Here is a 288,354-nt window from a genome sequence, read left to right as displayed (position 1 = left end):
TCAGGGCACATGCCTGGGTTGCAGACAAGTCCCCGGTAGGGGGCACTCGAGAGGCAACCACACATGGATGTTTCTCTCCTCTCTTCCTCCCTCCCTTCCCCTCTCTAAAAAATAAGTAAATAAAATCTTTTAAAAATAAAATAAAACCAGGACATTTTACATTAAAATCTGCAATTCTACTTACTTCTGAAGGATTGGAAGATGGTAACGTAAGACTCAAAAAATCTTGCAGGACAACAAATGCAAGGATTACTACCCTCCTTGGAAGCAACAGGTGGGATCCACCCAAAGACAGCCCCCTCTAGTAACCTGTGCACACCTATGCACTACACCCAACCAGTTTCTCTTTTTGGCCACCAGCTTGGCACAGCCCCAAAGCATGTCTACAGCCATTTTCACTTGAAACTAATGTGTAAAGCTTCACAGTGGAAACGATGCTGTGTGTTCGCCAAATCTTCCACTTACTTCCCCTCTTCCTGGGAAAACCATTCTACCTAACTCTTTTGTGCTTAAGCAGGGCCCCGTGACAAGTTCTACCAGTGGGCCCTGAGTAGAAGTGCCACAGGTCACCTCTGGGCTGGGACGACAAAAAGAGTCTTGGAGCCCATGTGTTACATGGGCAGGGCCACATGAAAACAGCAGCAGCTATGGGGAATCATATTTTGCCTGGGACAAAAACAGGCCACTGAGGTTTCAGGGTTCATTTGTTATACAGCATAGCCCAGTTTATCCTGACCAAGCACAGTGACCAAAACCACATTCTAGTCAGGCAGTTTACTTATTACTGCATAATGATAATGCTTACACCCTTTGCATGGTGGTCACGAGTGTAAACACTTAGCAGGTAAAACAAGCATTTGACAGTGTCTGGAGTGGCCACCATTCCTCACTCTGCAGAGCTTCCCTATGGTCCCCTAAGGGACGGAGGCTCATGTGTCACTGACTGACTCAGGCATTTCAGGAAGGGGTTCTTTCAGGGCACTGTTTTCCGACCAGAGTCACTTCTTGTTACCTGCACTTGTTCTAACAGAAGCATTGCTGTTGATTTTGCCAGCACCCATGCTCTCTTCTGAAACATAATGATATCTGAGTTACTAAGCAAGATGCAACATTACATGCAGTAACCTTCACTCAATGAATATTTCTAAGTGGTGACACTCATATGCTGATTATATGTTACAGATACATTTCCATATAGACATGAGATCTATACTCATGTATAAGAAAAGGAAACAACCAGAAGATATTTTTAAATAATTAAAAGGAAAGAAGAAAAAGAACTATATCTCCACATACATACAGAACTTCCCATAAAGACAATGCCGGAACTCCTATTCTCCGGGGAGCTGACCCCATTCAGTCACACACAAGCATTGAAAGACATGTGAAAACAAGACCCAGGTGCTCCAGCAGAGAGAAGGTCTAAAAATAACCACCAGAGCAGGTTGCACATATCAGATATTTCATGCACCAAGAAGAAACTTGCACATCTTCCTCTTCAAGCAAGAGACTTCACTCCTTCAAAATCTCACTGGGATTTTGGGCAAAGATTTTCACAGCTCAGATTTGAGAGGTCAGGACTCTAAACAGATAACAAGCAATTCCTATGGCAACAGACAGCTTTTCACCACATTTTGTGGTTGTTGTCTGTGGCGGGACAGGACTAGAGGAGGATGGCTTAGCAGTGAGACTGGGGAAACAGAATGACAATCAGGCAAAACTTTGCCTTTAGCTTAAAACAGGCCAGGAGCCATTGTTTTAGTTACACATTGCTGTAGAACAGCAAACCCTTGTTATCTCATTTTCCGTGGGTCAGGACCTTAGCAGGTTCCCCCTGTGTCAAGGTCCCTCATGAGGCTGCAGTCGCCAGGTGGGGCTGTATCTCAGCTGAAGGCTCCAAGAGGGGTGGAGTGGGAATTCACTTCCCAGCTCACTCAGAAATTTGTTGGCAGCCAACAGAACTCACACGTGACACCCATCTAGGGATGCCACATGAGGTGGCGGCTGGCTTCCTGAGAGGGTATGAGGACAGAAGCCACGGTCTTTTGGATCTGATCTGTGCCGATATCTCATCCCTTCTCCTGTATTCTGTTCATTAGGAAGCAGTTAGTAAGTCCAGCCCACACTCAGTGGAAGGGGATCGCACAAGGCTGTGGGTGCCAAGGAACAGGGATCGTGGGGACATCTCCACTAGTGAGGAGGAAAGAGCTGCTTTAAATATTTCTAGTGGGGCTTATGAGTTTCATGAGGTGACACAAAGGCCCGAGTATAGACAATGGAAACAGTGTGAAGATGACTGGGCCGATACGAGGTGTGGGGGCCAGGACATAGCAAGAAATGAGGTTAGCCAGGTGGGGGACAGTCATATTGGGGTTCTGAGGGCCACACTTTTGAATGTCTTCAGTTGGCATAAAAACTTATTTTTAGATTCATGGTGCATAATATCCCAGAGGAGACAAGCATTATTGACCATGAGCACAGGTAAGTAGTGTCCATAAACTGATGTAGCAAGCAATGATGCCAGAAGGGATTGGCGAAATCAGCTGTGTGGTGGAAAAAGAAGCAACAGCATCTGATAAGTGTGTGTGTGGGCATGTGTATTTGTCTGTGTGTGTAGAAGGAGAAGGGAGGGGGAGAGAGCTTTGATGCCTAGTCCATGCTGGGTGTTGAGGTGTTCAAAGAAACTCCAGGAAAACTTACCCCTGTCTCCCCTGCTCCCATATTCTGAAATGTTGAGAAATAAAAGAATAAAATGGAGGCTGAAATAACATCTTTCTCTTACTAGAGCCAGTTGGAAGACACAGCTTAGTGTGACGGGCCAAGGAGCCTGCAGGAGGATTCCAGAGTTAACTGGACTCAGGCACCCAGAAATCCCACCCTGCCAGCAGCCTTTCTCCCACGAGGAAAGAGGCAGGGCTGACAGAACATAGCCAGTTACTGTTCCCAAAATCGCCGATTAGAAAGACCCCAACTTGCCCAGGGATGAGGTGAACCAAATGTGGACAGAGGCCAGTAATGCAGCTGCCTTCGCTGTAGAAGTGATGACCCTCCCCCCAGCATTTCGTGCATTCCACCCTGATGGCTGTCATCCTTCATAGACACAGGGAGCAACGCTGCACAGCCAGTCGAGCGCAGGTAACTCCAGAACCCATGCTGACATTTATTTGAAAAACAAACTGAAAGTCTTCCTTAACATCAAGCTGCACAGTGGCCTTCCTGGGCCCCAGTGTAATGGCTGCGCTGTGAACAGGATGTGCACACAGAACAGCAGGGACTGAGTGGGAGCAAGGCAAGAATAAAAGATCACACCCTTTCATCCCTGGCCTGTCTGTCAGACTGCTTCCTCAGCCCCATCTCCCCGAATTCTCATACCACTAGGGGAATGGGTGATCCTCGACTCTTGAGAGCTAAAGCAATGGCACCAAAGTCACACAGTCAGAAACTGGGGTGTGTGTGTCTAAGCCCGCATGCATCCCTTTGGTACCTCCTTCTATCTCAGACCTCTTTGCAACATACCTGGCAAGACTCTGATGATGCTCTTGCACCTGGGAGATGCTCCAAAAAGAGAGACAAGGAGAGTGGCCAGGGCTTGCTCAGGAGATGCCTGTCCTGAGGACATGGGGCCCCAGCATAGCCAGTGGCCTGCACAGACCCCCATGCCAGGGCCCCCGCCGTGAAGCTCAGGGGAACACTGACAGGGTCACCTTCTACTTAATGTCACCCTCTCCCATTAAATCACCTGTCCCCAGGGAGTGCACCCTCACCTGGAGTTTGCCCACGCGTCCTGCACACTAGAAGTAACTCTGGTGTCATGGGCCCGCCTTCCCTGGCTTTAGGGGCGCTATCATCCCTGAGGGGATATCCTTAATACATGTGAGGGGAAACAAGGGAAAAGGAAATGAATCCCTTTGTCTGAAAAGCAATGCCATTAGAGAAATTGTAACTGCAATAACCAAATAAGGAGAGAGTGCTCACCACGTTGAAACAACCAGGACTGCTACTTGGAGGAATTCACCAGAAGGCTCAATAGGAGGCAAATACCATATGATTTCACTTACATGTGGAATCTAATGAACAGATGACCAAGATAGGACCAGAGGCATGGATACATGGAACAGACTGGCACACTTCAGAGGGGAGGAATGTGAGGGGGCTGGAAGAGATCAGCCAAAAACATATATGCATGTATGCATAGCCCATGGACACAGACGACAATGTGGGGAAGGCCTCGGTGGGGGGGGGGCAGGGGGTTGGCTGGAGGAGGGCAAATGGGGGACATCTGTAATAGTGTCAACAATCAGAAAAGAAAAATAATAATAAAGTGCATTGTAAAATCATAAAAAGAAACTATCGATAATCGGGGGTGGGGGAAGAGGAAAAGAGGCAGGTTTGAGGAGGGGTGTTAATGATGCAACGAGGGTTTTCCCTTTCTGACAATTGATTCTTCCAGAAAAGCTCCCTGAGACCATGCCATCAACTGGCGAGTTTTAGAAGCACCTGAATTTTCATCCCACAGAATGGCAGTGCTGCCACACAGCGCGGTCCATCCTAGTGCCTGTTTCTTCCGTTCTTTTGTAATATACAGAATATTTGTTATCGAACTGCTAAGAGTTGATAGTCTCCATGTCTGGAAAACTTGGGAACCACAGCCCATGCAGCTTCCAAAAACCCAAAATGATTTTAGTTAGCTTCATTCTTTGATGCCTCATCAAAATTCTCTGTGAGATCTGGAACCTGATCGTCCTCCTCATCAGTGTCTCTGCTTTTGCTTCTGTTATCGTGTTTGCCAAGAGAATTGTTCAGCTAACGTTCAAAGTCCTGTTAAGCTGTCAACACCAAGCTGACCTAATATTTCAGGAAGCTCTGTGTGATTGGCTTGGCTTCTGCATGACCAGTAGTTGCAAAGGTGTTAGCAGAAAGGGAAGCTTGGACTTTGGGATTTTTGCAGTAAATAGCTGTTCCATCATCTTTAATCATGTTAACCTCTTTGATACCAGCTGTATTGTTCACAGACTTTTTTAGAGAATCCTGAAGTCTTTTGTCATCAGCTGTAGCAGTTCCATGTACCACCTTCTTCTTTCTGCGAGCTCTGCCCTTGTCCTGTATCTGGACCTGAGCCTGAAGGTTGGCTAACTGTTCCCAATTCACACTGTTGGTAAATCTAAAGCAGGGAGGGCCCTCCAGCAGACTCACTCAATAAGAGCAAGAGGGCTGCCCCATTTCTTCAGTTCTTCACAATGTTTTCTCCGCACCTGCCAGGTGTATTTGCTGACCAAGTAATGTGTTTTCACTTGAAACTGTATTGTTTTATATATTTTTTATAAATATGCATATAATATATATTTTATATATTTTTTATAAATATATATATTTATTACTTCAACATCGTTCTCCTTTTTAACCATATAAAATGGAACAGGTGTTTCTCAGGGGTAAGCAGCTTAACTGTTTTCAGCTAATATTAAGAAATCTCAGCCCTGGCTGGCATAGCTCAGTGGACTAAGCACAGACTGTAAACCAAAGTGTCGCAGGTTCGATTCCCAGTCAGGGTACATGCCTGGGTTGCAGGCCATGACCCCTAACAACTGCATATTGATGTTTCTCTCTATCTCCCTCCCTTCCCTCTCTAAAAATAAATAAATAAAATCTTTTAAAAAAAAAGAAATCTCAAGGAAGGGGTCTAATATTTATCACTGACTTAGTGAAATTCTGTATGGATAGAATTTGCTTGAATTTAGACATTCTTAAAAATAGGGAGCTTCGTCTTCATATTCTGGATACTTACTTTTCTTAAATTTTTTGTTATGGGAATTACCAAACAAAAAGAATACGGAGACTTGTATGAGGGTCTCCCACATGTTCATCACCTGGTCTACACAAGTAATACCCCTGGGTAACCCCATTCTTTCTATATCCCACTCCTCCTGGACTCCTTCAAAACAGTCCCCGATGCCATCTCACCCATGAAACTTCCGTATCATTTCTAAGAGATAAGGGCGCCCCCATTTCAGAACGTAAGTATCATAGCAGGAGTACCAGTGTCATAAAGGAACAGTTCTCGCACACCATCTAATAGCCACTGGGTGGCCACCTTGCCTGAATTCTCTCACAAATGCCTTTTTACTCTTGGCTTCTTCTGATCAGGATGTAAACAAGGTCCAAGCGTGGCACTTGGGCGACGTGTCTTTCAGGCTGTGCTAATCTACAGTCACTCCAGCCTGTTCTCCTTTTCCCTTGCTGCATGGAGGAAATTGTGAAATGTCTCGCTGTGACGCCTTCATCCTAGCTAGCATTAGCTAATGCCTAAAGGTAAAATGCACATTCATGGCAAGGCTTTTGCTTGTGATAGGGGATAGACTTTCACACTCCAGTCTTGATGATTGCGTATTTTGGGCAGACCAATTAGATTGCTTGGGCTTGCATTTGTACCGTGGTTCTGACAAAGCTCAGGCCAGTGTGGCCGTTCTCTTGTGGTCACTTGGGCTTACATTGTTAGTCTTTAACTCTCAGTTTCTTTGCATCAACCTTTACAGATTACCAGAGTTCAGCTATTGGGTGTTAACATTTTATGCATCTTAAGCCATCCATTTTGTCACATCTGAACATCTGTGAAATTGGTTGCATATTCAAATTGACAGTGATAGTTTAACAGGTGTCATTCTTCTTTCCTATTTGGTTCATAAAACGATGTCACGTCTCCCAAAGAAGTTTTATATTTGGTTAAATGTACTAGTTTACTTAAACTAGGGAAAACAAAGGCCCACTCCCTGTGGAACTTCTACTCTTCCCTTCAAACAGTTGGCAGGACAACACTCTGAGGGAGGTCGACCAGTCAGGGTTTGAGTAGGGACCCACAAGCCCATTCCGAGTCTTCAGGACAGAAGTGCTGTCATACAGAACCAGAAGCTTACCCAGCCACTGGAAGACAGGGGGCTAAAGTGACAGAAGTTTCCAGAGATCCAGAAGTGCAAGGGTTTCACAGGGAATCTCTGGCACTGGCTTCAGCTTCCTTCATGACCGAAGTGGGTGCATCCCAAGGTGACACCCAGAGGCCTGGCAAAACCCACATCTGCCTTCTGCTGATGCCCAGAGGTGTGTCTTGAGCAGCCAGCAGTGGAAAATTACCTTCCTCCCTCCCCAACTTGTGGTAGAATTGAACCCACCCTACCGTAAGGCAGAGTGGGAAATGCTGCTTCCAGGCTGTGTGTCTCTAAGCACAGGGGGACAACTTGGAAGGGCTGGGGTGGTCCCAACTGTCACTACCACCCAGGGCGTCAGAACACTTTACATTAGTCAATCCATACCTTAAATGTCAAAGAGCCTAACATCTCTCGTCTTATATAAATCTAACTTGCGACGTGCTCAATGTGCTCTCCGTGGAGAGCACACATGGGCTTAATTAAGCTCTTAGTTCTTCGGCCGAAGAGCAGACCACAGAATGACTGAAAGAAATATCATGACACTCACCACTCAGTCACTGGGAGCTGATGCACATGTTGTATCACAGGCAGCCCAAGGCTCTCCTTTCTGTGAATGTGGAATCACCTCCATGAGTTCTAACAGCTTGAGGGAAGGAGTGGGGCCCCATATGTATTAAGGATATCCCTTCTGGGATGATAGTGCCCCTAAAGCCAGGGAAGGGAGACCCATACCACCGGAGTTGCCTCTAGTGTGTGGGACACCTGGGCAAGCTCCAGATGAGTCGCACTCAGTGGGGACAAGTGCTCTCAAAGCTCAGTTCCATGAAGCTGCTCAACATGATGGGGGAGGCCGGAATGGAGCAGAAATAACTGTCCGCTGTGCATTCTAAAGGTGGGCCCTGGTTTGCATGTTTTCTTCCCTAGAGCTCCCCTCCCCCATTCCCAGAATCAGCCTCAGAGGATTTAGAGATACAAGCAAGTCCCAGGATCACAAGTAGAAACAGTCCCCATAATGTAATCGCACTTCATCTCCTCAGCCAACTGTGAGTACAATCCCTTCTGCAGCTTGCAAAAGCAGCACTTTCCCTCCTAATTGCATTGATTGTTCCCAGTTGTGATGGTGAATTTTTAATTTCTAATACCACAGAAGGACATGGATTTTTCATGCTTATAGAGAGGCCAGCTTTAGAAAACTGGGAAATCCTTCTCTAAAACACATCCTATAAGATACTCCATCCATCCAAAATCACACATATGAAAGCAAATTCCTGATGTGCCCAGATTCTGCTTGCTACAGCATGTCCAGGGATGGACTGAAAGGCAAAACTAGAGGAAAGATTATTTTTAAAGCCTGGCAAGTTCATACAATCTCACCTATAAGAGGAATCTAATGAACAAAATAGAACCCAGGCATGGAAACATTGAACAGACTGAAAATGACCAGAAGGGAGGAGGGAATAAGGGTGGAAAGAAGGGGAAGGGACTAGACAAAGAACATGTATGAGTGACCCATGGACATGGACAACAGTGTGGGAATTGACTATGGGAGATGGGTGGAGGAAGGCAAAGGGGGAAAAACTTGGACAACTGGAATAGAATAACAATAAAAAATAGTTTTAAAAAAGACCATTAAAACTCACATTTCTGGTCAAGGTGGTGGCATAGGCAGACATGGCTCACCACTTCGCACAACCACATCAAAGTTACAATTAAAATATAGAAACACCATCACTCAGAGCCATCAGAAATAGGGTGAATGACGTCTGACAACTACAGAATTAAAGAAACAACATCTATCCAGACTGGTAGGAGGAGGGCAAATGTGAGACAGGCTTGTCCCTCATCCACTTGTGCTGGATGAAAATTCAGGAGGGATATCTCGGGAAGGAAGAGTTCTAGCCCCACACCAGTCCCCCCATCCCAGGGTTCCAGTGCCAGGAAGATAAGTCCCCATAACTTCTGGCAGCAAAAACCAGCAGGGACTGAGTCAGTGGAAGAAACTTCTGGGGTCCCCAAGCAGTTCCTCTTAAACAACACACACACACGGACTCACCTATCCAGGCACACTCGCTCTGAGCTCCAGCACCAGAGTAACAGCTTGAAAGGCACCAGTGGTGTACAGGGACAAACTGAAGTGTCTGGCATCAAGGTGTGCAGAGGCTGTTGTCCCTTTTGCAAACTTTCCCCCACAGAGGCAGCAGGCTGATACCATATCTGAGACTCCATCAACCCGGCTTAGATTCTTTGACCTGCCTTGGGGATCCCAAGACTCTGGCCCATGCAATTTACAGGCCCACTCAAGTTGCTTTTCTATACAAATGACTGGTCTTGGCTCCTGCTTCACTACTTCCTAAATCCTCTCAAGCAAGCAATAGCTGGCCTCAGTGAGTTCCAGGCTCGACATTAGCAGTAGCCAGCCTAAATTCATAGCTTGGCTTCACCTGGGAATCTCCAATCCCAGCACAAGTAGCAGTTATCTCAGATTGCTTTACAGCTCAGGCAGCATGTCCCCGGGCAAAACACAGGTGGGGGCTGACCTTGGCCTGCACTGCCTGGAAATCCCAGGGCCTGGGCACACAGTGGACAGCTACAGATCACATAGGAGCACCACCACCTGCCCCTGCACAGCTGATCCTCCAGGGAGGGTGCAGGTTGGTGACCTATGGCCACAGCCAATTCTTGCAGGTGACTGGTCTGGGTAAATCCTTCCTATTGATCTTCTAACAGCAACCAAGGCTCAACTACAAGGGAAGGGTGCACTCAGCCTCTATGAAGGAAGCACCTCAAGTACCCACCTTGGGTAATAGGGGAGTGTCACTGGACCTTACAGGACACCCACTACTACATTAGGCCATGCTACCAAAACACGGAGTCAAAGCAGCTCTACCTAATATATAGAAACAAACACAGGGAGGCTGCCAAAATGGGAAGAAAGAAACATGGCCCAAATGAACAGATCAAAACTCCAGAAAAAAAGAGCTAAACAAAAACGGAGATAAGTAATCTAATCTATCAGATGCAGAGCTCAAAACACTGGTTATAAGGACGCTCAAGAAACTTAGTGAAGACCTCAACAACATAAAAAAGATCCACTCAGAAGTGAAGGATACACTAATTGAAATAAAGAACCATTTACAGGCAAACAACAGTAGACTGGATGAAGCTGAGAATCAAATCCATGATTTGGAACATAAGGAAGCAAAAAACAACCAATCAGAACAAGGAGAAAAAAGAATAAAAAATAAATGAGGACAGTATAAACAGCCTCTGGGACTTCAAGAGGTGAAACATTCGCTCATAGGAGTGCCAGAAGGAGAAGAGAAAGAGCAAGAAATTGGAAATTTGAAAAAAATAATGAAAGAAAACTTCCCTAATTTGGTGAAGGAAACAGACATGCAAGTCCAGGAAACAGAGACTCCCAAGCAAGATGGATGCAAAGAGGCCCACTCCAAGACACATCATAATTATAATACCAAAGGTGAAAGATAATGAGGGAATCTTAAGAACAGCAAGAGAAAAGAAGATAGTTAGTTACCTATAGGGGAGTACCCATAAGACTGTCACTGGACGTTTCAAGAGAAAGTTTGCAGGCTAGAAGGGGCTGGCAAGAAATATTCAAAGTCAGGAAAAGCAGGGACCTACCGCCAAGATTGCTCTACCCAGCAGAGAGATCATTTAGAATTGAAAGGCAGGTAAAGAACTTCCCAGACAAGAAAAAGCTAAAGGAGTTCATCATCATCAAATCATTGTTGTATGAAATGTTAAAGGGGCTTCTTTAAGAAAAAGATCAAAACTATGCATAATAAAATGGTAAAAAATACAAATCAATCAATAATTGAATCTAAAAAACAAACTAAGCAAACAAGAACAGAGACAGAATCATGGATACAGAGAGCATTTTGATGGTTGCGTGATGGGAGGGGGTGTGGGGGCATTGGTGAAGAGGTGAGGGGATTAAGTATAAATAAGTAGTTACAGAATACCCATGGAGCCCTAGCTGGTGTGGCTCAGTGGTTGAGTGCCAGCCTGCAGATCAAGGAGTCATGGGTCCAATTCCCAGGCTAGGGCACATGCCTTCATTGCAGGCCAGGTTTCCAGTGGGTGGCACATGAGGGGCAACCACACATTGATGGTTCTCTCCCTTTCTCCCTCCCTTCCCCTCTATAAAAAATAAATAAATAAAATCTTTTTAAAAATAGCCACAGGGATGTAAAGTATAATACAGGAAATGGAGTAGCCAAAGAACTTATAGGCATGACCCCACAGGCATGAATGATGTGGAGGAATTGCCTGAGGGAGTGAGGGGGTGCTGGGTGGAGGGGGGATAAAGGGAGAAAAATCAGGACAACTGTAATAGCATAATCAATAAAAATGCAATTTAAAAAAAGATAGACTTTTTAATGGGAAAAAACTCATAACAAAAGTGGTAACATATATATATATATAAAAAAAAAAGCCTGGCAAGTTCACAGGAGGCTAATATAACATGGTATCCTCTACACTAATAATTTACAAACCCTCAGTGAAGAACAAGTAGTTCTGAATCACCCAACTTTCAGACAGCAAATGGCCACCCCATGCCAGTCACTTGGGCATCATCCCTGGAGTGTTATGGCCATGACTCCTCCAGTGAACTATGGGACAGGCTGCTGAGAAGCAACAGCGGGAAGTTGCTGGGTTCCCAGGCGCTGAGCAGCGGCTGAGGTCAGATACAGAAGGTCACAACCCTGAGGCTCTAAGACCTTCCCACTGCGTAAGGTAGGAGAGCTGAAGGCAGAGGGGCAGTATGGCTTCTGGCCCTGGCGGTAAAGGAGCAGCCAGAATTGCCAGCCAGACATATGAACTCAGATGGGATGATATCTGGGGGCACTGGCATTTTTTTTAAATTTTAATAGTTGTTCAAATACAGTTTTCTGTCCTTTACTCCAATCCCAGCCCACCCACCCATTCCTCCCCACCTCCCTCCCATTTCCACCTCCCCTAGTTTTTGTCCATGTGTCCTTTATATGTTCCTTTAAACCCTTCCCATTCTCCCTGAAATTCCCTCCCCTCTCCCCTCTGGTCACTATCAGTCTGTTCTCTATTTTCAGTGTCTTTGGCTATATTTTGCATGTTTGTTTTGTTGTTTAGGATCCTGTAAAGGTGAGATCATATGGTATTTGTCTTTCACTGCCTGGTTTATTTTGCTTAGCATGATGCTTTCCAGCTCCATCCATGCTGTCACAAAGGGTAGGAGGTCCTTCTTTCTTTCCGCTGCATAGAATTCCATTGTGTAAATGTACCATAGTTTTTTGATCCATTCATTTGTTGATGGGCACCTAGGCTGCTTCCAGCACTTGGCTATTGTAAATTGTGCTGCTATGAAATTGGGGTGCATAGGTTCTTTTGGACTGGTGTTTCAGAGTTCTTAGGATACAATCCCAGCAGTGGAATTGCTGGGTCAAAAGGCAGATCCATTTTTAGTTTTCTGAGGAAATTCCATACTGTTTTCCACAGTGGCTGCACCAGTCTACAGTCCCACCAACAATGCACTAGGGTCCCCTTTTCTCCACAACCTCTCCAACACTTGTTGCTTGTTGCTTTGTTTATGATGGCCATTCTGACTGGTGTGAAGTGGCATTTTCTAGCATGCTCACTTCATCAACAACATTGCAAGTAACAGAAGTTTTGAGCAGATAAAGCTCACTGATTTAACTTCTCACTGTTCCCCTGGGGTCTCGTTGAAGGTCCCCACAAGAGACCAGCCTTTGCTCCTAGGAATCTGTTCACCCACAGAATGAGGTAAAGTGTTAAAACTCAAGTATTTGGACATATAAAACCACGAACCTCTTAGAGCACTTCTTTTTCAATATAACCAACTCATACATAAATGTAATGAGGTAAAAGCAAATCACATCTGAGGCTTTGACACTAGTTTTTTGCAATTATTGAACTTTATTATATTTTAAAATCTGAGAACTGTAAAAACAGTATTTGTATAAACACCTGAGGACTGTTAACTGGACATAGCATCTTCACTCAAACAATTTGAGGGAAGACCAAGTTTAAATTAGAATTTTATCTTATAACACAAAAAGAAAAACATAGGTGAAACCACCCTTTAAATACTTGCATTCTTGTATAAAGCACATTTGGTTTTCTAAAAATAAAATGTACATTCTTGTCCCTGGTGTATATTTTATTGGCATTTTCAACAAGTGGCTAATACTTTTAGCACAGATTCTCATAGCTTATAAACAGTATTCCAAAGTTATACAAAGTAATAACAATAAAACATATAAGACCATCTCCCCTTGAAAGTTCTACTTTAAAGGTTAAGCCCAAAATAAGTCAGAATCGATGCATCGTCCAAAATTTAGCTGTATAAATGGCTCAGAACTAAGCAATTAACTAGAAACATTGCATAGGACAGAGAATTTCCCTGTATGGAGACCAATCTATGAATTGTTCCTTATCCCCTGAAAACTAAGTTGAGAGGTACTAGTGACAGCAAATGATGCACATATTTTTTTTCACTGAATAAAAACGTATTCTTATATAAATAGCTTATCATTACCTCTGTGGCAGTGTAAAGTGCCATATTAAATTCAAAAAGAACAGATTTACTTCTTTGTATACCTATAGGTATAGAATAATATATAAATATGGTATAATATCCATATGAAGAATAAACACAGACGACAAAATATATATCTTTGAAAAATGTGGGCACAGTTGTCTTCAAATAGAGATGTGAGAAATGAATGCCTGAAGTTTTAAAATGTTTGTTGAAAAAATTAACCAGATTCCATCCAAACTACTGTTGTAGTTAATATCTCCTGCATAAAACAACTATTCTGTCTAGCCTGTAACTGTTTGAAATTTATCAAAAACTGTAAGAATACTTTATGAAAGTTTGTTTTTTCTTTAAATATGAACAAATACAACATACAGAGAAATAACAAAAGAAAAATAAGTTATATGGCTATTCCCTTTCTGGAAACTGGTAGAACACAAACAGAACACTGATATTACAGACATAAAATAAATGAGAAAGAGATGATATCTCCAGTTGTATCTTTAAATTCTAAGGAAAATGTCTCATGGAGTTTATTAAAGAACTTGTCAAACCCTGACACTTTTCCCTTTGGGATTTAGCTGTTTTGGTTCTATATATAAACCTTAATCAAAATCAAAGGTGTTTCTGTGTTACCTACATGAAGTACACTTGTAAACTGCATGATAAAACAATAAACTGTAAATTAATAAAAAGACATAAAGAAGTGCCAATTTGAATATACTAATACCAACACATTAAATGGTATATAAAGAAGTAGATTGGATTGTAATGTAGCTCTGCAATTCTACATATAACAATCTTTTTAGGAACTGTCTAAAAACCTAAAACCACTAAGAGAATAAAAATACTTTTAGATTAATAAGTTATCAACAAAACTGAGAATTATGTCTAATCTAAACTTATACATTTTTATAATTGTATCTCCCTTCTTTAAGTTTTTCAATGTAGTAACACAACTTCAGAGCTGGCCCCAACTTCAGCCCCATATACTTCATTATAACATCACTGTGGAGTAGCAGCAGAGCCTTCCCATCAATTTCCTACAGAGAGAAAGAAGTTATAATTAATAATGCTTTCATATTTTATCCAAAGTTATTTATATATAAGAACATGTAAAAGACAGCAGCTGTACATTCCCTATATATATTCTCTGAATGCACATTTATTTCCTGAAAATTATTTAAAATATAATTTATATAGTGAAGTATCATTTGATGATTTTTAAATTCACTTCAAAGTTTAAGAAAAAAGAAATTTAACCCAGTATCTTTAAAAAATGGCCTAAGCATAAACTAATTTTAAATACTGTACGTTGAATAAAACACTACATTATCTATGACAAAGGGTGAAAAACTGTTAAGTGGTAGAAATGAATTTTAGATGGTCATTAACTTTCTTAGAAAGGCTGGGAATATGAGTACATCAGCATCAATGTAAACTGTAAATGTGCTAGACAGTGTTGTGTTTATGGTGAAAACTCATCAGTTGTCTGAAGCTAATTAATTAGATGCTAAAACCAATGATTAATTTTCTTGCAATACTGAAAAGGATACACCAGATATTTGGTCACAAATATGATTTATTAAAAAATATTATAAGCCCTGGCTGGCGTAGCTCAGTGGATTGAGCGCAGGCTGGGAACCAAAGTGTCCCAGGTTCAATTCCCAGCCAGGGTACATTCCTGGGATGCAGGCCATAACCCCCAGCAACTGCACATTGATGTTTCTCTCTCTCTCTGTCTCCCTCCCTTCCCTCCCTAAAAATAAATAAATAAAATCTTAAAAAAATATTATAAACATATTACTTAAAAGATATAAGGTATCCTCCTAAAATTCTTTATTTCCTTAATTAACCAATTTATGTCACAGAAGCATATTATTTGGTACTCATGAGTTCTTAGTTAAAATAAAGCTGCACTTAATCTTATACATTCGCTTAATTCATTGGCTTTTAACAAGGAGGACACCCTATTACAGTCTGTGATCACCCCCTCCTATTCATGGTCCTGGGCCAAGCAGGGAGTAGGTGGGGAGGAGGATCCTTATAGCTGTCATTACAAAGGAGAAGATACCTGAGAGTGAGTGACCAGGCTGAATCATCTTCTCTTGAGAACCAGACAACTTGTAGGATTTTAGGTACTTGGGTACCCATTTAAAGCACAGATCCAACCTCTACCACTTAAGGATCTAATTTTGAGCAAAGCAACCTTTTCTCACATAAAGAAAGATCAGTTGATAGGGTTCCCCCACCATCCACACTAATCGACATCCAACTGAACAGCATGCACAGAGGTCATTCAAAGGCAGGAAAACCGGATCAAAAGATACATTACATGCTGCCTGAAGAGGTCTGCGAGGGGGCCTGAAATCCTAGGATCTTTATGTCTCATAAACTGGATGACTTCATCCACACACCAAGTTGAAGGGTCCTTAGAGAAGTCTTGTTTCAGGACACTGGGGTCAGGTACAGCTATATAACCTGGAGCTTCAATGGAGGGGAAAAAAAGACATTTCATACTTGACCTGATCATTATTTTGAAAGAAAGAGATGTCAGGTAGGGAGTGTTGGTCTCATTCCTGGAACCATTTGTTAAGTAGCCCAGCAAGGACACAGGACTCCAAGTATAAAATCCAGTAAAAGCTTACATGAAGATGGCGTGAGGATGGGTACCCATGAGTGTCCCATCTGACTGCCCACCAACAACAAAAGCAGCTTCAGAAGTTACCAGAAAGTTTCAAACATTGTAAAACAGACTGAACAACCCAAGGTCTCTTTGGCCACAAACAAATACAGCAAAAGATCTGTTATTTCAGTTAATTAGGTCCATCTAAGCTAACCTATTACTCTCTAAGTACTCAAGTGAATTTCTCTCAATCTCTCTCCTCTTGGTCTGTGTAGATTAATTTTACTAGCTAAATACAATGGAAATTCCCCAAATTTAATAATTGCTTAAATTTATTCACTTTAATCAATGAATTTCAAAAACCTATTATCTTTGAGATCCAAATTATTTACTAAATCTCTTCCATGTATTCAATATGGACATTGTAAACATTATTTTATCTTTAAATTCTTGCCTCACAAAACTCAAATGTTTATCTGAATTTTGAAGAAAACAAGTTTATTTTCTGATCAGCTAGGTCAGAAATAACTTTAATATTATATTGAGTACCTCTTTCAAGTTTAAATAATTGCACAATAATAGGTATTTTGGTTGAAGTTATATATGTTGAAAAAATGCATAACTGAGACATAAAACAACTGAAGTGTTCATACCTCAGAAAGTTTTAGCTGTGATGTTCACTAAGTTGTGCTGTGTCTAGACAAGTATTCATTTGCTCAAGTAGAGCACTCAACTCTCTATAGTGTGTGATAACAGAAGTGAGTTTTATAATTTGCTAGGAAGATTTATATTGTGTTTCTAACCAAGAACTGTCAATGCAAATTTGATCTTTTTTGCATGAATTAGCCAAAAGTGTACCTTTTCTTTCCTATTGTTTGGGCTCTGTCCATTTAAGCAACATTCTGAGTATTTACCAAGGGAAGGGGCAAAGAAAAACAGAAGATATTAAAAAACTGACGATGGTCAATTTGTGTATATTATAATTTTATTTTTCTTTTTAATATCATAACTTTGATGTGAAATAAAAACTCTTTACTAAAATATATCTTCCTATTCCATTTGTCAGAGATAAAAATGTTGGTCATATCTACGAAGACATGCTACTGGGCTGAATCAACTGAAGTAAAAATTATGATGGTATAGACCATGCCATACCTAAGACATTCTAATAATTTACACAGAATGGTCTTCTTCAACTCAAGAAAGACTCAATTCAACATAAACTTACTGGCAAAGTGACTCATACCACTAAATTATGTTTTGTGGTATTTCTAGTTTCTGTCATCAGATTCTGGTCTAGTTAGATCTTTTTTTCCCCATTTATAATTTACTAGCTCTTCCAGTCTTTCAAAGTGATAAAGGAGTTTCAATGATCTTACATGGTGAATAGGTCAATAGGTGAACTTATAACGTATTGAACAAATGTCTAGATTGAATTAGATAAACTATTTGTACAGTTTTTCAGACTGTTGGTGATGTGAGACAGTTTTCCAACCAGGTGATCTAGTAGTTCACAGGGAGGATACAGTTATGTCTTTTTTTTCTTGTCTATTTCTGTTTTGTTTGTTCATTTATTTTGCTTTTTATATTCCACATGTAAGTGAAATCATACAGTATTTGTCTTTCTCTGACTTGTTTCACTTAGCATAATACCCTCTGGGTCCATCCATGTTATTGCAAATGGTAAGGCCACATTCTTTTTTATGGCTGAGTAATAACCCATTGCATCTGTAAATTTGAATAACATATAACTTGTTTTACAGATTACTACAGAGAAACTATAAAATATGATTTCTGTTATAAAACTGTAATATTATATTAAAAATAAAACAACTATAAAAGCATCTATTTTAATCTACTATGGAAAAATATTTAATTGATCTCATATCTTAAAAACAATAAGAGAAGGTTGTAAACATTACATTAGTGTTATTCAAGTAATTACATCAAACAAACTGTGTAAAAAATAGTCAAAGTCCAGTCATGCTTTTCTCCTGAATGGCTTTGTCTTATATATACTAGGAAATCACTAATTATTTCCAAAATAAAGTGAAGGTTATTTGTTTTTATCCCTAATAATGTTATTGAATTTCTTTCCTATAATAAAAATCAACAATTTGTTTCATTCAAATAATGGGGCAGGACAGGAGTTTGTGTGAACATCATCAGCAATCAAGAGTGGACTCAGCTTTAAGTAACAGTTCCAATACCTTAAAGAAAAGAATAGTAGTGACACCTCTAGACAGTTTCCAAGTGAAATGCTTACCTATTTCTCTGGAGAGGTGAGCAGCACAGAAGTTAAAAAGTACCGCCCTGGATGGGGCCAAGAGTGCCTGGGTTCAATCAAGCACAGGCCCAGCTACTTTCACTTCAGTCAAGTGACTTCTCAGATTTTTCACCTAAAAATGTTTACCAGCACCTCCATCTCAAAGAATTATTATAAAGGTGTAATGTACAAGGCTATGTAAAATATTATTTGCCCAGCACATAATGTCAGATAGCGATGAAGATAATGATGACTTTTATTACTATTAAGTAACTACTATTAAATAATGTTATTGTTATTCTTTCCACTCCCAGTCTTCTCAAGCCCCAATACAGGCTACTTTGGCATGGTAGTGTCAGGAACACATGTGGAAGTCAGATAGTCAACATTAGAGGTAACCTTTTAGAGCCTTTTATACTAAGAAGGCCTGTCTTCAAAAGTTCATGTTCTGTGAAAAAATACCTAAAAATTCAGAGTATACTAGTCCTTCTATCTTCAGACCCTCTACAAACCACATCACTCTAAAGCAGAGGCAATCTATACAGAGGCAATCAGCATTATAGTGGCTTGGCTCTGAGAGTGATAACCCTAATTTCCTCAATTTGGCACTTTCTCCAATGTGATACATTCCTAGGGATGTTAGTAGGCATGGAAACCTTAAGGGGAAAAACAAACACATTGATTGAAAATCACTTTTAAATATACCTTCTCTGTTCTGCATCTGGAATTCATGGGGACCACTCATGGTAGAGAATGGATCCACTACTGCTGAACTTGAGGAGCCTGGCACACTTTGATAAAAATTCTTAGAGACTGTGGTATCAGTGCTCATTGGAGCTCTGTTTTCAGGATTACAATACTTTTCTGGATCTAGTGGTGAGTCCTCATGCTCTATAGGAAGGTACTCCTCTGGGGATGTGCTATTTGCCTCAGAAGAAAAGAGTTCTTCTGAAAGAAAAAAGACAAAGGTGATTTATCTTGAACAGTCACATACAGTTCAAATACTATGAAAAGGTCAAAATTTTCCTAATTTTTAACAATTCACTTAAGCCATGCTATACTGAACCACAAACCTTTAACAAGAAGTATATGTCCATCCCCTTCTTGGTGTTTATAGTAATAGACACTGTCCTGATATCCAAATTTATTCTATGACATCACCTACAGTTCCCATGGCAACTATCCCATGACACTTTTTCTACCAAGGCTGTGAACACCTCACTAAAGCATTCATCTTTAGAGATGCCATTCCTTACAACTATTTGTTATATTATGATCACACAGTCGGTTTCTAACATTTGCACACTACTTGGGCACTTAAAACTTTCACTGGAAAAAGGTACTGGATTTTTCTATTCCTCTATCAGCTTTTAGCAATATAAAGCTAAATGAAAAAATTTGACTGCAATGGTTTGTTTTTTAATCTAAGGAGAAACAACAATTGTGCCCTTCTGAAGAAAGTGAATTGCTCAACAAAGCTACCAAAATAGTAGCCTGATTGCCAAAATGATTTAGGCAAATATACCCCCCTACCTCCAACTCTACCACCCAAGAGGATATGTAAGTGGTAGAGAATGACTTTTCTTCCCAATCCTGTGACATGTAAATACTATTTACCTTCAGAGGAAACCATCTCTGTTTTGGGGACCTTAAGAGCAAGAGGAGCCACATCAGATACAGGTTGCTCAGAAGGTCGTTTGGTGGTTTGTTTTTCAGCTACTTCTTCTTTCACTGTTTTCAAAACAAGTGTCTGTTATAATTAAGATACTCTAGTATTTTCATATCATCAGTATAAGACACTTTTGTTTTAAATCATTTTCCAATGGCTTCATCAACAATGTATCAATTATTCTATTGTTTATGAATAACATGTTCATTTCATCCTATTAAATATTTCAGTGATATCATATTCAAGAGTTTAAAGTATTATGTCCAGGCTTTATTTTATTCTAGGGCCATCACATATATCCAAAGATGTCAGGAGGCAGTGAGGAAACCAGTATAATATGTCTAAAATGGCCTGGGTAATTTGTTCCCATGAGCAATAAAAGTTAAGAACTCAGAGTAGTTAAGGATAAGGATACAATGAACACTGCCATTTTATAGGCAACAATCCTGGCCTAGGGCTATTATTGCAACAACTCTCCTGCTTATTTATCATTCAACCAAATGCATTTCTAGCTAAAGGACCACTCCTTTAAGGCATGATCCTGAAAGTTAAAAAATTCAAATTATCAATTACACTCTAAATATTAATCAATACCTAATTTAACCACCAACTAAAAAGAAAAATAAAGTATAATAGAAATCTAAAAAATCTGATACTAGACCTCAAAAGAGAAGAAAAAAAATGAAATGAGAAAGTACCAAAGTCAAACTTCATCTAGTTCAAAATGGCTGGGGGCCAAGGCATGCCTCTCAAAATCATATGATGAGCAACCTTTAACCATCAAGTTACTGATCAACTACTAACAACTCTAAGAGAGCTCTTACCACTTGATTTTATTTTTAATCATGGACTATAAAAACAACAGGCAAAGCATATTTTGGTGAATGCCAAATATTTCTACAGTTAGGATATTTAAATTCAAAGGAAAGAAGTAATTGACTTTTTCAAAACCATTTAATGACACAGAAAACATGAATACAAAAGTATAGTTTTCTATAGATATGTGTTTACCTCAGGATCTTAGCAAGATCAGAAAAAGTCTTTACTTATATTTTACTTGTAATATTCTAATGCTTTTTGTATGAAAATTTTTTGAAGCTGGTGTATGGTCTACTCTCTGGTGCTGATACAAACATAAAAATTGACTCCTGATTTCTGTTTCTGGGTATTATAGTAAACTGAGGTATGAAATTGTTCCAGCAGAGATAACTAAGAAAAAAACAGATAATTTTAAAAGTACTTGAAAAAGTCATCATAGAGAGGCACTTCCAGAAGACTGATTAATGACTTCTGAAAATCCACTCCTTCATAAAAATAATGAAAACACTGGCAAAATCAAAATTTTTTAAAACTCTAGACATTAACCAAAGGATTACAACAATCCAAAAAGCATTTACTCACCAAAAAAATGGCCGAACCTCAGGAAGAACAGCAAATTATATGACATTTTAGCTTCCTAATACCATCCCCCCTTCATCCCAGTTTTGCAGCTGCCTTGCAAACAAACACCTTTGCAACTATAATAGCTATGAAAACCAGTAGCCTAGCAATTGCTGGAGAGGGCACAATGGGTTTGGAGCTCTCCAAAAGCCCTAGTCCCAAAGAACTGTCACTATTTGAACTAATCTTGCAGATAACTAAAAATCTCTCATCTCAAGGCTCGTTTTATTTGACCTGAATCAGAGCCTGCTCTGTACGAACAGAATATCTCCAAGCCATTGGTAAAAAAAAAAAAATTGGCAATTGTTTAATATTACAGCTGCCTAAAGCAGCAGCACCAGTTGGGGCTGATAAGAAGCTAACCAAAAAGCTTGAAAGGAAAAACTGAAGAATGAGATGTCCATTAGGATGAGAAGCACCAAGATATTCCTGGGAATCCAGATGGCATTATGCACACTCAGCAAAGTATAGAGAAGGCCCAAATCTTTCATTTCTTGCTGACCTTCAGACTCTGCACAAAGATTTTTAAACTGCCTCCTGGGAGTTTGAAGGTAAGACCCAATACACACCAAACTTCTTGGCAAAGGCTGGGAGACATACCAGTTTTAGACATTTAAGGAAATAACCTGTCCAATCATTAGCTGACCACTAAGCTAACTGAGAAGACTTCAGTAGTCATACATGACAAAATTAGCTCAGGGAAAGCCATTAAATTAATCCAGGAAAGTCACTAAACAAACAAATAGTATCAGCAACAACAACAAACCCTAGGGATGGTGAAGAAATCTAATTATCAGAGCTACTGTATTATATCATTTCAAAATGCCGTTTTCAATTAAAACTTTAGGAGACATGCAAAGATAGGAAAATACGGCCCATACATAGGGGAAAAGACAGTCAATAGAAACTGCCTCTGAGAAAACCCAGACACTGGACTTACTGAAGACTTTAAATAAGCTATTTTGTATATGTTCAAAAAACTTTACAAAAATCATGTCTAAATAATTAAAGAAAAGGTGCTCAGTGAATTGAGTGCCAGCCTGCAAACCAAAGGGTCACTGGTTCAATTCCCAGTCAGAGCACATGCTGGCACTGCAGGCCAGGTCCCTGGTGGGGGTGTGAGAGAGGTAACTACATATTGATGTTTCTCTCCTTTTCTCCCTCCCTTCCCCTCTGTCTAAAAATAAATAAATATTTTCTAAAAAAGCCTTTTAAAACAGAATTAAAGAAAAGTATGAGAACACTGTCTCACCAAATAGAGACTATCAATAAAGAAATTTTAAAAAGAAGTGAGAGAAATTTGGGACTTAAAAAACTAAATAAATGAAATGAAAAAAATTTACTACAGGGGCTTAACAGCAGATTTTAACTAGTAGAAGAATCAGCAATTTTAAAGAAAGGTCAATTGAAATTATATAGTTTGAGGAACAGAAAGAAAAAAAGAATGAGGAAAAGTGAACAGATGTCAGAGACCTGTGGCATACCATCAATCATAACAAAATACACATAATGGGAGAGTCCCAGAAGGAGAAGAGAGAAAGGAGCAGAAAGAATATTTGAAAGTAATGGTTAAGAGCTTCCCAAATTTGATGGAAAACATTAATCTGTACATCTAAAATGCACAAAAATATCCAAATAGGATAAATTTAAATATATCCACACAGAAAAAACACAAACTATCAAAAGCAAAACACAGAATTTTGAAATCAACAAGAAAAATAATATCATCCTATACAAGGGAGTCTCAATAAGATAAGCAACTAACTACAAACTACAAAAGGAAGTAGGAGGACACATCCAAATCACTGAAACAAGAAGATGGTCAACCAAGAATTCTATATTCAGCAAAATTAACCTTTAAAAAATGAAGGACAAAGTAAGAAATTCTCCATAAACAAAAACTGAGACTCTTCCCATAGTGGTCTGAGGTGACCTCTAAAAATGGTTTGCTATTCACTTGACCCAGAAAACACCACAAAATCATGCAAATCAAGAGGTTCAAATCTTTGTGTTCACTTTAAGAACCCTTGTGAAACTGCTTAGGCCATCAAAGGCATACATATCCAAAAACCCACCAAAGATGTCACTTTACAAGAAGCAATGTATACCATCCCCATCATTACAATGGTAGAGCTGGCAGGTGAGTCCAGGCCTAACAGTGGGGCTGGACACAGGATTGGTGATGCAAAAAGAGTACTGAATTTTTGCTGCACATGCTTAAAAATGCCAAGAATAATGCTGACTTAAGAGGTTAGATGTAGATTCTCTGGTCACTGAGCATATCCATGTGTACAAAGCTCCCATGATGCCACACAGAACTTACAGAGCTCATGGACAGATTAACCCATACATAAACTCTCCCTGCCACATGGAGATGATCCTTACTGAAAGACAGCCAATTGTTCCTAAACCAGAAGAAGATGTTGCAAAGAAGAAAAATATATTCCAGAAGAAACTAAAGAAACAAAAACTTATGACCCAGGAGTAAACTCAGCATCAAATAAATGCTAATAGAAGCTTTTAAAAACAGAGAATTCCTCAATTGCAGAGTTACCCTACAAGAAATACTAAAGGGACTCCTTCAAGTTGAAATGAAAGGACACTAGACAGTACAGCAGTCTCCCCTTACCTGTTGGGAATATGTTCCAAGACCCCCAGTGGATGCCTGAAACTATGGATAGTATCAAACTCTATATATGATTTTTTTCCTGTATGTACATACCCATGATAAAATTTAATCTATGAATTAGGCACAGTAAAAAATTAACAATAACGTAATTAAAAAGAAGGGCTAATTAACCCTGGCTGGTGTGGCTCAGTGGACTGAGTGCTGGCCTGGAAACCAAAAGGTCACTGGTTCAATCCCCCGTCAGGGCACAAACCTGGGTTGTGGGCCAGGTTCCCAGTTGGAGGTGTGCGAGAGGAAACCAACTGATCATGTACCTCTTGCACATTGATGTTTCTTTCCCTCTCCTTCTCCCTCCCTTCCCATCTCTCTAAAAATAAATAAATGAATGGAATCTTAAAAAATTAGAACTATAACAACATACTATAATAAAACTTATATGGATGAGGTCTCTCTCTCTCTCTCTCTCTCTCTCTCTCTCTCTCTCTCTCTCTAAGTACCTTATTCTACTGTACTCACCCTTCTTCTTGTGATGATGTGAGATGGTACAATGTCTACATGATGGAGATTAAGTGAGCTGAATGATGTAGGCATTGTGACGTAGTGTTTGGTTACTATAAGGGTTAATTGAACACAAGCACTGTAATACCATGATGGTAGATCTAATAACCGAGGCAGTTACTAAATGCCTAATGAGCAGATAGTATATGCAGTGAGGTCACAGTGGACAAAGAGATAATTCGTGTCTGGGTGAGGCAGTGAGATTCTATCATGCTACTCAGAATGGTATGCGTGCAATTTAAAACTTAAGAATTGTCATTTCTGGAATTTTCCATTTAATAGTTTGGGACTGCAGTTGGTCATGGGTAACTGAAATGTGAATAAGGGCATTGTACTAATAATTTATAAAGTCACACATAAGTAAAGATACCTTCAACTACTATATAAAGTAAAACATCTGTTGTGCCAAAACAAAACCAAAAATTAGTTCAAAACAGATCAATGACCTAAAGAGAATAGCTATAAAATTCTTAGGACACAAAATAGAAGTAAATCTTTGTGAACTTGTATTAAAGCAATATTTTCTTAGATATGACACCAAAAGCACAAGAAACAAAAGTAAAAATAGAAAAATTAGACTTTATCAAAATTAAACACTTTTGTGCCTCAAAGGACAAACATCAAGAAAGTGAAAAGACAACCTACAGAATGGGAGAAAATACAGGGTGGGGCAAAAGTAGGTTTACAGTTGTGAGTACGTAAAGCACAGTTTGTTGTTTTATTATTATTATTATTATTATTATTATTATTATTATTATTATTATTATTATTATATAATTGTATTATTTTTCCATAGGAACAACTATAAATCTACTTTTGCACCTTCCTGTATATGTAAACCATGTATCTGATATGGAATTTGTATCCAGGATATATACAGAATTCTTTGTATATTATACTTATGTGTGACAAGTATAAATATATAATAAATACAAATATATATTTCTATATAATAAAAATTAAAGAACCCAATTTAAAATGGGCAAAGTATTTGAATAGATTATTTCTCCAAAGATATACAAATAGCCAATAAGCACACAAAAAGATGTTCAACATGCAAATCAAACCACAATGAAATATTTTTCAGGTTTTGATTCTCAAGTTTATCATAAATACAGTAAGAAATTACTTTCTCACTTTGAATGAACAAAAACAAATATATATTATGCATGTCTAATTATCATTGTAGATAAAATGTTAATTCTGAGGACACAAGGAAAAACTGAATTAAACAAGGTTCTTGAGTTAATTATAAAATGTAACAAAGAACAGAAGCACAGTATAAAATTTTACATTTTCTCTTACCTATTTTATTTTTGTCATCTTCTTCAGTACTATGAATATTACCTCTGTAAGCACTAAAAGGCTGACTACTCAAAAGGTTATCACACTGCAGGCTGTGGCACAAGTTTTCAAGAAAGCGAAGAGCAAATGATGCACTGTTCACTGAAGGGAGCTGAATGAAATGAGTTTCCCCATCAAAGAAGGCTATTGAAAGAAAGATGTCAAAGTTACATCATAGAAAGATAAGAACAACAATAATTATCAAACAAGCCACCAACTTAGGAAATGTAATATAACTCTAATTTATAGGGTTTTGTAATTTATAAAGGAATAATCTTAAATTTTAAAAGTTCTTCTCAAAACACAACTGCCTGTATTTGTAAAATCATTCTCATTTTAAAATATTCATAAAGCAAATAACAGAAACCCACTGATCTATAACAATACTTCCTACTATTTCAAACATTCCATGGGCACAAATGTTGTAGTATCTGATCACATAATCATGAAAGCTGTATAATTATCTCTTAATCACTTCTTGAGTCACATTTTTATTTAGAGCTTCTTATATGTCTGTTTTCTAAATAAAATTTATTATCAACCAAGGTACTCTGTATACAGTGAGCTTAATAAAGCATGTAAAAGAAAAATAATATGTACCTTTTATTTCAACTTACAGTATCACTCTGACATTGTGTATTTTAAAAGCAAAGTTAAACATTCCAGCCCTGCCTGGGTAGTTCACTTGGTTAGAACATTGTCCTGATACACCAAGTGTTGTGGGTTTGATCCCCAATCAGGGCACATACGCAAAGCAACCAATGAATGCATAAATAAGTGGAACAACAAATTGATGTTTTTTTTCTCTCTCTCTAATCAATAAATTAAAAAAGTTTTTTTTTAAAGTGAGGTTAAACATTACAAACTGGATTAAAAGTCAGTAAACATATAACATAAATATTCTATTAGATCAATATAATAAATATTCTGATATTATGAGCAGTTAATAGACTAGAAATATAAAATAACCTACACACTATAAAGTGTTTGTATTCTAATCAAATTAGGAAAAAAGCTGAATAAAAAAGTAGATGAGCATACCAGTTATCACTTCTCCGTCATGGTTATCTGTCTTAAGGAGTCCAAAAACCGTCTTACTTTCAATGGCACAATCCACACAGGCCTGCACAGTCCGCCGGAGCACCACATTCACAGGGCCTGGGCCAAAGTGGTCAGGCAACTGCTGGATTTTATTGTGATCCAGGTGAGGGCCGCAGTCTCCATGTTTATTTATATAGACACAGACTTGAGGGGGAAATGTGTTTATAGATATAACAAACAATGAAATTAGTTTAAAAAACAAATATTACATAATCAATTACTATATCTAACTAGCCACACTTCACTCAAGAGAACCTAAACACAGTTAATATCAATGATCGTATTCTACCTAAAAATATGTATCAAAATATATTTTTACATCTGTGCAAAGATATCAAACCTAGAAAAAAAGAATCCAAATGCTTATTCAGTTTTCGGAATTGTGCCCAAACTGACCATAATAAAAACTTAAAACAATTCATCACATATTCATACATTATATTAAGTGATATAAAGATAAATATTTTCATCTTTTAACTATACACATAGTATAGACATGTTTTTTAAAACTGGTCACATTAGAATAGAGAGCCCAGAAATAAACCCATGCCTAATATGGTCAATTAATCTATGGCAAAAGAGGTAAGAACATACAATGTGGTAAAGACAGTCTACTTAATAAATGACGTTAAGAAAACTGGACAGTACAAAAAATAAAAAATAGACCACTTTCTTACACCATATACAAGAATAAAATAAAAATGGATTAAAGACTGCAATGTAAGACATAAAACCATAAAACTCCTAGAAGAAAACATAAGCAGTAAACCCTCTGACATTGCTCTTAGTAATATTTTTTTCTGATATATCTCCTCAAACAAGGGAAACAAAAAATAAATAAACAAATGGGGCTACATCAAACTAAAGTTTTCGCACAGCACAAGAAAACCTACTGAATGGGAAAAGATATTTGCTAATGACACATTCAAAAACAGGTTAATATCCAAAATTTAAAGCACCTTACACAGTGATGTCAGAGGAATGGCAACATGAAAGATCCCCTTGGTCTGCCCTTGAAGTTTCAACAATTTAAATAGCTATAACTCAACAAAGGACTCCCTGCTCAATGCACAAACATGTCTGAGAGATTCACTCATTGAGACATCTAAAAGTAGGCAAGTGAGAGTGAACCAGGGAGGCGAGAAGAAGAGCTGAGAGGAGCCACAGACACAGCCCTGCAGCCAGGAGCTCACTGCAGGTCTCAACCCAGAGAAAGGAGGAATCAGACTGTGGCTGGCACTCACAGGAGGAGCAAAGAGATTTAATGAACATTCCTGCAGGAGTGGGCAGTGTGAGCTGCAGATGAGTCCACCAACCTGGACAGCAACAAAGCACAAAGGTGCAGCCACAACTGTCTGGCAATCAGCACTGCACAGAGAAACAAAGCTATGGAGCCTGGTCACATTCCCTTGCCTCCCCTCACCCTTTGTGTGGGGTTGCAGAGCACATTATCTGCAAACCTGAGAACTGGTACTACAGCAACTTTTTCCCTGTGCAAAGAGTACACTTTGTGACTAATCCCAAGGTCAGGTGAAGGCAGAGGGGGAACATTGCAGAGGTCTGATGGTCACCATTGCTGGGAAGGCAAATCAACAAAGGAGGCAGCCAAGTTCCCCGAGTTCACTCCACCTTCATACATTGGAGACTGCACTGTCAGCAACATCTGGCTGCAGAGGACAGCACTGGAATTTCACGGAATCCATCACCCACTGCATTCCCCTGAAGGGTTGTTTTCCTGATACCAGGGCAACCAGATCACAAGGAAGGAGACTACCTTCCCAGAGAACACAGGCCATTTTCCATCACCTGGCAGAAATGTAAAAAGCCAGAGGAGTGCAAGAGAGTTAAACAAACAAACAAACACAAAAAAACTTGTGATTCAGTGCCACCTACTGCAAAAAAAAAGGGGGGCTTTTTGTCAAAATACTTAGGGCAGCAATTTTCAAACTTTTTTATCTCATTCATGGCACACATAAACTAATTACAAAAATTCTTTGGCACACCAAAAATGTATTTTTTGCTACTCTAACAGAAAACTACATATAATTTTTGATTCATTCACAACATATGGCTACTGTTGTGTTGGCTGTTGTCATTTTTTTTATTTGAAAATCTAAGGGAAGTCAGTGCCCCTGACTAAATATACAGGTCTTGCATGTTTTAAAAATTCTTGTGGCACAGCAGTGTGCCTGCCATGGTACACCAGTTGAAAATCACTCTACTAGAGAAGTGAATCCATACATAGATGCCTAGACAGAAAAGGAATCCATCAAATACCATGAATAACCAAATTAAACAGGCAGCTCAAAGAGAATATAAAAAATCTCCAGAAATATGTGATTTAAATGAGAATTTAAGATTACAGTTCTGAAAAAACTCATCATGCTCATCATGATGCAAGAAAACACAGCTAGGCAGTTTAATAAATTCAGAAATAAAATCAATGAACAAGTACATTACCAAAGAGATTGAAACTTTATACAAAGGAATCCAAAATACTAACTCAAAAAGATATAGGCATCCCTATGTTCATTGCAGCATTATTTATAATAGCCAAGATATGGAAACAATCTAAATGTCCATCAACAGACAACTGGATAAAGAAGATGTGATAAATATATACAATGGAATACTATTCTTCCATTAAAAAAAGAATGAAACCTTACCATGGTACAAAATGGATGGACCTACAGGGTACTAATTCCAAGTGAAATAAGTCCAACAGAGAGAGACAAATCCTGTATGATCTCAGTTATATGTGGAATTGAAGGAAGAAACAAATGAACAAATAAAATTGAACAGACTCATAGATACACAGAACAAACTGATGGTTACCAGATGGAAGGAGAATTTGGAGGCTGGGTGGAAAAGGTGAAGGGTTTAAGAAATACAAAATAGTCACAGGTATATAAAGTACAGCATAGGCAATATAGTCAGTAATATTGTAATAACTAAGTATTGGTGCCAGGCAGGGACTAGGTTTACTGGGAGGATTACTTTGTAAATTATATAAATGTCTAACCACTATGCTGTACACTTGAAACTACTATAATACTGAATGTCAACTGTAATTGAAAAAAACTGGTCATGTTAGTATACTCCTTTTTGGACTGGATTTATTTTAAATCACCAATACTTCACCTTCATTAAATTTTCTAAAGTAACCAAGTAACTTAAGACATATGTCACAGTAAATTCTAATGACTTAGAGAAATTTTTTCATTAACTTTTAAGAAAAAAACAAACTGACAGTAACCAGAGGGGAGAGGGATAATAGGGGAAAATAGGGAAAGAGTCGTCAAGGAACATATATAAAAGACAGACACATGGACAAAGTCAAAGGGGGAAGGATTAAGGGTGGGAGGCTGGGATGGGTAGGGTGGGGAGGAGTGGTGGTAGGAAAATGAAGACAACTGTACTTGAACAACAATTAAAAAAAAAGAAAAGAAAAAATGTTCTTTATATACATACCAAGGGTCACTGAAGAAAATTTAAAAATAAATGCTTTTCCTTAATATAATAAAAGCATATGATTTAGAAGCAATTACAAATATCAATTTTCCATAAATTTTCTTCACTGGGAACCAAGAAATACAAATCAACAAAGAACCTAACAATATGAGAGTGCATTACCAAATATAAAATATAGTACTCCACTAAATCAACAAGCACATTATCTTAATCTATTCCCCATTGTTTTAAATTATAAAATTTTAATATATATATATACATAGTCTATATTGAATCCAATAAAAACCCATTAATCTCACTTTTGCTATGTTGAAATTTATCATGATGCAACTTTCTGGCAAAAGCCAGAGGAAGGATGGATTCTGTTATAGACATGAAGTAGCTATAAAAAACTTAACCTGTGATGCTAATGGCATGGACAGTTCTATTGAGCACAAGTTAAACAAAGATTTCTATTTTTTATCTCCTTTGTGTTATACTTGTTTAGGTACTCTCTCCTGCTAATGAACTGAAAATCAGAAATAATAAACTGACAAAAGGAGATATGTTACAATAATCATTTTTAAGGGCAGGGAAGGGGAGAGCAACGGGGAAAACTGGTACAACTGTAATAGAACAATAAAAAGTGACTTTATTTCAAAAAAGGAACAATCAAAATTTCAAAATATTTTGATATGAAAAATGCTTAACAAAATGTTTATTATCATCTTTTTGTCCTATTATTATTTTACTTCCGGGACTTCAAAGATACTAAATATGATACAGAATAAAATACAAGTAATTTTCTACTCTCTTAAACATACTAATTTACCTGTAGACATCACTATTTTATATGACCCAGGAGGGGGATCCTTATATACAACACCACGGCCTCTGGTCAGCATCCTTACAGGTGAAGATGTGGAACATGGAATAGGACTTTTTTCCTGTTTAAAAAAAAAGAAAAAAAAAAGAATTCTTATATAAGGTAATAAGAAAATGGACATAACTGGTCCACAAATGATAAGTTTCCAGAAGTCCTCAGGATTGGAAACCTGCACATGTGTGTGTGTCACAAAGTGCAGTACTTTCCACACTGTGCTCCTCAGAGAGACCCATGATCTGGTCAGGTGGGAGAGAGAAAGACCAAGAGGCTGAGATTCCCAGTAGTACTCCTGCTCCAACTGGTCACATCTGAGCCAAAATAGTTGACTCTGTAAAACTTGTTTTATTTTCTGAGGTTCCCCATAAGACAAGTTTTTTCACACTGCTAAACAAAGTCTGTTAATCTAATTTAGCAATACATCAAATGCGGGTGAGGGACCTCAACAAGACAGAGGACAGACTTATCTCTAGAAAGCAGTCACTCATCTGGGTTTTACTGTATCTAGCCTGCATTTCGCCATATTACATATGATAATTCTGACATTACAAGTTGCTTGTGCACAAAATTATGCCTATCATATGTAAGAAACAAATGTCTTCTGGGCTTTGTTAAACATTACTAGTGCTTTGTTTATTTTATATCAACTCTTCAGGTTTTTTAGGAGCCATTTCAAACATGGCTCTCCAATATCAGAGAAGGGGCTCTTGTGTGTAGAAAAAGTAATGAAAGGATATTTAAAGGGCAGGAACAAGGAGGTAAACATAGGACAACCACCTATGTTGTTGGATTTTTCTTTATTTGTTTAAATTAATGACTGCCATTTGATTTATAGCATTCTAGTAAACCATGTTAATTTTTAAGTATTAAATTACTAGTGTTGATATCTCTTGTTCTTTCACTGTTTTAAAAATCTGAAACATGAATCCTTTGACGTAAGACATACCAAAATAGTATGTTTGCATTAATATGATAAATTAAACAAATGTACATTTATTTGGAAAACATGTTTCTACACCTCTAGAATCCTTTAAGGAGAGAGGGGAAATAGTTGTAAGGAAAGAGTCTATTGCAAGAATAATTCTTACTCTGGTTCAAAGACTTTCTAAATAACTAAACTATGACATGGCAGTACTGGAACAAGGAGATAAGTAATAGCATTAAAATCTTCATCTTTTCATGATGATACAATGAAGCTAGAGAAGATAAAAGTGAATTGAAATGCTTCCTTTGAAACAAAAAATAGTTTATAATCCAAAAATTATCGTGTCTGTCCCTTGCCCCTCCCCACCACCATATAAACAGTATTTTCAAAAATATCTCTTCAAAATTGTCAAATTAACATTGGCATTATTTCAAAATAAAGGAGTCAAGAGAAACTTTTTGGAATTATTGTCTATCATCACCATTATACCAACTAATCACACAGACTTTCAGAAGCTTGAAAATATGCATTAAACATGTATCAATTGACACCCTTAATACATTTTAATTTTTAATGCATTTAAAATATTATTTCCCTTTACATTTCATTAACTTTTCTTAATTTTATGTAATTTTGTTTCCATTGCAAGGGACCTTTTTTTCCATCACCATTTACTGCCCCTATACCCTCTTCCAACTCCACCCACCTCCCTCCTCCCCACAATTACCACACTGCTGTCCATGAGTTTTTTTCCCTTCCCTTTTTGCTCAATCCTTCCACCCCTCCAGTATTCCCCAGAGCTGTCAGCCTGCTATCTATGAGTCTGTCTCTATTTTGCTTGTTAGTTCAGTTTGTTCATAAGATTCCACAAATTAGTGAAATCATATGGTACTTATCATTCTCTGACTGGCTTATTTTATTAGCATAATGTCTTCCAGGTCCATCCATGCTGTCGCCAAGGGTAAAATTTTCTTCTTTTTTAAGGCTGAGTAGTATTCCATTGTGTAAATGTCCCATAGCTGTTTTATCCATTCATTACTGATGGACACTTGGGCTGCTTCCAAATCTTGGCTATTGTATATAATTTACTTTTAATATGAAAAACTTCATCTGCTAATGATTTACATTGGAATAATTGGCTTATTTGATTTTTTCAATGTTGATGATTTTATCTTTATATTCCGTTTTATTGACTTTATTTTTATTTCATAAATTTTGAATGCTTTTTAAAATTAAAATATCAGTATTAATATAAATGTTTTAAATCAAAATAGTTCCATCATGTTGCTCCATACTGCAAACAGTTGAAACAAAACAGAAATGTTTTATCTGTTGGTGTCAAATGGCTAAACTCAGATTAAGGTAATACTGCTGAAATTTATTTCAATTCTAATAGACCTTGGAAGATTCTATGTATATTTAGAGTGTATCTCTTGTAGACAGGATATATACTGATCTTTTTAAAATCCATTTTGATAAGCTCTGTCTTTTTAAAAAACTATTGGGGTGATATTGTTTCACAGAACCATAAAGGTTTCAAGTGTACAACTCAATAAAACATCATCTGCACACTGCATCATGTGTCCATCACCCTAAGAAAAGTCTCTTTCCATCCACATTTTCCCTCTTTTCCCATCTTCACCTACCCTACCCCCCTTTCTCTGGCTATCTCTACACTGTTGTCTGTTTCTATGTGATATATATACATAAAATCACTTCACATTCTTAAACTATCTTTTAATTAGAGAGCTTAGCCCACTAACTTTTCAAGTAATTATTAATATGTTTGTGTCTAGGTCTACCATTTTCTATTTGTCTCCTCTGTGTTTTGCTCCTCTATTCCTCTTTCTTATCTTTTTTTTTGATAACTTACATATGCCTTAGAGTTTCATTTTAATTTTCCCAATGGCTTTTTAGCTATACTTCTTTGCATTTGTATTTTTACAATATACCCTGGGGATTACAATGTTCAATCGACATAAAGTTAATACTGTACTACTTGACATAAAATGTTGGAGCTGTATATTTATACAAATTCATGTCACCCAACCCAAGACTTTATACTGTGATTATTCTATGTGTTATATCTACATATGTTATAAACCTCATACAACTATAATCATTACTTTACTTTTTTAAGATTTTATTTCTTTTTACAGAGGGGACGAGAAGGAGAAAGAGAGGAAGAGAAATATCAATGTGCAGTTGCCTCTTATGCACCCCCAACTGGGGACCTGGCCCACAACCCAGGCATGTACCCTGACCAGGAATTGAACTGGTGACCCTTTGGTTCACAGGCTGGCGCTCAATCTACTGAGCCACACCAGCCAGGGCTAATTATTACTTTAAAGTTACATTATAATAAAGAAACTATGAAGAAAAATGCCAAAAAGAAGCCATTTGCATTTACCAAGAGAGAAACTTCCTTTAGCATTTCTTATAGTGCTTGTCTACCAGTGATGAATTCTCTAAGCACGATTTATCTGAAAATGTAATCTTTTAGTTTCCCTTCATTCTTGAAGGGTATTTTTGGCAGATATAAAATCTTGTATAACTCCCCCCTTCCTGTGCAGTACTTATCAGTGTTCCATGCAGTACTTTCCAGTGTTCCCCCCACCCCAGTTTAATTGCTCTATGTGAGGAGACTAAGAGGTCACACTCTACACAGTTTCACAAGACACACTGAAGGAAAAAAGTGACTAAGGATCAATAGTATTCTAGGGTCTTGGGGGACTTACTCCTAGGGGAGGTGGAATTCTAATTCCTAAGGGAGAGGGTTTCACTGCTGGAGGGAGTATGCCTACTGGCATCCCTCAAGCAGGGGGAAACCCAACTGGTGATCCCATGGGTGGTCTCATACCAGTTAGAGGAGCCATAATGCTTATAGGTGAAGTTGCTCGGCCCAAAGGGGTAGAGGGATTCCCCCAATTTGGCGGGTATTGAGTTGGAGCTCCAGCAATACTGGCAATGGCTGCAACTGCAATAGCTGCTACAGTGCCTCTTCCCTGTGGAGTCATTACCTGCTGGGATGGGCCCCCAACCCCTTAGACAGGGCCTGCTAATCTAGCAGGAGCCTGGGGAATTGGAACACCAGTTGGTACTCCTCTGCCAGTGGCCCTGCCAACCCCAGGGCCTCCTGCAGCTCCAGGAAGTGGTACTCAAACAATGCCAGTATCTTTGGAGTGAGGTACCTCCACACTCACGAAAATCAAATTCTCCCTATGCAGCAATGCCACACCCAAAACCATTTATTCACACTGTGCATGGCTGCTTCACATTCTTTGGCTTGATCTTCCTGAATTCATCACAATCAGAGAGGACCAAGTTCATATACTTGTCAAAAGCCTTAAAGGTGCCAGCGAAGATTCTGTCATCTTGCAGGATACATTTCATTCTATAGTTGATGTGCTTCAGCATCTTGCTGCTGTTTCCCCAAGTCAGGATTGCTGTTCTACCAAATCCAATGTCCAGAATAAAGCTGCACAATCCTTTAAGACCAAAGAGAAGGCTACAAGTAAAAATATGATGCAGGTTCTGCTACAAACAATGCAAGCTGGGGCAGAAGCTTCAAACAGTAGGCAGGGCCTGTTTTTGTTTTTGCTTAGAATCAACTACCTTGGATGTTCCAAGACTGTCTTAACTCACTCTTGATGACTCAGATAAGAATGCTTGCATCAGTTCCACCAGGTACTTGCTGCTGCTAAGATTGCCTCGGGTACAGCTGACACTCTTGGTTGCTCAGTGAGGCTGTCTTCCTATGTTTGACTTGGACTTCCACCTCTGGTACGTGCTTTTCCTGGTTCTTCTCAATGTAAGTGGTCCCTGTCCCGCTCCATTACGCCACTGGCCACTCCTCAGAACACAACATTAGGCATGTCCGGCGGCCACTCTGTTCTGCACTGGACTTGCAGCCACAGTGCCAACAAATCTCAATGTGGTTTTGAAGAGGTCAAACACTATTCAAAGTTTTAAGTTCACCCAAGAAAAGAAATAACAAGCTCGTTGGCTATACAGGCCTTAAATATACTTACAAATTCCTAAAGGGATTCATTACAGTCTTAGTAAATCCTAAACTATATGTTATAAATAATAACTACAGAGACCTATAATACAAATGAGTAGGAGTTACAACTAACCTCTTTGAGGACTTTGCTCCTTGGTGTGACATTTTTAGCAGGACTTTCCATCTTAGGGACTGGAGCATGTCCAGCTGGTTTAATCCGACCTGATCTCCTGGGCTGCGGTGCTGGTGATGCTACAGCAGTTTTCCTTGCAGATCTCATTGACTGCTGGATTGCTTTAGAAAGGGTTTAAATGACATAATTAAGGTATTACCTTCTTATGATTCAAAATAAGTTAAATAATCTTTTAAAAAATTCTGCAAGTTATTCATTGAAAACTACTTAAAATAAAGGTATCATTTAAATAAAGTTTTAGGTATTTAAGATTTCTTATTATCAGGAAATAATCTAATCCTTGAGAAAAAAGTAGGCTTTTATAAGAGGAGCCAGGAACTTTAAACTTAACACAGTGAAAATTTCTAGCTATTTACCTTTTGTCTGCTTCTCATACTTTTAGTCCTTCACACAGAAAACAGTTTCTCCTTCAGAAAATACTATCCAATTATATCATATACAGGAATCACCTTGCCCATCAATATAGAAAAACCAATGGCTCCTGCTTCATCTTTCAGAGGCCAGGGGAATATCCTACACTTGATTGTTAATGGCTAATGTATATTATGTTCTTATATGTATGTCTAATAAGAAAGCTTCATACACTACAATATAGACACTACATCAACATTGTCATGGAAGGACCACTACCATACCCAACAGATTTTTATCTTCTAGTTCTTGGTAGCCCAAACCAAGTAACTAGTTTTAATATTTCAAATGACAGTTACCTGCCACATTACTTTAGTCTATGTTCACAATTAAATACACATATTTTAGTATTAATACCCTAATAACTTCATTACAAAAATGAATCTTATACATAATAAGAAGTACTAGTGTCAAAATTTTTTCACAGGATGAGCTGTATAGTAAAACATTTATGCATCTATACAAAAATCGACTACTTTTATTTTGAGAATTTCATTTCACAACTTGAAGCCAATCTACCACTTTGCTCCTCCCATACTCAAAGACTATGTGTAGGACTGACAGATCTTTGATGAAGAATACCACATCTTCCCTGCAGCCTTTTTATCTACCTTCTCTCACTTACCACGCCAAGAGGAGGGAACAGTCTTCTCTCAGTTGACAGGGCAAATGGAGGACCACTTAATTGCCACCATCATTTCCCCCCTTATTTACTGTAATTCACCTACTCACACTAGTCTCTTCTTACCTCTTTACCACCTTCCACCTCATTCTCCATGCTCCCTTCCACTTTCTTCAATAACCCCAATAACTTAATTCACATTATTTCTTCTTACACAGTTACCCTATCATCATTTTCAGGAATTTAATCATCACACTTCTCATACTTCATCATCCTGACCTCATCATTGGAGATTTCAGCTCTTCCCTAAAATGGTTATGCTTAGTAATTTCTGGAACTCTTCTATCTCCAAGATAACCAGCCATGCCCATTTCTGTATCTCCAACTTTCTTACCTATAATTTTTGCTTCATACCAACTGACCAAGCTTTTCATTCTCTTTATGAGATCTAGCCACAAGCCCTCTCCATTTCAGTCCCATCTATTAGCTTTCCTCTGGCTTTACTTTACTCTGCATCAACCTGCACCCAACTTTCCACCTCCACCAATACTCCATGATCTCTGATCAAGTCCAGCATGTCAGTTCCCACCTATAAATCACACTAGCATTTGTATACTCTGGTCCTGAGCTATAGAATAAAGGTTAGCAATCTTTTTCTGAAAAAGGGCCAGATAGTAAATATTTTAGGCTGTAAAGGCCACATACAGTCTCTGTCACATATTCTGTTTAGTTTCTTTGTCTGCTTGTCTTTTTTAACCTTTCATCCATATTAAAACAATTCTTAGCTCACAGGCTACATGAGCTAGAAGTGGCCCTTGGGTTGCAGCTTGCCAACTCCCATTATAGAACATTAGGATATTATTGATTGCTGTAAAATCCATGCTAACTCCAATTGGGGTGTCATTGTGCCAACTCACTGATTTCCAAGAATGCTTGCTGCTTAAGTTCCCATCTCCCTCTCATCCTATTCCATTCAGCAAATGACTTAACTTTCTACTCTATGAGAAGACTAAAGGCTATATTACAAGTGACCATAACCATCACATTTCTCCAGCTTGAAAATATACTTCTTTTCATTCATTCTCATCTCTTCCTCTTGTTTCAAATGAAAAGTTTTCTTTCTACTCTTCCAAGTCCAATTCCCTTTTATTTATATCCTAATAATGATCTTCTTTGGTTCCTCTAGGACATTATGGTTTCAATTATCTCCTCTCTCTTCATGATATTTAATCACTTGAGTCGCAATTCCTTGCTCTCTCTTAGAACACTCACACACATCCCTTATTTTGAAGTTACCTCCTCTAGTTGCTGGTATAGTTTTAAGCCCTTGCATGAATCCTCCTTCTACTTACTACCAAAAATACCAAGATCACCTATAATTGATACTTCAACTTCCTTATTATTCTGTTTCTTTAGCCCCCTCCAACAACTGTTTTTTCTCCAAAATATATTTTTAAATAAATTCTTTACAAGATTCACATAAATCTTCATTCTTTGCACAATCTATTCATCTTCACAGTTCTGTTCCAAGCTGATGCAGCAGAATATAATCATAAAAGCATTTCTATTGCCCAAGCAGTTGACCATCAAAGACACATGGTATTTACTTCCATCTATAGTAGCAGGGGCACTCTCTGTCCTGGTCAGACACTGCCCACACCTCAATCCAGCTTTGTGCAGATCTCTGCCTATTATTCTTCCTTTTACCATCACTTAAAGGCTTCTCTAAGATACTGCTTTTTCACCTTCTCATTTTCCTACTGTGCTCAAAACAAGCATGAAAGTCCTTTTTAAGACCCCCTTCATTTAAAGAGGTTCATTTTGTTTTACAACTAATCACTACAAGAAAAAGGATGGCAAACACTGGGGAAGTTATAAAGTAAAACAGGGTCTCTAATTTTTAGTAGTAGCTGTGCCAGTTTTATGGAAATAAGACCTGTCTTTCTTTTAACCCTTTGGGACCTTGCACCAAGTTAGCTATTCTAACCCATCCAGTTCCCTGCTCATTTACCAAGCAGAGATGGTTTGGTTGGCATGGTGAGAGTTCAATAGAGTGAACATACCCAGTCCTGTTGCCTGAGCTCCTCCATTGTCCTTCCTGAGTCTTCTTGATAACCCATGTAGGTTTCCCTCTCAATATCAAGAACCACAGTTTTATGGCATTAACAATACCCTAAACATATAATAAAAGGGAACTCCCACACAGAAAGAAATAAATCATTTACTTGGAAAAGTAAAGATCTGCTTTTGGAGCCTGACAGAACACCCCCATTTGGGAAGTAGTGCTGTATCTTTTCCAGCAGCTTTAAAAAATGATGTCTGGACAACTACACCAAAACCAAATATTCTGAAATGATCTGAAGCTTTGATTCACTCCCTTCTTCCCCATTTCAAAACAAGTCTTGGAGAGCTAAAGTAAACAGACTAAAGAAGAGAGAAAAAAACTGTTCAGACACCTCATACATAACATTAATTTGCATAGTATATTCTATCTTAAGGTTATTCAAAAGTTGTAAAAATGTTACTGGAAAGAAATCAAAAACACAACTAAAAGGTTAAAGGAGAGCTCTCTAACTTAAATTACAAAAGTCCAGTTAAGTTGTTTATCTCTATACCTAAATGACAGTGTCTCTTTTCTTGGCACACATGCTAAAGTAACAAAATTGAATTTAGTAGAAGTTACATGGTTTCCCTACCCTGTTATATAATTATGTCTCGTAAGTATTCAGACTATAAATGAAATCATAAAAATGCAAAAACAAGTTATAAATCACAGTTAGAATTTAGGAGGGCTTTAAGTGTTCTTTTTCAAATGTATTTGTTTTCTACTTGCCAATCATAAATGCTTTGTACACTACTCCCTTCAGCTTTACAGGGGTGCTTGCTTCCTATGAAGACCTTTTTTTTTCTTTCTTACAATTCCTACTCATAGCTGTTCACTTCAAAAGAACCAAGATTTTGGTCGCCACAGTATTACTAAAGAACATAGCCATTTTCAAAACCTTTAATATTTTCATTAAAAAGTTCACATGAAAAGAAGCAACTTCAGTTGTTTGAGGTCAGTTTATATCATCTAACAATACTGAGCCTTTAAGGGCCATTCCATATTTTTTTTTCACCCTGGTTGGTATGGTTCTGTGGACTGAGCACTGGCCTGTGAACCAAAAGGTAACTGGTTCAATTCCCAGTCAGGGCACACATCTGGGTTGTGGACCAGGTCCCTGGTTGGGGGCTTTCGAGAGGCAACCAACTGATATGTCCCTCTCACACTGATGTTTCCTTCTCTTTCTCCCTCCCTTCCCTTTTCTCTGAAAATAAATTAAAAAATATTTTAAAAAGCCATTTCATTTTTAAACCATAGTATTTTTTCTTACTGAATGTCTTCTATAGAGTGACTTCCATTATGCTGTAAAAAGCAATCATAGCAGTCACTGCTATAACTTCCACAAAACTCATTAAATGTATTGACACAATTAGTAAAATGTTATCCACCTTTCTACATCATAAAAATACTTTCAATAAGTCTCATGTAATACCAGTGAAAATTATATTTCTCAAACTACAGAAAAATTGGTAACACTTTTCATTACAAACTGTAGATTTAAATGATCAAGTCTAACTTATAATAGGGCTGTTCCTTTTATGTTTTATACAATTTTTACGGTGTAAATAACCAAAGACTGACTTTTCCTTGTATCATAAAACAATTTTGACAAGTGACTTATCAAATAATAGCTACGACAATTTCAATAAGTAATATTTAGAAAACAGAATTTTTTGAGATAACAGTAATGACTGAATGTTTAGTATATAAAAGCTAACAAGGCAGACAATGAATTTCTTTAACACACTTCAGCTACAATATAAAAAAAGAAACTTTGGGGGTAATTCCTACCTTTGGAAATATTCCAGAGAAACAAACTGTCGTTGCATTTACCATTAAGGTGATTTAGGTTCCACTCGACAGCCTTCTCCTTTACTAGGAATAAAACTGCCTTTCTGAAGAAAGCACGTCAACAACAAAGCCCATGTTGCCTGAGCAAGCCTGAATTTCAAGCAAATGGGGATGAAGCTATTTGCATTTGTTGGTTTAAGGGGGTGGGGTGGGAGGAGGGGACTAAGGGGACTGCTAAAGTAATTCGCATATTGTCTGTGGGCCCTATAGCAGTGATCATCAGTCACCTGTTCAAACTTCCTTCACTCCTGCCTTCAAAGAAAAACCAAAGGTTACCCTGGGTCAGAGAATCTGGAAAGAAATGAGAAGACATGCAAAATCTAACTGCCAACCCATTGAGTATGTAGACAAAGTTAACTCCACTGGACCACATGTCCTAAAAACCAAGACATTTTAATAGTCTCAAAAGCACTTGTTAAAATACATCATAGAACAGAAAAAAGAAAGAAGCTGCAGGTTCTTCTTGCAATTATTGCAGTATTTAACTGAAAAACTTAAAACAGAGAAAAGGCATTTGTTTTGGTTTGTTTTTAAGATACTTCTTTCCATCATAATAGCTGTCTCATTTGCACAAGCAAAACATTTGTTCCAAGCTGTTTGTATGAAAAAGAAAGTATCAGCTGTTTAAATTTCATGGCTCTTGAGTGAATAATTTTGGTTGATAGCATTTCTATTTAACTTATACCAAGCAAGAAGAATACTAAATATGCTAAGCATATTAGTCCATATTTTATTGTAAGCTACATTAAGAGCAAAAATCTAAACAAATACTTGAGTATTTATTCTGAAGCTTTCAGGTGGGACTGACACACCTTGAACTTTTTACAGCCTTACTTATATGTACTTGTTACTTTTATTCCACTATAACAGAGAATGGAAAAGTGCTGCTTTGTTTTTACTGACATACAATCATATTTTAAAAAGGGAAAAGAGTTAGTAAAGATATGTCTTAAAAACTATAAAATCATAATTTTAAAATTTAGAGAGAGATGAAGTACAAGTTGCAAAAACTACATACTCCTCTGCACACATCTGAACAAAGAGCAAAAGCAGTCATAATTTCTGGTTTGGTTTTATTTTAAATGAGAATAAAATGGGGGTGGGGATTAGAACAACTTGTTTGCTCAACGGAAGCTTTGAAATATTTCTCAAAGACTAACTTTGAAACAGTTTAAAAAATGTTACATAGGAAGAGCTTTACAAAATAAGGCTATTATATAAACTGACTAGTTGATTTTTTTAAAGATCAAAAGTTTTTATTTTAAAACCCATTCTGTTAAAATTTTAATTAAAAAATTAACCATACACATACACACATGCATGCACACATAACATAAAATAAACCAGCATTCAAAGAAGCTAACAGTGCCCAAGATAACTACATTTAAAATCTATGATTTCTCTCATATGTGGAATCTAATGAACAAATTGAACTAACAAGCAAAATTGAGACAGACTCATAAAGAGCAGGCTGACAGCTTGGAGGTATCGAACAAAAAAAAAAAAGAAAGAACTCATGGACATGGGCAATAGTGTAGTAATCGTGGAGGGGATGTGGAAGCAGGTATGGGAGAATAAATGGTAGTGAAAAATACAATTAAAAATAATGTATAACAAATATTTTCAAAAATTTATTTAACTTTTTTACAATTTAACCCTAAAAAGAAAATCCCTATTCATACAACTTATGTCTGAACTATCAACAAAATGAATCTAACATGGCAGTTCTAAAAAATATGTATTATCAGAAATCTGTATTATCAGAAATATTTTACAAAGTTATGAAGGAAATGCCATGTTCATATTGAGTTCCACTTGTAAATTAAGGCTGTTTCTGCAACAAGTAGGGGGGTGGTGAGGGACCCAATAAAATGAATAATTTAATCAAGAAAAGAGTTAAGATGGTCACTGATGGCCTATGGTGCCACAAAGCAGGGATGCTTGGCTACACCTTCCTGATTGCAGGTTTTCCCCTCCTCCACAGTTCCCTTTGGACCAGAAGAATTCCTCTATACCATTGGGATTCTGCAACTTTATACTCAAAGCATCTGGAAGTTTGTTGTCCCCCTTCTTGGTCTATATTTATGGTCATAATTGTTTAAAGAATTAAGCTACCAGATGACAGACACTTCACACCAGGTCAGTCATTAATTTGCAAACAATGATACATAAATCTGAAGCTGAGTTAAATAAAACCAATAAACTCACAGTTTAATTTATATACTTAAATTTAAAAGTATTTAAGTACCTTTAAAGTCAAGCAAAATGGTTTAAAATGTAGCCATTTAGTTTTTATTTTAATATCCCACAGTATTAGAAAATTAATACAGGAACAAATTTTTAAAAAGAAAACTTGAAAAAAGGAAAAAAACAAATTTTTTAAAAGAATCCTCTGCTTCTGAATTTCTCCAAGTTCTTAAAAGATGAAAAACCTACCTTTACTGTGTTAAAAAATAAAATTATAGAAAGGAAACTTTTTAAATTAAAAAAGTACAATCATAGAAACAATATAGTAACCTATTTGTTTATAAACTTTCCCAATAAAGACAGAAAAGAAGAAAAGATTTTTTAAAAATCACGTATAGCCTTTAAAATAATGGCAGTCCCAGTTCTGATTTGAAGTTGCTGGATTCTAAGTCTTACTCCTTCACGTATTAAATCTTTGTACTTTAATGTATTAATATTTGTACTTTAATGAGATGACTGGCTGTAAATTCCTGTAACTGTATATGCTGGAGACAAAAGAAGGGTAATAATGAGAAGAAACCAACAGCTTACAGAACATTCCTAAATATTTTTTTTAGAGAAAACTAATATACAAGATACAAAGCAGGGGGACAAGTTGAAACAGAAAACAGCAAGATCAAATAAATTCTTCACAAAGAAAATCTACAATGGCCCTGTTCTAGTTTACTTGATCCAGGCTTCTTTAAGTTGCCAGGGACACAGCAGCACACATACTTCCTTCCTCTTTCTCACCAGACACCCTGTACAGGTCTCCAGAATAAATCTGATGAGCTGTGACAGCACCAACCAGAAGCAAAGGGCTTTGAAACACTGTAGGGTTATAACAAGAACCAAGAAAGGAGAACCTAAATAAACAGGGGCAGGGTGGGGCGCCACACAGCTTGCTGAATATTCTATCCAAAGTATATTTCTCAGTGGATTTTTCTACCAATGATAAGTCTGATAAAAACCCTGCTGTTTATGATTATGGAAGTGTTAACACAGGGAGAAAAATTTTGTTTCAAGAACTTTTAAAGTAAATTAGACTGTATTACTAAACAGAAAAACATTAAACTTAAATAGTGCTTTTTTAATGTAAAGTCAAATCAGGTAGCATTCCTGAATGCCTCACTACATTTCTTTAAGAAACTATGTAAGTGAATTGCCTTTAGTTATTAGTTATTTGAAAAAGTTTTAAGTGAGATATACTAAAACTAATGTTGAAAAACAAACACTTCCAGTGTGTTTAAGAAATATTCAAAATTAGGCCTGGCTGGCGTAGCTCAGTGGATTGAGCACGGGCTGCGAACCAAAGTGTCACAGGTTCGATTCCCAGTCAGGGCACATGCCCGGGTTGCAGGCCACAGCCCCCAACAACCGCACATTGATGTTTCTCTCTCTCTCTCTCTCTCTCTCTCTGTCTCCCTCCCTTCCCTCTCTAAAGATAAGTGAATGAAATCTTTCAAAAAAAAGAAGTATTCAAAATTAGTCCTGGCTGGTGTAGCTCAGTGGATTGAGCATGGGCCCCTGAACCAAAGGGTCACCGGTTCCATCCCCAGTCAGTACACATGCCTGGATTGTGGGCCAGGTCCCCAGCATGGGGCTCGCGAGAGGCAACCACACATCAATGTTTCTCTCCCTTTCACCTTCCCTTCCCTCTCTCTAAAAATTAAATAAAATCTTTTTTAAAAAGAAATATTCAAAATGAACAAAAATAGATTTTTTAAATTTTTGAAATTCAATTAATTTATTATTTATACCTTTTAAAATCAACTAATTCTATAAGTCCCTTAAATTATTTAATATTCAAGTCAATAAATTCAATATTTCTGTACTTTTTGAAAGACTATAAATAACATTAAAAAGCGATTGACAGAGAAAAGTTTTTTTTTACTTTTATGACAAAGGGTTGATTTGTTTTGATACTTTTTCTCAGTGTCTTACATTGACTTCTACCTTCTATGCATCCATCATTTTTGTGCTTCTCAAAGACTAGGCCTCAAACCATGTGCAATGGAAACACCTGTGCTCCACTCCATACCTACTGAATCAGAACCCATGGATGTGAGTTTCAGGGCATCAGCCTTGTAACAAGCTCTCCCAGGTGATTCAAGTGTAAGAATTATTGCTTTAAATGTTAACCCATGAAGTCCAGTAGTTGGTCCTCTTCCACCTCCACCTGTTACACATGCATAATTAAAACAACACGTAAACTTCCACTACTTACTGCTCTCAATAGGATGTATAAGCTGCCCTCTCCTCCCTCCCCACCAGCACCTATAATCCCACCTGACACAAAGAATATTTGAGTGAACACGATGATTCTCAAACTTGCTTTGTCAACCAAGACCTATCTCTTTTAGGCTCCATCCCTGCACGTGCAGCTATCCAATCGACATGCCCACATGAATGCCCTAAAGTTATCCTGAATCAGTTAGGATTAAGTTCAGCTAACAATAACAGAAAAACCTAAAAGAACAGTGGTTTATAGAACACAGAAGATCCTCTCCCTCAAATAATAGTCTAGAACAGACTAGTATGAAAATATTTCTCCACAAAGTTCTCAGAGACCCTAGCTCCTTTCTACTTTCCACTCCACTATGCTTAGAATATGGTCCTTGTTTCATGGTCCAAGATGGAGCTCGACCCAAAACAACCACATTCATAGCAGCAGGATAGAAGCAGGAGGAAGGAAAGAAGGGTAAATTCATCTCTCCCTGTAATATATCTCCTGGAAACAGAATATACTACCTATACCTTTATTCCATTGACCAGAAGTTAGTCTCATGACCATATCTAACTGCTAGAGAGGCTGAAAATGTAGTCTTCATGTTAGGCAGCCAAATTGTATTACTAAGAAAAAATGGGGGACCAGATACTGAAGAACAACAGCATTCTTGGTCACACATTCCAAAGTCACTGTGTCCCAAACTGAATGCATCAGTTTTCAGGATAAACTGTGTTAATTTTAACCTTTGTGATGTGTCCACTCCACCTTTATCTCCATTCTTTCTGACAACTCCTTCTCCTCTCATAATACTCACATCATGTGTCTTTTGTGAAGCTTTCCTTTACGCAACCACCTTTCCCTCCAGCCTAAACAGACTGGATATCTTTGGGCCACCTTCATATCTAGCATACATCTCCATTTTTACCTTATTAATTCTGTATCATGTTTTTTTAAAAAAATAATCTATCCCTCTATTCATCCCTTTTCCAATAGAAGGCAAACTTCTTGAGGGCAGAGATGCCTCATTTATCTTAGCATCATGTGCATATATATCTGAATCATACTAAATTTTACAAAAATCAATCATTAATGTCTGCTTCCTAAAATTATGGTAGTAAGGAACTGGTAAGAGGTACCTAATAAAAAGAACATCATAGTATGTAGTATTATGTTATGGGATATGTTAAAGTTTCAAATTATAGACAATTCTAAAGCAGTCACAAGAATACAGCAGTCTCTCCTTACATGTGGTTTCACTTTCCATGGCTTCAGTTACCTACAGTCAACTCCAGTCCAAAAATATTAAATAGGAAATTTCAGAAATAAACAATTCATATGTTTTAAATTGTGTGCTATCCTGAGTAGCATGATAAAATCTCATACTGTACCATTCTGAGACACCCAGGATGTGATCATCCCTTTATCTAGCATCTCCATGCTGTATATGTTACCCACCCATTAGTCACTTAGTAGTCATATCAGTTACCAGGTTACTGCCATGATATTTCAGTGCTTGTGTTCAAGTAACCCTTATTTTACTTAATAATAGCCTCAAAGTGCAACAGTAGTGATGGTGGCAATTTGGATATGCTGAAGAGAAGCCATAAAGTACATATATGTATGGAAAAAACATAGTATACATAGGGTTCGGCATTATCCAAGATTTTAGATATCCACTGGGGGTTTTGGAACACAACCCCTGAAGATGAGAAAAGACTACTGTAATATGGCTATACTTCTGTGCTCTTACCTAGCTACTGCCCTCCTCCACACATCTTACCTACTCATTTTCTACAACTATTTTTCTCTTTCTGGTATAAATATATTTAGTGAGGTAAATTTTAAGTATGTTTACATTTGATTACACTACTAAGTTACTATATATTGAACTCAGGCCAATGACTGGGTTATGTGAATGGATCCCTTTTAAATCTCAGCAGCTATTCCATTCTAGAAAACCAGGGTAGGCATATCTAAGCCCTTGGAAGGGTCACCGAGGAAGTTCAATGTTTTGATGACTTTTCTCTGAAAGAAAATATCTAAAAAAATCATAGTATGAAACTTATGAAAGACAGCATCACAACTAATAGACCTACATATGAGGGGGGACCCAAAATAGAACTTATTTATAAAATATTGTATATTTATTCCTACATGTTTAAACTTCAGTCACCTTCAAAGTACTCTCCATTTGATGCAACACACCTATCAAGATGTTTTTTTCACTGCTCAAAACAGTTTTTGAACTTGTTAATTTTGATGCCTTTTAGTGTCTCTGCCATTTTTTTTTGTTTCACCTCTTCCACATCAACAAAACGTTTCCCTTTGAGGACGTTTTTCATCCAAGGAAACAAAAAAACAGTTACTTGGGGGTGATATTGGGTGAATAGGGAGGGTGAGGTATGGGGATCACGCCATTTTTGGTCAAAAACTGCTGAACACTCAGTGTAGTGTGGGCAGGTGTGCTCGTAAATCACCCATCATGAAATGGGCAAATACACGGAAAGAGTCTTCAATAAATAATTCACTGATGCTGAACATAGCTTCTCACAACAATGCCAGCTAGTGCACTGATACAGATGGGTTCCTAGAATACTCACCTAGCAGGAGAAGCCTGTACTACGAGGGACCTGCCCTCCAGAAAATAATTCATTTTTCTTTTTGGTCCCCCCCTGTAATAATCTACAATGGCTTCCATAGAGTTGAAATTGTTCACTGATGTATAAATTTTAATTAGGACTATCAAGATATCAGTTTAATTTGCAAAATGACCAAAATCATGTAAAACAAGTATGTAAGAGTTGTTATGCCCAACCTTTTAAAATCTATTGTCTATATATAAACAATGGAATAACATGTGTATTTTTAAGTATAACATCAACTATAAAGGAAGCTGAGTACCCTAAAGTGCTTATAGCAGTAAGGCTTCAACAGTTCAAGTATAGCATCCAGCTTTGTCCATACTCTCCAGCATGGACTGTCCATTCAGACTATGGTGCTGGGTTGACCCTCAAGAATTCTAATCATAGCCTTCTTGTATCTCCAGTTCTCTGGCTTGGACAGTGCTCTTGTGGCTCCAGTGGGCATGAAGTGCTAACTTCAATGCCAATAGCAGTTAGATCTAGCTCAATAAAAGAACATGTAGTTATTTATTGTCTTACCATGAATTCCTGGTGGTTGCAGTACATGTCCTGTCAGATGACACCACCCAACTGGGAAAATATCTCGGCAATAGTATTTGCACCAATAATCAAAAGCTCCACTCCAGCCATCGAATGTGATATAAACTTCATCTCCTCTAACACCTCCAATAGTTGCAGGACATATCATATAAGGGTTCTTTTTGTCTATAGCTTCCAGCTTCATCCCCACTTCAAAATTATTTAGAGGTGGCTTTGGTGGTTCCTATCAAAACATTAAAAAAGTTTTTATTATTTAGATGTATTAAGCATTTGTTCAATTATATTCTTATAGCATTTAGCAACCAAAAACTGAGCTCCATGTATATCAATTACATACAAGAAAACAGTTGTTCTTACAGATCTCTCTGAAACTCTGCTCTGTAACAGCTCACTTACTCTGGAGCAGAGCCAAGAACCTAGAAAGAAACAAAAACCAGCTTGACAGTAATTAATTCATCCATCCATCTGTCCATCCATCCATGTATAATATATGTATCAAAAATATGTATAATACTATCAAAAAATATGTATAATATACTATGTACTAAGAATTTGGGATCCATTGGTGAACAAAAACATCAAAGATCCCTGCTCCAGTGAAGCTTACATTGTAGTGGTGGTGGTAATAAGGCTGGGGGTTGAGTGGGAGAAAACAGGAGAAGCACTCAACAGGAAATTTTAAAAGAGGGAGTCAAACCAACCAATAAATATGTAAATTATAGGGTATGTTGAAAGGTGGTGAGTCCAAAGGGATGGAACAGTAATAAATAATAGCCAAAAAGAAACTCAGAGTATAAAATGCAGACACAAGAACACAAAAGTCATATATACTCATATAGTCTGAGGCCATTTATGATATCCAATCCAGAATACTCTAAAAAGTCTTCCTTAGATTCAAAAGTTAAAGCATGCAAATGCTAACAGGATTCTTAGAAAGCCCAAGTGCTATGTTGAAAACAACATCTTTTCCTTCAATTTGCATTTTATTCTAGTAAATGGCACTATCAGCAACCCAATCATCCAAGCCAGAAGCCTGGAAGTAGTCCTAGACCAGAGGTTCTCAGCCCAACTGAACATCAGAACCACCTAAGGGCCATGCCGCCAGAGAAAGTATTAAACTGGTCTGGGGTGGGGCCTGGACATTAGCACCTTTTAATTCCCCAGGTGATTCTAATGTGTACTCAAGGCTGAGAACCCCAGAGACATCCTTTTCCCTTAATACTTACATTCAAAGACCACAACAACCAATTCTACCCCCTAAATCTCTACAATAATAACATTAAAAGCTAATCTTCGATTAGTATATGCCAAGCACTGTTTTTCATATATTAATTTAATTCTCACAACACCCTATGAAGTCAGTGAAATTATAATCCTTATCTTACAGATGATAAAACTTATGCACAATTGCCTAAGAATACACCATAATATCAGAGCTACATTTTTAAACCTAGGCAACCAACTCCACGGAACGTCCTACCCCATCTGGCTAGCCAACTCCAACTCATCCATTTCCAAATCCCAGCTCTCTTAGCCCCCTAAAACTTCCCTAACCAACTCCCACCCACTTCTAGGCCCACCTCAAACAGACACACTCTTGCCTTCGATTGTGAAACTACTGTTGGAATGTTTTCATTCCTCATGAGATGAACGGATTCTCAAAAGCAGGTACCTATATCTTATTCACATTATTTCCAGCACAGTACACAACAGCAAGCAGTTTAAACCAAAAACAACCTGAATGAACCAAGGAATCACCTGAAGAACAGTAAGCAAATTCTCAATTAATTCTTTCACCAAGTTGTAATTTACAAAATATGTCTGGTGGGTTGGTTTCTTTTTTTTAATGCCCCCTTTAAACACATCTCATTATCCCCTATTTTTCCACTATTATCCTTAATTATTAGCCCTCAAAGTCCTTTTAATTACATATTCTTAATTTGATTCTTTAAAAACACCCTGAAAGTAAGCAGAGAAAAAGGTAGCTTGACCAAATATCAAAGTATTTAATAACTAAATAGCTGGCAAGAAACAGAGTTGTACACTGACACTAAAGATCAATTGTCTGTTACCACATACGGGGGAAAAGGATAACCTTGGTAGTTGGTAAATTTGTGCTAGACATTCCCAGAATGCAGAAAACATTCAAGGCACACACAAGCATCCCAGGACTTTAAACTGTCATATGACAGAGTAAGACTTTCTGTAGCAAGGCAAACCAAATTCAAATGGCAACATACACTTTTCTGCTACTGATTCTCTAAAGATTTTCATACTGTTCATTATTTCCTCTAAATTTCATGAATTTACTTATTTATCAAATTTACTTACATCAGTATAACTATGCACACACATTTTAACAGAAACTCTGAAAGAAAACAAATCTTTCTTTTAAAAAAACAAAGAAACTGCTCTTTTTTAATAACATAGTATATGAAAGGGCTTTATCTTAAAATAAGCTACCTCCAGATTTAGATAATTGGCAAAATGATTCCCTCTGCTGTCCACAAAAGGCAATGATATTTATAGCATTATATCAAAGCATATATCAAAAGATATACCATTTATATCAAAGCAACTTTAGTTACTTTTAAAAGTTTTTAAAGAATACAGTTTGTCAACATCAGTTCTTGAGTGACTTCCTAAACATAAAGATATAATTTGCAAAAGCAATAGTAAAATAAACAAGGGATCATTGTTTTTTTCTTTTACTGTGAGAAAAAAAAATGATTCTGTTCTAGAAGGTGACAAGTAAAGCATGCTCTTTTAATGTCCCCTCCTCACTTACCTATAATGTTTCTACTTAAAGGATATTTCTTCCCAAATCCCACCAACTCAGAAGCCAATTATCTGCATTACTCCTCTGCCTGAAATATACTTACCCTTGCAACCGCATGGTTCATTCTCTTCCTTTCCTCAGATCTTCACTCAAATGGCATCTTTGCAGCAAGACCTTCCTGACTAACCTATCCAAAATGTTGCCCTATCTTCTCCTTAGCATATATAGCTATGAAACACAATATACACATACTTTATTTATTTAGCATAGTTTACTATGCACTTCCCCAGCTAGAAGGTAAGATCCATAAGAGGGTTTTTTACTGTTTTTGTTTACAACTATATTCCCAGAGTCTACATCTGACCACAAACTCCTGTCCCTAACTTCTACTTCCTTACTTTTTACTCAACTACTTCTTTGACATCATCAAGAATTCTAGTCCTTTAACCTTCATTATTCATGTATAAATATTTACTGAGTGGCTACTACATGCCACACACTGTGAAGGTATTTGATACATATTAACTAGCAAAAGAGACAAAAACCCCATCCTTGTGCTGTTCACACACTAGTGGAGAAAGATGAGAAACACGATAAAATAAGTAAAATATATTCTATGTTAGAAATAAATGCTATACACACACAAAAGAGAGTAGAGAAGAGTAAGGGAGATCCAAAGAACATTGTAGGAGAGGGGTTGTGCAATTTTAAATAAGGTAATCAGGACAACCCTCAGACAGAAGGTGATAGTGAGCAGAAACCTGAAACAGGTGATTATTAACCATGCAGTTATCTAGAGAAGAATGTTCTAGGTAGAAAGAACAGCCAGGGCCTAAAGCAGGAGATATATCTGAAATGTTCAAAAACAACAAGGAAGCAACTATGGCTAAAATGTAGTAGGCAAATATGAGAGCAGTAGGAAATGAGGTCAGAGAGAGAATGAAGGTTCATATCATGTAGATTTGTGGAGGCCACTATAAGTATTTTGGCTTTATCTTGGAGTAAAATGGGGATCCCCTGGACGGTTTTGAGCAAAGAACTGATATAATCTCACCTTTGTTTTAAAAGAAATACTCTGGTTGCTGTGTTGACTACAGAATGCAAGGTTATAAAGAGACCACTGAGGAGGCTCCTGCAGTAATCCAGGTGAGAGATAAAGGTAGCTTGTACCAGTCTGATAGCAATGGAGATGTCAAGAAGTGATTGGATTTTGAATACATCTTGAAGGCAGAGCCAAATAGGATTTCCTTATGGAATGGATATAGTGTGTGAAAGAAATAATCACCATGGTTTCTGGTCCGAGGAACTAGAAGGATAGCTGCCACCCCCAAGATGGAAAAGACTGGAAGAGGAGCATTTTGAAATGTCGACTACATTTCAAAATGTAGTCAACATCCAAGTGGGGATGTAGTGTAGGTAGGCTAGATATACAAGTCTGAGTTGGGAGCAAAAGGTCTGGGTTGGAAACACGAATTTGAAAATCATCTGCATATCAACTGTATTTAAAGCCAGAAATTAGATTTGATCACCAGGAACTTAATATTAAGATCAGAGTTTCTCAGCCTTGACACTATGGCCACTTGGAGCCAGAATATTCTGTTGTTGGGGCTGTTCTATGCATTGTAGGATGTTAGGCAGCATCCCTGGTCTCTATCCACTGGATGTTGGTCACACCACCCCTCCCCACGCCTATACACAGTTATAACAACCCAAACTATCCCCAGATATTGCCAAATGTCTCCTGAGGGCAAATCATTCCCCTTCCCTGTTGAGAACCACTGATACAAGAAGAGGACCAAACATTCTAACATTTTATCATACCTTTTGAAGTCCAGGTTAAGAGCATCATGTCACTGGTTTCTTCCCAACATCCAAAACAAACTTATCCCCTTATGCTTGTTCTATTATCTCCAAATCTTAGTTCAATATCATAATCCACCTTACCTACATATATTTAGTTGTTGACCACACCTGGAGAAAAGTCTCACATGCTTATTACATGTAGTGCTATACATATTTAGTCTTCATCTTTAGCTGAACCCTCCAAACTACTGTCATTTGTCCCTAAACCATTACCTCTCCTATCCCATATAGAAGCCATTTCAAATCTTTGCCATTCACCTTAAGACTAATAATATATCCTCATTATATGTTTATTATTTTATTTTTTAACTGACATTAACAACCAGAGAAGAAGCTCTCTGCCTCAGTAGTATTAGAACACAGTAGATATTCAGTCTATGTATGAATCCTCTCCTCCAGCCTTTGGCAGTTTCCCATTTCACAGAATAGTAAATTGAGGCCATCAGCAATGGCTCTATCAATATTCTGACCCACAATTACAATATAACTATATCTGAGGACACAGTTCAGTTGGTCTTTAGTTCTTGCTCATGTAACTGATGAGCTTCCTAGCTACCAAATAATAAAGAATCAGCTTTCCTCTTAACTGACCTCTATTAAGTACCTACTATGAGTACTTATACATTGTAAAGGTGAGTGGGTATTTCTCAAGGTTCTAACATTGACAGTCCTCTCTTCTCCTATACATTCTGAACTAGCTCATTCATGCTCAAGGCTTCCACCACTACCATTTAAACTAAAAACTCCCAAATGCATGTACTCAAACAAAATCTTGTTTCTAACTTCTAAACACTTTACTTCCAAGAGTCTGGTGGTAGTAATCCTTCCTCAAATTTCCCAGAAGCACCCCAACATATCCCAAACAAAACCCATCTTCTTCCTCTATATGTATTCATCTTTCTGTGCTTCCTAACCTTTTTTCATTCATTTAGCAAAATAAGTATGAACTAAGACCAATGATAGGCACAGAGAATACAAAAACATGTTAACTGTTCAAGAGGAACTTAGTGTAGGAAGCAAGAGACAGTGAAAATAATAATATAACCCAATATCTATAAAGATTGAGATATGTAAAAACAGTGCTACAGAAGAGTTGCTACAGAAGAGTAAGACTGAAGAGGGGGAATTAGGGAAAGTATTTTGGAGGATTTACTACCAGACTTCAATCTTAAAAGAAAAAATGGGAGTTAATCAGAGATAACAAGCTCTAAAAAGAAACATGACATCAACAGTTTTATTACAAGCAATTTAGAATATAAAATCCAAAGCAAGAAGTAGCAGCCATAAACCAGATCATATGATACCTCAAAGGCCATATTAACAAAGGTACTTCATCCTGAGTGCAACTGGGAACTTCAAAAGAGTTTTGAGCAGGGAATGATGTGGTAAAGCTTCTGTGTCAGGTATTTCTAGCAGTTGTATGGAAAGGTGAAGATCAGAGGCAGTTATATGACTAAACAGCCCAGCAAAGAGGAAAACTTGTACCAGGGGCAATGGTAGTTAAGGTTAGAAGGAAGAGGCACAACAAAGAAATAATTAGGAAGCTAAATGGGCGGGCCTTTATATTGGCTATCCAGAGGCCAGTGTCAAGAAGGAGTGAGGATAGCTCCTGGCCAAGTTTCAAGCTTGGCTGAAAAAAAGCACCCACAAATCAGTAAGAGTAAGAAGAGAAATTCAATAGAAAAACAGGATAAAGCAATAATCAGGCAATTCACAAAAGAATAAAAGACCATTAAACACATTTTAAAAGCTCAAGTTCAGTAGTAATCAGCTCAATGAAAATTACAGTGAAGGGATACCATCCCTGTCCCTGCCTTCCAAAAATAATTCACAAAACTTTAAAAGATTGATAATATTCAGTATTAGTGAATGTGTGGGAATACAAACATACCTATACACTAGTAGGGGAGCACAGCTTGGCATATGCTTTTGGAATGCAATTTAACAGTATGTATCAATACTTAAAGCATATATTCCCCTTGAAGCAGCAATTCTACTTCCAAGAACATAGTTGTTCACACTTACATAAAAAGCCCTATGTAAGAATGCTCACTGTAGATGATTTAAACAGGAATATGGAGAGAACCCAAGCATCCATCTTTAGGCAGTAGTTAAATCAATTATGGTTTTGTGGTATAACCATACCACAAAAGAGTACAATACAACCTGAAATACAAATAAATTGAAATGGAAAGATTTCCGATATACATAATTTAGGGGAAAAACTAAATCACAGAACATTATACACAATATATTACAATTTATGTTTAAAAAAATAAAGCCCACTTATGTTTGTGAATGCACAAAAAAAAGTCTGGAAAAACACAAATAAAACTTCAATTTGGAGAGAATAGTAGAATAGAGGAATAGAAAAGATAAAGGGATATTCATTCATCACTCTAGCTAAGTACATAGTTTGATAATGTGTATGACATGTGGCTTGTGACTACATGATAAAACAATGATAAGTAAAATAAATTCAATGGCTTTTCTAAAGCCATAGCCTAAGCTAATAGGTGTTTAATAAAAACTACTGCTAAACATTTCCTATTATTAGCTATTTTCACATATGCTTTACATATTACCCAAAGGGATTGCATTTGCCTGTTCCTTGCTGGTAGGACAGCCTACTTTTAGCATTCATGCTGCTCAAAACTGCACTCAAAGAATTTTTTTTTTGCAATGCAGGAGTCACATTAATTGGTGTGTCTGTCACATCCTTATGTCCTTAATCTTCTTCAAAAGTCTTTAAGAACTATAATATATGTGTATCATTCCTAATATAAATAGTTGTAATAAAATTTTAGTGACTGAACCCTGGCCAGTGTGGCTCAGTTGGTTGAAGTGTCATCTGGTAACCAAAAGGTTGAAGGTCTGATTCCTGGTCAGGTTGCATGCCTGGGTTGTGAGTTCAATCCTGGTTTGGGCACATACAATCCCTGGTTCAGGTGTGGAAGAAAGAGGGTACTTTGCACTGTTGGTGGGAATGAAGACTAGTGCAGCAACTGTGGAAAGCAGTGTGGAGATACCTCAAAAATTAAAAATGGATCTGCCCTTTGACCTAGCGATCCCATATCTGGGAATATACCCAAAGAAATCCAAAACACTAATCTGAAAAAACGTAAGTACCCCTATGTTCACTGCAGTGTATTTACAACCAACAAGATTTGGAAGTAGCCCAAGTGTCCATCAGTAGATGAATGGCTAAAACAAGTATGGGACTTTTACACAACAGAATACTACTTGGCTATGAAAAAAGAAACTTTTACCCTTTGTTGACAGCATGGATGGACCTAGAGAACATTATGCTAAGTGAAATATACGAGTCAGAGAAAAACAAGTACTGTATGATTTCACTCATATGTAGACTAATGAACAAACTGAACTAACAGGAAAAACAGAGATAGACTCATAGATAGAAAGTAGGATGACAGCTATGGGGAGCATGGATAGCGGGTGGAGGGATTACACAAAAAAGGAAAAAGGACTCATGGACATGGACAACAGAGTCGTGACTTCCAGGCAGATAAACGGTAATGGAAAAAGACAAGAAAGAAAAGGAAGGGAGGGAGGAAAAGAGGGAAAGAGGGTACTAATTCATTTTGACTAGTGGATGATTATAATTGATCTTTATGAGTTGCTTTTATGGGCTGAATTGTGTGCTCCCACCAACCACAAGCCAAGGAGAGAGGCCTCAAAGAAATCAAGCCTGATGACACCTTGATCTCAGACTTTTAGCCTCCAGAGCTTTGAGAAAATAAATTTCTGTTGTTTAAGCTAGTGTTATGGACTTACTATGTCTTCCCAAAATTCACAAATTGAAGTCTTAACCCCCAATGTGACTATTTAGGGATACAGCTTTTAAGAAGGTGATAAAAGTTTAAGTGAGGTCATAGGTTAGGGCCATAATCCAATAGGACTGTTGTTCTTATAGGAAAAGGAAGAGAAACCAGAGATTCCTCTCCCTCTGTGAGGCCATGTGAAAACACAGAGAAAAGGCAGCCATCTATAAACAGAGGAGAGAGTCTTCACTACAAACCAACCCTGATGGCACTTTAATGTTGCACTTCTGGCCTCCAGAAGTGTGAAAAAATTAATTTCTTTGCTTAAGCCACCCAGTCTGTGGTATTTTGTTATGTCAGCCTAGTGGACTAATATACTTTCCATCTCAGTAATTCAAAAAGCATTTTTGCTTTCTCATGTCAGAGAAGACACAGTATTTAAGTGCTCCCACTAAAAAAATAAAACCATAGCCCAACTGATGGGATATCTTTATAAATCCTTTCTTACCTCCTTGAAGAATCTTGCAGGTGCCATTTCAGCTCCATCCAGTGTTCTCAAGAGGAACATTGGCCAAGATGATGTATTCATCTGGTACCCTATTTAAAAAATTAAATCAGATATCATGAAAAAGTCTCCCTATGACAGTAAAGCAAGTTGGTATTAAAAATAGCTTTCATTTACTATTCTCCAGAGAATGACTTTCTTATTGAGGAACTCAGGAAATGGGCAAGAGGAGCAGTTGCACTCTCCAATCTATGCTACTGTACCCACTGTATTATTCAGCAACAATGCTACAGTAGAGGTAGAAACTCCCACTTTAGAGAAGCCACTAGCTAAAGTTGACCAACATACACATATGTGTTAGGAATGGGCCATAACACTCAGGTGATCCAAGTGAGAACCCAAGAAAGCTTCAATTTCCCACCAACAGCCATATAAGCAGGACAAAGGCTGCAAAAGACTTCCAGCCCCTCTTTTTCCCCTGCCTTATTCCCTTTCAGAAAAGGATAGTTTTCTGTCAAACTTAGCAGATGTACACTAAGGATGGTGCACTTCACTGTATGCAAATTTCACCTAAAAAACTGCAAATAAACACTGAACCCTAAATAATCTATATGCTACAGTATTCAGAAAAAATGTACTGATGTCAATTACTTACTCTGAAATGCATTTAAAAATAAGATGGATTTAAAAATTCATAGACAGGCAAATAGATAAGTGATATAGCAAGTATAATAAAATGACAATGGTAGAACCTAGGTAGTGGGTATGTAGGTGCTCATTGTAAAATTTGTTCACCTTATGTTTGCAATTTTTCATACAATATATTGGAGAAAAATACAGGTCTCACTTTAGCAATCTTTATACACACTAAACATTATCTTCTCTTAGAATTTGTATCAGATGCTATAAAAATAAACTCAACAGGTTCTTTTCTAGAAATCTTATAATAAATGCTGACTATCGCAACCTCTAGGAACAAGGTTCTGCTAACTTTACTGCTTTCTGGGGGTAATCTGTTTCATGCACTTGCCTGCCTTGATGCCAGAATTAGAAAGAACTTGGCATGTATCCCTGATGGATACATGCATTAAGATAGGGAGGAACATGAATTCCTAGGAACAGGTCCATCAACAGGATAAAGTATGCAAAAAAATCCAGACAGTTATCCTATAATAATACTGTACCAAACCCCCAATGTGATTAGGGAAATAATTGTTGATAGGAAAAAAGGGGGTTCAGAGGTTAGGATTTGTTACATACTCCTTATAATAAGTCAATATTATTAATGATATCTAATAAAGTTATCCACAGCATAGATTTTCCACACTGTGGTCAAAATATTGCATAAGAATCATTCTCTGATCCTTATTCTATTCTCTTGACCCCATCTTATCCTATTGTATCATGCATCATGCTTTTTCTGTTTAACATTTTTCTTAATTTTGTAATTTCGTGGTGGTGATACAGGTGTGTTCACTTATAAGCTGTATGCTTATGATTTGTATACTTTTCTGTTTGCATGTTAAAACTTTAAAAAAATCTTTTAAATATAACCTTTAAGATTTAAATAAATAAACCTATTTTAATAGGAAAACTAAATAAGTTGCATTGAATTAAAATGGAAACTAAACTATTCAAAAGTGTCTAATGATCAAATTGGCAAAAATTATGTATTTTTCTATGTACTATAAAAATATATACTAGTCAGCAAATATTGTTAGGTATTTCATATTTTTAGTTAATAAAAAGACTCAAAGTAATTTGAAAGAAGAATAATCACAAATATGGCTCTATGTTTGAAATGCTGGCAATCATAATAGCTGCATTTCCTTTGAACAAAATACAAAACCACATTATCATATTGTAAACTTACAAATAAAATCCAAACAGGAAAGCACTAAGCCTCAGCTTCACACTTAGCACCTCTTACAGAATTCTGTATGATTTCAGAAATGTTATCAAACTAAACAACCAAAAAATGTGAATGATATAAAGCAAAAGCAGTAAACACACCCACCCTAAACCATCTTCTTAGAATAACACATCTCTGATTAGTTTTTAAATACAACCAGAGACACTGAAATTAAGAATAAACTGACAGTTTCCAAAGAGGATGGGGGAGAGGGATAATGGGGATAATAGGGGAAGGGCCATCAAGTAACATGTATAAAGGACACACAGACAAAACCAAAGGGGTAGGTTTGAGGGTGGGAGGCAGGGATGGGTGGGTTGAAAAATGGAGACGACTATACTTGAACAACAATAAATACATACATACATACATACATACATACACACAGTTTAAGCCAAATTAGGAATAATTAACAACTGGAGCAAGAACAGTGTAAAAGATATTGCTAAGAATAGTTATTAATATATCAAACTTTGATTCTCAGAGTAGCTTTTCCTCATTAGAAAATATTTTTTATTGTTGTTTAAGTACTGTTGTCTCCATTTTCATCCCACCACACACCCCCGCCCCACCCATCCTGACCTCCCACCCTTGAACCTACACTCTTTGGCTTTGTCCATGTGTCCTTTATACATTTTCCTTGAGGCTCTCCCCGAATTTTCCCCTATTATCCCTCTACCCCCACTCTGATTACTGTCAATTTGTTCTTTACTTCAATGCCTCTGGTTATATTTTGCTTGCTTTTTTGTTTCATTGATTAGGTTCCACCCAGCAATACCACTGCTGGGATTACACCCTAAGAATCCTGAAACATCAATTCAAAAGAACCTATGCACCCCAATGTTCATAGCAGCACAATTTACAATAGCCAAGTGCTGGAAGCAACCTAGGTACCCACCAGTAAATGAGAGGATAAAAAAACTATGGTACATTTACACAATGGAATACTATGCAGCAGAAAGAAAGGAGATCCCACCCTTCATGACAATATGGATGGAACTGGAGAGCATCATGCTAAGTGAAATAAGCCAGGTGGTGAAAGACAAATACCATATGATCTCACCTATAAGTGGAACCTAATCAGGAATTTTTCACTAGTAGGAAACAAAAAAATCCATTTTCCCATTGTGCTTTATAATAGGGAATTTTCATTTTCAACACTGTAAAGAAACAAATAAAAACTAAAACCCACCACTCACTCAGAATGTAGAAGTGATAAAATAAATGAAATCACTGATTGCCTATAAAATATCATGGTACACATAAGTAGTAAAAAACAAAATTTTTGCCCAACATTAGAGTCACATACTATTTACCTTTTTAAAACTTGGTCAAAATAGAGAGCTCTGTAATTAAAAGCCTTTGCTGGTAAGTTCCATCCATCTCCTGCTTTTCAAAGACCTAAAGGTACTGACTCCTACCCATCACACCGTGGTTTCCTCCCACTATAGTGGAATTCCCAAGTTTGCATCTGAAGCCCGGATGTGAATCCCCTATGTTTACCCCAATGCTGAAAATGCTGAATGGCTCCGTGGACAATATTGAGAAAGGAAGTGACTTGTATCAAATGCTACAAATGACTTCCCCAGAAGGGTTTCTGAATCTGCACATTTAACCTAGTAGAGCAGTTTTTGACATCTGAAGTTTGAAGACAGCATGAGTCTTTCCCTGGAGTGGGAAGCCTTTAGCACACATATGCCAAATGGGTAGTGAGTGAAACCCTCTAACATATGGTACTGATGAGTTCCTCTCTCATAGATTCTCCACAGTAACCACCTAACCATCTATTTGCAAGAATGCCTAGGAGAACATATTTTTAAAGGCCATTAAAACTATTTCTACTGAATATTACATTAGTAAGAATATGTTCTTTTAAAAACTGTTTATCCTTACCCAGTGGAGGCTGAAGTAAGTCCCCTTGCTTTTCACATGTCCCAACAGGCTGTATGTCTGCAGAATCAACGAGTCTCCAAAAATCATTTTTGTCATCACTACCATCAAGGCGTAAACACAGTCTAGCACCACTAACTCCAATGATCGTGGCAATACATGTCGAAGTTACATTGCGAGGGTCACGGGCTTCCAATTTCATACCAATTTCGAAGTTATTAGTTGGTGGAATCTTGGACTACATATATACATATAGATGTGCACACACATACACACAAATACAATTTGTTAAAATACATCAACTATGAAAAAAAGAAATGATCAGTTATGTTACCAGAATACTTAAGGAGCATTTTAAGTAACAGTTACAATAAATGGTGAGCAAAGTTAAGAACTACTAAAGGTCAAGAAAAAGATCTCCAAACCCTGTCCTTGGCTTGACGTGCAGCATAAAAACACTGCCAACTGCTGGTCTCAATCATTTGCCCACTTCCAGGTAGCCCAAATACGGCCTCTAAAATGCACCCCAAGTGGCTTTCTAAAAATCTGATTAGGCCACTCCCCTTGAAATAAACCAACTGGTAGCTCACCACAGCTTAAGATAAGTCCAAGTGCTCAGTACAGTTTAAAAGCCCCCAAACCTTTAACCTCATTCCTATACCATCACCCCTACCCACTTTGTGCTCCAGCCACCCTATGCCATCTATCACACTCAGGTTCTTTTACACCCAAGTGCCTTTGTTTTGGATGTTCTCTCTACCTGGGACATTCTTCCCCTCATTCCAACCATCTCAGATAGCACCTCTCCTATGAGCCCTCCCAATACACTTCTCATAATTAACTATTTACATGCCTGTCTTTCCCTCCAGATGGGCCCTCGGTCATAAGGGCTTAGTATACCTGACATTAAGTAAATTTTTAATGAATGCAAAGAGACCATATGGATCTTAAATCACACTACCACAATCCCACCATCTCCTCATACCACCTGAATCTAACAATCACACAGATACCCTTCAATAAGTTAATATTTTACATTAATATATTCAACAACTGCAGATTTTTGGCATACCTGTCTGAAATACTCTGCAGGAGCACTTACAGATCCAGTCTCTTCCAGGTAGCTGTCCCAATGGAAACCATCTGGAAATAAATGTATAAAATAATTTATATATATAATATTTATATTACATATGAATTTATATTTATATATAATATTTATATAATTAATTTATATATATAAGTAAAATATCTATACTAACTTTCAGGAATAAAATGGGTTTTAGTTCCATATCTATATAAGTAAAATATCTATATTAATTTTCAGGAATAAAATGGGTTTTAGTTCCATATCCCTTAAAAAATATTTCCTAAGAGCAGATTCAAACTCCCTGATCTATATTTAATTACCAGCACAGAAATAAAAATTAAGACAACTTCCTGATAATAACAGCTGATATAAATTACAAGCCAGATCTTCTCAATGTAATGAGGACTACAGCACAGTGATTCTAAAAAATGTGGACTCTAGAAACAACTAAAGGACTTTTTATAGACTAACAGCAAATTCTACTTATCTGTCTCTAAATTTACTCAAGACATGTTTTCAACCATTTCAACCCATTAACATGATGGTGTTTCTTCATTTTTCATGGGGAACTAAAAGTGTTTTGGTGCATGGTCTAACAGAATTTTATGGAAAGAAAAAAATCTGAAGAACCAGAGTTTTTTCTTAGTTGAGTAGTTGATCTCCTCTCAGGTGTTAGAATATGATGGCAGAACAAAACAGTAAACCAGTCACTGGTACAGTCACTGATATGAATTATTTTAACAATCTACTTTTCTACACACTCTTGTGTCCTTTATCTTGCTAGTCTTTATGATATATTACAATGCCAGAGAAAAAGGTCAGAAAGGAGTATTCCACCTGGCTTGAACACTTCAATTCACTGTGCCAGTCAGATGCCAAAGACACTGAGAGAATGACTTAACAACTGTATTCAAGGTACTATTAATTCACACACAGTTTAATTCTCATCAACTATAAGGTTTTTCTACACTCTCATTTAATTTCATCACTATAAAATATTGGTTTAGACATTTCTCCATCCTGGGGGAATTTATGTTACTAACCTGTTATATATCCTTTAAAGGATATAACACTCTTAAACACACACATAAACAAAATGCTGATAAATGTTTAACAACCAGGTTTCCAGAAAATACAAACAGAAAGCCTGACTGGTAGTGTATGCAGATTTCTGTGATGTACATATTACCACTATAACTTAGTGCAAGGTGCCAAGGTGAAGTCACTAACCACAGCGGAAAGAAATGTGCACAATCAACTCTCCCAAGTTGGTGTGAACCAGCTTCAGTATACCAGATATGTGTGTACATTTGTATGTGTACATACACATATTGCATAAGGTATTAAGCATGTCCTACATAACACTGTACATCCTGCATTTGTAACTTAATAAGTCTAAGAGATTGTTCCAATAAAAAAAATACTGTGCTTAAGTCCACTTCCAGATAATGTGAAGTAAGTGCTACCACACTGCTGAAAGGTACAGCAGAATGTTGAGAATATGGGCCCTGGAGTCAAACCTGCTTTCTTCCACTCTGGTCCTGTCTCTTTCTAGCCATGTAACCCTGAACAAGTCATTTCACTTTCTCAGCCTCAGTCCCTTCTCCTATAAAATGAGGAATATAATAAATATGGTACAAGGTATTTTGAGAATTAAGTGAAGTAGCATACATGCAAATCTCTCAATAAATAGTATGTTATTATAAAACTAAATGTCATAGTTGTCCTAAATTTATGAATACTGGATAGTATTTTCAAAAGTGAAAACTGAGGAACATGACTCCAAAATTAAACTGACCAGGATATTTCACTGACCTTCTAAACACTAACTTGACAATCAGGAAACCCAAGATTCTAACTGAAGCTCTACTAACATATGGTCTTGGAGAGCATTAAAACACACACACACACACATCAGTTGAGGGTGGGGGTATCTGGCTAGGAGGTCACTAGGACCTAACATCCCAGGAACAGAGGAGAGTGCAATTTGAAAACAATGGCTGGGAAACGAAAACCATTTCACCATTAAATGTCAAAGAATTCTTCCATAAACTAGTTATATTTGTAAAAATTTTCAATAATTTTTAAAATACTTAATCCATCTCTCTAACATAATTTTTTAAATATCCTATCACAATCTGGGTCTGAATGGACATTAATTTGAGCTAGCAAATCCTTTACACTGTGCACTGTGAAAGATGATCATTTTCTGTTACATCACTAGCTAATGACCATATGTAGGATTTAATCATTGGAGCCTTAATTGTTTTTATCCATAAGGCAAAATTTCTAGTCTGCAAAACTGTTCAGCTTCACTGCCCATGTGCTGAGACTCTACCAATAACATAGGGGGACACACATAGCAACAGGCTTTAGTAATTTAGATTTGACACATCTGCAATACCACAGCTGGAATTCCTGACCAGAAGCCAAAATAATCAAAAAGTCTCAGCCAAGCCTGAGGTCTCAGTCTGCCTCTGCATCTTATCCTTACTGACAAACTGAGGCAGGGTGGGGAGATTCTCTCTCAGTACTTTACTAATAGATTTGCTCATGAGACAGGTGTACTTTTATAACCTTGTGATCCGATTTTTATTTACACATGTCCATGGTTCGAACTTCTTGGTTTGACTTGTACTCTATTCTAGTTCATTATTTGTCCAAACACCTTTTTGCAAACTGAACATAGTCTATATAAGGCCCTTGGTCTTCTTCAGAGTAAATCAGAATCACAGTATCTTCCACCAGTGTGAGGCTTGGGTTCAGATTCTAGTAAAAAAAGATGTGCAAAATATCTGGAGGTAGAAGCTTCTCAGCTGAATGATCACAGTACCCATTACTTCACAGCACTTATCACAACTATAGTTGGGCATTTATTTAATGTCTATCTTGCCTCCTAACCTCAAAGAGGGCAATGATTATGTTTGTCTCATTCATCACTGGATCCCCCCTGAAGGACACCAGTATGTGCCAGGCACTGTCCTAGGTACTAGAGATACAGCAGTTAAAAAACAGATTAAAATCCTGGCTCTCTTGGAGCTTATCTTCTAAAAGTCACTCAATGGTTTCTAAAATGAGATGTTAAAGTCAGGGCCCTAAGAAATATCTGCAGATGTGTGTCAATTTGATTAACTTCATGTTTTAAATCAAAAGTTTGAGAATTCTGAAAAGGTAGTAGTTTCAAGCTTCAAGAATATACATTTTTAAATTTACTTTTATGAAATTTTCAAAATAGGCAACTCTAGAGAGATCAAAAAGTAAGTAAGTGGCTGCCTAGAGCTGGGAAGGCATTAGGGAAAATGGGGAGTAATTGCTAACTGGATATAGGATTTCTTTTTAGGATAAAAATGTTCTAAAATTGATTGTGGTGGTGGTTGCACAACTCTGTAAATATACTGAGAACCACTGATTTGTATACTTTAAATGGGTGAATTGTGTGGTATGTGAATATATCTCAACAAAACTGTTATATTTTAAAATTTTTTGTAGGGATGAGGAAGAACAATCTAAGCTAATAGCCTCCATTTCTTTGGTGGGTTTTAGAGGTTAGAGGGAAGAGCTGAAGAACAAACAAGGCCAGTGGGAAAAATAAGGAAGCAACAAGGGCCCAGCATTGAGAGAGAATGATTCCATGGGGATCATCTCTACAGGCTATAGGCTATCTTCCTGTGGGAACAAAAAGTCATATATGAACTACTACAAGAGTTGGGCTGGCAGGGCAGGTACAACAGAAAGACAAAGGGCAAGAGGTTTGCCTGGAAATCTCTGGTAAACACGAAGTTTGCTACAGTATTTTTTTATTCAGTTTGTGTGTGTGTGTGACTTATCTTTTTCCTTAAGAGCAGGTACAAGTCAGATCCTACCTCCTGAGTCTATGATGCAGTGCTATACACATGCTGTTTACAATAAGGAATTAATTCAGTGTTAATCAAGTTAACATTTACTGAACATTTATGCTATATCTAGGAATTATATTAGGTGTTTAACATTCATTTTTTATTTAAATTCCAAAAATCTCATGAGGTAAGCAGTATTATCCTTGTGCTACAGAGAAGAAAAAAGAAACAATGAGTAATCTGCCCAAGCTCACAAGGCCGGTAAAGAATGTTAGGCCAGGATTCTAGAACAGGTCTGTCAGACCTCGCAATACCTAAGCTTTCATCCGCTTTTATCAACTGTCTTTTGACCATCAAAAAAGGACTTGCAGATTGATTCTAATGTTAGAAGGGTTTTTATTAATAATCAAATTATTTTAAATTGGTAATACATGATAGTTTAATTAGATATATTTAATTTGGCAAAATTTACATTGAAATAAATGGTTATCTTTTCATTTTATCCTATACCAATTTATCTCTAAGTAAAACCAAAGTAAAATTTTCAAAATAAAATACTATTTTTTGACCCTTCTTATTGCTTGGATTTTATATTTACAGGAGTTTGCTGTAAGAGACTATGTTAAAAGCAGTAAGAAGAGTTCATATTAACACTGAGTGAGGAAAAAAGTATTGTACTGAACTACTTTAAAACCTACCACTTTGCACAGATGTGTCTGATTGAGATGTTTCATCTTCAACCTCCTGCTTGATTTTTATTGAACCTAAAAAAAAAAAGAAAATAGTGAGCAATACCAGAAGGCCATAGCAATAGTCTGAAAGTGTAGAAAAACCTAGAAAAACTATAAATTAAAACTATTTTCTGATAGAAACCAGTTTTAATTTTGTAATTAATAGTCTCTTTTTTTTTGCACAGGACTTCACTTTCTAACATACCATGTACCTTATAATTTGCTCATTTATTTTGTTCATTGTATGTCTCACTTAAATGTAAGTTCCAAAGGGGCAGGGATTTATTTATTTAGTCTGTTTTGTTCACAGCTGTATTCTCAGTGCCTAGAACAGAACTTGGCATGCGTAACACCTTCAAGCATTTGTTAAATGAATGAATAAATAAATAAACCAAAAACAAGCTGAGATGCTCCTTACAATATTAAAATTAGCATGCCCTAGAAATAAAATGGATGCTTTTGAGAGTTTAAAACATAACAAGGAAGCTAGAATATGATATAATTCAATGGAATAGGCAAAGTTCTGTGCCAAGCTGAAGAGCTCAAACAGTGCCACACCTTGCGACTTCACCAAATCAAAGATATTACAGTATTTTGTCCACATACATTACAGTATGTATCTCTTAAAGATAATTTTTTAAAAGTTAATGTTATACTGAAAAAATTAAGTATAATTCTTTAATATCATCAAATAAGCACTCAATGTTCATGTCTCTCCAGTTGTCTTAATTATTTTAAGTGAATCTGTTTAAATCAGGACACGAATAAAGTCCATCCATACATAGCAATGGCTGATATGTCTCAAGTCTTTTTTTCCCCATTTTTTAGCTTTTCTTTAATGGATTAAAATAGAATTTTATAATTCTTTTTTAAATAATGTTTTAGTTTATGCTGTTACTGTTATCCCATTTTTCCCCCTTCACCCCCCTCCACCCAGCCCACCCCCACTTCCACAGTCCATCTCCACACCATAGTCCATGTCTATAGGTGCTTCATATATGTTTTTTCACTAATCCTTTTACCTTATGTCAAGCAGTTCCCACCACTGTCCTCCCCTCTTACCATTGTTTCTCAAGTCTTTTGATCTATAGGCTCCTTTTATTCTTTGTACCTGTTCCCCCAGCAATTTATTTTTTTCTGATGAACCAGTTCAGTTTTCCAACCTGGATTTTGCTGACTACCTACTTGTGGTGCTGAGTTCTTCTGGTCCTTATATTTTCTCTAAATTAGTATGGGTATCTTGATTAAGAGCTTAATCAGATTCAGATTTGGCTTCTGGTGGGGAGGACAGGAGAAGACGACTTCATAGGTGGTATGTGTACTTCTCACAGGAGGCTCCAAATTAATATCTAGGTCCTTCTCTTTTTTGGGTTATGACCAGCCATGAATGGCTATTGCCTAGACCCATTAGTTCATTAGTGTTTGTAAAATGGAGATATTCTAATTTTATCATCCTGTCTTTATTAGCCAGAAAACTTACATGGAAAGAAACCTGCCCTCTTCAACCACTCAGATACCCTGAGGTACAGATCATATACAGAAGTCACAATCAATGCTTTATTCTTTTCCTTTATTTTCTCATTTTTGAAATAATGAGTTGGATCCCTAGCATTCTCCACAAAAAACCAGCAAGCTTTTTTTTTAGTATCATTATAAACTCATGGATTTAACCATACTTAATATGTTTCCATCTAATGCTGTTTTACCTTTAATAGTTCTTCAGATTTGGATTCTGAATGTGGCATTGTCATAGACTGTTGTATGACCTATTCACTTAACCTCCCTGAGTGTCAGTTTTCTCATTTATAAACTACTAAGGGAAGACAAGATTACCGTTAATAGTTCTTCAGTTGTAAAATTTCAATTTTAAGCACCTAACAACTCCTATAACTTTTATTTTCAAAAAGGCTTTTTCAAAAGTTCAGTCAACCAGAAAATATTCATTCCAAATGAAAACGAAAAATATTAGCATTTTTTAGATAAGTAAATTTTACCTCCACTCATTGTTTGCTCTGTGGTATCCATTTCTGGTGTTCTTTCCTACAAGGAGAAAAAAACAATTAATGCCTCCTTTTAACACATTTCAAAAGGGTGATATTATTAGAAATTGGTTATAGGATTAGATCATTTTAGTATCCTTTCCTTGAACAAAAATGAGATATCTTAGTAGTTGCTAATGGATAGGGGAAGAGGAACAGGGGCGTGACTGCTAATGGGTATGGGTAAGGGTAAGGGGTTCCTTTTTTGAGGTGATAGAAATATTTTGTAATTAGATAGTGGTGATGGACACACAACCTTGTGAATACACTAAAAACTACTGAATTGTACACTTTAAAAGAGTGAATTTTATGGTTAAATGCATGTAAAAAAGCAGAGATAAGTTGGTAGAGTTGGGATTCAAACTGAGGCCTACCCCAAAAGCCTACTTACGCCCATTTTACAAAAAGATGAAAGAATCATGACTGTGATTCACAAGTGTTGGTGAAACTTGTAAGAACTGCATGAGTCAAGTCTAATAAGACAATTACTCATTAGAAAGCCTGTGTATTTTGAAGCAACTACATTCATTAATCCGAACTTTTCCTGCATGTCCTCAATGTGACAGTTCCCCTACAATAAAGGTAAATAATACACTGTCCTTGCTCTCCAACAGCTCCATCTAGTCAGAAATAGGCATATGAACAATACACAACGTGAGCGCTATAAAAGAGGTATGTAGCCATGGCTGGGTAGCTCAATTGGTTGGAGCATCATCCCTGTGCACCAGGGTTGTGGGTTTAGTCCCTGGTTGGGGCACATATAGTAGTCAACCAGTGAATGTATCATCAGTAAGTGAAAAATGGGTCAATGTTTCTCCTTCTCTTTCTCTCTCTCCCCCCCTAAAATCAATAAATACAATTTTTAAAATTTTAATAGGCATATACACTATAATACTTAATATGGCATACAGATATCAACCTCCAATTACTCTGTGTGCCTGTAGTTGGAACATGATTTGTATAATGGAGGAGAATTTGTTATTTAAAAGAAGCCTACGAAGAATACATCATTAAGTCACCCAAAATACCTTGGTTGTGGGTTCTATCCCCGGTATAGGCACGTGCAATCCCTGGTTTGGAAGTGTACAGGAGGCAACAAATTGATGCTTCTCTATTGCATCAACGTTTCTCCCTCTTCCTTCCTCTCTCTCTAAAAGCAATGAAAAAAATGTCCTCAGATAAGGATTAAGACTTTTTAATTACATTTAAAAAGATCATAAATCAAAATGTAAAGCTTAAAATTACAAAATTTCTAGAGAACAGAGAGACCGTGTGACTTTGAATTAGGCAATGATTTCTTAGATATTACACAAAATAGTACAATGTTTAAAAGGAATTGATAAATTGAACATCAAAACAAACAACTGCTCTTCCAATGACACTGTTAAGAAAATAAAAGAATAAAAACATGTATCTGATTTTTAAAAAATCTGCATGCAGAACATATAAAGAACTCTAACAACTCAATTTAAAAAAAAGACAGCCCAATAAAAACATAATTGGCAAAAGTTCTGAACAATTACTTTGCTAAAGATACACAAATGGCCAACAGGCACATGGAAATATATTCAACATCATTAGTATTCAGGGAAGCTCAAATTAAAAACAGAATGAGATACCACTGCATAAATGGCTAAAACTAAAGAGACTAACAATACCAAATACTGATAAGATGTGGAACTGGACCTCTCATACACTTCTGGTGGGAATATAGAACAAGTATTTCTTTTTTTTTTTTTTTAAAGATTGTATTTATTTATTTTTAGGGAGGGAAGGGAGGGAGGGGAGAGAGAGAGAGAGAGAGAGAGAGAGAGAGAGAGAGAGAGAGAGAGAGAAAAACATCAATGTGCGGTTGCTGGGGGTTATGGCCTGCAACCCAGGAATGTACCCTAGCTGGGAATCGAACCTGGGACACTTTGGTTCCCAGCCCGCGCTCAATCCACTGAGCTACGCCAGCCAGGGCTATAACAAGTATTTCTATAAAAACAGAACTTTCTTAAGAGTTAAACACAAACCAGTGAGTAGTTTAAAGCCACTATCAAGAGTGAGATTGCGTCCACTATGGCAATTTAAGGATTCTTTCAGGGTCACGATAAAATCAAAATCATTTGCCCTAAATATTCTTCTTTCACTATAAAGTAGACAGCCTTCACCGTTTTCCCTCTTGAGCTATGTAGCTTCCATATTTCACTATACCAATCATTGCAATGTTAAATGAAATAGTTTTCCCTTTAGGAGGGAAATATGATCTTGGCCCTATTTTATTTCCTTTATATACAGTGGGGCAACAATGGGTTTACAGTTGTTCATATGAAAAATAACACAATAATAAATAAATAGTAATACAAGAATAAATTCTGTGTCTCGCAACTGTAAACCTATTTCTTTTCAAACATTCTGAAATTCATACAGTTCACTGAAAATTTATTTTCTCCTCTGACTCTCCCCAATATGCTTGCTATCCAAGTTTTATATTTGGCATATGCAAATATACAAATTCTCATTCAACCTAGGGACTAAATCTAAGATCAAAGCGAATGCTTAAACTTACTTTTGAGCAAAGAGGGATTTCTGTGTTAGAAAGTATGACTACTTACACTGTCTTAAACTACAAACTGCCATGTACTATACAGACAAAACTGACCAGCAAAATATTACAACCTCCTCCCTACTACAAAATGCCTAAACCTTAAAGGTAAAAAATTAAACCCCTGATGGGAAAATGGATAATTCCACTCCAAAGAAACAAAGCAAATATACAAATTACTTCTCTACTGGGCTTTCAAACTATAAGAGCTAATCCATTTAAACCAGTCAACAAAATATTTTTTTTGTCTCACTTGAACACATGACTTTATTTACAGACATTTATTTACAGACACTGAGCATAGCCCCATGTGTCAAGTGTTTATGCCCATAAGATTCAAAAAGGCAAAGCCTTTGCCCTCTAGGAGCTCCCCTGCAGGGCTTCCCATGCTATTTCCACCCAATATTTCTACCCAACAGCAGATATCAAAGTAAGTCTTGCATAATACAAGTTATTCACCTGCTTACCTTTCCTCATAGATTGCAAAGTGATTGAGAATACAGGCCATACACTACTCTTCTTGCAGCTCTCATACAACTAGCACAAAGCCTTACACTTAAAAAGTACTCAAATGTTCACGGACAGTGACTAATAGTGGCTAAAATTCACTATAACTATATATATAGGTTTGTATAGGATTATATGAGTAAAAGATTTAAGCATGGAGAGAAACATAGGACATATACTAGCTTGTGATGGTAAAGATGATGGTATGTACCGACTGGGTGTTGTAGGGGGGCTGAGAGAGTGGGAGAGATGGTATTTTGTAAATATTTCCTGTGTGATATAACCCTATTTGTATAAAATTGTAAGTGTGCACAAAGTAATACAAAAATATTTTAGTGATTCTCCACTTTTGCATCATAGGTGGTGAGATTTTGGGTGAACCTTATTTTCTTCCTTATATTTCTATGTATTAATTGAATTCTTCACAATGCTATCTATTAAATAATCAGAGAAAGTTATTTTCATGGGGGGCGGGAGTGCTCTGATAGTTTTTTAAATAATCCCTAAATGTTGTTATATTATTAAGAAGCTCTATATATACAATGCTGGTCTGTCACACTTAACAAATTATACATATTCTTTTTTTTTTAGATTTTATTTACTTATTTTTAGAGGGGAAGGGAAGGAGAAAGAGAGAGAGAGAAACATCAATGTGTGGTTGCCTCTCACGTGGCCCCCAATGGGGACGTGGCCTGCAACCCAGGCATGTGCCCTGACTAGGAATCGGACCTGCGATGCTTTGGTTCGCAGCCCGCACTCAATCCACTGAGCTATACCAGCCAGGGCAAATTATACATATTCTTAAAGAAAAAAATTATATTGTGATGATTCCTGGTAGCCATATCAACTACATATTAATATTATTTCAAGTGCTTAAAGCCATTCAAGTTACTTCATCTCTGAGTCTTCATTTTTTTCATATGTAACTTAAAACTAATATCATGTATACCTCATAGTGTAGTCATGAAAATTAAAGATAGTAAAGGTAGAGCACCCAGCATAGTATCATGAATAAGTGGAAACTCAGAGACTGTAGTCTATCCCACCCCATTTGCCCTAGTTAAAATTCCCTGAGATGAGTGAGTTTCAGCATTAACACTTAACATTATGTTGTAATGATACCTGAACATTACTTAATTATTCTTTTAAAGTATGGACCAAAAAGGTGTTTAAAGAAACAAAAGTGCTTTAAGTATATGGTAATAGAAGTAAACTAGATTTTGGGTGGCGAGCACACAATTGAGTATACAGACATTGTACTATAATGTTGTACACCTGAAATTTATATGTTATTAACCAATGTTATCCAATAAAGTTCAATAAAAATTAAAATTAAAAAAGAAACAGAAATGCTAAGTTTAAGTCACTCTTAAATTAAGCAGCACTAAATAAACATATATACATACACATATATATCTATAATGGCCAGACATATAATTACCAAAGAAAGAAGCTGCCACCTAATAACCAGCATTATTGGAAAACTTATAGATTCTAGCTAAAGCCAAAAGAAACTTGATGTCACCCTATGCTGTATAACTCTGAGATATGATTATTCATGAATATATTATTTCCTTTAGGGTTGGTGAGTACTGAAAATAGATTTTGGCCCTTTGTGAACCAAAAAAGCCTTTGTGGACTCCTAGAAGCTAGAATAGGTTTTTTCTTTTTATACATTCATCACCCCCCATAAGCAAAAGGGAAAAAAATCACCTATAATCCCACCATCAAACAATAATAACCTGCTGTTAGACATATAGTATATATCCTTTCAATTTTTAAAAATCACATATGTAAATCCATATATTTAAACCACTCTTAAATGTATATTTTCCAAATTCTATTTGTCATAATCTTCAAATGAAAATCTTCTTATATGATAAATTCATAGAGCCAACATTTTATCTAAAATGGAAACCGGACAATAATAAATGTGCAAAGTTAAACCCCAGAGAAAACTTCAGAAAAAGCTTAACTTTGCTCTCAATACACTTTGAACTGCTTCAGCACTTTAACAAAGACTCAGACCCTACTCAAAGTAGTGATCAATGTTACATGGCAGAGAACATTTTCGTGAGAAAAAAAAAAAGCTTTGTTTTGTTTTTACCACCATAAGGAAAAGTTGCCTCACTAAATGCATATAAGGAGCAACTCTACTGCATTAAAGAAAAAAACCCCTGAAATATAAATAAGCCAAAAAAAAAGGTATTACGTTCACACTATTTTATAGTGTCTGACATTTAAATTTCCTTTACCAAAAGAGCAGTTACACTAAATCCAGCAGGCTTTGACCAAGCATAGACAGCCTGGGATCTCTTACAAAACAAAACCATTTGTTTTGCTGCTTGTATCTTGACACAGATTTAATCGCTAAGAGACCCAAAAAATGCTTTGGAAAGTCTTATATTGTTTTAAACCATTTTCTCAACATTATTAAACAATGTAAATAGTGATTAATAAATAAATTATTAAACCTGAAACTCCAGCTGCACTTATCTGATTCTGGAGAGAATTCTAGTTTGGTTGTTTTTTTGTTTTTTGTTTTTGTGTGTGTTTTTTTTTTAAGAAAGACAGTTTCTAAGGACTATTTAGCAAGTTAAGGAGTCTATAATTCTAAGATTATAGAATCTTTCCATTATTTGGTTGCTTGGGGTTTTTGTTTTGCCCTTCCTTTTTGTTTGTTTTATTTTGAAGATAAGGTATTATATATACCATAAGTCTCTAATTAGAGACTACTACCTGAAGAGTCAATAAGGGTGACAAGGACAGGAACTAAATAAATAAGTTTAACAAGCAAAAATTTTCCCAGGGCCCTTTACATTTCAGCTATTATAAAATAGAATTATAGCAACCTGAGAGAGTATAAAAGTAAACTAAACACAGATGTTGAGCTGAAAAATATAAATTTGTTCCTATATCAACAGCAAGGTTTCCTGCCACTTTTCTCAGACAGAAGTCCCATAGGTGGGAATAATGTCCAAACTTTAACATTCATTATTAAACTTGTTCACTGAACCTCCCATTTGACAGATACTAAAACCCACATATTTGAAAGAGTAAAGTGACTTTAAATTGAGATAACATCAAATTTTTATTGGTGTGGAAAAGACTCTCAAACTATATTAGATATTTACCATATTAATCTTTTCCTGATGTCCAGGATTTTGGTAATAAATATGGTAATACCCATAATACAAAGAATTGCTGTGATACCTCACTTTCTGCAATTTGGCCTCTACTTTCCCTCTTCTCCTATAACTGCTTCCAAGTCTTCAATTGCCTCCTGGACATCAAACCCCATTTCAGTCATTCTTCTTGACACTTCAGAAGCCCTCTGTGGTAGGTAACTCTTCATTCCTGACACCTCTCCTCTTTGAGCCTCAGACATGTGTTATTTCCTGGTTGTCCTACCTCTATTATCCCTGTGTCTACTTCCTCCTTCTGTCCTAGCCATTGATCTTGCTTAGTCGCTCAGTCTGTTGTCTAGATTCTAGAAACTCATTCTATTCCATGGCTGATATAACACCCCTATGTGGATGTTCCTGTATCAGTATCTCTAGTCCTCATCTCTCTCCAAAATTTCTAGTCTAGCCAATTGAACACCAGTTTGGATGCCTCACAATCACTTCAAACACTACATTTTGAAAAAATCAAACTCTTTTGCCCTCTAAAATGTGCTCCTCTTCCACTGCTTCCTATTTTAACAGGCACTATGAACTCCCAATCTTTCTGAGTTATAAGTCATCTTTGATTCCCCTCCTATCTTATCAAGTTCAAATCAGAAAGCGGGTAGCAAAAGAAAAATTAATCAAATCTAGTTTGTCAAACACCAAAAGACAGGATTCCAATATACTGTATATAATTTGAAAGGGAGAAATAAAAAAAAATACACCGTGCATCCTGGACAGAATAGATTCATGAAGACAGAAGAAAATAAAGATTACAGTCCCTGGGGTCTAATGATGGTGGTGTTGGCAGTGGTAATATCAACATTAAGAGCTGTCACTTACTGAGCTCTTGCTAAATGACTGATACCCTACTAGGGACTTTTATACCTTTTTCTTATCTAAAGCCTGTTATCGATTGATACTGTTATTAATGTTCGTTTGAAAGTTAAGGATACTGAGGCTCAAAGAGCTGCATAAGATCACCCAACTAGATTTGAACCGAGGTCCATGAATGTTTAACCATTATGCCAAAATTGCTTCTGTTGTGTGTATGTACATTCCTTATCTCCCCTGGTAAACTACAAGGTTTGGGGAATAATATCATATATGGTTCATCTTTGTATTCTCCAGTGTCTATCCAGTGTCCATCACATAATAGGGCCCCCCAAATGTTTGCTAAACAAGTAAATAAAATCTGCTGTGCTACAGGTTACTTATACATAAATTACAGAGCACCAGAACACTGCAGTTTTTAAAAATGTGGTGATATTTTTCTTTTGGCTGTTATTGTTGTCCTCTCTGTTCCTTTTCTCAATGTCTAATCTGCTGTCTTCATTTACACACAACTCTAGGTCAATAGACCAAGGAGAAAATTTTTTGAGATCTTAAAGACAGTTCCTGGCTCCCCACATCTTTTTATTTTCCATCATCTACCAGACCTTTACATTTCTACTCTGGATTTGATTTCTAGGATGTTTGAGGTCCCAAAAAGATAGGCCCCAGCATAAATGGGTTAGTATTACAGGTATTTTTTTTTTCAGGGAGAAAAGCAACTAGGAATACATGTTATACCAAAATTCAGTGTATAAGTTCTAATTATATAACAATTGGAACCAAAACATATGCTAAAACCAATATTCACACAAAAAAGGAAAACACAGTCCCTACACAAAAAATAATCTAACTGCAAAAATATTTCATTCTATCTCCTTGAATATATGCATTAACAATAAGAAGTTTCAAGGCTAAGAGAGGTTAATAAATGTTTGTTGGTAGTTTTAAAGAAAATGATGGACTAAGTGATGGAAATTATAGTACACACATATAACTCACCAGAGACTATTAATGAAATAGCACAAGTAGAATTTTTTTTTCATTTTTAGTCTACCTCATTATACAAACACTGCTTTCAAACTTGTAAAACAAACAAAATAGCTCTTTATTGCCCAGTCAATACACAAAAGGATGATAGAGAAGTCTGAGTTAACTGCATCAAACCTTTAAGTTTTTTGTTTTGACTGGAAAATAATTTATTTTGGCTTGAAACTTTGGTTTCAAGGTTACTTCACATTTATGCTTAAATGCAAAAACACACATTGATTTGATTCAAATACGTTATAGCTATATATTTTCCTTTTACAAAGAGAAGCTAGCTCTTTTAACTAAAACTTTGCTTCTGGTAATGGTGATTATCCTAGCACAGGATAGAAAAAGCATATATATCCACTGTACAGCCATATGTAACCTGTTGAATTGGATAGGATTCATTATGTTAATATTCCAAGTAAATTATCAAATTTCCCATTTTCTGATATATCTATAAAAGTAAACAGAAAAAAATCCTAAATTTTAATGTGTGATTACTTTTAAAAATAAATTTTAATCTCTGAACTGTCAATAATCAATATTAGGAATGAACATTTTTGGTAGTGAGGGTTTATCAAATCAAACCTTCTGGAGGAAATTAAGAGTTCTAGAGAGGCAACTTTAAGTATGCTTTAGTAAAACTGACTGCAACAAACTAGAAGTTAATCCTTTTCTGTGTAAAGACAAGCCCCCCAAAAAACTATTTTCAAGAACTTTTAATTTATCTAAAAACATAGCCTACAAGTTAAAATAATTCATACTTACAATTTTAAAATAATGTACGTGAAAGTTCTGCATTTAGTTAAGAAGTATGTATGTTATGTCAGAAAACAGATAAATGAAAGACAAGTCAAGGGTTGCAAAAATCCCAGTTTATACTTGCAAATTCCTAAAGTTCTAAAGCACAGCCACAGGTTAAATGTCTAAAGACCTGCTGCCCACCGACATTTGCAGAGGACTGGACTTAATAGCAGGGCATGTCAATTTACTACTACAGGCAGCTCTCCATGCCACATTTCAACCAAAGAACTGGGTCAGATTACAGCCTGTTCCTATTATCACAACAGTCTAGATTTATGGTTTCTAACACCAGCCCTACAAGAAATAATGGGAATGATGACAATGACAATTCCTGCTAGACAACAGGCTACAGAAAAGCATGCAATAAACCACAATCTGAAGTAACCAGAAAACTAAACATCCCTGACAATGCTTCAAATATGAGGCAGGTGTCAGTAAATTGCTTATTTAAATATTTCTACAAGCTCAAAAAATCTCAAAGTTTCTAGTCTAAACCAAGCAATATATAAATGTACTTATCATTATTGAGTACTATATTTTCTTTTAATAACCATCAAAGTCAATGTGTTTAACAGATTTATTAAAACTCTACCAAGTTAATAAAAAATAAATACTGATAATTACATTTCAAAAAACTTTAAAGTATATTCAAAAATATTCCACATAATACTTTAAATCTATCAAAAGAAAAAGAAGACACATTTCACAGCAAAAGGCACATGTTTACAACTGTATTCAAAGGCAGAGAACTGGAGAAGAAACACATCTGATTCATTCACTGCTTAATTTAAAACTAAATATATAATCAAAATCTTAAACCAGCTAAAAATGAGGAGAGCTGGGAAAAGTGACCAAATGTTTAAAAAAATAAGAACTTTGTCAATACACGTGCTTAAAAGCCTAAGCAAATGAAGCTGTTTATGTCTGGAATTCAGCACCAGTTAATCCTTATGAGAAACAGAAGTCCAGATAAATCAAATATATAGTCTAAAGACAAGAAGCAAAAAGAGTCTCACCAACTTTCCCTGAGAAAAGAAAGCATCCTTAAAGTATGCCCTAGAATTGCAATATATCTGTCCCATCTGAATTTTACAATGGCATGTTACCACAAAAGGTGGGCACTCTCTTTCCGCTCTTATAACAATTTGCTCCTATAAACTTAGGAAGGGGCAGAGCCACAGCCATAAACGTAGATCACAAGTAGTAGGTAATCAAATGCTCTCCATTTTCAAATGTTTCCCAGCTCTTTACTCATACAAAGCTTATTTTTTTAACTCTTTGGTTAAATAAGGAATTCATCTAGCCTAGGTCAGATGATTGTGAAATTAAGTTACCAGTACCATCATATAAACTGCTTATAGGAGCTTCAAATCTTTCACCTTTAACACAGTAAGCTATCCCTATTTCTTACATTAAAACCTTTCCATCACATGTCCAAAAAATGAAAGAGAAAGATTTAGGGATATATGTTTAGTAGAAATCACTTAGCATTAAAATCACTAGTGTTATTATTTATAAGGTGGCTAAGGTTTAGTTATATTAGACAACATAAACACAAAATAAGCAAAAATGCCTTACTCATGAAAACCAAAGAACATATGCACATTTCAAATCCTGGATAGTTTCTGAAATTTTCTCAGAATTTTCACCATCTTTCAGAACTACCATCTCTGCTATCTTTTTAAAAATGACATGTTATCACCACAATAAAGGCATTTGTATGCTTAGAGTAACTAAAGCCCAAACTAGTTAGAGCCTAGAAAACTTATCACTAAATTATACTAACCCATTTTAATCGAAGATAAACAGCAGTGGTTTCTTTCATCTATTTCCCCAAGGTAAAAAGATCATAAATATTAAGACCCCCAAGCCAAGGAAGGATAAACTTTTTCTTTCAAAATCACCAACATTTGCCATTTTTTAAATTTCCACTTTTTTTTTGGTTTCTGAAATCAACAATCACCTCAAATTATATTATGTAGTAATTTTCAGACATTAATAATGTTCCTAAAATTCTTAGGGGCACTTGATTTGGTCACTCCAAACTATAAAACAGCTGGCAATGCCAGACCAATATTCCCACCATAGCCTCACTACTCTAACATTGATGACTGTGAGAGATCTCACTTTGTTCATATCTTGTATTTCCAAAAATCAGAAATATGTCAATAAGGAGACAATGGGGTCTCTCCCCAGAAGAGGAGTTAATAGAGATGAACTCAGACTTCCATTTACAACTGAAATGAGAATAGAGGGGAAAGTTATACATAGGGTAACCTGGCCAAAAAAAAAGGACTAGAGGTGACTAATAACTCAAATAGCAAAAGATCCCTTGCATGCACCAGTGTTCCAGCTACTAAAGTTACAAGTGATTTGTATTAACCCAAACAGAGGAGCAGTAAAATACTCAAGTGAAAATGTCCTCTTTCTACTCTCTCCCATCCTCCAAGAGCTCAAACTAAAATTGTGGTTGGGATCTTCCTTAAATGGGACAAGGGACTACGTCATTTTCATTCAAAGACTTGGTATTTACTCAGCCTTTTCAAGGCACTTTACTATATCATCAATTATTTCTCAGTGAGGCAGTGCAGGATTACCCTGACCATTTCAATGATGCGGAAACAGACACCAACAGCAAAGGGAACAGGGGCAGGAAGAGGGGAGATAGGAAGCATCTGGGAGGAACAGGCAGGCAGCTAAAAAGGAACAAACCCTAAAGAAAATAAGAGTCACATCTGGCTTATAGCTGACCATCATAACCTTTATTTGTTATTTTTGAGCTCAGAGAGTTCTAAAACATTTTGCAAAAAGAAAGTGCTCTAAATGACCAGTCAGTAAATATCTAGTTACCTCCTAAACTACTTGGTCATAGAAGTAGATTTTTTTAGCATTAAAAATACCCAATCTCCAAAGCATATTCTGATTTCAAGTTATACCAGTCAATTTCCCCTCAAACATTATGTTTGATCCAGAAAATAATCTCTCATAAAAATGCATTTTTATAGAATCAGAACAAAAGAAGTATAAGTTAAAATCACACAAGTCAGAAAATTAAGTTACACCCAGAATTTCACTTAGAGAATTATGACCAAAATTCCTGAATTTGCCCTTGAAATAAGAGGACTGCTTGTTCTACATTCATACAGGTTTTCTTAGCTATAACCTTGAACTTTTCAGGAATAAACTACTGATGAACAGCCTTAAACACCCAGAAACCACCACACATAGCAGCCTCTAAATAAATGTACATTGAACTGAACTCCATACTGACAGCACAGTGTTGACTATCAACACTTAATAAAGATGTGTTGATTGAACTATAAACCAAAAGGACTGACCTACTGCCTCATGAGAAAAACTGGTATCACTTAAGATTGGCTCTAATTTTTTTTGTACATATTATGACATCCTTAGCTTTAAAGCATCCTCACACACAATGTAGTTTGGTTACATTAATCTTTTTTTCCAAACTATCAACTTCAAAACAAGTCAGATTCTCTTAGTAAACAGGTATACACCCTCAAAGAACACATATGGTTGTGTAACATATATAAAATTTATTCAAAAATTCCAAAACCATTTTAAATGGTATTAGACTAAGTTTTTTTTTAATTCTATCAGACTGTCTTGAAAACTATGGATAACACTACAGCTGAACAAACACAAGACATCAGGTTAGTGCTTTCTTGAAATCCCAATTGGACTCATTTCCAAAAGCTTATTTTCACACTTCTCCCATTAAGTATACAAAACTACAAACAGAATAAAAGAACATTCATCCTCGGAAATACATTATTTAATGAGTAATTCAGAAAAAGAATGGCAATAAAGGCAAAAATTATCATTATTGAAGAACATTCCCAAGCACTGCTCATGATGAAAATTAAATCTGCATCTATGAACTATTGTTATACAATTGCTTGTCATACGAAGCTATATTCCATGAGTATTATACATCTTATAATATTCTTTCCCCAAAGCAGAAATATAAATACCTCTGGGATCATTAAAAATGCAGCAGTATCTGCAGTGCTTTTTAGGAGAGAAAACTTTAATTTTGTAAATCATATGATCACAATGAAATACTCACTTCCCCTGCCTCAGTTTTCCCTAACCGATCCATTCACTTTCTGGAGGTGTCCCAAAATCACCCTACAGCTAAGTCGTCAATCCTAATCTAACTCTTCAAAGTAGAGGCCAATATGAAATTGTAATCACACTTTATAATAAATCACAAATGTTTTACAACGTTTTTTAAAAATCAATAGTCTTAAATGAGAACTTGTACCTAAATACCTGTGCTGTCAAAACATTTTGCGGGAGGAGAAGCCCAATTACTGTTGAGCCCTCAAAGCTAAGTAAAACCATGAAGCGCAAAACCTATTAAATTCACCTATACGCTCTCCCTCTGAGGATTCACACTAGGATGCGGCACAACTACTAACCAAGTGGGAAAAGCGAGAACGCCGTCTGGAAACGAAGGTAGCAAAGGTCCCTAGCCAGCCCCGCCACTCCTCCGCTCCTCCGCTCCCCCGCTCCTCCGCTCCCCTGTTCCTCTGCTCCTCCACTCCCCCGCTCCTCCGCTCCCCGCTCCTCCACTCCCCTGCTCCTCCGCTCCTCCACTACCCGCTCCTCCACTCCTCTGCTCCTCCACTCCTCTGCTCCTCCACTCCCCCGCTCCTCCACTCCCCCGCTCCTCCGCTCCTCCACTACCCGCTCCTCCACTCCCCCGCTCCTCCGCTCCCCTGTTCCTCTGCTCCTCCACTACCCGCTCCTCCACTCTTCTGCTCCTCCACTCTTTCGGAGAGCAGGAGCCGCGCTTTCCGCCCACCCCCCATCAGAGAGCGAGCCGTAGCCTCCCGCGGCGCACCAACCCCCCCGCCAAAGGCCACTGGCGCGCCCCCCTGCTTCTCCCCACCCCCAACAGCCACGAGCCCCAGGCGCGACTCTGAGGTGCACCTCGCACCAATGCCCAAGCCCGCGCTCCGCCACTGGCGCATCCTTCCGAGTTGACATTTCACTCCCAAACTCCAAAAGTTTACTTCACAGGTCCCCGGAGAGCAACCGAGCGAGTTTAAGCCCAGATCACACAAAGTCATCCCCAACCACGCAAAGTCAGCCCCACCGCCCACCTGCCCTGCCCCGGGGCCCCGACCCGACCCCACTCATCGCTGGAGGATGCTCCGGAGGGTGCTGTGCAACGGGACCCGGGGGGATTCTTAGACGCGACACGAGAAAGGCTGAGGGCACTACATGCGGCAGGGGATCCCTGGCCTCGAGGAATGAAGTCGCCAAAGGTGGGCGACAGAGGTGTAGGGCCCAGCTAAGGCCCGATCCCGCGGGGAGGCTAAGGGGGCGTTCCTCGCGCGGGACGCGCCGCGAAAGGCTCTGGGCTACCCACCCGCCCGCGGAAAACAACCAGATCCTAGACCACAAGGCTCTGCCTCTCTGGTCCTCAAGGGGCCCGGAGCCACCACATACCTAAGGTCTTGTCGGCAAAAGGAGCAAATTCGGTCACCCTGGTCAACGACTCGCGCGAACAGGCACCAGTCTTCACACCGCTGCCGCCATATTTGAGAAGCCGCGCGCGGAGCCGCGCATGCCCCGCAACCGCCACTAGCGCCCCGCCCCCTCTGGCCCGCGTGCTCTGCGGTTGCCGCGTGCACGCCCTTTGACCGCGGCTGCACGCGGGGCCCGAGTAGGGGGCTAAGCTGTGAGCCCGCGCGCGCAGACAGTGTGAGCCCGGGAAAGCTCTTGGCCGTTTTCCCATATCCTCCTCCCACAGTCTGCCCTCCCGCCAAAATAAAACCAGTCGTAGCCCCTGCACCCAAGACAGTGGTGGGGAGGGCCCTAACTGGGAATCCAGGGTGCGCGTCAAGTTCCATCCTGGGAATTCGCTCCCCTTGACCATCGCCTTCGACTCTCGGCCACCACCCACCCTAACCACACACTCAAAAAGCGGGCACTTTCCTAGGAACTCGAGCAAGGTCCATGAGAAAAAAGCATCTCGCTAGAGCAGCTTAAGCAAAACCACTCCTTCGCGAGTTCAGCATATTCCTTAAAACAGCCCCCACCCCCACCAAAGGGTTTTTGCCACGCATTCCCTTCCAGTTCCACAATCTGAATTTAGTTCATCTAAACCCAAGCTCGAATTAAAGGGAACTACATTAACCCTAGGGGAAAATATGTTCGCTGGCTGAAGGGTGCTCGGGAGTGTCCTCTAGAGTGCATTTTGGGGTCTCCTCCACTTGATCGGAGCTGTGGTGCAGGTGAAGGTCGTACCTAAGAGGATGGAGCAGGCGTAAAAATGTAAAAATAACCATAAAACAGCCCACGAATCTCTCCACGTAAAATGTGGCAAAGTATAGAAAACCAGAGAAAGTTATCCCACCCCTCGTTGCGAGGGTGGATATAAGCAGATTTAAAACCTTTTGTTTACAAAAATAATATAATGTGCTGTGTTAGCCAAAAGTAAACCATTGGCAGCCCTTCTCTAACTCTAAGGCTGGATGTAGGTTTTGCATCTGTGATCTCCTTAACGTAGAATATAAGGCATGTATTTTTTTAAGTCATGATTTGAACATTGGAGCCTAAACATTTTTTAAAACCCACAGAATATATCCATTTAATACAATGCATAATAAAATTACTTTTATACACAACTTTTGCAACACTAAGCAAGAGCCAAATTAGAGTCTATTTCATCATATCTATACATTGACAAATGGCATAAATCAAATTGCTGATTGTTCTTCAATTCTTTAAAAATGAATAAATAAATGTTAATGCGGAAATCAAGAAAACTTTAAGATGAAAATAGCAAAACTAGGCCACTGATATGCAAATATTAAAGAGACATTTAGTTATATCAATTGTGTAACATATCGATCGCATTGGAGGGTATGTTGAAATGGTGTAAGATGAAGGTTGAAAAATGTCTACAAAAGCCAAAAAGCTATCTTGAACAGAGAAAAATTAAGCAGGTTAAACAGGTTTAATTTAGGCCAACCCTTAGCACCAGCTACAGCAAAGCCGGGGGCAGGGGCACATATTTAAATTCTTAATTACTGGCCATTGTCTTACTATTCCTAATGCAATGGAAATACTTGAAATTGTACATCTCTACATTCTATATATGAAAGATTTAGGTTTCATTTATGCCTCTTTCATATGTATGTGCCCCTTATTAAGTTGTAGAAATATTACTTTGATTGCTAAACTGTCTCATGGATGCCTCATCTACTTCCCATATTTCTGTTTTTAACATGAAATTATTGAAGCCCTTACTCTAAAAATGTAATTTGCATTGTCTACATTAAAATATCTTCTTAATGACTATGTTCACCAAAGCATTTATGGAAGTGTGACTGTTATATTAAATGAGCTATTGATAATACCTACTATCTTTTGAGTACCTACAGTGTGCTGAGAATCATGCTAGTCTCTTTAGATTCATAATTTTCCATATTCATAATGTTCTTTCACAAAGTTCTTATGAGATAGATATCCTTATTCCCATTTTACAGATGAGGAATTTGAATATTGCATAGCAAATAAGTGGAAGAATCAGCTTCTGAACATATTCTCTAACCTTTCCTAATATGCCTTTCACTGTCTCATCAATCATATGCTTTCATCATAGACTATGTATATAAACATTCAATAATTGCTATTTTATTTACTTACACTCCGCTTTTCCTTTTCCCCCTTTGCCAAAGAAAACTTGAGACTGTTTCTTTTTTTAAAGATTTTATTTATTTTTAGAGGAAGGAGGGAGAAAGAGGGAGAGAAACATCAATGTGTGGTTGCTTCTCACATGCCCCCTACTGGGGACCTGCCCCACAACCCAGGCATGTGCCCCGACTGGGAATTGAACCGGCAACCCTTTGGTTTGCAGGCCGGCACTCCACTGAGCCACATCAGCCAGGGCAAGACTGCTTCTTAATGATGATGGCATAGGTTGGAATATCACCGTTTCTTTTACATTGTATGGAAGTGCCTTGCACACAGTAGAAATTTGGTAAATATTTGTTGAATGAGTGAATGGATGAATGGATAAATGAATACCTCCTATTATGATGTTCAATTGATTTTGCCTGGAAAACCTGTAAATAAGAAGACTATTTGAACTCAAAGAATAAGAGCTAATCCTGATAAAATCCAAGTTTTCATGACTATTTTTCAAGTCTCAGAATTGCTCTGTCAGTTTGCTCCTTACAGTTCTCCTGACTCAATCCAAAACCTGTGACAACCTTAAAGATCCCCCATCACCACCCAGCTCAACCAGAGGCCTCTTGCCAGCACTCATCCCATCTTAGGCTGTTCTGGCAGAGGTCAGGCTTCCATTAGGAAGGTAAGGTAAGTAGAGCCCTAAAAGCTATAGCAGCTCTGGAGAGCATGGGCTGGAATGGGCAGAGGCAATTAATTTTTACAAAATAATCACAAATTAATTTTTACATAAGTATTCATCTGTGTTGTCACACTGACATCAAAGTATAGATATTTCCAGCATCCCAGAAAATCTTATGACTTCTCCCACTCAAGAACACCATTATGCTGATTTCTGTCACTATAAATTCATTTTGTCTGTTCTTGGGTATCTTATCAATGTATTTATAGACTCTGTCCTCTTTTGTGTCTGGCTTCTTTCACTTGACATTATGTCCCCAAGTTTCATCCCTGTTGTTGAAGCATCATCTTCATTCTCAGAAAATATTACAGGCAATTTTGCTCTCTCCCTTTCTCACAAGCTGCTTTTTTAAATGAAAGCTATTGTAAGTTGTCTTCCAATTATTTTCTCCTTATAATGAATTATTGTTAATTATGGCAGTAGTTTGTCCTACAATTATATTAAACCTTAGTTATCTTGATAATGAGAGCTTTACTTTATTACCTCTGCAGGGTACTATGCAGGTAAACTATAGATCCTTCTTCCATTTTGGGTCCTCTGTCTAAGTACACATTTGTGAACCAACATGGTGGTTGGGAAGAGGCCCTTTGCATTCTATGTATTCCATAGATTTGGGCAGTTGGGTTTTGTTTGTTGCTTGCCTCTGCCTTGGCAAAATATATATATATATACAAAATTAAAATAAAATAAAATAAAATAAAAAAATAATAAAGAAAACAACTGAAAGAAATTGATTGGAAAGGTAGAAAGGCAAACTAACATAGGCAATAATGGAAATGGCAGGCAACAATATGTGACCAAAGGAAGTGTATAGTAACTGGGGGGGGTGGGGTGGGATTGAGAGAACTGGGAAAATGTTGGATGGAAGTGGTTACCTGCCTACCCTTGCAGGCCAATGTGACTGGGAACCTAAAAGACAGCACAGAGCATTTTTTTCCCTGTGAAGCACAGAATGTCTTTGCTCTTTGACTGGTTCAATTCCCTTGTGTACATTGATGTTTTGATGGTTTACCTCTTCCACTTCCCTGGGGCCTCACACCATTTGTTTCCCTTCCAGTCCCTGTCTTTTCTGGGCTGGCCTTATGTCTTCTCTTGTCCTAGAGACAACTTGATGAATGGCCCCTCTCACTTCTGGTGCTGATGATACTTTTACTCTGAATGTTTCACCACCCCTAGGTGAGTCCAGCTTTCACCAGTCTAGGTCTTTGGAAGTCTTGCAGGTCATAACACTTAGACTTAACTATATTTTTCTTGTGTGTGTGTGTTTACTTTTTTAAATCCTGAAAGAAGAATAGCATGAGGGACCCTATGCACCCACCACTTAGCCCTAACAATTATGGCCAATCCTACCTCATCCATACTCCTCTCCAGTCTCCCATGTGTCCTACTATTTTGAAACAAATTCTAGACATCATATTATTTATTTTGAAAATACTTCATTATGTATCTTTAAAAGATTATTCTTTTTATAATATAACTGTATTAGTGTTCTAGTGTGCTGCTACAAGAAATTACCACAAACTTAGTGGCTTAAAACAATAGAAATTTATTATCTTATGGTTCCAGAGATCAGAAGTCAAAAATTGGTAAGCAGGGCTATAGTATTATTTTTTTTAAATCCTCACCCAAGGATATGTTTATTGATTTTGTTAGAGAGACAGAAAGGGAGAGAGAGAGAAAGAGAAACATCGATGTGAGAGAGAAACATCGATCAGTTGCCTCCCTTGGATGCCCCAACCAGGGATTGAACCCACAACCTGAATGTGTGCCTTGATCTGGGATCAAACCTGCACACAACCTTTTGGTGTACAGGATGATGCTCCAATCAAATGAACCACCTGACCAGGGTGGCAGGACTGCATTCTTTTTGTAGGATCTAGAGGAGAATTAGTTTCCTTTCTTTTTCTAGTTTCTTGACACCACTTGCATTCTTTGGCTTGTGGTCAACTTCCTCCATTTTCAAAGTCAGCAGTATAGCATCTTCAAATATCTATCCACCTCTCTATCTCTATCTTTGTCTCTATCTCTATCTCTCTCTCCCTGACCTCTGCTTCCATGGTCACTTCCTCTGACTCTGAGTCTCCCATTTCCCTGAGGTGGCCTCCCCACCTTTCATTCATAGGAACCCTGGGATTACCTTGGGCACACCCAGATAATCCAAAATAATTTCCCTACACAAGATTCTTAACTTAATCACATTTGCAAAGTTTTGGTGGATTGTTGTTGTTTTGTTTTGTTTTGCCACATATTCACAGGTTCCAGAGATTAGGATATGGCATCTTTTGGGAAAGGCACTGTCCTATCTACTTACAGAAACATAACCATAATGCCACCTAAATAATTAGAACTATTCAAATTTCCAAATGTCCCATAAAACATATCTTTTTATTACATCTTTAGCAAAAATGGCTGAAAGTAAGGTCCACACATTGCAATTGGATGACATGCCTTCGAAAGTCTCTTAATCTATAGGTTCCTTCTTCATCTCTCTTTTTTCCCCTTGTAATTTGTTAATTGAAAAATCCTGGTTTCCCATGATCTTGATTTTGCTAATTGCATCCCCATTGTCTGCTGTTACCCACTCCCCTACTACTTCCTATAAATTGGTAATTTACAGCTTGGTTATATTTAAGTTCTTTTTTTTTTATGCAAGACTGTTTCCTGGGTAGTAGGTAGTGTATTCCTTCATCAGAAGGCACATAATGCCTGGTTGTCTCTTATTTTATGATGTCAGTGGCTATTGATGGGCAATGCCTAGATACATTAGTGTTACCAAACAGAAAAAGGGAGTTCATCTGCCTGCGGCCACAAAAGCTAAATTCACAAGGCAGGTGCTGATGCAAAAGGAAAGAGGTTCTATTCAGATGCTGCACAATCTGGGAGAATGGGGGACTCCCTGTCTCTTTCACAAAACCCAGACAAGACAAAGCCTAGCTATCTGCAGCAAGACCAAAACAAAAGGCAGTGCTCAGAGTTCCGGATCCATCTTAAAGTACCGCCCCTTGGAGCCCACAGGCAGCTGATAAGCAATCATTCAGGTAGTTTAGCTTGTTCCCAGCTGCTTTTCAGCTTCAAGCTCCCTCCTGGAAGCTGTGTGTAGAACCTGGCGGCCATGGCCCTGCAGCTGCTGGGACCACAAGATTCCATGCTCTTAGGCCAGAAAGCATGTGAATGCACTGGCAAATGCCCCACCAGATCAGAGAACCAGAGAGCAGGAGAGCAAGAGATGGGGAGAGAGAGAGAGGCTCCCTCCTGGAGGCCATGGGCCACACAGCTACTAAGGCTGTATGTCCCATGGAGAGGACAGGCCACTGAACCATTCAAGTGCAGGTCTCAAGTGGCAAGCAATGAGCAAGAGAAAGAGGGAGTTTCTTTGCTCCCCTGGAACTAGATTAGCTTTGGGTGTGGGAAAGACCAGGTGCTTTCCTGAAATGACCAATTTACTTTCCAAACTTATTGCACTTTGGATGGGAATACCTCCTAACCAATCCCTTCTTTCCCAGGCTAGACTCATAGGGCTTTTTGGTCCAGCATCTCCCCCTGCTGCCATCATGGCTAATGGGGAAGACTCTTGTGGTGCTTGGTCATTCCATGCCACCCATGCCCTAGTCTCCACATGCAGGGAGTTGCCCACATTCCCAGCCTACCAAAAGAGAGTGGCCAAACCAGAGGCGGAGGTAAATGGACCCTGGAAACCCCACACAGCCTTTCAGGCAGCACGTAGGGAAGCCTCAGTAATAGGGTCTGGGCTCCATGCTGGGGGCAGGTGTCTGCAAGGCAAACTCTCAGTTACCCAAGCAATACAACCTCACACGCACTAGCTGCACTGCCAAACTCAATGCCCTCGCCATTGTCCTAGGTGGTTGGCGAAGGCATTCTTTTGACTGGCTGCACACCCTCAGTATTTGAGCCTCCACCCTTCATTCCCTGAAAAGCATGGTTTAGCACACAAACAATTCCCAAATCCCAGTCCCATAGTCTAGCTCTATCTCCCCAGGAAGCCCCTCCTGTTCCCTGCCCTCAGGCCACTCCCAGTGATCCAGACACGCTGTCTATCAGTATCATTAGGTCAGCAGTTCTTAAAGTGTGGTCCCCAGAAAAGCAGCATCTTCATTACCCAGAAACTTGTCAGAATGCAGTCTCCGGTGTCATCCCAGACCCACTGAGTCAGAAACGCTGAGTTGGGACCCAGCAATATGAGTTATAACAAGTCCTCTAGGGGATGGTGATGCATGTTAAAGTTTGGAAATCACCACTATTAATTCATCCAGGTTGCCCAATGCTGATATTTTAAGAGAGACATTAATGTAAAAGGATTTGGGCAAAATAAAGTAAGAAAAATCTCCAAAATAAAGTAAGTCTATGCTCCAAAAAAAGCAGCTAGAGGAGCAAACAAGTTTTTAAGTGAGGGCTTGAAAAGATGTAAATATGGATAGAATCAACACTGCTTCAATGAAAAACACATTTAAAAAAACTGAACTCATAGATACAGAGAACAGATTGGGGGTTGCCAGAGGCAGAGGCGGGGGTGGACAAAAATGAGTGGAAGTGACCAAAAGGTACAAACTCCCAATTATAAAATAAATCAGTCCTGGAGATGTAATGTACAGCATGGTGACTAAAGTTAATAATATTGTGTTGCATATTTGAAAGTTGCTAAGAGAGTAGATCTTAGTGGTTATCATCATAAGAAAAAAATTGTAACTATGTGTGATGATGGATGTTAACTAGATTTATTGTAGTGATCATTTTGCAATTATACAGATATCATATTTTTATGTTGTACACCTGAAACTAATATAATGCTACATGTCAATTATACCTCAATAAAAATGTAAAAGAGAGAGATGAGTAACACTTGTCTAAACACACTAAAAATAAAACAAAACACATATTAGAGAAACTCAAAAACAAAGTTTTACCCTTTTAAAATATTTTAAATTCTTTGAAATAACAGGGTAAGTTAAGAATGTTTTAGAATCCATACAATCATTTATCAAGATTTAAGAAAGATTAAAAATGGAGAACAGTAATGTTGAGTTAATGAGCAAATGAATACAAACATAAAAGACGATGATCTGGCCACTTTGGCATGCAACAACTTGAGTTCAAAAAGCTATAACCACAATTCAAACATTCTGTATGGATTATAGAGCAGTGCTTTTATTTTCAACATACATGGGTTCTGAATAGGGGCTATCATAAGAGAAAGCATGGGGAGTCGGGGGACCTGGTGATATTTCACTCTGCTCCTTCCTGGGACTGGGGCTGGGACTGAGACTGGGACTGATTTAAAGTGTACCACACTTTTAAATGAATAGGCAACAACCCTACCAGCCAGCCATAAGCTCCTCTAGAGCTGGTCTAGACAACCTGTCTAAAGTCAGACTCTGGCCTTGGAATGTAGCTGCATGACACCTTCTGCAAATTCATTCCTTATTTGGGTAGGAAGTATTTACTGAGCTTACCACATGTCAGGTCCTGTGCTAGATGTACACAGTCTTCAGACAAATAAACAAGTGAGCTTAATGGTAAAGGATATCAAGGAAATTAACACATTGATTCTAGGCACCAAAAGGTATATTCACTTATCGAGCAAATGGACTCTTACATGTTTATGTAAGTGAATAAAAATAACCCTCCATGCAAAATCCTTTAAACTTTGAATATAGGACATAGTGAAATTAGACAAGCTAATATGCAATTCACTCAGAGTATATTTTCCTCCTTTTAAAAAATACTTTCTTTAGCCCCTGGCTTTTGGAAATTTCCACCAAGCTCTCCTTCACACATTCCCAGCAAGTTGTCATTCCAAACCTTGTCTTTAAGCATTTAGAGGAAAGGAGTCAGTCAACCACATGGTCTAAAGCCTGGAGTCCAGTAGGCCTTAAATAGCATAGTACTCGCAATGGCCTTTCTTCTCCCCTCTAATTCTGGGGACCTTAATGCAGGTGCTTGAGAAAAGAAGGTGGAAAACTGTGGTTTTGTGGAATGCTTTGTGTAAACCCACGGTGTGCAAATCTTTTTTGTTATATAGCATTGGCTAGGAAAGTCAAAACAATACACCAAGCCTAAGTCTGCAAACTTCCAAAGCGTGACACACGTTAAAGATTTAATGTCATGAACAATCAGGTCCTTGTCGTCTACCTATTTGCTAGCAGTTTCCACAAATAACAGGCAAGCTCTAAATATTCATAAAATGTTTTGGCAGCTCAGGATGGGCCAGCTTTTTGGCGGTCTCTCTAAGGAAATGACTGCAAAGTTTTTTGGTGTGAACAGCCTTAAGTATTTGAAATCCTTGGTAAGTAGAGTTGCCAACAGTCCCAAATATATTTTACTATTTTTGAATTAGACATCCGGGATTATTTTAGGGGGAGTTTTTTTCAACAACAAATAGTTTAATAAATGAGTTATCCTGATTCCCTTTCTTAAATGTTGATGACTTTGGGAAACTTCATACATGAGAAACAAACTTTAGTAGCCAAATTGCACAGGTTGAGATAAATAAAAATTTCCTAGAAAATATACTGTAAAGATAACATGACTCCACTGAGGCTTCCAGGAAAAATATAGACCTGTAATTTTTACTATGTGAAAAGGCTGATTTCTAAATCAAAGATTTGAGAAACCAGCATAACCTACTAATCTGAAATCATTCTAGAGTTCTTTCAGCAAATTATGCTGAAGGATGTGTGTTCTAAATCTTGCTTCGGATATGGTAGCCACTAGCTACCAAATTCAAATGTAAATTTAAATCAATTTAAATTAAATTAAATTAAAAATTCAGCCCTTCAGTCATACTAGCCTCATTTCAAGTGTGGCTAGTGACTGTCATATTAGATGGTACAGAATATTCCCATCTCAAAGAAACTCCTATTGAGCAGAATTGTTCTAAATCCTTACTACTCAAAGGGTGACCAGGAGCTTCAGCAGCATCTCAGATCTTGTTAAAAAGACAGAATCTCATGCCCTACACCAAACCCACTGAATCAGAATCTTCATTTTAACAAGATGGCCAGGCGATGTGTGTGCATATTAAAGTTTGAGAAGCACTGATCTAAATCAGTGTTTCCCAGATTGACTTGATCATAAGAGCCACCTAGAACACTCATTATTAATTCAGAAAGCAGGGCCTTGCTCTAAACCTAGTAAGTCTGACTCTTCAGAGCAGGTGCTTGGGAATCTGTATGTTTACCAAACACTCTAGGTGATTCTGATTTGGACACTGATATTTTTTTAAAAACTCCCCAGGATTCTGATGGACAGCCAAAGTTAAGAATCACTGCTATAAATGATTTTATCTCAAAGCTGCTTTTGGTCATAAAATTAGGTATTTGATTTTAAACAGAGGTAAAATTAAAAGGCATTAAAAGTAAATCTGACAGTTTATGCATCTTAGAAACACAGCTAAAGATCTCCTTACTGTATTTTTCATATGCTAAAACAAGAAGTATCAGTGTAAGTTTTTTACTAGTTTGCCAATTTCTGTTACATAATCAGACAGAATTCTCTATGATATTTTGGGAGTTTTGTTAGATTTCATCTCCTTTTTTATGTTTTGGCTTTCTGAATCAAATGATTAGTTCCTCGAGGATGAAAATGAGATTTTAAATTTTGGGGGACCCTATAACTCCTACCCTAAAATATATAGTTGTTGACTCAAACTAACTGATAATAAGACCCAGATAAAATAAAGTCACAGTATTTTAGCAGCAACAGCAGCAAATAAGAAACCCCAGACAAAAGACTACCCACGTATGAAGAAATAACAGTTCTATACAGATAAAGAATTGGTATCAAAGACAGAAGTGGAAAATTATTCTATTAATGAGGAAAAAGTGAAAATGAAGTGTTCCAAATCAGAAATAAAAAGATAGGTAGCTGACAATGAAATACCATCTCACACCTGTCAAAATGGCTATCATCAAGAAATCAACAAACAGCAAGTGCTGGTGAGGATGTGGAGAAAAGAAAACCCTTATGCACTGTTGGTGAGAATGCCAACTGGTACAGCAGCCACTATGGAAAGCTCTATGGAGATACCCCCCAAAATTAAAAATGGATCTGCTTTTTGACTCAAAGATTCCACTTCTGGAAATAGATCCAAAGGAACCCAAAACAGTAATTCAAAAGAACATAAGCACCCTATGTTCATTGCAGTGCTGTTTACAATCACCAAGATATGGAAGCAGCCCAAGTGTCATCAATAGATGAGTGGATAAAACAACTATGGGACATTTACACAATGGAATACTACTCAGCCATATAAAAGAAGAAAATTTTGCTCTTTGCAACAGTATGGATGGACCTGGAGAACATTATGCTAAATGAAATAAGCCAGTCAGAGAAAGACAAACACCATATGATTTCACTCATATGTGGAATCTAATGAACAAGCTAAACTAACAAGAAAAATGGAGATAGACTCATAAATGGAGAGCAAGATGACAACTAGTGGCAGGGGGCAAGGGTGGAAGGATTGAGCAAAAAGGAAAAAGGACTCATGAACATGAACAACAGTGTGGTAATTGCTGAGGAGAGGGGGATATTAGGAGACTAAATGATAATGGAAGGAAAATTACTATAAAAATTAAATTTAAAAAATAGGTGGTTGGTTCCCACATATTAATTATATTATTATGCTTCATAACTTAACTTTTATAGCTCTAGATGCCTAGAGTAGAAGATAGGAAAAGCTTAAAATTAATCAGTTTATTGTCCAACTTAAGAAGTTAAAAAAAGAGAATAAACTCAAGGAAAGAAATATAAAAACAAGTGAGAATGTCAATGAAATAAAAAAATACAAAAAAGGAATAGAAACTACCAAAGCTGACCGGTTCTTGGGAAAAAAAAAAACACTTAGAAATGATTCACATATTCAATCAATTTCCCCCAGATTAGCTTGTAGATTCAGTACAATTCCAATCAAATTTCCAGTCAGTTTTTTTTTATTCAAGGACTGTGATGAGGTGATTCTAAACTTTATACCAGGGTTTCTCACCCTTTACAGTGATGATATTTGGGACCAAATAATTTTTTGTCCTGAGGAACTAGCTGCCCTGTGTGCATTGTAGAATGTCTGGCAGCATCTCTAGCCTCTACCTACTATATGCCAGTAGTAAAATGCCCCCAGCCCCAAGTGTGACAATCAAAAATAACTATGGATATTGCCAATGTCTGGGGGGGGGTTGGGTATAAAATTGCTCTCAGATGAGTACAATAGCTATATAACTTTAAAGGGAAAGAATCCAAAATAGCCAGAATACTTCTGAAGTAGAACAGACTTGGTCTCCCAGATCTCAGGACTAATTATGAAACTATAATTATGAAGACAATTATATGATACCAGAATAGATCAGTGAGCCCAGGTATAGTCCTCCTCCCAAATTACAAACTGGGAGAAGGTATTTGCATTCCACATAATTGGGATATATAAAGAACTCATGCAAATAAACAAGAAAAGCACAAGCAACCAAACAGAAAAAAATTGGCAAAAGACATTGTTATGGACCGGATTTTCATGTTCCTCCCCAATTCATATATTGAAATCCTAATCCCCAATGCGATGACATTAGGACATGGAGCCTTTAGGAGGTGATTAAGTCATGAGTCTGGAGCCTTTATGAATGAGATTAGCACCCTTATAAAAGAGACCCCAGAGAGCTCACTTTCCACCACGTGAAGACACAGTGAGAAAATAGTCATGTATGAACCAGGAAGTGGACTCTCAACAGACACCAAATCTGCCAATGCCTCTATATTAGATTTGCCAGTGTCCAGAACCATAAGAAATAAATTTCTGTTGTTTATAAGCCACCCAATCTATAGTATTCTGTTACAGCAGTCTGAACAGACTAAGGCAGGCATGAAGAGAGCTTTCACAGAAGAAAACACACATATGACCAATGAATATGTGGAACAATGTTAAACATTAATGATCTGGAAAACTCAAATGAAGACTACAGTGAGATGCTATTTTGCACCTATTAATTGAGGGAAAAAAGTCTGACAATACCAAGCATTGAAAAGATATAGATCAAGAGAATCTTTTATATATTGCTTTTAGGACCTTATATTATATAATCATTTTAGAAAATAATTTGACCTTATAGTATGAAGTTGAATAGTTACAAGCCCTGTGATCCAATAATTCTACTCCTAAATTTATCACAAAGAAACTCTTATACATATATCCTAGGAGACATGTACACATATGGTCATACTAGAATTTTTCCACAATAGCAAAAATCTGAAAACAACCCAAATACCCATAAACTCAGAAGAGTGGATTGATCAACTGTAGTATATTCATACAGTTGAATATTATGTCCAATCAAAATGAGCTACAACAACACATAGAAACAAAAACAAATCTTAACAATATAATATTAAGTGAAAACAGTAAGTCCACAAATATTCCATACAAGTTGATATCCTTTTTAAAAGTTAAAAGCAACTAAAATTAAAAATGGACTTTTAGGTCCGAATATACATAATATCAAAAAAAGCAATAAGATTGACAAACCCCTGGCTAGGCTCACTAAGGAAAAAAGAGAAAAGACATATAAACAAAATCAGAAATGAAAGAGAAGTTACAACGGGCATCACAGATATACAAGGGATCATACTAGAATACTATGAAAGACTATCATGTCACCAAACTAAATAACCTAGAAGAAATGGATAATTTCCTAGAAATATATAACCTTCCTAGACTGAATCATGAAGGAGTTGAAAATCTAAATAGACTGATAAAATAATGAGGAAATTGAAACAACCATCAAAAATCTCCAAAAAGAATAAAAGTTCAAGACCGTGTGGCTTCACTAGTGAACTCTACCAAACAAACAGTCAAAGAAGACTTGATACCCATCCTTCTCGAACTCTTAAAAAAAAACTGAAGAAGAGGCAATACTTCCTCACACATTTTATGAGGCCAACATAACCCTGACACCAAAACCTGGCAAGAATAATACTAAAAAAGAAACTATAGACCAACATCTCTGACGAATACAGATGTAAGAATCCTAAACAAATTACTAGCAAATCGAATACAACAATACATTTAAACAATAATAAACAACGATCAAGTGGGGTTCATTCCAGGTGCACAAGGATGACTCAACATATGCAAATCAATCAGTGTAATACATCACATTAACAAAATAAATAATAAATATCACATGATCCTATCAATAGATGCAGAAAAAGCATTGGATAAAAATACAACATCCATTTATGCTTAAGACACTCATTAAAATGGGTATAGAAGGAAAGTACCTCAACATAATAAAGGCCGTATGTGATAATATCATACTCAATTGTGAAAAACTGAAAGCTTTTCCTCTAAGATTAGGAAATAAAACAAGGATATCCACTCTTATTCAACATAATACTGGAAGTCCTAGCCAGAGCAATCAAGGAAAAGAAAAAAATAAAAGGCATCCAAATTAGGAATGAAGAAATTAAAGTGTCACTTTTTGCAAATGACATGATTCTTTATATAGAAAACTCTAAAGACTCTACAGAAAAAACCTATTAGAAACAATAAACAAATACAGTAAAATTACAGGATACAAAATTAATGCACAAAAAGCCACTGCATTCCTATACATTTACAATGAAATTTCAGAAAAAAAGAAATGAAAAAAAAATCAATTCCTTTTGCAATTGCAACAAAAAGAATAAAATACCTAGGAACAAACTTAACAAAGGATGTGAGAGACCTATATACTGAAAACTACAAAGCATTATCATGAAAGAGATTGAAAAAAACACAATGAAATGAGTTCATGGACTGGAAGAATCAACATAATTAAAATATTCATATTACCCAAAGCAATATAGAGATTTAATGCAATCCTCATCAATATCTCAATATCAGTTTTTAAAGAAATAGAACAAAAAATTCATCAGGTTTGTGTGGAACCACAAAAGCCCCTGAATAGCCAAAGCAATCCTGAGAAAAAAAGAATGAAGTCAGAAGTATCATACTACCTGACTTCAAATTATACTATAAAGCTATGATGATCAAAACAGTATAGTATTATCCTGGCCAGGTAGCTCAGTTGGTTGGAGTATCATCCCGTGTACCAAAAGGTTGTGGGTTCAATTCCCAGACAGGACCCATACTGAGGTTGTGAGTTGAGTCCCTGTCAGGGCATATACAAGAGGCAACTGATTGAAATTTCTCTCTCATATCAATGTTTTTTTCTCTCTTTTTCTCCCTTCCTCTCTCTAAAATCAATTAAGAAAACCATACCTTGGAGTGAGGATTGAAAAAAAAAAAACCCAGCATGATATTGGGTCCAGTACAACAAAAGTTACCAATACAATAACAAAAGACACCTTAATGGCTCTTATCACAAGATATTTCAAGAGTTTTAGGAGCTCTGTGCCAGGAATGGGTTGAAGTTCAATTGTATATTTCTTATTATAAATCACAGTTATCACAGCAGAAGGAGGTGATGGAAGAAATCAGCCAGGTTGCAATTGATCATGCTAAACTGTAATCTTAGAGAAAGATACAGATGGAGATATAAAATTGAAAGTCATGGAATTGAGGGAGACTTATAAAGAAGGGGGAAAGATCAAATTCAGAATCAGGGTCCAGTCAGGAAATGGGAACAATACCAGTGATTTGAATAGGGAAAATTGAATATAAAGAATTGCAAAGGGTGGCTTACCACTGAAATGTAGAGAACTGAAGGTGTAGCAGAAATAACTACTGGAGAAAGAGGCTGCCACTTCACTTCCAGGACTGTGGGAAAAGTGAATAAAGAAGAAACTTAGAAAATTTGAGGAGGCTCCTTACCCCTACAGGACTAAGATTCAGACCTCTGAAGAGATGATGTGACTGCTGCAGAAACGCATCATCCATCCCTGGAGTGAAGAGGAAACTGGAGGCGGCACAGCAGAACTGTATGAGCAACCCATTGCATGGAGAAGGCCACAATCAAGCAGATTGCAGCCATGGGAAGAAACAAGAAACACGAAGCAGAAAAGTCCTCCGGCATCCCCATGGGCAGAGCCTAACCTCAACCCAGCTGCCAAAAGAGAAAATGTGCTTTGCAGAGACCCTGTGCAGTATTATAAGGTTGGGATAAAGAGGGTTTACAGCCAAGAGTCAATAAATTAATAACTGGGGCATTGGTATTCATTTAAACATGCAAAATGGGTAAAGGGGAAGATAGACAAGAAACAGGATATGCTTAGAATTGCAGTAGGAAACATTGGCCACCAACCAAAGCATGAGAAAACACTGTATTCAGGTAAATAGGAGATTATCAGAGACATCTGAGTTTTTCTTTTTAGTTCTTTTAGGCAAAGCTAATCCATTCTTCAAGCAGTCAGAATAGGAGTTACCCTTGGGATACTGACTAGGGACATGAGAGGGATTTCTGAAGTGTTAAAACATCCTATATGTTTTTTCCCCATGTGCAACGTTTCTTTTCTTTTGTTTATTGTCTTTCAAGTACACTTGTCTCCATTTTCCCCACCACCACTTTCCCCCTGCCCTATCCACCCCTACCTCCCACCCTCAATCCTACCCCACTTTGGCTTTGTCCATGGGTCCTTTATACTTGTTGAAGTATACTTGTTGAAGTATACATGGGTCCTTTATTCCTTGATGAAAATATCCTATATGTTGATCTGGGTTGTGGTAATACAGGTTAGACATAGGTAAAAATTAATCAAGCTGTGCACTTAAGATTTGTGTACTTGATGGTATGTCCGTTATAGCTCAATTTTTTAAAGTTTTTTAAACATTTGTTTCTAAATTTAGAAGATAATTTTTTACCTTCCCTGAGTAAATTTGGAACATAAAGAGAACTTCTAGTTTCTGCTGTTGTAGGCCATATTATTCGGAACAATTCTTATGAAAACAACTACAAATTCTAGATTAAAATATCGTGTTTAAAATTTTATAAAAGCATAGCCCTGGTCAGTGTGACTCAGTTGGTTTGGCATCATGCTGGAAATCAAAAGGTCTCTGGTCCAATTCTCAGTTGGACCACAAGACTGAATTGTGGGTTCTATGAGAGGCAACTGATTAATGCTTCCCTCTCACATCGATGTTCCTCTCTTTCTTCCTCCCTTCCCCTCTCTCTAAAATAAATAAAATCCTTTTAAAAATCTTCATAAAAGCATAAAAAATGGCAAGTTGACAAGATTGTAAAAACCAGGTAAAAATATAAGAGAAATCAAAAAGCCAGGGTGCTTTTTGCTACTTTTGTCCTAAAAGCATTCTGCAAATCACTATGCTAAGTTGCAAAACCAGGCTTTTGTTTTCATAGCCCAAGGTGAAAAGTACAATAGGAGACCCTATTAAACAGGGACAAGAGTGAAATAGAAGTAACTGCTTTTACCCCGAAGCGCCTGCCGCAATGTTTGCTTTGACTCAGAAAGAACAAATGGGAAAAGGAATACAAAACATTGATAAAGACATTTCATCCACAGTTTAGCCCATGCAGGGAATTGAAGCCCAAACTCACATCACTGGACTATCCACAAAGACCTCCAGTCATGAATATAGTAATGCCATTAGGTACTAGACTTCTAGTCCCCTTAAGCCCCAGGCAAAATAAAAACAAATCCTCATTGGAGGAATTCACCTTCATCATAGACCATCAGGGAATTCTCGTAAATAAAAGTTCAGGGGCACCAACCAGTGCCCAGTCAAACATAATCAAGCACAAAGGAAATAAGGCACCATTAGCAAAAACAGCAGATACAGACTTCAGATGTTGTAGTCATCTGGTACACGTTATATAAATACTTTTAAAAGCTATGTTCTTTCTTTAAATACATCACAGATAAATTTGAAATTACCTCCAAAAGAAGAAATTATTTTTTAAATGGCATAGCAGATAATAAAAACAGACTTTTGAAAGAGTAAATATAATAACGGGTTAAAAGCTCAAATTGGACAGTAATTGGACACAGTGAAAGAAAGACATTGGAGAGGACAAGGGTTGGCAAACTACGGCCTGTGAGCAAAGTCTGGCCCCCTCCTTGTTTTTTATAAATAAAGCTTTATTGTAACAGTTGTACCCATTCCTTTACTTATAGTCTATGGCTACTTTTGTGCTAAAATGGCAGAGCTGAGAAGTTGTGACAGACACTACATAGCCTATACAACCTAAAATATTTACTATTTGACCCTTTACAGAAAAGTTTGCCAATTCCTGGACTAGAGTAAACATCAGAAGAATTTATCTGGAATTTAACAGAGAGATAAAAAGATGGAAAATATGGAAGAAAGTTTGGGAAGTGGAGAGTAGCATAAGAAGTTTCAATGTACATATTAATTATAGCTCTGGAAGGAGAGCAGAGAAAATGGGGTAAAGGTACTACTTAAAGAGATAGTGGCTGAAATTCTTCCAGATCTGGTGAAAGATTACAACCCACAGATTCTAAGAGCTCAGTGACTCATAATCAGTAAAAATAAGAAGAAATTCAAAGCAGTCACATCATAACAGAACTCCAACAATCCAAAGACAATGAGGAAATTTGAAAAGCAGCCAAAGAAAGGAAGACAGATCATTTCAAAGGAGTAATGGCTAGGCTGACAGATGACTTTTCAACAAAGAAACAAACAGAAACCTGGGAGGCAGAGATTTTCAATGTGCTGAAATGACATAACTGCCAACCTAAAATTCTATATCCACTGAAAATATTCCTCAAGGTCGAAGATGAACAAAAACTGAGAGAATGAGTTTCTTGAAGACATACACTAAAGTAAATACTAAAATGACATTCAGACAGAAGAAAAGTGACTGCAGAAAGAACACCAGAAATGCAAAAAAGGATTGAAGGCTAACAAATGGTAAGTAGATGGGTAAATCTAAATGAATATTGACTGCACAAAATGACATAATAATGTCTTGTGGGATATATATATTCATCGCAGTCCATTTGGGCTGCCATAATAAAATACCATAAACTGGGTAGCTTCAACTACAGAAATTTATTTCTCACAATTTTAGAGGCTGGAATTCTGAGAGCAGGATGGTAGCATAGTTGGGTTCTGGTTAGGACTCTCTTCCTGGCCTGCAGATGACTACCGTCTTGCTGTATGTTCACATGGTGGAGAGAGGAATCCCTGGTGTCTTTTTCTCTTCTTAAAAGCATACTAATTACATATCATGGGGCCTCCAACCTTATGACCTCATCTAAGCCTAAGTATTTCCCAAAGGTCCCATCTCCTAACACCATCACATTGTGGGTTTGGGCTTCTATAGATGAATTTTGGGAGGTCACAAAACACTCAGCATATACAGGGTGGGGCAAAAAAGTAGGGTTACAGAGAGAGAAAGACAGACAGACAGAGACAGAAAGACAAAAAGAGAGAATAAAATATATAAAATAATGACATATAAACAGGATGGCCATATTATTTTATATATAATCTTGGACAGCGTGAGAGTAAAAGGGGGAGATATTAATAGTTACACAGAGACAACAGGCATAAACCAGGACCTTGCTGGGCAAACTGGAGTATATAATCACTCAGAATATAAATTAGGAGGTGGGTAAGTAGAGTAAAAGTGTCCTAAGGTTTATACACTTCCAAGAAAAAGGAAAAAGTAGAACATATTTTTGTTGGTGTTATAAATGGAACATTTACTTAAATTTTACTTTTTGGGCCATGACTGGAGTGGCTCAGTGGATTGAGTGCTGACCTGCGAACCAAAGGGTTGCTGATTCAATTCCCAGTCAGGGCACATGCCTGGGTTGCAGGCCAGATCGCCAGTGGGGGGACACATGGGAAGCAACCACACATAGGTGTTTCTCTCCCTCTCTTTCTCCCTCATTTCCCCTCTGTATAAAAGTAAATAAAAATAAAATCTTTTAAAAAGTTTACTTTCTGGTTTTTTAAAATATAAACATATTAAAGTCATTAACCTCATTAGCAATCAGAGAATGCAAATTAAAGCCACAGTGGGATACCACTACAAACTCAGCAAATTGGCAAAAATTCAATTTGCAGTCCTTTAAAAGAATGTCAATTATATACCAATTAAAAGGTGTCCAAAAATACTGATAATATCAAGTTTTGATAATAATGTGGAGCATAGGAACCCTTAAACACTGCTGGTGGGAGTATAAATTGGTACCAATGTTTTAGAAAACAGCTTGGCATTATCTAATAAAGTTGAAGGTAAACATAGCTGATGGCCTACCAGTTCTCCTATGTGTATGCCCTGGAAAAACTTGTGAACACACACTGTAAACAAGATAAGTGTTTAAAAATGTTCATGACAACATGATTTGTAATAGCCCTCAATACTAAAACCCCAAGTCTATCTTTAGTAAAATGGAAGTATATATTGTGGCATATTCGTTCAATGGAATGAATACTCTATAGCAATGATAATACACAGCTATACACTGTGACATGGATGAAATCTCAAAACAAAATGTTAGGCAAAGGAAGAGAGAGCAAGAGTGATGGAGAGAGAGAGAGAACCCAAATGGTTCCATTCAGACAACACTGAAAACCAGGATACATATCTAGGGGTAAAACAAAAACAACAAAATGTGAAAAGCAAGGACTTGATTATCAGGAGTTAAGAGCTATCTCTAGGTCTTGGAGAAAATGGTTTGAGCAACAAGTGGAAAAGTTATTTGAACAAATACTAAAGGAGAATTTCTCCAATATGGCAAAGGAAATAGACTTCCAGGAATTCCAGGAAGCTCAGAGTCCCAAAGAAGTTGGACCCAAGGAGGAACACACCAAGGCACATCATAATTACATTACCCAAGATTAAAATTAAGGAGAGAATCCTAGAAGCAGCAAGAGAAAAGGAGACAGTTACCTAGAAAGGAGTTTCCATCAGACTGTCAGCTGATTTCTCAAAAGTGACCTTGCAGCAAGAAGGGGCTGGAAAGAAGTATTCCAAGTTATAAAAGGCAAGGACCTCCATCCAACATTGCTCTATCCACAAAGCTTTCATTTAGAATGGAAGGGCAGATAAAGTGCTTCTCAGATAAGGTCAAGTTCAAGGAGTTCATCATCACCAAACCCTTATTTTAGATTTATCTAAGAAAAAGAAGATAAAAAGATATGAACAGTAAAATGACAGCAAACTCACAATAATTAACAACCACACCTAAAACAAAAACAAAAGCAAAAGCAAACTAAGCAAACAACTAGAACAGGAACAGAACCACAGAAATGGAGATCACATGGAGGGTTAGCAACAGGGGAGTGGAAGGAGGAGAGAGAAGGAAAAGGTACAGATAATAAGTAGCATAGATGGTAGGTAGAAAATAGACAGGGGGAGGGCAAGAATAGTATGGGAAATATAGAAACTAAAGAATTTATGACACATGGGCATGAACTAAAGCCGGGGAATGTGGGTGGGAGAGGGTGTGCAGAGTGGAGGGGAGTGAAGGGGGAGAATGGGACAACTGTAATAGCATAGTCAATAAAATATACTTTAAAAGAAGAAATAAAAGATCTCACATTCAGATCCCCTCATGCACATGAGCCCTGGCCTAGCTGCCTACCACGTATGGTGTTTACATATTGGGCATATGAGCTGCAGTCCTCTCTTTTGCTTGCTGCTGTTCTGATAGGTTTGTGCCTCTCACAACCACCTCCTTTGTCATTGTGTCACATGGTTGTGAAAGTTTTAAAAGAACTCAATTACTATGAAATCAGGGTTTTGGAGCTCTGGTAGTTTTGACATTATGTCATAGTGGGAAGCCAGGGAAGGAGAAGTAGAATCTGCTTCTATTTTCAGTATCCACACACAACAATGGAATCAATAAGCAGCAAGAGCTCTTGTCTCCGTGGCTGTGTCATTTGAGTGGCTGTATATCTCTGTGTCATCTCTGTGGCTATATACATCTGTGGCTGTATATCACTCAGGCATCTGTAACCTGTAGTTCTAACATACTTTGCCCTAGCACCCAGGATAGAGTAGTTTGAAAGGTGGCTTGGTGAGAACCAAGATATTAGAGCTACAGATCTCTCAACAATGGGGAAAACATTGTCTGGAAATAGTCCCCCAAGACAATATAAATGTTAAGGCACAAACACTAATTTTCTATTCTGTGGAACTACCTGCAACTACTCAGGAACACACAAGCACGATTCATATGAAGCAATCACTGCCAGGCCTATATTAGTAATATCAAGCCAAAGAGGGTAGGGGGAAGACCACAAAATAAGAGTTTTAATTAAATGAAAGGTATAATTAATATCAAATTGAAATGAAATCCACAAAGAGGTTGGCCGGCAGCGATTATATCCAGTGAGAATTCAAGCTGCTGTAGTCAATTTTAATTACATTCTTGAAATAGAAGGCTGCAAACAGGATTTGAATAGATGGCTTAGATAAACCTCTGCTCCAATAACAAATTTTCTAGCAATATTCTCAGTCTACCAAAATTAGAAGGTGATACCAAGCTGGTAAAGAAGCATTCTAAAGAGCATTGTCAGAAAGATACAGAACTAGTGTGTTAATACAATGTAAAGGGTTTTTTTTTGTTTGTTTGTTTTTGTTTTTGTTTTTTTAGGAGAGCAAGCATTGCAGAAATGTATGCCATCAGTAGTAAGGAAGCATTAAGTACTTTTTTTATCTCTTTTTCCCTCTTTTAGGTTGAATTTTCTGTCAAGTTCTTCCTATCTCTTTAGCTTGCAAAGTAAAAGTGAACATCTGCATTTCTCTAATATAGGATATTTCTGTATATTTCATAGGAAAGGGCAGGAAAAGTAAAGAAGTTGAACTAATTTCTAAACTATTCTCATTTCTTCTGTATTGCCTGCCATAGACTGGACAACTGCAAGGGGCTTTTTAGATAAAAATATTGTATTCCTTTCCCATGGTTGTAACAAATCAGCACAAACTTAGTGGCCTAAAACAATAAAAATGTATTACCTGATAGTTTCAGAGGACAGAAGTTTGAAATCAGTTTCACTAGGCCGAAATCAAGGTGTTAACAGGGCCACACTCGCATCGGAAGCTCTAGGGGAGAATCCATTCCTTGCCTCTTCCTCCTTCTGGTGGCTGCTGGTATTCCTTGGTTCATGGCAGCATCACTCCAGGGTATCTCATGAGGTGGCAGTCCAGATGTCAGCCAGGCCTACACTCACCTGAAAGCCTGATTGGAGATAGAGGATCTGTTTCCAATTTCACTCACATGGTTGTTGTGCTTTACTCCCTTGTTCGCTGTTAGCCAAATGCCTTAGTTCCTCACCATATGGTCCTCTCCTCAGGACTGCAGCTGACCCTCCCTTCAGGGAATGATCTAAGTCTAAAGCGGAAGCTACAGGGCCTTTCATAACCCGGTGTCAGAAATCACATACCATCACATCTACCTTTTTATATTGCTCACACAGACCACCATAGAGGAGAAAAAATTTTCTACCCCTCTAGGTTCTTTGGCTGGTCTAATAATCAAATTAACATAAAACATATCAACAGGAGAAAAACCAAATTTAATTACACATGTATGGGACTCCTCCATATATATGGAACTCAAGGATAAATTGGGCAATTGAAGCTTATATTGCCATCCTGACCTAAGGAAAGGAGGACAGGCCTGATGCTTCAAAAGTGAGGAGGGAAATTTACAAGACATTAAGTGCAGAAGTTTGGTATTTAGATGTCTCTCTTATCATACAGGTAGGTCATTCAAAACTTACTTCTGGTAATAGTTCTCTTTTTGAGCCAGGCCCCTTATCTAAAGTCTTTTAGGCCCTTTAGGGAGAGAAAAACATTTTTCTTGAATTTGCTGGGTGCTCACTGCCATCAGCTCAAAATGATCCACATGTCATGTGTTTTGCTCCCTGTTACCAACATTATGCAAGAGCATTAATACCAAGAGGCCAGAGATCGTTGGGAGCCATCTTGGAGGCAGGCTACTGCAGCACTTGACTATACTACCCTCTCCTCTTAGCCACTGATTTGTTCAAAGAATGGGCATGTGAATCAAATGAGGCTCGTAAGAGTGCATTTCTGAGAATCACATATATGGGTGCCAGAAATAAAAGCCACTCTCATTTTCTTTGGATCTCAAGCTGCTATGGTATAACCCTGAAGATTTTGCTGGTCATGTTCCCAACCACACAGAGGAAGCCCTTATAAAGTGGGAGAGAATGAAGCCAAAGAGAGGAAGAACCAGAGCTAAGAGTTGAAATAAAGAAAGCCTTGCTAACATCTTGTGGGCCTCTGGTTCCTTCCATGCTTGAAATTCACCCCTGGATTTCATAGTAACACAAGCCAATACATTTCTCCTTTTGTGCTTAACCCAGTTGACTTGGGTTTCTGACTCTTGCAACTGGTAGGGCCTGGACTCAGCTACAGCTTGAGGAGCCTCCTGGGAACAAACTCATCCTACAGGAGAATAGAGAATCAAACTTGCTGCAGTGACAGAGCCTTGGCTGTGTAAGAAGTAACCCCTAGAAAGGAATAGGTCACTGAAATTTTTCTCATGGCCTTGCTCCCTTAGAACCAGGCCTAAGCTCTATAAATAAAGGAGGGTTTTTTAAAAAGTGGGAAAATGGTTTCATTATAAACTCATTAGGAGTTTGGGGTAAAAGCAATCCCAAATTTGTGTCATTGTGACAATAGGTCACACCAAGAGGAGGCAGAGGTGTTTTTACAGCATGGGCACAAAACACAGTAAGGGCCTTGCCGACTGGAGAAGTTTGGCTCAAAACCACAGCTGATGCTGTGGTGAGCAGGGCTTTCGGGTTGGTGCTGTGATGTTGGGTGTGGCCTGTAAGTGTCCCTGCTAGAGCTGATTACTTTCCAGAACCCAAAGGGAGAGAGATGGCCCCTCTTTGACATCTTTCCTCACATGGCACCAACAAGACCCTCTGAGCTTTCTCTTTTCCAGCTCCGTCCTCCAGCAGCTCCCTGGTGCCCCACCTGGATTTTGTACTGTTCCATTCTCATCCCCAGGGAGCTCTTATTATATATTAGTCCCTACAAAGGTCCAAGTACAGAGCTTTGCCTCTGTAGATGCTCCAAAAATATTGGAGTGAAAGCCTGCCACTTTCAGACAGCAGATGGCACTGTGACACAACTATAAGGGGAAAACGAAATCAAACAGCAATCCCGTGCGGGATCCGTTTAAAATCTGCATCTCCAACGAGGGTTGTCGACAAAAGTCGCCTATCCAGGCGCGTTTGCTATTGTGGTCTATCCCCTCCCTGCTCAAATGTGGTCCTTAGATTAGTGGCGCAGGCCTAACCCGTGAGCTTGTTAGAAATGCAGAATCTCAGACCAGACTCCCCTCTCCCGCGCCCCCCACCACAGAATCCATTCCTTAGGCAATGTCTTCTTAGCTGGCCAAAAACGTTTGAAAAGTCTTCAGTTATGTAGCAGCGCAGATGTTCACCAATGTTGCTAAACAAAGCAACCGAAAATGCTCGTTTCCCCTTTAAGAAAAAAACTGCTTTTGAAAAATACTCGCTAAAAGAATTTGCAGTGCCTGCTGCTTTTAGGCAGCAGATGGCACTGTGGGACAACTCTAAAGCAGCAGTTTTTCCTGCAGCTAGGTGGAAGCCTGGGAGAGAAAGGATTGAACACACCAATCTTCAGCTAGATCTGTACCTATTTAAAATCTATTTCTCCAAGGTCAGAAGATTAGGAACTCGTCTGGTTGAGGAAAAACAAAATAAGCTTGTGGAGACTGGTGAAAAAGAAGACAAGGACTTTCCTCTGCAAGGGGGAAAATAAGTCACATTTACATGTTGAGTGTCAGAACAGTCCTCTGAAATTCTCTTAAGATTCATTGTTAGAACTCCAGCTCTTTGAATTAATGCTTAAAACACAAATGCTTCTAGGAGGTAGCACATTTCACCATCATTAATACTTTCTTGGCATTAATTTGTCACCTTGCTTTGTAATAAATGTCATACACTGGCAGAAAAGAAACTCCCCAGACACAGGCAAACTTGTCAGAGAGACAGGGAGAAGATTAAGTACATACTCAAGAGTATAAGCCTGGGTGGGACCCCAGAGTCAGGCCTCTGGGTACTGGGTCCCAGGGGGAGGAGACTCGAGAAAGGAAGGGACCTGGATTCCAAATGTGAACTCCCACTGACCTCCCCAGAGGCATTTGCCAGTGCAGCTAAGGGGTAAGAGGAGGTGGAGTATGTACATCCAGGGTTTGAGACAGAAGCATGCTCCTCAGCCTCTTCTGGGGACAAGCCTTATGTGGTCTCGCTCAATCATACCTGAATGCCCTAGGTCTTTGTCATCATGTGGCCATGGCCTCATCCACTGTCAAGCCTTATTAAGGGAAGACCCAAATGGGGCTACAGATGACTGAAAAATAGATTGAGGGACATCTGAATAACATAAACTAATTCATCATATATAATTTACAGAACTCAAACTGTATTGGTGTCATTCTTTTAGGACTACCTGGGGAGTCTACCTAGATACAGCTAGGAGTCTCCCCAGATACAGTTGCCAGATTTAGCAAAAACAAAAACAAAACAAGACTCCCAGTTACAATTATTTTCAGGTAAATAATGAATAATTTTAGTATATAAATATGCCCCATGCACTATTTAGGACAAACTTCTATTTAAAAATTATGTGGCATTTTTCTGAAATTCAAATTTAACTGGGCATCCTGTATTTGATCTAACCACCGGAGAAATTCTCACACACAAGTCAAGGACACGTGGACAGTGATGCTCACCACAGCCGTGTTGTGCAATAGAAAACAACAACAACCTAACTAGGGCTCTTGTGAGAGGAGAAACACAGTCACCCCAAAACCACATGCTGTTGGGGAAAGCAGGGGAGAGAGGGTTCTGTCATCTCACCTCTCTTCTGCTATGTCTCACATTGGCAAAGCCCATTGGAAAGCAAGAGGGCAAGAGAACATGGAGTCTGCAGTCTTTAGAGATCAGCCTCCAGGGCTGTGCTGTGGTCAACTGTGAGCATCTCCTCCCAAATCCATGCTCAGAGACATCACATCTGTAAGTTGAAATTGACCATGGTTGGAGTACTTAACTCCATGGAAATCAGCAGACACCACAAAGCAGGGTTTCCTGTAGTGCTTGTGCTAACCACTTACCAATAATGCATTATCATTTTCTGAGGCATAGAGCAGGATGGACAAGGGTTGAGACTGTGTAGAAGGGAAAATGGGGACTACCCAGCAAAACTGTTGTATCATATTCCATTGTATGAATAAACCTCCATTTATGTATCTATTTTCCTAATGATGCAGCCACTCTCCCATAACTTGGTTTCTCACTCTTCAATGGCTGCCCCCTGCCCTGGGCCCTTCAGTCTTAAAAGTGATGGCTGTGCATCAGTTTGGAGCCAATCAGGAGAGAGGAGTCACATAGTAAATTGAACAGAGAAAGTTAAATATAAAGAATGATTCACTATAACAGGGGGATTGGAGTAATGAGAAGTTGGCCAGTAAAAAGTAAAGAGAACTCTGGAGAATAGATGTGTGGTTCATATGAGAGCAACCACTGCCCCTATGACTGCCATAGACCCCCAAGAAAGAGTCCTTCCCCCCCTTCCCCACCCCAAGCCTCCTAAAGAAGGTAGAGCCATGGCTCACTAAACAGCAGAGAAGTCACTGTGGTGTTGCACTTGTTAAACTTACTAGAAATCTGTGCTCTGAAACTTGCTGGGAATTGTCCCTGTAGGGCACCAAGCAAAGCTGCCCACAGGGAGGTGACTCACTAGAGGCTGTGAACCCACTGGAGGCTGCTGACCACTGCAATGTAGAAGTTGTGGGTACCACAGGAACTGCACTTGGAGAAGCTGCATGTACTGCAGGAAGCCGTGAGCAGGGAGCAAAAGCCTTCCATTTGCAATGTCACCTCCCTACCCTCTACTGACATCATGCCAGCTGGCCAAGGCAAGATATTTAAAGGGTTCAGATCCATTGTCACAGAGCTGGCAATGAGGGATGCATTTGGAACTAAGATAATCTGCACAAAAGCTTTCTGATGCTGCTGGTCCCTGGGGCTTCACTATCCCCGCTGGTTCCCTTAAACTTGAGTTCCTTCAGTGGAATCTCTCCAGTTAAGTCTTATGGGTATGCCATTTCTTTCTCATAAGGACTGACTGATTCAACTGTTACAATGAATGACCAGTACAATGAATAAAGGTATCAATATGAATAAATCTCAGAAACATAATCTTGGATGAAAAAAGGGCCACATCAGAACAGATAGATACAGTATGATACTTGTGTAAAATTTTAAGGTACACAAACAATCACAGATATTATTACGGAAATAAACATGTATTGTTAAAAGTGCAAATGTTCATGGGTGTGAGGAGAATGAGCTCCCCTGGAGAGAAAGGGGAGGAGCAAATATATGTATAGGGATTGGGGGAGGAAGGTGAGCTTTAACAGTTCTGTGTAATGTTTTAATTTTCTTTCTTTTTTAAGATTCCTGAAGTGAATTTTTGTTAATTATTAGCATCTGTTAAATCTGGGTGTTGGTAGCGTGGTTGTCTGTTATAGTGGTGTTTTACTTTTCTATGTACTTGGAATATTTAAAAATGTAACAATGTTAACTATTATGCAAATAGTCATTAGATACAAGTTTTTATTTTATATGTAGTGCTTGCTTGGAACTGACCATGCAAAGATGTAGAGAAAACTGACAATTCAACATGCCAGTGCAAAAAGTCTAACAACGGCAGTAGAGTGTTGACGCTTGAATGAGTGGTTTTGGAAACAGACTGATTTAGAGACATTCAGAAAAGTAAGGGAGCACCAGGAAGATCCTGGGAAAACTTCAAGGAACAGTGGAAATGGAATGGGGTCTTGATGTTGGCTAGCATCTGCATAATAAGTGGGAAGAAGATTAGTACTCCAGGCAGTGAAAACAATGTTGTGAAGCACAGTGGTCACAGAGTGGGACATTCTGGATGGCCAGGAGAATGTTGGGTGGGTCAACGATTCTGGCCCAGGAGGGTGAGCTGGTTGGAAAAGGACTCTGTTAAGCCCTAAGCTTCTCCCTACCTGGATCATTCTGCTTGTGTCTCCACCTACCAGGCAAAGAGCAGACTGCAAAAGGCCTCCAAATTCCCTATAGGAGCCTGGATCTTTCTTTGTAGAGCGTGGGCAGCCATAGCTTTTCTTAGCTAAGCACTGACAGGATCCAAGCTGTGATTTAGGCAGATCAGTTTGGCAACTCCACACATTATGGACTGAAAGGGAGAGAAAGCCAGAGGCAGGAGAAACTTTTCAGAAGTCACAGTCATTGTTGGATGACATGTGGAGGCAATGACCTGAACTAGAACCATTAGGAGTGAAAATAAAGAAGAAATGAAAAGAAACGGGGAAATCTTTGACAGAACTCAGCAACCATTGCCTCTAGAAGACTAAAGAGAAATTGAACAGGGCTCCAAGGATTGGGAGAATAGTGATGTCCTTACAAACACTAAGTGGTCTAGGGAGGGCAGGCAGCTCTGGGAAGATTAGAAGTTAGCTTGTATAAATTTTGAGTCTGAAGTGACATCTAAATGACCAGTCTGTTAAGCAGGAAATTTGAGACTGGGGGCTTGGGAGACAAGCCGCAGCTGCTGGTTCAGATTTGAGTGCTGTCTTAGAAATAATGGGATTGCACTTGCTTTTTGAGATGAATGATTAACAGGGGAAAATGCACCAAATGTCTTTTCATGTGGAGTAAGGAGTAGGAAGATACACAGAACCAGGGAAAGAGAAAGAAATAGAACTGTGTCAAAGAGAAAAGCAGGTGGTAGGGTGTTGCCTCGAAACCCATGCTGAGCACCACAAGAGAGTCAGGTTTCCATGGGCTTTGGCAATTGCTCACCCACCTAGCATCCTTTGGCCAGGACAGAACCAAGTTCAGGAGAGTTTCTAATGGTCTCTAGCTTTCTCTCAGCTCTGGCCAGTTGTAGATGCCCAGGACCTGGAATCTAGGACAATCTTTAATTTTCTCAGGGAAGCTGTCACTTTAGCAGTTCTCTCATCTCTTGTCTATCTTGAAATAACACTAATAATTAAGTGTGTCTTTCTTTGCAATCCCACAGCATATTTCTTGCCCCATCCATTGGCCATCAAATAAATCTATCCAAAAGAGATTCTGGAGTCACATGCCTGGGTTTAAATTTGGACTCCACCAATTACTACCTGTGACCTTGAGCCAATTACTAAACCTGCCATGTTGGACTCAGTTTGTCCACCAGGGGCCTAACACAGTGACTAATGCAGTTCGTAGTTACTGAGTTTGATCAGATTTTGCAAAACCCCTGGCTCTACATGTCACTTCTACTTTATCTCCATATTTTCATTCTGTCCACACCATGATTTTTTGGCAGAAAAGCAGGGAATTTGACCATGTGTTCAAAAGACAGAGCAGTAAAGAACAGAGAGAAATAGGATGGTAACTGGAGGAAGCAGTGAAAGGCTTTTCCGGGATTGGGAAGATCTGCATGTAATTGAAGGAAGGAGGAAAGAACAGATGCAGGTTTGAGAGCTGGAAAGGGAAGGAATCTTGTAGGGATGATAACTGGGAAGAGGGCAGGAGGGATTTAAATCATAAGCACCAAGGAGAAGAGTTTGCTTTTCTTTTGTTAAAAGTATATATTTTTATTTCTTTGGAATAGAGATATTCTATCCTAGTGACTTTGACTAGACACGTCCCTCTACCTCCGCATAACCCACATTCTCCAAACAGGGACCTGGATCCCAGGTTCTAAATCTGTTTGCTCTTTTTTATGTCCAGTCTCCCAAGGCTCTACCCTTTACTGTCCACCATGGTTCAGCTAAACTCCCAGTGGAGATACCCAAGGGCATAACAGCTCAGGGATCACATCCTTGACCTATTATGATCCTCTCTGATGGCTGATAAAGGGAAGATTTAGAGACGTGGAAAGTTAGTATCTGGGCAAACATAGTTCTCACCTGAGGACAGGAGATAAGGGTAAAGAGAGAGCAAATAATTAGGTTTAGAGTATAGGGGAATTGTCACCAAAGATGTGGAGGCCCATCAGGCATCACAGAATCAATCACCTCAGGGATGAAGGGGGTGAAACTGGCTGAGTGAAGTCAAGTCAGGGATAAAAACAGACTTAGTGACGACAAGCAGGGAAAGTCAAGCCAGAGAACCCCATTCCCAAGAAAAGTTGCAGGACATCTGGGGAGGCATTAGCCCAATGTGGCACTACTTAGGTGTGAGAAGATTAGGTGTTTACTGTGTGGTTGGATCTACTGGACACAAGCCTTTTAGCATCCCAAACAGAGGTTGTAACTCTTGGAAGGCATGGCCTCTTTGGAAATCTGATAAAAAATATGAACTGTTTCTTAAGAAAGGCATAGGGGTGCACACAACCAATACACATTTTTCATGTAATAATTGGGAGGAGCCATAGACACCCACCCCCGGGCCAGGGTAAAACTTTTTGCACTGGAATTTTTTTTTAAATTTATTTATTTTTAGAGAGGGAAGGGAGGGAGATAGAGAGAGAGAGAGAAACATCAATGTGCGGTTGCTGGGGGTTCTGGCCTGCAACCCAGGAATGTACCCTGGCTGGGAATCGAACCTGGGACACTTTGGTTCCCAGCCCGCGCTCAATCCACTGAGCTATGCCAGCCAGGGCCGGAATTTTTTTTTTTAATGACAGGGAGTCATTGGAGAGTTTTTGTAAGTGGAAAAGTCTGGTTTATATACATATGTTCTTAATTAAAAGTTAAGTTTTTAGAAATTGAAGTATAATTAAATTACATTATATTAGTTTCAGGTATACAAAGTAATTATTTGATATTTGTACAGTATATACTATTATAAAATAGTCCCTTTTCATAACTGAAATTGAAGTACTTTATTTCCATAAATTGGATAATTTTTAAATTAGAAGTGTTAGCAGCAACCTAGTGCTCTCTGCCCCTTCATGTCAAAACTGAGAAAGTTTAGATGCAGAAACAATATGCTCAGAAATCCTCTTTAAAAACAGCATGGCCTTTCTACCATGGTGCTTTCTGCCATTTCCTCTCTTATTTTCAGTTCCCATGGAGGAGTAGAAGAGGAGCGGGTGAGATTAAAGTGCTCTGCGAACCTTCAGGTGTTCTGTACTTTTGCATAAGGTAAATGTTATGAGTTAAATTATATTCTCCCCCCCCCAATTCCTATGTTGAAGTCATAAGCCCCAGTACCTCAGAACATGACCTTATTTGTAAAGGGGGTTATTGCAGATATAATTAGTTAAAAAGATGTGATGCTGGAGTAGGGTGGGCCCCTAATCCAATATGACTGGCGTCCTTATAAAAAGGGGAAATTTGGACCTGGGAATGCACACACAGAGAGGCAGTCATGTGAAGATGAAGGCGGAGATGGGGGTGATGCATCTACAAGTCACAGAATGCCAGAGATTGCCAGAGGCCTGCAACAGATCCTCCCTCACAGCCCTCAGAAGGAACCAACCCTACTGATGTCTTGACCTCAGACCTCTGGCCTCCAGAACTGTGAGAAAACACATTTCTGTTGTTTAAGTGGTCCAGTCGGTGGTGCTTTCTTATAGCAGCCCTAGCAAATGAATACAGTGCGGGAGGTGTCTACCTCTCCTGTTTGGGCACAGGGCTATAAGAACACACATCGACTACTGAGTCTTATGGGAAATGGAGCAGGCATTTCTCTGATTAAAAAGAGGCAGGAGGGAAGAGACATGCAGTATGTTGAGGCCCAGTCACAGAGGCCAGCTGACCATGGTTCAAAGGAGTCAGGTTGGCTTGGTTAGGACTGAGCAGACTTCAGACCTGGAAAATGATGAGAAATTAAATTATATAGTGGAACAGGATGCCCAAACAGCTCGAAGGAAATGAGATGGGGTTTAGATGGATGTGGTCATGAAAAGAGGGGCCTTGTGGGAAGGGGGCTTGAATGCCACAAATAATCTCTTCAGCTCCCATCTTCATGAAAACTACCTTACATAAATATACAGTCTAAATAAAAACAGTGTGTGGATATAAACATATAGTGTTTAGGGGAGTAGGGGAGTTTGCCTAGACTAATTCGTTGTCCTAAGCCCTTTGCATTAGTCCAGTAGGGCTACCATAACAATATCCCACAGACTTGGTGGCTTAATCAACAAAAGTTTGTTTTCTCATGGTTCTGGAAAGTCCATGATCAAGGCATCAGCAAGGTCTCAGACCTCCTGAGGCCTCTCTCCTTGGCTTGCAGACAGCTGCCTTCCCTGTGTCCTCACACGGTCTCTCCTCTGCATGTGCACATCCCTGGTGCTTCTTCTTCTTACAAAGACACTAGTCATATTGAATTAGAACTTACCCTAAGGGCCTCATTTAATCTTAATTACCTCTTTAAAGGCCCTATCTCCAAATACTGTTACATTGGGGGCCAGAGCTCCAACATATGAATTTGGGGATAACACAAGTCCTTCCATGGTACCTCCTGGGAAACACTCTGAGGCTGTCTTTTTAATGAAGAGAAAGAGCTGGAGAATTGCAAGGCACATGAGTGGTTTAATATTACTTTGGAAAGGAGAGCAAGAGCTGCTAGCAGGAGGAAGTTGACTAGGAGGACCAGTCAAAAAGGGAGACATCATGTAAGTTAGCTGTGGCAAACAGATTTTTTAAAAAATTGTAAGTGGAGAATGAAGGATTGAGACATTCATGGCACTAACATGGTGGGAGAGATATTGCAAGTGAGAGGAAAGAGAAAACTGGGTTATAAGTGTTGTGGGAATTGCCGACTAGGCCTGCCTTGGCACTCTCTCAGGAACCTCAGTGAAGTCCAGTTACTGGTAGAGGCAAGGCTATGCTGTTTTGAATGTCAATCAGTATGTATACTGGATTAAGTGGGGTGCTGACTTTTTATGTGGCTTACAAAAGAAACCAAGTGCACAAATCAGGAAAGAGGGTGTGATCAGGGCTTAGCCCATGGCTTGCACATTTTTGACTCAGGTACCTGAGTAACAGACACCACTACAACTAGACACTTTCGACAGGACAAAACGCAAAGCAAAAAAAAAAAAAAAAAGAGTGAGTAACTGAAACATTAAATATAGACAGAGGATTTCCCAGATGGTGTCAATTTGGCACCATTGCTCCCTTAAATTGTTTAACTATGACTAATTCTTTTCCCTAATTTGACATTTTGAAAGAAACCTTTTGGAACCATTTTTTAATCTGAAATAAAGGCACAGAAACCTTAAGGATGCTGAGTAAATATAGGCCTGGTTGCAATCATTTCAGTTGGAGCCACATTATGTTAGTAAAACCTGATGCTTTTTGCGCTCTGACTAATCTAAGTGCAATTAGGAGGAAACCAAGACTTAAAGAGAGGAAGTTTTCTGTCCAGGGTCACTCTGACTGTGAGCTCTCTGAGGGAGTGCTTATGTAAGATGAGTGTGGTCTGCAGAGGTGGGCTTGCACCCACCTTTGCTTCCTTGTACATTCTCTGTGTCCATAGACATTTACCACAACTTAATGAATGGAGGAACTTAATACTTATTATCCAAAACTCATGTATTTAGAGAATTGTAAATGTTGTCACCTTTGATTAATGGTTAATATATATACATATGTGTGTGTGTATGTGTGTGTGTGTGTGTGTGTGTGTGTGTGTGACCAGGAGAAGAAGGAGGAGGAAATGGAAGAGGAAGAGGTGGAGGAAGAGAGAGGCTTCAACACAAAGAACTTTTCCTCCAAAAATTTATTTTGGAATTAATGGCATTTTATCTCAGAAACAGAGTTATAGAGGTTGATTGAGAGCCCAGATTAGGCTGGAAAACCACATTTAACCGAAGTCCCAGAAGCACAGTAGTATCATAGAGCCCAAATCCCGTTTTATGACAGAGTATTTCTATGGAAAATGTGTTGAAGATTCTGACTTGAAATGCTAATATGTCCCTTGAACCCTCCTCCTCTCCCCTCCCCACCTGAAGGTCACTTCTTTAACACCAAGTACAGATAGAAGCTTCCGTGCCCAGGAGCAGAGGTGTGCAATATGGTGAGTGGTCAGGGATGAGCTGATAGATGGATCTGGGAGCAGGCCTGGGCCCCTGGGGTCAGTGGAGAATTGTGACAGGGCATAGTATGGGGCCTGTAATGCTCCCCCAAACCCTTTTTGGTTCTTTAGCTGGACCCAGCGATGGCCACCTGCTTCCTATTATTATCAACCCATGCCTCTGATAACATTTTTTCCTGGTCCATTCTGGAGCAGCATTTGGCCTCCATGTTTCTTCTTTATATTCCTGTCCCTGAAGCAAACACTTCACCTTGTAGAAATTGACTGTACTTTAGAAGAATGGTCAGACCTTGCATTTTATCTTAAGAGCTATGAAAATTCCTTCTGGTAGCAAGTTGGATAAAGCCCGGGACTAGAGGGTAAGAAGATGGTTGAGAAAAGGGGACATCTCTGTGACTAGTACATGCCCCCTCAGGAAGATTGGAGTGGCACAGAATGATCACTAGCCCCAAAATATCCACAATTGATTGCTTTTTTAAAAAAAGGGAAGGTGCAGGTTAGAAAGCCTTTTGCATTTGGAGATTGCTTTGAGAGTCATAATACTTCAGACATTATCTTAGTCAGAGCTGCCTAGTGATAATGCAGCTTTTCGGGTTAATGGAAAAGCTAGCTATCTGTACTGATATCTTGCTAAATTATAAATGCCCTTACATTCTTCATTTCCTCCTATAATGTTCTACTCTACTGAATATGAGATGAAATTTTAGTTAAAAAATAATAATTGAGACTTGTCATAGGTTGGGTTCCCAAGAAAGCAGACTCTGAGACAGACACAGGATGTTTATTAGGAAGTACTCTTAAGGTCAACCCCTATGGAAGGGAGGGGTAGAAAGCAGGACTGGGCAGAGGGAGAATTCCATCTGTCATACCAGTTCAACCACAGCCTCAGGTACAATCTGGAGTTTTGTTCTGGGTTGGGCCAAGATGGCCAGACATTGATAACCTTGCATTCATAAGTCATTGGATACAGGCCACGTGGACCAGGTGGCTCTCTGTAGCTGAGGCATTTCCTTAAGTGGCTGATGGCTCAAGGCTGCCTGTAGACAACACTTCCAATGGCTGCAGCTACCAGGCCTTCACTGAAGGAACTCAAAATAGAAAGGAATGATAACTAGGAATTTATAGCGTACAATCAAAAAACACGCCTGCTTAAATTTCTGTTTCCATTTGCACCGATTCATTCAGTAGGAAGAGCAACAGACTGTAATCCATGGGCCAGCCGGTTTACACACCTGTGGCTGAAAACAGAAGCTGAGCTGACACCAAGACCTTGTTATTTCTACCATGACAACCTCCAGCAGACATGCGACAGAAATCAGGAAAAGAAAAGCCTGCCTCTCTTCAATACTTACCTTTAAGACGCAAAGTGAATTCAGTTATTTATTGATCCTGACTATAAAAGCAACCGTAAAAAATGCATAGTATATAAAAGGTATAAGAGCAGGGAAAAAATCACCCATAAGCCCACCTTCTAGAAGTAATTATAAAATCATTGTTAACATTTTTGCATATTTTCCTAACCTTCTCTGATATATATATTTTTCTTCCCACAGTGGAACCCTGTGAATGAATTAATGGGAGGCAGTAGTGTGCCTCCCATTAATGGGAGGCAGTAGTGTGACATAATTAAGAACATGAACTGTGAAGGCAGAAAGATCTGATTTGAATTGTCTCTGACACTTACTTGTGGTGAAACTCATTCATTCATTCATTCATTCATTCATTCAAAAAATAACTGTTACATAGCACTGGGAATATAAAGGTAAAAAAGAGAGATAAAGCCTTTCCTTCATGAGCTCACATGTTAATGGAAACTTAATCTTTCTTAAAGTCTTCACTTTCTCACCTGTAGCGATAATAATTCCTACCCCTCAGAGTTTCCATGAACATGATTATCTTGTTAAATGAGACAATGTGTATAAAATGTCTGCATGTAGTAATCGCTCAAAAAATAACAATTATTATCACATGTTTTGCTTTTTTTCACTGAATATTACATCATAGTTTCCCCATGTCATAAAAAATCCCCTTTGTTGAGGTCACCTTGGGTCTCCTGCAGCATTAGTGGGAATATAGGGGCTTGGCTTTCTGCAAGTAGCACAGCCTTTAGAACTCCAGCAACATCAGCAGAACACCTCTTGTGGGTTCAAGGAAACCCCATTTGCCTTTTTGCTTTCCAGCCAGAGGAGTGGTAGGGCTTCCTGAATCAGAAATCTATGGATAACCTGATCTTCCCTCTTTCACTTCAGCCCTTCCACCTCTTTTGTAAGCAGCTCCTTCCAGCGAGTTCTTTCTGTTTACATATCTAGAGTGAGTTCTGTTTTGGTGCTTGGACCTGATGAAGACAACCATCGTGTTCCATTTTGGTTCCCCATTTTAAAAGCAACTCTAAGAGCCCTGGCTGGTATGGCTTAGTTGGTTGGAGTGTTGTCCTTACACCAAAAGGTTGTGGGTTCGATTCCCAGTCAAGGCAAAGGCTTGGGTTGCAGGTTCCACACCCAGGTGGGGCATGTATATGAGGCAACTGATTGATATTTCTCTCCATAATGATCTTTCTCTCCCTCTCTCACCCTTCCTCTCTCTCTAAAAAAGCAATAAAAAAAATCCTCAGGTGAGGATAAAATAAAATAAAAGAACTATAAGAAATAGATAAAGGTCAATTGGATAGTTGTAAAAAGAATTCAAGACTTGAAAAACAGGGCAGATGAGGAAAAGTTGCAAAAGTGAGTAGGCAAAAGGCTGAAGGTCATCAATAAATAAGTGATTTGGGCATTTGAATAGTTGTTCTAAGAATCTGAACATTTATTTCTCATCTCCACTAAGAAAAGAACCAGAAGAAATTTTTTCAAAACCAATGAATCAGACTCTTTTAAAGGAAAAGCTTCCTTATCATAAAGATGGGGCCAACTATGTCCTAGCCTGTGGTTCTCATTTTATGCCCCAGGGGACATTTGGCAATGGCTGCCTTGTCTGGAAGTAGTTTTGGTTGTCACAACTTGGGAAAGGGTGCTACTGGTATATAGTGGGTAGAGGCCAGGGATGCTGCTAAACTTCCTACTGTGCACAGGACAACCCCCACAACATAGAATGATTCAGCCCAAAATGTCAATAGTGCTGAGATTGAGAAACCCTGGTATAAATAAGGTGGAATTTCTAGGCACTGCAAAAGACTGTTACCAGCTCTACAAAATGCTTCTCCTGCTTGTCTTGCTGACTTTTTAAAATAACAACTTTATTGAAACATACAGGAATTCATAAACCATAACATCGTTCACTCTTTAAAATCGTACAATTCAGTGGTTTTTAGTATATTCACAAAGTTGCACATTGATCATCACTATCTAATTCCAGAACACTTTCATTGCCCCCAGTAAAAATATCATATTTATTAGTAGTCACCCTCCACTCCCCTTCCCTAAAGTCCTATAGTGCCATCTGGTTTTTGAAAGCAGCAGGCACCCATTAATTACTGTACCACATATTTTATAACAACATTTCCTTTTCTTGAAGGACATAATGATTTTTTCCTTGTTTTGCTTGGTTTGTAACATACTGGTAACTGAAGACTCTGCAAAAGTTTTAGGTCAGCTAAGAAAACATTGCCCAAGGAGTGGATTCTGTCGCAGGGGTTTTGGCCTGAAATTCTGCATTTCTCAAAAACTCTCAGGTGATGCCAGTGCCACTGGTCTAAGGACCACATTTCAGTAGGGAGGGGGTAGACAAAAATAGCTAACATGCCTGGACAGGGGCCTTTTATAGTATAACCTGCTGTCAATTCTCCTAGACCCATTTAAAAAAAAAAAACAATTTTTTTGAAAGATTTTATTTATTTATTTTCAGAGAGGGAAGGGAGGGGGGAGAGAGAGAGAGAGAGAGAGAGAGAGAGAGAGAGAGACATCAATGTGCGGTTGCTGGGGGTTATGGCCTGCAACCCAGGAATGTACCCTGGCTGGGAATCGAACCTGGGACACTTTGGTTCCCAGTCCGCCCTCAATCCACTGAGCTACGCCAGCCAGGGCTAAAAAAAAAACAATTTTTGAGCCATAATACACAACCCATGTAATTTACCCATTTAAAGAGCATAATTCAATGGTTTTCAGTATATTAACAAAGTTGTGCAACTATCGCCACCATCAATTTTTAAACATTTAAAAAAATATTTTATTTATTTTATTTTTAGAGAAGGGAAAGGTGGGAGAAAGAGAGGGAGAGAAACAACAATGTGTGGTTGCCTCTCACACGCCCCCAACTGGGGACCTGGCCTGCAACCCAGGCATGAGCCCTGACTGGGAATCAAACTGGCGACCCTTTGGTTTCCAGACTGGTGCTCAATCCACTGAGCCATACCAGCTAGGGCCAATTTTTAAACATTTTTCATCACCCCAAAATAAATCCCATATCCATTAGCAATCACTGCTCATTCCCTTCTAGCTCCCCACCCCTCACCTCAGCCCTAAGTAAACATCAATCTACTTTCTGTCTCTATAGATTTGCCAAGTCTGGATATTTCATATAAATGGAATCACATAATATGTGACCTTTTGAGATTGGCTTCTCTCACTTAGCATCATGTCTTCAAGGATCATCCATGTTGTGGTGTGGGTCAGTACTTTATTCTTTTTTATTGCCAAATAATATTCCATTCTATGGATATACTATATTTTATTTATTCATTCATCAGCTGATGGACGCTTGGGTTCTTTCTACTTTTTTGACTATTATGAGCAATAATTGGTAGTCTCATTAAATCTTGGAATTTTATAGTGAGAGATGTTGCTTCTGTGTTAGTGGTTGATTGATTGGTTAGTTGATTATTAAAATGTAAACTGCCAGGAAATATTACACATAATACACTGACATCCTTGTATTGGCTGGTTTTAATGAATTTATCAGGTGTTTTTCTTAGAGTTACTTTTGAAAGGGAGAGGGTAAGAGAGGAGAGTGCTAAGGGTACCGAATCTAGGATGATATAGAGGATGTGAAAAGGGGCAGAAAGGGAAGCTGGGATCCTTAAAACTATAACTATATATATGGTCTGGAGCAGGTTTAAGTCAATTTTTGGAAGGTTCTATGGTGCAGGTGATGGCTGGATTCAGTGGAAAATCTTACAGACATGTTTAGAATAATAAGTATCGCTATTTTGGGATTATCATGGTGATGCAAGTTAATGATTTATGCCATGCGTATGTGTGCATGAGTGTGTTTATTCTTAGTCCTAGTTAAAGGTGGAAGGAATACAGAGCCTGGCTAGCAGTGATTTGGTCATGACTTTGTGTGAAATCCTGAATTTGAAATCATAAAACAACATATATATTTCTATCAAGATAGCATTTTCCCTGACTTTTTAATCAAATTTTTCATAATACTAGAAGTTTAAAGAATTGCACAGTGAACATGTGTATATACCCACTGCCCACATTCTACAATTAATGTTCTATTCTATTTTCTTCATCACATATCTATCCACCCATCCATCCCTCCCTCTAGTGATCTATCAATCCATGTTGTTTGTTTATACACTTCAAAGTAACTTGCAGTCATCTGTACACAAAGTAGCATGTTCTGAGTTCTGTTTAAAAACGTGGACACTTTTTTTCTTATTTCAGCCTATCTTATAAAAGTTATATTTGACACATATATGAAATCAGGTGAACTTGATCTTTTATCATTATATTAAAAGTGAAATAAATCTATGAGAATTTGGTGAAGAAGTTGCTGGAGAAATAAACTGTTCAGATTGTGCTCTGTGATGCATACTATTTAATGTGCTTCTGATCAAATCATTGTCTTCACTTGAGAATGTAATACAAACTTACACATTTTCAACTGAATAGTTGTGTCTCTTGACAGTAAAAAGGCTGACAAATGAATAAAATAAGCATTGTACCTTTTCATTTCCTTAAGTATGTTGGAAGCCATATTGGATTTTTATCTGTAAAGCTGGTCAAGAATTTCTTTTAGAGAAATGAAATCAAGAGTCAAGGCAATTGTACAGGTAGATCAGGTTCACGCCACAGCTCCTATAACTTTTTACTCCAACCTATCTCCTCCAAATGGTATAGTCTCAATTACCCAGTCACTTTGTGTTCATCTTCCTTCTTTTCTTCTGTTCTAAAAAATGTACATTCTGCAGGTATGTTGTCTGAATCCCTAATTTCCCTCTATTGTGTATCAACACACCACAAAATAATGTGGGAACTTATCAGCCAGTTTGTTGATTCATTCATTCTTTCAACAAATACTTATTGAGTGTCAGGTCATGTGCTAGGCACTGGGAAAACAAAAATGAATAAGATATAATCTTTATTTTCAATGCAAAGTGATTAATATGCTACATTGATCAATACAGATGACAAAACTGGATAATTGAGGCCTGTTAGGAGATTTTTCCCACTCTTCCAATGACTGTAACTATTGCTCTTCAACCAACCTCTGCTTTATTTTGTGCAGACACCAAATAGGAGCAAACACAGAAGACCAATGTTATGCTAATCACTCATTATTGTATTAAAACATTTTAAAAGAGCAAGAATCATGTTATGGATTTGAGCAGTAGCAAGATCAATGTTTCCTACTATGTATGTTTTTATATAACTAGTATAGAATTAGAAGGCACCTTATAAATAGTCTGTAAAATTGTATTGAATCAGGTCTGAATTAAGCCTATAAAATGAAAGTTTCAGGCATTTTGTTACCTCTTTAGTATTTAGACTCTGGAAACTCATTTGTTTCATTTACAAATTAAATGATGTATGTTTTTGTTTTTTCCATTTTTAATTGAAACCTTGAGGTAAGATAATATACATTATATGCCCTATCTCTGCCTATCTGCACATTTTGAAGGGAAGGGAGTCATTTGGGGTCATTTAAAAGTTTCAAAACACTTTGAGGAAAGGATATTAGTAAGATGCTTATTGAGTCACCTCACACTTGAGCTAAACAAGTAAGCAAAGGCCAAAAATGAAATGGACAACAGTGCTGCTTCACTCCTATATCTTCATGCGTATCATTACCATTGATTCTTATAAGAAGATAGTAACTGTACTTTGATGGCTTTGAAAGGCAGAAAAACATCTTCTTTGCAGAGCTCTTATGGGAATAAATGAGGCAGTGTAAGGAAAGTTTCTGGCATATAGCACTATTGCATAAGTGGTTCCTGTTGCTGGAAGGCATAGTTTAGCGGTTAAGGATTAGGCTTCTGTAGTCAGTTTCCTGGGTCTGCATCCTGGTTCCACCACCTACTGCCTTGGTAAGCTTGGGTAACTACAATCTTGTCTGTAAAATGGAAACAGAATTCATTTGCATTAATTAGGTATTGCTGCATAACAAATTACCCTCAAACTTAGTGGGGTACAACAATAAACTTTTGTTGTCTCATAGTTTCTGTGGGTCAGAAATTCAGGAGTGGGTTAGCTGGGTGGTCTTGGCTTAGGATCTCTCATGAGGTTGTATTCAGGATGTCAGACAGGACTGCAGTCACCTGATGGCTTGACTGGGGCTGAGAGATCTGCACCCAGGATGGTGACTCACATGGCTGTGGGCAGTTTCTTACTGGCTGTTGACAGGATGCTTCAGTTCCTCACCCCCTGATCTCTATGTAGGATGTCTTGAGAGCATCCTCACAGCATGTAACTGGCTTCCCACTATACTGTGTGATTGAAGTGAGAGAGTAAGGAGGAAGCTGCAACACCTTTTATGACCTAGTCTCAGGTCATGACCACCTATGACCATCACTTCTGCCATATATTATTTATTAGAAGCATGTCACGGAGTATAGCCCACACTCAAGGGGAGGAGAATTTAACTCTACATTTTGAAGGGAGGAGGGGGAAAAATTCGTTGGGATATCTTAAAACCACTACATAGCTGCATAGGGATATTATAAGGATTAAATGAGATAATCCATGCAAAATGTTCATCATAATGCCTGGCACACAGTAAACTCTCAACAAATGTTGATTTATACTATTTCTAAAGAAAGATCAATAGACTACTGTTTACCTAGGGAAATTGGTTTCATCTGGATTAAGACAGTAACACATGAAAAAATTAATTTATTGGTATTTAAAAATTATGTAGAATTACAAATGTTCAGTTGAAACAGGGATCTGCAGCAACAAGTATTTCTGACATATTCCCTGGCTTTAAGCCTCTTTCATAATTTATTGTGTAGGGTGTTGGGGAGGAAGAGGAACTGGATGTTACTACTGCCTTTATACCTAAGATCATCAGGTCAGGGTGTCCAGAACTATTAAACGATTTAGGCCAAATGGAAAAATGCAAGCATTACTCTCCATTATGTGCTCCAATTCTCACTGGTTTTTTTCCCTGCTGTTATCTATAAAATTAGCTGGCTCGCTTCTTCCAAAGCCAAAGACAGCACATCTCCATTATCTTATTAGATACTCCTTTTGAAATAAAAAGCCCTTCTACATCAGTAACAGCATCCATTAGCACCACCCCACTCCAGCTCCTTGGATACCACTGATCTCAGATTACGATCTGGGCATATGAGACTAAGGTAGACCAAGGGGTCAACAGCCACCCTAGTGGATTGAAAATGGTCACTTTGGATGCCCTGAGTCACAAGCCTGGCAGATAATGATGGTGGGAAGGGTGGTGGTAGGAGAGGATGGGATTTAAATCAAACACAACATTTGAGTTTTAAACTGGATTGATGTTTAATAGTTGAAAAAGACCTAAGAATTCTTAAAATTGTCCAAGATGTGAACGGACACAAAAGACAGATTTGCCATGAAAACATGGTTCAAAGTAGTGATTGAAGAAAAATAAACTGCTTTAGTTTATAACCCATGGAATTGAGCCTGCTCAATAAGAGCTAATCCTTGTAAAGCCCTTACCTTGGGCTAGGTACTCTGCTAAGTATTTCAAAAATAATCATTCACAAAGACCTATGAGGTGAGCACTATTATTATCACCATTTTACAAAGGGGAAGTTGAGCAATTTCTCCAAGGACATAACTAGAGCTGGCATTTGAATGTAGGTGATCTGGCTCCTGAGTCTATGGTTTTAGCCACCAAGCTATGCCTTGCAGACCATCCATTTTCATATGGCATTCTATTCTGGTGTGGTTTTCCCTTTTGAATCTTTTAAGGCTGATGTTTCTGTTCTTGCTACACTGTTTGTGGTTAAACTTAGTGCCTGGAGGACAGGGATAAAGGTTTTAAGAGTTTAAAATGAGGTATTGGACTTATATTTTTTAAATGACATTTTCCCAAATGGCATGAACTTTAAATGAAAACATGTGAGACCTGACAGTCTGATTTAAGCTCTAAGCAAGGCCAAGGAATAACTAATGCTCACCTTTTCATACAAACACTACAAATTTACACAATGATTTGATTCTTAAGCTTTTCTCTTAGATCTTGATTGCATTTTGAGGTCTAGGTCCAGATGGGCCCTTCATAAATGCTTTTTGACAATGATTGGAAGGCCAATTTTGTTTTCTAGACTTGTCACACATATATTCAAGATAAAAATATCTTACATCTTGCCCTGGCTGGTGTAGCTCAGTGGATTGAGCACGGGCTGTGAACCAAAGTGTCACAGGTTCAATTCCCAGTCAGGGTACATGCCTGGGTTGCAGGCCATGACCCCCAGCAACTGCACATCGATGTTTCTCTCTCTCTCTCTCTCTCTCCCTCCCTTCCCTCTCTAAAAATAAATAAATAAAATCTTTTTTAAAATCTTACATCTTGATGACCACCTGTTTATTTATTATTGAGACCCCTAATGAGTAGAACGCATGGGATCTGACATCTGTAGCATGATGCTTCTGAGGCATCTAATAGAAACTCTGACACAAACTGTTTTAAGCCCACGGAATAGGCAGAATTTGTTTAATTAAGCAACTCAGTGGTATCATCAAGAAACCAGCTTTTGTTTTTTTATTTCTATTTATCAACTGTGCCTTACTTAGTGTATAGGCCTTGACCTAAGACTGGTTTTCCTTCTAGACATAAAATGGCTGCCAGTGGGAACCAGGCTACTTGCTTCTTTGTTCATCTAACAGGATAGAGAGGGGAAATCTTTCTCTCTCAAACCATAGGATATCGAGTCCTTTCCTTTAGTCTAATTGGGCTACACATAGATTAACTAAGACTAATAGTGCTTACCTCACTGGGAGTGTGAACACAGTTTGGGTTCTATTAGAAGGAGGAAGGAGCAAACTATTTCTTCATCTGGAAATGGTGACCTAACAGAGAATCTTAGAGAAAATCCTGAGGCTCAGCAATAATGTATGTAGGGTTGCCAGATTTAGCATATAAAAATAGAGGATGCCCAGTGAAATTTGAATTTCAGATAAAGAACAAATAATTTTTTTGTATAAGGGTGTGCACCTTTTTCTACAAACACTAGAAATTTACTCATTGATTTGGGTCTTACATTTTTCTCCTTGATCCTGATGCATTATGGGGTCTGGACAAAGACAGGAATTTCAAAAAATTTTTTTACAATGATTAGAAAGCATATTTAGTCTTCTACCCTTCTCCCACATGTATCCACAATAAAAATACATGCTTATACTAAAAAATATATTCATTGTTTATCTGAAATTCAAATTTAATGGGCCTCCTGTATTTAATCTGGCAACTCTAAATGTATGTAATGTTCTTGGCACATAGCAGGCATTCATTCAGTGATATTAGTGTTCTTTCTACATAAGAAAAGAGCTCAGCTAAATGGCAACATGGCACTTCTTAATTCATACTAACCTTCTAGACAAGATATAATTTTGACCGAAATTGCAGTTAACTAACCTGGATGTGGCTCCAGGAAACTGTTCACCACTATTCATAACCAGATTAAACCAAATGTCGCTAGGTGGAAGGCTATATTTGTATATCTGGGATGGCACATTATAAAGGATCTAATATTACCACTTAAAACTAAACTGGACCTACATCAATGGATATTTAGTTATTGTTTTTTCCTTGTTCTGATTCTATACAGATAAATCATTCTTCGTGTAACATACAGGAACGAAAATGAAATGATTACCCCAGGAATTCTGGCTCCATGTGGGTGAAGCTTGAGGTCACAGCAACCTTACTTTGCATCTGCAGGAGGCAGGAGACTTTGCAAAGCTCTGCTGTTGCCTCTGACTCCATTTTCCCTCACTGTTAATTCACTATTCTTACCTGTAAAATTTCCTAATATGCTTCCTGAAAAGCTGAAGAGAAAGCAGGCACCTTTATTTCCTCATCAAATATTCACCATGGTATGAAAAAGAAAACCCTTTTGGCTTGGCACAGTGTGGCCAAACCTAGCATATTGTTACATACTGTTACCAGATTCATGACAGGAATAGATTGTAAATTTTATTCAAGATATCTATTTCCCATTACAGTACACTACTGCATATTTCTAATTTGGTGGCTGCTATGACCTCATACACTGCTTATTTTCTGTGCTTTTGTAAAAAAAAAAAAGCCAACAGAATAAAACCTATTTTTCCTCTTTGCTTTTTAAAGTGGAAAATATTATGGAGCTTTACATAGATTTCCCGCGATCTTTTAAAAATTATAATTATTCTTAATTTTCAAAAAGTGGCGTTGGAAATGTATCTCTTTCCATTTCATCACCTCTTATCCTCATTGGAAACCTGATCCATGGTAGGTATTAAGATCTTTACATTTTTACTGGTTGGGCGATGACTTCATTGCTTTCATGCCAGCTGGGAGGGGAATCTTGTGTGGTGGAGCATTGGACTGAAGCAGAGCTGTGGGTCGCTGCTGCTGCTCCAACAGCCGTTTGCATGCATCTAGCTGCTGTGTAAGGAATCCTCAGACTACCCGTTCTTTGCTCCGAAGGGATTGCAGGCTGATGGATGAGTGTACGTGTGAATGTGTGTATATGTGCGTGTGTGTATGAACCGGTAGCTGCAACAGTTGGACAGCAGCAGCAATGGACTTCGATATTGTTTTTTACCAACGACAGGGATAAACCGTCTTTCATCATTTATTTCCAAGCAGTGCCTCGGTTCCCGCTCCAAACGTGCTCTCCCCGCTCTTCCCGGACCCACCCCTCCCAACCCCCGCCCCACGTGTCTCTCCGGAGGGAGACCAGGATAGCAGCGATGCAGGCAGGATTCCCCTTTTTTTCCGCAGTGACAGGCGGATTCCCGGGCCTCCTCGGTCCCCCACCCCTGCAGCCGCCCCTTTCCCAGTCACGATCTCCCCCCCAACAGCGTCCCCCTCCCTTCGCACCGACCTCTCAAGGCTCGGGCCCCGCCCCTCGCAGCCACCCAACTCAGGTTGCTAGGGCCTGGAGAGGCAACCAAACTGGTGCGCGCAGAGGTGCGGCGCGCGCGCGCGTGCACGCGCGCGCAGACGAGTTTATACAAGGAACCAACAGTCTTTGGCTTGGAGGAATCGAGCACGAGCAGAGCGGGCGGGGCGCGCGAGCCCGAGTCTGAGCACGAGCGCTCTCTCCGCATTGGCTCCTACTAGAAGTAGGCGGGGTCTTAGGAGCTTTCCCATTTGCCCGAATGGATGGCTGGGGCGGGGCAGTTAGCAAATTAGGCTGCGCGTTCGCTTCTGTGAGAGGGCGGGGCCGGAGGTTTCGATTAGTTGTTGCTGCCGCTGGGCAAGGTAAAGCGGCGACGGCGGCCTCGGGAACTGTGGGGTACCCGGCTGGAGGTGGGGGACTCGCCAGGTGAGTAGTTGTACCGCCGCTTGCCCGCCTGGTCTTTTTATTCACACATCGGTCCCGCGACCACCCAGCTTCTCCCTAGAGATGGGACCCACCCGGTTCCCCCGGGCAGATGTGAGAAGGGGCGGCGACGCGGCGAGGGCGCCCCAGTCTGGAGTGGCCCCTTCTCAGCGGCCCCATTGTATCCCGGGAAGGGCTTCCCCGCCTAGGGGCTGCAGCTGTGTTTTGGGGTGTGAGGAGAGATCTAGAGGAGAGGCGGCGGGTCGAGGCCGCCCCCCAGGACTTCCCTCAGCAATGGGTTTTGGGGTGTCTCTGCCGCCCCCGCGGCGCTGGGTCCCTTAGGCTTGCGGCGAGGGAAGCCCCTTCCTGCGGGCGCTGAGGACAAGCCTGTGCACCGGAGCCCCGCGCCCGAGTTCCGAGGGAGCCCGGGACCTGCCGCGGGCAGTGAGCTGCGGCCCCGGCCCCGCTGACCTTGGCTGTCCGAAAGGGTGGGCGAGAGACCCACCGCCTGCCCTGGGTCTCCTCCAGCCTTCGCCGGACAAGTTTCAGGCGTTGCTATGAACTTCACGACTGGCATAGTGAGGGGAAACAAAATTGGCCCCTTACCGGACCTTCGTACCCTTCATACCCTCATAGAAATTAAACCCTGGGGTTTGAAACCATCTCCCAGAACGAACAGGTACTGCTTGCATTGACTCGTCTTGTGCCCACGTTGGGGAAAAAAATAACCTGAACATATTTCAGTGTAAAGGCAGATCTTCCTTGAGGGTTTTGTTTTTCGCTTCACTCGAGTGTTAGAGTACAGATGCCTGGATAAGAAAAACCTGACCTTAGTTATCTCGGCTTAGACGGATGCTGTGATATTTATGTAGATGCAGATCAGTGTTCTGTTTAACACAATCTATTTTAATTGGCTGAAATGTAAGCTGATTTTAGAAAGTCTCGCAGACACAGAATGATTTCTTTACGTGCATCTGAATTAGGTTTGTTTGGACGTAATGGTTATGTGTTTAATGTGAAAGATTACATAGATTAATTTGTATGAAAGCATTTGACTGAAACAGGAGACATAAATATGCATAGAATAGGATTCTCGTTTTAGGTAACATCTGCTGGAACATTTCCAGCTTGTTCCTTTCTTGCTGTAGGGTTACAAAAAAAGAAAAGATCTTCACTGAGGCTATTCTGAATTACATGCGAATGACATTTAGATGTAAACTTGTTTTTAATTTCTTTAAGGGTTTTAAAATGCTTTATTCATAAAATGTGAAGAAGCTATGTTTACTTGTCTCTATGTTTAGTGTTGAAGTGGTAGTATAATCTTATATTTAACAACCCAATTAGGGTTTATTAATAATACATTTTTAAAAGGTATGTGTCTTTTTGAGAACACGATAGTTAAGTACCTTAGCAATCTTTTTAATTTCTTTATTAAAAGTACTATTTTAGGTTTGAACATTTTTGGCGTTGACACTGGAACAGGAGTAAGGAAGCCTGCAGTGGTATTACCAGTTTGACACCATCAGTGGGTGTTTCTGTTGACAAATGCAGAGAAGAGAACATTTGGGAAGGAAATCTTTTTTTTGGGGGGGGGGGTTGTAGGGGTGGGGGGTGAAGGGGGAAGGAGCCAGAAGACAGAAGCTGTAGAACTAAAGCTGCCAGTACAGTGTATGCTGAGCATTTCACAAGTACAAGGAAACCTAATTAGGGTAAAAAAAAATTCAGTTGGATTGTATTAAATAATAGAACTCCAAAAGAGGCATGCTAAATACATTTAATCATTCCAAGAATGTTAAATAATCTATCGTTTCAGAGGAGTTTGGAGGGTCTTCAGTTGAAAAGACTGTCAAATCCCTTTGAATCATCTTGCCTTTTTAACATAGTGCAACGATTAATTTGATATACATAACAGTTTAATGTTTTAATTTTGCTTATTTAGCATGTTTCTTAAGCCTAATTGTTTTAAAAAATAAAACTTGATGTATTTTAAAAAATAAGTAGAAATAAGCATTCTTTCCCCAGAGAGGGTTCAGTTTTTTCTTTGCTCAGATTTATAATTTATTCATAATGTAGGGGCTTGTGGTAGGGATTTTTTTACTTCTTTATCTCAGGCTTCTGATTTTTATTTATGCATGTTCCCTGGGCTAAACCTGCCATTATTTTCATTGTAATTTTCTTGGAGTTATTTAAACCAGATCTGCAGTATACCCTGGGGTTTAAAAGAAAAGGCTCCCATTGAGGGAAATTGCAGGACCATCTCGCATAGATGAGTAATAGAAGGTTGACTGACTGTGAATCAGATGTATTTATTCTGTTCCAACTGTGCTGCATGGGGTTAAGGCAGTCTCATTTAATGAAAACCAAATTTTACATGGTATTTCTACTTTGAAGGTACAGTATTGTTACATTACAAGTTGAAATACAGAGGTGAAGAATTTACTTCAAGTATGCTTTTACCCGCCAGCCTTGCTTCACCAGTGTGTCCAAGAATCTATGAGAGACTCTTTCGACAATAGTGGCATTGTTGGAAATGACAGTGGCTTCTGTTGCAGGAGTTTAACCTTTCATTATGATTTATGTTTCAATTTACTTTGTGGTAGAAAATTCAGCTATATCTGAAAATAAGACTGTAGGAAATTTTAAGGAAGTGAGCAAAGAAAATAAGACTTCACTGTGTCTGTTGAAAGTTTACCCTTTTCCCTCTTCCATTTTGATAACTTTGGTGGTTATGTGTTTTATTTCTTCTAGATATTAGGAGATTTGCTAATATAATATACTTTATTTTGGGCAGTTTGTGCAGGATATGACTTTTTCGTCTAATAAATTGATGGCAAGTAATAACAAGACATTTAAGAACAAATGAATTCATATGCGTAGATCCAAAATGTGAGGGAAATCCTTTAGGTAACCCTTAACTTTGATATAAGAACAGCAACATTTCAAGTTAAGTTGCTTTCTAAGTAGAAAGGGCTGTTTACTCAGGATTTAATGATTTTAGGTTCTAAAATTTTATTTTATTTTACTTTATTTTATTTTTTGCCAGCATAAAATTTCTTGCTGGGGAGGGGAATCTCAAAGGTTCTTTGTCATTTGATGTTGATGTCCATTGGATTGCATATTTCAATTTGCGAAAATAATGCAATTAAAAGACTACATTTAAACTTTCTGTTTGGGAAGCTTTTCCAATTCACTTTTGATCTTAATGTTAGAATTGTTTTGTTGGCAATGTATCACTTAAGTGTTTGGATTCAAATTCTTGATAGTTTGTGGAGTGTTTCCTTTATATACAGCAATGCATGAATGACTGGATTACACAGTTCTGGTCTCATTTCACAATCAAGTTTGTACACTTCTTGATACTGAGATCTGTCAGTGGGTATGCACGTCAAGAGTGAGGACCTTCTACCTAAAGAGGCTTGTAGCATTTAGACAATTCAGATTTTAGTATCAACAGAAAATTATTTATTAAATTAAAAGGACCTAGCCCATTTAGGTCTCTGAAATTGTGAACATATTGAGCTAAGCTCTTTATGTACTTAGAAACATTTGTGTTTGAAATGGTTCTAATTAAGGTCAAGTTTTGGGTATGGTCTCTCTTTTGGGCATTCTTCTCTACAATAATTAAGTTATATCCTATTTATTGAGCTTTACTGAATACCAGATACTATGGCAAATAATTTGTTTGCATGAATATACGTGTGTATGTGTGTTCTCACAACGTCTGTTATTTCTTATTTCCTGTATACATTTGACCAAGTGGACTCAGAGAGAGAAAATAATTTGCCCAGATTACTCAGATAGTCATCATCAGAGGCAAAACTTCCATCCAAACCGGTCTGACTTGAAATTGTTTTCTTCAAAATCATGCTTTCTGCCTCTCTTTAGAACCTGATTCCATTTCCTGGGGTGGTACTAGAGATATCAACATGCCTCCTGGAGTTCACAGGCTACATTGGCAAGGCTACCTAACCTTTAGTCACATGGGAGGCTGGACTCAGATTCATCAGCACTGCTGGATAGGACAACTGGAAGTGTAGACTTTTCTAACAGGGTCATTAGTTCTGTTTCTTCATAAATGAAGGCTGTACCTAATTATTTATACCCAAAATGAGTGTCTGTTTCTAATTAACCACTTGGTATTTCATGTTTCTAAATGTTCCATTCTAACTTTTGACTGACTTTGATTAAATTTGCTTCACTAATAAAGGCTATGAAGAGATTTCTTGAATTCAATTTTGTGGTTTGATGCACTTTTTGAAGTAAAATGGCAGCCATTACAACTTGCAGGTGGTATCTCTTCTGTAAAAGTAATGACTTAAGTGAAATAAAGTTTGGAGGTGAAGTCTTCAGAGATTTGTTATTGTTGCTTCTTAATGCATAGAAGTTGGGCACTGACAAATTTTTTCTACTCGAAAGTAGAATTTTCTACTACTTCAAGCCTCTCATGATTTTGTGTTTGTGTTTAAACAAGACCCATCGGTAAGAGAGCTAAACAGTTGCTAAGCCCAAAGGAACAGTCAGAGGTCCATGTTAGGGAGGAAAAGGACTTAATATGCTATTCTGTAATGAGAATCAGTTTGGTCACTTATTAGGGTTAGAAAGGAGTGATGAATATCATAGGAGCTCAGGGCCAGAAATCATCTTGGTCAAAGCAGGACAGTTATTCTACGAAGATGGGACCTATACATAGTTCTTGTGGATTTCTTTACCAAATATGGGTTTTCAATATGCATTTTTAACAGCTTTATTAAGGTGTACTTTATATACCATAAAATTCACCTGTTTTAAGTGTGCCATTCAAAGATTTTTTTAGGGTAAATTTATGGAGTTGTATAACCATCACTGCAACCCAATATTAGAACATTTCCATCACCCCAAAAAGATTCCTTCCACCAACATGCATTTTTTAACCTTATTTACTTGCTTCCACCTAGACCCCTTTAACATCAGACACTGATAGGTGAAATGTTATAGCTAGCTCTTGGAAGATACCTGTTAAAATATCTCCTTATACATATTACAACTTCTTAGTACTTTTTTATTTTCAAAAGCTTTTGCCTAAACATAATACATAGTATCAATAAAATATTAAAGGACAGTACTATGAATGGTATAAATTACCCTGTCTTTGTGGTTTTGATTATATTTTATTTTGGTCTTTTAAAAAATTATTTTTAATATGTTTCTTGATTTTAGAGAGAGAGAAAAAAAAACATTGATGTGAGAGAAACATCATTTGGTTGCCTCCCATTCACACCTTGATGGGGGAAATTGAACCCGCAACCTAGTTATGTGCCCTGACCTAGTTATGTGCCCTGATTGGGTATTAGGGATGAAGCTCCAACCAACTGAGCCACACTGGCCAGGGCTGTTTTGGTCTTATTTTAAATCAGCAAATAAAATACAATGTTTTTAATGATACATTGGAAATGCAGGCGGGGGGGGGGATCAAGGTAAAAGTAATATAATTATTGGGCAAGAAAAAAATTCCTTTAAGACTTGAAACCATGGACAAAATATTTGGTTTTCTTGATTTTTTAAGCCAGTGATATTGTGCATTTCATTCTTTGAGCTCTAATCCCCCTTGAGAAATTCATGCCACAGAGCATGGGCTTCATTAAATTCAGGTATTCAGACACATTGCCTGCTTTTTGCATTGTTTCAGACTGGATTGTTGTGGGATTTGGAAACAGCTTGACCTGCAAGGTACTATAGCTGCTTTTTCCTACCTGTATCATTTTCTTTTTAGTTACCCTCAATGGTGGGTGGGGTGGGGGGAGAAAAGCTAACTTGGGCACAAGTTGTACAGGGTAGATTCATGCCCACCATTCTGCAGGTGCTTTCCTTTGCTAAGTGTACTGTGTGTGTAGATGGACACTGCTGATAAGATAGCTTAGGAATGTTAATTTTTTGGTTTGCATAATAGAGGAATGCAGTGGTTTGGTTGGAAGTAAAATGCTATGAAACTGTCTAACCTTTCATTGCTTTTAGATAGACATTTCTGGATGAAAAGCAGTCCTTACAAGTGCCATGCAGGTAAATCAGTAACTTATTTTGTGGTAGTTTGTGTCTGGATTTTTAATAACAAACAGATTGGACACAGTACCACTAATAGTTTACTGTAAATTCAATCATAACTGGTTTGGAAAAGGTTATTTTTTTTTTAACTGTTTAACAGCTATGGCTGTGTGATTCTGTTGTTACTTTGTGTCCTTTGTAAGAGAAAGTGCTAATATCAAATAGTACCATATGAAGTACTTTCTGACAATATAATTTTTTTGACTTAAAGGGCAATAGTGATTTTTTAAAGTAACTTGGTTTCTGGAAGTTAACAAAACATATTGATGAATACATTATGGTTTCTTTTTTTTAAGACTGTCTTAAATTATTTTAGGTAAGTTTCAATTTTAGATATGCCTAATGATTAGGTTCTGGCAGTGTAAAATTGTATTATAATAATCAGATTAAGCACACACTCATGTGAGGAAGATATGGCAGAGAAAAAAATGGTGATAAGTGATAGTTGAAGAACAATTTACTGAGTTGGATTTGCTCAATTACCCTAACATTGGCCAAGAGTAGAAACTAGCTTCCTGATGAATAGAATCCTTCAGAGATTACAAAAGCTGGATCAAGTGTGACATATCCTAGAATTTATCCACACACCCCACCTTGGTTTGTCAGCCTCTTGTGGGACATAGTAACTTAATTGCTAATAATTATGATTAATAATATTACCACTAAAATTTAAGATTAGCATTGCAAAAGAAAAGAAAAAGTTTTATTGTTAATAATTGAAAATAGTTGAGGGAGAGAAAAGCTACCGTATTTTGCTGTGTATAATGTGCTCCCACATTTTGTGTGCATTATACATGGGATTATTCTACCCATTATTATACCCATGGTATGTAATCATCATATCCATGTATAATGCACATCCTTATTTTTCCCTCAAAAATTTGGGCAAAAGTGCACACTATACATGGCAAAAACACAATACTTTTGTGCAAATGTGTTTCATACTTTATTAGTTTTTTTTTTTCTAAAATAACCTGTCCTAGATGTGAGGATCTGTCCTTCATTTAGCAAATACTGATTGAGTGTCTACTATGTATCAGACTGTGATAGAGGCTGGATAAAATGATACATAAAAAGAAAGTAGGCCCTGCCCTCAAATACTTCACAGTCTTTTTTTTAAGATTATTTATTTATTTATTTTTAGACAGGGGGAAGGGAGGGACAAAGAGAAGGAGAGAAACATCAATGTGTGGTTGCCTCTCATGCACCCCCTACTGGGGACCTGGCCTGCAACCCAGGCATGTGCCCCAGAGTGGGAACTGAACTGGCAACCCTTTGGTTCACAGGCTGGCACTCAGTCCACTGAGCCACACTAGCCAGGGTTACGTTACAGTCTCGAGGTGGAGGCAGAGAAGTACAGGGCACTGTGGGAGTGTATAACAGGGTAGGGATTGGCTATTTATCCTGTGGGGGGGTGGGGGTGGGGAGCAGGTAAGGAAGACAAACTGAGGAAGTAACATTTATAGTGAGACCTGTTTTCCTGGCATAAGGTGAAAATGCCCTCAGGCAAGGTAATAGAGATAGAGGCTTTTGAAAAACAGCCTTTTAAAGAACTGGAGAAATCCAAAATGACTGGAAAGCAAAGTAGGCAAAGCAGAAGTAGGCAGGGGCCAGGTCTTGAAAAAGCTTAATAAAGGCCAGCTGCTGGGTTTTTGAACTTGTCTTAAGTCTCCTGGGAAGCTATTGAAGGTTTTAAGCAGGGATGTGACATGAAATGAAATGCCACAAAAAACAAGGGTTTTATCTCAATGGGAACCCTGATACTTTACCAAAAAGGTCAAATCTCTGAAAGGTAAAATATTCTTCTCTAATCTCATTAAAATAAAGTTTTTGCAACTGCTTCTGGATTGATTGTCATCTGTGATACTCTTTTCATTGCTTTTATAGGAATTACCTTTAATTTTCTGAAGGCTACTCCTTTTCTTTTATCCCTCACCATTTTGTTAACCTTATATAGGAGTGCCATTTCTATTTATAACTGAGTTAGATATTTTTTTCCCTAACAGTTTTAGCTCTCTTCCATATTTAAACTTAAAATTCTGGTTAATCCCCCCCCCAAAATACCTTTAATCTGCTCAAGCTGTTTAATGTTGTAATAAAATGTTTCATTATATATCAACATTAAATTTGCTTTATTCTCCCCCACCCCCAAATACAATGTCTTAAGTCTAGTTTAATATTTTTCAGCATTTATGTTGTATTGTAGTTAATCATATCTCATTTTGAGCACCTATAATATTTTTGGAGAATTTTATTAATATTGTTTAAGATTACTAATCTTTAGCAAGACTACCATTTTCAAATCTGGTTCACACTCTGTGACCATATCATCTTTTATATTAAACTGGTCTCTGTTGAGCTTCTCATGTTCAAGTGAGCCTACACACACACACAGACACACACACACACACACTGTAAAGGTGTTATTTTATATATCCTAATTTTTTTTCTCCTGCAATAAATGTTCCTACTTGCTCAGTTCTTCTTTGGAAATCTTTAATCATGCTAAATTTTTGTTTGCCTTGTTGATTGAACAGCCATTCAGGTCTTCTTTGGTGAAAGTGTTAGTTTGTGCCTGTATGGAATGCTGTTGCCTACTTTCCCCCTCCACATATACAAAGAGTATCCACAGCATCACCTCTTTCTTCAGATATTTCCTTTGAAAACTGCATTTTGATGCAGCCTCTAACTTTGCTTACTTTGGCCTGGAGTTCTGAGGCTTTTCTGAACCATTCTATACCTGTTCTGTTTTCTTGTCGCTTTGATCTTTTTTTTCTCCTTTTCCTTTTTTCTTTTCCTGGTGCTGGTAACTTGAAGAGTTTGCAGTGGTTTGTGTCATTACTTTTTTCATTTCCTATCCAGCCCAGGACATTTATTTTAAAAGAGCTGCCTCATTTCAGATTTTAGAGTTTGAAACTGATGTTTTGTGTTAGTGCCTTTTCTAGTGTCCAGAACGACTGCCCTTGATTAGAGTTGTGCTTTCAAGTCTGTCCCTCTGTGCAGGATTGGTAAAGGAAGGCTATACTTGTCTGTCTTTGACTGACTTTATGATAGGGTGACAGTTTGGGTATCTTGGTGTTAAGTGTTCAAGTAACTGAAATGGTGTCAGCATCATGGTAAGTGATGGAGATATAAAGCCAAGCTGTGGTGTTGTGCCCTTAATGGAGCTTGTAATCCAGCAGAAGAGGCAGAAAACAATGACTAAAGTACAGGACGATATGCACATTTAGATGGAAGTACAGGGTGCTGGTACTCTAGGTAAGAAGAGGAACACTTATCTCAGACTTAAGGGGACTGCAAAAACAATGATTCCTGAGTGTTTGTGAAGAGTCCTAAAAGAAGCCCAGAATGTCAGGTAGAGGGAAGGAATTTTCTTTCAGATGGTGTATTCAAGGACATGGATCTAAGTAGGAGTGTATAAAGCTGGGAGAATAGCAAAAAATAACGTGGATTTGTGTATTGCATGCATTACTTTGACACTTTCACCCCATCTACATCCCAGGGTCTTGATTTTCTTTATGGCCATCTTTTGGCTTTTTTTCTGTCCATTTTTGCTTTTACCTGAGAGAATAGGAAGGAAATACTAAGACCAGGAATTTAAATAGGGGATGGGCCTCTGGAAAAATGGATAAGCAGATGGTAATGGTTTTCTACTGCAAGCTCTGTGGAGGCATGGAGTGTTGTTGATTGTTGCTTCAGCCTCTAGTGCATTTCCTGGCAATTAGGAAATGCTCAATAAATATTTCTTTTATGAAAGGTGTCTCCTTTTTTGCTACCTCCCCATCTCCTTATGTGAGTGCCTTCTTCCTTGTTAAGTGGGTTCTCTTCTTTGGGAGGTACCTACCTAGTGAATCTTCCTCTCTGCTAGCCTCATAGACATGCTTGTCCCATAAGTAGTCACTGGGCATAACTGTCATATAACTGGATCCACATTACTCTGCCTGTGCTAAGCATACAAAGGTGCTAATGGCTTCCTGTGGGGCTCCTGAAACTTCTACCAGCCTTTACAGTATGGCAGATGAGAGGGAGGCCAAAGTTGACACCTGTAAAATTGACATTTCTTTGAGTTTTTTCATGATTTTTTTTTGCATGAATTCATTGAAGTGCTGATCTCCGTTCCAGTATAAACCCTTGTGTGTGCATGTATATGTGTGTTTCTGTATTATCTGCATTGTACATTACTTGTGGTTAAGCAAAAACAACATTCTGTGAAGAAGTTTGTTTATTTATCAGGTGGCTTTACACACCCCAAATTACTGCTTATGTCCTCACATTGGGAAGCTCCTTTTAAGGGTATTGCCACATTGAGGTAATATATTTGTCTTACAAAAAGGTACTCTCGGGATGCAGTGTCTTCACCAGAGAATTCACTATACAATAATAGCTGGTTAGTAAGATGGAGGGTTTTTTGTTTGTTTGTTTTTTAGCATGGGTAGTAGACTCTTAAATACCTTCTCTACATCTTGGTAATTTCTCATATTATGGCTTCCTTTCCCAGAAAACTCACATCTGCAGTCTCTTTTACAGCTAGGATAAAGTCTTGTGATCTAGGTTTGACCAGTCATTTACACAGAGTGAGACTTGTATATAGAGGTGAGCATTATGAGGTGGATATCCTGTGTGAATTGATGACCTAGTGATCACATTGACAGGGTGTTTGGTTTTTAAGGCATGGCAGTGGCAGAGCTTATAGAATTCAGTCTCGAGTGGTATTGGTGCTGGGTGGTGGCAGTACTGTCTTTTTTTCCTATTCTCTGATCATCTTTGATTTGTGGTTAGATGTATTAATTTTGGATATTTTCAGCCATTACCTCTTCAAATATTTTTGTTCCTCTCCCTCTTATTTCTGTGATTCCAGTTACCAGTATATTAGAACCTTTGATCTTGTCCCACAGCATTTGAATGTTCTCTTCTGTTTTATTTTTTTAATTGTATTTATTTATTTTTAGAGACGGGGAAGGGAGGGCAGGGGAGAAATATCAGTGTGTGGTTGCCTCTCGAGTGCTCCCTGCTGGGGACCTGGCCCCAATCCAGGCATGTGCCCTGACTGGGAATTGAACCAGTGACACTTCGGTTCACAGGCCTGTGCTTGATCCATTGAGCTACACTGGCCAGGACTGTTTTATTTTTTTATTTTTTTCATTCTGTTTTCTCTCAGTGTTTTAGTTGGGGTCGTTTCTATTGACCTATCTTCTTGGCTGAGTTGACTCAATACTGAAGAGCCCACTGCAGGCACTCTCATTTCTCTTAACTGTATTTTTCATTCCTAGTACTTTCGTTTCATTCTTTCTTATAGTTTCCATCTTTCTGCTGAATTAGCCATCTCATTTTGCATGTTGTTCTCTTTTTGGGTTAGAGCCCTAAACGAGTTACTCATAGTATTTAAAATTTCATTCTAGGTAGTTCCAACATCTGATTCTGTGTCTAGTTCTGGTACATTCTTTGTCTTTTGAGTGTTGTTTTTTCTTTGCTTTTTCTTACACCTTGTGATTTTTTTGTGTCAAGCCTGACCTATTTTGTAGAACATTAGAGACTAATGTACATAATTTTTATGTCTGTAAGTGTGCATATCTTTCCTTCTACTAGACCTTTACTTCAGGGATTTGAATTAATCTTCTTAATAGTTGGGCTAGATTTGAATTTTTTTGTTTCTCTGCTTATCTTGAGTATATCTCAGGCTTCAATTCTCACAGAGATACTTTGTGATTAGGGTGGGAGTTGATTTATTCCAAGTTTCAGGTCTTCCTTTTGAATTGTGCCTTAAAGAGGGTCTTCTTTTTCTGACCCTTGACTGGTAGTATCTGCTTTTTCCTTGTCACTGGAAGTTGGTTGGCTTGGAGGTGGAGAGTGGTGGTGGGGTGTGGTCTTTTGTTCTGATTAAACCTCAGGTTTAGGCTTGCATCAGTGTCCCAAGGTTTCACCCCTCCCCTGGCTATTTTGGTGGGCTCGGGGTGTAACCTTGTCAGGGTGTAACCTTGTCCCTTTCCCAAGTGTAGGGTGCCTTCGTATTTTCCCAGTGGCAATGAGTTTTCACCAATGCTTTAAGGAAAGAGACTCTTGGCCTTTCTTTTACTGATAAAGGCTTTTCTTTAGTGGAGATAGGGAGAGAGCAGGATCTCAGGGCATTTTCCTTTCTGTGAATGCCTGGCGGGGTTGGTGGAGGAAGATACTGCAAAAGGTTGGGCTCCCCCCAATTTCTGCCACCCCCAACCCCTGCACTGGTTTCACACTGTCCACTCAGGAAATCACATCAGATTTTTTATCAATTTTCCAATTATTCTAGCTGAACTCTTATCATTGTCCAATTGCAGTTTACCCCAGGTGAGCGCATGGTTGTTTCCTCTGTAAGGTCCTGCCTGTCAAGATTTTGAGCCAGTTGGTTCTATGATGCATTTAGTTTAAAGAAAGTCATGAATTTGAAATGAATCCACCTTTTTTGTTTATCTTTTACCATTTTTTAATTTGTAACCCATTTGTGTGTGTCTTTATATTTTAAGTACCAGCTCTTTTTCATTGGAAGAGGGGCAACTATGTTTCTTCCAGCTTTTTTATTTTAGGGTAAAAGACAGAAGTTTGGTTGCTCTTAAAATTTTAACAGGCACATTTAACTTAGTCTAAGCTTAATTATTATTCCCATCCTCCTGAATAGGGCAGAAGTTTTAGAATGGTTTGTCTTTTAACCCTAATTGCCTCGACCATGTTAGTTATTTATGTTTTAGTTTTGTCTTGTTTAAGCCATGTTAAGCCTATAAAAATAGTGAATGTTTACTCATCGACATGTTTTTCACATTTCTTTGCTCACTACTCTTCATTTACCCCATTTCTAAACTTTTGGGTTCAGTTTTCTTTATAACACATGTTCTTAAGTAGTTCTTTTACTAAATGCCTGTTAGTAAACTTGGTCTTTGTGTTTTTGAGTGTCTTTATTTTACTTTTTCTCTTGATAATGTTGAGCTGAGTACAGAATTTTATTGTGACAGTTATCTCTATTCTTGTGTTTTGACAAGCCTTGTTAATGAGAAGTCTTTAGTCAGTTCAGATGTAATTTCTTTGTACGTAGGTAATTGTCTTTTGTCTTGAGCTACATTTGAGATGTTTTCCTTGTTTTTGATCTTTTGCCGTATCTCTAGATGTGGATTTGTTTTTATTTACACTGCTTTTATTTGGTGTACTCCCATCAGTCTGAAGATTTATAATATCTTCATTTGTGGGGAAAAACTTATTATCTTTTAAAATAATCTCCATTTTCCATTTCTGGAACCATTATTTAGATATATGTTGGAGTTGTTTATTGTATCCTCCATATTGCTTAACTTTTCTTTAATATTTCCTGTTTTTACTTCTGGGTGATTTCATGACCCATACCCATGAGCCATATTACAATTCACTAATTTCTCTTTAGCTATATCTAGTCTATTGTGTAATCTATTTATTGAGATTTCTCACAGAAAGCATTTGATTATATTTTTATTTTTATCTTTCTCCTTTTTATTGAATTTATTGGGGTGACACTGTTTATACAGGTTTCAGGTGCACAAATCTATAACACATCATCTGTATTATGTGCACTACCCCAAGTAAAGTCTCTATCAGCATTTATACCCATTATATCCTCATCTACCTCCCCCACTGCCACACAATCACCATACTTATGTCCTTGACTATGAGTTTTTTCTCTTTTTTCTACTTTTATGCTCAATCCATCCACCCAGCCCTCCCCCTCCACAGCTGTCAGCACTATTTTACTTGTTTGTTCATTTTGTTCATTATTTCCATATATGAGTGAAATCATATAGTACTTGACTACATTTTTAGTGTCAAAATTTTGGTGTTTTTTCAAAACCTCTTTAATTTCCTAAGGTCATTTTGTGGGAACATATTTTTAAAAAAATATTTATTTTTCGAGGGGAAGGGAGGGAGAAAGAGAGGGAGAGAAACATCAATGTGTGGTTGCCTCTCTTGCACGCCCTACTGGGGACCTGACCCAGAACCCCGGCATGTGCCCTGACTGGGAATTGAACCAGTGACCTCTTGCTTTGCAGGCCAGCACTCAATCTACTGAGCCACACCAGCCAGGGCAAACATTTAAAAATAGAGTTATGTTTGGATTATTTTCCTAGCTGTAGTTTTTGAAGAATGAAATCTCCCATTTGTCTTCTCTCTCTTCCCTCTGTCCCTCCATGTTTTGTTTTTATTTTGTAGCTTGCAACATCTGACGATTTGGGAATTGTCTGCTTGCGCCTGGCTGGTAGAATGTTCCTTTGGATGGCTTTTTCATTTGTCTCTGATGGGACTCTTTGAGTTCATTGCTTCTGTAATGTTCTCAGATAGGTTTCTGACATCTGGAGAGTGTTGTGAATTTGGACTCTGTATCTGTGGTAGAGCAAAGACTGCTTTGGTCACTCCTGCGTACAGCTCTGGGCCCATTTCTTTTTTCTTATTTACCCAAGGACAGCTCTTTGTATCTCTTGGCTTCATACTGGTGGTTTAGTTCGAGCTCCTTTGCCATGCATGGAATTGAGACAATTGCTTTGGTTTTCTGGTCCCATAATTATTTGAGTTTGCAGCCCTTGGTTTAGAGGGCAGGAGTGAGCAGGTCTTTGTCCTGTGAAGAATCTCATTTAATAAGCTTCTTGTCTTTGCAGCCACTCCTTTCTGCTCTTGTTGTCCTGACTGTTGACCAGGAAGTAGTTGCAACCACAGGCATCTTCTAACTTGAACAGATTACTTACCAAAATTTCATTTAGACATTAATTGTGTAGAACAGAGTTCCTATTATGTAATAGGAACTATGTTATTTAAGAAATGGGTAAGTTTCCCAGGTAACCCTCAGGAGTCTATTCTTTCCAGTATGTAGTTGAAATTCATATAGACCCTTTGGGACTGTAATCGGTATGAAGAAGGTGATTTCTATGGGGAGGTGCATTTTAACATTCTCAGTGAGAACAGGGAATATGGTGGTTTCCATCTTCAATTAATCTTCTGTGGTGTGACCTGCCAGCCAGTCCCTGTTATTGTTAACAACCCTGACTGCTATTCTCAAACCTGCCACTGAATTATCACCACCCATACTTAGCACATAGCCTTGCCTCCTCTCCACTGAGGATGCTGAAGGCCTTCTGGCTGATTTTCTGCAGGTTCTGGTTCCATGTGCAAATTGATCAGTTCCTGTTTCCCAGAGCTGTTTTTTCTTCCTGTCTCAGAGGATGAAATACTTCTGCTGCTGTTTGAGACCAGTCACTTGCCCGGTACCCTCAGCTTCAGTGCCACTGCTTTGGCATATTTTTTCTGTCAGTTTCCCATTCTTCCTCCCCATTATGTATCCCAGTGGTTCTCAATTGGGGATCATTTCTCTCCCCAGGGGACATTTAGCAATACTTGGAGACTTTTACTCACAACTGGGTTGGTGATGGTGGTGATGATAATGGTGATGGTGTAGGTGCTACTGCATCTGGTGGATAGGGACCAGGGGTGCTGCTAACCATCCTACAATGCACAGTGCAACCACACAGCAAAGAATTACCTGGTGCAAAATGTCGGTAGTGCCAAGGTTCAGTAACCTTGCTGCAAGCCTTAGAGTCTTGCTGTGATTCCTTTGTTTTTCTCTGCCCATTTTTTATTCCTAAGGTTTTCATCCCAGAAAAGCTTCCCTGAACTCCTTGTCCACTCCTTCCCTAGCTACTTAACCTTCACCTGTCCATCTCATCTAAACGTCTGCAGGAGTGCTCTGTATATAGTCTGTCCATTTCTCTTCAAACTTTAGCTCTTGCTCTCTGGCTTGCCACCCTCACTACTTAAATTGTTTTTGCTGAGATTGCCTGTGACCTCTGGTGTGCTGCATCAGAGGCTTCAGTCAGTCCTAATTTTACTTGACTTTTCTGTTGCACCTGACATTTTTAATGACTCTCTACTTGAAGCAGCGTGTTCCCTTGGCATCCTGGTTGTGCATGTCCTTCTCTTACATTTCTTTTTTTTTTTTTTTTTGCATCCTTCGTGGGCTTGTCTTGATCCACTTACTCCTTACCCACTGCTGTTAACCTGGGTTTGACTTCTTGGCCAACTGTTATCTTAGATCCTTGTCTCAATTGTGCCCAGAGTTTCAGTTCTACTTATATGCAGATGTTTTTCTAAATTCTTTCCCTCCATTTTTCTATAAGCTTCTGATTCATTTTTAATAACCAGCTGGCAATCTACACCTGAATAATTTTACAGGAGCCTTATACGCAGCATATGTAGTGTGAAGTACTGCATTGTTTCCTCTATCTTGCTCCTCCTCCTTAATTTAAAAAAAAGTCTCAATGTCTGTACCAACTACCCTGGCTCTTAGATTAGATAGTTGGATATTATCTGAGTCATATATATCAGTTGCTAGTATGATATAAAATCTGATTTTGAATTTATCAATGATTTGCTTGAAAGCCTGTAGTGGTACTGTCAAGCCAACAGGAGAAGGAGAAAGTCTGAATTCCCTTAGATGGCTCATCAGGCTCTCTGGTATGTTTTCTGTCTACCTACCTCACCAACCTCACATCCTTTCTCCATCTGCCTCAAACACTATGCTCTGGCATATAGAGTTCACCATAAAATTTTGTTTCAAATTTGATTATGCTGTCTCCTTGCCCTGAATGCAGTGTTTTTCTGTAGAGTGTGTGGGTCATTAGCTCTCTTGTGGGACTCCGTATTTCTCATGGAAGCTACAGTTAGTAGTCACCTTTCTCCACTTCTCTGGAGAAATGTTATTGGGTAGTATTCCTTGTTCAAACTATCGTTTTAGAGAGTTGGGACTGGATAAATGCCAGCATTAGTCCTGCTATAAAAGGGTAGGCAGTGGGCATGGGTTAAGGTGTTTTATAGCTTTTCAACTATGTGGTTTATTATTAGCCTTTTCTTTTCTTAGTTTCTATTACCTATAAGTTTATTAACTTTCAAGGGTCCTTCTAGAAAAATATGTCTTTAGAGGGAGAGCTCTTTATTTTCCTACATGAAATTGTGGATTCTTCAGCTCTATTGGATTTTCCCATCCATTCAGTCTTAACCTGCTTCATAACTCCTTGGAATTCCTCAATGATCTATCTGCTGGAGCACCTACATTGCCAGGGCTTCTCTGGACTTATTTTTATATTTGTTTTGCTTATTTAATGGGTTTTAATGGTGGGAAGAAAGGTAAGCACATGTGTTTGGTCAGCCATTTTAAAGCAGAACTTCAGTGCCCTACAATTCTCAATTGTAGACATCTTGGCAAAGAATGTCTTTTAATGTGAATCCTTCTGAAAAATTTTCATAATTTTCTTAGGATATTGTCTTATATGCACTTTGGGAATCACTGGGAGTGGTGATACATGACATGGATGGGAGGGAGTGTGCCACATGTATGGAGGGTGTAGAGGAAACATGCAGATTCCACTAAGGGAAAGGCCACCAGTTAAAACACATTTATTATTTTGGCCAGTCTGGTCAGCATTATTGGTTTCTTTTGTTATATTTCTAAAAATTAGTTTAAGATTGAACATAACAAAATTTATTTATTGGCCATTCGTATTTTTCTTTGTGCACTTTCTTTTCATGTCTATACAGGTTTTTAAAAAAATACTTTTGTAGGGTTTGCATGATTCTTTTCTTTTAACATGAAATAAGCAAACTATGCCAAATGTCAGATCCATTGTTCATTTTGTAAGTTTAGATTTGTTATCTGATTCTTGGAAAATGAAAATCCAATCCTGGTTTTGTGATTGTTTAATATGTACCTCTCAAGGTGGCTGTGAAAATTAAATCAAATAACAGAAATGAAGTGCCCAACCCAGTACTTGGTACATAATAGGCAGCAGTAAATATTAGTTTGTTTTGTACATTCTTTCTCCTTTACCACATTTTTAAAATAATGACAGCACCCATACTCGATCACATGTACTTACTGAACCCTTGTTAAATGAAGAGCAGTATGCCAAATGCCCTGAGGGATACAGAGATGTTTAAGGCTGCTTCTTTGTCTGGAGATAAACATTAGCTTATTCGGTGTGTATGTGTGTATGTATTTAACCTTTCTAGGCTTTTTTTCCTTAACATGCTGTTCTGAAAACCTTTCAATCTTCATAACTGTGTTATTTTATTTGAGCACAGAACACTTTAAAGGTTGTTGTGCTACATCTAATCCATTACACTTCTGTGAGAATAGTCATTAGCTCCACTTTCTAGATAGGGACCCTGAAGGGTGATCCACCCAACTCCTGGCTGGGGTAAAAATAGAATATATTGGGATGCTAACCATTGTACTTCCAGCCTCAGTAGGTGCTGAATAAATATTTGTTGAAATAATGAGTCATCTGTTAAGCCCATTCCTAAATTACATCTTTACTTCTTACTGTTTTTCTCTCTTCCTTTATACTTTATGCTGCTAACGTGGTTAAAATAGCTTTCAAGTTCAGTGGTTGGTAGAAAAGACACTGGAAGTTGGAAGACATGCTACACTGCTTTAGTCATAATGAAAAAGGAAGGTTTTTGTGCTGATGCTGATTGTATTTGCCAATTAAATTTTTTGCCCTGGTGCTGCTTTTTTTTGCAAGGCTACCTTTATGGTTCCTGTAACAGCTGCAAGGGGCTTCCCAAGTTTGGGGCCAGGGTAAATGGCCCAATTTGTTGCACTCTGAGGATGATTCTGCTGTTAATAGTCAGGTTTTTTTTCCATTTAATCTCCAGTAAAGTAGGAAAAAAATTAGCAATTTTAATTAGGTTGTGGAAATTTGAAGGGAAAACTTTTTAGTGGATGAACTAACAAATATACAGACTTCAGTGGAATAAGTGATTAACATCTTAGTTTACTCTGTGTTTAGCTTTTAGTAGTTTGTTGGTGTGGATAGTGAAATAAGAGTTCTTAGTAAAAATGATAAGACCCCATATAGCACTGGTGGTGGGACGTCCATGGGTTTATTGCACTGCACACATGGAATAATTCATTTTGTCTTAAACTTGTTAAATTCATTTCTTTAAAAAAGATTTCTAAACAGATAGATCTCTTCATCAACTTTCAGTTTTCCCAGTTCAGTTTTCTACTTGGGGAGCATTCAGTGAGGCTTACAAATAACTATTGTCTTGTAAAATAATGTCATAGTTAAAAATAGGTCTTTGGAGGTTAGAAAAACTCTTGGTTTGATACTGGCTTTGATACTTCCTATCTGTGTGACCAGAGTGAAGGTATTTAATGACTCTGGGACTGTTTTCTTATTTTTTAAAAAGTGTTAGGATGAAATGTGATAATGTAAAAATACTTAGCATCATGCCCCATGTATGGAAGTGCTCCAAAACCACTATCTTAAACCATGTGGCTTATTTGTTAAGGATATAGCCTAGTAGTGAAGTATGGGGTTTTTGGAGACTGACTGGCCAGGTTTGAATTCCAGTTCTGCCGCTTCACTGGCTATGTAACTAATTTCTCTCTTTTTCTCCTTGTTGCTCAAATGAGGTTTTTGGTAGTAAAGGACCATAAAGTGTTTTGTGAAGATTAAGTAAATTAATATAAATAAATTATATTTATTTATATAGACCAGTGCTTAGCACACAGTGCTATCTATTTATTTTAGCTGTTATTATTTTATTACATTTGAAAATCTGGTACTTCACCAGATTTTTAATTTGAAATATTTTGTTCTACTGGAATTTTTTGCAACTCTTTTACGATTATATGTTCCATGAGGGCAGGGTCTGGTCTGTTTTGTTTACTCCTGTGTTGGTAACATCTGGTATAGTGACTGGTATAGAGTACTTATTCAGTAAATATTTGTGGAATGAATGAAGGAATGAATGACGAATGTTCCAATTACCTTGAATTGCATTTGCTAGTATTGTAATTCAAGTAGTTTTTTCATTGTTATGTCACCAAAAAAAATTGTAACAAAACTTGCAACAAATTCCCAATGTTTACAGCTGAAGTTCAAGTTTCTTAGTTTTGCATTCAAAAACCTATTGAATCTAACCATACCTAGGTTTTTTCTCTTTTAGAATGTTCAGTTTTGACCAGCTATCCTTTTTCTATTTCAAGCGTATGATTCTCCGTGTTGTTAATTAATTCACTGGGTGGTTGTGATTTCCAGAGAAATGGTAAAAATGAAAGCACTTTGCAAGTTATATATCATTATTACAATTATCTATAATAATCCTCAAGTGTTTTTAACCAAATTTTGCTGGAATATACCCTCTTCTTTTTTGCTCACACAACTTAACTGTAACCCCACCATTTTTCCAGACCTAGTTCAAATCCTCTTTCCTGTGTAAAAGATAACCTCCCCAGTCTAAGATGAGCACTATTTTCTTTGAACACTTATAGCCACTGTGATTTATATGCTTCACTTGGTAATCATGGATCTGAATCCTTGCATCTTGCCTGTTGTCTTGTATTAACTACAATCTTGAAATGTCTAACTCTTAATAAAATCAGTAAACACTTATTGAACAACGATGTTGTCCTAATCTCTGGGCACAAAGGTTTTATGTATTAATTCTAGTTTTCACAATTGAATTGTAAGTGATTGTTGGAAGACAAACTGAAGTATATTGCATTTTTTGAGAGTTTGAGGAAAAAATCAATTTGAATTGGGCACACCAAAATGGAAGTGGTTAGGAGCGCTTCACTGATAAGAGCCAGGGGAAAGATTTATGTAGAGAAGGAGGTGTGGTAGCAAAGAAAGGAAATTATTTGATTGGCTACAGCTGAAGGCCTAGTTTTGGTTTGCTTTTGTGCATTAGAGCCACTGCACTTCAGTGGCCTTCTTATTTAATGAATACTACTTTATGAATAAAGACTATGCTTTATACTCCTTGGTTTCATGAATGATTATACATAATAAAATGTGGCAGTGGGTAATTAGTTGATGTATCATTGATGTTAAAATTCAATTGCAAATACCATTTCCATGTTAGAACCAGCCTAGCATTTGTCTGTGATGCCTGGATTTTTGTTAATAATTGGTTCATATTTATGTTTTCTTTCTTCTTCAGTTTGTTTTCAAATATGTTGACTTATATCCTATTTATTTCCCCTCCACCAAGACACAAATGCTGTCTTTCCTTAAATTGCTTACCTTGGATTTTCACAGATTCTTTTGTTGGACAACTACTATTTCTCCCATATTATTCTATCTTTGTAAGATCTGTCCCTGTAGGGATTTATTGAGGTCATTTTGTTTTAGTCTTTGTGCATCAAATCAAAAGAAGAAAATGTTAATAGAATTTTTGTTATTCATAATGAATTTGTTTTTTAAAAATGGTTTAAGGTTGAAACCAGTAGCAACAGTCTAGCACCAGTTGAGGGGTTTGTGAAGAGGCAGTAAGCATTTCTTGGGGCTTTCTGAAGCAGGTGGCCTTTGTGTACAGACTTGAAGGAGGAAGTGTTAGGATATATCTGGTGTGAACCCCATTATTTGATAGGTTGAAGTCAATAACTGGAAAGTTAATTTTAAAAATTGGTAAAGCCCTAAGCAATTCATAAGAATGCACAAATAACAAATATTTTGTCATAAAGCATGTTTCTTTGCCAGTCTTTTGATGTAGGACCAAGGCTTTTTTTTTTTTTTTCCCGTGAGTATGGATCAGCTGGCTAAAGTTCAGTGCCTTCTTTCTTGTATGAACCATACTCATAATCCATCCTGTCTGTCCTGTAAGTCCAGTTTTAATTTCTTTTTAAAAAATATGTATTCATTTTTAGAGAGAGAGGATGAGAGGGTGAAAGAGAGAGAGAAAGAGAGAGAAACATTGATGTGAAAGAGAAATGTCAATCAGTTGCCTCTTGTATGTGCCCTGCCTGGGGACTGAACCTGCAACCCAGGCATGTGCCCTGACCGGGAATTGAACTGGCAACCTCTCTCTGCACGATGATGCCCAACCCACTGAGTTGCACCAATCAGGGCCAGTTTTGATTTCTTGAAAGTGGAGCAATAATATAGACAACTTATAAAACCATCTAGTGCAGAATTGGAGGTTTTTACAATATTCTATCTTTTAATGTTATCTAACCTATATCTAATTGATAGCCACAGTTTTAAAGTGACTCATCACTTTCATCAAATCTTGCCAAAGCATCCTACATAATTTTTACCAAAATGGCAACTTTCTTTTAATTGGTTTACATACTATTTAGTTGAAAACCATGTGATGTGTATTACAAGAGGAGTTGACAGTTTTGGGGAAGAGATGCCAACTAAGTTTTGGATGCTAAGTGTGCAGATCAATTGAAAGAAGTAGAGGAGTGAAGTTGAGCTAAAGCTCAAATTACCTATGAGCTAAAAACATTTGTGCTGTTGGCATCAGCTGGTCTGTTTTACAAGGTCATGGGGAGTTGGCCTGTTAAGAGACATGCTGGAGGGTCAATGTGGCTTGAGTGCACAGTGCAAATGGACTTTTGTAAATTCATTTTATGCTTTTCAAAAAGTCCATTTTCCATGAATAATACACCTTTTCACAATATAGCAGAGATAAATGAGTTATTAAGTGCCTGGAGAAAATTTCTCTGTTCAAATAAGATCTTTGTGAAGCCATTTTCCCAAGTAGAGTTTCCCCCTTCTCCCAGACATAGGTGGTTTCTACCTCTTCTGGGCATGTAAAATACCTTACATAGACCTTTTTTGTACTTCTCACATGTAGTTAATTCACAAGTTCGCCTCTTCCAGGAGCTCTTCCTCTGAGGAGCTTTTGTACAATATCTGATCCATAGTTAGTACCCAAGAAATTGAATTAAAGAGTTCTGGCCATTTAAATTGATGATGCAACCCAGTCTTGCTGAGATTCAGTCTTCGTTAATGTGCCATAAGAAAATAAGTCATCATTATCTGTAAATTGAGTCCAGAAAATATTTCAGTATACTTATACTCAAGTATATCAATTATATCTTGGCATATTCCATATGTCCAAGATACTGTATTATATCTATAAAGTACTGACTTTAGTAATACATGATTCTTGTCTGTGGATGTGTAATCTTAATAGTACGATGGGAACCTATGGGGAGATGAGATTAATTAGAGACTGGAAGAATCTGTGTGGTTTTGGCAATACATGGGACCTGAACTGTATTGTGAGTGGTAACAACAGTTAAGACTGTTTGGCACATATTTACTGCTTTATTGCACTTTTTTTAAAAAAAAAACAAACATGTTATTTCTTTATTTCAAGAGAGGGGAAGGGAGGGAGATAGAAAGGAAGAGAAACATCAATGTGTGTTTGCCTCTCATGTGAACCCCACTGGGGACCTGGACCACAACCCAGCCATGTGCCCTGACTGGGAATCAAACCGGCAACCCTTTGGTTCACAGCCCATGCTCAATCCACTGAGCTACACCAGCCAGGGCTTATTGCACTTTTTAAAAATTGAATTTATTGGGGTGACATTGGTTTACAAAACCATATAGGTTTCAAGTGTACAACTCAACTAAACCTCATCTGCACACTGCATCGTGCACCCATCACCCCAAGCAAAGTCTTTCTGTCCCCTTCTCACCCCCCTTTGACTATCTTCACCTACCCCAACTTCCCTTTCCCTTCGGCTATTGCCACACTGTTGTTTGTGTCTCTGTGTTACATGAATATTTTTTTTTTGCCTAATTCCTTCACCTTCTTTCATCCAGTGCCCCAATGTCCCTCCTCTCTGACAGCTGTCAGTCTGTTCCATGTATGCATACCTCTTTCTATTTTGTCAGTTTAGTTTGTTCATTAGATTCCACAAAAAAGTGAGATCATAGGGTACTTGTCTTTCTCTGACTGACTTATTTCACTAAGCATAATAAACTCCAGGTTCATCCATATTGTTGCAAAGGGTAAGAGTTCCTTCTTTTTTCACAGCTGCATAGTGTTCCATTGTATAACTATACCATGGCTTTTTTATCCACTCATCTACTGATGGTCACTTGGGCTGCTTCCAAATCTTGGCTATTGTAATAATGCTGCAATAAAGATGGGGTGCATATATTCTTTCAAATTAGTGTTCTGGGTTTCTTCAAATATATTCCCAGAAGTGGGATCACTGTGTCATAAGCAGTTCCATTTTTAAATTTTGAGGAAACTCCATACAGTTTTCCACAGTGGCTGCGCCAGTCTGTATTCCCACCAACAGCACATGAGGGTTCCCTTTTCTCCTCATCCTCACATGCACTTGTTGTTTTTTGATTTATTGATGATAGCCATTCTGACAGGAGTGAGATAATATCTCATTGTGGTTTTAATTTGCATCTCTCTGATGATTAGTGATGTTGAGCATTTTCTCTTCATATGTCTATCGGCCATCTGTATGGCCTCTTTGCAGAAGTGTCTCTTCAGGTCCTTTGCCCACTTTTTAAATTGGGTTATTTGTCTTCTTGGTGTTGAGTTGTATAAGTTCTTTATATGAGGTCTGTCCAGGAGGTATCCAGCCACATAATATGAAAAATAGAGACATTTATTGAAGAAGACACAAGACACAAGAAATATTGTACATAAGACAGTGACACCTCAGTCTCTTTCAAAGTAGGAACCTTGGGACCTCACACAGTTCTCCTAATTGCTATCAGCTGCCCTGTTGTATTTTCCTGAATCTCATTGACAGTCTAAAATCTCTTCCCTTTCAAAGGTGATTTTTGTTTTGGGAAAAGCCAGAAGTCACAGGGCACCAAATCCGGGCTTTAGGGGGGCTGAGTCACCTGGGTGATTTGACGTTTTGCCAAAAAACTCTGCGTGAGACGTGATGCATGAGTGGGCATGTTGTTGTGATGAAGCTGCCAGTCACTAGTTGCCCATAGCTGCAGCCTTCTGAATCATCCAAATAGTTTCTGTGGAGGAATGTTCAAGCTTAACATAATATCTGATACAAATTCATTGCTCGCTCAGTCATTTTGAATGCATGGCCACACAGTACACATGCTCACTCATTGGCATCCTTTACCACCCCCACTGACTAGTACAGTGAAATCTTCATTGTTCATGCATGTGCATTCCAGTTCACTCTCCTTGACTGCCAGGTTATGTAGATGTTGTGCAAACAGTTCTTATTACATTAACAATGGCTGGACTTTTTCTGGACAGACCTCATATATTTTTAAAGTAACCCCTTATCAGATGTATCATTGGCAAATATATGTTCCCATTCAGTGGGTTTCCTTTTTGTTTTGTTGATGTTTTCTTTTGCTGTGCCTAAGCTTTTTAGTTTTATGTAATCCCATTTGTTTATTTTTGCCTAGGTCTCCTTGGAACGCTGTTCCTTTACTTTCTGTCACGTACTCCCAGTCTTCTTACTTACATTTCTAGCCCTTTTCCCCTGCATTATTTTTGTTTTCTTTAACAATCTGCCTTTGGCTATCTTTTTCCTCTTTCTGGCCTTCGTGTAACACTTCATGTTTTAACCCTAACTTTGAGTTTACATACCTCTACTGGACTGTAACTTCTTGGAGAGTAAGTTGTACCTCTAGTTCTTAAATTATCTAGTATTTAATTTTGTAAGTAGTAGGTGTCACATACCATTCTCTTAAATTTAGCTTTTCCCCCCCAAACTTAGTTTCCCTTCCAGGCTTTCCTTTTTCTGTTCATGGCGTTGCAGTTCTCCCTTTAACTCTACATTCTGGCCAGCAAGTTCTGCTGCTTCTGTCTTCCGAGTGTTATTTGTATCCACAATATTCTTTTCACTTTCATCATTGCTTGCCAATTAAAACAACAAATATTGCCTGCATGTTATATTCTAAGTACTGTTTAAGTGCTGGGAATACAAATATTGCAGATCCAGCCCCTTGCTCTTAGAATACCAGTTAGGGAAAGAAACTCTTGTCCCGCACTTTGTTGAGCATATGCTTTATTGACTGCCTTCTCTGTGCTGAGTGCTATTGTAGGCACAGATGTATAATATTGTAGAGTCCTTTACCACAGGCTGCTTACCTCTAATGGGAGAGCTCTAGAAAACATAGCTACTAGATCTCCTTCATTCTATAGTACATTTTCTTCTCAGGAGGAAAATGTGCTTTAGTTTTTTGAAATCCAGATGAGTCTTGCCCTGGCCAGATAGCTCAGTTGGTTAGAGCATTGTTCCAATACACCAAGATTGCAGGTTTGATCCCCAGTCGTGGCACGTACAAGAATCAACCAATGCAAAAATAAGTTGAACAGCAAATTGATGTTTTTGTCATCTTCTCTCTAAAATCAACCAACCAATCAATAAATTAAAATCCAGAAGAGTCTTAACCCTGGCACGTAGGTTTAATGTAGTTTTTATTCCCTTTTCAAGAGTGTTAAATTGCTGGTACTTACAACTAATAGAACCTTATTATTGGGGAACTATAGCATATATCAATTGTAAGTGTTATGATAGAAGTGTATATAGAATTGCACTGTCAACTATGGTAGCTTCTAGTCCCACATTGCTACTTAATCAAGCTATACATTGATTACATTTAAGGTTAAATTAAGTAAAATTAAATAAAATTAAAAGATTCAGTTCCTCAGTTGCATTAGCCACAATTCAAGTACCCAATAATTTGACTAGTGGCACTGTATTAGACATTGCAAATACAGGACATTTCCATCATTACAGAATGTTCTGTTGGATAGCATTGGTGTAGAATGTGGTTCACCGTTACACCCGGAGAGTTGGAAGAGATTTAGTCATTTGCTTTCTGGCATTACTGTTAGCCATTGTTCTTTCTTCTAAGTAGTAGGTACCCAGAAAAAACTGGGATGTTAAAGAGTTAGGATAAAAGGGACAAAGGCTCTGCATTTTCAAACTGGAAAGGTAGATTAGCTGGTTTTATTTACCATATTATCCTCGTGTCCTTTTTTAAAAGAGTGTTTCTTTTTAAAGCAGAGTCATACTGTTTCTCCCAGCTTAACTGAGGTTATTATAATTGACAAATAAAACTGTATGTTTAAAGTGTACAATATGATGATTACCACAATCAATTTAATTAACACATCCATCACCTCACATAGTTACCTGTTTTTTTTGTGAGATCACTTAAGATTTAATCTCTTAGCAAATTTCAAATATACAATATAGTAGTATTATGAACTATAGTCACCACATTGTGAATTGGACCCTCAGGACTTATAACTGAAAGTTTATATACCCTTTGACCAGTATCTCCCCATTTCTCCCATTCCTCAACCACTGGCAAGTAGCATTCTGCTATTTCTGAGTTTCACTTTTTAAATTGTGAATTCAACATGTAAGTGATACCATACAGTACTTGTCTTTCTCTGGTCTATTTCACTCAATATAATGCTCTTCCAGGTTTATTCATGTTGTCAAAAATGGCAGAATTTCTTTCTTAAAAATAGCTGAATAGCATTTCATTTTATACACCGCTCCCATTTTCTTCATTCATTCATCCATCAACTGGACACTTAGGTTGTTTCTATATTTTGGCTATTGTGAATAATGCTGCAGTGAACTGTGGCAGTGCAGATATCTCTTTGAGATACTAATTCTGCTTCCTTCAGATATAAACCCAGAAGTGTGATTGCTGGATCACATTGTAGTTCTGTTTTTAATTTTTTGAGAAACTAAAGAGGGCTTTAAAAACAGATTTTATCACACTGAAAATTTAAGAACTTTTTAAAAAAAGATTTTATTTATTTTTTAGAGAGGGAAGGGAGGGGGGGAGAGAGAGAGAGAAAGAGAGAGAGAGAGAGAGAGAAACATCAATGTGCGGTTGCTGGGGGTCATGGCCTGCAACCCAGGAATGTACCCTGGCTGGGAATCGAACCTGGGACACTTTGGTTCCCAGCCCGCGCTCAATCCACTGAGCTACACCAGCCAGGGCAAAATTTAAGAACTTTTATCCAGGTTCTTATCACTGATCAAATGGGATTCAGCAGGTAGCCCATTAAAGGCAATGGTTTGGTGGGGTGCACCACAATGAAATTTTCCATGTTTCCAAATTTGATGTTCATAGTACAACATGTAATTTCTCAGGGAAGATAAAATTGGACATGAAATATTTACATGAACTATTCACTCCTATTGACTTCTCTTTTAGTGAGTGTGGTTTCCAATGATTGGATCAAAAGTTTCCTGAATCTTTTTCTTGTTTCCATTTTATTGTATGGTAAAACACAATTTACCCATTCTCTTATTAATGGATATTTAAATTGTTTGTGTCTTCGGCACATACAAATAAAATGACTTGGCTTTTGGTGGGCAGATGCTTTCATTTCTCTTGGGTTAACTAATTTTAGTAGTATAGTGGAAAAAGGCCGTGGAGCTTCTTCCATGCCCTCTCCAGGCAGGCTCTCTCCATCAATCTCCACATGTTCACCACCCTGGAACTCTCTGAACCCTGTCCTTTTTTTTTTTTTTTATGGAGGTTTCATTAGTCTGGCATAATTTGTGACTCAATCACAGATCCCTTTCTCCTCCCTGGAGGTGGGGTGAGGGACCTGAAAGTTCCAACTCTCTAATCTTTTGGTTGTCTCCACTGGCAACCCACTCTCTATCCTTAGGTTACCTATGGCTTTTCTAAAGTCACCGTGTTAACATAATGAGAGACACCTTTGTCACTCTCATCACTTCAGAAATTCCAAGGGCTTTAGGAGCTCTGTCCCAGAAGATGGAACAAAGACCAAATATATATATCCAAATATATAAGACCAAATAGATAACAATATCACACTAATAAATTAAAGATACTCAACCTTTGTTTCACTTATTGTTTTTATAAATGAAGAAGTGTACATACTCAGCCATTGCCTTTTAAAACTATTGTATAGTGAGGCAGGATAAACACTTAATAAGGTATACAAGATATTAGTGAACCACTTACACTGAATTGTCACAAAACCAACACTTAATGTAACTTGACTCAGGTGAAGACATAAAACAGTGTAAACTCCCAAAAGTTAGTGTTGTATCAAGCGGCTAGGAGTGATGGGTGTGGTCTACCCTAGGTTCTGATAATAACCATACATTTTCTATAGAGATTTTAAAATTAATGAAATTATTGACTAAAAGTCTGCTTTTTATTATCACCATGGGTCGATCAGTTAAAAAATGTGTCTTTCTGCATGTGTAATATCTACTTTGTGGCTTACCTGGTCACTCTCTTTTTGATGAGTAGAAGTTAATATAGTCCAGTTTATCTGTCGTTTCTTTTGGTGCTTGTTATATCCATAAATAGATATTCTACATGATCTTTTAGGAGCTTTATTGTTTTGACTTTTACATTGAGATATACAATGCACCTGAAATTAATGTTTGTGTATGGTATGAGTTAGAGATCAAGTAAAATTTTGTTCCCTTATGATATATGGCTCATATATATTCATAAAGCTTATGCATATTCAAATGACTTGGTACCACTTATTGCAGATATTAAACTTTCTTGTCTGCAGTGCTAACTTTTCTGTGCAAGCATTCATTTCATATCTGATCTATTTTTGTGCTTCTGTTTGTTCCTTTTATCAGGTTGTCTAATATTTGTCTTAATGACTGCTTTATGATTAAGTTCTGATATCTGGAGAGAAAGTCTTGTCTTCTTCAAGTGTTTCTAGTTTTCCTTGGTTCTTTGCATTTCTGTATACACATTTGAATCAGCTGATACATTTCCATGAAATACTTCTTAGGATTGATTGGGATGGTATTGGGTCTCTAGATCAATTTGGATAGAATTAACATCTTTACAATGTTAAATCTCAGGAACATCACATACCCCTTAACTAATTAGATCTCCTTTAATTTTTGAAAATACTGTTTATTATAGCTTTCTGTATAGAAGTTTTCCACTTTTTTGTTTATAGGAATTTGATATTTTTGATGGTATTGTAAATGATACTAAAATTTATTTTCTAACTTTATTGCTGGTGTATAGAAATACAGTTGACTTTTTTATTTTTTAATTTGTTATTTTTAGAGAGGGAAGGGAGAGAGAAAGAGAGAAAAACATCAATGTGCGGTTGCTGGGGGTCATGGCCTGCAACCCAGGCATGTACCCTGACTGGGAATCGAACCTGCGACACTTTGGTTCACAGCCCGCACATCTACTGAGCTACGCCAGCCAGGGCTTTACAGTTGACTTTTAGATATTAACTTTTATATCCCTCAGCTTTGATAAACTCATCTTTTCTGATAGTTTATTTTTGGGTTTTCTGTAGGTACAGTCTATGAATAGTGATAGTTTTTTCCCTTCACTTTCAGTTGTCATATTTTTGTCCAGCTTTCTACTTGTTTGCAGTGGAAGATTACCCAATCAGCTTTATTAGAAGCAGAAATTCTTCCTAAGTGGAAAATTAAAACTGCATCTCATTCTCATTTCTAAATTATCTTTGAATTTAAACCCAGATCTCTGTGTGTCTCAACAGCCATGAGGCCCAGTGAAAGATAATAGTATCTTTCAGATATCATAAATGTTCCTAAAGGCTGTAAAAACAAATCTTAAGAAATCTTTCTTTTAAATATGTAAAATTTAATCTTGATGGTGAGAACTCAGTGTGTTTCCTGAGGACTTATATATGAAAGCTTATCAGTAGTTTAAAGAATTCTTCAAAGTGGTGGAGTCACTAGCCACAAGGCACCTCTGATGTATTAATTTTTCTGAAACATCATTCTTAGGTTCCTCCTACTAGAAGTAGCCCAGGGAGCAGTCCACTTTGCAGAGAGCATTGGCTTCTTGGGTAATGCCCTGTGATGCTGGTAGAGAGGAGCTGCAGGGAGAAATCTGGAAACTGCATAGGAAACGAAGTGGCATATGACTGTCAGTGTCGGCAGGTGTCCCGTAATGTTTCACAGAGGGACATTCCAACTTGTCTAGTAACTTGGTAGGTTGCATCTGAGGCATCAGAGTCTTGATGCATCTTGTCCTCTGGCAATGTCATGCATGCACTTGTGAGCTGGAGGAGTCTGTGGGCTTCTGTCATCAAGGGAGTCAACAGCTGTTGAGCAGTCTCAGGAAAATGATTGCAGCTTAAAACAGACAACCTCTGCTAGGCCACCTGCCCTTGAATATGGCAGGCTAACTAGGATGGATATCTTAATATCATGGTCATGAAAGAAATGTAATTTATAAAAGTGGTATGAAAATGTATGTTTGGCTGTAAAAGTTGTTAAATTCCAAATAGACCCTTGAGGAATCTTTAGAAAAGGTGACTTTAAAAAAATTGTTGAATCAGACCTGCTAGTGTCTGGTTCAGGACTTGAGTGCTTAGTATATATTTATTTTGGGGGAGGTTATGTTTATAATGACTACTTCATAAGTTTTTTCTTTTTATAATTTTCCTCCAATTTTATTGAGGGATAATTGACATACATCACTGTTGCAAGTTTAAGGCATACAGCATGATGATTTGATTTTCATATATTGTGAAATGGTTACCACAGTAGGTCAGAGCATTTTTATGATTTTAAAATTAGAATTCATGAGCCCACTCAGAGATTTTTAAAAATTGCTAATTTTTAGTCATTTGTCTTTTAGAAAGTCCCCAAATGACAAATTGATTAAAACAACACTTTAAAAACTAAAAATTTAACACATTATTCTTATTAAAACATTTAGAATAAATACTGTAATTTGCATTATTTAGTATGTATATTTATGTCCTATATGTAGGGAAATAATTAAAGATAAAAGTAATGGAGAAGTCTTTTTAAGGAATCATTTGGTAGGAAGCAGTGAACATTTCTCACATAAAGTAGTAAGTGAATGAGGTGAACCTGGTTATCTCAGAAAAAAATTCAGCTTAGTAGTAACAGAAATGGCTTTTAGTAATTAAACCCATTTTGTCAGTACTGCTGGATTACAACTTGCTGAATTTTCACTATATTGGTCAGGATTCAGTCTGAGAAATAGAACCACTGTGAATGTTATGGGATGAGGGATTTATTATAGTAATCAGACTGCACACAATTGTAGGAGGAGCTGGGTATGTGAAAATCAGAAAGGGGAGGGATCAGAAAAATAGTCACTAATAGATCCTCCTGAAGCACTGGTATAGGTGGGTAAGTCAGAGCTTATTGGGAAGATCTTGAGAAGTCCAGTGTGTAATGTCATCAAAGTGGAAATGCAAAGAGGATGATCGTGGAGAGAGAGGTCTGTGGGAGGCTGTTACCTCTGTATAGCTACTGCCTCTGTGAATCCACAGCCCATAGCCAACCATCTATTGATGGATCTTGGACCACGGTTGGTCAGGTGAGAAAGAAGAGCTGGACACAGAGGGGACCAGAAGAGAATGAGGACAAGCTGAAACCTGACAGGCACCTCTGCATTTGTCCCCACCTTGTCTAACCATGAAGACCTTCCAAGAGTTTGGCCATCTGTGTCTAACTTGGTATACCACATAGGGAACGTAATTCTGGGAGACACAGTTCACAATAGGAAGCTGAACCAAATTCACAATAGAAAGATCCAATACATTGATTTTCCCATTTGGGCTATTTCTTTTGACCTCATCTCATCGGTAGATGGCGGGGGTGTTTAATATTTTGAATCTCAAGATTTCCATTTTTTATATATATTTACTGAAGCCAGTGTTCATATGCTATCATCACTTGAGAATTTTAAATTCTGTACTTTGGATAACTTTTTCTTACTAACACCATGGCCTTTTCCTAATGTATTTTATTTACTATATAATATCTCTATATCTTATGTATTGATTTTTCTCAGTATTAAAGTTTTAAATGAATAATTAACCCATAAATGAATTTCAGGTCAGGAAGTATTATGCAAATTTTGGAGAGGAAAACAGATACAACATTTAAATATGAATAACTCTTACATAGTCTTTGGTGGATTTGGGGTTAAAAATAACCAAGCATGCCACAGGACTTTGTGCCAACTTTCTGAAATGTTAATACTCCACTCTACTGGCGTGTTAATGGTACTAAAGGTAAATAAAAGGAGATGACTTTTTGCAAAAGATTTTAGTTTGAGGACTTCTCGGTTCTTTGAAATACAGAACCTCAAAATTTTGTCAGCTGGATTGACACATTTAGCCAGCAAAATCAGGTAGTTTGCTATTCTCAGATTACAACTACATCCTTTGTGCTCCACATCTGCCTTCTGTCTTCTGTAGTGCATGTGTAATATACACATGCCTGCTAGTTCTTGACTTTTTAATGGGTGATCTGACAGAGTTGGGGAATAAGGGCATGATGAGGGATAGAAAGTGCTGAAAATCATTTTCATTTATCTCCTTCCTATTGTCCATATGGGGGGTTCATTTGTCTCTTTCCCATTTATTTTTTTTTCTTGGGTTGGAGAATCTCTTCTAATTTCTTTTAAGAACATTCACTGATAGTGACTGAAATACTCTGGAGAGTGAGATGTAGTCTTTGCGTATTTAATATATTACAAGTTGGCTTCCAATATCTGTTCACTTATAGTAATTGATTTTTTTTTAATGTAGGTGCTTGCTACCCAGGTAAAGGCTACATTTCCCAGTCTCTTTTGCAGCCAGGTTTGGGTACAGGATTAAATTTGGCCAAAAGAATAGAAATGAAAATGATGGTACATCTTCTGTGTTGTACCCTAAAAGGAAAGGAGTTTTACTCCCTGTACCCACTTTTTTCCTCTTCTCTGTGGCAGGGATGCAAGCAAAATGGTGAGAGCTGAAGCAGATACACCTACCCAGACTTTGTACATGAGAGAGAAATAAACTTCTTTATTTAAGCCAATATTATTTTGGGTCTCTCTGTTAGAGTAACCAAACTGATTCCCTAATAATACATATATTAACATATTAATGTGATACACTTCATATTATAATTAGGCAGTATCTTAAGGAATAGAAACTTACTTAACCAACCATAAGTAAAATGAGGTTTTATTGTAAGAATCTGGTATATCTCCTGGACTTGATTGCAGGAAAAGGTGGTTGCTTTTCTTGCCTCTTGTCTCAGAATTGCTTCTCTCCAAGTCATTTTCAAATTTTTCACTCATCCATTGCAGGTAGTATGTTAGTTATGGCTGCTTCAAAATAGCAGCTTAAACTTCTGAGTTTACTGGACCTTCTAATCAGCTCTCCGTAGATTATTACTGTCTTGGTCCCTTAGTTCTTGCTTCAAGAAAGTCTCCTGAATCTCCGGAGTGATAAGTCTGTCTTTTGTATGCTAATGAGATGACTCCCAGCAGAGGCCCTTGGGATAACTTCAAGTTAGGGCCTGGTTACCAGAAGGATGAAGCCATGATTAGAAGGTTAGATCTCTCTGTCCCCTCCTCCCACCTCCACCTCTGGGAGAGTGGGTGCTGGAATTTGAATTCAATTACAAATGATTTAATCAATCCTGCCTACATAATGAAACCTCCATATAAACCCCCAAGTATCAGGGTTGGGGAGCCTGAGTTAGTGAACACATTGAGGTACTGGGAGGTACTAGTAAGGTGATGTGTACCCTAAGAGGGCATGGAGGCTCTCTACACCCCCACCCCCACCTCACCCTATGTATTTCTTCCATTTGGCTGCTCCTGAGTTGTGTCTTTTATAAAAGTCAATATGATGAGTAAATAGTTTTCCTGAGTTTTGTGAGTCATTATAGGGAATTAATCAAACCTGAGGTTGTGGGAACTCCTACTTTAAAAAAAATCCTCACCCCAGGACATGCTTATTGATTTTAAAGAGAAGAGAAGGGAAGGGAGGGAGAGAGAGAAGGTGGCATAAGTTGTGCTCTCTTAGACCCTGGGGCTGTCTTGGGAAGGCTGTGGGGCTGCATCAGAAGACCTCTTTTTTTAATAATATATTTTATTAATTATGCTATTACAGTTGTCCCATTTTCCTCCCTTTATTTCCCCCTACCCTGCACAGCCCCTCCCATCCACACCTACCTGCCCCCGCTTTAGCTCATGTCCATGGGTCATACATATAAGTTCTTCGGCTTCTACATTTCCTATACTATTCTTAACCTCCCCCTGTCTATTTTCTACTTACCATCTGTGCTACTTATTCTCTGTACCTTTTCCCCCTCTCTCCCCCTCCCACTCCCCTGCTGATAACTCTCCATGTGGTCTCCATTTCTGTTGTTCTGTTTCTATTCTAGTTGTTTGCTTAGTTTGTTTTTGTTTTTGTTTTAGGTGTGGTTGTTAATAACTGTGAGTTTGTTGTCATTTTACTGTTCATATTTTTTATCTTTTTTTTCCTTAGGTAAACCCCTTTAACATTTCATATCATAAGGGCTTAGTGATGATGAACTCTTTTAACTTGAACTTATCTGGGAAGCACTTTATCTGCCCTTCCATTCTAAATGAAAGCTTTGCTGGATAGAGTCATCTTGGATGTAGGTCCTTGCCTTTCATGACTTGGAATACTTCTTTCCAGCCCCTTCTTGCCTGTAAGGTCTCTTTTGAGAAATCAGCTGACAGCCTTATGGAAACTCCTTTGTAGGTAACTGTCTCCTTCTCTCTTGCTGCTTTTAAGATTCTCTCCTTATCTTTAATCTTGGCTAATGTAATTATGATGTTCCTTGGTGTGTTCCTTCTTGGGTCCAACTTCTTTGGAACTCTCTGAGCTTCCTGGACTCTCTGGAAGTCTCTTTCCTTTGCCAGATTGGGAAAGTTCTCCTTCATTATTTGTTCAAATAAGTTTTCGATTTCTTGCTCTTCCTCTTCTCCTTCTGGTACCCCTATGATTTGGATGTTGGAACATGTAAAGATGTCCTAGAGGTTCCTAAGCCTCTCAGTTTTTTGAATTCTGGTTTCTTCATCGTTTTCTGGTTGGATGTTCCTTTCTTCCTTCTGGTCCACACCATTGATCTGAGTTCCAGTTTCCTTCCCATCACTGTTGGATCCCTGTGCATTTTCCTTCATTTTGCTTAGTGTAACCTTCATTTTTTTCATCTAATTTGTGACCAAATTCAACCAATCTGTGAGCATCCTGATTACCAGTGTTTTGAACTGTGTATCTGATAGGTTGGCTATCTCTTCGTCACTTAGTTGTATTTGTTCTGGAGCTTTGATCTGTTCTTCCATTTGGGCCTTTTTGTCTTGGCACACCTGAACCACGAAAGGTTAAGTGCCTAAGGCAGGTTCTGCTGAAAGGACTGATGGGCCCAACTGACTCGGAATGTGCAGGTAAAAATGCTGGAGTAACTCGTCCCAGTGTAAAAAGTCTACCCGCATCCACACAACTCCGGTTCCTTAGAAGAAAGTATGTTCCCAGTGGACGGGAAGGATCACAGCTCTTTTCTTTCCAAGTTTTCCCAGAAGTCCTCTATTTTATTGATGTTCAAGTACAGTTGTCTCCATTTTCCCCTCCACCACTCCCCCCAACCCCAGCCATCCCCACTTCCCACCCTCGATCCTTATCCCCCTTTGGTGTTGTCCATGTGTCCTTCATACATGTCCTTTGACAACCCTTCCCCCTTTCCTCCCATTATCCCCTCCCATTTTCCCTCTGGTTATTGTCAGTTTGTTCTTAATAGAAGTAACCTTGTCATATCTTGTCATCCCCTCTGCCCCCCAATCAGATAAATAGGGAAAGAACATATCCTTTCTTTTGACATAGTATATTTTTATTAATTAGTCATGTATTTAAATTTCTTTTGAACCTAATTGAACACATTCATCACTTAATGGCCTTGATGAAATTGCTTATAATTTTGACTGCATTTCTTTGGTCCAAGTAATGTTACTTACCTTTCTAAACTTAGGACAACAGCTGAGGAAGTGTAATATCGTTAGTTTGGTTTTCCTCAGTTCCTTCTATATTTTAAATAGGACACAAATATCTCTGTAAATAAAAATAACTTCCTCCCAACCCATTTGGAAATTATCCCAGACTTCTTCTTCATGCCTTGCAAAGTTGCTGCTGTCTAGTCATTATTACTATTTGTTTTTTTTGTTTTTTTTTTTTTTCATTTAACATAAGTGATCCTCCCAGGAATATGTTTGGCCAGCAGTATTCCTCTTATTCTGGTTTTACAGTTTTTCTGAAATAGGCTGAAAGAAATCACTCCATTCCTTCTCTTGATCTAAGATGATTTTACTCAATGGTTCTTAAAACTTACCTTGGTAAGTGATTTGGGACCATAATGGAAAGAGACAGGGTAGAGTATATATATTTATACTAGTCTGAATTGACCTTTATTAATTGAGGATTTCGACACTTATTTTAGTTTGAGTGTTTCTGGGTATTTAGAAATGAAATTGTGGGACTTGAAAGCTACAAGGAACCTCAGAGATCATCTAGCAGAGGAGCCTTATTTTTAACTGAGGAAATGAGAGTTGTCAAGGTCAGCCATAAATCTGATACTTTGGCTTGGTGAAAGAAACTAAAGCTTAAGAATCTCTCTGGTGTAAATCTAGAGACACAATAAGAAGCTTAATTTGTGACAGCATTCACACTGTTTAGCTTGGAAGCAGCCTTTGTGAATTTTGCAGATTATCAACTGTTTGAAATCTCTTGATGTCTTCAGGACAAATAAACTCTACCATATACCTTTATACATTTCAAATAGTGAATTTTCAAACTTACAAAAAAAAGCAATAAACCTCTTTTTAAAAACAGAATTTTATGTAGATCCACAGTGTACAGAACATAAATGGTATCAAACTAGACAGTAATTTTAATGTTTTGTTGGAAAATAAATTAGTGAGAAAACTTAAATTTGTGAAAATGCTGTATTAGTGTATATACATATTTCACTTCCAACTCTAGCTTAAAACAGCTGAGTGGATGTACTGTAATTCATTTAATCAGGCCCCCTCATGCTTTCATCAACAGAGCATTAATATATGCTCTCATCATATATTAATTTTGGTTTTTGCTAATCCAAAAAATTGCTCAGTGTCGTTTTAAACTTCAGTTTTTATTACATGTAAAGTTGAGTAACTTTTTATATGTTTAGGAGCCATTTGTGTTCCCTTTTCTCTGAACTATTCATTCATATCACTTTGTCCATTTTAAAAATTGGGTTTCTGCCTCTCTTATTGAGCATTTGGAGCCTTTTATGTGTTAGGATATTAACTCTTTGTAACATAAGTTGCAGATTCTTCAGTTTCTTTCTCTTTTTCCTTTGGTTTTTGCTTTTTGTTATTTTTATGGATATCTGAACTCAAACTTAACATGGCTAAAATGGAATCCTGGATTTCCTCCCTTCCCTTAAACCTGTTCCTATCATAGTCTTCCTCACATCAAGAAGCAGCAACCTCCATCTACTCATAGCCCAAGCCCCATACCAAGAAGTTTTCCTTGATTTCTCTTTCCCTCACTTCCCATCTGTAATCCATCCCCAGTTGTGTTGGCTTTCCTTCCAAATGTATCCCGAATCTATCAATTTCTTTTCATTTCCACCAATTTAGTCCATCCTGCCCTTATCTTTCCATTGGTTGGCTACAATGGCTTCCTAGTTGTGATACCCTCAAACTGACATCTCTCCTTCCAGGAACCAAGCCATTCTTTGTTCTGTAGCTTATATGATCCTTTCAAAATGCATCTGATTTTCACAGCATCCTCTGAACCCACCCTCCCATTTTTGTTCAGAACCCTCTGTTGGCTCCTTATGTCTTAGGATAAAGATAAAACTACTTAAAATCTCCACCTACAGTTTCTCCACCTTCACCTTGTACTAGGTTATTAACCACTCCACCTTCACTACCTTTGATTGTTTTGCGTCTACAGTGTTCCTTCCTGACTTGGGACTTTCACAGAAATCATTCTCTCCTGGAGCATTCCTCCTCCCTCATTAAGTTTATGTCTTTTTGTCCTAAAGATTTTAGCTCACTCCATTCATTGCTTTCTTTGGAAGAGCAAATACTCCCTAATTAAGTAAAAAACTTCTTGTTACAAGCCCTGGTAGCACCTTAGAGCTTTTTTAAATAACATATATAGTTACACTTTTATGCTTGTTGTGTGATTCATTGATAAACTCCATGAGATAAGGCGACTTGTCCATTTCTTTCACTGATGTATCCCCAACGTCTCTCACACTGGTTGCATGGCATATGGTTAGTGCTCATGACATATTTATTGAATGATTGCTTAATTATAAATTATTAGGTTTACAGAATGTATAGTTGTTACCCTTTCCAAAAACTGTGACTACAGTTGCTCTTGGCTAGTCTTTTTTTAAAATAATCTTACTTTTGAATTAAAGTTGACATACAATATTATATTAGTTCTAAGTATACAACCCAGTGATTAAATATTTATATAACTTGTGAAGAGATAACCCAATGAATCTAGTACCCACGTGACACCATACATAGTTATTATAACATTATTGACTATGTTCCCTATGTCATACTATATATCCCCATGACTGTTTTGTAGTTGCCAATTTGTATTTTTTTTTATGCATTCTCTCTTTTTGCCCATCTCCCCAACTCCCCTCCCATCTGGCAACCATCAAAATGGTCTCTGTATCTATGAGTTTGTTTCTGTTTCTGTTTTTGTTTTAGATTCCACATATAAATGAAATCATTGTATTTGTCTTTCTCTGCCTGACATACTTCACAATACCATCTAGGCTATCTTGTCTCCATTTGGTTTAATTCTTTTTCTAGAGTTTTGTTCTGTTCTTTCATATTGGACATATTTCTTTTTCTCCTCATTTTGGCTGCCTGCCTGTGTTTGTATGTGTGTATTAGGTAGAGATGCTATGCCTCCAAGTCTTGGTAGGGTAGCCTTATGTAGTAGGTGTCCTTTAGGGCCCAATGGTACAGTCTCCCTGGTCACCTGAACTGGGTGCTCCAGATGTGTCCCTTGTGTGAGTTGTGTATGCTCTTCTGTTGTAGTTGAGCCTTGATTACTGTTGGGAGGAATCAACAACCCTCAGGCTGGTTGCTTGTGAGGCCTGGCCACAACTACACTGGAAGAGCCATTGTGCAGGGGTTGTCCCTACATGGCAAGACTCACGTTAGTGGAGCTCTAGTGTTTTCTGAGTCTGCCCTTTGAGTGTGTCATTTGTGCAGGCAGTTGGGTGGTGCTCTGGTATGATCTGAAGATGGCCACTAGATGCATTGGTTCTGGTGCCTCTTGGGAAGTACAGGCTGAACTCAGCCACTGCCTATGCCCTTCTTGGAACCATCTTATATGAGCTACCAAGTGATCTGCAGATTGTCTTTGACTTCAGTTGTTTCTATCCTTTTTCATCTGAAGATTATTTTATTTGAAGTAGAAGATAATAACTTAAACCATATATTTTGACCCACGTCAACCCAACAATTTGAGGCGGTCCCCAACTTCTTTTTAATTTAGAATTTGGAGAACAGGACAAATTATTCCATAGAAACCACAAAAAAGTTGATACTTACGTTTTCATGCAGGTGCTTTCAAAACCTTTTAAACCAACAATGTATCTTAAATGGTATAGTATTAGTATGAATCTTGAATTTTTCTGATCCTTATTTAGCACTGAAGGGAAGCAGAGTTTGTTACCCTAAAATATGTCTCTTTGGATATTGGGGGTATTGATTTTAAGCTTGTTATTAAGGAACAAAAGACACATGAAAAACCTTTGACCTCTCCCCTGTCTAAAAGGAATTTAAATAGAGGACCTGTTCCAGGAAGGGAGATAGCATCGGATAACTAGTTTAATATAAACTAGTGTGTGATAGACAGGTCTACTTGTTCAAAGTCTTCTCTGTCTCATTGTTAAAAATAGCCCAGCAAATACTCGTATTTATTTACCAAATATTTGCTTTTCCATGTCCACGTGAGTGGCCTTCTTTTTCCTTTGAGGTCCCAAACTACACTATCCCCACTTCCTTTCTCCTTAGCCCCAGAATAACATATAAGCCTCAAATACCCAAATTATTTGGGGGTCTCATTATTACACTTCCAAATGTGCATTTGTATTAAAAAGTTGAACATTTTTTCCTGTTAATCTGTCTTTGTTAATTTGATTATTAACCCAGCTAGCATAACTGAGAAGGTGGGAGGAAAATTATTTTTCTAGCCTCCACAAGTCTTTTTCCCAATCTAAACCATGAGGCCCTCATTCTGAGGAAGGGCTGTAAATTGAAAAGGGTTGGCAGTGCTGGGCAAAATATCAAGTAGCTGGGTAGGAGATACATTGAGTTGGTGTTGGATTTCCTTCCTTGTGGAAGGATTCTAAAAGTAAAGGGTGGGAAAGCTATCTATATGTTTGGTAGTTTGAAATTTTTATGTTATTAAACTGTGTATATGACTCATGATAGTTAAATATCAATTTGATTTAATGATGGGGACTGAATGATAGAGAATGGATTTATAAATCAAATTATTCTCCACTATTGAGGGAATAAAGCATAATGAAGATCCTATTAATTATGGGTCAGGGGTCCCATCTAGGAAGAAAACAAGTGGGAGTACATTATCTCCTATCTTAGATTTAACATGGAGCATTATTTCTCTACAAGAGTGTAATCTGGACTTTTTTCCCTCGATGTTGTGCTTTCCATAGAAATGGTTTCCTTCCATACATGGATCACAAGTTTTAACATGTTTTCAAACCATTCGAACTCTCTTATTATAACAGAAATGTGTCATATATCAAATTCATTCCTGTGCACTTTTTAGTGACAAAATGGTTCTCTTATTTGTATGTATAAATACAACATCAGAAACAAAAACAAAACTCGACTGATTTTGTACTGTCTTTGGGAAGAAGAAGAGATCCATTGAGGCAAAGATTATCATTTCAGCCAAAAAGGAAATATTCAGGGCCCAGGCAACTCTTAAATTTAGTATTCCTAATAATGAAATAAATTATAAACTTTACATTTCTGTCAGTTCTTATACATAGGTACCTGCCTACTTGCCAATGCAGAGACAAGATTACTTAATTCTAAGTGTGTTTCTTAGTGCAAGACAAAGCCACTTTAAAGTGCATTCTGTTATGTTTATGAAGTTAATGATTAGTAATCAAAACCTCAAATGATTTTTGAGAAATTCTTAGATCTTTGCAATGGAAAGGACCTTCGAGCACATCTAGTTTAGTATAGGACTCTTTTCTACCAAGGCCAAACTTCTTCCAGTGGTCTCTCCCTGCCTCCTCTTGGTCCCCTTGTCTGCTATGCTTCAGATTACAGATCTTCTGTGTCCTTGAACATATCAAGTTCTGTAAGGCTCTTTGTACTGCCTCCAATGCTCTTTTCACATCCTTATTCCCATTGCTTGCTTTTTTACATTCAACAGATTTTACTCAGATCTTACCTTCTCAGACAGGCCTTTACAAGACCTTCATATCTAAAGGACCACTCCTCAATTGCCATAACACTCTATAAATAGACTTCTTTCCTTTATAATTCATGTCACTGTGGTAGGGGTGGAAAAAATTTCACTTCTAGGTTCTTTGGCTGGTCTAAATAATTAAATTGATGTAAGGGAGATTAACAGAAGAAAAACAAATGTAATTTCATAGGTACAGGGCTTCATAAGAATATACTAAGATCCAAAGAACAGCCAGGTAACTGAAGCTTATCTAACAGTCTGAGCTAAGGAAATGGGTAGGGGTCTGGTGATAGATACAAAGGGGAGGAAGGTCTTCGACAAGAAGGCCAGAGGATATTTTTGAAAAACAAAAGTTGCTTTGTTATGCAGATGAAAGGTGTCTGGTAATAGCTGTCTTCCTGGCAGAGGCCCCACTTCCGAAGTAAATTTAAGCAGTTGAGTAGGGAGGTTAAGAGCTTTTCCTGAATTTGTTGGCTTTTGATTGCCTTTAGCTTAAAATAATCCTTAATGCCGAAAGGCATATTTTGGGGTAACAAATCTGCTCACTTTCTGGAATGATCATGTTTGCCTTTCTCCCTTTGTCACAGGTGTGCACAGGTAACCAGGTTCTTAGTGATCAAGGACAAAGAATTGAACCGAACACACAAAGTTTATAGCATAAAGAAAGAAGGAAGGTTTATTAAGCGATAGTATACTCCACAGGACATGGGAGTGGGCCAACTCTGAGCAGAGAAGGAACACGTGGGCTGGGGGGATTCTATTCTTATAGGGCAGAAGCCCCCTTGCTAGTCTTTGGCGGGCTTTTCCTGCACAGGTACAAAGAGTTGGATTTCAAAGCTACTGTGCATGTGTAGTTTCCCATGATTTTCTTGATTGGCTACTGGAGAAGGGAGTCCCACAATGTTATTTAATTATAATGATATTATAATGAATCAGGGGTAGCGCGCAGGCGCATTCCATGATTCAGAGTTATCCCAGAAGACAGGAACAACCCATCTTAGGGGGTCTTTGTCATGTATAGGTGTTTTCTACCTCAGCCCTGCAGGGCCTCTGGAGTTTCCTTCCTGACTGTCGCCTGCCTCACCTTCAGTAGGTTCCATGGGAGCAGTGGCCAAGTCTGTGTTGTTCACAGCTATATCCCCAAACATCTATAAGTGGGCTGGTCCACTGTAGGTGTCTGACAGATTTTATAACATGAAAGAGTAACCATTAATGGTTCATTTTTATCCAATTACTACTGAGTTGAAATCTATTTCCTTTCACTTCTACCACTGATCTTAGTTCTTCCCTCTGAAATAATTCAAATCATCTGCTCTAGTCCCTCTTTTGCAAAGAGTCTTCAGACATTTGAATGTTAGTTATCTCTCATTGAGGGCAAACTCATTCAGTTTCCTCACCAGCTCCTTATCTGTCATGGATAGGCATGGTCAGCATCCAATTATCCATCACAGGGAGTTTGGTTTTGTTGTTGATACCCAACACTAGACAGAGTACATTTTGTGGAGTCTGACCCTCAAAGATAGTTTAGTTAAACTTTTTTGGTCAATGTTTATCTTTGATAAAAATCATCTTTTATCTCCATAAAATGAGCAAGGAAATATTTATATATGATGTCATTGTCAGAATTACTGTTGAGTTCTTGTTTTATTGTGCAATGTAACAACATAGAGATACATAAAATATAAATGCACATTCTAATGTCTGTCACTCAAGTCAAGAAATAGAACATTGTCATGGTCCCAGGAAGCCTTATTATTATTATTTTTTTTAATCCTCACTGGAGGATATGTTTATTGATTTGAGAGAGAGAGAGAGAGAAACATTGATGTGAGAGAGAAACATCAATCAGTTGCCTCTTGTATATGTCACAACCAGGGACTGAACCCACAACCTAGGCATGTGCCCTGAGATCAAACCTGCAACCTATTGGTATATGGAATGACACTCTAACCAACCAACTGAGCCACCTGGCCAGAGCAGCCTTGTTATTGATGTAGGCATTCCAGGAGTCTGGGGACCTGAGAGTCCACAACTCACTGTGGGTTCTTGGCTTCGTGGAGGAAAGAATTCAAAGGCAAGCCAGCATAGAGGTTAAAGTGAAGGTGAGTTTATTATTTGTGAAGTGGTGAGACAGAGAAAGAGCTATTCCACAGACAGAGGAGTCCTCCTTTAGGAGAATTTGCTTCCTTTATTGAGGGTTATTCAATTGGCGTTGGGGTAGGGTATTCAATAAAGGGGAGGAATAATCAGGATCATCCCTGAAAAGGAGTGGAGATATTTCAGAGAAGATTCATTGGCCATGTTGTGTTCTTATATGGGCTTTCCATTTCAGATCATGGTGGCATGGGGTGTGTCTGTTTAACATGCTAATGCATTACAATGAGTATACAATGAGGCTCCGGATTATATTTAGGTGAAATTAGTTGCCATGTTGGATTGAGCTTGTCTCTGAGTTTTAAGCCAGGAATCTGGTGGGAAGTGGTCTTCTCAACAGCTTCTGTAGCTTTTATTGATTGCAGCTGTTTTTTGCCATATACCCTATCTCATTATGTATCTCTTCTCAATCTCAACTCCTCCCTGGAAGTAATTAATATTCTGATTTTTAGAACACTTCCTCGGTCACTTGTTTGTTTTTTATAGATTTACCACTTATATATGCATCCTTAAATAATATAGTTCAGCTTTGCCTGTTTTATCACTGTATGTAAATGCAGTGATACTGTGTTAGTTTTCTGTTTTGTAGTGAATTACCACTAGCTTAGCAGGTAAAGATAGCACATGTCTATTAGCTCACCGTTCTGAAGGCCATGAAGTGGCTGGATTTCTCTGCTGAGGATATCATAAGCCTGAAATCAACCTATTGGCTGGGCTGAGTACTCTTTCTCCTTTGATTAGTTCCAAAGTTGATTTCTAAGATCCAATTCTTTGCTCCTTTGATCTCTTGATTGTTTGTGGGGGGAAGGAAGTTGTTTTCCTCAACCCCTCTAGGATTTATTTTTGGTCTGATCTAATAATTAAATCAACATGAGACAGATTAGCAAGAGAAAATATCCAAATTTAATTATATGTACATATGGGAACCCCACAACCTGGGAGACTCAAAGACTTCACATACAGGAGATGTTCAGAGACAAAGGTAAAATGTGGTATATATGGCATCCTGAGCCGAGAAACGAGGTAAAATGCCTTGGGGCTTCAGAGGAGAGGAGGGTTATTTGCAGGACTATAAGAAGAGCAGATGTTCAATAATGATAAGTTTGCTCTGCCCTATAGATAGGTCACAAAGATTTATTTCTATTGATAAGTCTTATTATGGGCAAGGCCCCAACTTAAATTCTTTCAGAGAGGTAAAAGTTTCTTGTGAGCCTGCAGGGTGTCCATTGTCCTTCAGCTCAGAATAACCCACAGGCCAAAGTAGCATGTCTTGGGGATGCCTATTCTGAACCCCTTTTTTATTTAATGAATTTCTGCTCTTAATTATTTATATCTTTATATTTTCCTTGCATGTATTTTGCTGTTATTTTAACCTCTTGAGATTTATGCTCAGCTTATTAATTTTTAAAAAATATTTTCTGATATATGCATATATAAAGGATCTCAGTTACCTACCCCAAGCATTGCTTTAGCTTCTTCCCATAAATTTTTATTTTTACATACCTTTTATGATTTCTTATTTGACTTATTTTAAGAATGTACTAATTTTCAAACATATGAATATTTTCTAATTATTTCTTTTGTGACTGATTTTTTTTTTTTTTGCATAGTCACACTGTGGACAGAGAACATCCTTGTAGTTCAGTCCTTGTCATTTGCTTTGGATTGCATTATGGCCTTGCACATTATCACATTATCAGTCTTTGTAAACATTCTGTGTGTGCTTGGGAGAAAAAAGATATTCTGCAGTTCTTTGCTACTGCTTATATGTTCATTTGGTCAAGTTTTTAAAATCTATATATCCTGATATTTTTCTCCTTAAACTGTCTGCCAAATTTCTTTGCTATTCTTTCAGTTCTAGAATTCTAATTTATTTTTTCAAATTTGTTCTTTTACTTTTTAGACCTTCAATTTCTGTCAAAATGTTTAACTGTTGGGTTTTTATTAATTCAACCTTACAGTTGTTTTATTGACTATTCCTGATAATTCTAATATTACAAGTCTTTGTGGGTCATTTTCTGCTTCAGTAGTTTCTGTTGGTTCTTGTTTGTGGTATTTTATTACCTTATATATCTGGCTATTATGTACTGCACAATGTAAAGGAGAAATTATCTGTAGCAATATTGTGAGGCCTACGTTGAAGTTATCTTCTGCAGAGACTTGCTTTTTTTTTTTTGCACCCTCACTCCTATCCTACCCCATTGCTTCATCCAGACTGCTGGTGGCACCACCAGTGTGAATGTTGGACCACCTGAATCCAACAATCCAGGGTATACCTAGAGGTTTATTTAGGTTATCCAGGTGACATAAAGCTATAATTCACATCTGTCCAAGGGCTGATTTCTTTCTGGTTTCTTCTATCCTGGGAGTGTAGCTTTTTAGGGTTTCTGCTTCAAGTGAGTGGTGGCTTATCAAACTTTTTTTTTTTGAAACACTCTTGCCTTTGACTTTTTTGTCCTTGGATTTGTAAGGATATCAAGAGTAAGCTGTTTTCTCCCCTGCCTTTTTCCCTGGATATTCAGGTGCCAGAGGGCTAAAACCATTTTGGGTGATTTGTATTACATCTCTGGGTTCTATTCTTTTGCCTTGATTTTAGCCATGTAATTCTTCACAATCTTGTTAAGTCTTTGGGGCTTGGGGGCTGTTTTTAAAAAGTATTTGCTCCAGAATTTGTATTTACCCTCAAAGAGACATTTCATCCATGTTATTGAGTTATTTGAAGTTAAAATATCTGAGTGTTTATGCCTTAAAAATTTATTAGTGTTATTCACATGAAATTGTAGTTGTTGACTTAAGAATGTTCAAATCTATAGAAAAATTTTATATGAATTTATTTGAGCCAAAATTCGAGGACGTGCCCAGAAGCAAGATCTCAAAGGGATTGAGAAAATGCTGCAGAGAAGGGCAGATTTGCAGCTCATTTTTTACATTTAGAATCAAAGGGGAAAACATAAGGAAGGTTACATAAAACCCATTGCTGGTACATTAAAGAGACAAGAGAAGGCAAAGTGGGGAAATCTCTGGGATTGGATAGAAAGCAAAATGGAGAAACACATTTCATTTACATTGGTGGGGACAGGAAAGCTAACGTGTACAGTAAACCATGTGTAACAGCGAGGAGTCTTGTGGTCTTGTGCTCTGGTGCCAGCTGTTGTTCCTTCCGGGGGTCTGGAAGAGGAAATTACTCTGATACTTCAAAGGTGTGTTATCCTAGATGCATGGAGACAATGGACGTGGCTCATTGAATGTTAAGATTAAATTTTGCTAAGGAAGCTGTAGGCCTGGGACATGACTTTTGGTCACTGAATTTGTCTGCTCTACTAAGTTGCCCCCTTTTTGTTTACATAGTTAAATTCCATTTGGTACCACCCCCCAGTGTGAATACTGGTAATTAAAAGACTGTTCTTGACACCCATGTTATGTATTTACTCACACATTTAAATTCTGGTTCCCAGTTTGCATTACTCAGTAGTTTTGATTTCCACAGAGAATAAGTAAATGGGACCAAATGTTCTTTACATAGACTTACATACAGAACTTTTCGGGTTCTGTGTCTCCTTAGAGGGAATAAAATTTTTATCTCTAGTTTCCGTTGAAATGAGTCATATACAATTATTGGCAAGAGAATGGAATATTTACATGTTTCCCAGATGATTCATTCTCAAACGTTCTGAGCATCTTTTACCTGAAGTGTGACTAACTTAGATTTTCATATGGCTGGCTCCTTGTTATTGATATTTCACCTCAGATGTCACCTTTTCAGAGAGGCCTCTCTGAGTAATCATTCCTTTTTGTGTCCTTTATAACATGTATCAGTATCTAATAATAATGTTGTATTTTTTTCTTCTCTCAGCAAAATGTAAAGCTCCATGAAGGCAAGGACTTTGCCTATTTTGTTCACCACTGTCTTTTGTATTATTTATCCACTTCCTGAAACATGTTAGGCATTCAGTAATTATTTATTTAGTGAATGAATTGAATATTTATTAATTTCTTCTGAAATTGTGACATCATTTTCTCTAAATTTAACAGTCATCCTTTAAAATTTGTGATTCTATTAAAGTTTTCTAAAATATAGTGTCTGCTTTCTCTTGCCTTTTTTCAAAAACATTTTTTGTAAATGTTGAATGAAACATCAGATGATAAGAATCTGACCTAAAGTAAATGTTAGAGTGACAAATATTTAGGATTAGGTACAACTGTGTCTTTCTTGTTACATATTGAACTGAAACGAGTTTAATGTGGCTGGAGTGAAGCTAGCCAAGAAGAGAGACTAGTCAGAGATGATGTCAGAGGAGGGTAGGTCAAGGCCCTGTGGCTTTTGTGGAGTTGGACTTTAACTCTTAATGATAAGGGAGGTCATTGGAGAGTTTTGAGTAGAGAAGTGGCATGATCTTACTTATCCTAAAGACTTCTGTGTAGAGAACAGACTGAATTGAGGGGGAAGTGAGAATGGAGCTGTAGGGATATTTAAGTAAGTATGGTCTGCTTCTGGGCTCTCACATCAGTTCCACTCGTTAATTTGTCTATATCTGTGCCAGGAGTATCGTGTCTAAATTTCTGGAGCTCAGTTCTGACCTTCAATATATTTGATAGGGCATACTGCCAGATCCTATGCTCAAGCCTGAGCCTTCTTACTTTTCTTATCAGGGATGTGTGGACTCTGCTTGGAACTCTGCTCTCCCATGTATATTTTAGAATGAACTTTTCTTAATTCCTCAGAAGACCCTAGGATTTTGATTGGGATTGCCTCTCCATTGGTTAATATGGAGAATATTGAATCTTCCTAACTTACAAGTGGGATGACTCCATTTATTTAGGTCATCTTCATAGATATAAATTTCAATAGAGGCCTTGAATATCTTTTGTTATGTTAAATCCTAAGCAACTTTTTTGATGTAAATGTGATTTTTTGAAAAATTATATTTTGTTTCTTGTTGCTGTCTACAAATGGAGTTGATATTTGTATATTAAATTTATATTCAGCTACCTTGCCAACACTTACAATTTTAATAATTTGTAAATTCCTCTGAATTTTCCATGTAGACCATAATATCTGTAAACCCTATTTTGTTCCTCTCTTTCCAATCCTGTATATTTCATTCATTTATTTTTTTTTCTTATATTACTGAGCTGGCTAGAACCCACCAGGATAATGTTTAATAATAATGCTAGTAAGTATTAATTGTAGGACATCTTGTCAAGTTCTTAATTTTTAAAGGGGCTGGGTCTAATATTTCACATTTAAGAGTGATGTTATAGGTTTTTATCAGATACTTTTATCAGGATAGGAATGTTTTAAAAGCATTTAATTATGAACGTATTACTCCTTAGAAAGCTTGCCTCAGTTTACATTCCTGCTATCAGTACAAAAGGCACAATATACAAAAAGGCTCACTTTTCATGTTAATACCATATGAGGTACTCATATTTTTTTAAAGTTTCAAATTTCATAGGCAGCAAAAAACATTTCTTTACTGGTTTTGATTTATCTTTTAACCAATATTTTGTGTTGATACAGCTGTTAGTCTTTTAAATGGTAGGATAGGGTTTTTTGAAACAAAAGAACTTATTTTGAAATAATTTCAGATTTAGAGAAAAATTACAAAGATAATACAAAGAACTTTCTGTTTCCTGGACCCTTAACCCAGGTTCCCCAACTGTTAAATTAACATTTTACTATATTTACTTTATCATTTTTTCTCTTTACAAAATATTTTTCTGAATGCTTTAAGTTGCAAACTTTATCTCTAAAAACTTTGGTGTTCTTTCCTCTTTTTTTTTTTTTTTTGGCTAATCTTTTTGTTAGACTGCCTTATTTTAGAGATTTTGGTCTGTGCCTTATTATTTATCAAAATATAATTGACATAATATCATATTACTTTCAGAGATACAACATAATGATTTAATATTTGCATATATTGTTAAATGATCACCACAGTAAGTCTAGTTAATATCCATCACCACACATAGTACAGTTTTTTCCTGTGATGAAAACTTTTAAGAATTACTCTATTAGCAATTTTATTGTTTAACTAGAATTTGTACCTTTTGACCACCTTCACCTATTTCATCATTTCTTAAAATATAATTGTTTTACATAACCACTATACTATCAAAGTAAAATTATGATTGATACAATATTACTATATAATCTGTAGACATTTAAATTTTCAGTTACCCTTTATAGCAGTTTTTTTTCTTTCTTTTTTTTAAAGATTTTATTTGTTTATTTTTAGAGAGGGAAGGGAGGGGGAGAGAGAGAGAGAGAAACATCAATGTGCGGTTGCTGGGGGCCGTGGCCTGCAACCCAGGGATGTGCCCTGACTGGGAATTGAACCTGCAGCACTTTGGTTCGCAGCCCCAATCCACTGAGCTATGCCAGCCAGGAGCAGGGTTTTGTTTTTTTTTGTCTAGAATCCAATCCAGGATCATGCATTAAATTTAGTTTTCACAACTCGTAATTTTCTTTCCTGTAACAGATAGTTGTTTTTTGTCTTTCATGACATAGAGATTTTTAAAGACTGCAGGTGAGTTATTTAATAGAATGTCCTTAGTTGTCTGCTGCTGTCTCTGGTTAGATTCAGGTTTTACCTTTTTAGAAGGAATGCCACAGGAGTATGCTGTGATGCATCCTGTCATGAGGCATATGGTGTTGACTTGTCCTATTACTAACGATGTTAACTTTATTCACTTAAGGTGTAGTACTGGTAGGATTCTTCATTATGAAATTACTATTTTTTCCTTTGTAATTGATAGGTATCTTATAGACAGCAACTTTGAGGCTAGGTAATATTCTGTTTTCCATCAATCTTGAACCACTGGTTTTATTATGTATTGATGATACTTGCCTGAAATAATTATAGCCAGGGTGGTTGCCAAATGGCAATTTTTCTAATTTCTTCAGTACATTCATTATTTGGAATTATACTGTAAGAAAGAGGTTTTTCTTCTCCCCCACTCATATATGTCAGTAAGGACTGGTGCATTTTTATTTATTCTTTGGATTATAATGTGCTATTATTTTTATTTTGTTGCTCAAATGTTCCTCATTTGACCAGTGGATGTCTCTTCAAGCTGACTCCTGTGTCCTTTAGACATGCATCTCCATTATTCTTTAAGCATTTCCTTATTTTCTGCCCTGGCCTGGAAATCAGTCATTTCTTCAAGGAACTCTGGTTCCTTTTATTGGTGCATTAGCTGTGCTCATGGCTACTGGAGTGTCATTGCTTCCAGGCCCTCTCATCAGACAGAGCTAAGGAATATATGTGTATATGTACATTTACACATACATTTATACTTATTTCTACACCTCTGTATATTAAGAACTGAGCTTTTATGGGTAGCTCTAATTCTAAGCCTTCCCCCTTTTCATACTCATAACTTCTTTTTATCTGACAATAGAATAAGGGACAATAGAATAAGGGACTAAATCCCTATTATCCACAATATATTTATTTATTTGCTCAATTCTACAATAAAGAAGTTTCATATCCATGTAAAAACAAATATCTAAGTAGAGTATAATATGTGTTTGTATTTATTTTGGTCTTTAGTTCGAGCAGAGTATGTTGTCAAAATATCATTTCAAGAGTTGCCTAAGGTTAATTCTTTTTCCCTTGGCCCCCTTCGTGTGGTTGTTACTCATTTCAAATACAGTTAAGTTCATTTGTTCATTTGTGTTCCAGTTTGGGTTCTTCTCTCCTCAGATTATTGATTATTTCTTCTTTTTTGGTATAAAACATTAACCTGGTTTGAAAAGAACTGTACAAAAAAATAGGCTAGGACAGGTTATCAGGTTACTGAAATATAAAACTATAGCTTTTAATTGTTTGTTCTTTCAGGGAATCATTTACTACATCACATTAGAAGAAATATGTGAAAGTTCCTGCCAACTTGTGAGAATTTATTCCTTCAGCTCTGTTGTGTTCTACTTACTGCACAACTTTCTCAGAAGTTCTTTTTTGATGCCATGTTTTGTGGCTCGCATCAAAAGAGGAGTTTGTCTTCATGAAGATTCCTAACATTGGTAATGTGATGAATAAATTTGAGATCCTTGGGGTTGTAGGTGAAGGTAAGTTTACATTCCTTGAGTTTTTGAGCAATGTGCAATTATACCTACCACTGAAAAAATTAATAATTCAGGTCCTCTTAATTTAATCTGTATCAACTTAGATATGGGCCATAAAAGTAAGATATTAAAAATAAAATTACTCTCAACTTTTGGGTCTTATTCTCCCACTGAAAGTTAATAACACTTTACTTTTTTATTTTTACAGATTTTATTTATTTTATTTATTTTTAGAGGGGAAGGAAGGGAAAGAAAAATCAATGTGTGGTTGCCTCTTGCTCATCCCCTACTGGGGACCTGGCCCACAATCCAGGCATGTGCCCTGACTGGGAATCGAATCAGTGACCCTTTGGTTCACAGGTTGGTGCTCAATCCACTGAGCTACACCAAGTCAGGGCTCAAAAGTTAATAACATTTTAAAACCCCTTAAAGTTTAATAAATCAGGGATTTCTTAAAGCTGCCTTTATTTCATTCTTCTCATTAGGAATTGTGGTTTCTTTAGCCAATAAGTTTTTGGTTACATTTTACTTTTTATCAACTAGGTTTATTGTGAATAGCTTAAGAATTTTTTATATAAGTTAAATTTTACTTACTACATGGTAAATAAATGAATAAATAACTTATTTGTCTTTGGGAATGACAAACCACATTTTGTAAATTTGGAAGCATATTGTAATATATTTGAAATCAGATGTGTGTTACAATCAGTAGCATGTCATGGTTTAATTGGCAGCATTTTTTTCTTTCTTAGTAGTACATAAAATTATGCCTATAATCAGTGACATCATTGATTAGATGAAATATGGTAAATCATTTTTCATAAGTCTTCCTGATTTTTTTCTTCTTAGTAATTTTTGCTCTTGACTTAAAGATAAATTTATGGAGATTTTGATAAATGATTCTGTTAATGGGATAAGCAACTATAATTATAGTTTCTTAGCATTTATATCTTTAAAGCAAATGTTACAAAATTTGTATTTAAAAATTTTCATAAAGATGTTGAATTTCAAAAGAAGTTTTAAAAATTTACCAATGTGAACAGCAAAGCTATTTTAGATTTTAATATTAAGTTGTCAAGTCCTTCAACTAATTAAAAACATTTAAAGTACAGCATAATCATTTGGTGTTAGCTCCAAGGTCTGAAGCTGAAACCATATTAAAAGAACAGATCCATCTTCCTTCACCAGTCAATTCCCTTTTCTTGATTGATACTAATTATGTAAATAAAATTTATTTTCCATATCTTATCTACTATCTGTTTTATAATACCTGCTTTTTTGTTTTTTTTGTTGACTTTTTTTTTTCAAAAGTATTACAATTAGAGGCTTATACAATAAAGTTAGTGACCAGAGGTCTCCTCATAGGATATAATGGGGTTGGAATGTTCCAGATTCTGGGTCTAAGTTTTCTGGATCATAACCTTGTTTTTCTTTGTATACATATATATAAGTGATTATCTTCTTCGGAATCGGCTCTCATTAACTACAAAAACACTACCAGGCTGTTATATAAATCAGAATATGTCAGTTTAACTTGTAGCCAGAACCATCATTGCTATATGTTTTTTCTTTGTAAAGTGCCTCAAATGCTTTTTGACTAAGAAATATATATATATTAAGGAAACTAAAAACTATCAAGCAAACTCTACATTCCTGTAGCCTAGACAGTGCACTTTCACCCCACAGAAAAACTGGCATGAGGATTAGATGATTGCCTGTAATTGTAGAGCTAAGTTGGATGGCTGTAATGGCTGGTCCCCTCCTGTGATATTAAGGTTCATCCATCTCCACCAAAATTGGGTAGACTTGTTCTGGTTCCCTAGACTCTGTTGGAGACATATTTTTTAATTTCATGTCCGTAAAGTCTCCTTCTCATAGATGCATGAGGCTTTCCCTGTCTGTTCATATCAGTGTTCTTGATATTTCTACAAACCTCAGTTATCATACATTACCTTTTGATTCCCCTGATTAGATTTTCACAATATAACTTTAACCTCAGTTTCCTTGCTGTCAGCTCTGTAATGAAGTAGTTTATTGGCTAGATAATTACATAAATAGCCCAGAAGATAGTGACAAATCTCATCAAAATATACCAAACACAGTGGGAGTACATGGTTATAAATAGCCAGAGATTCTTGGACTGTTTGTGGCCTGTGCCCTTAAACTGAGTCTTTATTTATGGAAAAAATGTATCAAAGTCTACTAGTTATTAACCGGAATGCTGACACCTATATGGTTGTGCCAATCAGGAAAGAGATTTCAATATCCTATAAGACAGGGGTCCCCACCCAGCTGCTAGTGAAGCTCGCCTGAGCTCTGCCTTCTGCACGCCCCCACCCCCCTGGTGCCAGAAAGGTTGGGGACTGATGCTATAAGAGGATTTAAATGCCTTCTAGGACAGAGGACATATGTGGTAGGCTCCATGCTTGAGCTTTCTATTGGTAAATCATTAGCTCTTAAATTTTTAGCTTCCTAGAGCTTCTTGAACTAATTTTCATTTACTCCTAAAGTTCTTATGCCCAGATCTTGTCTCCAGGATATTTTAAGCCTAAATGTAAAAATGTCTCAAGTGAAATTTTCTTTAAAAAGAGAAACCTTTAAAAATAAATGTTGAAGAAATAGGTTGTTTTTACCCTTGGTTTATAAGTGTGTGTGTGTGTGTGTGTGTGTGTGTGTGTGTGTGTAAAATAAATATCCATGCTGTCTTTTTATGTAGCTCATTGCATTATCACTGTAGAATATTGTCATTTTAACAGTCATTATGACATATATTGATAATCAATGTAAATATAATAGAACTTCAACTTCTACAAGAGCTGTAGTTTGTATATTGGTCCTAACTGTTTATTTCTTTTATTTACAGGAGCCTATGGAGTTGTACTTAAATGCAGACACAAGGCAAGTACAAGAAGAAAATATCTTGTGTTTTACTGTTTTGAAACTAATGTAGTGTTCTGTGCATGTGGGCATATAATTAGAACTGTCTGGCTATAATAATGATGTTTATTCAGTAGAATTAATATGTGAACCCAGAGAACAGAGACTATTTGGAACAAGCTTTATCACAATTAGGTAATCATTAGTTCTTTGAAATCATGTGCTATTTTTTCAGCTGACCTATGTATAGGTGAAAAGTTGCCCATTGGGAAAAGAAAAAGTGGTAGAGAAGAAACCAAGGTAGTGATGAATTTATGTTCAGGTACTTAGAAGCAATGAATAATTTCATTCAGTCAGTATTTTTCATATATACCCAATAACTTATAATGCTTGATGTATCTGAATCCAGATTTCGAAGTGAATCGTGGATAGGTATTTGATTATGAAATAGGGATGGGGTTAATAGTGTATGATTATGATTACTGGCTATAGTTGACAATTCTTGAACAGCCTTGAAATGAATCATGTTATATAAATTGTTTGACTATGAAAATAATCTCCGTTTATTCAGGTAAGTTTTTCAAGTTTCCATAGCTGTTCCTCAGTGGTAAGCATGTTTTACTCACAGACTAACTTTTAGATGGTAAGTGTTCTAGTATCGAATCATTACATTGTATACTTGAAATTAATATAATATTGTATGTGAATTATTCCTCAATTTAAAAAATAATATGGTAAGTGTTGAAGCAATAACATATTTTTCTATTATGGTATACCTAGTCTGAGTATTAATAATCTGGCTTCATGCTATTTTGTGTATAACTTGTTAAGACCAAAATAGAAAGGTTTTTTTGTGTGTGGTATTTTGTAACGCTATAAGTAATTTATATGTGAAATGAGCTTAGCAATTTAGCCCAAGCCATTTAAACTCACAAATCTATCATAAAATGTATGTATGTGTACATATGCATAAATAAAGATGATGTGATTTTTAAAAAATTTTTATTTATTTTTAGAGAGAGTGGAAGGGTGGGAGAAAAAGAGCAAGAGAAACATCAGTGTGTGGTTGCTTCTCATACGCTGTGTGTCCCCAACCGGGGACCTGGCCTGCAAACCAGGCATGTGCCCCAACTGGGAATTGAACCTGTGACCATTTGGTTTGCAGGCCAGCACTCAATCCACTGAGCCACAGCAGCCAGGGCGATGATGTGATTTTTATGTTTGCTTTTTCTTTCCTATTATACAAAATATTACTTACATTTTGTATTTAAGGTTTCATGACAGTTGATACATATTTGGGTTTTAGCTCACAAATCTTTTTAATTTAGTGAATTTTCTATTCTCGAAATTGGTTCAAATAACTTTTTGTTGGTAATAATTGTCTGAAGATCTCTGCCAGTAAATCCTCAAAAAATCGTTTGAATACTATTGGTTCTTGATTTAGGATGATTAATAACTTAGAATAATAAATATAATAAAAGTAAATTTAGCATCTTGAATGTATAGAGAAATATTATGGGAGTTTGAAATTAAGCAAATGGGAAGGTCTCTAATGAAATTCAATGGTTTTAATGAGTTGCTTTGACTTACAATAAATTTCTGAAGCTTAAAAAAAATAAAATTCCTGGGTAGATACTACAAAGGGGAAATAGGTTATTGGTTTCCAAGTTAAATTTGACTCTTCTGAACATAGTACCTCCATAGCAAATGGAAACTTCAGTTCTTAATCTTAACCCTTGAGTTTTAAAACTCAAGGATTTCTGATATATAATGCAAGTCTTCCTACAAAGTTTTCTCTCAGTTTTTGTGACACTTCTTCCTGTGACCCTTCCCCCATGCTTTTTTTGACCTTATGTAAGTAAGCTCTCCTGCTGTCTTTCATGTTAAAAAAATTATCAGTTGAATATGTTGCTCTTCTCTTTCCATATATCTGTTTACTTGCTTGTTAAAGTATGCTTGTTACCTGTAGTGAGTGGTTTGCACTGCACACTGTTAGTGCCAGCAAGATGGGCCCAGAGTGAAAGTGGATGAGAACAGGCATTTCTGCTCTTGGGAAACCAACTGTGTGAACTTTGATTCTTAGTGGCTATGTGTCGGACACTTTTGAGTTTCAAACATGAGTAAACCATAGTTTTCTTAACCTTGTATGGCTTATGGTTTGTCTGAAGAGATACTTTAAAAATGAGATTGCATCTGAAAACATCTCTTTTTACAGCCCTTCACTAAATGAGGGACTCACAGGCCAGCTCTCTAAGTATTGTTCTTTTTTTTCCTTTAATGCATCTAAAAAGATATCGCTGGATGGAAAATTTAAAGCATAAATTAGTGCCTAACTCAGGGTAATAAAAACACTTTTTAGAATCTGCAGCTGTTTAGTCGTTAGATTCATTATAGTATATTCTTTTTTCAGTCAGCAGACCTTGAGATCTTTACCCCATTACCCAAAAATAGATAATTTGATGCTTTTTGTAAGATTTATCCTTCAGGATCAAACAAATGAATTACCGTGAAATTTAATGTTATAGTTAAAATTGATATAATCCTTTCTATTGTACCATTATGTATAAAATAATCATGCCCATGTATTTTTCATACCTTTTAAAAATTAAGGAAATGCTTATAAAAATGTATGATCACTTATGCATAGGTATGTGTGATAGCATGCATAAATTTGTTCTCTTTTTGAGAAGATTGGCTCTGGGTGTATATATAATTAAATAATGTCTAGCATGTTGTATATTTGTTACTGTTTTTAAAAAAGATTTTATTTATTTATTTTTAGGGAGGGGAAGGGAGGGAGAGCGAGAGGTAGAGAAACATCAATGTGTGATTGCCTCTCACAGGCCCCCTACTAGGGACCTGGCCTGCAACCCAGGCAGGTGCCCTTACTGGGAATCAAACCTGCGATCCCTTGGTTTGCAGGCCAGTGTTCAATCTGGACTGTGAACCAAGGCTGGATTGGTTCAGGCCATACCAGCCAGGGCTGAATTGAGTTTTTAAGACAAAGCTTAGAGAGAGTCAACAATGAGAAACTGAATATATGAGATTAATTATGTAATTTATTTGTCATTATTTTCATTTTTATTTAAATAAAAATAAAATGTGATTTCTTGCTTTTGTGTGCAAAATGTTTAGTATTTGAGGAAAGTTAAAGAGAGGCTTAGGGTTTTTCATAAAGATTGTCAGAAAACAAAGATTGCGAGGAGTCAGAAATACTTATATAATATGAACCGTATTTGTGTGTGGTTTGCTCTCTTTACCTGGTCTTTGGTGCTGATCCAATTAATGGTAGAATAGTCTCTGGAACACTACAAAAGTCTCAGCAAAACTGTACTTCTTTGTATTACAATATTTTGCATTTCCTATTCTGCTAGTGTGCTGATATAGGAAAAATGACCTATGTGTCTGTTGTCTTGTTACCAATCAAAGAAATAATGGCTTGTGTGTCAATTTCCAGGAGAGTGACTTCTTTAGGGAGCTAGAAGAATTTTGGGGTTTTTGCAGGCTTCCTGGTTGCCTTGATCCTCATCATCCTAATCTAGATTTGTCTTGTTGTTGTTTGTTTTTTAGTAAGTTGGATAAGGGAATGGTCATATTAGAACTAGCAATACTAGTTCTGCCTGCATTGTCTGCACAAAAGACTTGACCTCATTCATCCTTCTTACAGGGACTCAGTTCTCAGTTCCTAAACGACTATATCCCTACCTGCCACCCAATCTAGAGGATGAGTTGGCTAGGGTACTTTAGGGGACTTTAAAGTTCCCTTTTCTGGTAATTATAAAAATGTAATTAGTTCAAAGAAGAGATCATTCTTTCTACCCCTCCTTAAGATGAGTAATTTCATTAGTCTCTGATAATGTCTGTGCTTAAAAGATTTATACTAGCTTTTTAATGTGACATTTTGCCAAAACTTTAGGAGCAGACATGAGTGTGAATCATTTTTCTGTACAGGCCTGAAATATATACAGGGGTTGGCAAAAGTAGGAATATAATACAATAATTAATAAATAAGAATACAAGAATAAACTGCATTTCACGTACTTACAACTGTAAACCTTCTTTTGCCCACCCACATATTCACTGGCAATATAAGAAAAGGAACTGATCATTAAATGCCCATATAATGGACATTTATATGAATTGTTGAAATCAGTGACAGGAATGTAGTACATGGTGATCTCTTTGTACAAAAAAAGTAACCCAACCCTGGGATACTTTTAGAAGCTACACAGTGCTTGTAATCTTTACCATTTCTTAATTTAAAGGTTTGTTTCATGTGTTAAAACATTTTAATTAAAAAATCAAATAAAAATTGTTTTTTTACCTCTTATACTTAATAGTACTATGTTCTAGTCCTGGCGTTATAAAATAAAATTCAACCAAATATCTGGTTAGGAAAAATCTGTTAGGTATCTACAAAATGTCAAGTACTCTGCTAGGCACAGGCTCTGCAAAAATCAGTAAGATGTAGTTGCTACTTTTGATTAATATAGTCTGGCATGTATAAATGAACAGATGCAAGCTTAAAATATAGTTTTGGAGAGATAAATTTGAGAAAAGATTGTAGTTGAAATAATAGTGTGAAACCTTTTCCATTTTTTTTGCAATAACTTCTCGATTAAAGCCTGCTTAGGAACTAACTCATGTCATTAATAAAGAAGAATATCTTCTTGTATCATATTTAAAATCATTTTGTTGATATCTACAAAATAGCTTGCTGGGATTGGGATCACATTGATCAAGTTGAGAAGAATTGACATCTTAATAATATTGAATCTTCTTCCAGTTCATGAACACAGAATATCTCTCCATTTATTTAGATCTTTGATTTCTTTCAAGAGTTATGTAGGTTTTTTTGCATACAGATCTTGCAAATATTTTGTTAGATTTATACCTAAGTACTTCTTTTTCTTTTAGTGATAATGTAAATGGTATTGTGTTTTTAATTTTAAATTCTTATGGTTCATTGCTGGTATATAGGAAAGCAATTGACTTTTGTATATTAACCTTGTATCTTATGACCTTGCTAGAATTGCTTATTAGTTCCAGGAGTTTTTGTTTCATAGATTTTTGGGGATTTTCTTCTGTAAACAAAATAGTTCTATTTCTCCTTTTCCAGTCTAAGTACCTTTTATTTCCCTTTCTGGCCTTATTGTATTTATGACCTCCAATACAATAGTGAATGCACGTGGTGAGATGGGGAACTTGTTCCTGAGCTTAGAGGGAAGGCATACTATTTCTCACCATTAAGTATGTTGTTAGCTGTAGGTTTTTGTAGATGTTATTTATCAAGTTGAGTAGGGTCTCTCTATTCCTAGGTTCCTGAGAGGTTTTTTTTTTATCACATATGGGTGTTGAATTTTGTCATATGCTTTTCTGTACCAGTTGATATATGATAGTGATGTTTAGTCTGTTGTTTAGTCTGTAGTAAAGTGATGTTTCTACTTCAGTCTGTTGATGGTGGTGAATTATGTGAATTGATTTTAGAATGTTGAACCAGCTTTGTACACCTGGGATAAATCCCACTTGGTGATGGTATATAATTCTTTTTATGCATTGCTGGATTTGATTTGTTAATATTGGTTGAGGATGTTTACATTATGTTATGAGAGATATTTGTAGTTTGCCTTCCTTTTAATGTCCGTATCTGGTTTTGGTATTAGGTAATACTGGCTTTGTAGAGTGAGTTAAGAAGTGTTCCTCTGCTTCTGTTGTCTGACAGCTTATACAGAATGGGTATAATTTCTTCCTTAAATGTGAGGTAGAATTCACCAGTGAAACCATCTGGGTATTAGACTTTTTTAAAAGTTTATTAATTATTGATTGAGTTTCTTTCATACATATAGGCCTACTCAGGTTATCTATTATTCCTTGTGTAAATTTTGGTAGTTTATATCTTCTAAGTTATCTAAGTTATTTATCTAAGTTATCAAACTTGTATGCATAGATTTGTTCATAATATTCCTATATTATCCTTCTAATGTCCATGTGACTGTAGTGATGACTCTTTTTCATTTGTGGTAATAATAATTTGTGTTTTCTTTCTTTTTTTCATGGTTAGCCTGGCTAGAGATTTATCAATTTTGTTGATCTTTTAAATGGACAGTTTTTGTTTTCGCTGATTTTTACTATTGAGTTCCCATTTTCAGTTTCATTAATTAATGCCATAATTTTTATTATTCTTTCCTTCTTCTTGCTTTAGGCTTATGTTGTCCTTCTTTTCTATTTCCTAACATAGAAGCTTAGGATACTGATTTTGGGCCTGTTTTTTTTTTAATATATGCATTCAGTGCTATAAACTTTTCTCTAAGCACTGTTTTTTGCTGCATCACAAAAATTTTGATTTGTATTTTCATTTTCTTTTAGTTCAAAATATTTTTAAATTCCTCTTGATTTTGTCTTTGACCTATGTTATTTAGAAGTGTGTTTTTCTCCCTGGCTGGTGTGGCTCAGTGGACTGAGTGTCAGGCTATGAACAGAAAGGTCACCATTATGTTTACATTTTCCAGTCAGGGTACGTGTTTGGGTTGCAGGTCAGGTCTCCAGTTGGGGGTGTGCGAGAGGCAAGCAATCGATGTGTCTCTGGCACATTAATGTTTTCCTCCCTTCTTTCCCTTCTGTCTAAAAGTAAATAAATCAAATCTTAGAAAAAGAGATGTATTTTTTAATTTTGAGATTTTTCCAGCTTTCTTTTTGTTATTGATATCTAGTTTAATTCTGTTGTGGTATGAGAGTATACTGTGTATGATTTTTATTTAAATTTTGTTCAGTTGTTTAATGGCCCAGAATTTAGTCTGTCTTGATGAATGTTCCATGTGAGCTTGAAGAAAATATGTATTCTGCCCTTGTTGGATGAAGTATTGTATAAGTGGGTCCAGTTGATTGATGGTGCTGTTTAATTCACCTATATCCTAACTTATTATTTTGCTTGCTGGATCTGTCAGTTACTGATAAGGGAGGTGTTAAAGCCTCCAATTATAATAGTGTATTTGTCTATTTCTCTTTGCAGTCCTATCATTATTTGCCCCATGTATTTTGATGCCTTCTTGTTTGGTGCACATGTATTAAGGATCGTTATATTTTCTTGAAGCTGTATTATTTTGTAATGCCCCTCTTTATCCCTGTTGATTTTTCCTTGTTCTGAAATCTGCTTTGTCTAAAATTGATATAGGTATTCCATCTTTCTTTTGATTAGTGTTTCACATGGTATATCTTTCTTTATCCCTTTGCTTTTAACCTACATGTATCCTTTTATTTAAAGTGTTTCTTTTAATTCACTGCGATATTCTCTTCTAATTGGTACATTTAGATCATCTACATTTAAAGTCAATATTAATACATTTGGATTAATATCAACCATGTTTGTAACTTTTGTATTTGTTATACTTCTTTTTAAACAAAAATAGTTCACTGTTTTTCTGCTTTCTCTGATTTTCATTGACCATTTTTAAAAATTTTGTTTATTTGTTTTTTAGACATAGGGACAGGGAGGAAGAAGGAGAGGGGAACATCAGTGTGTAGTTACCTCTCTTGCGCCCCCCTACTGGGGACCTGGTCAGCAGCCCAGGCATGTGCCCTGATTGGGAATTAAACCAGCAACCCTTTGGTTCGCAGGCCCATGTTCAATCCACTGAGCTACACCAGCCAGGGCTAATTGACCATTTTTATATAATTCTCCTTCCTCTCTTATCTTAGCATATTTATTACACTTCTTTTTTTTTTTTTTTACAAAGGATGTTAGTAATTTGCAGTATACATTTACAACTTATTTAAGCCCACTATCAGATAACTCTATTCTGCTTCTTGGGTAGTACGGGTACCTTATATATACCAAAATTTTCCTAATTTCTTCTTTTCATTCCTTATGATGTGGATGTCATTCATTTCACTTATCCATATGCTATAATCAGCAAATACATTGTTACTATTATTACTTTGAACAGTTATCTATTACTTCAGAGTAGGAAGAGATTTTATTTTACCTTTATTCCTCCTCCAGTGCTCTTTTTTCTTTGCATAGATCTGACTTTCTGACATATCATTTTCCTACTCTCTGAAGAACTTTTTAAAACAGTTTTTGCTATACAGGTGTACTGGTAACAGATTCTCTCCATTTTGTTTATCTGAGAAAGTCTTTATTTTTCCTTTACATTTGAAGGATAATTTTACTGAATACTTCTAGGTTGCTTTTTCTTTCAATGCTAAATATTTCAACTCATGACTTCTGACAAGAAATCAGATGTACTTCTTATCCTTGTTCTCTATAGGTAAGGTATTTTTCCCTCTGACTTTCATGATTTTCTTTTTGTGTTTGGTTTTCTGTTGTTTGAATATATATGTTTAGGTGGATATATTTTGGTATTTATCTTTTTTGGTATGCTCTCAACTTCCTGGATGTGTGGTTTGTTGTCTGTCATTAATTTTGGAATATTCTTGGCCAGTATTTCTTCAAATATTTCTTCTTCTTGGTCTCATTCTTCTCCCTCTAGTATTCGAGTACACCTTTTGTAATTGTTCCACAGTATCTTGGATATTCTGTTTTGCTCTTTAAAATTATTTTTTCTCTTTTCATTTTAGTTTGGGAATTTCTATTGACATATCTTTATGTGTACTGATTCTTTCCTTGGCTATGTCCAGTCTCCTGATAAGTCCATTAATTAATTCATTCATTTTTTAATTATAGCGTTTTTGATTTCTAGCATTTTCTTTTAATTCTTCCTTAGAGTTGTGTATGCTTACATTACCCATTGGTTTTTGCATGTTCTCTACTTTGTCCATTAGAGCTCTTAAATTATCCCTGATAACCCCCAGATCTGTGCCATATCTCAGTCTGGTTCTGATGCTTTCTTTGCATTTTCAGACTGTGTTGGTTTTTTTTTTTTTGCCTTTTAGAATGCTTTTCAGTGTTTTTTGCAAGTCAGATAGGATATATTGACTAATAGGAACTGAGGTAAATACTCCTTTAGTGTAAGATTTTACATTAATTTGGCTACTTACTGGGCTATGTTTAATGTTTGTTGTAGGTATAGGTGACAGAGGCTTCAGCTTCCTATAGTGTCTATATTGTCTCCCCTGTTGTCTTTGGGTTTCCCTAAGAACTCCTTTTTAAATAGAGGCTGTTTTTTGCAACTCTTTCACTTGTAATCCACTGTTACTGTACTGGGACCCTGGTGACATGGTCATAGAGTTGGGGGAGTGTTCTATAAATGTAGGACCAAATCTTAGTCTTTTGGTGGGCCCACATCCTGGGCTGCAACCTTTATTTCTTAGCCTCCCCCCCCACACACACACACTTACACCCTTGTTTTTAGGTGAAACAAAAAGGATATATGGGGATATAGTTGACTACTTTCCCCTCTCCCAGGACAGCATATAAGGTCTGGTAAATTTTACCTTGGATGTTGGCTTTTATAATATTTGGGGACTGTTAACTCCTGGCTGCACCCAGCCATGGAGGTATTTCAAACTGTTTAATTTCCCCTTAACCTTACCCAAAAGGGAGAAGATTTTTGTAAGATCTTCACCCTGGGTGTGTTTTAAAATTGTTACTTTTCTTTTCCTCTCACCCGAAAGGAGAGGAGAGCATTCTTGGATTTTTACAGTCAGAACCTGGTGAGGTTCCTGGAGGTAAAGCCACGAGAGTGTGGAGGCCCTCGTAAGATTGGACCCCTAGGAGTTCTTACTTGCAAGCCTTTGTCAAAATTATTGTGTAAGCTTTCTAACGAGTGATTACTCTATCACTTTCTGCTTTAGGTAAGCTGTTTTTGGATGTGAGTCTCTGTATTTGCCTCTCTCCAGAGTTCAGGAATTCAGTTTGCCATACGTCCTCAATTCTCTGATAAGTTGTAAGGACAGGAGTGACAATATCTAGGTACTTTCCATGTTGGAGCTGAAATACAAAGTCTTATATTTATATTTTAAAATTGGAAATATCTTGTCCGGTTTAAAAATAATGTTCAGCAAGAGACTTTTAAGTTCCCTATGAAACATTTGCTTAGCTGAGATGACTCATTCTCAGTTATTTTCATCCCCTTGAATCTCAGATCTATATATTTTCAAAGTGCTTAGTAAGAACTTTTTCAGAACAAAATATATGAAAAATTTGAGAATTTCATGTAGTTCATAAAATGCTAATAACTATCCTAAATTAACCAGAATGATTTTCTAACCCTCTGCCTTCTCTCCCACTGCACTATTTTTTTTTTTTGTTTTATCAAATACCGACTATCAACTATGCTAAAGAAGTTTGGGGAAAATAAAGAATTATTTCTTTAACCTTCACTTCTTATTTTATCCCACTTATTTCCGAAGAAGTAACTCAGTTTTCTAAGACACTTGGAAATCTCTGGAGACTAAACACTGTTTACATTTGAAAAACTAATAAGAATAAATGTCTAACTTATGTTGCCAATGGTTAGTTTTCAGTTAACCTTGAAGAATGTAGTAATTATAAACTATAGGTCTCAGTGACTTTAGCTTAATAGTATTATTTTCAGAATCTGTGTGATAGAGGACAATTTGGCTCAACTGTGTTACTTAAGCAACCGAAAAATACTGTATGTACTTTAAAGCATTATAATTTAATTACTTACTAAAATATTGCAGTTGGGGAGACTTCAGTTCTTATCCTTGGAGAGCAGTTGTAATCAACCTCGGGAAATGGAGACATTGTAAATTACATTAACCTCGCCCCACTTGATGTTTCATTTTAAGTTTTATTTTTTTCACTAAATCTGTGAGGAACAGTCATAAAGATGAGAAAAATTAGCTGAATAGCATTTAAGATTGCTTATTAGTTGGCAAATTCATGTTATGTTTATTGAAGAAATATTTTCATGTTTTAATTTTTCTAATTGTTTAAAATTAATATTTTCAGGAATTAAAGATTATTTTGAAGAGGGAGAATTAAAATATTAAATGTTATAAATATCTTAGTATACTAAATAAAGTTTGTTTTAAAAAGTGATGACTTGATGCTGTATTGAAAGGGTTTGGTTGAAAGTAATTATTTTTTGCCATGTAATCAGTTAGCTGCAGTTCGTTTTAAGGTAAGATACATTTGTCTAGCATAATCTGAATTGGAAGCAGAAAGCTTTCCCCAGGCTTTTTGCTTAGAGACATTTTCTTACAAAGAAATAGGACTATTGGGACGAAATAGGGAAGGAAGAGCAGGTCTTCAGTAGTGGCACAGTTATGTGTTGTACCAGGTTCTACTTACCCTCAGCAGATTGGTGGGTGGTATCAGTGTTGCTCTTATAGAAATTAAAAAAGAGCATGGCCTGCGAACCAAAGTATCGCAGGTTCGATCCCCAGCCAGGGCACATGCCTGGGTTGCAGACCATGGCCCCCAGCAACCGCACATTGATGTTTCTCTTTCTCTCTCTTTCTCCCTCCCTTCCCTCTCTAAAAATAAATATAAATAAATCAATCTATTAAAAAAAGAAAAAACAAAAAGCTCTGGATATATTGTAATGATATCCTCAAAGAAACCCAGAAATGAACACAATACATCGGTATTGTAGTCTTAACCATAAAGCTTCCGTGTGCTAACAATTCAACTAAAGATAATGGTCCACATTCAGTAAGTGTTTTTAATTTGAGGCTCCTGTTGGTTAGGGACCTGACTTCCAATTTCAGATAAAAAGGGAGCAGGAGCTCCTTTTTTTTTTTTTTTTTTTTTGTTCTGATCTTGCTACTTCCCACTAAGTAGGATTGCAGCTACCCTTCCAAAATGCTCCTTTATTCACAACAGCTTTCAGGACCACAGCATCAATATTGATCACCTATTCCCCCCTTTAGAGAGAATCAGGACCAGTCCCACAATTCTTGACATCCTCTTTTACTTTTTGTCACCTCGCTGGCTGCACATTCGCACAGAATCCTTACCCTTGCACCACTCTGTTCATCTCTCAATCACATCACGTCCCCTAGAGATCATAAACTTCCATTAGTAATTTCTCTGTGGCCTTAATCTTGCCTCATCCTCACAGTATATTCTGGCTTTCTGCCTCTGGGCTCCTCTGTTGTTGCCAAGCAGATGTCTGAGGTAGCCCCCTCTGGCACCAGTCTGTTACTTCTGCCTAACTCCTTGGTAACCATGCTGCCTGCCTTTGAGCTCCTTGAGTATAGTGATTTCTTCCCTCTTCAAATTTTTGACCATGCTGCTTCCTTTACATGCAGCAGTTTTACAGTCTTTGCCTGGCTGACACTATACAGACTGCTCTGGGTGTCTTTGTGTTAATCTCTGTTGGTGCCTATTTGTTTCCTTCTTGAGACTTATTTACATATGCAGTCGTATATTCACTTATTCACTTGGCCTTTTTCATTGATTCTAAGATATGTATTTCCCCCCACATTTTTGAAATTGGGGCACATGTTACACTGGATGCTTTGATTGCTTTTTGAATGGTAAGTAAAATAGTCATTTATCTTACAGTCAGTCATGCCTTAGATGGAATGAAATACTGTGTTTAATTATCTTTCCCCCAGTTGATTATGAGTTGCATGGGAATTCTGTTTTACTCACTAGTAGGAACTAGTGTCCAGTACAGTACCTGGCACCTAGGTAGACACTGAGTAAATATTGCCTGAATGAATATCATCATGTGTTTGGAAGATGATGGCCCTAATATATCTGAAGATGAATCAGTTAGTACATACATGAGTTTTTAATTCAGTTTCTGTGTTTGAGTCTTTATCTTTGGAGATTTTTTTATTTAGCACTCTGAAGGAGACATTTAGATGTATCTATTTTGTTCCCCCCCTTTATATAACTTGTGCCATTATCAATATATGTGCACCCTTATTTAAGAGTGTTTATTCACCATGTATGAAAATGAATCCACATACGCTTTTATCAGTTATCAACAGTTGTCTTTCATTAAGGGGAAGAATGAAGAAGGATACGAAAGAATAGCAGACTTACAAACTTTAGACAGTTTTGAGTGCTTGAACTTGCTTTTTCATTTTACTTCATCCTCCAAGGACTTGTGCAGTAACTGGTGTGCCTTTTTCACTCCAAGTGAAAGAACAGCAAACAGGTAACATGAGTGACCGGAGTGGCTGAGGCTAACTCCTAAACAGGGTTCAAGCTCACTCTACTACTGGAAGGAAAGTGTGGCTCTCAGTTCTTTCGGTTTTCTGAATCCTGCTACTCAGGACAGTGGCTGGGCTGGCCTAGGATGATGAGTATTTTGCCTTTCGTTGACTTGACAGCCTCGTCATGAAAATGTCTGCTATGATAAGTCCTTCCTGATCTCTCGCGTGCACTTCTGGATTTTGTAGATCATATTTGGGTCTGTCCCCACACTCTTGTATGTAGCGAATGTGTTCTATGTGGTGCAAGAGGAAAAGAAGTTGAACACAAAAAGGGAGGAACTCAAAGTTGCCCAAAGTGAAGGTGTCAATGTGGAGATGCCCTTGCAGGAAAAGGAAATCAAGAAGTTCAGGTTTAGCATTGAAGAACATGGCAGGGTGACAATGAGAGGGGCCTGCTGTGAACCTAAACCATTAGTATCTTCTTCAAGTCTGTCTTGGAGGTGTCCTTCCTGCTGGTCCATGGGTTCAGGCTGAATGCAGTTTACACTTGCAAACGGGACCCAAACTTGCATGGGACTCAAACTTGCCTGCATCAGGTGGACTGCTTCCTTTCTTACGCTGCAGAGAAAAGCATTGGTCCTTTTCATGCTGGTGGTGTCCTTGGTGTCTCTTGAACATCATCAAACTATTCTTCATCTTATTCAAGGGTATTAAGGACCATGTGAAGGATCTGGAGAGTGAGACTTACCACAATACATCTGGTCAGCTAAGCCCCTCCAACTCTTCCTCTCTCTACCACCTCCACTCCCAGGGAGAAGCTGATTCCTGGGGACAGAAACAGTTCTTCCTGCCACAGTTATAACAAGGAAGTGAGCCAAACAGTGCTAATTATAGCACATAGCAAGACTGAATGGGGCAGGCAGGAAGCACCATCTCTTAATTCAGACGCACAGGCTTTTGATGTCCCTCATGAGAAGCAGAATTCTTAAAAAAAAAGAGAGAAAAAGAAAACCCTAGCTACTAGGCATTAGCCATTGTAGACCAGTAGCCATTTTGCAGAGCCAACAGTCATGCCAGCAGCAGTGTAATGGCCTCGAGATCTATCTAGACACATGCTTGAAAGCATTGCAGTTCTGCTCATTTGTTAAAGAAAAGGAAGGTGCAGTAGAAAATGTGCTTTTGTTCCAATGGAGGTGGTACTGTTAAACTGCCAGGGTTCTTTTGGGATGCCTGGGATAGGAGGGTGGAGAGAGTGATTAAAAAAGGTACATGTTGTTATTTAAAGTGGTTGACTCAAAGAATTTACATTCTAAATAAAACTTATATGAGGTGATGCATAAGTAAGGCCTTTTTTCCCCTCCCATACTCCCTTAGAAAGATTCAGTGTATTTGAAAGAGATAGATATTTGCCATGTAGTGGTGCAAACAGATGCAGTATAAACTCATGAACATAGATTTTAAAATAACATACATACAGTGTTCAAATTTGAACCTTTTCATGGATTTGTGGTGTGGGCCCAAATGATGTTTCTGTTACATAATTCCTACTGTGACAGTAAAGCACCCTTTCTTTCCCTAATCAGCCCCCTCCAAATGTTTCCCATTATGGATACTGGTTCTGTTCATTGTGACCTTTTTCTATTTTGTAGAAAGATGTCACGAATGATTTCCTTCCCTGAAATGTAATCATTGATGCTTGAATGATAGAATTTAGTACAGCAAACAGTGCTCACGATGTGAGAAAATTAAAGAAATATTTAGAGTTGTACAATTAAATGTTCTTACATGAATGTTATAGTAACTAATAGGTCTTGGCTTTATTTTACTTAATAAACCCTACTTAACAATATTTCAGAACTTGTATTCTGAGTTTGGTAGTCTGTGTTTTGGGATGACCAACATTTTTGTTGTTGAAAGAGGTTTGAATATAGCCCATGTAACTAATTTGTTTGAAATATATACTAAAAAAATCTATCATTTCTTCAAATGCCTTTTTATAATCTCTTCACAGATGATTGCGAAAATCCTGAGCTTCATACTTTGTTATTGCATGAGAGCTACATAAACAGTTTTGTACAATGAAAGATACTAATTTAACATTTCACATTAAGCTGTCATGTTCAGCTTTATTGCAGGCAGTGTAGACCTAGTCCATCATACATTCTAGAGAGTGTTTTTATTCAATCAAGTTTTAAGAGAGCAACCCACATGTTTACCTCCTCCGAGTACTTTTGGCTGCACTGATCTTCCCTAGGTATGTCTTAATCTAAGCCAAATATACTAGAATCAAATTTGTAGAAATGGCATTGTGATTATGTTACAGAAGGTTTTAGTATTGGCATCTTTAATTATATGTAGCAGGATCACATATATACCCACTACTTCTAGGTGTGCAAAAAATGTGGCTTCTTTTTTTTCTTTTTACTTGATCTACTCTTTATCAGAAGCTTCCACCAACCCCACAGGGCACTGGAGAGAGAAGACAGGGACAGCTTAAACATTAAACCTGTTAATCCACAACATCCTTTTCTGACAGTTAAAACAGTCTCATTTGGAAAACCGTGTCTCTGTTTAATGGAATCTTTCAAATATCCATCTCACAAGACTTTATGAGGAATAATCACAATTATACTAAAGGAGGTGTGTTTCTTTGGGACACTGCAAAATTTCTGAAACTTTGGAATCGTATTGGACACTGCTTCCTTCACTTCCTCTTTCACACTCATTTTCACATGTTGCTTATTTTCTTTAAAATTTTAATCTTGAGATAATTATTGATTCACATGCAAGTTGAGTAAATTACCTTCTATTCCTTGTTTGCCGGAGAGTTTTTGAAATCACAAATGATGGATTTTGACCAATTCTTTTACCATATCAGTTGATATGATCATATGATTTTCCTTCTTCTCCTTGTTGATATGGTTTTCAGATGTTGAATCAGCCTTGTATATCTGGAATAAATCCAACTTGGTAATTATGTCTAGTTATTTTTTATATATCACTGGATCTGATTTGCTAATATTTTATTGAGAATTCTTGTGTCTGAGGTCATGAGAAATATCATTCTATAGTTTCTGTTTTTTGTGCTGTTTTTGTCTGGTTTTGATATAAGTGTTTGTTAGAATTCTCCAGTGAACTTGTCTGAACCTGAAGTCTTAATTTACTGGAAACTTTTAAATTGCAAATTAAATTTACTTAATAATTATATGACTATTTAAGTTGTTTAATTCATCTTGGTTAAGTTTGGCTAGTTTGTTATTTTCTTTTTATCCCACCACACCCACCCATCTCACCCATCCCTACCTCCCACCCTTGATCCTATTCCCCTTTGGCTTTGTCCATGTGTCCTTTATACATGTTCTTTGATGGCCCTTCCTCTATTATCCCTCTCCCCCTTCCTCTCTGGTAACTGTCAGTTTGTTCTTTATTTCAATGTCTGTGGTTACATTTTGCTTGCTTGCTTGTTTTGTTGATTAGTTTCCACTTATAGCTGAGATCATATGGTATTTCTCTTTCACTGCCTAGATTATTTCACTTAGCATAATGCTCTCCATTTCCATCCATGCTGTTGAAAAAGGTAGAAGGTCCTTCTTTCTCTCTGCTGCATAGTACTCCATTGTGTAAATGTACCATAGTTTTTTCATCCACTCATTTACTGATGGGCACTTAGATTGCTTCCAGCACTTGGCTATTGTAAATTGTGCTGCTGTGAACATTGGGAGGCATAGGTTCTTTTTAATTGGAGTTAAATTGGCCCGTTTCTTCTAAGTTATCAAATTTATGAGTGTAAAGTTTATAATATTTCCTTATTCTTTTAATGGCTACAGAATTGTAGGGATCTCCCCTGTTTCATTGCTGATATTGATTATTTTTATCCTCTCTCATAGTTTTATCAGTCTTGCTAGAGGTTATCAATTTTATCAGTCTTTTTGCAGAACAAGCTTTTGCTCCATTGATTTTTTCTCAGTTGTTTTCCTGTTTGAGAGTTCATTGATTTCTGCTTTTATGTTCATTACTTTCTTCCATTTTGCTTTGGTTTATTTTCTTCTTGTAGTATTGAGGTAAGAACTGAAATTATTGATTTGAGATCTTTCCTCATTTCTAAGTATGCATTTAGTGCTATAAATGTCTCTCATTACTGCTTTAGCTGCATCCCACATATTTTGGTATAATGTATTTTCATTAAGTTCTATGAAATTAAAATTTCCTTTGAGACTTCCTCTTTGTATGATGGCTGCTTTGAAATCGTTGTCAGATAATTCTGATACCTCTGTATTAGCCTCTCTTGATAGTCTTTTCTCATTGATGTTGAAGTTTTCCTGGTTCTTCCTATGATGTGATTTTCTATTGAAACCTGGACATTTTGGATATTATATCAATAGAGTTTGGATCTTACTTAATCTTTTGTTTTAGCTGCCTTCTTTGACATTGCTCTGGTAAGGGGGGAGATGCCCAGTGGGGATGGTAAATTCAGTTGCCTCATTCCACATCTGTTGACACCCACTGGGGAGCAGCTCCTTGTTACTGGCTGTGGGTGGGAATTCAGTTCCCGACTTGTCCTCTGCTGACCACTCTGGTTAGGAGGGGCATGAGTACCTTGTTACTGCTCTTCAGTGGCCTCCACTGAAACTAACTTGACACAGGGGCTTAGACACACTCCCCACTTCTGCCTTTGCTGGTGTGATTGGAGCCAAAATTTCCAGTGTTTCATTTGGTTGGAGTAGAGGTATTATTGTTTAAAAGTCTTCCATTTTGTTACACTGCTCCTTTCCTGGCTTTTGTTGGGGCTATTTTGTCTGTGCCTGTGGGTGTTTCTGGATTGCTTGTTGAAGTAGTTTTATTAGGGTTGCTTTAAAAACCTTGTCACATAATTCCAACGTCTGACTCATCTTGGTGTTAATATCCCTTGTCTTTTCTCATTCAAGTTTTGACTTTCGTGGTCCTTGGTATAATGAGTGATTTTTAAATTGTATCACTTGGTCACTTTGGATATTATGAGACTTTGGATTCTTTTCAGTTCCCAGGCCAGCACTCAGTCCACTGAGCCACACCAGCCAGGGTAAGATTTTGGATTCTTTTACTCTTCTTTGTTTGACAGATAGCCTCTCTATTGACAGCTGGGTAGATGTGTACATTCAGCCTCCCACTGGATCCCCCTGACAGCACCTCTGCAGATATGTTGCTCTTACTCCCACTGCCTCCTTGTAGACGGGTGGTATGGATGTGCAGCTCCTCACTTGGCCCTGCTAATATCTTCCCAGTGGAAGTGGATCACTGATTCATACTGTCTTGTTGCCTCTGCTCCATCCTGCACACACTATGCTGGCAGAGGAGCCAGAGTACAGTTCTCTGCTATGGGCGAGGGTAGGGTGAGCCATGGAAGATCAGCTTCTGACTGGACCCACCAACATCACAGGTTGAGAATAAGCACACTACCTGCTTCTGCCAGGTAGGGGATGGAAAATTAGCTCCCTGCTCAGCCCCACTGGAAGAGTTGGAGCTGCTGCGAGCTTCCTCTGAAAGACTGCCCCCTTAGCCACACTGAAATCTCAATGGGAAGTTGGTGCAGTTTTCCCATTGATGTTTGCCTGGAGTAGGGTGAGTGTTGCCTAGAAGATTTTCTGTTGTTAGCCCATCTTTTCCTGGTCTTTTGGCTGTGGGAACAGGCTTTTCTTGGCACTTTTTTTACATTGAGTTGGCCAAAAAGTCTGTTACTTTTTTCCGTACAATATCTTTTGGGTAGTGCTTAGTTGTCTTTAACTTCATCAGAAATAATTTTGTTCGATTGTATTGTGATAGCTGTCACATCAGCCTGCATTTAAAAAAGACATCAAAATTGCTGAATTTTTGTGCAGTCATTTAGTATTGGAGATGGAAGAAAATATATAACATTTTCAGCATATTACGCTTTATTATTTCCAGAAAAGTAAAAACATTATTGAAACACCAAAAAAAGATTTGTGCAGTGTATGGAGAAGTTTCTGTGGCTGAGTGAACGTGTCAAAAGTGGTTTGCGAAGTTTCTTGGTACTATTGACATTTAGACCAAGCAATTCTTTGCTGTGGAGCTCTCTTATGCATTGGAAGGTGTTTAGTAGTACCCCTGGCCTCTACCCACTAGAAACCAATAGCGGAAGACTGCCAGCCTACTCAAATATTCAAATCAGTGAAGTTACTGGTAAAAATTAAAAATGTATCTTTTATTTTATGGAAAAAACGCAATGGACTTTTTGACCAACCTGATACTTGCCTCTTGTCAGTTCCAGGTTGGTGGCTTCTGTAGCACCCTATCAGGAATACATGGGAGACAGTGAGTAAACCTGGGGAACTCACTGCCTTAGTGTTCCTCAAGTCCTGATGTCTCTAAGGCACAGGTGGCAAACGTAAGGCCCGTGGGCCAAATCCGGCCCTCCACCTTGTTTTATCCAGCCCAGCACCTTGTTTCTACCCAGCGGCAGCACTGAGCTCTCACTTAACTGTTAAGGAATAGTTATATCTATACAGTCCTAAAGTTACATTCCGCCCTTTGAAGGCAACCAGGAGGCTGATGTGCCCCCTCCCCCTGCAGTGAAAATGAGTTTGACACCCCTGCCCTAAAGCAATTGCCTTCTTCTTATCTACTGTGTCTTCCTATTCTCGTTTGGGTGTTATATACAGGGGGTTTTAGTTTTAAGAGGAAGGATCTGGGAGGAATGGGGTTACTCCATCTTTACCAAAATTGGAAGTCTCCACGTTTGTGAAAATTCTGTAAATAACCATTTATGATAATAACATCAGTTCATTCTTCAAATATACCATGTATCAGGCACTGTGATTGACCCCCAGGGATTATAGATAGAACTAAAACATAGTCCTTACTTTCAAAGACTCCACAGTGTTGGTAGATGTCAAAGACCTGGGAAGTAGATTTTAATTTGCCCCAGGACACTCAAGTAGAAAACACAATTCTTTATTTTAGAAATAGAACTAAATCCAGCTCTATAACACCTGGCTTGTGGTATTATTGGAAATCCTTTGCTTCCTATTGACTGATATAAGCCTCATTCTGTTTATGAGGTACCAGGCACATGGGGAAGGGGCCTAGCCCTTAAAGCCTTTGTTGTTACCATGGTTACCATTGCTTGTTACTCAGGGTACCATTAAACCTTTTACCAAGGGCTGCTTTTTAGGGGTTGTTGTTTCCCTGGCCCCAGCTCTGTAAGCTGTGGTGCTTAATGATCAGACTGGAATAATCTCTTGAAGGACCGCCAGTGTCCAGAGGTACCATGCTTTTTCAGGGCAAATGTTTATTTTTTTTTATTTAAAATGTGGAATCAAGTTTCATTTATATACATATTCTGTATACTTGGTAGTATAATCTAACAGTTTATTCTATTCATAAACAGTGTTGAATAGAACACTGTTGCCATCTTAGGGAATAAGGTATAATTTCTCTTTTTCAAAAGTATATTTTATTGATTATGCTATTACAGTTTTTCCAATTTCCCCCTTTATCCCTCCTCCGACCTACACCCCTCAGCCCTCCAGCATTCCCCCTCTTAGTTCCTGTCCATGGGTTGTACATGTAAGTTCTTTGAGTTCTCTGTTTCCTGTACCATTTTTTACCTCTCCCCATCTATTTTATGCCTACCAATTATACTTCTTCTTCCCTGTACCTTTTCCCCCTATTCCTCCCCTCCCATCTCTTAAGGTCATCCATTAATTTGCATTTTTAGACCATTGACTCTTCCTTTTAAATTAAGTTTATTGCAGTGACATTGGTTGATAAAATTATATAAGTTTCTACCATTGGTTCTTAAATTTTCACAGGCACTTACTATGTGATTTATCTGAAGCAGTTATCTTTTTCAAGTTACAGTACATTGCTTTATCATCCATGCCTGTTTAAATACATTCTTTGTTGAAAGCAATTTTAAATCAGTTATAGAAAAACTTAAAGCTACATTTTCTTGGCACATCTTAGAGTTAGTCTTTGAGGATGTATTTCCAGGGTTTAAATGTAAATTTTCTGTTCTTTGTTCACTATTGAACACATTTTAAGTCCAATGATTGCCTGATTGAGGTTGTTGATTGCCCGCATTTAGCATTCCTAATTAATGCTATTTGTCTTAATTACTTGATCACTAGAAGTGGAATTTTCATTTTCTCATTATCTACTCATTGTTATAAAATAAGGGCAAAATGAAATAAAATTGTGACACAGTTGCAGACATGATAGTTAATATTACTAAACTGAAATGCTGTCTGGCAGGCATCATTACCATGTACCCTTCAAAATACCCATTCATTCGCTGGCATTCCGCAGTCTGAGTTGGGTGGTTTGAGAGCTTTTGTATATAATGTCCAAAAGTCTGGGTTACATGAAAAACAAGCATATTTCAACTTTATATGATCTATAAATATGGAGCTAAATTGTTTTGAAAGTTCACCTATCTCTTTCTGTTGAAAAGAGTTGATTGCTCTGCCAGGGTGGGTTAGTGAAGATTGTTTTTTGGATGCCTCATTTTTCATTGTGATAGCTGCATTTTATTTTTTGAACATTTTATTAATTACCTAATCTATATTACTAACATAAGGTAGTAAATTTCTACTAGTCTGTAACTGTGAGATGAATTATTTTATTTTTTAAATTAATTGTTCAGTTACAGTTGTCCTCATTTTCCCCCCATTACTCTCACCCATCCTACCCTCCCCCATCTTCCACATTCAACCCTCCCTCCAGTTTGTCTTTGTCCATGAGTCCTTTATACATGTTCCTTGACTCTTCCCCTTCTTTCCTCCATTGTCCCCCCCTTCCCCCCCTCTGGTCACTATCAATTTGTTCTTTATTTCCATGTCTCTGTTTCTGTTTTGCTTGCATGTTTGTTGATTAGGTTCTACTTATAGGTGAGATCATATGGTACTTGTCTTTCACTGCCTGGCTTACTTCACTTAGCATAATATTCTCCAGTTCCATCCATGCTGTTGTGATTCATTTTAAATTCTCTTTATTGAGGCATAATTTACATACAAGAATGTACCTTCTTATATACAATAAGATGTACCCATTTTAAGTGCACATTTCTGTATGAACTGGTATCCTTCTTTATAGTTACATCCTTTGACATTACCAGCCAGTGTCCCCTCAGGTTGATATTGATCCACTAACAGTTATACTGGGTCATATCAGAAGTTCTTACAGCCCTGGTTGGTGTGGCTCAGTGGATTGAGCATGGACCTGTGAACCAAATGGTCACCAGTTTGAATCCTAGTCAGGGCACGTGCCTGGGTTCCGGGGCAGATCCCTAGTAGGGGGCACATGAGAGGCAACTCCACATTGATATTTCTTTCCCTCTCTTTCCCTTCCCTTCTCTCTAAAAATAAATAAATAAAATCTTTTTTAAAAAAGGACTTACAAAGGCTTTTGTAAGTGTGTAAGGCTTTTGGGTGTGTGGGTTTGTCTACATTATCAACTAAATTGCTCTAGACATTTATGTTTTTTTTATTCTTATATTTGTGACACTCAAATGCCACACATCTAGCTGCCCCCAAGTCTCCCAGCCTCTTCTAATGTTCAAATAAAAATATTTCAAGTAAAGTCTGTGGGCATTCCAGTGGTGTCCTTAAGAATGTGGCTCACATTTTCAGGAGAGCCTATCCCTTGGATTTTTCTCTCCCTACCAAACTCTTGTTCTTACATCTTACCTCTAGGGGTTCTTATGTCTATTCCACATCAAGCTAAGTTTTACCCCTTTTCCTCCATTTCCCCAAAGTGCTGCTAATACAGAATGCCTGCATGTTTATAGCATGCCTGCACTGAGGATTTAGCGCCCATATGACTGCACTGTAAGCAACAAATGTTAGATATTGGTAGTTAATGTGACACTTCTGTTTTCATATTTTGCCAGGCTAGAGAAAAGCTTACTAGTTTTGTCACAGGATGGAATAGAAGTGACAGTGAATGTTGGTGGGAATGTAGACTGGTGCAGCCACTGTGGAAAACAGTATGGAATTTCCTCAGAAAACTAAAAATGGAACTGCCATTTGACCCAGCAATTCCACTGCTGGGATTATATCCTAAGAACCCTGAAACACCGATCCAAAAGAACCTATGCACCCCAATGTTCATAGCAGCACAATTTACAATAGCCAAGTGCTGGAAGCAACCTAGGTGCCCATCAGTAAATGAGTGGATCAAAAAACTATGGTACATTTACACAATGGAGTACTATGCAGCAGAGAGAAAGAAGGACCTCCTACCCTTTGTGACAGTATGAATGGAACTGGAGAGCATTACGCTAAGTGAAATAAGCCAGATGGTGAGGGACAAATACCATATGATCTCACCTTAAATGGAACCTAATCAAAAACAACAAAAAAAGCAAACAAAATATAACCAGAGACATTGAAATTAAGAACATTCTGAGAGTAATCAGAGGGATGTGGGAGGGAATAATGGGGGGAAGGGTTTACAGGAACAACTATAAAGGACACATGGACAAAACCAAGGTGAGGGGTTGGAAGCAAGGGAGGGAAGTAGGTTCGACTGGGATGGGGGGAGTCGTGGGGGGTGAATGCAGAAAACTGTAATTCAACAACAATAAAATAATTTTAAAAACTTCTTATATGTATTTATTAAAAAGAAGTGACGGTGAAGGAGAATAGTCCTTGTTTCAGATGGAGAAAGAAATGAATAATTTTTTAAGTTAGTAAGTCTTCTGGTATAACTTGGTAAACATTGGCAATTTATTAACTACAACCATTTTATAGTAATGCCATGGAAGAAATATTTAACAGAAAGAAAGCAATATTGATTTTGTGGTACATTTTTAAGATCTGCAGGAGGCCAGGGTAGCCAAGTGGCAAAAGAGGTATTTAATCAAGGAAGTATTATTCCTTCTGAACTTTGAGAGCTAATTCAAATCCTACCTACTATAGGACTTCTGGAGAGGGCCAGATGAAGTTTTGAAGGATTGTATGTTTCTTTCATTATCTTCATTTTTTTGTAACTTTTTAAAAAAAGATGAACACATCTATTTTAATGTGTCTCCTAATGATAAACTGTCCTTAAAAAATTTAAATGTGTATATTTGTATTTTGTGTGTTGTTTTTTTTTAATTCCTTGTAGATCAAGGAATGTCTTTTTTTCCTTTTTAAAATTAGGGTAGGAAAAGGTGTTTCTCTATTAAGCTGGGGTTGACCTAACTAGTAAATGATGTCCTAAAAGAAGGCTGGCCTGGGCCAGCAGGATGTAAGTTTTGGATTGGTAATGAAGTACAGTGAGATATTTGCACTGGATTTTTTTCTCTCTCACTCAGCACACTTTGGGCCAGTCATACATTTATTCCTTACCCACTTTGCTTGCAATCCAGCAATAGAATCAGACTTTTATTAAGTGGTCATATAAATATGTAAAGGTTTCATTTTAATAAAAGTTATGAAGAAGAGGTGCTTGCTAAGAGAGCATATGGGGCTTCAGACCTAGTCATGGGGGTGTGGGAAGGCTCCCCTTCAGGAAGTGAGGACTGAGCTAAGACCTGGGGGGTAAAGTAGAATTTAATGGAGCAAGAGAGGGCAAAGCTTTTAGGAGAAAGGGTAACAGGCCCTATGGCAAGAGAGGTCGTGGGGATGGTGGGGCTCAGCAAGCAAGGGAGACCTGGGGAGAGAAGGCTGGAGAGCATCCGAGTGGTCCCTGGATAGATCTTGCCGACCACATGAAGGAGCTTTGACATAATCCTTACAGCAGGGGAGTTTGGGGGGAGTTTGGGGAGACTTTGGGGATGGTGGGGCACTGAAATCAATTTATGTTACCAAATGAAGAGGCTGGTTGCTGAGTGGTGGACATATTAGATGGGTTAGGAGGCCAGGTAGCATACCAGGTGGGAATACCAAGGCCTCTAACTGGGATTGGTAGTGTTTAGTAGAGAAGAACACTGGGCCAAATTGAAAGAGATTTAGGAGGCAAACATCAACTGCTCTCAGTGATGGACTGGATGGATTTGGGGTGCAGACAAGGAAGATGTCAAGAGTGAGTCTACATTTTTGACTAGCATTCATGAAATAATGGGGACAGGAGATGGGACCAGGTTCAGAGAGGGAAGATGAAAAAATAGTTAGAGATTCTACCTAAATATCTTAAAGTCTTTTACTGCCATTTTACATTTCAATAAAGATTTGTGGAGTTCAGATTTAGCCCAGAGGGAGTAGAAGGGATTTGATGTTCTAATGGCAATAAATTAGAAAATAGATTTTTCTTCCCTATGAGTTTTATTACTGACTTAGCTTGGAGGCACTTGTTTTCTACATGATTTTGTCTTTGTAAGATCCTACATCCTACACCTTCCTTTTTTGGCTCCATTCTCTCTCCTGTTCTTTAGAATATATTTATTTTTCTAAGACTCCTTTTTTTAGAGGCTGAGCATGAAGTAAGTTCATTATGAGTTTTCCTTGCAGTCCTTTTTAAAATATAAGGGTTTTCGTGAAGTACTCTCAACATACACATTATGAACACATTAGAGTTGGCACCAATATTCCTGTGACAGTATCCCGATAGTGTGAACCTTTGTGACAGTTTTTCCTGCTATTGTTGTAGACTTTGTTTGACTCTGCTAAATTGTTTTTGGCCAAATTCAGTGGATTTTTAACAAAAGAGTAAATGTTTTTTATATACTTTTTGGTATATTTCACTATGTAATGTTTTAAAGGAGCTATTTTACAAAAGTTATTATAAAAGTACTTGCTGTTATAATGAGATGAGTATAGACATTTTAGTTCTATGATTAATAGCTTTAGTAGTTTTTGAAGGACTAATCTTTCAATTATATAATTTGCAACTGAAATTTCTTCTCACAATATATTAGTCTTTTAAAAAATCTTTACCTGTTCTCAACAAGTGGTCACTCCCTCTTTTAAGGGGGAGTGTTTATAGTAGAATACCAAAAAACCATTAAAATGAATAAACTAGACCAACATTTTTCAACATCAGCACTTTAGACATTTGGGGCTGGGTTATTCTTTGTTGTGGGTGCTTTCCTGTGTACTGTAGGATGTTTACTCGCATCCCTGGCCTCAACATACTAATTGCCAGGAGACAACCAAAAATGTCTCCAGACTTTGCCAGATGTCCCTGGGGGCAAGGGGGACCACAGTTGTCCCTGGTATAGTACCACTGAACTAGATTTATGTTTAAATCTCAGATACATAATGCCATTCTTTTAAAAAATGCTGTTGCTAGAAAAAATGCTGTTACAATAACATGCTAGTTACATGATTTTCAGTGTACAAAACAGCAGTAAAATTGCTTATGGGCAAAGTCATTTGTAGTAATAAAAATGTATATGGGAATGGTACATGCCATCTTCAGGATAGAAGTTACCTCTGGGGAGAGAAGGAATGGGGATGAACAAAGGTATATTTATGACATTTTACATTTCAGAAAGAGGTCAGAAGCAAATAAAACAACATATTATCAACCTAAATCTGAGAGGTGTATGCTTTTTCTGTATATTTACATGATCCATCTGTTTTGAACTCCTGTGGCAATATCGTGTAATATTTGTTGTACTTTTAACTATTGTCCTAAATTTTAACTTGCTATCGTGCATTATTGCACACCAGGGTGCAACCATCTGTGTATATGAGGTGCTTCATTTACTCCTGTCAAACCTAGGATGTCACATACAACCTCACATAAAGCAAGGGCCCAATGACAATTCTTACCTGACTGACTGAAATACTCTTTGTCTTTGCTATAGATTGTTTCCTTCCTGATTTTGTCTGAAGTACTTAAATTTAGTAGTTGATCTAACTTTTAGGATTGGCAAACTGGTGGTTTACAAGTAATAAATAATACAAGTCAAGGAAAGATCTAAGGGCTTTCTTGGTAAACAACCTAGTTTTTATCATTGCATGTCCTGGATAATGTTTTGTATTTCTATCATGCTTGGCAAACACATATTAGCCTCATTGTACCTACCTACCATGGAATGCATCCTGTGCTTGAATTCATTCCCCATTTTATGATTTTGCTCATAACATAAAAAATAGCATAATTTGTCCAAGTTATTTTAGGTTTCTGGGCAAAAAGTCAGAATAAAGATAAAAATGGAAACATTGAAATTTGCATATACTTTTAGGTGTCTAAGTATTGTAACAGACATTTTAGAAAACTATTTAGGAATTTTTGTTGGTGCTAATGCATGTGTACCTTTGAGAAAAACACAGAAGAGAACTAATGATGCCTCCTTAGTGGTATATGTGTGTGTATTTCAGAATATATCCTTGTCAGCAGTGAAACGTGTGTGTGTGTGTGTGTGTGTGTGTGTGTGTGTGTGACTCTTACATCTTAGATGTATAATCCTGGGGCAAACTGTGGGCAGTGTGTGAAAACACTTAGTTGGGATATTTGCATTAAAAACGTGTATTGAAATATTTAAAAGTACTCCAGTTGTCAAATTGTATTCCCTAGTATTCGGATCAAGAAATAAAGGATTTCTCCCAATGAAGGGCCTCCTCAGAGCGTAATAGAAAATGAATTGTAGAGTATTATCTTTGCATTGGCTTAGTCCATTAATAGTGGAGTAAAATAAAATCAATATATTTTTCTGCTGTTTTATAATGCACGTGGAATATTTAAAATTATAGAGCAAAGCATTGAAAACAATGACTCTTGCTACTTCCTTATATAGTGTATGATCAGTTTGGAGAATTTACTGTTCCAGAACATAATTAAATCAACTTATATAAGTGCATTTTAAATAACTTTGTAAACTTCATAATTGTTAATACCAATTAGTTGCTTCGCCAACATCTTAAGAAAGGACAATTGAGCCCTCCAGATACTGTTAACTGTTTTATACCCTTTGACCCAGTTAATCACTTACAGAACTTACTTTATGGAAATAAAGATGCAGATGTTGAAGGCTATCCATTAATAGACTGGTTAAATAACCACTCATTATAAATGGTGGTTTTAAAAATTATTTAATGACAGATAAATGTACCTTATACAATATTAAGGGAAATAAAGTGAACAGAGTCCGAGCCCTCCCCCCACAGAGCCAAAAAGTGGTGAAGCTGGTTACCCCGCACTGGCGATTACTTAAGGTTCAACACCACATAATTTATAGGTGACTTTTCTACATTAGGCCACACTACTAAGACAGGGAGTCAAGCAGCTTTACCTAACATACAGAAATAAACATAGGGAAGCTGCCAACTTGAGGAGACAAAGAAATATGGTTCAGCCCTGGCTGATGTGGCTCAGTGGATTGAGTGCTGGCCTGTGAACCAAAGGGTCACCGGTCCGATTCCCAGTCAGGGCACATGCCTGGGTTGTGGGCCAGGTTCCCTGTAGGGGGCACAGAAGAGGCACCTACACATTGATGTTTTTCTCCCTTCTTTCCCCTCTGTAAAAACAAATAAATAAAATCTTTTTTAAAAAGAAAGAAATATAGCTCAAATGAAAGAACAGAACAAACCCCCAGAAATAAAAGAAAAAAAAAACTAAACAAAATGGAGATAACCAACATTGGATGCAGAGTTCAAAACACTGGGGATCAGGGTGCTCAAAGACCTCAGTGAGTATAACAACATACAGGAAGAAATTAGGTTTACACTAAAAGAAATAAAAATCTATAGGGAACTAGGGAACCAACAGTGAAGGGAAGCAAGTTGGGATTCAAATCAATGATTTGGAGCATAAGGAAGAAAAACATTCAACCAAAACAGAAAGAAGAAACAATAATTAAAAAAAAAGAAAAACAGGGATAGTACAAGAAGACTGGCCACTCCAAATGTGCCAACATCCGAATCACAGGAATGCCAGAAGGAGAAGAGGAAGAGCAAGAAATTGAAAACTTGAAAAAGTAATGAAAGAAAACTTCCCTAATTTGGCAAAGGAACTAGACATACAAGTCCAGGATGCACAGAAGGTCCCAAACAAATTGGACCCAAAGAGGACCGCACCAAGACACATAATAAAAATGCCAAAGGTTAAGGATAAAGAGAGAACCTTAAAAGCAGCAAGAGGAAAGCAGAGAATTACCTACAAAGTGGTTTCCATAAGATTTTCAGCTGATTTCTGAAAATAAATTTTGCAGGCAAGAATGGACTGGCAAGAAGTATTCAAAGTGATGAAAAATAAGGACCTACAACCTAGATTACTCTGTCCAGCAAAGCTATTACTTAGAATGGAAGGACAGATAAAGTGCTTCCCAGACAAGGTAAAAACTAAAGGAGCTCATCGTCACCAAGCCATTATAACATGAAATGTTAAAGGGACTTATTTAAGAAAAAAGAAGATCAAAACTATGAATATTAAAAAGGTAAGAAATTCACAACTATCAACCATTGAATCAAAACCAAAACCAAAACCAAAAACAAGCTAAGCAACAACCAGAACCCAAACAGAATCATAAGTGCGGAGACCATTTGGAAGGTATCAGCTGGGAGGAGGAAAGGAGAGACTTGGGAGAAAGTTGCAGGGATTAAGAAGCATAATTGGTCAGTAAAAAATAGGCAGGGGAGTGTTAAGAATAGTATACAAAATGGAGAAGCCAAAGAATTTATATGTACAACCCATGGACATGAACTAAGATGATGGGTTGCTGGAGGGAAGGGTGGTACCGGGTGGAGGGTGACAAAGGTGAAAATTTGGGATAACTGTAATAGCATAATCAATAAAATATATTTTAAAAATAAATAAATAAATAAAATGGTTACTTTCCCTTCTCCCCCTACCACCCCACTTTCATGATCCCCCTTGTTTTTGTAAGTAAGTTAGGTGAAAAGCACATCTGTTTAATGTTAATGATTTGTACTATGTTGGTTATTGCCTGGTATTTGTGTCCCTTTTTAAGCCTTTGTTTTGATGGAGAGACAATGTTTTATTAAAAGATTTGTTCCTACTGATTTGAAAGTGTACTCAGTAAAATGTAGGCCTGAGTCATTCAGAAGACCTTTCTATATGACATGTGTGCTTTGAGGAATCTATATTATTTTGCCAAAAGCTTTTTATAGACCAGAATTAGACATGAGTTATTTAGTATAGTGGTACTTAGTTGTTAGCATTTCCATTTCATTTCTAGCTCTTATATTCTTTTCTTCCAACCAAAAAAAGGAAGAAAAAAGATTTGCATCATTTTAGTTTAAAATTCTGCTCACAAACTACTTCTGTTAATTCAGGAGAGCTAAATAAAGGTGGAGAGGGTGGTGGTGATTGGTATTTGCTGACAAATGTTGTCTCACTTCCGATTTGAAATGACCATCCATAGGGAAGAATTGGTGAGCAACTAGAGAGGTTTGTTAGAAAAAGGTAAGTGAAAAGAGAAGACTTGGCAGAGGCATTCTACTGCCAGTGAATGCCAAGTATTGTAGAAGCCTTGTCTCTTGTCTTAGGAGCCCAGTTAAAGTGTGTCCCTGGATTACAGAGGGCAGTACAGTTGGTCATCTATTGTTAGTCTTCGTGGCACTTTTATGTATCCTTGCGACATTGACATTTCTGGTTCATCCAAGTTCTCTCACTGTCTCTGCTCTTTGCCCTCTCCCTTGGTCCCCCTTCTCCTTTTTTTTTTTTCATGATAATGTCTACAGGGTGGTAAGAAAGAATTTTGGAACCAAGAAGTGAGGGACTGGGGAGGAGGAGGATCTATTTTTTATTCTCTGGGTTCTTGCCACTGTCGCAGAGTATACCTGCCCCCGGACAGTTGGGATTCCCAGTTTGAAAAACATGGGAGATTGACTTTCCTTCTGCCTCTTTTTCCTTTGCAGGAAACACATGAAATTGTGGCAATCAAGAAATTCAAGGATAGCGAAGGTATATATATATTTTTTCTGTATATAAACTTATATATTTAATTTCTATGACTAGAATGTGGAAGAGATGGCATTGAGCTGATTACGCTCTATTCCTGAAATTACAAAGTCTCAATCTTAGATAGTGAATATAGCTTATTTTTTATCATGCTTCTCTTTGAAAATTTTAGTTCCTTCAGTGTGAATCTTTCAAATGTCATGATATTAGAAGGCTCATCTTGTCTTTTAAGGTACAGTTGATATTGGAAAACTTGCTTCATATGCTGGATAGAAAGCATGCTATTTATGTTGTTTCTAAATATTATTAAAATAAGGAAATTGATTTGAAGTAAATATTTCTGTGGATTCACACAAATAGCAAGCACTGTGTAAAAGGCTTTAGTATGAGGAACTGTGATATCTGGTTCCTAGTCTGTTAGAAATACAAGAAGTGGTACATAGATGGTATCAAAAGAGTGATTTTATATTAAGTCATTAGGTGAATAAAATTTTTTCAAGGGGAAATACTGTACTTGGAGGGCTTAGTCCCACATCCAAACCATTTCCAAAAGAGTATTAAAATTATACCATGCTAGGTAAAAAAAGGTTTAAATAACCCCCCTTTTTTAAAAAAAATTATGTACAAAAAAGTGATACATCAAAAAATAAATAAAGCATTTCAGTAGTTTATTGGGTTTTAAATGTAGACTATTGGCCATTTAAAAACAGCCAAGTAGAAAAACTTACTGTGAAGACACAATGCTTGAGAAGCTCTAGGCAGCATTTTTCTTTCTTTTTTTTTTGACAGGGACCCACAGTAGAGATACTTTTTTATATCCTAACCCTGTATCAATGTATATAATGTCCTATATGAAACTGAAGGAAATGTGTTACAAAATTGCTTTATTTTACTAATATGAGGTTCTCCATTTTCTATTCTTTTCTGGTCATATAATTCATGTAAATGCTTATTGTGGCATCAAATACATTGATTTCACCACTGATGACTCACAACCTGCCATTTGAAAAATAGTGCTCCACGCTTAGGAGTCACCAGTATAGCATCACCCTTCATATCTAATTAGAAGTATGACAGTAGCAGTCACAGCCTACTTTCATCAGCACATGTTGACTGACTACTGTAAGACAGCAGCCCCTATATTTGTGAACAGTTTCATCACCCTTACCTTAGCGACTCAGCAAATGTTAAATAACAAAAAGGGCTCACTTTTGTGGTGCAGAGTCAGTGGTACTTGATGTAACCTGACTCTGGTGTGCTTGTTATGTGGGGCACATGCACAGCAGCCATTGTCCTGGCAGCCTTAAAGAGAAGGCAATAAAAAATGCTTTTAGCTCATTCTTAAAATAGAAAGAAAGAGAGGGAGGAGAGAAAAAAGAGGGAAAGAAAGAAAGAAAAAGAAAGATACTTCAAATGATGTCCCTGTAGTTTAACAGGAAACAATAGCCCCAGGAATCTGACTCTGCAACCACTTCTTAAGCAGTGGCTTTGGGCTAGCCACAGGTGACCAGGAGACCAGCGGTGATCCACTAAAAAGAGTGGTTGCCAACAGTAAATCAAAGCATAACCTTTGCATGAGCATAAAGACTTCTGTCTGTGCATTCATTCATCTTATAAGGCACATCATCAAGCATCAGTTACCACCAAAAATAATAATTGTCATCAAATTTTTGAAAAGCAGTACAATCTAGGGCATGTATGCCAATGCTTTTTAAAAAACTAAATACCATGTTCTTTGCATTCTCTATCCTCTGCATATCAGTTCTTAGCTTCAATTAAATGATGTATTTGTACCTGTGTTATATCTTCTGAGTGGCAGTCAATAGTGTATCTGTTGAAATTCATTGAGCACTGAATGAGGTGCTGTAAGAGCTGTGAAGGTAAATCAGGTGCAGATGTCAAGAAGCTTATGACCTATTAATAGAATTAAGACCTGTAAATAACTAGCAGTGAAACAGAGTGGAAAGCAGTCAATGCCAGAATGAATTTGTATAATTTTGAGGTGAGGTTTTTTTCTAGCTGTGGTATCCCAGGAATGTATAAATAATGTAGACATGATAGAAAACACTTGATCAGCCCTTATTTCACTAACCTGACAAAACATCACTCCAACTCTGCTTTCATTGCTGTGGGGCCATTATCAGTTACTAAACCTCAGGCATGCAGCCTTATCACCCACTGTTGGTGAACAAGGGAGCATCCTCAAAAGGAGTACACACATTTATATGTTTCCACAATGCCAGGTTTATTAGGTTGGGTGGTCGGAGCTCTGACTTCTTATAGCCCACCAGAGGTGGAGGTCCCACACATATAGGTGTCCAGATGGAGTCCTTATTCAAGTGTTAGACGTGTGGTTTTGGGCGTTCTGGCCCCTCCTAAGGGCATTCCTATTACACTCCATTACTTCAGTCTTGACAGAGCACTTGACATAACTGTTGTTCATGGCTGACAGGGACTCCACAGTGAATTGTCCAAAGTGTTCAAAAAGTCCGCTTTGCTCTTGCTCTGTACACCCACCCGCTCTGCAGATGGACACCTTTGTAGATACACCTATACATACTTCTAGAGGGATACTTCCAAATATGTCGGTGATAGAATCTGAAGACATCAAATTATTTATCACTTTTTACTCCAGTCCTGGTTTACGCACACTTTGCTACTGTTTCCAGTTCTCCCTGGGAGATTTCATACTCTGTTTTCTGTCTTTACCCCTTCTTCCTGCCGGAGTAGTATCTTGCTTAATGGAAAGTAAGGGGAACGTGTGTGGTGAACAACACTTTTGGAGTATGAAGTGTGTATAAATAGTCTAGTACAGATGAGGATGTCCGTTCAACCCCTATGTAAACCACTTTATTCTGAAACAGTTTATCATCTTAAATTTCAGTCAGGCCAATTATAATGAAAATAGAGTTTCATAATATTGTCCTTACTGTCATAAAGCTCTCATTAATCTCTTATTAGTTACTCTGAAAATATTCTCTTGATATCATGATAGTGACTTTTCTAAAGCCAATATTTAAATCTTTGTGAAGATAATGAAATAACCCTGTAAAAATATTGTTAGGCCATAATAGGATCTGAACTTGGTCTGATCCATATTCAAGCTAATCAAGTATTCTCACACTGATGATATCAAGGGATATTTTATGAGAGTATATATTACCTTCTGTTAACTTTAAAAGATTATAACTATGTCCTATTTCCTTATTAAATATCTTTGTATCCACAAATCTGTATAAAATGTTTTGAAACTACATTTTAAGGTAGACCACTATTTAGTTCAAGGGGTCCTTATTATCCTAGGATAACAGAACATTATTTAAAATGGGAGCCAACATTTCATGGTAAATAAACGGTTAGATTGGGAAAAAGAAACTAAAATTACAAAGGTAAGTTTACTTCATCTTATAGTTAACACAATTTAGGTTTTAATAGCAACTTTGTGCTATTTCTTAGAGGAAAGAATCATGTTCTCTTTTGGGGGAAGGGGCAACTTTTATAGTAAAATTGTAGGCTAGGTCAATGAATAGCTTTCAAAATAAGAAAGAGTCATTAAAAATCCACAAAAGACTTTCTCAGTTTTCTTTTCATTTTTTGTATGTTCCTGTCTTTCTGTCTTCATCCTTGTCAGTTTTTTATTCTGATATAACTCTATCAGATTATTTATCACTGTCTTTGCCTATGAGTTTCCATAAAAGACTTGGACACACTAGGTGGGGGACAAAAACTCCTGTTAAAGGGAGAAATTCTTCGGTAATGGCGTTTTTATCTGAGATCACTTCATTAGTTAATATTTTCTTGTTTTGATGTTTGCTTCCTATATATATCATCATAAATATGGAGTCTCAGATAATGAATTCTTTATGATACCCTAAATGATAGTATTATGCATGTGTCTATTAATGTCAGTTTCCACAGAGAAACATTGGCTAATAAACACCTAACCAACCAGAAGTCTCCATAAAATTAGTTCTGCTCAGTATTTGGCTTTTCTGAGAAGAGAAAAATGACTACAGACCAAAAAAATACTAGAGATTGTATAGTTAAAAGGTACTTTTAGACTATGTATGATGATAAATTAGCCTAATTCATCCAGTCTTCTTATAAGTCCAGTCTTATACAATGATATTTGATGTTCAGAGTATAATATTCCGTCACTATTGGATCATCATTCTCATGTATACACGTACACGTGTCTGCTGTCCTCAATTTATAAAGTAATCCAAGAGCACTGATTTAGACTAAATAGCTTTGGACCAGCGAGAATTAAAAGCATTGTTTGTTCAGCCTTTAATTGAAGAGGTTCTGTGGTCTAGAATTTATTTTTGACATGTGCATTTGGATCTTCTGATGTGACACCTTTTGTTTTGTTGGACTTTTCAATCTTCCTTTGAATGTACAGGTGATGGAGTGAGGGGGGATTCTCCCTACTTGTCACATAGCAAGGAAACTGACTCTCAGGAAGCTGTGTTGCAGTCTTTAATTAAGATGGAATTTAGGTTGTCTCTCTACTTTTATATAAAATAAAATTTCTTGCATTAATATCCTGCTGCTGCTTTTGTTTTCTGTAGATAAATATGTTTCCCTGGGAATGAACCTATTTATTCTTCTTAATCAAGAGAAAAATGTTTAATTGATCATCCACTTTTTTCTTTCAATTTATTTCATTCTTATTTTTACCCAGACACTCTACCTTTACCCATAAAGCTCTACCTTTATGTTTGGATTGAGGTACTCTAGACTCTTATTTTGTATAATGGTACAAAAACAAGAGTTCAAAATCTTTGGTCCTTAAATTCAAGAACTTGATTTCTCCATAAGAGAAGCCTTGAAACTAATGTTCCAACCCCTGGTGAAACAGAGAATTCAGTTAACTAAGCTTGAGCATTCTGCTTGTCATGACTTCACCACACTTGCTTTTAATGTCCAAAATAGAGCTCTTTCAAACTTCAGGGATTCTTCTAGGATTTGGTGAACATTTTGCACCTTTCATGATTTAATAATTTACATTGTACTTTGCCTGACCTTCATCTCTGAAGATGTAAGCGTTCTCATCTTTTTTGGTATATATGACAGCACCACTATTCAAACCCTCCTGGCCATGTCAGTCGCCCTCCTATTGATGTTCCCTCCTTAGTCAGGGCCACTGGACTCAAACATGGTATCCTTTTGGTTTTATACAAGGATGGGTTGACTCCCCCCCACCAGTGTACCTGTTTAAAGTTCCATTTTGGGGGGCTGCTTTGGCTATACAAGAATTTCAGGGTTCTGATTTCAAAAAGTAGGTTATAGCTATTTCTGGATTTTTTTTTACAAGCCCACAGTTCTTTAAAAATAGAGTTACAATAGAGATTCAGCTCATCTTTAGATTTTTCTCTTTTCATCACTTATCTTTGCATTTCTCTTGCTCCTGTGATCATTCTTCTTAAAAATAATTTTCTTTTACTTCAGTCAATCTCTCTTTTTGATTTTTTAGGTATGTTAACTGACCTTCCTGACAAGCTTCAAAATAGTTTTGTTTTTTGGCTTTTTTTTGTTTTGTTTTGTTTTGTTTTAGTTAATGTCCTTTCCCTGCCCTGCCATTTAGCTACCACTCAGTTGAATTTACATAATTTTGTCAGAATTGCTGTCTGTGCTAAGCTCAACACCCTCAGTGATAACGGATAACCAAGTCCCCTAGCATGTGTATCAGCAGTATTCACATGGAAGTACCAGCTCTTACACCTAGAAGGACCTTCCGCATCATCTAGAAGAATCCCAAACCCCAATGTGCAGCTGAAGAACCAAAGGCCCAAAGCTGCACAGCTACTATGTGATTAGCTGAGACTAAGACTCAGACCATAGGGTCTTTGTTGAGTTTTTCTTCCACCCACAGCATGCTGCTTTGCCATTCATCTGAGCACTAATAGAATCTATTATTCTATTGGTGGCTGTTCCAACTCACTCTCCAAAGCTCCCTCACTGCCTTCCACCATGTTGCCTATGTCCCTGTGTTCTACTCAATGTGACATTCTCTTCACTCACCTTGAGAAAGTTACTCTTTTTTCGAATTGGTTTCTTCATTTGTAAGCCAGAGGAGGCTGGCCTCAATAAAGAATCCATGGGATTCTATCAAGTGGAAGGCAGGGATTTTTGTGCTTACTTCAGTGGGTTCTGCTACCACCTTTAAAAAACTACCTCAATGAAGAGCATGGCTACTTTCTGACCTCTGAAGAGAAAAACAAACATAAGTGGAATGTGCTTTCCTGTTTCCCATCATGTGATTGTTTAGTGCCCAAATTTTCATCATAAAGTTGAGAGTAGGCCAGGAACCTTAAAAGTACTGGGTGAAACAAAAATGATAGAATATACCCAGTAATGAAGGGTATGCATTTTCTTGCACTTACGAAATTAATAATTCCACTTCCTGCCCATTCCCACTTATTACAGTCTCAACTTTTAGTACCTCTGACTGGCATAAATTAGAGAAGCCTTCATTTCCTAAAAATGATGGACTACTCAAATGAGGTGGTTTGGGCACTGCATACTAAGTGATTTTGTGAACTGCATTTGGAAGATTCCTTTCTATTTTATAACCATTCTTAAGTAGAGTCAGTATAGGTTTGAATGATGCATTACATAACAAAGAACCAAAATTCAATGAGGTTTAGGCTCATAATCAATGAGATTTTAATGAAAATAAACCATTGATTATTATATTTTAAAAGGTGATGGGATTTTTTTAGGGTATGTGTATGTGTGGGGGATGCCCATTTATTTATTTTATGAATAACAAGTTAAGTGGCTTGCTCAAAGTCACCTTTCACACTGTTAGTTGGTTAAAAGCATATAAAATCTAGGTCTTGCATTGTGGCTGCCCATGCCTTAAGGTAGTAAGAGCAAGCCACATGTAAGCAAAGATGTCATCTTCTCGACACCAGTGAAAGCATTCCTGTAGGAAGTATTTGTTGATCCCCTCTTTGTTACCAGGTACAGTCCTAGGTTGTTGGGTGTATATGCTTGAACAGAAGAACTGGGGCCTGTCCTCCTAGAGCTCTCAGTTTGCAGGGGTGGCCAAACAGATGGTAAACCAGTAAGCAAACAAAGATATAAATAAAGATGTGAAAATCTGTAAGAAACTTTCAGAGTATTGTGATAAGGAATAATGGGGATGGAGGCCTGCTTTGGTTTAGTGCGCTAGGCAAAGCTTGTGAGGAGTGACATTTATTTTTTAAATAAATTTTATTGATTATGCTATTAAAGTTGTCCCAATTTTCCCCTTTGCCCACCTGCACCTGGTACCCCCATTCCCTCCAGCATTCCCCTCCCTTAGTTCATGTCCATGGGTCATACATATAAGTTCTTTAGCTTCTACATTTCCTGTACTATTCTTAACATTCCCCTGTCTATTTTGTACCTACCATTTATGCTTCTTATTCCCTGCACCTTTTCCCTCATTTTCCCACTACCCCCTCCCAGCTGATAACCCTCTCTTGTGATCTCCATTTCTGCAATTCTGTTCCTGTTCTAGTTGTTTGCTTAGGTTTTTGTTGTTGTTGTTGTTGTTTTGGTACAGATGTTGAGAGTTGTGAGTTTGTTGTCATTTTACTGTTCATAGTTTTGATCATCTTTTTGTTAAATAAATCCCTTTAACATTTCCCATAATAATGGCTTGATGATGATGAACTCCTTTAGTTTTACCTTGTCTTGGAAGCTTCCCAGACAAGATAAAACTAAAGGAATGACATTTAAACTAAAACCTGAAGGAGCCAGCCCTATAGTAGAATGAGAGTTCTAGGCAGAGGGAATGAGTCCAAAGGCCCTAACATTGAAAAATAAAGTTTGAAGCTGTTTAGAAACTGAAAGACTAATGGGTGGGGTTGGGAGAAGGGGGACATGAGATGAGGATAGAAAAGCAGGCAGGAACCAGGTCATGAGTAATCAATACATTATTTCTTGCTGCATCACTTCCTTGTTAGAAGATCGCTTGCTTCTTACTGAAATCTGTGTGTTTCTGTCTTAGAGATAGGTGAATTTTAGTTTGAGTATCCCAACCTTGAGAATTACTCACATGGTATAGCAGAGAGACTGGTTAGCCTTCTTCATAAGGCTTTTAGTGTTCTCTAGGCTTTAGCGGTTCTAACAACCACAAAATACCACTTCTCTGACTTAGCCTCAAATAGCAGAACAGCTGGACCTCTGTGTCCCTCTCTGCCCCCATTCTCTAAGCTGCTTTGGGAAGTCCCCCATCATATCACACACAGTTCCCTCCTACTGCCAGGTGTCCCCCACCATGCCATGCTCTTTTCTACTGATGTGGGTGCTGTGAGTACCCCTGAAATGGACTGGGATGGTTCCTTGCCTAAGCCACTGTTGGCCTTAACTATAGCTGGTCCTTGGGTTCCTTCTGATAGGCAGTGTCTCTTTCTGCCTTTTCCTAATCTGAGTTTCACCCTTCTCCAACAGTTTTCTTGCTGAAGTGGGAGAATCTTTTCATTGGTGTAACCAGTTCTTGTTTCTTTAAACTCAATTTGACTGGGGTTTAAGACAGAAAATAATCTGAGAAGTACTCCCTCCAGGCACTATATTTATAATACCCCCTCCCCTCTTTGACCCCATTGAGACTTTTTCCTCCTGTGTATCTTGCTTAGGAAGTATTTCTTCCTAGAAGGCATGCCTTAATCTTTCTTACTCCTATCCCTAAACTCAATTTTTCTCCCTCTCCCCTGCCCCAGAAATACCTGAACCTGAGGGTTACACAACTTAGACTCTGAAGCTAGGACTCTGGCCCTTCACCCAAAACCATGGAGGCCAGATGTGTTTCAGAATTTATAACTTGGATTTTAGAATGAAATTTTGAGTTCTTACTTTAGCACCTTGTAATCAGGTACTATTTCTAAAGTACAACAAATGAATATTCATACTAAGTGGGATGCATACACAAAGACTATAAGTGGTCTCATGTCAGTTCAGGTTTTACCTTTAAAGAGATGTGCCATAAGTTTAGAAAAAGTGCTCAGTTTTTAGAATGATTTTTGGATTCTTGGAATTGCAGATAAGGAAGTATGAACCTATCCTTATGTATACACATGTAAACATGGTAGTTAGAATTTTCTGGTGAAATCATAAAAACTCATTTAAAATGAAACATTATCTTCCCCACTCCCCCTGTTAATGGATCCATTAGAATTAATGTGACTTCTGTCCTTCCTCCATGTCTATGGGGGTTTTCATGAGTGGCATTGATGATATAGAAGGAGATGTTGGTTCAGCATAAGTTCTCCACCCCAGTACAGCTATACCATCTGGGATGGACAGATGGACATGCCACGGGAGGATGGCAGGAACCTACAGCAGCTGCTGTTCCAAGAGAAGATCAGACACGCTTAGAATTCCCTGCAACTTGACTGTGTGCTGCATTGTGGATGTGTGGCACATGGCCGCTGCTCACTGAGGTGACTCCCATGCAGCCTGAGGAATAAAATGTTCTTTTAAGCCAAAGCTTCAGACCAAACTTAAAAACATCAGCTGCTACAGATGCTCCATAGAGGCTCCTCTGCATACTGATACGGGTGCTTCCTTTTTATGCTTTGAAATTCCTTCCTCAGAATGTAGTGTTAAACTGACAGTGGGTTCATATGTGGTACCTGGAACTCTGTATTTTTCACATACACTTTACAATAAGGAGGTTAAGAAAATTCAAGCAGAAAATTAGGTTCATGCTGGTCAAATAAGCCTTTTCTTGAAGTTTCTTATTCTTGATCCTTTGAACGAGAAAAGGTGGTATTTAATGTGTCATCCTTAGACTTCTTATGCAGAAGTACTCAAAGTGGAAAGTGAAATTAGTATTTTCAGTGTTCTTAGAAATTTCTGAAGAGTAGTTTGAAAGCTTTAATTTTACTCTCTTTGCCATTGTTTACATTCTAGAAAATGAAGAGGTCAAGGAAACGACTTTACGAGAGCTTAAAATGCTTCGTACTCTCAAACAGGAAAACATTGTGGAGCTGAAAGAAGCTTTTCGTCGGAGGGGGAAACTGTACTTGGTGTTTGAATATGTTGAAAAAGTAAGTCACTAATCGGGGCTGTGGAGATTTGCCTGATTCTTTTTTTCAGGGCTATTTCTGACACTATTAAAGAAAGTATTATTATCTAGTATGACTTCTCAATGTTCTCATAATTTAAGGACTTTAAAAATGGAAAGTATTACCCATAATCACTAGAGAAGTCCTGGGATATATTGACAGATTTTATATAATCTAACCATATAAATATAATCTTAAGTTTAAACAATGTATTGAGTTGCCTTCTGAAGTCTGAGAATCTGTGTTCAACAAGTAATTTTTAGACTTGGTTTATTTTAGTTAAACCTGAGTCAGGCCTCTGAGGGAGGGACAAATAAGTTGGTGGTGATGGTACAGGATGGTAGAGGTTTGTGTAAGATCCTACAAGCATAAGGTGGGCTTCTGATTTGGACATGTGGTGGTGAATGGGTGGGCTCATGAAGCAGCCTTTTGTGAATTGCCAGTGTTTGGGCCATATTTGAGGGAAGAAGATGTGCCAGGAGGCACAAGGTGAGGCTTGAAGAGGTAGGTGAGACCACAGGTAAAGAATTGAAAGCATTGGAGAAAAGAAGATCGCACATTGTTCGAGTTATCCGTATGCTTGTTTAGCATACTTTTTAAAAATTGTTAACTGTTCATGGTATGACCTAAGGGCAAATGTGCGCTACAGTAATCAATTTTATGTGCTTATGATTTTCTTGAATAGCAGCTGACCTACAGCAGTTGGTTATTGTCAAGAACTTAAACCTGTGTCTTAATAAAAATAAAATAAAGTGGAGCCAGATGGCCCTTCTCAAAGGTTTTCTTGATCATTAAATAGGTGGCTCTGCTGATTTCCTTTGTTATTATCTAAAGAAGATTAAGACTGGAGAGGTTTATGCTTGCTTTAGATCAATTCCCCAGGTGTTTTCTGTGGCATAAATGACAGAATGTCACCACTACCACCCTCATCCTGAACTAGAGAGCAATGCTGCTGAGATGACTGACCAGTAATGCGGCTTTTGAAATAATTCAGCCTTTACAAATTCTTTTTCTAATTAAAAAAATAAAGTAACTTCAAAAATATATAATAACTGCATTACAACCAAAAGTTGAAAAATATTACAAGGCTTCTTGTTGTGTTAATCATTTTTTTATGTTTTTTCCCCCAAAATCTGTTTTAAGGTTTCTTTTTTGTGTGTGTCAATTTAGATATTTTCCTAAAGAAGGAACCTTCCCCACCAAAAAAAAATGAAGTTTGATATTTTTTAAAAGTTATTTTAAAAGATTGCTGTAAAATCAGATGCCCTTTATATTAGTTTTTAGTTGTCAAATAATTATGCCATTTGCAGTTTTTCACTGCCAAATAATAAAATTTGACATCTATTTCATTTACCTTTTTGTTTCTGTTCTACTCATGGTGATTATTCACAATTCATAACAATTTAGTGGGGGCAAATGGAGAAATTACCTCTTTGTTTCAGACAGTCTGTCATATCTGAGGTCTGTCTGCTGTTAAGTGGCAGAACTGCTACAGGAACTCTAGTCTTCTGATCCCTGGGTCTGGGCTTCTTGCTCTGGCCCTGTGTTTTTTCAGTGGAGGGTGACCATCACAACATTCCTTCAGTGGCAGTACCTAATGATTGACGAGTCTCAAGAGGGCAAGGAGAAAGATTCTCTAAGTAAGGGTGGGGGGTGGTAATAGAGATACAAGATCACAGGAGCTGAAACAAAGAAGTTTCTCATGTATAAATGCAAGCAAAAGTGGGCAGTACAGGCTGGTACGGCAACTCCACAGGCTAAGAGTCCCAGGTTGCTTTTGCCTTTCTGCTCACCACCCCTGAGATGTGGCTCTTGTCTTCAAGGTAAAGACAGAGCTCCAGCTATCACTTCCCATTGGCCAGGACTTACCTGCATAGCCACACTAGCCATAAGGCAGAGGGGAGATGTACTCTTCATTCTGGCCACCTGTGTATCCACTTACAAATTGTATTACTGGAGAATGAGAGAAGAATGGATTCCTATCTGCCATTGACAGATTTAGAGTTGAATATGAAATGAGACCATTTATTTTCTCTATTACAAAGCCCTCTTATTCCTCCTGTGCATTTGGGACCTCCTATGCAATTGTTAATTGAAAAAGGCAATTCAAGTAGAGAGTCATTTAAAAAATGGTGTATACGTACTTTAAACATTTTATTTTAACTTAAAACACATAATATAGATTTGCCATTCTTCAGAGGTAGGTCAAGGCCTTTTGAGTACTAATCTTCTGATTGGTGCTCTGATGGGTCTTTCTTGCACACATCATACCCATAATGCATCAGCTATGATATCCTGTGCTAGCTTCTTTAAAGTGAAGCAAAAGCTTAAAACCATTGCAAAGCAATCTCAGTGCAGAATCCTGATCACCACCACCATCCATCCTTGCAAATGTTTTATGATTGTTGCACTCACGTTTGCTTAGAGGGCAGTAGGTTTGGTGGTTTTCCTTTATTAAGTCGTTCCAAAGTATTAAACTTAATTTTCTTATAAACAGCAAATGTCTTTTTAAGAACATTATTTCATTGGTTTATATGATGTTCAGTTATGTTAAAATAACAAGTGCATCTGTTATAAATGGGTACAAGTGTGTTGTAAACAAAATCTGACTGTTTATATGCATACAGCTTGACTGGTGAGAACAAAGTTGTCATGTTGTATGTGAGCAGCGGTTTTCTAACTTTTTGGTCTTAGGACTCCTTTACACTTCTAAACATTGTTGGAAACCCTAAGAGTTTTTCATTTAAGGGGGCTTTATCTGTTCCTGTTTCTTGTATTAAAAGTCAAAGCTGAATAATATACAAATATTTATTAATTCATTTAAAGAACAATAATAAGCCCATTACATGTTAACACATATGTTTGTGTGTCAGTCATTCTTTCAACTAAAAAATGGTGTTCCACAAGAAAAGTGGCTTGTTTAGTTTGCAACTCAGTTGCCCAAGTGCTTTTCCTCAATATGACCATCATACTTTGATGTTTAGCAGCAAGAAATGCTTTATGTATATTCCTCATTTTATTATGTAGAGTCCTAAAAATATATGTACTTAAGAATTGAAATTTAATAAAAGTAATAATTTTTACTGCTTCATCAAAAACAACCTCAACCTAAGTTGGTTTGTGCTTATTTTAACTGCAAGGGTGTGGCATTGAAGCATCCAAAGCCTTGATTCATGCTAAAGTGCCACCAATTTATCCATCATTGCTTTGGGCCATAAGTGTAAATGCCAGCACAGTGAAAAAGGCCGAGTGTTATTATGACTGTAGTTTTGACTTCATGGGCCCTCTGTATGGTCTGAGAACTCCTTCCAGAGACCCACAGATCACACTTTGAGAACGGCTGACCTAGATGGCTGTCTACAAACAATAAACTAATGGTGCTGTGGGTCTCAGTTTTCTGCTTTACAGAAGGAATGGAGAATGTTTGGTTCATCTGGAAATTTAGTGAGACCAGTTAAGTGGAGTTTGTACTTAATGAAAAAATTTCATGAGCTTTACAATGGTCACTCCACACTGAAATTTTTTGAATATTGATTTGTTTAGAGTCTATGAATTTTTATTTCAGCAGTATTTTCTAGCCTGTATTTTTTTTAAGATTTTATTTATTTTTAGAGAGAGGGAAAGGGAGGTAGAGAGGGAAGGAAACATCAATGTATGGTTGCCTCTCACACACCCCCAACTAGGGACTTGGTCCATAACCCAGGCATGTGCCCTGACTGAGAATCGAACCGGTGACCCTTTGGTTCACAGGCCGGCGCTCAATTCACTGAGCTACACCAGCCAGGGATAACCTGTTTTCATTTATGTACTGATTGTATTGATCACTGCTAATCTTAGGGATTATTTCTTTTAAGAATATTTTCCAGTTCTCCCAGGAATATTTGCAAGGCTTAGTTTTATTGCAAAGTTATATTAAAGATGCACAATGCATTGTGTTAAAATGACTGTTCCCCTCCTCCTTTATACATTACAGCGTCTTATCTCTTCTTTGTATTGCTTTTCCTTTGAAAACTGCTAAAATGATGCCTAAAAGTTTGAGAGAAAGTGCAAAAGTGCACAGGGTTATAATTTGGGACAACGCTAGGGAGTAGTAAAAATGGCAATTCTCTTTAAAAAAATCACCTTGATTTAATACAATATCCGGCTTTAACATGAAAAAGGTTATAGATGAAAAGCAAAACAATTTTTAAAAATGCAGGCTGAGTATTGGATGAATTATCACCTAAAATGCATTTTTAAATTGTTAATACATGATTTATGGGCCTACCTAATTTTGGAGATTAATGGCTCCCTATTTAATTTTTAGAATATGCTTGAATTGCTGGAAGAAATGCCAAATGGAGTTCCACCTGAAAAAGTAAAAAGTTACATCTATCAGTTAATCAAAGCTATTCACTGGTGCCATAAGAATGATATTGTTCATAGGGGTAAGTATGGAATTTTTGGAATGGAAGATATTAAAACATCAAAGTTATCAATAAAATATCTTACATATTACTATAAGAATATTTCCATAGACACTGACATTCCATTTAGATTAAATACATTTTGAAAGTACAGATATGAGACAGCATTTGAGTCCCCTTTGGTCCTTCAGGTAGGCCAGGTAATGTGAAACAAACCCAAAATCAGGCTTTAGAAATAGTCCCTAAGTCACTGACAATGCCCCTCCCCTGCTACACGCACACTGTGTTGACAGTCACTGCTCATTCCCTTAGAGACCAAGATCTCCAGTCTGTACCTTCACCTCCTAATCTTTCCTACCTGTTACTGAAAACTGCCCATTTTTGCAGGTTGTATGCATGATCAACTTGACATAAAAGCCATGATTATACTTCCTTCAACTCTTAGTTTGTTTTTTATTGCCATGAAGTGCATAGTTTATAGCAGTAAAAGGGAAATTACTTTCTGAGCACCGTCTTTAACTCTACATCATTTATATTCTGATAATCTTTCTTATATTCTAGAGTTTTACAATAATGGGACACAAATAGATACAACAATAAAGCTCAAAGATGTTTGTCAGAAAATGTTGCTATATTCACTTTTGTCTTGAATTATCAAATAAGTGAATGCTACATTTTAATTTACCTATACACAGACAAAAGGATATCACTAAAAATAGCCTCACTTTAAGAATAGCTTATAAAGAATGCCAACTTCTATTATTTCTAGATTGAGACAGTTGATATTTCTCTTGTGTTTGACTGTCATAGCAGTTATCTTAGCAGGGATGGCATGGATAGATGTTCAAGTCAGCTGGAAATCTGGTGTCTAGAGTAAAATAACAGTCTATATTATGCAATTTGAGGACATTAATAAGGAACTGATTTAGCTGCATTTCCATAGTGATAGATTGATTTTGTTAAGTGCATAGTGAATCAATGGGTGGGAATTAGTAGAAATCATGATTCTGAAATCTACAGATTTCACTCCTACTTCTTCCCTATGTCCAGTTTCACTTCTACCATATGATATAGATAATGGATACTCTAAAAATGCAATTGTGAGATGCCTCCCAAGGGGGTAATTAAACTGCCTCTTCTTGGTGTTTCTACTCCTCAACTCCCACCACATCTTTAAAAATCCATGGAAAAAATGAGAACTCTTTTCTTTTTTTTTTTTCAATTTTTATTTATTTATTTTTAGAGAGGGAAGGGAGGGAGAAAGAGAGAGAGAGAAACATCAATGTGCGGTTGCTGGGGGTCATGGCCTGCAACCCAGGCATGTACCCTGACTGGGAATCGAACCTGCAACACCTTGGTTCGCAGCCCGCGCTCAGTCCACTGAGCTACTCCAGCCAGGGCTGAGAACTCTTTTCTTGACTCATTCAATATAGCTTCAACATTAGACATTTATAATTGTGAACCACATTGAAAAGGTAAAGAGATATGTAAATGTAGAAATGACATAGAAAATCATAACAAAATGTATCTTATATGTATTTTTTCCTCCAGTAAATATAATGCTAGTTATTTACTCTTGTACGTGCTTTTAAGGTATGTTGTGGGTGTAAGCATTTTATATTGTACCTCCAAAATTTGTGTTATTAGTATTTTATAAAGTAAAAATAGTTTCTTAAAATGTGGTGGCCTAGATTCAATCATTCTTAAATTCCTTTCAGAGGTACAATTAATGCCTTTAACTTTTAAAGGGAAAATATTTTTGAAATTGTGGTCTGCATGTTCCTCAAAAAGAAATTAATTGAAACTTTTATGTGGCAGCATAGAATGTTACTCTGCTTTTCCCTGCCGCAGGTTTCTATTCAAATTATTCTGGATAATTCTAGTTAGACGCTGTTATAGTGATCTAAGGGTGTTAATCAGTAGTACATGGCACATTTTTTAATAATTGCTTTTCAATCTTGATACTCCAGATATAAAGCCAGAAAATCTCTTAATCAGCCACAATGATGTTTTGAAACTATGTGACTTTGGTAAGTTAAAAATACATTGAGCCCTTCAAATATAGTAGTCTTCTCTTAAATGTAATTTTACTTTATGTACCTTCAGTTACCCATGGTCAGCTGAGGATCAAAAATATGTAATGGAAAATTCCAAAAATAAGTCATAAGTTCTAAATTGTGTCATTCTGAGTAGTATGACAAAATCTCATGCTTTCCTGCTCTGTCTCGCCTGGGATGTGAATCACAGTATCTGTCTCAGTTATCAGATTAACTGTCTCAGTACACCACTGCTTGTGTTCAAGTAACCCTTATTTTATTTAATATCCCAAAGTGCAAGAGAAGCTGTAACATGCTTCTTTTATGTGAAAAGGTATGTATGTGTAGGAAAAACAGCACATACAGGTTCAGTATTATCTGAGGTTTCAGGCATCCACTGGGAGGGTCTTGGAATTTAGCCCCTGTGAAGGGGAGACAACTATAGAAAACTAAGATACTATACCACATAGATAGCTTTTACAGGTATATTAAAATTATTTTTTTATGTTTTGACCTAAAGTAGCAGAGGAGCATTCTTTTCAGTTATATGTTAAAAAAATTAATTGCAGGGAGATTACTATTCTGTTTTTGCTGTAGATACTATTGTCTACCCTTTTTTTTTTAATTCATCATGCAGTATTTATTTAATGAGAATTCAAAGCAAATACCTGCATGTGCATACATTCATAGGTCTGGCACTTAATGACCCCAGATAAAGAATTTTCTAGGAAATACTATTGTGGCCTTCTGGTTTGAGTAGGCTAAAAATAATTTTTAAATATTTTAAATGTTGATAAAATTGTTTTAGGCATAATCATAAACCATGAAAATACGCTTATGTAAATATACACATGTATATGGTATAAATGCAAAAGTTATATATCTGTGAGTTCAAAAGACATTTTTAGAACAATTCTATTCTCTTTAAATGTTCATTGAATGGGATTAGTAATTTATGTGTAATATTCCAGCTCCTGATTGAATGTGGAAGGAAGTTTTTGAGTTATATTCTCTGCGAGTAGAAAATTGTATATTGTTTCCATGTATAAAACTCTGTATTAAACACTTTTAAGCATTTACATTAAAATAATTTATAAAAGTTTTCAAAATATAGGGTGACTTTTTAAGTTATACTTTCGTTTCATCCATATGTTGAAAAATAAGTTGGCTTTTATAATGTTATTTTTTCAGATACTCAAATATAATCACATACAATTATAAACCTGCACATATAAATAAGAAGACATTTCATTTTGTACACAAAAATTAGATTAGTACTTAGCAGATGGCGCACACAAGTGAGACATGGAAACACTGCAAGAATTCACTGTAGAATGACCAGTTTTGTCCAATGTAGCAATTGGAAACATGTGTAGTTGTTTTTAGTCAATATTTTCAAAGAATTGAATATTATGAACCTGCTTGCTTAAGGAAAAACGTTTTGCAGAACTTAAGTTTCTTCATATTTTATGATAAGGAATGTTGCAGAGATGAGCTCTGCTGTATCTTAAACATCTGAAGAAGTGCTTAGAAGAATAAAAAGGAAATACTGAGTACTATATTTAAATGATTTTGATCGTGGCATTTTTAGAACTTCCTTAGCTTGATGATTTTCAGGAATAATAATCAATTTTTTACTTTTTTTTCCTTATTTTTTTACTTTCTATCCATAATTGTGATAACCACCAAGTACTGAGACTTTGTGCACCTCATTGACCCTTTATTGTGCATCCATGAACTATGGGGTTGGTTACTGAAACTTGTGAAGCAAGTTATAAAAGGTGCCTGTGGTATGTTCAGTAATAGGAACAGGATATCCCTGGCCTAGTGTCATTTCAAGAAAAGGCCAGTTTAAATGGTCCGAAGTTCCACGTGGAGGCACCACTATGCCCTGGGGATCCCCTAGAAGGACTTCCTAATTACCTTCCCGCCTAGAGCATGTAGCTTCTTTGTTTAGCTGGAGGAACCCCATTCAAAAATACTAATATTTCTTCAAAATATGTCTTGCAAAGAAGTATTCATTAACTGAAGTTAGTGTTTTGTTTTTCTGCTGTTTTTACTTTTTACTGTCCATTTTAGTAAATACTATTTTCCACTTTTCAAAACTGATACACACCTTAATTTTTACCTCTAATTTTAATGTTCTTGTTCTCTATAGCTATTCACAATCAATCCACATTGCTTTTGATGAGTTAGATGGGTAATAAACTTAACTGTGGGTTTATTTTGTGACCCTAAAACCTTTTGAAAGGGTTTTGGTGGGAAATAGCAATAGATTCTAAAAGTAAAAAAGATACCTCTAATATGCTTCTCAGTCACATTAGGAAATGAAAATAATTTTGGCTTGCTTTGTTTTCATCATTGCCAACCATTACTTGTTTATATAATAGCTGGAACTGATCAGCAACAGTAGATATACAAATACCATGAATCCCCACATAGCCAAATATAGTGACTCTCTTTAAATCATTAGTTTAGCTTTGACTTCTTGGCTTTTGTGAAACTTTGTTTTGTTCCCAAGACTTGTATTTATTGAGAGAACTGTTTTTTTAAATATGCTCTGAATGCTTATTAAAGCATGTGATAATTCTGAAAACATGGATTTCTTTAGCATAGAGGGAGACTGTTTTTTTTAGTGAATATATATTTTAATTGACATATGAACAGTGGACTAACCTTTTAAAATAACAAGGGCACTATTAATAAACAGCTGATCAATAAGACTGTCAGCTGATTTCTCAAAAGTGACCTTGCAGGCAAGAAGGGGCTGAAAAGAAGTATTTCAAGTCATGAAAGGCAAGGACCTCCATCCAAGATTGCTCTATCCAGCAAAGCTTTCATTTAGAATGGAAGGGCAGATAAAGTGCTTCCCAGATAAGGTCAAGTTCAAGGAGTTCATCATCACCAAACCCTTATTTTAGATTTATCTAAGAAAAAGAAGATAAAAAGATATGAACAGTAAAATGACAGCAAACTCACAATAATTAACAACCACACCTAAAACAAAAACAAAAACAAACTAAGCAAACAACTAGAACAGGAACAGAACCACAGAAATGGAGATCACATGGAGAGTTAGCAACAGGGGGGTGGGAGGAGGAGAGAGGGGGAAAAGGTACAGAGAGTAAGTAGCATAGACGGTAGGTAGAAAATAGGGGGAGGGCAAGAATAGTATGGGAAATGTAGAAGCTAAAGAACTTAATGACACATGAACATGAAGTAAAGGGGGGGAATGTGGGTGGGAGGGGGTGTGCAGGGTGGAGGGGAATGAAGTGGGGGAATGGGACAACTGTAATAGCATAATCAATAAAATACATTTTTAAAAAATAACAAGGGCACTATTAATAAACAGCTGATCAATACCAGTCATTATGTTCTTTTGATGTTCCTTTAAAATATTGCTAGCATTGAAATATTTTGCCAACAAGAAATTATTTCTTTTTCAAAGTTACACCTTTGGACTTTGCTGTTTTTCAGGTTTTGCTCGGAATCTATCAGAAGGCAATAATGCTAATTATACAGAGTATGTGGCCACCAGGTGGTATCGGTCCCCAGAACTCTTACTTGGGTGAGTTACTTTATCCACATGGAATGACATCTGCATATCTGCTGATCCTGTATTATTAGCTCTGGGATCATCTATGGAAAATAAGAATGTCAGTTAATTAAATACCAGTTACCTATTCCAATGGAACAAATCACCCCAAAACTTAATGGCATAAAACCAAACACCATTTTATTTGCTTATGATTCTGAGTGCCAGTGATTTGAGGGAGTCAGCAACTTGAGTTCAGCCAGGTGGTTCTTCTGTTGTTCTTAATTGGAGTTGCTAATGTAGCTACAGTCAGTTTGTGGGTCATCTGGGCTGGTTGGTTTATGGGGCTTTAGCTGGGACAGACCATCTGTGTCCAATGGAGACTCGTCCTCCAATAGGCTAATCCAAATTTCTTTGTGTAATAACAGAAAAGCTTCCTGCCGCATTAGGGCAAGCCCTAAACCAAAAGTAGTTTTCAGGCCTCTGTTTATATGTCTTTTGCCTCATGGACCAAAGCACATTATATGGCCAGGTCCTGATTCAAGGGATGGAGAAATTAACTTCACCTCTTGATGGGAGGAGTGGTAGGGTCACATTACAATGTGGGAGATGTATGGAAATGGGGGGAATCACTGTTGCCACCTTCGTGAATAATCTTTGACATTAAGAATGTGGATGTCCACAGAGGTTATGGACCTCTGTGAACTCAGTGGGATGCATAGTCCATTTCTTCTGGGCGGGATTATAATTTGAATTTACTGGACATTATTTGCCAAAGAAGAAATGAATATAAATGAGATCATTCATAGAACCTCATCTGAGGATTCAAGTATGGTAGGACTTGTTATAATATGGTTTTGTGTGTCATTTGGCCCCAACAAGATAATTCTGAGGACAGTCCTATTGCAAAACTTTAGAGAGTATTTGCTGCCTAATAATACCTATGAGAGAACTTTAGTGATGTGTGGAAGGCACCCAAAGTAGATGAGGACTCCAAATAATTTGATTCAAATTGAATATTGCTAATTAATAATTGCAAGTGTCAATACTAGTTGAAGAACCATGTTATTTGTGTAAAAATTCCATTGATATCAGTTGATATTTGATTAAGATTAATAATTACATTTTTGTACATTCTCAAGACTTTGTCTTTAACATTCAAAATAGTTCCAGCTGTATAAGTTATTCAAATCAGTTGACAGAAGAAAAATAACGTTGGAGTGGGCATATAGAGATTTTCTGGGCATGTGGAGATTTTTCATAGGTTTCTCCATCTAGCCCAAGTTTTCTCTGTCATAGGTATAAAAAAAGACCAGTATCCTTCCCTCCCCAACAACCTACCAAAAAAAACCCCCCAAAACTACATGGAGTTTCCTAATATGGTTCTTAGGTTTTTTTATGGAAAGGAAATGAGATAAAATATTGACTTATTCAGTGATTTATTGTCCTAGAAATGTATTCTGTATAGTGTTAACAGTGCTTTAATTTGGAATATTTGTTAAAAGTTTTGTATCACTACTATACCATTATAGTATTGTAGAATGTTATTCCACTTTTTCAGATATTTTATTTTGGCTTTCCCTTTTTAAAGCTTAGATTATTTATGTATGAAACTAAAGAAAATACAGTTTCTTATTTAACCTACTATATATAATTTAACTTAAGGCATTAGATATTGGGGTATACATCTAATGGTGTTTTGGCAATACCTAGATTCTTGTGTATAGCCTCCATTTATTAATAACAATAAACTCAGATCCTACAAGACATCTAAACCCTAAATAATGGGGAAAAATGCTTTGAGGGGAATAGCTATCATAAAGCTTCATGTATATAGTACAAATAGATTCAAGTAAATAATACAATAGAGTTTAGCCCCATCTTAGCTATTCGCAATTGTGACTGTGCAGTCAAAGGTTAAATAATATTCAGTGCTTGTTCTTTAAGAAGACACATAAGTCAGTAGTACAATTTTAGTAGACTGAACTCAAAAAAATGGATAAGATTTAACTTTTTGACATTTAGAGAGCTAAAGGATAATTACCTAGAACAGTGATTTTTAAAACATACAGTGTACTTGACTATTTAGTCAGGGGCACTGACCTCTTTTCCCTGAGATTGTCAAATAAAAAAATGACAATAGCCAATATAACAATAGCCATCTGGTGTGAATGCCCTGCCTTGAACCATGAACATATAGGTTATATAATAGAGTTGCATCTTATTGGTCACATCACATAATTAGATTGTGTCTGATTGGTTAATTTGTGGTATAAGACATCCTTATATACAAATATAGGTACCTGATTTTTAAAAAAGTCACATGGAGCAATGTGGTAGGTAATTATTATTATTTTGTGTAAATCAATCAAAATTATACCTGTTTTTGTCAGGTCAGCAAAAAATATATATTTTTGGTTTGCCACAGAACTTTGTAATTAGTTTATGTCTACCATGAGTTGACAATTGCTGACCTAGAACATAAATTTCTTAGGAACATTTTATTCCCCAAGTGAGGTGTTAATCAGACATGTACACTGTGTTTAGGTTTATTAAGGTGTTTATGTTCCAAATATACCCGAATGTGAATAGATTTCAACTTAATGTATGCTAAGTTGTTATTAAATTGATGGTTTTATTAGCATAGATTTATTCACTTGTGTTCTGAATTTTTACTTGAATATCCATAGTTCCTATTTTTATAGCCTCCCTTTTTTCCACATGGCACTTTTTAATTCCTTAAATACATAAATGTACTTTAAATCGTGAATCTGTTCAAAATAACTTGGAAATTATTGAAATGCATTTCTTCAGTTGCCAAGATAATCTCCCTCTTTGCTTTTCAGAGCTCCCTATGGAAAGTCCGTAGATATGTGGTCGGTGGGCTGTATTCTTGGGGAGCTTAGTGACGGACAGCCTTTATTTCCTGGAGAAAGCGAAATTGACCAACTTTTTACTATTCAGAAGGTGCTAGGACCACTACCGTCTGAGCAGATGAAGCTCTTCTACAGTAATCCTCGTTTCCATGGGCTCCGGGTAAGAGGCTTTGCTAAAAACCAAAATGGAATCAGTACAGTGGTATTGTTCATTACACAATGGAAATGCATAGCTATTCCCTTTCTCATTACAGCGTTTATCGTCCCTATTATAATGTTTTATTTTTGAATTTTATATAGTATTTGTGGATTTTAAAAAGTGGTCTGAATTGGAAAGTATGAGCTGCTTATGTTTTTCCTAATTTGCACATTCCAGTTTTTCAAAGTCTTTTCTAGTATGTGTACTATTATATTCTAAACTTTGGTTATCTCAGAATGTTTCTTTATCCAATATATTAAGCATCCCCAAATTCATAAATAGTTGTTGCTTATTTGAGCAAACATTTGTAGTGATTTGAGAAAGATTATGAATTTTTAACATTTTACAAATTTAAATGTGCTGTTCTAGTGGCTATTTCTTGTTCGTCTGTTGACAGTGAAACATCATCTTCTTTTCACACTAGCGCATTGCCTTGGCAAACCTTTTCTACACTTGCTAACTTTGTACAAAACTTTTCAGAGAATATATTAAAAAGGGTCTTAAAATATAAATTTTTGCCCTGGCTGGTGTGACTCAGTGAACTAAGCACCAGTCCTGTGAGCCAAAAGGTTGCTGGTTTGATTCCCAGTCAGGGCATGTGTCTGAGTTGCGGGTCAGGTCCCTGGTTGGGGGTGTACAAGAGGCAACCAATTAATGTATCTCTCACACATCAATGTTTTTCAACTAATTGATGTTTCTCCCCCTCTCTTTCTCCCTCTTTTCCTGTCTCTCTGGAAGTAAATAAAATCTTTTATTCATTCATATATATATAAACTTTCTCCAAATGAGAGACAACCAGCTTGCAAAAAACACCTCATGAGAGTGGCCAGTTATAGGCTCTTTCTTTCTTTCATCTACCCACAAAGCTATATTTTTAGTTGTCAACTACCATGTTCGGGCCAGTATGCCAATTGGTAGTGGCCATTGTAGGGAACTGTAAAATAAGCTCACCACCACTTCCTTTCTTTCTCTTAAGTACATAATTCTCAAAACATGTTTTCTTGACATTTGCAAAGCACATTGTTTCTTCCATTGACTTGCTGGACTTCAGTTTACTTCACTTTGACGAGCACCCCTCCTCACACATGAGTGTCCAACATAGCACCAACTCTTGAATGTGAAAGGAAGGAGTGAATGGAAGTGCAGAGTTTCTCTCTCATTTCCTTCCTGTTTTCTCTCTCTCTTCCAAGTCTGTTACCTCCAGCAAGTTTCTCTTTTCTCCTTTTATTTGTGCTTTTGTAAGCCAATAATTAGCCAAATTATGGCCATAAATTAGGATGCATGTAGTTCAACAATTGTTATTAAGCATTTGTCATGCTAGATGCTAAAGGTATGAGATTGGGTAGGAGTCACCCTCGGTCTAACCGAAAAAAAAACCTATTCAGATACAAAGTTATTCATAATTCATGAATTCCTGTTTTACTGAGAATACATCCAAACTCCTTCCCGTAGCTTATGACACCTCGCCTGATCCAAGCCCTTCTAGCTCCCTGACCTCTGTGCACTCTGCTCTGCATTCCCTTCCCTCGCCAGACTCTCACCACACTTGCTTTTCTTTGTCTTTGATTTTCATAAACATTCCAAGGCTTTTCTAATTTCCTGAATCTGAGACTTGTGCCTCCTTTCAGTAAAGACACTTCCCCTTGTGCAACCCCTTCTCATTTTGTAAATTTCAGCTCCAAGAATGCCCCCTTTCTCTGACCCCCCAACATACTACCGCCACCTTCTTTCTATTGTATTGTCTGCCATAGCACCCTTTTCTCCCCATCAGAGCACTTACCATAGTATGTAATTCTTTTGTTTGTTTTCTTGTTAATTATTTATCTAGTTCTCAACCCCTAGAATATAAGCTCCCCAAGGGCAGAAATCAGGTTTTATCAGTGTATTTCCAACATCACTGAGCATGTGACCCAATCTATGTTGTCAGTACATAAGTTCAACTATGTTTCCTTTCTGTCCATCTCTAATACTACTTTCACTCTTCCACCTTTTACCTAAACTATTTGACAGCTGCTCCCAAACTGATCACTCCAACTTCCTCTATTCACTTCAGTCTTTTCACACTGCCTTTAGAATGCTCTCCCTCAAACCTCAAATTTAATTTCATCTCCTTTATGTTTAAAAGCCCCTACAGGATTGCTGGTTACGTTTAAACTCCCTTGGGGCGGCAGTAAGAACCCATGGTTCCTAGCCCTCCAGCTTCGTCTCCTATCCTTTCCCGTCCCTTTGCCTCTGCAGCCACATTGACCTCCTCACCATTTCGTTGACATGTTGCTTCTGTAGTGCTGTGTTTTCATTTCTATAATGCTCACAGTGCTCACCACACTCCTGGGAAGCTCTTCCTCCTCCCTCCCCTAGACTCATGTCAAATGTCCTCCCCCAAATAAAGCCGTTTTAGACTCCTCCCAGGGAATTGATGACCCCTCCTTCTGTGCTCCTGTAGCACTTTGATCATTTCTCTGGCAGGACTCACTCACTGCAGTCTCTTTAGCCAGTTTGCAAGTATGTATCCTCACTGGACCAATAATAAATTCCTTGAGGAAGTGAGCTGTCATGTTCACCATTGTATTTGCAGTACACCTAGAGTAGTGCCTACTGGGTTGAATAGCATTAAATGATTGAATATTTGACTTCAGGATTTTAACTCTAACATCTAGAGCCTCAAGCTTTTGCCTGCTGGCTGCCTTGTTCTTTGCCTGGTTGAAGAGGCTCTTGTGCTAGATTCCCTGAAGAGAGTGTAAACAAATGTCATGGTACCCAGCCTTAATAACTTACAAAACTAGCTGAAGAGTTAAAATGTTTGTGCATGAAATAATTAGAAAGCAATACAGTTTATAATTAAGCATGGTGTATAATAAAATGCTGCATTCTTTCCTACATTGTACTAACATTTTCTAATACATCTCAATGTGGTTGAGACCATGAGAGTGCGAAACATTCTGGAGAGTTAGAAATCATAGTTGGCTGCATTCCCTAGGCAATGATTTATGTAGAATTTGAAATTTGAAATGGATATTGAAGAATAAGTGGCATTTGGTTTGGATAGGCCACATGAAGGCTGTCTTTTCCTCATTTGTCTATGGTCCTATTTGTTCCAGAGTCACTCACTGAACAGTGTTATCTGCAAAGTGCTAGAGAGCACATGACAACACTGCTTACAAATATCCTTCAGAAAAATTGCTCCTTCCATGACACTTTGGTTTTTATAGACCTTAATGTTTATACATGTTAGTCTTTAAGATTTTATGGTGTTTTAGCTAAATTAGTTTAATCTATTTGGGGGGTTAACAACATCTTTTGAGGGACAGTCTTCCTTTATCATTTTCCCTGAGAATGTTTGAAACAGATAGCTAAGCACATAGGTCGTGTGACCTGCAAGAGCCGTGAAACATGGACTCACCAGTAACTAGCCTGGTGTTATTTGTATTTTGCTTTAGTTGTGTAGAGATTGGAAAACGACCAAGATGTTGTTTTAATGGTGTGCACATTATTTTGAAAAAGTAACAATTGTTCTCCCATAGTATAGGGCATACACTCTGAAGTTAAGACTGTGGGGTTCAAAGCCTGGTTCCATATTTACTAAGTGACTAGACAAGTTTCTTGTGCCTCTGTTTCTTCACATATAAAACAATGATAATAGGAGTTCCACCTGATGGGGTTGTTGTGAAGATTAAATGTTGTATGTAAGATTCCCAGAGCAGTGCCTGAGACATAGTAAGTGCTCAGTAAGGAGGGAGGGAAGGAGGAAGGAAAAGAAAGGGAGGGAGGGAGGAAAGAGGGAAGGAAAAAGAAAGACCCATTGAATGGGATATGCTTTAAACTTCTATGCTTGAGTTTTGCTTATTTGTTGAATTATTAGAAGGGTAGTTTTCATTCAAAAGCACATAAAAATTTTTTAAGCTAAGAGTTTGCTTGGTTATTTTTTATCATAATATTTCTAATATCTTTTGACTTTCAGCATTTCTTATCAAAGAAATGTTACTCTGAAGGGGAAAAAGGAAGGAGTATCTGGTAACATAAGATAGACCTCATAAGCAAAATATCATTAAGATGTACCAGTATAGTCTTTTATCACAGCAAGACAGGTATCCCTCTCTCTCTTTGGGCCAATAATTAATGCTCTAACAACACCCAAAGGAACCTCTGCATCTCTCTGAGGAGAAGTGCCTAGGTATGGAAAGAGTGTGGGTTTGGACCACAGACTTGGGGGCAAAGTACTAGTTCTATTGCTTTTTAATTATGTTACTTGTCTCGTACAAGTTAATTTGAACTTTCTGATCATCACTTCCCACATTTCTAAAATAAAAAGAATGATAATTGCTAAAATGCCTCACATAGCATCACTGTCCTCAGAAATCAATGTTCGGTTATTGCCTTTGTATCTGTGTTAATTAAGTTCATGGCATTTCTTCTTCCTTTATGTACAAGATGCTGCTCTACTTTTCTCCATCCTTACATTTTTCTTATCTTTCAAAACCGAGCTCAAATATTAGCTAAGGATTCTTTGTTCTACATTTGCAAACCACCTTGGCCTCTCCTTTCTGTGAGCTCCAAGTGGAATTTATGGCTGTGCAGTTCAGTACTGATTCCTTTCCCGCACGACTGAAGAGTGCTTGAGTGCAAGGTTTAGGTCTTACCCATATTCTCTCTCCTGCCCTACCCGACACTGTGGGGGATGAGGTCATAATCACTCCTAAATGCCTTGTTTGAAGTTTCCCACATAACCAATCTTCCCATCTACTCGCTTAGCATGCTTAGGTATTTCAGTACTTTGAAATGTGCTTATGTAGGTATAAAGAAAATATATATTGAAAGCAAAATAGCCCTCCCACTGGGAGGGAGTTCATGGAGTTGGCCTAATACTTTATCATCCACTTAGATACTGTGAAATGTGAGTTGACAGAGGGAAGGACAGAACATCTAAATAAGCTTGACCTCTTCCCTTCATTTTATTTAAAAATACATTTGTTAATTTAGGAGCCTGTTTGCCTTCTGTTCCAACTTACATAAAGGAAGAAATTGAAAACATGTGACCAAAAGTGTATATTAAAAGCAATAATAGAATGTGTCTGAATTCATTATTTCTATTGTACCTCTGTGGCCTTTCAGGTACTGGCCTCTGTCTTTTTCTTTTGTTACTTCTCTAATGTTCAGGAGTACATGATACCTTGTTGTGAAAAAGACAACAGTGGTCTGTATAAGCAGAGAAGTTCTGTATAAACTGTATTACAACTGAATTATCTATATAAGAAGGCAATACTATATCATACAGTATCAAATTTTTATATTTTGGTTTGTTTTGCATGCTTCAATGTTATCTAACAAGATTTAAGTATCACCTTTCACCAGTGAGTTTTCCTGTTATTTAACACCCAATCCTATTAATCCATACCTCAAATACAGACACCAAAAGTAATATACATGTGAAATAAATTTGAATTGATTGGCACTAGGGCAATAACTTCCATTTGTCTGCTACCTTCTACAGCAATGACAGTGCGTGCACACACATATCTTCCCCATGTGCTAACAACACACCTGTCATGTTGTTCTTCCAGTTTCCAGCTGTTAACCACCCTCAGTCACTGGAAAGAAGATATCTTGGAATTTTAAACAGCGTGTTACTGGACCTAATGAAGGTGGGACAAATTGATGTCGTATGAAACTTCTTTTGGTTTGTGGGTTCTCTTGTGTCTTAATTGTGACCATAGCCTGCTTTTATGAATTAAATGTTTTGTTATTAGATGTGTAATAGTGAATAATGGGGGATTATATCATGTTAAAAGGCATGGAATTTATTGAAAATATTAGCAGTATCTGGTATTGTAACATTCCATCTAAGCAGGACTGTGAGCTACCTAAATTATATTCCTAAAATTGACAGGATAATGACAATCTAAATATAAATAATAAGAAATAATTAAATTTACTCAGTACTCAAGAGCTGCTCAGGTATAAGGTTTTAAAACAAATCTTAAAATAAATGTTGAAAGAAAAGAGATTCTAACAGTTTTTGCATGATATTTAAGGGCTCCCATAAGGTTATTTTACCAGTGAACCTAATTCTGCTCCTTTTTTAATTTGGCCTCTTCTCCCCAAGACTTGGCTCTTTCTGGCTCTTCTTTTGACACAGATAATTGACCCCACTTCTACTACTGTGGCTGAGTGTTCCCCCTGTTGCTAGTGTCCCCATGCAGAACATCTTCCTTCTCTCAAGTGCTAAAAATGATCTCACAGTTTTTTATTCATGTTTTTCTTCCCTAGTAGACAGAGTCAGCCCCTTGAAGAAGAACTGGGTTTGGGCTTTTTTTTTTTTTGCTCATTTTTTCATATTTCTTCAGCTTTCAGTACAGCCAGCCAGTACATAAGCAAGTGCTATTGTTGTTGTTGTTTTTTTTAATAGTAGACCTTCAAAAAATAGTTCTTAATGGATGAGGTTTATTTTATACCCATTCAGACAACCATCAAAATCAGAGGTGGTTACACTGTGCATAGGGACTTTAAAGGCATACTTAGCACAGTTGCAAATTGCGGAGCAGTGCCCTCAGAACTTTGCTGTGCTTTAAACGATGGTAATCTGTGTGCCAAGGAACACTGTAAATAGGCATGGGGACAGAGGTGGGGAAGGGAGCATGGCCTTTGGGGAAGGCCATGTACCGTAAAACCTTTCAAAGACATTCTCAATATTCATTAACCTAGAAAGTCTTTCAGAAACCCCACAGCAAAGAAGCAATTCTGTCTCACCCAACATTTCCTTAATTTAATTAAATACTGAATACTTTTTAAAAAATAAAACTCCATAGCACTAGTGTTCTTCTGAACACAGTTTGAGAGATGCTATTAAAAAAAAGAACCCCCAAGACTCTTTCAGCTTAATTAAACATAAATTATCTCTTAAATCAGTTGGGTTTTATCAATATGTTCTTTCAGTCAATATTTATTTATCAGGGTCTTAATTATTTGGTAACTTTAAAAATGTAAATAGAATAAAGTAGAAGAACTGAATTAAATGCTATTTCATGTTTTCCGCATTGTCTCTTTTTAGCTAAAAATAATTAAACTTTCTTTGTTAAATTGTCACCAAATGTAATTACCAAACATCAGTGTGGAGGTACCTAGTAAAATCTAGCACAGCTAAAAGTACATCTTTCTGCATTTATACAAGTTTGGAAGTTAAGCAGTCTAATTCCTATTTATTTAATATATTTACCCTCAAATTTCCTGAACATTAAAAAACTTTTATTGAAATATATATTCATAAGGTATACAAAGTATGTATATATCCCAGTTACTTTTTATAATGTAAGCCTATCTATGTAACCCTACCCAAACTGAGGTATAGAATATTATGATCCCCTCTCAGACTCGATACTCCACCTGCCCCTACTCCTGGAAACTGTGATTCTGACTTGTCACCAAAGATTAATATTGCCTTTTTTTCCTTTTTTTTTAATGGTTGCCTCTCAAGTGCCCCCTACTGGGGACCTGGCCTGCAACCCAGGCATGTACTCTGACTGGGAATCGAACCAGTAGCCCTTTGGTTCTCAGTCCGGCTCTCAATCCACTGAGCCAAACCAGCCAGGGCTATTAGTGCCTTTTTATGATTAAATATTAATATGAATAGGATTAGTCCTTTTGTCTTTTAGTTACTGTTGAAGATGAATTTGAAAAATAAATAGTACCATTTACCCTTTCGTGAAGAAATATATTCTTACCCTGGCTGGTGTGGCTCAGTGTACTGAGTGCTGGCCTGAGAACTGAAAGGTCACTGGTTCAATTCCCAGTCAGGGCACGTGCCTGGGTTGTGGGCCAGGTCTCTAGTTGGGGGCATGCAAGAGGCAACCAATCAATGTATCTCTCACACATTGATGTTTTCCTACCTCTCTCCCTCCCTTCCCCTCTCTCTAACAGTACATAAATAAAATCTTTTAAAAAAGTAATATATTCTCTATGCCAGGGGTGTCAAACTAATTTGCATTGGGGGCCACAGCAGCCTCATGGTTGCCTTCAAAGGGCTGAAATAATTTTAGGACTATATAAATGTAACTACTCCTTAACTGTTAAGGCGTTGAAATTACATTCGGCCCTTTGAAGGCAACTGCAAGGCTGATGTGACCCCCAGTAAAAATGAGTTTGACATCCTGTGTCTCTGCCATTTCCCAAAAGCAGATTTGATAATTTTGTCTATATGTAAGTACCTAAAATGGCCATTTCATTCTGCATCTGTTTATATATATCAGCCATGTTATTGGGGTTTCAAGTCTCCAGAATTAATCCAAGCCCCTAATAACTTAAAGAATAGCTGCGCTAATTATATGGGTTCTATTTTAGTTAAAAAATTGTTTTATGCTTTCCTCATTATGACCTCATCCTTCCAATTAATTAGAAAATTAACAGCTATATTCATAAATGTAAAATAGGTCTTTGTGTGTATGCATAGTAATTTCTACTGTTGATAATCTTAAATAAATTAAAATAGCACTTTAATGCTAGTAGATATTTGGCTTCTGAAAGGTGATGTGTACTTCTAATTTAAAATACTACTCAGAGACTAACTTTCCTTTGTTTAAACCAGTATCATGCAGTTGAAACTGTTTTGATGTTAACTGTTTTAACTGCCTGTGAGACCAAAATCATTTTATATACCTCCACAGTTTTTGTTTTCTAATAAGGAAAAAGAAAGAAGTGAGATAATTTTATAGTTGTGTCTGAGTCAGCGTGAATATAAATCCATTTGCATGTAAACAGTGGCTTGGGTTTCCTAATTCTGACCCAAAAGGAATGTTTCAATATATGATAGGGATCTTCAACCTCAATAGTAATCAAAGATATAAATTAAAATAGGTATGAGATGCCATATTTAAAATATCTAATTTACAAGTACTAAAAAGGGTAATACCTATTGTTGATGAAGGTGCCAAAAAATTGGTAGACTCTCAGTTCCTGAGAGTAGTATCATTTGAGACAAACTTCCTAGGGGGTAGTTTGGCAACACACAGAAAATAATCCTTAAAAGTTAGTATACCTACCAGTTCCATGTTTAGGATTTGTCCTGTGAAAGGGATCGTGGATGTATGCAAAGATTTCAGGTGTTTGTCACAGTATTAATTATCATAGTAAAAAGCAACAGCCGTCTAAATATAGGAGATTGGTTAAATACTACACTTGATCTTAGCCAAAAGGACGAGAAGCGATGGAGATTGGTTAAATAAATCATGGTATATTCATACTACAAACTTCTATATAGTCATTTAAAAACATATTGTGAAGTTTTTTGTTGCAACATTGTTCATAATAAAAGAAGGGAAACAACTGAAATGTTATCATTAGGGAATTGCTAAAAAAGAAAAACCTAAGGTCCATCCATAGACTTGAAGATCTTTACTGATATAAAATGACCTCATAAGATCTAATGTCTAGTGGAAAGAAAACTAAGCACAGACCATTGTGTATATGCTACTCTTTGGGTGGAATAAAAGGAGCAGATAGAGGTATATACACAGTATCTATGGAAGGATACGCAAGAAACTGCTAACATGGGCTGCCTCCAGAGAGGGGGAGAGGAGAGAGATGAAGAATGTGTATTCTTTCATGTGAATATATACGTATTCCAAAAATATTTAAAATGGTGGAATGATGCTGTACATAATGTTTTTGATTAGTAAGTAAAAAGTGCAGGATACAAAACTTAAGTATATAATATGAGCCAGAAAATATTATATGTGATATTCAAAAAGGGGCTGGGAGGGCATATCCCCAGAGGCCAGCAACAGTAAGATTTTGGATGATTTAGATAGCCTTTTTTTAAAAGTGTTTTGGACTGAACTGTGTTTGCTAGGTATTATTAAAAAAAATAAGATTTGTAAGACACATTAAATTTGATGTTGTAACGTTCTTTCCAATCCTAACTTTATTTCCTAAGAATTTATTGAAGTTGGACCCAGCTGAAAGATATTTGACAGAACAGTGTTTGAATCACCCTGCATTTCAAACCCAGAGACTTTTGGATCGTTCCCCTTCAAGGTCAGCAAAAAGAAAACCTTACCATGTGGAAAGCAGCACTTTGTCTAACAGGTAAATATTTCCTTTTAAGGAAATGCAGATGCAGTGTTGGTCTTACAAGTAGGTGGAGGTGGTGGGTGCTTAAATGATGCAATTAGAGATAAGAAGGAAAGCCCTCTTTATTCAAAAATATCTTCGTTATGCTTATTATGTGATTCAGAACCACAATTTAAGAGTTGTGTGGGTCTTACAGACTTTCTCATCTTTAACAACTATATTATGGAAACCTATGCATTCCCTGGGAATGGTAGCATGGGTTAACAACAAAGAGGGGTTCTAGCCTCATGAGCCAGAAGATTCTGTGTAAATGGGACCCAGAGGTTATATATACCTAGGGAAGAAGGGCAAGTTAGAGCAAGGAGATTTCTGGAGGGAGAAGAGGAAACCAAACCCATGTGGGTGGGAAGGTACCTAGGACAGTCTTTGCAACTGAACCAAGTAGGTCTGGGTCTATAGAAGGATCTTGTGTTTTTGTTGCTCTTACATTTTAAGTAATATTTGACAGGTTTTTTTTTTTTCATAAGAATATGGGAATAGTAAAGTCAGTTTGGAAGACAGTGATTTAAAAATTTTTAAATAGAATTTTCAGCATAATCTTTTTAAAAAATCCCTCTATTTCTGGGGATGGGGAGACTCACAAGGGATTGGACCATGCAATCACCTTCTCTCTCCAGAACTGCCATTCCGTGGTTTCGTTAGTTGCATTTACAGGAGAGCAGAATGATTGTCACAGGCCCCCTGTCTTCCTTCCTCTCCCAAGAAGCTGATCTTGTCGTCTGGTGTTGCTTAGTCTGTGGGAGATAGGAAATAGTTTCTCTCATGTACTATTAAAAGAGAAATAGAAAAAATAATTCTTAATATGAAGCTTTTTAAGTATAAGTTTTCTCTTATTTTCCCCCAATTTTCTCTCCATGTAGAATAACTATTCTTAATGTAATGGAATTTTGAAAGCTCAAGATCTAGCACTTTTTAGATCTGTGAGTGCATCCATATATTGAAAAATGGGGACACCGATAATTAAACAACAATAAAAAAAGAAGGGTTTATATGCGTATATTACATTCTCTTCAGTGGTTGTCCATTTAACACAGTTTCCTTACAATTATGTATCAAAGAGATGGAATTTTCAAAGCAGTTTTTTTATTGCTGTGCTTGACAGGGCTCCAATTTGAAGACAATTTGATGCCCTCTCCATGTAGAAATTATGTACAAAGCCCAGTGCCTTCAGGTTAATAGCAAGGCAGAACCTTTCAGGATAGCAGTTTAGAATTGTAATACATTTGTGGAAAACCTAACTCTGACAAATGCTTCTACCTTAACTAACTTTATAGTGTCCCTTTTCTCATTAGAAAGTGTATCCTACATTGATTGTTATGAGTATGTCCTTGACATGTAGGTTTGTTTGTGCTCCTCATTGAGAGCAGTGTTTCTAAGTGTTTCAAAAACTCTAGCAGCTGCCCTCACTTTTCTCTATCCTTTTTTGGCTGGAGCTTCAGACATTTCACAATATTTGCATGTGTTATTTCTACTATTACTCTTTCTGGGCCTGGAGGAGAAAGGGGAGGAAATAGGGTTATGAGAGCCCAGGGGAACCAGGCAGAAGGAGCCACCCCGTGGGAGCTGTAATCCAGAGGGACACAGCTATGGTCCGAGTCAGGGTGCTGATGCTAGGAAGGAACAGGGAAGACAGCCCCCCACCCTTTGCACTGCTAAGCCCAACTGGGAGTTAGATGGCAAGGGAGCCTGGGTGTCACAGTCTACAGGCTCCTGAGGTCCAGGCCAGGGCAGAGAGGAGTGGTGAATGGCTTGGGGGTTGGGCAAGTAGAGAATAACCAACACACTTAATCATATGTACTTATGGGTGAGACTATTTGTCTGTCATCATTTGGGGTTTTGGAAAGTTGGGAACATATTCTAGTTACCAAGATAAAAATTGACAAACGACTCTGGAGACTGTCTGTTATTGACTGGGAATAGACTCTGTTGACATCATTTAACAGAAAGCGAAACTTGCCTTTCTTTGGAATTTCTTTCTAGCTCTGGGATCTGCCATTTAGTTAGCTTTTATCTGAGTGACCTTATTTACTGCTGAAATTCTTGTAACCCAACTGCGAGAGAATAGTGAGTGCATTTGGAAGATGGGGCCTTCCACACTAGTGCAGGCTTGCTAGACATCAGATATACTTGGTAACACTCTGAACAGTAGGAGGAGAGGGAAAGGGCCCTGACCTTTGATGCCTGAGCAAGTGGGTTCTTAGAGAAAGTGGGAAGGCATGGTTTCACAGATTACCATTCTACAGGGAAAAAAGTGTGACTTCTTCCAATTAGTGTGTGATGGAAACAGAACTCTTCCCAAATCAAACCGTCTTTAGCAGTAACATTATTTGCAGTAAAATTTCCTGAATGCATAGTAAAAGGGAATTATTTATTACTTAAAAATGTTCTTATCTATCTGTAGCTACAGTTTGATCCTTTAATTACAATAGAACAAAATGATCTTGCTGTGATATCATTTTCAGCTTTCATATATAGGACAAGATTTTCCTCCAGATGTATAATTTATATTTTGAAACAAGTAGGAAGTGAAGCTTTAAATCCTAAAGAAGGCCTCAGTCAGTTTGGAATAATGACATGTGAAATGAAGAAGAGAAAAAAATGTGTCTTTTGGAGAGGAATGAACTCTTTACATCTTTGTGGTCCAGTTAGAGACAGATTCTTACTGCGTGTACAAGGAAGTGTCTGAAATACCCCAGCAATTGCCGCTTCTCTAAAACATAAATATTGATCATCGTGTTTTCCAACAAATGTCACCAGGCAGCTTACATTTCTTTTTAGAGTGTCATTTTTCTTTTATTGAGTACATTGTGAGAATTCTCATTCTTTGATGATACAGGCTAAAGACAAAAGAGACACTGGTGTCTGTATGTGTATGCTGTCAGTGTATACCTCTGAGGCAGGCTCTTGAGTTTGGCAAATAAAAACATAGCTCAAGAAACCCAGTGACCTTCAAGTGTAAATGTTGCCTTCTGACATTCAGGCAGACAAAAGATAAAGAGTTTTTCTGTAGCTCACCTCTCACCTTCTTACTGGGCGTTCTGTAACCAACACTCATATGAGCAGCAACGTGGCAAAAGTATGCTTCCCCAGATTATCAGTTAGAAACTGTATAGGCAGCAAGTTTGCTGAGCTCTTAAGGATGCCCAAATCATTTCATCAGGACCAGTGCTTTGTTGCAGAGTGACTTGATCTAAGGCACTTACTGCTATTGGTTAGTTGTTATTTGTTGACCCTAGTTTGAGAGATTTAATATTTTTAGTCTTTGAAGTGATTTAGGTATTTCTTCTTCTTTTTTTTTTTAATAAAACTTTGTGTGTGTTTGCTATTAAGGAAAACTGATGTACATTTTTTGGTTTGTTTTTAACATAGAAGCCAAGCCAGCAAAAGTGCCGCTTTGCAGTCTCACCACAGGTCGAACAGCAAGGACATCCAGAACCTAAGTGTGGGTCTGCCCCGGGCTGACGAACCTCTCCCTGCCAATGAAAGCTTCCTAAATGGAAACCTTGCTGGAGCTACTCTTAGTCCCATGCACACCAAAACCTACCAAGCAAGCAGCCAGCCTGGGTCCACGAGCAAAGATCTTACCAACAACAATATACCACACCTTCTCAGCCCAAAAGAAGCCAAGTCAAAGTCAGAGTTTGATTTCAATATTGACCCAAAGCCTTCAGAAGGCCCAGGCACCAAGTACCTCAAGTCGAGCACCAGATCACAGCAGAACCGGCACTCATTTATGGAAAGCTCTCAGAGCAAAGCTGGGACACTGCAGCCCAGTGAAAAGCAGAGTCGGCACAGCTACATTGACACCATTCCCCAGTCCTCTCGGAGTCCATCCTACCGGACCAAGGCCAAAAGCCACGGGGCATTGAGTGACTCCAAATCTGTAAGCAACCTTTCCGAAGCCAGAGCCCCAATTACAGAGTCCAGTACCAGTAGGTACTTCCCATCCAGCTGCTTGGACTTGAACTCTCCCACCAGCCCAACCCCGACCAGGCACAGTGACACGAGAACTTTGCTCAGCCCCTCGGGGAGAAATAACCGAAGTGAGGGCACTCTCGACTCACGCAGAACCACAGCCAGACATTCAAAAACCATGGACGAGTTGAAGCTGCCAGAGCACGTGGACAGCAGCCATTCTCATTCTCTGTCTGCCCCTCATGAATCCTTTTCTTATGGGCTGGGCTACACTAGCCCCTTCTCCTCCCAGCAGCGTCCACACAGGCATTCCATGTATGTGACCCGGGACAAAGTGAGAGCCAAAGGCTTGGACGGAAGCTTGAGCGTAGGACAAGGGATGGCAGCCAGAGCCAACAGCCTGCAGCTCTTATCACCTCAGGTACAGCTAAGAGCCTTAACCAGATGTGTTGGCTCACCATGGGGAGATGGTGGAGGGGTGAATAGGGTCAGTCTGCAATTTTCCCTACTATAGGAGGCTGTATTTTCTTGATAGGATGCATTTAGGGACACAGTACTTGAAGGACCAATCTGTTAAAAAATTTTATGTAAGCCAATTATTGAGTACTCAGACCTCAAAAAGCTTTTTAGAAATCTGTTTTATCAGATGTTCCTTTTTGGCATATTTTGTTGAGAGCATCCTATTTTCTTTTATTGTAGAGTTCTTTGACTATATGTGTGTGTGTTTTTCATTTTCTTAAAATTTAGTGTCAGTTTATGGGGATTTTTCTCTAATCACTCCAGACCACTTTTGCTTAAATCATACCCTTTGCTAAGACCTTAGTCAATATCTTAACCAAATTGAAGAGTTTTAAATTTATCTAGAACTATGGAGAAATTTAACATTGGGCCAGGACAAATGTTAATATTTAGTCTTGGATTGTTTTTAAATCTCAAGGCAATGTTTTTTGCATAATATTTCCTCCATCTTAATTGATCTTCAGACTCTAGAACTGACACATCTGTTTATCTTTTTTTAATCCTCACCTAGGATATTTTATATTATTGATTTGAGAGAGAGAAGAAGAGAGACAGAAGGAGAGAAACATCAATGTGAGAGAGAAATATTGATCAGTCTCCTCTCATGTGCACCCCAACCAGGGATGAACCCACAACCTAGGCATGTGTCCTGACCGAGGGATCAAACCTGCAACCTTTTGGTGCATGGGACAACGCTCCAACCACCTGAGCCACCCAGCCAGGGCCTGACACTGATCTGTTTAAAAGCAGCAGCATTCTTGCAACAAAACACTTTTTTTTTAAATTTTATTTATTCATTTTTAGAGAGGGGAGGGAGGGAGAGGGAGAGAGAGAGAGAGAAACATCAATGTGCGGTTGCTGGGGGTCATGGCCTGCAACCCAGGCATGTACCCTGACTGGGAATCGAACCTGCGACACTTTGGTGTGCAGCCCGCGTTCAATCCACTGAGCTATGCCAGCCAGGGAAAACATTTTTTTTTAAGAATTACATTTTTGTGATATTAAACACTCACCTGCATCAAAGAAATGAAGGTGGAGAAAAGTCAATGTGAGAAGGAGAAGAGTTTCATGTAGGGAAAGTCCTCCCCTTTTAGAGGTTATGAAAATAAGTTCATCTACTTGTATAAGAACTTAGAAAGTATGGATGGAAAATGCCATGGGAGGCTTAGCAAGATACGTGCTGGGTAGAGGGGATTGGCAGTGACGAGCAGTGCAGTAGGTATAGCAAAGTAGCTAAGAGCTCAGCCAGGAAGCCAGGCAGACCTGGGTTTGTATCCCAGTTCCGCTCTGTGCTTCTCACTGTGTGAATGTGGAAGAGTGATACAAGCTCTCTGTGCCTCAGATTCCTCATCTAAGTGTTGTTGTTAGGATTAAAGACAGTGTATAAAGCACTGTGCCCAGTGCTCGGCACAGAGTAAGCGCCAAACAAATTTTAGTTGCTGTTACTGCTTCTGTGGTGAGGGCTGTTCTTTGGACATGGAATACCTCTATGCTGGGTATTCTGAGGTTCTTGCCTTTGAGAAACTTATCTTCTCTCAAGGAAGATTAAATTATACATGATAACAATGAATTAATTAGGAACCACATTCCTGTGGCACTCAGTATAAATAGAACTTGAGAACAGGGAAGAGAGCATTGTGAGCAGGAGCAGTCAGAAATGACTTTAGGGGCAACTAAAGGTCTGGCTGTGAGCTAGGATGTAGAGAGAGGTTTTGGAAGGCTAAAGAATGAAGACGTGTTCAGTCATGTACTGAATTAGGCACCATGATAGGCTCTAATTAGAAAGATGAAAAAGATGTGCTTCCTGCCCCCTTGGAGTGTGTGGGCTGGGGTGAAGGTCGCACACTTGCCAATGTATAGCTCATTATAATACTGTTTGGCTGCATGCCTGTGCTGTCTAGAGGTGTGCGTGCCTTAGGGACAAAGGGGTGGCACAGTTGGGCAGTGGCTTGTGGAAGGCTCCCAGGGGAGGTGGTATCTGAGCAGAGACTCCTAGGACTTAACTATGGAAAGAAAATGGAGTCAACACCAGAAAAGAGGTTTGGTGGAAGGGCAGAAAAGAACATTGCAAGGAGGAGGAGGGTAAAAAAAAAAAAAAACATTAAATAGCATGGTATGCCACAGGGATTACAACTTGTTCCACCTTGCTGGAATGGAAATGCAGGATTTGGAGTGGTTTTTGTAATAATCCAAGGATGAGGTGAGGAGAGAATGTTCTGGACTGTCAGTGCCAGTGGGAAAGCAGGGGAAGAGTGGGTTTTAAAGGTCCCTCAGCAGTGGAAAGAACAGGGCTTGTGAATTGAAGGACTGAATATAGGAAAAAGAAAGCCTTCAAGGTCGCTTTTCTAGGAGCTCTTTTTCAGAGTACAAAAGAGGACTTTTGAAGACACTGAATTTAACAGATGAGCACACTGAGGCTCCAAGAAGTCGGCTGAGTTTCCCAAGTTTACCCAACTAGATCATGAGGCAATGTCCAGGTCCCCAGCCAGCACTCATTGTACTATATCATGCTGACATGTTGAACTTGAAGTGACCCTGAGCCTTTAAGCAGAGGTGTTCTCCACGAGGTTGGAAAGACTGTCTGGCGCCCAGGTGAGGGGAGGGGCAGGAGAAGCCATGACTGGAGTCAGAGCAGTGGTTAGAGGAGCCCCAAAGGAGTCCTTCTAGAGAGGAGAGAACCTCTAGTGCTTACAGAGATCTCTAGAGCCTGGCAGGGGCACATAGACAATAAGGTCAATCCCAGGTAAAGTATGCCAGCACTAAGTGAAGTGTAAACAGAGAAGTAGGACAAACAAAAAGCTTTAACTTAGAAAAAAGGACAAGTGGACTGGCGCTTTGAGAGTTCCAGAAAAAAGACTTTTGTGAACATGGTAGAAATAGACTAATTATAAAGTTACTGTGGGTTAAGCACAGACCCATACTGTTACAGGATGTTAAGTCCAGTTTAGGATGTCCAGTGCCAAGCTGCAAGACAGTACAAGTTTAAAGGCACAGAGGCGGCAGACTGCTTGACAAGTAACTAAAGCCTCATGTGAATAAGTGAGGGGAATCACTTTCTTGCAAAGCATTGTGGCTACCTTCAGGAGTTAAGGAGACTGGACTGGCACTATCATTTGAGAGTTTAGGTGAGATGTAAAGCATTTGTTTTCTAAACTACTTTTTTAGAAGCCTTTGTAAACAATACAGGTGATAAAATTCATCTGAGATCTTGTCATAGAGTAGAAAGAAGAAAGGCTACATTGGATGATTTCCTGCCTAGAATCCTTTCATAGTACATTGGGGACTGATGGGGAGAAAGACAAAGAGACTCAGGTTTGAAATTTTAAATAAAATGTTTTTGTAACATCACATAAGGCTCAAGATAATATGCAATGCAGCTGACTCCTCTTATTGGCTTGGTAATTTTGTCCCTTAATCTTTTTTTTTTTCCTAAGGGTAGAAAATGCTGCCTTTTCCCTCATTGAACACCATTGTGGACCCACGCTGCTCTTAGCTTGTGAATCATTTCCTTGACAGAAATAAGTAGTGTCTCCCGAGATGAGCAGTGTCATAATAATGGTTAAGAAAATGCATGAGCCCTAGCTGGTGTGGCTCAGTGGATTGAGCAGTGGCCTGGGAACCAAAGGGTCGTTGGCTTGATTCCCAGTCAGGGAACATGCCTGGGTTGTGGGCCAGGTCCCCAGGAGGGGGCACATAAGAGGCAACCACCCATTGATGTTTCTGTCCCTCTCTTTCTCCCTTCCCCTCTGTCTAAAAAGAAATAAATAAAATCTTTTAGAAGAAAAGAAAATATATGAAATATAAGTACTGTTATCCTACAGAAGATGCAGAAGTAAACTTAAGTGCATAAACTATAGTAGTTAGAGAAGTTTTAAGACAGAATTTATTAAGACTAGTTATTCTATTCCTCTATATAGCCAAAGAACTTTAGTTTTCATCCGAATATGCCATATAATCCTTCATGAAAAATAGTTTTGGATCTGCTCAGTTCTTTTTGGAGAACTCAGCCTAAAATCTTCTAGATAAATTTTAGATTAACTAATAGAATCTGTAATTAGAGTGCTGCACAGAACCATGACTATCTAGATATTAGGAAGATCATTTTTTTGTTTTTAATAATTAATTGAACTATTTTCAGAGTAATTCATTCCCTGATCGCCTTAACTTTAATGAGAATTTCACTTTCCATCTGTGTGACACTTGTTTGATTTATTTTACATTCATCAGATGACTCAGTCTTTTATGGGACAATTTTTGTTTTAACCCACTAACATTTTCTCTTTTAGTCGGTTAAGGTACTGGTTATACCAATAAAGCCCATGGCAATTTAGGTGATTTTCATCATTTATAAGGACACTCTTATAAATCCTTTTATATTTGACTTCCAGCCTGGGGAACAGCATCCTCCAGAGATGACTGTGGCAAGATCTTCTGTTAAAGAACCCTCCAGAGAAGGCAACCCTTCATTCCATGCGCGGCAGAAATCTGAGGTCTGCATTATCCAGAGTTGCTACCTTATATGATACAACCTTTCTGTAAAGATTGGTCATTTGACATCATTACAGCGTATCTTTCATTTTTTTTATTTTGCTTTTTTTATTACTTTTTTTTATTGTTCAAGTACAGTTGTCTCCATTTCCTCCCAACTCCTGCCCACCCTAGCCTATCTTTTAAAATTTATCCATACCTAATCTCCCACAAATAATTTGAACTGGCTTATAAAGTAGTTTCCTTCATACCATAATTCTGAGTTTTCTCTTTAAAAAATCCTGGAGTAAATTATAGATCAATGAGGTGCTATTCTAAGTTCACAGGCCATTTACTTTTATATAAACCTGTTTCCTCTCAGGGTGGAGCATATCATGATCCCCACTCTGATGATGGCACTGCCCCCAAAGAAAATAGACATCTGTACAATGATCCCGTTCCGAGGAGAGTTGGCAGCTTCTACCGAGGTAAGCCTGGCCGCTGACACCCAACAGGGTCCTCTCTCCTCTGCCCCTCACTGCACCTCCTGTCCACACCCCTCACTACATTTCACTGCCCTGGCTTCAGGTCCATGTAATTCACCTACTGTCATCTTCCAACGCTTCTCCCAGCTTCTAGTCTTGTTTCAAGTCCTCTAGGCTTCTGACTTAGGTTCTTTGAGTATTCTTCCTGTTTTCAAGGTCATCAAAATAGTGTATGGAATGACCTTTCTGAAGCCATATTCTGACCATACCACTCATTGATTCAATTAAGTGATAAAATACTTATCGATGTCACCTGTGGATCTAAGACTGTTCTAGTTTAGATCATGGCAGTGAACATGACAGTTGAAGCTTATCACCCTCACAGAGCTCACATCCTCATGGAAAGAGAGCACTATTAAATGTAATAATTATCTTGAGAAATAAAATGGAATAAATGCTATAGGAAAAAAAATAGAACAAGGCAACTCATTGCCCACCACCCCCACCTACAGTTCTCTATCTCTCACCTGCTGGGAGTCCTCTGGCAGCTTCCCGTTAGCATCAGGACAAAATCTGAATTCCCTAGGACAGCATTCCAGGCTTTCCATTCCTGAGCCCTGCCATCCTTTTTGGCTGTTCCTCTTCTCTCGTGCCCAGCCTGTGGGACTCACAGGGGCCACCCCCTCCTGTAGCCTAAAACTCACTCTTTTCCCTGCTTGCATAGCTTGGCCCTGTCCCTTTTAAGATTCTACTCTGGGGTCTTCTGCAGTGTGATGTCTTCCCTGCCCACCCAGATGAATCGCAGTGTTTCCTCCCCTGTCCCACCCATGGTTCCTTGTTTAGACCTCTAACATGACACAGGCCACATGGTGCTGATTCTTTGCCTGCATTTCTCTCTCACAAGCTTGTGAGGCCCTTTATCTTTTCCTCTTTCACCCTCATTGACTAGCATACTGCCTGACAGTTTCATTAATATTTATTGATTGAATAAAAGAAAATCTTAAAGTGTACTTGCACAGCCTTAAAAATGTACTTCTCTGTTTAATAGACAACCAAAACAGATGCTTTGGGGGATGTATCAGTTTAGGAGATGTTGACAGAGAAAGGCATCCCCTTTGATGAGCTGTGTAGAAACAGAGTGGGAGCCCCTGGGGAGCCCCAGCCTATAGTAAGGAGACAGACAGCAAGCCCACCAGGGTGGGGCAAGGTCCTGGGTCTGGGAGGCTCAACTTTTCACAGTCTTCAAGGGTCACCACGACCTTCTACCAATGCCCATATTCACATTGTCTGGCTTCTCACTATTGTGTTAATTTGGGAGGACAGCTGGCAAGGGGCAGGGATGGGGGCGGGAGGTCATGGACAGCTGCTCAGTCATTTTAACCAGGAACTGGAGCTAAATAAATATATCCAAGTGTTATTAAGGACTAAATGTATGTTGAATGACCAGGCTACTCTGTTCCCTCCCAGTTCCACCTTTGAAAAAAGCATAAATGCCATTTAGTGTATTTTTTTTCTCATGCCGTGGTTACTTTAGAATCTTATGAGACTAAAATTTTAATTCAGATTACAGTTACTTAAAACGAGTCTTGTAGTATACATGAGCAAAAGCCTTTTCTTCTATCACTGTAAGTTTTATTTCTGAAATGAACCATACATGTGCTATTTCTATAGATGTCTGTGGAATATAATATAAAATGTTAACAAAATTCTAATCAGTCTGAAAGCAGTTTTATTTTGATTTCAAATAAATTAAATCAGTTAATATCAGCAAAACCCCTCATTTGTCTTCCTTATAATCCACTTCAGAGTTTGGCAGGCAGAACATTTTTATTTTAGAAAGTCTAGAAATAGAAAACATTTAACTAGGTGAACATCTGGAGACAGCTGCCATTTCAATGATGCTACTAAATCTTAACTGGATGAAGATTTAGTGGTATCACTGAAATGATAAATGTTTCCAGAATACTTCCCGTTTTCAGTCCTATTGGTCAAGAGTCAAGTGAAATGATATCATTTATCTTTATATACAGCCTGTATATTCCTTTTGTGATGAAATTTGCAATACGTTTTGATTTATGACCAAGCTTAGGAATTGACAGAAAAAATAGTAACCCCCACCTAAAAAGCAGAAAAATATTTACTGAAATAAATTGTGGTTTATCTTTCTGTTTATTCCTGGGTTTAGAACATAGAGAAGAAATTGTATTCTTGTGTAAGTAACCAAATTTCTTTGGAATTTAGTTTAAAATATATATAATTGATGCTACCTCCCAAGTGTCAAGGCTTAAACGGTAGTTTGTATATTCTAGCACACATACAAGGCCTGTCCAGAAAGTAACCAGCCATGTGCTCTGAAAAATAGAGACATTTATTGAAGAAGATACAAGAAACATTGTACATAGGACAATGACGCCTCAGTCCCCTTTAAAGTATAGGCACCTTGAAACCTTACACAGTTCTCCCAGTCGCCATCAGCTACCCTGTCATATTTTGCTGAATCTCATCAATGGTCTGAAATCTCGCCCCTTTCAAAGGTGATTTTAGTTTTGGGAAAAGCCAGAAGTCAGAGGGGGCCAAATCTGGGCTGTAGTGGGACTGAGTCACTTGGGTGACTTGATGTTTCCCCAAAAAACTCTGCACAAGATGTGATGCATAAGTGGGTGTGTTGTTGTGAAGAAGCTGCCAATCACAGTTGCCCATAACTTCAGCCTTCTGAATCATCCAGATACCGTGGAAGAATGTTCAAGCTTAACATAAAATTTGGTGCAGATTTGTTGCTCTACTCGCTGAAGTCATTTTGAATGTGACGACCACACAGTACACATGCTTACTCAATGGTATCTACTGCCCCTACTGACTAGTACGGTAAAGTTGTCATTGTTCATGCATGTGTATTCCGGTCTAGTCTCCTTGGATGCTAGGTTACATCAGTGTCATGCAAACCGTTCTTGTTATATTAACAATGGCTGGCCTTTTTTCTGGACAGACCTCGTATTGTTAAGAATCACTTCAGACTAAGAATAGATTTTGCATAGTTGGGTCTATGATGTAAAAAAGCCTCAACTCCAAAGAATGTCAAAACAGTGAAGGGAGGCTATCATATTCATACTTTTAAATATCCTACAATGTTTTTCAATTTATCAGCCAATGGGTCCATTTATATTGCCTGGTGATATGATATATATTTCCTGGTGTTAACTTACCCTCCCAAGTTGCTCTTGTAAGCAGTGCCGGTAGGGAGAATGTTCCCTGGAGTGTCTCCACCCTCAGAAAACACAGAAGTTATCTGAAGGGCAGATGAGGATTTTGACTTATCTGTTTATTTGTGTGAGAAAAACTGCAGTAGAATAACTTGAATCCTGCTTTGACCAATAGATTACATCAGTGACTTTCTTTATTTAGTGCCATCTCCACGTCCAGATAATTCTTTCCATGAAAATAATGTGTCAACTAGAGTTTCTTCCCTACCATCAGACAGCAGTTCTGGAACTAACCACTCCAAAAGACAACCAGCATTTGAACCATGGTAAGTATTTTGGTTTGTTTTTACTCTTAATGTTTTCTAACTTGAGATTTGAGATTTCAAAGAAATTCTGGATAAACTTTTGAGCATTCTTCCTCCCGTTAGGCTTTTCTTTCCCAAGAGAGATTGTTTGGTGTGGAAAATGTGATTTGTCATTATTTGTAATGGTTTCTGTCAAGTTTAGAATTTGTATTAAATAATATATAAAAGAAAAAAAGTCTCCCAGATCAGTAAATACCTCATAAGTCTTCCATTGCATTCTTCTGACATGACTGATGTCTTTCACTGTCTCCTCTTTTGTTGCTATTGAATCACCTAGCAGACACTTTGCTTAGCACTTTGTATGCATAGTCTCACACTCAGTTCTCACAGTCAGCCTTTGAAGTAGGAATGGCTCCCATTCTACAGATGAGCAGACGCAGTTTAGAAAAGGTAAGGAGCTTGCCTGGTGCTGGACAGCCAGTAACAGCAACCAGGGTGTAGACCGACATGGGTTCTGACTCCATAGCTCCTATCTTTCACCTCTATGCCACCTGACTTTTGTCAGGGTGAAAAGATAGAAATGGGGGAACAACTCTTTATGCTACCATGAAAGCATAATGGTAGCCAGACATTAAAATGATGTGCCAACTTTGCTTGTCCTTGTATCTTTTTGTGTCATGTGTAATAAAAATTTAGGGAGATAATTATAACTCATGTCAGGGGTCCCCAACCCCCGGGCCACTAGCAAAGTTTGCCTAAGGTCTGCCTTCTTCCCCCCAACCTGAGCTCTGCCCCCTGTCCCCCTCCCTGCCCCAGTCTGTGGAAAAACTGGTCCCTGGTGCCAAAGGTTGGAGACCACTGACATATATGAAGTCTCATTAGATCTATCTAGGAGTAAGAACTTTTAAAAAAATAGTAATGTGGACTTTGTATTCTCGACTGCTCAGAATCCAGATGTGAGGGGTGCTTACGTGTACTTCATAAAACTACCTACCAAGTCCTCCACCAGTAGAATCAATGGTACATCACGATAACACACTGAATTTAGAATGAGACCAGTCTGTCAGAGAGCCCATCTCTGGTGTGTGTTGCCAGAAGTCACAGAGGGCCTTAGGTCAGTTTTCCTAACCCTATGTGGTTTCACAATTTGGACCCTGTTGGCAGGGTTATGTCAAAGATTCATTGTTACTGTGCCCAGTGGTGAAAATAATGTAATTATTTTTAAAACGGTAAGATTTTTAAAGCTATAAATACTTTTTCATTTATAAGCACACTTTACATCCATTGCCTTATTTATAAAATGACAAGTCTTAACATTAGTGACTAAGACAGTAGACTTTGGAAATAAATAGGGTATCTTCATTAATGTCACCTTCTGGCTATGTGACTTTAACCTCTTTGCACCTTGGTTTCCTTATCTGTAAAATGGGGCTAGGAAGAGCACCTCCTTCATAGGGTTAATGTGATCATTAATTGGGATAAACCACCAAAAGTGCCGAGAGTAGAGGTCCCCAACCTCTGGGCCATGCACTGGTACTGGTCTGGGCCTGTTAGCACCCGGACTGCACAGCAGGAGTTCAGCTTGAATGTAATGTGCTTGAGTCATCCCAAAACCATGCTCCCCACCCTGGTCCACGGGAAAATTGTGTTCCACAAAACTGGTCCCTGGTGCCAAAAATGTTGGGGATGGTTGACCCAGAGCAATGACTTGCTAACATCAGCAGTTTTTACCATTTATGTCCTCTAACTTCAATATGGCTTGTCAGGTGTCTCCCTGCCACTTATGTTGCTCGTAAACTTTGGTGCATTCTTTCTTCATGTGACTGTAGATAAGATCTCCTATACATTAACTCCTCTACATAATGCCTCTCTCCTCTCTTCAATTCTCCTTCATGCTGCTTCCAGAACAGTTATCCTAAAGCCCCCAAAGTCTGACCCTCTGTGAAACCTGTGGGTCTCCTGCCTTGTGTCTGTGAGCAGCTTGAAGTCTCCTTGTTTATTTTGCCCTGCAGTTCCAACATCTAACATGGGGCCTGGCACATATAAAGTATTCTGTAAAGGTTGGTTGACTTTGATTCTGTTGGTTTTATTTCCTTCCCTTTTTTAGGTGAGTCTTTTGAATTCTCTCTTTCCTCTTGACTGCTTAGAGAAATAGTTGTTGTGTGAGTCTTGTGACTATTCAGGAAGCAGACTATTACTACTCCCCACCCTGCATCAGCATCCCCCCACCTCCACCATTTTATCAGCCCTAGATAATGTGTCAGATGACACATTAGCTGGATGATCCTTCTTAAATCTTCTGTCCCTGAGATTTATGTGATCACCCCTTGACCTTCGCTTGTGATACTTCTCTTAGATCTGTCTATTGCTGTACAATTAGCTCAGCTCAGCACATAACTATTGACTGAACCAGGTGGAACTACAGGGTCAAGAATTCAAATTTGAGATATATTATGGGGCATACTCTTACCCATTGGGTACAGTATTGGTTGTAAATGTTCAAGTCTCTCTCTTCATTCTTTTGTACAATACACAACTTTTCAGGGGCCTGTGTTCTTGGCAGCTTCTCTCCATCTCTGTCTCTCCCTGAATCTCTCCCCTAGGCTTTTCTCCCTTTAGTTTCTCTGTTAGTTCTCTGTATGTGTATGTTTCAGTGTAGTTTCTCCCTCTCTTTTTTCTTTTTCTGTCTCCTCTCCCACTTGGGCTCTTTCTCTCTCTGTGTGTCTCTGACTTCCTTCTGTGCCTTTTGTGATGCATGCACACTCAAGCTTTACTCCTAGCTTTCATCCTCTAGGTCAGGGATAATTTATTTTCTTTTCTGTTTTGGCCTCGGGGATCTTTCCCTGCCTGGATTGTGGCCCCACCACCTCTGCTCCACTTCAGTTTGAAGATGTTTTCCTCATCATTCCCCCTCTACCCCAGGCCCTAGTTTATCCAGTACCTCTGAAAAGACACTGCGGAAAGTCTTTGATTCATCTTCCCTGTGTTTGGGGTCATCATGAGGAACAAAAGATACTGGGCTTTTGTGCTGCTCCTCTTTCCTTACCCTGTTCCACCCCCCCCCCCCCGTTCTCTCACTTCCATCTTGTTAGATAGACTCTTCTTCCCATCTCACATGCTGCTCCTCCTACGACCAGTGTTTCAAGCCTTCACTTCCTCTCTTGCCAGCGGTAACATTCTTCTAGTAACACCCATTCCCTTCCTGAGGCTGCAGTCACATGTGCCCCTTAAAGATTTCCTGGATTGGCAGAAAGCTCTTTTACTACTGACACTTGACAGACCTTTGAGATTTCATTAGACTTCCATTCTTGTTGGAAAGACGTTCTACCTGTTAATCTGAATACTTTTCTGTACAGACCCCAGTATGGGAGGACATAAGCTATAGCATAAGCAAATAATTCTTTAATCTCTGGAGGTTGCAGAACATTAAAAGTAGCATTGCTAGTTGGACTTGATGCTCTCTGAGGTTCCTTTCAATGCTAAGAGTCCTGCTTTTGTGATTTCAGCCAACTACACTGTTCTGCCGGGTTCTCTAGGACCCTCACATGACTGAATGCTATGGCCTGGAATTGAGTTTAGCGCAGTCTGTCTTTAGGCCTCATGCAAGAGGGTTTCATCTCCTTAATCTCAAAAGTGCTTGTCAAAAGAAAGATCAAATTCCCGGGGTCTAGGCCCAGTCTGTCACTGGGATGAGACTATAACACTGCACTTAAAGTATCTTTAACTTTTCAGTTATTTTATTCTCACCCATTACATCACATCGAAGTTTTTCAGCTTTCAAAATTGTAAATGAATTATTCATTGTTCCAATACTCGTTATTTTATTGGTTGTGTTGTATTATAAAACTTTCAATTCAGAACTTGGGACTCAATCAAACTTCAGGTCCTGATGAGTTTCAGGAACACATGGGCCTACAGTACATGCATTTACTTCCTTGGGATCTCCATTACCTTTTATTTTTTTTTAGTGTATTTTATTGATTATGCTATTACAGTTGTCCCATTTCTCCCCTTCACTCCCCTCCCCCATGCACACCCTCTCCCACCCACATTCCCCCCCTTTAGTTCATGTCCATGTGTCCTAAGTTCTTTAGCTTCTACATTTCCCATACTATTCTTGCCCTCCCCCTGTCTATTTTCTCCCTGCCATCTATGCTACTTATTCTCTGTACCTTTTCCCCCTCTCTCCTCCTCCCACTCCCCTGTTGCTAACCCTCCATGTGATCCCCATTTCTGTGGTTCTGTTCCTGTTCTAGTTGTTTACTTAGTTTGTTTTTGTTTTAGGTGTGGTTATTAATAACTGTGAGTTTGCCATCTTTTTACTATTCATATTTTTTATCTTCTTTTTCTTAGATAAGTCCCTTTAACATTTCAGATAATAAGGGCTTGGTGATGATGAACTCTGTTAACTTGACCTTATCTGGGAAGCACTTTATCTGCCCTTCCATTCTAAATGAAAGCTTTGCTGGATAGAGCAATCTGGGATGTAGATCCTTGCCTTTCATGACTTGGAATACTTCTTTCCAGCCCCTTCTTGCCTGTAAGGTCTCTTTTGAGAAATCAGTTGACAGTCTGATGGGAACTCCTTTGTAGGCGACTGTCCCCTTACCTCTTGCTGCTTCTAGAATTCTCTCCCTCATTTTAATCTTGGGTAATGTAATTATGATGTGCCTTGGTGTGTTCCTCCTTGGGTCCAACTTCTTTGGGACTCTGAGCTTCCTGGACTTCCTGGAAGTCTATTTCCTTTGCCATATTGGGGAAGTTCTGTTTTATTATTTGTTCAAATAACCTTTCCACTTGTTGCTCTTTCTCTTCTCCTTCTGGTACCCCTATAATTCGGATGTTGGAATGTTTAAAGATGTCCTGGAGGTTCATAAGCCTCTCCTCATTTTTTGAATTCTTATTTCTTCATTCTTTTCTGATTGTATGTTTTTTTCTTCCTTCTGGTCCACTCCATTGATTTGAGACCCAGCTTTCTTTCCAACACTATTGGTTCCCTGTGCATTTTTCTTCATTTCACTTGGTGTAGCCTTCATTTTTTCATCTAATTTGTGACCAAAATCAACCAGTTCTGTGAGCATCCTGATCACCAGTGCTTTGAACTATGCATCTGATAGGTTGGCTATCTCTTGGTCGCTTAAAAGTATTGGCTGTGGGGCTTTGATTTGTTCTTCCATTTGAGCATGTGGGTTTTTTGTTTTGTTTTGTTTTGTTTTTTGGACTGGTCGCACCTGTTATGTAATGAGGGGCGGAGCCTTAGGTGTTCACCGGGGCAGGGCAACCGCGTCACTGGGTTGTGATGCTGTATGTGGGGGTGGGGCCAGAGGGAACAATGGAGCTTGCTCCACTCTCTGTCGGATATCGGTCCCCTCTGCCACTTTCCACAAGCAGATCAGGCTTGGTGCTAGTTCTGGTGCTAGTTCTAAGGTGGGTGGGCTTGTGTACGTTCTAGGACCCTGTGGGTCTCTCCAACGAACTCTCCTGTGAGGCTGGGAGTCTCTTCGGCACCTCAATTTCCACAAGTATTTTCAATTGGTGCTTTAGGCTTTATTTCCCAGCACTGGGGCCCTGGGTTGTGCAGTCTGTCTGGCTGCCCGTTTTCACCTGGTTTATCTGTGCTCGAATGTGTGACTGCGGATAGCCAGCTGCCTTGCGCGCCTCACTGGGTCTGCTCGTTGCCTCCCCACACCCAGGGTCTGCCACTGGGGTCTGCTAGTCGCCGCCTGGGCCCTGCATGGCTGGGTCTGCCAGCCACCGCTTTTTCCTGCCGCAACCCCTCTCTGCCAACCGCCCACTCCGTCCCTCTTACCAGTCTGGATGAATGGTTGTTGGACTTCCATACGGTTGAATTTTCTGTCTGTTCTGGTTGGTTTTTTTTTTTTCTAAATTTTTGTTGTCCTTAATTTTGGTTGTGAAAGGAGGCACAGTGTGTCCACCTGCGCCTCCATCTTGGCCGGAAGTCCTGGGATCTCCATTACCTTTTAGGCTAAACACCTTAGAAGAACTGATCATTGCTTCTTTAAACAGCCATGGTGTTTACTTCCTATTTCTCCCTCCTTCCACCCCCACTTTTGATGTTGAGTTCTTGTTTTTTAAAATAAATTTTTTGTGTAGCTTATAAAACTGTTTTTTATTATATCTGCAGTACATTTTGGTGTTGCAACTAAAAAGAAGAAATGATAAATCACCAAAATAATTTCTCTTGCCCAGAGATGATAGCTGTTGACATTTTGTTTTATTTCTTCCTGCCTTTTAAAAATATATACATGTGCACATGTATCCCTTTTTTTAAAAATATAGTTAGTCTCATATTATATAGAAAGTTTTTTGAATTCTGCTATTTTCACTTAGTATTATAGTTTGGATATTCCTTCATATTAGTGAAAATTCTTTGACAATGTGATCTATTTTTAATAGCTTCATGCTGTTTTCTATCATGCAGATCTGTAATAGTTTATAGAGGTGTTTTCTGCCTTCACACAGATTTAACAAGTAAAGGATGCTGATTTGTTCATGTTTTTTCTTAGATGTTTTAGTAACTTCTTTGCTGTTAGTTGTTCCAAAGCCATAAGTATGAACAAACTTTGTCACCTTTAATGTTTCTACTCTTAATTTTAGGGAATAGTTAGTAGAAGGAATCCAGCAATTTGAGAAAATGGTTTTCCGCAGTCATATAGATATTGAAATTTAAAGTAGAGCCAATGGAATGTGCCTTTTTGAAAAATAGTACCAGTTGGCTTGTTTTTTAAAAACTGTAAATTAAGTTATATAGGTCCTATGTTAACAAACAAGTAACCAACTTGTTGGGGCCAAGGTATCTTGTTTGCTGTCATTTAATATCTTCTATTTGTATTGAAATGCCTGGGTGGTGTCAGTGATATGAAGCTTAATGTCAGTATTTCGAATTAGAGGCTTCCCCCCCCTTCAGAAGAACCCTTTGTATTAAGCATTTTTCCTGGCCATGTTTTTTTCTTACCTTATCTATTTTTATTTAGTTTTAATAAATAGATAAGATTTTTATGAAGGAATTTTTCTAGTTTCATGTAATTCTTACTTCTACTTATAATGTTTCTGTAGCAGCATTGATTTTTTTGTGTGTTTGTTTTTTAATGTTCTATACTTTCGCAGGCCAGTAATAATGAACTTGTCAAGCTGGTTTTAAGAAGGTAAACAGAAAAATTAAGATAAGGAAAATGTTTCTGCTTTTTCCCTTGGAGGGTTGCAGAAAAAGCATCCTTTAGACCATGTACTTTTCAAACTCCTAATTCTAAGGTTTTCAACAACATGGAAATGGTCCTGCAGCAGAGTCACAGATAATTTGTATTAATGCTCAAATTGCTAGTTTGAGTCTGTGCCAAAGGCTAATCATTAACCATGGTCCATTAGATTCAGTTCCTCCTATGCTTTTAGGACACTCCTTACCTGTGTGCTTGAATCTTCATGGCTATTTGAACCCAGTGTCATGCACTTTCCATCTTCATTATATTTGTCATACGATGGTAGGAGAACGATTGAAAAATCAATATGATAAAAATGTCTTCCCATTTAGGAAAAGTCCTGAAAACATTAGTCATTCCGAACAACTCAAGGAAAAAGAAAAACAAGGCTTTTTCAGGTCAATGAAAAAGAAAAAGAAGAAATCTCAAACAGTAAGTAGATGGCTCATTTCTATATTCAGTAGCATACTAGTCTACTTTAGTCTGTGGGTACTTTACATTTTGTATGTTGCAATCATACTGCATTATTTTCTTATTGAGACCTGACATGCATACATTGTATGTGTTTCTTTCCCAAATTCTAAACAGCTATCCTCCTGTTACAGAGCTTTTTCCAAATTCAACAGAATCTCCAGGAATGGAAGAAATTTAATTTAGATGAGAGAGAACACTTTAAGCCTTTCTAAATGTCTTATCCATGAGGATTTGTATTCATGTAAAAACGATGCAGCTACAGGATTTATTTCTTTCTGGGGATTAAAGATATGCAAAAACTCAGTAAATGGTTTTGTTTTCTGTTTGATCTTAAAAGTCGTGTAATTAACCATCATTCATTTTTCTCCCCTGGCCGGGTATCCAATTACCATGTTGACAAGTGTACTTCTGGGCTGCAGTCACAGAGAGGAGATAGTATTTGACATTTCAGGGCTTGCTTTAGTAAGAAGATATGTTTATCTGTGATTGAACTGTGAAATGGAACGAGTCTTAGGGAGCCCTCCGCCTGAACCCAGGGCTGGCTCCATGAAACCGTGCACATCACATCACTGAATCACCCAAGCAAGGATTTTGCTGGTTAGTGACTTGAGAAAACATGGGGAAGACAGGCCTCCAGGCCAGCAGGCACTACTTTACCTACGTGAAGCCTGCTTCCCGCTTTGCTTTATGACATCTTCCACACTAGGTAATGTTGAGTTGGCCATTTTAAATGATTTTGTTTCTAGTTTTGCTTTTTATACATGATTAACTCTCATTTATTTAAAAAGGGATTCTAGGATTATGAATCAATGGTAAGTAAAGATGAGATACGTAGATGATAGTAGCAAAGAATAATACTGAAAGTAAGGATTTTTGTCTCACAGATTACCTTTCTAGATTATTCTTTCACTTGCTTATTGTTAATTTATATGTTTTATTATAAAATAAATATGAGCTCATTACAGAAAACTTGAGAGAAAAAAAATGGATCATTTCTAATCTTACCACCCTGTCACAACTAGTATTAGGATCTTGATATATTTCCTCTTAGCTTTTAGCCTTCGTATAAGTTTATGGGAGGAAGATTTTTTTTTTTTAGTTTGTTTTGGATAATAATAATCATTCTAGTACAATTTAAAATTCTGGCTTTTAACAGTATATCTCTCTATCAATATACACAACATGTATGTTACTCCACAAATTTTATTATCTTCATTTTAATGGCTACATGAAGTGTTTATTTTTTTAAAACTGCCTATTGTCTCTAACAGAAACTCACTTAAAGCAGAATGTGAAATCAAAATACCACTCAATCAAATATTACTACATTTGTTATTTAGACTGGATGAACAAAACAGACCTGAATTAAAGTAGAAAAGCTCAAAATATTTACAGTGCTAATAAAATAATACTTTCATCATTGTCTATGGAACATTTGTCCATCATGAACATTGAACTCATACTACTTCCTTTTAACTACTCTTATTTTTATTTTAATGTTTTTGTTCTTAACCTCAGTTCTATAGCCATTTGTGGGGTATTTAAGTGAAAGAAAGTGGCAGAAACCAAGGGACTGACGGTGTTTCGTGTATAGATTAGGCTTTTGATGTCCATCTGTCTGTCTGTCTTAGACCAACATTAAACTTAAAACCTGAGGCTCTCCATGGCCTAAGTCGAGTATATACATGTTGACTGACACTGTTGCTCAGGACCTGGTTCAAATTTTAGATGTTGAAATAGTATAGGTTAGGGCAAATGGGAAAACTATTATTCTCTAAAATCCTTTCCACTTGAATTTACTTTTTTAAGATTTTCATGCATTTCATTTTTAATATGTAAAGTAACTGCAAAATATCTCTATACGGGCCAATATCTTAAGTCTTCTTCCAAACCAGAAGTGTTTAGTACCTCTGGGTTTTCTAGTTGAAAAAGTGTTTTTAAGGACTTTGATATCTAGAGTAAGAGTTCCAAAGAGTACTTAGTATATCCTGCCAGACCTCAGACTCCTAAGCCTGGCATTTTGTTAACTCTGCCCCCTACAAATAAGTAGAAATTAGAATTAAAATTTACTTTTTTAATTTTTTATAACTCAGCAAAAGGAAACTGGGTAAGCAAGCTTTGAAAGATTGAGAGCTTTGTGGCATTTGCATAAGGTTCAAAAAAGGGGAAATCTAATTCCCAATCCACATAGAAAAGCAGGACATTTTAAAGCCTGGATGGATCCTAAATCTAGTTTGACCCTTTTAATTTCACTGATACAGGAACTGCCCAGGCAAGTTGTGACCTGCCTGAAGTTGCGCTATCAAGTTGAGAGAACTAGAAGTGGGTCCTCTTGACTAGCAGGCCCAGCCTCAGTCCCTGCCACCGGCCCACCTCTGCAGAGAGCCTCTGGCCACTTGCTCCTGGGGTCTTTCTTGTGGCCTCCTTAGTGACACAAGTTAAACTCTTACCTGGGATCCCATCATGGGAACAGGAAACTTTGTGAGCTATTTTACTCAAATGTTCTCATATACACATCCATAAAAGATGATGGAGGCCCTGGCTGGTGTGGCTCAGTGGATTGAGCACTGGCATGGGAACCAAAGGGTCACCAGTTCGATTCCCACTCAGGGCACATGCCTGGGTTGCAGGCCAGGTCCCCAGTAGGGGACACGCAAGAGGCAACCACACATTGATGTTTCTCTCCCTCTCTTTCTCTCTTCCTTCCCCTCTCTCTAAAAATAAATGAGTAAAATTTAAAATAAAGTCGATGGGAATACCTTCACATGCATTCTACTTCTCTGACAATTGAGATATCCACAACAGGGAAAAGAAGTGCCAAAAAATGATTTTGTATTGCAAAGGTGCCTTCTTAGACTCAAGCAAATCTGGAAGCCGCCTTGGGAAATCTGGCTTCAGTTCCACATCCAGAGACTTACATAAGTCCTCAGAGCATATGGTGACTCTGCCAACTTGGTAGTTGTACCCGAGTTAGTATCTATCTCAACTTGTAATCATGCTTTGGTTTAAAGACTGAATTTTGTTTCTTCACTTTGAAAGCCCATATTCTGAATTGCATCAGATATTTTCCATGGGGTGAATATTTCTAACAGCATAAAACCATGCTTCTTTGATGGTAGAATCCTGCAACAGTGATCTTTCCAAGTGATGTGTTCTGGTTCAAAAGTTGACCGCATTCAAAGGGGTCTGCAGTACCTGTTTTTTTTGTTTGTTTGTTTTGTTTTCCCCCCAAATAGGCAGATTGCATGGTAGATTATTTAGTTGCTGAGGTTTTCTCTAGCAGTTAGGAAGAGATTCATCAATAGCTCTTTAAACACAATTCTTTATAATAATTATATTTCTGATAATAACTAAATCCTTAAATGTTTTGTAAGCTTAGTATGAATGATGTGTGCAGGTCTCTGTGCATTCCTTCTGTAGGTGTTGATCATGGCCACATGTTCTCTGTATAGAAGTTTTTTGCATGTCTTCAATTACATTGTTGGCATCTTCATGTCTAAGTGAGAAATGACACAGTACCCTCTCTAGATGCACACACAGCACAGGCATTCTCTTGGTGACTTAATATTTCACAAGTTGAGGGCTTCCGAGGGCTAGAAGTTTCAGTAAGAACACCTTTTTTTTTTCTTTTTCTTTTGCAATTAGTTTATTTGTATCTTATATTGCAGACAGATTCCACCAACGGGGAGAATCCAAGCATCAAGAAATCCCTCTTTCCTCTTTTTAATTCAAAGAATCATTTAAAGCATAGTTCTTCTTTGAAAAAGCTTCCTGTAGTCACTCCACCCATGGTACCCATTTTTACGTATGGTAGCCCTGAAAACTGCTCCAGTAAACTTGTTTTACTGATGACAACAGCATGTCTTTTATTTTCATGGGGTCATATTCTCTTTGTGCTAGTTAAGTACCTGAGCCAGTTCCATAAATTCACTGAGATACAAATTCTTTGCCATTCTGGATTTTCTGAATCAGTTAAGGAGGTTGAAGCATAAAAGGCTATTAGGCAAACAAACTAGCGAAAGGCTGGTTTGGGTTGTCTGATTAGCCAGTTGTCGGCAGACAGCATTCATAAAACCCCTTATTTCTTGTAAAGAACTCAATTAACACAGTTCACAAATATCTTTTTGTTTGGCTCACAAAGTGTGTTAACACTTGGTTGGCAGTTTGTTTCTTTCAAACCAAGTTGCATTGACCAAATTAAGTGAGCTAGCCGGCTCCATGAAAAAACAGCTTCTGTTAGTAGGTGATTTTGCTTTTTTCTTACCTGGCTGTAGCTTTTACCGGTCACTTGGTTTAAAGCCAGGGCTTTTGCGTGACATTTGGCATTAAGCTCCTGTGTTCACTAAAATCGGTGAACAAACCAATTGCATTCATCTGGAATTTGTGGCACGAATTTCCAGCATTTTCATTGTGCATAATGCTAGACCCAGATTCTTTACTGGGCAGTGTCTTGTGATTATGACTCAACCATACTTTTCCACTTTGCTACCCCTGAAAACCTGCTAGACTTCTTTGAATACCAGCAAATGCGGTGTCTGGATCATTTTCCCAGCAGGAACAAATTTTTGTTTTATTGAACTGGTTCATAACCTAACTGCAATGTGGAATGAGGATACGACAGCAATTCCTGGTATAGCCCAATTTAACTGCTCTCTCTTACAGCGATTAAAACTAACAGCATGGGAATGCTTTAAGGGTTGAGGTTTTAACAAAGCTGCATGATCATCTGCCAATTTTTCCTAATGCAGGGAAAATTATTAAGAGGGCAGTAGAATTTAACTAGCATCACTTGCATTGTGAACACTGGAAGAGTCTGGGGTTTTTTTAATTGGGTGTTTTTTCTTGTCTTTTTTTGTTGTTGTTGTTTTGGGGGGTTTTGGGGGGAGGGGGTGGAGTTTTGGTTTGGTTTGATTTGCTTTTGTTCTCCTCTCGGGTGTGGTTCCATATCTTAATTAGGTTTATTGGTGTGCTGATTAAATCCTGATCTATATTCTTCTCTAGGTGCCCAATTCTGAAGGCCCTGATCTTCTGACATTGCAGAAAGCCATTCACTCTGCTAGCACCCCAAGCAGCAGACCAAAGGAGTGGCGTCCTGAGAAGATCTCCGATCTACAGACCCAAGTGAGTGGCACCCACATCAATCCTAGACTCTTATACTGCAGCGATCATTTCTTCTAAGGGGAGGGGGAAGGTTGAGAAATTTGGCCTCTCAGTGTTTACAGCAAGGCTGAGTGTCTCCCCGGGATATACCTTCACTAATAGCCAGGTGCACTTAGGGGTCCAGAGAGATCTTGTGTCAGTGACCCTTGTCCTACTAGGGAAAAAAGTGAGCTTCCATTCGGCTTCAACTAGCTAGGGGTAGGGCTGGGGGTGAGATTAAAGGATAAATAAGAAATGGCCCAGCTCTGGCTGATATGGCTCAGTGGATTGAACGTAAGCCTGCAAACAAAGAGGTTACTGGTTAGATTCGCCGTCAGGGCAAATGCCTGAGTTGCAGGCCAGGACACCCATAGGGGGCACATGAGAGGCAAGCACTTGCACATCAATGTTTCTCTCCCTCTCTTTCTCCCTCCCTTTTCCTCTCTCTGAAAATAAAGAAATAAAATATTTAATATAAATAAAATATATTTTATTTATTTATTTTTAGAGAGGGAAGGGAGGGAGAAAGAGAGAGAAAGAAACATCAATGTGCGGTTGCTGGGGGCCGTGGTCCGCAACCCAGGCATGTGCCCTGACTGGGAATCGCACCTGCGATGCTTTGGTTCGCAGCCCGCGCTCAATCCACTGAGCTACGCCAGCCAGGGCGAAATAAAATATTTTTTTAAAAAGAAAGAATATTTAAATCTTTGAAATCCATAGTATTTTTGATAGAAAATAGGCAAACTGTTGCATTAGGAAATTCATATTAGATAGTATGTATAATCACATTTCTCTGTCATAATGGGGGAAGAAGCAAAAACCATTATCTGTAAATTTTTCAGGTAACTGAGGTTTATCTCCTTTAAACAACAGTTTTTATTGGAAATTTTAAAATATTGTATCTTTTCAGTATCCCATAATGAGCATAGTAACATAATCTAACTTGTTTTTTATCACATTCACTATTTTATAAATCCATTATTCCTCCCTATAATTTCTGACAACCCTCATGAGCTTTTGAGTCTGCAGGGTTACTTGTGGTTTGGAGGAAGTCTGTATTTTTATAGGTTTACTGTTTACTATTTAATTTTAAACTATTACTCAGAGCTGTTGGAAGGAGTTGTCCACATTTTGATTGTATTTGCTCAACCATTTATATTTTCTGCTTCTAACATAATTAATGTAGGCTGGGGGGCAGAGGAGGTATAGAGAACCAGATATGCAAGTTATTGGATATGTATACAAATGAAGAGCACAAGGCTCTGAGTGTGGACCTGATATCCTATTCCCAAATTTAAAAAGAAGAGTACAGGGCTTTAGAACCTTCTTTGTATAACCACTTCTTTTGTCTAAAAAGCTCTTTTCAGGTAACTTGGTATCTCTAGCTGAACCCATATTATTGCATAGTTGACTCTTTAACAACATGGGGGTTAAGGGACACTGACCCCTGGCACAGTCAGAAATCTGCTTTTAACTTTGAACTCCCCCAAAACTTAAGTTGTGTCTTGATATCTGCCAGGGGTTGGTTCCAGGACCCCCTGTGGATACCAAAGTCCGTGGATGCTCAAGTCCCTTATATAAAGATAGCATAAATCAATGCATGCAGTTAGCCATCTGCACCTGCAGACCCCCAACCACAGGTGGAAAATAGTACAGGTATTTGTTTTAAAAAATCCATGTATAAGTGGATCCAAACCCATGTTGTTCAGGGGTCAGCTATAATTGCTCAATAGTTACATGTGGTCAGGGCTATGAAAATCGCCAGGAATTTCATTGTGTTATACCAATTTCATTTAAACAACAATACCAACACACTTCTGAGCACTGACAGTGTGTGTGCAGTGTGCTATGCCATCTCCCATGGGGACCACAGAGCTTTCTTGGACAGACTTTGGAATGGCCATGGAGGATGCTTCCCTAGGAGCGATTTCTACTTGAGTCAGTTCTCAAGCAGTTTCCCTTGGATTTCAGTGCTCTGTTCCATGAAATCTTGTAGTGTTTCTGGATATCATCAGCATTGCATTAAAATTTTTCAGAGCTCTTAAAAGCATGGGCCTTGAAGATTGGCAGCCAGCAGTGTTCTGAGGAGGGACTTGAATTTCAAGGTGCTTTCACAAGGCCCTTCTGATGGCGACGCTCATCACACTAACACAGAGGAGAGGGGAGTGAGCCCCATGTCACCAGTGAGGAGCCAACGGGGCATATGGCTTCCAGGACTCTGCCTTTTGCCTCACAGTGCAGTCCCCCCGCCACACAGTAGACAGGCAGGGCAACCGGGAGCCCATGTTAGAAATCCAAGGCCTCCTATGAGTGAATTGTACCTAAGAGTCTGCAGGGCTTTTGCTTGTTTCTCTGTGCTTTGTATGTTTAATGCCCAAATCTTACCCTCTCCCCTCAAAAATTAAAAAGAAAAAAAAAACACAACAACTCAAAACCAAAAAAGTAAAAGGGCAAAAAGGAAACATTTGGTTTTGTAGTGTCAAGGGAAAGGAAAATTGTGGAGATAAGAACAGGGGAATAAATACTTTGTAAATATATGACTATCTAACCACTACGCTGTATACCTGAAACCAATACAAAATAATATTAAGTGTAAATTGCATTGAAAAAAATTTTAATGTAAAAACAAATAAAAAGCTAAAAACACAAAAGGGGGGATATATAAAATTTAGCTGAATGTGTTGCTACCTAATTGGAACATAACATTTTTTTTTAGCTTCTCTTGCAGCTAGATTTGGTCATGCGGCTGAGCCCTAGCCACTGAAGCAAAAGTGCCAACTTTATGTGGCACTATTGGGAAACCTTCTCAAAAGGGAGAGTCACATCACTTCTTTTGCTTCCTCCTCCCCTCTGAAGGTGGGATGCAGCCAAACAGAAGGGGCACACCAGCTCCAGATTTCTTACCTGAATTTCTAGGCCTTTTCATTAAAGAAAAATAACTATAATCTTGTCTGGAAAAGAACAAAAGAACAAATAAGGCTGGACTAGGCCCTCCCTCCCCACAGGGCCCACCTTGCCCGGTTCCTTGCAGTCATCTCCGATCTGCTCCTTTCCTCCCAGCTCTCCAGTCTACCTTACACACACTCTCATCTTGTCTTCCAGAGCCAGCCGTTAAAATCACTGCGCAAGCTGTTGCACCTCTCTTCAGCGTCCAATCACCCAGCTGCTGCGGATCCCCGCTTCCAGCCCTTAACAGCTCAACAAGTCAAAAATGCCTTCTCAGAAATTCGAATTCACTCCCTGAGCCAGGCCTCTGGTGGGACCAGTAACATCCGACAGGAGCCCACGCCAAAGGGCAGGCCAGCCCTTCAGCTGCCAGGTCAGATGGACCCTGGTTGGCACGTGTCCTCTGTGACCCGCAGTGCCACAGAAGGGCCTTCCTACTCTGAACAGCTGGGAGCCAAGAGTGGGCCAAATGGGCACCCTTATAACAGAACAAATCGGTCTCGAATGCCAAATCTGAATGATTTAAAAGAGACAGCCTTGTAATGTGTGCTTGGGGCTGGGGTCAGGGGACAAGCCAGTTAGGAGGGGAGGGGAGGGGCTGGGCTTAGAGGGTGGGGTGGGAAATGGGCTGGGCCAGGGTGGTAAGCCAGTATTTTCAGCTTTATGAAGGTGTGTGCAATATTGTATGTGTGGAGCCATTGGGCTCCTCACAGCCACAAATGCTAGTCAGGGATCTTAGAGCCGCAGGAGTTCCTTAGGGATCCCCATCTCCACGGGTCTTGTGTGAGAATGGATAGAGTGTGCCGTTGAGGAAGAAGACGTTCTTGCCAGTTTCTCCCCCTTACATTCCAGCTGTAGTGCAATCCCTGTTGAACTTGGGAAAGCCAGGACATGTTCTGGCACTGCAAGGGAAAGAAAAATCCGTGTTGACCGATGCCCTCATCACAGATTTTTTTTCTGCCTAGACTAAATGTGGGGTTTGTTGTAATCCAAGAGTATCCCTTTGGAGGGTTAGCAGATGAACTAACTGTATGTCTTAAATTGTTTTCTAAAGTTCCATATTTGATAGGATTTGTAACATTTATTTATAATTAATATTGTATTGTTCTAATCATACCTTTTATGTTAAATGTAAAGTTATTTTGAGCTGTTTGGAACATTGTGAAGCAGTGGGACAGCTACAGTAGTTTCTATAAAAACTAAACAGTAACATTTATATATTGCATCAGGAGTATTTTATTCTATATATAAATATATATATGATAAATATCTGTCTGTTTTATAAATATAATCACTTAAAGAAAGTATCGTTATGACACTCTGCCATATTTTTATACATTTGTAATATGAAGTGAGTATTATACTTCTAATCAAGGGAGTTGACTTGTGGCTATATGTGACTGTAACAGTAGGAACCTTGCTCAACTTTTAGGCCGCAGCAGTAGCCTCTAGACATGCTCCTTGGTGTAGCAGACAGGATGTAGCATCTCCTTCCGAACCCACAGAGGAAGAAAGTGGGTTAGGCCAGTGAGAACTCTGGCAGGCCTCGTCTCTGTCCTCACACAGTTGGCTGCTCTTCATGTCCAGGGACATTCCTTGCACCTAAGGGAGAACAGATCCAGGCTCACTTATGGGTCTTTGTAGAGAGAATGTGCTCTTCTACTTAGCATTAGTGTAGAGCGTTGACCAAAGATTTGCCAGTGAACATTCCTAGTTGCGATGTTGTAAGAGGCCCCTGTGTGCAGATCTGGCAGACCAGCTCTGTGCTCCTGAATCCTGTGCGGTGTACCAGAGACTCTTGGTTGGGGTGGGGGTGGGGGCATGAGATACATGTGTGGCGTTTCTGTTTCTGAATACTTCCTTTGTTATTGCTCTTTCCAAGATATTTAAAAGGCTCCTGAAGTAACTCTAGATGTAGAGAAAATTGCTATATCCACATTGTCTTCTTGGGACTGTACACATATAACAAGGTTATATATACACACACACGGTCAGAACAGGACTTACCTTTCCCTCATTTGATCTCCTTCGACTCCCGAGTTCCTTCCAAGTGTCATCAAGGCCTTTGGCCAACAAAGGTTATAGCCCTGTGTCCCTGGGCCATCCTTGACAGAGACCACTCAACACCATTATCCATCAAGAGCATTAGATTTTTGGAAGTAGTCTCCTAGCAATAATATTTTTAAAGATCCCTTCCCATTCCTCAAAGACATAAGGTCTCAGTATTTATTACTTGTCCCAGGATTCTGAGAGTGTCAGCCCCTGAATCAAGTCAGCTGTAACTGAAATGTGCTGTTACTGTTCCCCTCCCCCACAATTTTGAGAACCATAGCTCTGATGTTTATGAAGATTATAAAGAGAAAGTCTTAGTTTCTTTGAAGCTTAAATTGTGTGCATATTGCATTTTTATATAACTACTATAATGATGTGTATTGATTATATATAGAGGTCATTTTAAGGTGCTTTTTATTTAATTTAATAAGTGTAATAGGCACTAAAATGAAACTCAACTGGGTACTATCATTGAAACAATTTGATTCAGACCAATAGTTTGCATGCTCTTTGGTTCTTTTTATATCTTGTTTCTTTTACCAGTTCAGTACTGTTCGAGTAGCTCTGAATTCTGGCTTTTCCCAGGCAGCTGCTCAGTTATATAAGTGATGTGGACCCTTAGCAGTTTTTGCCTGGATACTAATAACTATAAAAGGGTGTATAACTCTTCTTTTCATACTAGATCTGTACCTTGTATTTTCCCCCTTGCAAACCAGAAACTACATTTTTTTCCTCTGGAAAGACTTCTCACTGTGCTGTGCGCTTAGGAACTGCGCAGTCACATTGCCACGCTGTGGCATTTGAGGCTCGTTGTCACTTAGCGGCTGGTTTCCCATGTTTTCATCCCTGTTAACACTGGGATCTCAGATGTTTGCAGATCATTTCTATTTCTGATGGTTCTTCAAAGAAGGGCTAGAATAATTGCCTTCTACCTAGAGCAAAGTAAACCTAACTGATGAAGAGTCAATACATACTTTTCGTACATTCCCAGATTTGAGCCAGAAAATATCTACGGTGTTTTCAACTCGTGTTTTTGAGGTAGCTCTTTTATCCTCTCCCCAGCTTCTGTCCATTCTGACTTTTCATTGACCTTAGTGAGCTGTAAAGTGAACTTCAATCCGCATTTCTAGCAGGTATAATGCTTTTCCTTCTTGCACAAGGGGAATGGGAATGGTCAAGTTTCCTCTCAAGTCTGATGGGCCCTCTCTTAGCTTTTAACTGTTATTTTCCTCTGTCGATGAACTATCGATCTGACAGAGATTGCCACCCACGATAAGGATTTGATTTAAAGTCACAAAAGCTTGCATTTTCTTTAGGAAGGGAAATTCTTATGACATCTGTGTTCTCTTATCTGCCCTAACTTCCTAAAGAATGAAAAGGTTGAATAATTGCTTATGAATTACTTTGTTTTATGGAAGTATCACTGATGTCCTTTTGGAAAGAAACTCTGCTTCGCTGTTTTTCTACTTTTGCTTTACCACCATCCTCATTTTTTCTCCTCCGAAGTTCTAAATGAACTTTCACTGAATCTTGCTTGGTCTACATCTGAGGTTTAGCCTCTCTCCAGAGCTCCAGACCAAACGTACGCCGTACTGAGGGGCTCAAGTGAGCAGTCTCTACAGCAGTGGTTCTCAACCAGGGCCGATTCTGCCTCCAGCAACATTTGGCTATGTCAGGAGACATGTTAGGTTGTTACAACTGGGTGTGGTGGGGTGCTACTGGCATGTAGTTAGTAGAGGCCATGGGTGCTGCTACACATCCTACATGAACAGGATCCCCCACAAACCAAAATGATCCAGCCCCAAAGGTCAGTAGTAGTGTTGTGGTTGAGAACCCTGCTCTACTATGTTCCATCACTCTGCGGAGCTCGGCTCTGTCCTTGTCTCTCCAGGCTAGGAAACTGTAGGCATGAATTCTTCAGCATCTCGTTCTTTAAAGAATCTTCTCCCACTGTTTTTAAATCCCTGGAATCCTATTGTTTGTTTCTATTGTCTTGGGCCTGCTAAAAGGTGCATCCTTTAGGAGGAGACCAGAGTTACTTTATAGGTGTTTGAGAGCTTAAATTCTAGGTCAGCATCCTTAGAAAATCTTTCATAGAGCCATGATGCTTATATTTAGAAGTGAGCAGCAGCCTGGCAGATTGGCGTGATTTTTACCAACTGCTCAAAGGCATCCATGGCTTTTAGCTGTGTCTCCCAAAAGAAAATGTCTTTGTTTTTCATTTAAGTCATTTAATAGCTCTTTACAAATATTGGCACATGACAGACTGATTAGAAGCAAAAATCTCTGTATTGGTGGTTGTGACGTGGCTGTTATAGGAGTATTTGTGCTGTACGCTTTGGTCAAATCTGTTTTCAAACCTGCTTTAAGTCTCACCATAGGCAGTTGTACTTTCATTCTAAGCTCAGAGCTATGCTGGTTAGTTTCTAGTCACGTCATGTATTATAAAGTATGTTGTGGTTGTAGAGTTAGCCAGTTTAGCATGTTCCTAATCTGAAAATTAGTGGACTTCTCTAGGAAATGCTAGCCCATTTTCCCGTCCCACCTCCTCTTAGTTAACCTCATAGTATCCTCACTTCTTAAACTAGTTTTTAGAGTAAATAAGGAAAAAAGCCATTTATTTTCTTCTAGCTATGTATTGAGAATGACTCATAAGTGTACAGCTTTTTTTAAAGGCCAGAGGATTACTTTTCAAGTGCGTAGAAAGCACTGTTTATTTGTGTTCACCTAGGTCCTGGTGGTGACCCAACTTTTGGCAAGGGCAATTGCTCATTGCAGCATATTCCTAGAGCTCATCTGGGACTCAGAAACCTGCATATTCTCTCCTGATCAGAACATTTTTTCTGGAGAGCACTGCTTTTATATCTAGAAGTTCGTGACTTCCTGCATTATCGTGGGATGTTGAGCTCCGTGTGAGTACTAAGATCCACAGACTCATACTTTTGTGAACTGGGAATGTGGTATATGATACACTGAACCAAGTCAGAAAATACTGAAATATTTCCTTACCTTCTTCAGTTCATCACTAATAAAGTGTGTGGGCAGAGAAAACGTATTTACAGTTAAAACCAAATGGTTTCTTTAAAAGGGGCAGCAGAGAAGACAGTACAAATGTTATGTGTCCTGTCGCTAATCCCCAGGGCCAGAATCTCACAAGAAGATGCTCTCAGAGACTTAAAGAGCCACCTTACAAAACAAAAACTTGTAAGTGGTTCTCATTTCTTCCTTTTGCATCTTGACCAGCTGAGATGTAGAATATCTTGAGGTCTGATTCAGCTGGGTAAAAAATTCTGTCTCAGAAACCATGAGTAAATACAAGAAAATGAAGCTGTGATGGGACAAGTCCCTCGTCTGTCTGTATACACACAATGTGGTGAAAACAAGGTGGCTAGGAAACTCTGGGCCTGCTGCCCTAATCTATTCTATTTCTTCTTCTTTTAATTGAATGTACTATAAAAGATCATAAAGTTTTGTGCCAAGTCAGTTACTACATGAATATTCATTTCCCATAGTGATTTGTTAATTCATCAGCATTAGGCCTGGTCCTGACTCTACCTTTTTCCACTCCGGGCACTGACCTACCTTTCTGTGTATTTCCTATAGGCTATTAAATATGATCACAACCTGCCTTGTATTTTCATTCATTAACTGTTCACTCCCAAATTTGAGGGAGGTTTGTCTTTTTGTTTTGCCGGAAAAAAAAAAATTGTAATAGTTGCACGTTGGATTTCTAGGGCCAGAGAGCTGCGTCAGTGAAACCCGTTTCACTTCTAAGGCCCTTCATTACCTACAAGGTTAAGCTCGCTGAATCCCATTTGATCCTTGGGTCATATTTTGATCCTCCTTTGGAATCGGAAAAAAATCGGTCTCCGTGTTGTATGCAGGTTAGTAGTTGCCTTGTTTGCTACTCTTCCAGCACAGAGTATCAGGGAGAAAGAGGCCTTATCTGTTCCTCCATCCCCTCCGTTTTGACAGACTGCTAAGAATTCCTCAGGACCTCTTATGGTTTGGGATTGTACTTTCCCAAAAGCCTGACGTGATTCATTTCAGGCATAGACAAGGTTGTCCTAGTGTTCTGCTTCAGGGTTAATCAGACAAAACCCAAGAATAGAAAAGGTAGATGCCTTGACTTTTGTCCCTATTAAGGGATTGAAGTGTTTATCGCCAGAGTTGTCAAAAGCTCCAGTTACAAAGCATTCAGAGGGTCAAGAAAAAAAAAAAGATGCTGGTCCTTCTGGAGAACTTGGAAGTTCTCCACAATGGCTTAGGTTTTCCGAAGTGGAAAGCAAAGTTTGTACAAAATTAATTTTCACTAGAGATACACAATTGATTATATGTAGTCCTCTCAAGTCTATTTCCCTCTCCTTGTTTCCTCCTTGGTCACTGATGGAGTCATGCTGGAGGGGTAATGCTGTGATTGCAAGAAGTCAATTCTCACTGTAAACTTGGATTGATTAACAGAAACAATTAAACCGTACAAAATAGTGGCCCCTAATTCCTATCTCCAAGAATTGCTTTTGTGCCATTTTGAATTCAGGTAGTTATTCTGTATATAGTTAGAAGACTATTCCGAGCTTCTTCAATGTCTAGGAAGTTTGAAGGTGGTATCTGGGAATACATAGGGCAGGGTGACTTTGAGAACCCCGCTCACGCATGAAAACAAAAATAGGGATAAGCCAGAATGATATAACATCCAAATTTGTGGTAGTTGAAGAATCAGTGGAAATTCTTTAATTGCACAGACTTTATAAATCCATAATGCAAAGCGTAATTCCATACTTTTTACTGTGGCAAGGGTGTGCTGTGGTGTTAACCTTTTTAATTTTTGAATCCAAAATGAATTTAAAGTGTTGAATATTTAAATTCCTCACAAGCTAATTATGAACCATTTGTAAAGTGTTTATATAACTCTTTGTATCATGTGTTGGTACATCTTATCAAGTTTTTTCTGGCATGTATTCCATTCTAAACTTCTGTAAAATTTCTATCGTTGCTGTAAATATTATACAAATATCTATTCCGTGGTAACCTTAATTATCAGCATGAAATGGTTAATTTTTACTGAGCACAATGTATTTTTGAATGGATCTTCCCAAATGTCTTTAATAAAATGCAGATTTTGCACTGACTGATGTGATTGCCAGGCCATCCCAGTCTTGAGCACTGTTGTCCCTCCACTTTGAATAGCAAGCAGCTCTGTAGTTTGTTCCTTCTTTGTAAAGAACTTGTTGGAATTCAAATGAGGGATAATGGGCCTTTGAAGTTGGAATCAGTTTAAGGGACCGAAATTAATGTAAAGCAGGACAAATCCTGTTATTTAATGATGTTGATAATTTTTTTGTATTTATAAAGCTTTTTTCCCCTTCTGGCATTTTGAAAACTGGTTTCTTTTACACGTGAGTGTTGTCTCCTTTGCATGTTCACTCGGTTGGGTTGGGGAGGATGGGAAGAGATGCTAGCCTCCTGCTCAGTGCCCTGGAGAAAACCAAGATGGACAGCTTAATAGAGATTTCTTTGTGTTGTAGAGCAGGGGGTTGGCAAACTTTTCTGTCAAGGGCCAAATAGTAAATATTTGAGGCTCTGAGCCCTAGGGTCTCTGACTACTCAGCTTTGCCATTGTGGTGCAAAGGCAGCATTTGTAAATGATGGGTGTGTCTGTGTTCCAGTAAAACTAGTTATAAAAACAGGCCAGGCACCAGATTTACTAACCTGTTCTAGGCCTTCACTTCTGTCTTTAAAGATAAGAAGACCTACTGAGTAAATGCTCCATCAGGGAGGGAAAGAACTTAAATTTTGTGATACCATATCTAAATATTCTCTTTCTTCATCTTTCTAAACAAAGGATAGCTGCTAAAACCCAATGCTTGGCATTCTTATAAGCCCTGTGTCACCAGCTTCTTTGCTCCGGGTTTCTCCTTAAGTCATGGAAACCTGTGATTTTTTTTTTATGTTCACACTTACTATGGCAGGACACAATGCCAAGTGTTTTACTTCTATTGTTACATTTACTTTTCACAACAGCACAATGAAATGGGTTGTATCCCCATTTCATAGATGACAAAACTGAAGCCTGTGGACTTTACATTAACTTGCCAGAGGTAGTCAGCTAGGATTTGGAGCTGGGTATGTTCACTGTAAAGCCTGCCCTTCAACAGTACTAAACAGTGTTTCCATGTGTAGAAACTGACATGAGATTCATACATAGGTGATTTGTTTACCACCTTTTCTCCCATCTCCCAGCAGCTGGTAATTGATTTAATTTGAGAATAGAATATTTCATTGAAATAAGGCACTAGAGGTCCGGAGACTAGTGAAGTGGTTAAAAGCCAGGATGTGGAGTCAAATTGCCTGAGTGGAATCCTACATCTTGTGTGGCTTTAGGCAAGTTACTGAAGTTTCCTATGCCTGTTACCTTATCTTTAAACAGAAATAATCATAATGGTACCTACATCACAAGGTGGTTGTGAGGATTTGATGAGATGATAACCTTCAAAGCACTTGGTAGACTCTCAATAAATACTAGCTATTACAACACTATTGCTAGTATTTGTGCCCCAGTTGGCAGCCCTATGAAGTTGAATGTCAATGAATCTTGACTGCCAGTAATGGAGAATTCATTAAGCACATTAGATATATTTATCCTATTTGATCTTCACATCTGCCCTTTAAAATTGTCCAGGTTAAGAACCATTGTAACTTGAAGTTTACTTATAGCTTGGAGCTACTC

At 37.9% G+C, this 288,354-nt stretch overlaps 2 protein-coding genes and 5 pseudogenes across 6 annotated transcripts; 3 read left to right on the top strand and 4 right to left on the bottom strand.

Moving 5' to 3' along the window:
• Positions 1 to 4,680: 4,680 nt before the first annotated feature.
• Positions 4,681 to 6,243, bottom strand: LOC123829956 (annotated as a pseudogene).
• A 6,603-nt stretch (positions 6,244 to 12,846) lies between these two features.
• Positions 12,847 to 84,123, bottom strand: SCML2 (Scm polycomb group protein like 2). 3 transcript variants are annotated; one of them, XM_045856146.1, is made up of 16 exons: positions 84,026 to 84,123; positions 70,645 to 70,766; positions 69,572 to 69,617; positions 67,545 to 67,610; positions 62,993 to 63,063; positions 61,924 to 62,158; positions 58,122 to 58,210; positions 49,169 to 49,412; positions 36,504 to 36,664; positions 31,392 to 31,506; positions 27,050 to 27,253; positions 25,970 to 26,152; positions 19,986 to 20,099; positions 19,074 to 19,316; positions 15,812 to 15,963; positions 12,847 to 14,519 (listed from the first exon to the last, which is right to left on the bottom strand). In XM_045856146.1, the coding sequence occupies exons 3-16, from the start codon at positions 69,600 to 69,602 to the stop codon at positions 14,379 to 14,381; spliced, it is 2,049 nt and encodes a 682-aa protein (XP_045712102.1). In that variant the 5' UTR covers positions 69,603 to 69,617; positions 70,645 to 70,766; positions 84,026 to 84,123; the 3' UTR covers positions 12,847 to 14,378. The 3 variants fall into 3 exon arrangements, with proteins under 3 accessions (XP_045712102.1, XP_045712104.1, XP_045712103.1); XM_045856148.1 differs by having other exon boundaries at positions 19,074 to 19,313; XM_045856147.1 differs by lacking the exon at positions 70,645 to 70,766 and having other exon boundaries at positions 84,026 to 84,106.
• On the top strand, positions 23,419 to 23,965 carry LOC123830138 (annotated as a pseudogene).
• LOC123830139 lies at positions 35,085 to 35,802 on the bottom strand (annotated as a pseudogene).
• On the bottom strand, positions 36,004 to 36,203 carry LOC123829886 (annotated as a pseudogene).
• A 47,382-nt stretch (positions 84,124 to 131,505) lies between the features above and the next one.
• On the top strand, positions 131,506 to 280,143 carry CDKL5 (cyclin dependent kinase like 5). Of its 3 annotated transcripts, none has more exons than XM_045855813.1 (19): positions 131,506 to 131,596; positions 183,745 to 183,974; positions 186,835 to 186,869; positions 217,634 to 217,679; positions 227,583 to 227,719; positions 232,044 to 232,164; positions 234,114 to 234,173; positions 237,657 to 237,747; positions 240,561 to 240,750; positions 246,348 to 246,428; positions 250,712 to 250,863; positions 254,278 to 255,244; positions 259,731 to 259,832; positions 260,192 to 260,297; positions 263,697 to 263,820; positions 271,349 to 271,448; positions 275,159 to 275,281; positions 276,492 to 276,611; positions 279,732 to 280,143. In XM_045855813.1, exons 2-19 carry the CDS (start codon positions 183,911 to 183,913, stop codon positions 280,116 to 280,118), a joined length of 3,006 nt encoding a protein of 1,001 aa, XP_045711769.1. In that variant the 5' UTR covers positions 131,506 to 131,596; positions 183,745 to 183,910; the 3' UTR covers positions 280,119 to 280,143. The 3 variants fall into 3 exon arrangements, with proteins under 3 accessions (XP_045711769.1, XP_045711771.1, XP_045711770.1); XM_045855814.1 differs by lacking the exon at positions 131,506 to 131,596 and adding an exon at positions 180,280 to 180,374; XM_045855815.1 differs by lacking the exon at positions 275,159 to 275,281.
• Positions 199,921 to 200,875, top strand: LOC123829879 (annotated as a pseudogene).
• Positions 280,144 to 288,354: the final 8,211 nt, after the last annotated feature.

The sequence above is a fragment of the Phyllostomus hastatus genome, unplaced genomic scaffold (genome assembly GCF_019186645.2).
Source record: "Phyllostomus hastatus isolate PE091 unplaced genomic scaffold, TTU_PhHast_1.1 phas_scaffold_12, whole genome shotgun sequence".
NCBI classification, from domain to species: domain Eukaryota; kingdom Metazoa; phylum Chordata; class Mammalia; order Chiroptera; family Phyllostomidae; genus Phyllostomus; species Phyllostomus hastatus.
Note: the sequence above shows the minus strand (reverse complement) of the source record. Positions and strands in the feature narration are given on the sequence as shown.

Excerpts from the sequence above, each read along its gene's own strand:
- CDKL5 (XM_045855813.1), top strand. The coding sequence starts at position 183,911 with ATGAAGATTCCTAACATTGGTAATGTGATGAATAAATTTGAGATCCTT. Across the intron at positions 183,975-186,834 it reads CCTTGGGGTTGTAGGTGAAG|GAGCCTATGGAGTTGTACTT; the intron begins GTAAGTTTACAT and ends TTTTATTTACAG. Across the intron at positions 232,165-234,113 it reads GAATGATATTGTTCATAGGG|ATATAAAGCCAGAAAATCTC; the intron begins GTAAGTATGGAA and ends TTGATACTCCAG.
- SCML2 (XM_045856146.1), bottom strand. The coding sequence starts at position 69,602 with ATGGATACCACAGAGCAAACAATGAGTGGAG. Across the intron at positions 26,153-27,049 it reads TGACGGAGAAGTGATAACTG|CCTTCTTTGATGGGGAAACT; the intron begins GTATGCTCATCT and ends TTCTTTCAATAG. Across the intron at positions 15,964-19,073 it reads CCAGATGCAGAACAGAGAAG|CTCCAGGTTATATAGCTGTA; the intron begins GTATATTTAAAA and ends CCTCCATTGAAG.